General features: G+C 35.7%; 19 protein-coding genes, 3 long non-coding RNA genes, 2 other non-coding genes and 5 pseudogenes across 46 annotated transcripts; 18 read left to right on the top strand and 11 right to left on the bottom strand.

Moving 5' to 3' along the window:
- Window positions 1-7,288: 7,288 nt before the first annotated feature.
- On the bottom strand, window positions 7,289-9,388 carry LOC106425122. Its single transcript, XR_007323376.1, has 7 exons — window positions 8,870-9,388; window positions 8,700-8,771; window positions 8,390-8,601; window positions 8,194-8,308; window positions 8,008-8,117; window positions 7,650-7,848; window positions 7,289-7,563 (listed from the first exon to the last, which is right to left on the bottom strand). It is a non-coding gene; the product is annotated as an uncharacterized LOC106425122 (long non-coding RNA).
- A 6,520-nt stretch (window positions 9,389-15,908) lies between these two features.
- On the bottom strand, window positions 15,909-18,384 carry LOC106425107. Its single transcript, XM_013865827.1, has 4 exons — window positions 17,967-18,384; window positions 17,439-17,857; window positions 16,638-17,186; window positions 15,909-16,562 (listed from the first exon to the last, which is right to left on the bottom strand). The coding sequence occupies exons 1-4, from the start codon at window positions 18,382-18,384 to the stop codon at window positions 15,909-15,911; spliced, it is 2,040 nt and encodes a 679-aa protein (XP_013721281.1).
- Window positions 18,385-31,680: 13,296 nt separating this feature from the next.
- On the bottom strand, window positions 31,681-35,409 carry LOC106448475. The gene is made up of 2 exons (XM_013890357.1): window positions 34,070-35,409; window positions 31,681-33,706 (listed from the first exon to the last, which is right to left on the bottom strand). Exons 1-2 carry the CDS (start codon window positions 35,407-35,409, stop codon window positions 31,681-31,683), a joined length of 3,366 nt encoding a protein of 1,121 aa, XP_013745811.1.
- Window positions 35,410-41,060: 5,651 nt separating this feature from the next.
- Window positions 41,061-41,366, top strand: LOC125587282. Its single transcript, XM_048757514.1, has one exon. The coding sequence runs from the start codon at window positions 41,061-41,063 to the stop codon at window positions 41,364-41,366; it is 306 nt and encodes a 101-aa protein (XP_048613471.1).
- Window positions 41,367-43,571: 2,205 nt separating this feature from the next.
- LOC106448476 lies at window positions 43,572-44,591 on the top strand. Its single transcript, XM_048757513.1, has 3 exons — window positions 43,572-44,038; window positions 44,129-44,349; window positions 44,464-44,591. Exons 1-3 carry the CDS (start codon window positions 43,572-43,574, stop codon window positions 44,589-44,591), a joined length of 816 nt encoding a protein of 271 aa, XP_048613470.1.
- A 15,025-nt stretch (window positions 44,592-59,616) lies between these two features.
- On the top strand, window positions 59,617-63,932 carry LOC125587729 (agamous-like MADS-box protein AGL62). The gene is made up of 2 exons (XM_048758764.1): window positions 59,617-60,737; window positions 61,209-63,932. The coding sequence occupies exons 1-2, from the start codon at window positions 60,246-60,248 to the stop codon at window positions 61,734-61,736; spliced, it is 1,020 nt and encodes a 339-aa protein (XP_048614721.1). The 5' UTR covers window positions 59,617-60,245; the 3' UTR covers window positions 61,737-63,932.
- Window positions 63,933-65,822: 1,890 nt separating this feature from the next.
- Window positions 65,823-68,286, bottom strand: LOC125587281. The gene is made up of 5 exons (XM_048757512.1): window positions 67,209-68,286; window positions 66,849-67,000; window positions 66,634-66,788; window positions 66,360-66,580; window positions 65,823-66,208 (listed from the first exon to the last, which is right to left on the bottom strand). Exons 1-5 carry the CDS (start codon window positions 68,284-68,286, stop codon window positions 65,823-65,825), a joined length of 1,992 nt encoding a protein of 663 aa, XP_048613469.1.
- A 12,405-nt stretch (window positions 68,287-80,691) lies between these two features.
- LOC106425149 lies at window positions 80,692-82,778 on the top strand. The gene is made up of 2 exons (XM_013865875.3): window positions 80,692-81,697; window positions 81,802-82,778. The coding sequence occupies exons 1-2, from the start codon at window positions 81,027-81,029 to the stop codon at window positions 82,559-82,561; spliced, it is 1,431 nt and encodes a 476-aa protein (XP_013721329.1). The 5' UTR covers window positions 80,692-81,026; the 3' UTR covers window positions 82,562-82,778.
- Window positions 82,779-83,286: 508 nt separating this feature from the next.
- TRNAL-UAG lies at window positions 83,287-83,366 on the top strand. The gene has a single exon. It is a non-coding gene; the product is annotated as a tRNA-Leu (tRNA).
- A 558-nt stretch (window positions 83,367-83,924) lies between these two features.
- Window positions 83,925-86,802, bottom strand: LOC106425083 (methionine aminotransferase BCAT4). Its single transcript, XM_013865807.3, has 9 exons — window positions 86,676-86,802; window positions 86,371-86,548; window positions 85,627-85,803; window positions 85,379-85,510; window positions 85,191-85,286; window positions 84,731-84,847; window positions 84,546-84,641; window positions 84,338-84,450; window positions 83,925-84,218 (listed from the first exon to the last, which is right to left on the bottom strand). The coding sequence occupies exons 1-9, from the start codon at window positions 86,705-86,707 to the stop codon at window positions 84,077-84,079; spliced, it is 1,083 nt and encodes a 360-aa protein (XP_013721261.1). The 5' UTR covers window positions 86,708-86,802; the 3' UTR covers window positions 83,925-84,076.
- Window positions 86,803-109,530: 22,728 nt separating this feature from the next.
- LOC106425104 (outer mitochondrial transmembrane helix translocase-like) lies at window positions 109,531-111,207 on the bottom strand. The gene is made up of 6 exons (XM_013865824.1): window positions 111,175-111,207; window positions 110,418-110,536; window positions 110,157-110,277; window positions 109,984-110,070; window positions 109,745-109,914; window positions 109,531-109,669 (listed from the first exon to the last, which is right to left on the bottom strand). The coding sequence occupies exons 1-6, from the start codon at window positions 111,205-111,207 to the stop codon at window positions 109,531-109,533; spliced, it is 669 nt and encodes a 222-aa protein (XP_013721278.1).
- A 686-nt stretch (window positions 111,208-111,893) lies between these two features.
- On the top strand, window positions 111,894-114,379 carry LOC106425130 (eukaryotic initiation factor 4A-III homolog). 2 transcript variants are annotated; one of them, XM_013865844.3, is made up of 7 exons: window positions 111,894-112,285; window positions 112,364-112,685; window positions 112,890-112,997; window positions 113,081-113,200; window positions 113,558-113,725; window positions 113,867-113,953; window positions 114,046-114,379. In XM_013865844.3, exons 1-7 carry the CDS (start codon window positions 111,978-111,980, stop codon window positions 114,157-114,159), a joined length of 1,227 nt encoding a protein of 408 aa, XP_013721298.2. In that variant the 5' UTR covers window positions 111,894-111,977; the 3' UTR covers window positions 114,160-114,379. The 2 variants fall into 2 exon arrangements, with proteins under 2 accessions (XP_013721298.2, XP_013721299.2); XM_013865845.3 differs by having other exon boundaries at window positions 111,898-112,285; window positions 113,867-113,948.
- A 197-nt stretch (window positions 114,380-114,576) lies between these two features.
- On the top strand, window positions 114,577-119,688 carry LOC106425129 (vacuolar protein sorting-associated protein 9A). 5 transcript variants are annotated; one of them, XM_022703308.2, is made up of 9 exons: window positions 114,577-114,852; window positions 115,166-115,313; window positions 115,392-115,562; window positions 115,660-115,839; window positions 115,915-117,438; window positions 117,541-117,702; window positions 117,821-117,890; window positions 118,246-119,076; window positions 119,356-119,688. In XM_022703308.2, the coding sequence occupies exons 1-5, from the start codon at window positions 114,764-114,766 to the stop codon at window positions 116,725-116,727; spliced, it is 1,401 nt and encodes a 466-aa protein (XP_022559029.1). In that variant the 5' UTR covers window positions 114,577-114,763; the 3' UTR covers window positions 116,728-117,438; window positions 117,541-117,702; window positions 117,821-117,890; window positions 118,246-119,076; window positions 119,356-119,688. The 5 variants fall into 5 exon arrangements, with proteins under 5 accessions (XP_022559029.1, XP_013721293.1, XP_013721294.1 ...); XM_013865839.3 differs by lacking the exon at window positions 118,246-119,076 and having other exon boundaries at window positions 117,571-117,702; XM_013865840.3 differs by lacking the exon at window positions 118,246-119,076.
- LOC106425103 (glutathione S-transferase T3) lies at window positions 118,248-119,117 on the top strand. The gene has a single exon (XM_013865823.1). It carries the CDS (start codon window positions 118,248-118,250, stop codon window positions 119,115-119,117), a length of 870 nt encoding a protein of 289 aa, XP_013721277.1.
- A 13,712-nt stretch (window positions 119,689-133,400) lies between the features above and the next one.
- Window positions 133,401-139,119, top strand: LOC106371898. Of its 15 annotated transcripts, none has more exons than XM_048756865.1 (9): window positions 133,401-133,773; window positions 134,090-134,491; window positions 134,919-134,990; window positions 135,086-135,489; window positions 136,110-137,409; window positions 137,514-137,614; window positions 137,797-137,917; window positions 138,205-138,368; window positions 138,451-138,798. In XM_048756865.1, exons 1-9 carry the CDS (start codon window positions 133,623-133,625, stop codon window positions 138,457-138,459), a joined length of 2,724 nt encoding a protein of 907 aa, XP_048612822.1. In that variant the 5' UTR covers window positions 133,401-133,622; the 3' UTR covers window positions 138,460-138,798. The 15 variants fall into 15 exon arrangements, with proteins under 15 accessions (XP_048612822.1, XP_013667459.1, XP_013667462.1 ...); XM_013812008.3 differs by having other exon boundaries at window positions 133,415-133,773; window positions 137,797-137,929; XM_048756864.1 differs by having other exon boundaries at window positions 133,439-133,773; window positions 137,517-137,614; window positions 137,797-137,929; window positions 138,451-139,119.
- A 4,651-nt stretch (window positions 139,120-143,770) lies between these two features.
- On the top strand, window positions 143,771-146,348 carry LOC106425102 (putative F-box protein At4g10190). The gene has a single exon (XM_013865822.3). The coding sequence runs from the start codon at window positions 143,818-143,820 to the stop codon at window positions 145,012-145,014; it is 1,197 nt and encodes a 398-aa protein (XP_013721276.1). The 5' UTR covers window positions 143,771-143,817; the 3' UTR covers window positions 145,015-146,348.
- Window positions 146,149-146,344, top strand: LOC106425124. Its single transcript, XR_007324483.1, has one exon. It is a non-coding gene; the product is annotated as a U2 spliceosomal RNA (small nuclear RNA).
- A 189-nt stretch (window positions 146,349-146,537) lies between the features above and the next one.
- Window positions 146,538-147,689, top strand: LOC106370491 (annotated as a pseudogene).
- Window positions 147,690-147,750: 61 nt separating this feature from the next.
- On the bottom strand, window positions 147,751-152,911 carry LOC106369817 (putative F-box protein At3g20705). The gene has a single exon (XM_048759479.1). It carries the CDS (start codon window positions 149,876-149,878, stop codon window positions 148,766-148,768), a length of 1,113 nt encoding a protein of 370 aa, XP_048615436.1. The 5' UTR covers window positions 149,879-152,911; the 3' UTR covers window positions 147,751-148,765.
- On the top strand, window positions 152,509-152,638 carry LOC125588109 (annotated as a pseudogene).
- Window positions 152,912-165,069: 12,158 nt separating the features above from the next.
- LOC125587992 lies at window positions 165,070-168,481 on the bottom strand. The gene is made up of 2 exons (XR_007324389.1): window positions 165,847-168,481; window positions 165,070-165,269 (listed from the first exon to the last, which is right to left on the bottom strand). It is a non-coding gene; the product is annotated as an uncharacterized LOC125587992 (long non-coding RNA).
- Window positions 168,482-168,759: 278 nt separating this feature from the next.
- Window positions 168,760-172,353, top strand: LOC125586841 (annotated as a pseudogene).
- Window positions 169,751-169,924, top strand: LOC125588097 (annotated as a pseudogene).
- Window positions 172,354-172,680: 327 nt separating the features above from the next.
- On the top strand, window positions 172,681-173,534 carry LOC106371900 (ylmG homolog protein 1-2, chloroplastic-like). The gene has a single exon (XM_013812010.3). It carries the CDS (start codon window positions 172,730-172,732, stop codon window positions 173,408-173,410), a length of 681 nt encoding a protein of 226 aa, XP_013667464.1. The 5' UTR covers window positions 172,681-172,729; the 3' UTR covers window positions 173,411-173,534.
- A 577-nt stretch (window positions 173,535-174,111) lies between these two features.
- LOC106371899 (large ribosomal RNA subunit accumulation protein YCED homolog 1, chloroplastic-like) lies at window positions 174,112-175,910 on the bottom strand. The gene is made up of 3 exons (XM_013812009.3): window positions 175,663-175,910; window positions 174,752-175,402; window positions 174,112-174,669 (listed from the first exon to the last, which is right to left on the bottom strand). Exons 2-3 carry the CDS (start codon window positions 175,294-175,296, stop codon window positions 174,243-174,245), a joined length of 972 nt encoding a protein of 323 aa, XP_013667463.1. The 5' UTR covers window positions 175,297-175,402; window positions 175,663-175,910; the 3' UTR covers window positions 174,112-174,242.
- Window positions 175,911-179,067: 3,157 nt separating this feature from the next.
- Window positions 179,068-181,197, bottom strand: LOC125586842. Of its 3 annotated transcripts, none has more exons than XM_048756574.1 (3): window positions 180,769-181,197; window positions 180,100-180,211; window positions 179,068-179,923 (listed from the first exon to the last, which is right to left on the bottom strand). In XM_048756574.1, exons 1-3 carry the CDS (start codon window positions 181,195-181,197, stop codon window positions 179,901-179,903), a joined length of 564 nt encoding a protein of 187 aa, XP_048612531.1. In that variant the 3' UTR covers window positions 179,068-179,900. The 3 variants fall into 3 exon arrangements, with proteins under 3 accessions (XP_048612531.1, XP_048612530.1, XP_048612529.1); XM_048756573.1 differs by having other exon boundaries at window positions 179,068-179,802; XM_048756572.1 differs by having other exon boundaries at window positions 179,068-180,211.
- A 616-nt stretch (window positions 181,198-181,813) lies between these two features.
- LOC106370492 lies at window positions 181,814-184,859 on the top strand (annotated as a pseudogene).
- Window positions 184,860-204,663: 19,804 nt separating this feature from the next.
- Window positions 204,664-209,955, top strand: LOC106369374 (protein arginine methyltransferase NDUFAF7, mitochondrial-like). Its single transcript, XM_048756571.1, has 4 exons — window positions 204,664-206,857; window positions 206,926-207,148; window positions 207,225-207,333; window positions 207,423-209,955. The coding sequence occupies exons 1-4, from the start codon at window positions 206,775-206,777 to the stop codon at window positions 207,683-207,685; spliced, it is 678 nt and encodes a 225-aa protein (XP_048612528.1). The 5' UTR covers window positions 204,664-206,774; the 3' UTR covers window positions 207,686-209,955.
- Window positions 209,956-210,155: 200 nt separating this feature from the next.
- Window positions 210,156-217,090, bottom strand: LOC106369819. 2 transcript variants are annotated; one of them, XR_007323361.1, is made up of 4 exons: window positions 216,030-217,090; window positions 215,550-215,946; window positions 210,653-211,124; window positions 210,156-210,549 (listed from the first exon to the last, which is right to left on the bottom strand). It is a non-coding gene; the product is annotated as an uncharacterized LOC106369819 (long non-coding RNA). The 2 variants fall into 2 exon arrangements; XR_007323362.1 differs by having other exon boundaries at window positions 210,156-211,124.
- Window positions 217,091-225,311: the final 8,221 nt, after the last annotated feature.

The raw sequence follows: 225,311 nt of genomic DNA, 5'->3' as shown, positions 1-225,311 counted from the left end.
GTTAATCCCTAGTCTATACTAATAAAAGAGACCTTTTGAGGCTCCATGGAACGTCCACATCAGCGGAAAAAAATTTTCCCGAAAGATGACACGTGGCATAAAATATAGTTTTACGTTTTAATATTACTAATTTTCGAAAATTATAAATAATATGTAAACATACAGCATAAAAAATGGAAAACCTACATTAAACATATGTAAGTTTACCATTTTTCACTTGAGAAAAAGACGACTTATCTCTATAATGTAACATTACCGTTTTATAAAAAAAGAAAAAACATTATATATAATTTCGAAAATAATAAATATATGTAAACATACAACATAAAAAATGGAAATACTACATTAAACATATGTAAGATTATCATTTTACATTTTTATTTTTTTAAAATAATATGTAAACATACAACATAAAAATGGAAAAACTACATTAAACATATGTAAGATTACCATTTTTCACTAAAAAAAGACGGCTTATCTCCATAATGTAACATTACTATTTTGTAAAAAAAACATTATATATAATTTCGAAAATAATAAATAATATGTAAACATACAACATAAAAAATGAAAATACTACATTAAACATATGTAAGATTACCATTTTTACATTTAAAAATAACAATAATATGTAAACATACAACATAAAAAAAATGGAAAAACTACATTAAACATATGTAAGATTACCATTTTTCAATAAAAAAACGGTTTATCTCCATAATGTAACATTACCATTTTATAAAAAAAGAAAAAAACATAAATATAACTATTTGACTATTTGTCTAAGTTTTTCTATTAAACATTGCCGTTTTACATTAAAAAAGGAAAAATATATTAAGATTTAAACATCTATCTAAAAAATGTAAAATAGAGATATTAAATAAATAAAAAGTACAAAAAATGGAAATACATATACATGAAAATAAATAATAAGTAAATAATGTAAATATATAATATATGAATTATATATATATAATAATAAGTAAATACACATTTTTTTTAAAAAATGAAAAAGTTCATTAAGCATTAAACATCTATCTTAAAATGTAAAATATATAATATAAGTAAATACACAATTTAAAAAAAATGGAAAAGTACATTAAGATTTAAATATATATTTTAAAGTATAAAATATAGATATTAAGTAAATAAAAAATATAAGAAATGGAAATAAACATTTTAAAAAATGAAAAAAGTACATTATGATTTAAACATCTATCTTAAAATGTACATCTATCTTAAAATGGTAGTAAATTATATAAAAATGGAAATACCACATTAGACAAAAATAAATAAAAATGTATAGTTTTACTTCAAGAAAGTCCCTATAAAACTCATTATTCCATCAACATCAACCTCACACTATCAAGGAAAACTTCAAAGCACTCGAGTAAAAAAATGGTTTCACCATCGACTCTTGCCATCCCAAAAACCTTTAATGACCTTGAAGGATATTTTTTATAACAACGAGCTTTTTGTTAGGTGGATTCATTGTTGGAAAACCCGCAACTTCCAAAAGCCAAACTTATTCATGGGAATTGAATTGCTTTTCATAGACTCAAATGTATTCTTACAAATTTAAATTAATCTAATCCATAATTTTATTGTTAATATTCATACTAACTCTTTCATGATCAAACCATTACAGTTAATAATCATTCAAGCGTTTATCCCGAAACACTTCCTTCCTCGCCGAATCAGGTATTGGTGCATGTTGGTTTAGTTTTGTTTTTGGTTTATTAACCAGTTTAGAATGGTCCTACTGTAAATATCATTTAAGTTGGTTTAGCATATATTATGTTTAAAATAACTTAAATTAAATAATAGTAATATCTTCATTTTTACTTTCGCAAAGTGCAAGTATATGTGAAGCAGTAACGTTAAAACAATGAGAGACTTTTGTTTCTTAGTGTGTTTTGAAGTACATGTGTAGGTGATGTATAATTGTGAAATGTTTTGATTGGATTGATAAGTTTTTTCATTAATTGACGTGACATCTATACAAAACTTTAAAAAGATGAGGTGTCAACTCTCCACAAGTGTTATTATGCGTTGATTTCACTTAAGTTTTTGTATCGATTTAGGTCTTACTAGTTTCTTTGCTACCACCTATAAATGCAGTTTTTACGATTGATAACGGTTATTGGCGTTTTGCAACAATCACTAACACATACAAATAGTTTTTAACCTCTTAAAATCAAAAGTTGTTTTCGCTAGCGTTTGCAGTTGTGGGTGGATAAATAAATACAAAATTATTTTTTAAAAATATTTTAATTTTTAATTTTTAATTTAAATTTTAAAATTAAAATATTATAAATAAAAATATATATTTTAAAAAAACTTAAAATTTAATTTAAATTCACTAACAGTATCATAATTTATTTTATAAACATTTAAACCAACATTATTCGCTATAATATTAAACATTAATATATATACATATATAAAAAAAATATACATACATAAACGAAACAAAATATTCTTTAAGAAAAGTTCTAATATAAATCTTCAAAACAAATCTTATTGACATTATAACTTTCATTTAAACTACAAAATAAATAAATAATGTAGTATTGTTATTAATTATATTTTATTAATAATCATTATATTTTATCATAATAATATGTTTTGATATTTTTAAAATGTTATAATGTGTTAATATTAGTAATTTATTATTAAACCGTTGTGGTATCTCATAATCAACCAGTCACAAATATTCCGCAAATACCTCAATTTCTAACCGCTATACCAATCGTACAAATCGCTTATTAACGTTAGAAACCGTAACCAACCACATCTGCAAGCTCCCGCAACCATTGCGTTTCAACCAATCAGGCAAAATAGTTCGGTTTATTATTGTTTAGAGATGCGTTCTTTGACAGAAATCCATCCGAGTATTCTATCAAACCGAGGTTATGTGTATTTCTAGGTTAATTTTGATGATCAACCTTTGCAAGTGGTGACCAAACTCTTATCATGGGTTAATAATATGATTTCATTTCAGTAAAGACATATCCAATGGTTTACATCATTTTTTCCTTCAAAATGATGTAAATTCAAACTCAAAATAGTTTTAAGTTTTGCTTCAATGGTTCCGTTTATTTTTCCTCTCAAAAAATATTATTATAATTATTATCTTTTATGAATATTTATTATTGAATTATAATAATATATATATATATATATATATATTTTTTTAATCTTAAAAAATTGATCCCACAGTAATTTATTTTAACTAAATCTTTATTATATACATGTTAGTTTCAAATAGAACATACAATGATTTATATGAATTTATCATTATATTAACGAAAGTATTAATAATTTTATCAAAGTATAAAACACGTATATATTTTTTTAAAAATATACATAAACAAAACTATGCAAAAGTGTAAGGATCAATTTGTAAATAAAATAAAACAACATAAAATGAGGTTATGAATACAAATTTGATGTACCATTAGAGAGTTTCCAAAAAATATTATGTTCTCCCTCAAAATGATGTACCATTGGAGATGATCTAACTTATGTTATAGCATTTTCAAATATATTCTATTTTTACTTTAAATAATATTTATAAACTAAAACATCTTCAATTGTACACAAAATCTTACACCAACTATAGAGGGTTGAGCAGTTTACTATTGATGTCAATTGGACTCAAAGCCAGACCTGCGAATTTTAGCCCTTAAGCAAAAGAACGATTTTGGTCCTTATATAACTTTATGATATAAAAAGTAAATAATCCCTATGGAGGGATGGAACTTACAACTTATATATACATAAGCGAAAACATAACCACCTGCCCTACTGAATAATTCATGTGACAAATTGACCGTTTAATTATATAAATAAATCTAAACTATAAGCTCATATTTGATGTGCTTCTAGTCAAACCTGACCCTGATTGGATTTGTATGTGTTCATTTGTCCATGTTCATATGTACATTTCTTGTTTGTGGAAAAAAATGACTTAAGTCCATTAAGGATGAGCCATTAAAGACCAAACCCATTAATGACTGTGTTTCTATTGGATGCATGTGTTTCTATTAAAATACCATATAAAAGACATTAAAATTACAAAAAAAATCTGCTACAATAGGTTTTGGCCAAAAAACTCGTTTTAAGTTTTGGTGGCAAAACAAAAAAAAATTGTGCGGAAAATTTTGTTTTAGGGTTTTGGCGGAAATATTGTTTTGTGGTTTTGTTGGAAACACTTTTTTGTGAGAAAACTAGATTATGAAATTGAGGAGGAAAAGTTGATTTTGCGGTTTCAGAAGAAAAAAATTGATTTGGTGAAAAAACTCATTTTCAAGGTTTTAGCGGGAAAGCAAGCTTTTTGACTTTGACTAGAAAACTTGATTTGCAATTTAAGCAAAAACATAATTTATTTCTTTTGTTAATTAGGTCTCGACTTCTTCACTATGATCTTCCCAGTTCACAGTACGACAGTCTATACTTCCTACAAGCAATTTAAGCGAAAACATAATTTTATGTTTTTTTGCGAGAAAATTTGTTTTCGGTGGGAATTTGTTTTTGTGGTGTTAGTGGAAAACTCATTTTTTTGTAGGAAAGCTCGATTTTACGATTTTGATGAAAAACTTGATTTTGAAGTTCCGACGAAATTTATTTTTTTGTGGAAATTGTGGTTGTTACGAGAAAACTGGATTTTAAATTTTTGATGAAAAAATAAATTTCTATAAAATTCGTATATTTCCCAAATTTATGTAAGTTAAACCTCTAGGTTAAATTATTGAACGGATCATGTCCACATACCCCAAACTTACTTTTGTTCATTGACAAATTGGGTTTATTCAATTTTAGTCCGCATTGCAAATGGTTTGACCAGAACCAACATTTTTTTTAGACACAGATGGAAATGGTCATCCTACCCATTCGAGAGCCATAAGTATTACTCCAAATATAGAGTAGCACTATTATTTTACTCTATCTTTGGAGTTGAGCTTTTTTACAAAATAATCCCTTACTTTTTATATGTTTTCATTTTCTTCCTAAATAAAATCCCTTTCTTATTAATGAATAAATATTTTGAAAAAATAACATTTCAAGTGTGAATTATTTACAGGGATGCCATCCTTATATGGCATCACCATATTTAATCTCGGCCTATTTAGTTAAATTCCCATGCTTCCCTAGAGAATTTACAAGAAATGCCATTGACAGTCCACCCTTAATAATGTCGTTGCCCCCAATGTTCATTCAAATGATATTACCTTAATTACATTAGCTTGACATTATACAAAACACAATGACATTATACAAAAATACAATACAAACTATATTACACGATCATGGCTCCCTGGACAGTACTGAAACACAATAGATCCACCATACTGAAATAATATATGTTCGATTCTTCAGTTATCTGCACGATAATGAAACACAATACTTAAACAAACAATCAATATCATAGAAGAATTTTAATTTAAACACAAAAATGCAGGAAAGTATCCGAAGATTCCAATGTGATTAAACCAAAGGTGATTCTAATTGACTAAAAATGCAAGAAAGTATCAGAAGATTCCAATATATCATACTATCTAGGATCGTAAGTGAGTCCATCCAATATATTGCTGCCAATTTTGGTCTTTCCACGGTTGGATCGATAGCATGTATTTTATTACTATAACTCAAGAACCAGTTATTTCTTTTGAATGCAAGAACCGGTCATATTCGTTTTCGTAATGTGACTAAACCAAAGGTGATTTTAATTGACTAAAACTTGTGGCTTTAAAACGTAAGTTGAAATTTATTATAGGTAATATGTGGAGAATATAGATATTTTTGACTATTAAATGTACTAGAGATTTTACCGCGATACGCGCGGTTTGTTTGTTTATAAATTAATGTTTAAAAAAATGTAAGTTTTAAATTTTCATACATATAAAAACTTATCTTATATATTGATTATAAATATATCATTCTTTGTGATTAACTATTTTCTATAATTTTTAACCGGTCAAAATTCAGTAATCATAATTTATTTATTTCGAAGTTTACAATTTACAATTTACAATTATAACCTAGTAAAAATACATTGAGAATGTAAAAAAATAAATATCTTTTAAAACTTTTTTTGTTATCCAAAACATTGATAATTTTGAAATAGAGGGAGTATAACTTAAACATAGAAGTTTAAAATAGAGTACTTTTATTATGTGCTATATTATATCATTTATTTGTTTTAATATGATAGTTCAATTTTAAAATGTGTTTGGTATTTATTATTTTGTAAATAAGTGTTTATTATAATACCGTAAAACCTGTGGAAGATTTCATTATAAACGATTTCATGCTTAGATACTACATAAAGTACTTTGGATTGATTATGTGCATTACACATGCAGATATATTTGTCATTAGTATTGTGTATAAAATACACAACCTTGCAATATCGTATGTATGTTAGAGTATAAACATACTTCGATTATTATTTTAGACTCTTAAAGTTAAATATTAAGCAGTTTATGATGGAGGTAGTATAGCGAGAAGCCAAATGCATAAATTGGTAATGATCTAACCTAAATTGACCTTTACACAAACTTAATTGGTATAATATTATAAATAAAGATGGAAATCTAATAGTATATGCATAATAGACTGGAGGTAACAATTAAAGAAAATCTTCGCAATGTAATTTTTTAGATTTAAAAGTTTTTTTTAATAGCCAAAACTTTCTTTTATAAATAGTAATTGCTATTTAATTATTTGTTTTTAATTTTTGTCCAAAGTCCTAATTTATTATTAATAAATTAGTTAAATAATTTGTTTTTCGTGGCAAAATAAAAATTTGAGATTTAAACTATTGACTGTAGCCACTTGATTTAAACTATTGACTGTAGCCACTGACCCTAGTTTATTATCTTTATTTTTATGGATTTTTTTAGTTTTCCAATAATAAGTTTATTTATTTTTCTCTTTAGATTTCTATTTAAATATTCAAATTTTGGTACATTCTAATCATTATTAACAGTTAGAGGACATTTAGTGTATAGCTAGCCAACCAATTAGTTGTATATGTAGGTATAAGTTTAAGTAGATTTAGAAAATATAATTATAAAAATATGAGATTATATATTTTTTGTTTTGAGAATTTTTTTTACTATTTATAAATTGAAATGGGAAAACTGTTTTATCTAGTTATGATTATAAAATATAAAAAAATTGAGTTATGTTTATAATATAATTATAAACATAACTCAATTTTTGATTATATATTTTTTGTTTTGAGAATTTTTTTTTACTATTTACAAATTTACGATTTGGATGGCCATGAGAAACATAACTCAATTTTAATGCCATGGAACCTTCTCAGCAACAAAACCAAAACCTCAAATGACACTAAACGTGTTTTGAAAAAAAGATCTGCATCTCGAGAAAAGAAACAAGCCATTAATACCTAGTACTCCTTAACTTCCCCCACCACTTCGCTTTCACCTTTTCCACTGAGACACCAGTTTCTTCACTCCCAATTTTGCTATAAGTATCATTTTGTATCCCCCTTAGTCTTTCCTCCATAATTTTTTCCCATGTCTTAAACATCTGATTCAACACACAGACACACATTTATATATAGGGATATATGACTATTCTACGGCAAAATTAATGAAAATTAAATCAATGTGCACCTGCTGAAACATATTGATGTTCATGTCGACATGATATTCGTCGGTGTTGAATCTGAGATAACAAATGAGAACCTCTTTGAGTTCTTCCTGGTGGTTGATACCATTCTCTATGATCATCTCGACCACTGCATCTCTAAAATATTTTTGAGGAGCGCTCGACCATTTGGCTACTGCAAAGACTTCCGTTCTCCTCCATCTGCTGCTTCATCGAAAGTTCGAGCTCTCAGTTTAGCCTTCCTTAAATCTTCAATAGCTCTTAACTTTGCATTTCTAGATGCTCTTTGTTAAAAACTCTAACCTTGATGTTTTCTTTCGTTCTAATCAAAGCAATTTTTTTTTTGTTTTCTTCTAGTCTTACCTTTCCATTCTAGGGCGAGGAGATCCATACTTGTTAATGACAGAGGCAATTTCAGCAGCAGAAAGCGTCCCGGCCAGGACGCTAACTCCAGGAGCAATCAAAAACGTGTCCTGCAAGCAAAAAATGATTCAAGCATTTTGTCAGAAACTAATCTCGGTCACTAAGGGTTTTTAATGAAATCTTAACCGGTTTGTTGGGGGCAGGAGCAAGCTTCTTTCTATTCTTCTCGAGTGAGGCTAATCTCTGCCTCCTCCTCCTAAGGAAGTTAATCTTGCAACCAGATCTCAGAACTCTAGTGGTACTGTACTGTCAAATAAAAATCTACTAATGAGACAGAGACAGGTGGCGATCAACTAAGCACTAAACACAGAAGAAAACATACCCAATGTTTCGACCAACAGAGATCTGACCACATATCTTCTCTACTATAGCTTCTCCTCTGCGAAATTATGTGGTCTCTTTGGATTTTGTTCGAGAAGCTGTTGGTCACGTCTCTCGCATCTCTACTTATCTTTATTCGCCTGAATCTTTGGCTTCTGATTTGGATCTTGATATCCATGTGGATCTGCTCGCCCTCAAATCCATTGTTCTAGCCTGAGAATCAAAATACGAAGACAAAGTTAAACCAAACCTAAAATGAATTCAAGAAAGTATAAACATAAAATCACGTTCAGTTTAGTTAACATATTCACTGGCATATATCTTGACTTTCTGTCGTGTAGCTTCTGAGTTCTCTTATCAAATCTCCAATCAAAAGTTCTGGCCTGATAATCAAAATAAAAAATGTTTAACCCCACTGAAATGGACATGGCTAATCACTCTCAAACTTGATAAAAAAAAAACATAAATCTAAAAACTGCACCTTACAATCGGTGGGGAATGAGTAGGACAGTTGATTGTAAATGCCATGTCTACCATAACCGAACCGAACAGTTTTTAGATAAAACGGACAATCTTTCATACCTGTAGTATCTTTTATACCGGTAATTGGACCGGGATTTAATACTTATCCTCCTCCGCCGTTGAATTAAGAGAGAGATAGAGATGACGGTGGTCGGTGGGATAGATGACTATGGTCCTCTATCTTCAGATCCGACGTCGCTGTGCTCGGCTACACCTCAACGATCTTAAGCCACCGTCGTCTTCCATGGCACACTTCACCTCCACATCTCTTGCCGCGTTGCTTACTCTCAACACAAATCAGAAAGTACTATCAACTATGAAGTAAAGGAAGAGAATGAGAAAAGAAAAGGAGAAACAAAATCTGGATCTAGGAATGTCGAGAGACGGAGAAGACGAAGAGAAAGGGGCCGGGATTCATTTTGGAAAAAGTTAGATTTGTCATTGCCTATCTGACGTGGCGGAGAGCTGTTTTCCTATTGACTGATTTTATTGTCTGACGTGGACATCCTCTCTGATGCTCATATAACCCTTTTAATATAGTATAGATTTGTTTCTATACTAATTACTGGTTGTAATCGGGGAATTAGTATGGTTTAATGACAATTGATATTGACGAGTATAATATAGAAAGTCACATGATTTGGTGTTAATTAGAGTGATTGACAAGTTAAATCATCACATGATTTGTGCTAATCTTTTCAAAAATTGACCGAGATCAGTGCTCTGGTTTTCAGCTATATAAGCCAAGCCAGAGTTCTTTCGTAGAGCTAAAAAACTATATTCTGTATTATGGCTGCCATGAACCTAATCTCTGAGTTGAAGCCTTTCAAATCAAGACAGGTGAAAGATATATACTTACATGTCTTGGAAGACTATTGCCGAGGTGTTAGAATCGAGACAAGTGAAAGATATATACTTACATGTCTCTTTCGTATATTTTTTGGTCACTATGTGTAGTGTTAAAAATTTGTTTCGTTGGCTGTTGGAAACAGGTGGAGAAGTGTATCATCATGGCTTCAATTGCAGCAATCGAATCTGATATGGGTTGGTATTATTTAAGCTGCAAGGTGTGTGCCAAAAAGGTGTTGACGGTGCCTAATGACACTATCGATGATGATGATGAGGACAATGTTGTATCTCATATCTACTACTGTCCCAAATGCAAGACTTACACTCCCAAGCTGTTGCCAAGGTTTGTGTTCTCAAGCTATTAACCGTTATGTCTGATATATATATATATATACTTAACTAATGGTTTAACACTACAAGAAAACATAATCTTAACGAGGGCGGTTTTCCTCGTTATTTCGTCGTAAAAGAGGCTTTACGACGAATTAGCGAGGAAACGCGTTTGCTCGTTACACGTCCGTCGTAACACATATTTCCTCGCTAATTCGTCGTAACTTAGCGAGGAATATATTTCGTCGTAAAGACGAAGTAGAACGATTCGTCGTAAAGACGTCGCTACAATTCCTCGTAAGGACGTCGCTACAATTCCTCGTAAATAACTCGAAAACAGTTCCTCGTAATCAACACGTAAATACCTTGAAAGATTTTCCTCGCAAAATACACGTAACAACCACGAAATGATTTCCTCGTAAAATGGTCGTAAACATTTCCTCGTTATTTCCTCGTAAATAATTCCTCGTAAAATACTCGTAAACTGTTTCTCGTCATTTCCTCGTAAGATTTCCACGTAAAGAGGTCGTACATTAGCTACGAATTTACTTCGTTTTTATTATTTTACAGAATTTTAAAATATAATTAAAAAATAATTAAAATTATTTAATTTAATAATAAATTAAAATTCAAAATAAAAATAAATTCATATGAAAATATTTTATAAATAAATAAGTTTTGAATTTATATAATACAACAACAAAAAAAAAACTAAGGGTCGTTCATCGCCCGGTAGAATTCATCACTCCTCGTAACATCCGCCTCGTTATGTACGTTGTCGGATGACTCGCCATGAATGGGATGTTGTTGTCGCATGTTCCTCAACATGGACTCCCATTCCGGATTTGTGGCCGCAATAACGTCCAAGAAGCCCTCGACTCCACCCATACGAGATTTTGTCGCGGTCAACTCGTTACGCAGCTGAGCGGACTCTCTACGCAGCTCCGTGACTTCATCATCCCGTCGCTGACCATAAGACGATGTCACTCTCGGAACATCGTTGACGGAACCAATACCCAACGTCCGTCCCTTTTTTTAAGGGACAACCTTAAAAACAAAAAATAAATATTGTAAGTAAATATTTAAAGTTAAATTAAATGAATAATTAAAAATTAATTTTTTTGAAAATTTACCTCCTCGTAAATCTTATCCACTTCAAGTGTGGATAAGGTGACGGGTAATCCGTCGGTAGACTGCTGGGTCAGCTGAGTCTGGCGGTCTTCAACCCGAGCAACTACGTCGTTGTAGATTTGCTCGGACTTGCCATCTACAAATACGCCCGCCTTGTTCTTGTGGGTCCTCTCGTAAAGTTTCATAAGAGACGGGAGATGTCCCGTCTCTTTGGCCTAAAAAACAGTTAAGAAAGTTAGAATAAATTAATATAATTATTAAAAAAATTATTTAATAAAATATTTAATTACCATTTCCAAACGGACACCGGCGTGGGGTTTTTGGCCCGTAGTGTGAAGCATCGGCCCGTTCCCGTGCTCATCGACCGTGTTACGGGAGTTAGAGCAAGCCTGGGCGATTCTAATCGAATCAGGAAGGCGCCAATAACGGATGAGGCCATCCCACACGTCCGTGGTGAGCTCAGCGGGTTTGCCACGCTCATACCCCTTCACGATCCAGTCACCCTTCCAGTTGGAGACCGTGTCCAACAAGCGAACTTTCGCTTTCGCGTTAAACTTCTTCCTCACCCTCTCAGTGATCCCCAAAGCCCAATTATATTTTTGCTGTTGGAAAAAATAAATTAACAATTAGTTTTTTAGAAAGTATATATATAAATCATGAAAAAATTAAAATATATATAATTAATTAATAGAAACTTACAGCGTAAATTTTGAACCACGTCTTTCTGACGTAGTGAGGCGTCTTACTCCAGTTTGGATGTGCCATGGAGAAGTAACCCTTGATCGTGTCGGTTACGTCCGATGCAAGACATCCGTCAACCCCCCACCTGGAAAATACAAATTTAAAATATAAATTATTTTTTAATGTTATAAAAGATATTTAAACGAATTAAAAAAATTAATGCAACATACCACAACGTTCCGTCCGGTCGGTCTGGGTCGATGACTGGTAAACCTTCTCTGCCTGGCAGACTGAGAATGTCCTCTACCGTGTACTGCGAGTAAGGAGCACTCGGAGGCACCATCAGATCAGGATGAATATCAGCGACCATCGGAGGTGCCATCGGAGGAGGCACAGGAGGAGGCATCAGAGGAGGCACATGAGGAGCCGATGGTGCACTAGAAGAAGTAGACCCAGAGACTCTCTGAGTGTACTGAGTCTCGGGGACAGTCTCCTGGCCCGAAGAACTGGGAGCGGAAGAAGAGGCCGGGTCTAAACGACTACCCGGCTCACCGAAGATCTCTCTGTAATGGGCAGTAAGTCTTCCTTTTCGAACCTGGAAAAAAAATAAAATTTTTAAAATTAACATCAACAATATATTTTCCAACATTATCCACCTAATCAACACTAAATAACATAAAATCCGCAAACCTATCTAAATTCCCTATACTAACCACCTAATCTATCCTAAACTAACCAAATTAGAGAGGAATCAGAGAGGCTTACCATTGCTACGGAATGGAGAGGAAGTAGAGAGGAAGTAGAGAGGAAAGAAAGAGTGAGCGGTCGGGTGTATATATAAGATTACATATCGTCGCAAATTCGTCGTAAATTTACGACGAAATAGCGAGCAGTTACAAAGCCCCGTGTTTTTTTTTACGAGGAAATGGCGAGGAATCACAAAGGCCCGTGTTTTTCTTTACGTGGACTTTACGACGATTTTGCTTACGTGGAATTAACGTGATTTATGTTTAAATCTTTTTACGTGGTCTTTACGACGATTTCATCCTACGTGGAATTAACGAGTGTTATGTTTAAACACCTAGAACCCCAAACCCGAAACCCGAAACCCCAAACCCCAAACCCGAAACCCGAAACCCGAAACCCGAAACCCCAACCCCGAAACCCGAAACCCGAAACCCCAAACCCGAAACCCCAAACCTGAAACCCGAAACCCCAAACCCGAAACCCCAAACCCGAAACCCGAAACCTGAAACCCCAAACCCAATATTCCTTATTTTCTACTTCATATATTCCAAACCCCCATCTTTAATTTTCTACTTCATATATTCCAAACCCCAAACCCGAAACCCCAAACCCGAAACCCCAACCCCGAAACCCGAAACCCGAAACCCGAAACCCGAAACCCGAAACCCGAAACTCGAAACCCCAAACCCGAAACCCCAACCCCGAAACCCGAAACCCGAAACCCGAAACCCGAAACCCGAAACCCTAAACCCCAAACCCGAAACCCGAAACCCCAAACCCGAAACCCCAAACCCGAAACCCGAAACCCCATATTCCTTATTTTCTACATCATATATTCCAAACTCCCATCTTTAATTTTCTACTTCATATATTCCAAACCCCATATTTAATTTTAGGTTTCGTCGTTATTTCCTCGTTGTCTTTCGTGGTTTTTACGACGATTTAATCCTACGTGGACTTTACGACGATTTTATGCTACGTGGACTTTACGACGATTTCATCCTACGTGGACTTTACGACGATTTCATCCTGCGTGGACTTTACGACGATTTGTGCTTACGTGGAATTAACGAGTGTTATGTTTAAATCCCTAGAATCAGAAACCCGAAACCCGAAACCCCAACCCCCAAACCCCATACCCTAAACCCGAAACCCCAAACCCGAAACCCGAAACCCCAAACCCGAAACCCCAAACCCGAAACCCGAAACCCGAAACCCAAACCCCCATCTTTAATTTTCTACTTCATATATTCCAAACCCCCATCTTTAATTTTCTACTTCATATATCCCTAGAACCCCAAACCCCGAAACCCGAAAGCCCAAACCCGAAACCCAAAACCCAAAACCCGAAACCCGAAACCAAAAACCCGAAACCCCATATTCCTTATTTTCTACTTCATATATTCCAAAATCCATCTTTATTTCCATTCCAAACCACAATTCCCACATTTGCTTATTCATAAAACAAACTCCCAGCATTACCTTATTCATAAAACAAAACCCACATTATCTTATTCATAAAACAAACTCCCTCATCTTATTCATAAAACAAATACATCAATCGGATACATCGACATTCTCGTCATCACTAGAAACATCATCATTTTCATTAAACTCGTCTTCAACAGCTTCGTCTGTGGCATCATCGGTAAGATCTTCGTACTCGTGATTATGCGGATCAATGAGAAGGATGTCATCAATTTCTTGTTCAGGTTCCTCGACTTCATTTATTTGTTCTTCTTGCAATGGTGGTTCTTCTCAACTGATGATTCGTCCTCGAGGTGTAACTTTGATCACTGCTAACCAATTTATACCTGAATCTCTCATCCGAGGGTATGGAAGGAAGCTAACTTGGTCTGCTTGTGAAGCTAAGATGAAAGGTTCGAATTTGTTGTACCTTCGTCCACCGTTGACATCAACTACACCGAATTTGTTAGACCGAACACCTCTGTTGACGACGGGGTCGAACCATTCACATTTGAAGAGGACGCATTTCAGCTTCAGTATCCCTGGAAATTCGACTTCAATAATCTCCGTCAAGATCCCGTAGAAATCTGTTTCCCCTTTCACACATATTCCATAGTTACTGGTCGCCCGCTGTCTACCATAGTCATATGTATGAAAAGTATAGCCTCGTGTGAAATACATCTGTGATGTGGTGACCTTTACAAGTGGAGATTGAATTACTTCGTGTAACCACTTAGGATAATCTGCATCGTCGTCGTCATAATCAACCTGCAAAAATAAAGAGAATGTTAATGAAATACAGATAATGTATGAAAAAAAAGTTTTAGTTAATACCTGATTCCGCAACCACTTAATGAAGTGTTGATCTTTCCTTTTGTCTACGTCACTTGTGGATATACCAGGAAATGTTTCTTCGACTTGAGAAACAAATAGGCTGTAAAATCACATTTTATAGGAATGAATCTCTCGCAATTATACAATTAATTATACTTATATGTGTTTCGAAGTGTCAATATATGTTACCTTTCAAAATAACACATCAATGGATCTTCGCAATTGAGTAGAATATAGGTGTGTGCACTATGAGCGTCTTCTTCACTCGACCACCAAACCTCTTTACACTTCCCACCGAGTCGCCCAATCTGGCTAAAGATGTCTGGAATACCAGCAACTGCATATGTCTGCGGGGGCCATAGCCTCGACACCGTATGCAAGGGAGAAAGGTGTTGATTTAGTCAAACCTCTTGGTGTCGTGCGGTGACTCCAAAGGACTCCGTCGAGTTCATAGGCTCAATGTCCTTTCTTCAGATCTAGACGTTTCTTGATGCCGTCAATGATAAGCTTGTTGGAGGATTCCGCTTGGCCATTTCCTTGCGGTTAGCGAGGGGTGGAAGGGCTTAATCGGATGTGCCATTTGCTGCAGAATTCTTTGAAGTTGTCTGACATGAACTGTGATCCGTTATCAGTAACAATTTCATAAGGTAGACCGTGACGGCAGATAATGTTCTTCCATACGAAGGCGTGGACTTCTTTATCTGTGACTTGAGCGAAGGCTTCAACTTCGATCCACTTCGTGAAGTAGTCAGTGAGGACTGGAACAAAACGTCGTTGTCGGGAACTGGGAACGGTCCTATGATGTCCATTGCCCATCGTATGAATGGATATGGTGTTGTTGTCGTGCGTAACATTTCAGTCGGACAGTGGATACTTGGTGCGTACCGTTGGCATTTGTCGCAACGTCTAGCGTAGGACTCGCAGTCTGCGTTCATCATCGGCCAGAAGAAGCCTAGGCCTCACACTTTGATTGCCAAGGCTTGTCCGCCTAAATGGTTGCCTCCGGCGCCCTCGTGTGTTTCGGCCATAACTCTTACAGTTTCGTCGCAATGAATGCACTTGAGGAGTACTTTACTCGCGGTCCATCGATGGAGTTCATCATCTAAGACGACGTAATGGACACTGCATGTTTTTAGTCGGCGTGCAGCCCATTTCTCAGCTGGGAGCTCTCCCCTGCTAAGATAGTCGATGAACTCCGTCCTCCAGTCGGGGTCGAACCCTTTGATGTATGTCGTGGTGGTCTGGTGACTAGTCCCGCGGTCGGTGATCGGGGCCACGGTGACCGTTTGGTCGGTTGAGGTGTCAATACTTGGCTTCTCAATTCGGTGTATTGGGATGGTTCGTTTAACCTGATCTCGAAGCTTGCTGCCAAGGGCTGCCAGGGCGTCGGCGCAGACGTTCTCTCCTCTGGGGACTTTGATGAGTTTGAGGAATTCTAACTCTGCTGCTAACCCTTGGACTATCTTGAGGTAAGCATCCATTCGGTCGTTGTTGGCGTCGTAGTCGCCGCTGAACTGACTGGCGACCAGCTGTGAGTCGCAGTAGGCGCTTAGACGTTTGGCCTTGACAGCTTTGGCTAAGCGGAGTCCAGCGATCAATGATTCATATTCTGCCTCGTTGTTCGACGCTAGGAAGCCGAAGCTAAAAGACTATCTGATCAATTCTCTGGTCTGGGACTGTAATTGGACCCTGGCCCCTGCGCCCTTGTTGGTTGAAGATCCGTTAACATGAAGGGTCCAGTTTGGGTTCAGGAGTGTGAGGACTTGCTCCAGTTCCGGAGCCAGCTCAACTAAGAAATTCGTAAGGACCTGGGACTTTGCTGCCGTTCGGTTCTTGTAAGTGATATCAAGCTCACCGAGTTCGATAGCCCACTTCGTTAGTCTTCCTTGCATGTTGGTGTTCTGGAGTATTGTTCGGAGGGGCTGATCGGTCAGTACCTCCACCGAATGTGACTGAAAAAACAGGCAGAGCTTTCTTGCCGCTTCGACGACGGCCAGCGCCATCTTCTTCAGAGTTGGGTATCGCGTTTCTAAGCCTGTCATACGCCTGCTTGTGTAGAAGATTGGTTTTTGCTCGCCGCGGTCTTCCTTTATTAGAACACTGCTGACTGCTGCGGGGGATACCGCGACGTAGAGGGATAGAACGTCCCCGACATCCGGCTTGACGAGTACAGGCGGTGTAGTCAGGTATTGTTTGAGTTGAGCAAATGCTTCTTCGCACTTCTCGTCCCAGATAAACTTTTTATTCCCGCGTAGGAGATTGTAGAATGGTAAACATTTGTCGGTAGATCGAGAGATGAACCGATTAAGTGCAGCAATCCGACCCGTGAGCCGTTGGACTTCTCTACTATTTTTTGGACTTGGGAGGTTCAGGACCGCTGAGATCTGCTTCGGGTTGGCTTTGATTCCTCGTTGTGTTACGATGTAACCGAGGAATTCACCTGAGGAACTCCGAAGGTGCACTTCGCCGGATTTAATTTCATGTCATACTTGTTGAGAGTTTCGAAGCAATCTCGTAGATGGCGGAGGTGATCGGCGGCGTGACTTAACAAGCATGTCATCAATGTATACTTCCATGGTGTCGCCCAGCTTATCTACGAACATTCTGTTCACGAGTCGTTGGTAAGTTGCCCCTGCGTTCTTTAAGCCGAACGACATGACCTTATAGCAGTAGGTTCCCCTATCTGTGATAAAGGCTGTTTTCTCGCGATCATCAGGGTGCATCATGATCAGATTGTATCCGGAGAAAGCATCCCTGAACGTGAGCATCTCATTTCCATCGGTGGATGCGACTAGACGGTCAATATTGGGAAGAGGGTAGCTGTCCTTTGGGCAGGCTTTATTTAGGTTGGTGAAGTCGACGCAGATGCGCCACTTCCCGTTCTTCTTCTTGACCACCACTGGGTTTGCTGACCACCACTGGGTTTGCTAACCACTCAGGGTAACGTACCTCAGCGAATGAGCCGGCACCGAGTAGCCGTTCGACCTCTTCGTTCACAGCTTAAGACCTGTCAGGACCAAGCTTTCGTCTCTTTTGTCGAATGGGCTTGAAGGTTGGGTCGACAATAAGCTCGTGCGTTGTTATCGCTGGATCAATTCCTTTCATGTCCGCCATGGACCATGCGAACGTAGATACATTCTCCTTGAGGAAGTCGAGGATCGACCGCTGCATATCCTCAGATAGATATGCACCGATTCGTGCCGTTCGGTTCGGGTCCGTGTCGTCGATGGGCAACTCAAGAACTTCGTCTTTCTGGGGACAAACTTTGGAGATCGGGGGAGAGACAGAGTTGACAGGTAGAGAAGAATGTTGGAGCTTAACAGTGGCAATCAATAGGTCTCGAGCGGCCTTCTGATCTAATCGCAACGTTTTATTTGTGCCGTCTGTACCGGGAAACTTGATGCATTGGTGGTAAGTGGACGGGATTGCTTGCATCGAGTGTATCCACGGGGTTCCAAGTATCGCATGATATGGTGCCTTCGTGCTTACAACAGCGAACTTGACTGTTCGAGTAACACCGCATGCGCGTACCAGAAGACGGATCGTCCCTAGTATTGTTTCAGAACATCCATTGAAGCCGGTTAATGTTCTGGATCATGCCTTAATGTCATCGAGGTCCACTCCCATCTTTTGCAGCGTTCCTCAGAAGATGAGATCAACGGAGCTTCCCGTATCGATAAGTACTTTCGTGACGTCATACTCTCCAATTCCGAGAACGGCAAGAAGAGTATCGTTGTGGGGGATGTGAATCCCGGCGGTGTCATCAGGCGAGAAGGTTATCGGAGGATGATTTGGTGGTCTAGTGGGCCACCTTTGCAAAGTCGCAACCTGCCGGCGGTAATCCTTGACGGAGCGAACAGAATTTCCACAGGGAGGAGAACCGCCTATAATAAAGTTTAGTCGTTGTTTTGTTTTTACTCGCTTGGGGTTTAAAAGGGCGCGTAGGTCAGCAGATGCGTTGTCATTGTTTTGTGACAGCGTAGGGTTGGCTGGCGTCTTAGTTTGTTCCAACCGTCTACGGAGATCTGTGGGCTTCGAGCTGTTGAGGAGAACGCGAAGATCGTACACGCTGTCGTTTAGTTTGTCTCGAAGATCTCCGCTGAGATGTGTCGGATGCCCTTTGGGATCAGCACCACCGGTCGAGGTACGCTGGGACTTCCTTGCGTTCAGCGTTAGCCGGAGATCAGTATTTTCGGAGCTGTTGTCGTCCTTGGACTTAAGCTTTCGTTTGAGAACATCTCTCAGATCTCCAGGTATAGACGCGTCGTCGTTCTCGTTGTCTGACGATAAGGTTTGTTGAGAAAGTATAACCTCTATGCGCCTGCGGTTAGCCGGTTGTTATTCATCAATAGAGGAGTCGTCTTCACTGTCGTCCTTTGGGCCTTTTCTTCGTTTCGCTGCTACGTTTCATTTTGTCGGCCTTTGCCGGTAGCTTTGCATTGGGCTCTTCTTTCTTTATTCTTGCTCCAGCTTTTTCCCTTTTTGGGCTTAGCTTTTAGGGGCTCGAATTTGAAGTCGCCGCTGGCGAGAGATGAGAGATAGTGCGCATAGAATGATTTACACTCCGTCGTATCATGCCCTTTGACGTCGTGATATTTGCAATGTTTGGAGAGATCGACTGTTCTGGAAGGGCCTGCCGTCGGACCTGCTGCCACTGCGGGTTGAGTCGCGCAAACAGTATCAGTTGGTTCGCCAGATGAGTCGAGCTCTCTTACCCATTTGTTCCACCCTTCTCCTCGGACTACCATGGTCGAAATCAGTATGTTGTTCTCGTTGACGATGTACATGTAACTGTCTTTACGGCTGTTCTTGTCGCGAGGAGCATGCTGCCGCGGTTCTGCTCGCGTGTCGGCATTTTTAGTCGCTGGCGTTTTCGCCGCATTCATCTTGCTGATGATTGCATTTGTATCTTCTTCCATTCGGATGAAGTTGTGAGAACGAGCGATAGCGTCTTGGAGCGAGGTGATTGGATTTTGGTATAGATCTTCTCGGAACTAAGAGCGGAACCACAATGTGTTTCTCGGGACGTCGATAGCGATGTCGTCGGGGATTGCAATCCTCGAGACTACTGCTTTGAACTTCTCCATGTAGTCGCGGAGGCTCTTATCTTTGGTTTGGTTGAGGTTCCACAGGCTAGAAGCGGTAGCACTGCGCTTTGTGAACATAATGTACGTCTTGTGGAAAGCCGCTGATAAGTCTCGGAAGCTTCCGATTGAGTTCTCCTCTAGTTGGGAGAACCAGGTCAGGGCTTGCTTGTAGAGAGTCTCGACGAACAGTTGACAGTAGCCTATGTCCCTTTCTTCATCGGAGAGTCGAGCCCGTGCCATCGCGATATTAAAAACCGTCATGTGTTCCACCGGGTCTCCGCCGGGCTTGTACTCTGGTAGGCGCAGCTTCTCTATCTTCCTGAGTTGCACATTGGTTAGTGCGCTAGTAAAAGGGGTTCGCGAGGTCGCGGCGAGTACACTCTCGATTTGTGGAGCCGTGCTGGTAGCGTGATGGATCTTCGAGCTCATTTGCTAAAAGCTGAGTTTGAACTCGGCGATATCGCGTATGGTTGCGAGATCTGGTCCTATCTATTGAGCATCGACGGGAAGGGTTTCGTTAGGTTCCGAGTCATCTGAGATGTGGTCAGCACCCGTTGCCGTAGGGTTTGTGTTGAAAAGGCGACTGCGTATCATCTGTGGATGGCTCGTTTGGCCGTCTTGAGCGGTGAGTGCTGCGACCAAAGCAGCTAGCTGGTCGTTGGGTGTCTTTTGAACTTCGTCTTGTCGAGCGAATCGAGCCATGACGGAGCTCATGAAGTCTGCGGGGATTGGTGGAGCGGCTTCAGGCGTAGGGGTTGGTTTTCCGCCTGGAGTGCCCAAGGTGGCGTCATCTTGAGTCATGTTGACCTTGAACGTTACTTTAGTCAGCCCCACGGTGGGCGCCAATTGTTTGTACGGGATTCAGTTGACTAGGTTGAAAGAACTCGAAAATGGGATGACTAAAGACGTTTTATTAGATCTGATCAAAAGGGGGTACAAGAGTGACAGGAAATCAAGGAAACAAGCCGGAGCTCAAAGAGCAAACCGGAAAAGGTACAGAATGATTAGGAGTGAAGAGAGACTAAAACCCTAGATCTAGCCGCTCAATGTGTGTGTAAAAGTGTCGATCCCCATCTTGTTGTTGTCTCCTTTTCTTTTATAGGCTTTCCGTCCTTGTGTGCCCTAGATCCGGTCCCCCTTTGGGCCTTAACTTGAGAAGGCCGAGTGTATGGGCCTTGATGGAGTTCCTCCGAGCTGGATGCTTTTGGTTGGCTTGGTCGTCGGCTAAAAGTACTCTAAGACCGAACTGACAGCTTTACTCGCCGAGCCGAGTAAGTTTGTAGCTTGTTGGGATAGACCTTGTTATTCGATGGGCCTTGTGGAGGGATGTAATCCATCTCCTACGTAACCTCCAAAATAAACCAACTCACCTCTGCAACTTCTTCACTTACCTTCAGCCTCTTCTTACTTCTTTCAGGTTCTTCTTGACAAAGAAGAATATATATAAAGTGAGTGAATCTCAAAGTTGACTTTTGATTATGAATTGCAGAGATGGAAGAAAGATGAAATCATCTCATCATCGTCAAATGCTCTGCCGCTTAATGATGGCCATGAGTTTAAGGAGTAGTAATAAATCTCTACTTGGTTCATTCTCGAAGACAAGGACTGCGATTGAAAATGAAAGATGATAATGTTGTATAATCTAGATCGATGATCTCAGGTTACATGAATCAAATTTTTGTGAAGCATGCTGAAGAAATTTTTAATGCGACCGATCTGAAGATGTTGTGGTGATTAAGAAAAAAAAAGGAAATATTTAGAGAAGTGATTAGGTGTTTTCCTGCACCATGTGCACAGTAAGAAATTTTTTAAATCTAACTTATATTTAAAAATAAATTTCATTAAATATTATACATTTTACTATTTTCTTACTAATATTTAATATATATCTAATATATATTAAATCAATTTGTATAAAACTAATAAAAATGATATAACATTGTATAATTATCAAAATTTTAGTTTAAACAATATTTATAAAATTTTTAGGTATATAAAAAACTAATGATATTACGATTAGATATTTAAATTTTTACAAAATTGTATAAATTTTTTAAAGTTTTAGTAATACAAATTGTATAATTATACAAAAATAATAATATTTCCAAATTTGAAATGTTATATATGAATATATTTATTTTATAGATGATGTATGAGCTACTACCATATTTAAGAAAAGTTTAACAAAAAGAAATATCAATATTAAATGTAATATATGAATTATTATCATATTCTAATAAGTTTGCCAAAATATAAATAAACATTAAATAAAATTATCATGTCATATTTTTCCGGAAACCATGTCATCAATTTCATTAGTCATGTCATATTTGTTTTGTGAAATTGATCGTAGAAAGGATATATAACAAAATCACTTCGCAAATATAGTTTAGAGATGATTAATAAACATTTACTATTATTCAATTCAAATACAGTAAGCTCGAAGACATATATGTTCTGTCATGAAGCCAACAAGTTATTAAAAATGGTTTCTGTTTTGTTGGTGCGTGAATGCACAAGCATCGTCATTTCACTAATCCAGTCACTCCTAATTTTCAATCCCAAAAAACATGAGGCTTTGCTTTAAGTTCTCAATCTACAGTAACAAACAGTGATTCATGTTTAATCTACCTGAACAGCTTTTAGTGTTCAATAAGAGAGCTAATGTATTCGTAAATATCTTCATATAAAATATAATAGATATAAATATATTTCTTTTCTTCTTTTTTGTCAACAAAATATATTTCTAATCAGTGAGATCTTTTTAGTCCACATTAATTTTTAAACACATAATGGAATTAATAAAGTTGGTGATACTAATATAATTATATTTCAATATATCCAATAGTATTATAAAAATGATGATCAAGATATATCTCTATATATGTATATTTCAAAACGTTATATATATATATATATATATATATATAGTTTGTTAATATTAAATACAAGAATAGTATAAATATTGATTCCTTCTAAAAATAGTATCATAATAGTTAAATGAAACAAGTAAAAATAATTGTTTGACTTTAATAAATGGTGAATTTGCGAAATAGCAAAGTTTGGGAAGATAATTAAGTGCAGGTCACTGATTTTGACATAATTAGACAACTAACAATTGTGTCTCTTTTGATTTGGTTTTAACCATTTCTCATACAAGTAGCATGTGAAAGGGAAGAAGGTGAGTTGACGTAGACAAAGAAAAATATGGCTAGTATTATAGAAAATAATATATGGTAAGGAGTGGAGAAAAAAAGAGACATCCACGTTACATATTTATTGACCACATATGTATGTACTGAATATTATATTCCATACCACACGAAGTAGTATAGAAGGACTAAAACCACTTCCATAATCCTTAAATATTAAACACTATCTCAACTTCTAAATACTGAATCATAAATCATAATCCAAATATAAACTATAATTAGGTGACTAAATGACACTAAAATGAATAGATAAAATATAAGACTTTTCAATGAAGAATGCATTCCATATTAACCCAATACACAACTTTTAAATACTAAACACAAACCAAACTTTAAAATATTAAACTCAAATATAAACCTTAATTATCAGCCCTAAACTCAATTATCAAAATATGAAAATATTATAATATTAAACTAAATCCTGGCCTAACTTTTAAATAGTGCAGGGCTCTAACCCAACACACAACTTCTAAATCCTAATTACAGACCTAACTTTTGAATACTAAACCCTAAATCCTAATTACTAAACCCAAACCTCAACTTATATTTTTCAAATACTAAACCCTAAATCCTAATTACTAAACCCTAAACTCAAATAGAATGGAACAAAATACATAGTATAATACATATTGGGGAACAAAATAGAACACTCTTTATTAATCGAGAAATGGAACGATAATGATAGGATCACTAAACTCAAATCTCAACCCTACCTTCCAAATAATAAACCATAAATCTTAATTATTAAACCCTAAACCCAAGTATAAACCCTAAACCCAAATAGAATGGAACAAAATACCATATTTCTCAAATGTTGATATGGCTATGCCTTCATGGAAGATGGTAATGTTTGCTTCAATGTCAATCCCAATCGTACATAAACTAAACCCAATCAACTAATCATTAAACCCAATCAACTAATCACTAATCAATAAATAGAATAGTACAAACTGATGAAATTATGAAATGTTTATGATTGCATGTAAGAAGTTAATGATGATCCCAACCCCAACTACCTATTATTAAATACTAAACTCTAAACTCTAAATCCTAATTACTAAACCCTAAACCTAAATAAATAGATTAAGCTAAACCCTAATCAAGGAAGTATAAACCCAAATAGAATGTATATAATATGGTTTACTATACCCAAACCTTTACTTAGTAAATCTAAACCCTAAGCATGAACCTATAAACCCAAATACAATCTATAAATTGTTTTCCAATATTAAACACTTGAAAGCACATTTACTTGGTTAGCATGTTGCATATCTTATATTCCATATAGTCTAAGTAGTATAGTAAACGACTGTTCCAAATAATCAAATTTGTCCAACACTCGGAAAAAGAATTTCATATTATAATCAACCACACAAAATGACAAAGAAGAGACCTATCAAATTTTAAAAAATGACATATTATTACATTTTAGGGAGTAATAGAAATATGTCTCAAATAGTATGATAACTGTACATAGGTAGCTATATTTAAGAATATATACTATACTATTCATTTCACCGAATACAATATAGACAGTGAGTTCATCTTCTTCAATTCTTATTTTTTAGACAGGCTGATACACATTCATTTCGTTCACCATCATTATTCTTCACCACCATATAGAGATCGTCTTCATCTCCTCTCTTTTTCCCGACACGACGATGCTTTTACCGACTCGCCGTCGTTGTTCTTCACCACTGGGTCTGTAAAACAAAAACAGAAACGAAAGCAAAGTATGAAAACAAAAGCATGATTGTGAGAATCAATTGATTTAAGAAAAAAAAAGGAAAAAAAAATGAAAGAGTTGTTGTGTGCTCACCGTCTACGCTTTCATTGTTGTCTGTTCTTCACCACTGGATCTGTAAAACAAAAACAGAAACAAAATCAGAGTATGAAAACAAAAGCATGATTGTGAGAATCAATTGATTTAAGAAAAAAAAGAAATGAAAGAGTTGTTGTGTGTGCTCACCGTCTATGACTTCATCCTTGTCTTTTCTTTAGAACAATTGATTGTTCTTTTGCTGAGAAGAAATTCAATTCAAAAAGACGTGTGAGCAATGAAAGACTACGTTTTACTTTTTACAGTTACAAATTATTAATTAAATTTTGTTTTCTTTGTGTAAGTTTCACCGGTTGTATACAAGGGTATAATGACATTATTATACAAAATACACAGTACATATTTGCAAGCTAGGTCTTTTTGTCATACAATGAATTATAATTTGTTTGATGGTTATACAGCCTAATTCCCCTTTAATAAATTAGATATAGAAAACATTATCGGTAAATAAATTAAAAATATAAAACGTATTAGTTCATCCTTCGATTTATTTCAAAGCTTTAGAATAACATTGCTCACTTCTTTTAAACACAGGACGTAGACGTACATGACGGAGCCTTCAAGACATTGTTAGCAGTACCTTAACCTTCCAGTTGCTGGTCCAAAGGTGAAGAGTTGTACTGATGTGAAGAACAATGTTCTCGTGAACATGAGAGGTTGCAATAATGGTGGGACGTTGAATGGACATACGGGCCAGGAAGCTTTTCAGAATGCGGTCCCTGTTGTTTCTGCCCCAACCTTCGAAGTTCCATAGGCTACTGATGACGGACCTACTGGGAAGAAGGCCTGGACTGATCGATTAGACTCGCAGCATTTTGAGTCTACTATCCTTCACTTGACACTCAAAAACTTTTACTACTATCCTTCACTTGACTCTCACCTCTCAGTTTTTACTCTGTTTAATCTGTTTTTCCACCTAAGTTTCTACTCTGTTTAATGAGTTTCTTACTTATGCAATGGTTTAAGATGGTCATTACAAACTTTGTTCTACAAATCTTTATAGGCAAACAATATTTATGTCGCACCACCTGATGTTCAATATTAGCACTTAAAAACAAAAATATATTTCTTAATTATATCTACCACCTCCAGCTTTATTTTATGGCTTACAAGATCCTTTCTCCGCGCGTATATTTAAATTTGTTACATTTATCATTTTTATTTGTATGTGAATTTTTATATATTAAATTATATATAACTAATTTTTAAATTTGATTTTTTTTATATATTTTTAGTTTGAAGTAAGTATTTCTATTATATTTAACACAATTAACTAATAAAATATGAAGAATCAAGTCCGAGATTTTAGAGTTATGTAAAAAAATATATTTATGTATAAAAGATCGGAATCTCATCTCGAATCAATTCACGAAAAGAAAAAGTACTCCAATAACATAATTAAAATATAAAACCCCCTTTTGAAAAAAAAACGTACTTAATAATATTTTTTTACGTATAATAGTTGAAAACTGACAATTGAATATCAATCTAAAATATTATTTTAATATATCTAATGGTAAATATTAATTGTAATAAACAAAATTTGAATTTTTTAATATTACATGAATTAGAAGTCTTTAAAATCTAAAATATATTTTATTAACATAATATATTTTTTATTCATTTATTATTTTGACGTTACAAAATATCGCTTTAGTTTTATTTGTATATTAATTTTTTAATAATTTAGTTTCTTTTTAAGTAATTTTAAAATTATCAAGGATATAATATATTTAAAATTATTTTTTTAAATATATCCAAATATGATGTCTCATTTTTATGTGTGTTTGCGTTGAGCATATTTAATTTGTAGTTTGTATATTTAATAACACATTGCTGCGTGCCGTTCTATGGTTTTAATAAATGTGTTGTCATTTCATTTTTATTACTACTACCATGATTTTTAAGTGATCAGTGATAATGTATTTTTAACGTTATGTATTATATTTTATCGTATATTTTCTAACTCTTCATGCTGACACTTTTTTTAGAACCATTTTAATTAGATAATAGGTTTAAAGATGTAAATAAAACTATTTATGTTGTAAATTTAGACTTTTTAGTGTAACTGAGCACTATCAATTATGGAAATTATATTGTGATTTTATTTTACTAAATCTTTCTTCCTGTGTATATTTTTATTTTATTTTGTATTTTTAAAATTTTATTGTTTTATTCTTTAATTGCAGAAAATTGCTATTTCCAATTTTTGTTTCATATACCTTAAAAGTCTTCGGTTGATTTTTGTTTGTTTCCTTTCTCCAATTACAATGTACAGTTCGACCGTTTTTTATTTTTTTTTGGGATCAAACTACTAATATCATTAGATAGAAAAGGTTAAACTCCAAGAATCGGGTGAGTATTTGTGCTAGAGAAAACTGATTTAGCCACTAATATAGTATTGTAATATTATAAGGTATGAAAACTCTTCTCTGTTGTCCTACGCTGGACATAATTAAGTTGTTGTCAATTGATTCTATATTTGTGATAACTGAAAATACATCTTTATGTCTTCCTTACATCATCTTTAATTAGTTTACGGTTCGGCCATTTCTAATATACTGAGAGTAACATAATATTAGATGTTGATTATCTTCATCCAATTAGTAATGCACTGGATGAGAGAAATTCAAGTTGAGACCACTTTACAATTTTGTCCTCATATCTATATAGAGTTAGTTTATAGATTACTCTATTTGTTTCAAAATGTAATTAGTTTTAATTAAAATCTTTAATATTTAAAACTTATTACTTTAGAAAACAGTCATTTAATATATAAATTTAATCAATTACACAGTAATTTACATAATTTAATTGGCCACACAATATCCAATAAATATAAAGTTACACTGAAATATAAAAACAATTTATATGGTGAAACAAAAAATACTTTTAAACCATTATATTATAAAAAAAAAGGAATATTCAAATTATATTGAAACATTAGAATAGTAAGAATCAGAAAAGCTGAAATCTCAACATCGATCACTTACATCGACCATGCCTTAGACCATCTCTAATGTATTCCTCTATTTTTTTCTCTAAAATAGAGGAATTTCATAATAGAGATAGATTTGTCTCCGATGTATTTTTCTATTTTCTTTCCTAAAAAGAAATATTTTTGATAAATTCTTTTCTAAGTTTACAAATAATATTTTTTATTTGTGAAAGTTGAAAACCAGCCAAATTTATTTTAGTATTTTATAAAATCATGATATTATTTACACTAAATATTTCTTTACAAACTATTATGTAAATAAAAAATATAATTATATTTATATAAATAATATATTTCACTAAAAAAATATTTTCGGTTAAATAATTGTTTAAGTAAAATGTTAAAGGATCATTTTGTAAAAACAAATAGAGGAGGTGACATGGCAATATAGTTTCTCATTGGCCGATTATTTTCGCCTACGTGGACACTCTATCTAAGGCTTATATCCTCCTGTTTTAACTAAAATCTGTACTATTTAAAAGTTATTACTTTAGAAAACTGTCATTTAATATATAAATTTAATCAATTACACAGTAATTTACATAATTTAATTGACCACACAATATCCAATAAGTATAAAGTTACATTGAAATATAAAAACAATTTATATAGTGAAACAAAAAATATTTTTAAACCATTATATATTAAAGCAAAGAGAATATTCAAATTATATTGAAACACTAGAATAGTAAGAATCAGAAAAACTGAAATCTCAACGTCGATCATTTACGTCGGCCATGCCTTAGACCATCTCCAATGTATTCCTCTATTTTTTATCTAAAATAGAGGAATTTCATAATAGAGATGGATTTGTCTCGATGTATTTTTCTATTTTCTCTCCTGAATAAAAATATTCTTGATATATTCTTTTCTAAGTTTACAAATAATATTTTTTATTTATGAAAGTTGAAAACCAGCCCAATTTATTTTAGTATTTTATAAAATCATGATATTATTTACACTAAATATTTCTTTACAAACTATTATGTAAATAAAAAATATAATTATATTTATATAAATAATATATTTCACTAAAAATAAATTTTCGGTTATAATTATTTAAGTAAAAAGTTAAAGGATCATTTTGTAAAAACAAATAGAAGAGGTGACAAGTCAAAACTATAGTTTCTCATTGGCCGATTATTTTCGCCTACATAGACATTCTATCTAAAGCTTAAATCCTCCTTTTATTACTTATATTTGATATTTGATATTTGATTTATTTATACTTGTGTCTGGAAGAGATACATTACAACATGTTTTTGAGCTACATCAACTGTAAAACTACGTTCAGAAAAAAATATCGACAGGGGGTGGCCATAGCTAATCCATAAAAGTATATCCAGTCCACATTAACATTGTGGGTAAAATCCACAAATCCTAACATACAGTAAAAGTTTCAGGTATTATATGTGCATCTCAACACGCTGTCTCTATTAAATCTCAAAACTCAACAACGGAAGAGGAAGACATTGGTATGTTATGACGCAGAATTCTGATTTATAAATTTTGCTATTTCAAAAGTTTTATCAAAAAATTTTCAAAGCCACAAAATATAAAATAATACAAACAATTCAGAGTCCAAAACCGTACAAGGAGACCCAAACTTTCATGCACAAAATACAAATTGTTAGTTCTTAAACTTCAATTTTTTATAATTGTTATAGTCTGCGTTGGTTAATTCAAAATATAGAATGACTAGAAGAATTTTTTTTTGCATAGAAGATATTTAAGTTCAACGGTAAACGAAAAAAAAATTAGTACAAGAATCAAACCGAATATAACTACGTTTAATAAAATTGATAACCAAGTAGTAATATATTAAAAAGTTAAGCTTCCAAAGAATCCCGACCACACTATAAATACTACCCAGCTAAAAATAAGAGAGTAGAAACACACGATATATATGCATCAAAATTCAAGCACCAAATCAAATGAAAATTATGGCATAAGGCCGGTGCTTAATGGATAATGACAAGAACTTCAAAATTAATGTATGCATAACAAAGCAGAAAAAACACATTAGTTCAAATAATAACTCAAATACATATGAAAATCCCACATATGAACATCCAATCACTACCCCTGCGTTAGGTAATTAAAAAGAAACTTTACACCTTCACCATAGAATCTTATAAAAAAAATTACCCAATATCGTATAGTCTCATACACGTAAGTATACTCCCGTAACAAAACCAACAAATGACCATCAGAAATCTCAAGATGGACAACACCCCGTGCTTCATAATTCACAGGAATTGTTTGGTTTCTTTAACCTTATGCAATGTTTTAATGCCCTTGAACTCTTCCCCATCCCTAATTGGGAGTTTAAAAATTTAGTCCTCAGCCAAACCCTTTTGTGGCTCACTCTACTTCTTTTGCAAATGTTCATTCCACTAATTAATCTTGCCATAATATGTTAATCCATCACTATAACTTGCAAATAAACTTAACACTGTTTCATCAAATATGAAGTACTCACTGTTAATAAAAATATAACAATCACACAAACACGAAAGGAGAAGACAATCCCAGTAACAAAAAACACGCAATACCAAAATAACAAAACACCAACTAATTTTTTTAAACACAACCCAATCAAAGGCAAACTCAATTTACAACCGCCCGCGCGTAGCGTGGCAAACCACTAGTTTCATATTAATTGTACTAAATGTCGTTCTTATTGTTTACATGCTTGCTATGCAGGGGTCTTTAATGTGCCATGGTGGTTCATCTCATCTTTCTGAGTCTATTGACCTAACACCAGCCAAGCGCAGTCACCCACCAATCATTAGTTTGGTGTGTGCTATAAAGGTTAAGAAGGAGAAGATCGAAAAAAGTGGCTAGAGTGAGACGTGGAGGAGGACCACGGAGTAGAGGCTTATATCTACAATATTTCTATCAGTTGTTTCTGTTTTGTTTTATTTATGCATTTAAGTTTGTTTTTCTTGGTTTTTTTAAGGTTGATTTGCTTTGCTGTTTGGATTTTATAATTAATTTGAAGCCTCTACTCTTTATCATTTATATTTTATTGAGGTGATTTTATATTGTTATGGATTTCAACATAAAATATCACGCATCTACTGTCCAATATGGTTAAAAAATAATGACTAAATTTGTGGTTTTTATATTAATTTGTGTCTTCAACTTTTTATGATGATTTTTGAAATTAAAAATTTTATTGCTTATGTTTTCGTTATCAAAGTTGAAATTTTTTTGGTGGATACATAAGTATATCAGTCTAATGTGGACATACGGTATGGAGTCTAAATCTGAATCTAAGTTTGAGTGCATACACGTATCCGTATCAGTCTGGGAATCATTCAGCCAGCAATCACCAATCCACCGGGTCTCTTCCCCAAAGCCATTTGAAGACAATGAGTTGCAGATGTATCAGAGGATCGTCGGGGAAATTTGTTTTTGTTTTCAGTGAGATCGATTGAAAAGAAAAAATAATCAGTAATCGGAAACAATCGGTGGTAGGGACAAATAATAATAATTCAATATGCTCGGTAGTACGTATACGTGTTCTCACCTGTGTTCACCTGGCGAAGTATATATATATTTTTTTAGCATCAAAAACTCCATAATTTATTAAGAAAATTCCATGTGGTTGGTTTGAGCCATCCAGCAAGAGAGTCTAGAGTTTACATGGGAAAAGATAACACCACGGGCTCGAGCGCCTTTTGCAAGGCCATCGGCACGGACATTGCAGGAACGGGGAATAAAACATAAGGAGCAAGAATTAAACATAGAATGCAGATAGTAAAACTTTTCAAATTCGACCATTAAGGATGGCCAGTCTTCTTCTTTTTCGTCTTCGATGATCTTGACCAGTTGTTGACAATCAGTTTCAAAGGTCATATCTAGGTGGTCCAGTTGGAGTGTGGATTTCATGGCCCACAGCAGAGCATGAAGCTCGGCGTGTAGAGGGGTTAAGCCTCGGTTACTAGTGAATGAACCAAAGGTCGTTTCCCCATCCTTATCCGTCAGGACCATTCCTCCGCCAAAGAGTGCGTCGTCTTGGTGCCATGAGGCATCAAAAGAACAACGGGGGCCGAGGGGTTGTGCGCTGGTTTGAGTCAAAATCTCTTCATCATCATGAGTTTTATGTATGATCTGTGCGAGCCTCCAGTTATCTGCTTCAAATAAGGCGATCTGGACAGTATCAAGCGGAGAGATGTCTGTTCCATTGAAAATTTTATCGTTTCGGGCTTTCCAGATGAACCACAAAATCCATGGCACATTATCTAGGATCGAGGACGGGACGCCTAGTCCTTTTGCCGGCCATAGGAGATGATTGAGGTTACTGTAAGTCGATGAGCTCGGAAAAAGCCCCGGAGAATGGGATATGTGAGCGAGAGCCCATGTCTGGGCAGAAGGTGGGCATTCGAATAGTAAATGGTTTACTGATTCGTCGTCGGCGCCACACCTTGGGCAGTGTCTGTCTGTACTGCAGTGACGGTCGGAGAGACGACTGCAAACGGGGACACTATCTGATAATGCACTCCAAATGAAGTGTTTAATTTTTCTCGAGGTCTTAAGAGTCCAGACTTTTGCTTTTAGGCAGGTAGTACTAGGCTCGGAGACAGACGGGGGAGCATGTGCGGAGTCGAGTTCCATCACGAGACCATACCCCGACTGGACTGTGTAAGCTCCGGACTTTGTGGGAGCCCAGCAGTAGCTATCGAGGCGCTGAGTTCGGGGGATGCGCAGGCTCATGATCAACGGCACATCTTCTTTTGCGATTATGCTTTGGAGCCTCGTAAGGTTCCAGGCATGGGACGTCGGGTCAATAAGATCGCTTACTCGAAGGTTCGGGTTAAAGGAAGGACCGCAGGGAGTAGCGGGTCTTGGCTTGGCATCCGGGAGCCAGTTATCAGACCAGACCATGGTATTGTTGCCCGTCCCAATTGATCTCCTTAAGCCGGCCTTCAGGAGTGGTTGAGCTGCCATCAGGGTACACCATACGTAAGATGGCGAGCTTGCCCTAGTAACGTCCACTGGAGTCGACAGGCGGAAGTACCTGCCTTTTAAGACTCTAGCGAGAAGAGACGATGGATATTGGTTTAGTCTCCAGAGTTGCTTCGCAAGTAATGCGAGATTGAAGTTTCGAAAATCGCGGAAGCCGAGGCCTCCCTTCTCTAGAGGGGTACAAATACTTTTCCAAGCAATCCAGTGCAGACCTTTGTTATCCTGTTTAGTACTCCACCAGAATCGGGAGATTGCGCTAGTAAGTTTTCTAGTAATCTCTAGAGGGAGCACAAAACATGACATGACATAGGTAGGGAGGGCTTGAGCAACAAATTTGATTAGAACTTCTTTTCCTCCTTTAGATAGGAGTTTCCCAGACCATGAGTTTATACGGTTAAGGAGCCGGTCTTGGATGAAAGCAAAAGCCTGTTTTTTGCTGCCACATATTTTCTCCGGTAACCCTAGATAGACTCCCATACCACCTTCTTTCGATATTCCGAGCGATCGCTTGAGCTCTGATTTGATGTCCGGGGGAACCTTACTTCCAAAGAGGATGGACGACTTGTTTACATTCAGCTGCTGACCGGAGGATAAGCCGTATGTGTTGATGATCCTCACGAGTTCGGAGCATTGCTGTATGTCTGATCTACAGAAAAAGAGGCTATCGTCGGCAAATAAAAGGTGGGAGATTGGTGGGCTGTTTCTGGCGATTTTGAGTCCAGTAATTCTTCCTTCCCTTTTCGCCCCTTGGATTTGAGAGATAAGAGCTTCCGTTAGGAGAATGAATAGAAAAGGCGATAGGGGATCGCCTTGTCGAATGCCACGAGATGGTGTAATCTTTCCTTTCGGTTCTCCATTTAGCAGGACTTGGTAAGAAACTGATGAAATACATATTTTGATCCAGGATACCCATTGCGTAGAGAAACCTAGTTTCAGGACGAGCGCTTCGAGGAAGGACTATTCGACCCTATCGAAAGCTTTGCTCATGTCCGTTTTGATGGCTACAAACCTCGATCTGCAACCCGGGTTGGTTCGCAAGGCGTGGAAAGCTTCGTGTGCGACAAGAATATTATCTGTGATCAGACGTCTAGCCACAAAGGCCGATTGAGTTTCCGAGATTATTTTCGGGAGGCATTTCTTCAGGCGCTTGCTCATGAGTTTTGAGATGACTTTATAAGAGACATTGCACAGACTTATTGGTCGAAATTCAGCCATTTCAGATGGTCTCTCCGTCTTGGGGATGAGGCAGATGTTGGTATGGTTTAAGCGGGGATCCATGGTGCCGGTCAAAAAGAAGTCCTTCACAGTACTCCGTACTACCTCAGCCGTAATTCCCCAATATTTCTGGAAAAAGAGACTAGTCATTCCGTCTGGCCCGGGGGCTTTATCAGGGTTTATGTCGAACATAGCGCGTTGGATCTCATCATCAGATGGAGTACTTGTAAGAGCTGCATTCATGGCCGGGGTTACTCTTGCAGTAATGTACTGTAGTGATTCCTCAAAGTCTGAGGGATTTGATGAAGTGAACAAGGTTTGAAAGTACCCAGTCGCCACCTGTTCCAAATCTTCATCGGTATCGGCCCAAGAGCCATTTGCCCGTCGGAGTCTAAGAACCCGGTTTCTTGCTCTCCGCTGCTTGGTAGTAGCGTGGAAGAATTTTGTATTGCGGTCTCCCTCACGTAACCAGTTAGCTCGACTCTTTTGTTTCCAATAGAGTTCTTCATCTCTAAAAGCGGCACAAAGATTCCATTTAAGGTTCAGGATCGCCTCATTTGAGAAATTGTCATCGAGTTGGGCCTGCTCGAGCTGGTCTTTGATTTCTTCAATCTTCTTTGCCGTGTTAGAGGGGTTAGCTCTCTTCCATCGAGATATGTGCTTTCTGCAGAGCTCAATCCGGTCATGGAGGTCATCACGGTCGAAAGCGCTTGGATCATTCCAGCCATGGAGAATGGTTTCACGGAAACCCTCTTTGCCAATGCATCTTTTGTCAAATTTAAAACCACGTCTGCCAGTTTTCTTACCCGAGAGGAAACGAGAGAGGATGGGACGGTGGTCTGAACCCCATAGGCGAAGATACTCCACATTCGTGTGGGAAAAACAGTGGTGCCAATCCTCAATTCCCACTGCCCGATCTAGTCTGCATTGCACTTTGCCATTACTTCTATTGCCTACCCAAGAGAGAGGGTTGCCTGAGTATGGGAATTCAATCATTCCGCAATTTGCGAGCATGTTCCTGAAGGGTAGGAACGAGGCATCACTACGCTTGCGGCCACCCTTTTTTTCTAGGTTACTGGTAATTTCATTAAAATCTCCAACCATAAGCCAAGCTCCAGACCTGGTGAGACTCATTCTGGTCAAGCGTTCCCATACATTTTCTCGGTAATTTATAACCGGATCTCCATAGACAAAGGTAATATAAACTTTATGTCCTGCTATGGTTGCCTCAATATCGATCATACGATTATTGGAGTAAAGAATAGTAACATCAAGAGAATCTAAATAGAAAAGTGCAAGTCCACCACTTCGCCTTTCAGGTTCCACGGTAAACAATTTATTATAACCAAATTCAAATTGAAAATCCTGAAGAAAAGAATAACTATTTTTTGTTTCTGAAAGAAAAAGAAAAGGAGTAAAACAACGATGCAATTTCCGGAGATGTTTCTTGGTCAGATAAGCTCCGGCGCCCTGACAATTCCGTTAGAACCATAATCCTCTTTTGTCCCGAGAGAGTCGATTTGTTTCATGAGATAATTATTTAATTTATTGCATAATTCATAATAAAAATTAACTGAATATGTTCAATTTTCAAAAAGTCCATCGTATGTAGTAGGATTTTTAACAATTTGTGTATTTCAATATTGGGCTCTACTATCTAACAAATTTTGACCCATATTTGGTAAGGTAATTATTTGCTTAATATGTTCAGTAACAACAAAGCCCATCAGTTTACAATTTGTCTATTTCAATATTTGGGTCTACTGCAGCTACAAAATGTAACTTATTGTTATAATCATACTGTGGATGTCCATAACCGGCCCGGTCCATAACCGGCCCATATCGTTAGAGAGAGACGGCTAGAGAGAGAGTCGGCCACCTTTGGTTTTCTTTTTCCTTCTTAGATTATGATTTGTACTCTTTCCATTATTCTATGACGGTGTAATTCCCTATATATAAAGGCTCCTTATGTTTAAGAATAATAAGAATAACACAGTTTCTATTCTCTAGTTTCACAATACGTTATCAGCACGATTACGCTCTAAACCCTAAGCTAAAGTCCGAACCCTAAAACCCTAATCTCATCCCGACGATAAACCCTAAACCCGACGACGAACCCTAATCTGATCGAGAACCTAAAGCCCCATACTCAAGGCGTTCCCGATCTCAGCACGCGACCTCAGTCTGTTCCTCAGCTCGCGACTTCAGCCTGTTCGCGAGACACGATCTCAGCCTGCTCGACGCGACCCGATACCGTTCGATAACCAGCACGTTCACGACCCGATAGCTGCTTGCTCTCGTTCGCGACTCGTCTCAGCTTCAATCCGTTCGCGACAAACAGCAACCCGTTCGCGATCCGACAGCAACGATCAGCTCGCGTTCTTCTCTATTCGGTGGTCCATTCAACCCGACTTGAGGTTTAGGTAAAACTAAAACCTAAGAACCAAACCCTAAGGCAATAGATCCAATCCCTAATAACCTAAATTGAATCTTATTGCTTGATTAAAATTGAAACCCTAATTCCCTAAAGCCTAGCCGCATGCATACCATGCAAACCCTAATCGAAATTTGATTTGATTGTTTATGTGATTGAATGTTTTGAATCTGATTATCATCACAAAGAACCAATTGCTAGGATTGATTAATCTCATACTTAAATTTGGTTGATTGAATTGATGAACTAATTGAATGTTATCTTGCGATAGAAATCGCCTAAGTTGATTAGTTCTCATCTTGTTTAAAACTTGAAACCGACCGGCTTGTTCATATTGAAACCCTAATTGTATTTATCTCATTGAATATGATCGTTAGGTTGATAGTAACTAAACCCCTTGATCCATTGCTTGATTGTTTTATTGAGGTTTCACGATCACTTAGAATCGTTCTTGCTAAAGATGAATAACTGATTGCATTAAGATCATATAGAAACCGATTGCTATGATTGTTCATACTCTTGGCCGTGTGGTTTGTCTTACATTATGCATGTTCGGATTGTTTGGCCGTGCGGCTTGTTAGCATATCATGCATGCATAATCGTATGAACTAAATGCATCATATCCGTTTGGTCGTGTGACCAATTTGCATTATATATCTGATTGTCTTGTATGCATTATAAGAACATTATAAATCCTAAGAATGAAATATATGATTTTAAATGTCGAAAATCAACAACTTGGATTTTGATGCCCTAAATCTCTCTGGAGATAATTACTTGCAATGGACACTTGATGCTAAGATCATCCTAAAATCCAAGAGACTCGGTGAATGTATCACCGAGGGCAATAATGCAAGTGAAAAAGATAGATATGGAGCTATATTAATTATACGCCATCATCTTATTGAGAGTCTTAAAGATCAGTATTTGACTATTAGGAATCCTCTAGACCTTTGGACAAAGCTGAAAACGAGATATGATCACCAGAGAACGATGTTATTACCAAAGGCTATGTATGATTGGAGGAATCTCAGAATCCAGGACTTCAAGTCCGTGGACGAGTATAACTCGGTCCTGTTTAAGATAGTTTCTAAATTGAAACTGTGTGGTGAAGATATAACGGATAAGGATATGGTCGTGGAAAATGGCATGGACGTGGTGGTCGAGGCCGAAACTCGTTTGGTCGAACTCATATGGCCGTGGCCAAGGAAACTCTTATGGAGGCCGTGGTCATGGCCGAGGTCGTGGTACATCATTTAAACCACAAAACTTGACCAAATCCGTGTGCCATAGATGTGGTATGGATAATCATTGGGCTAAGACATGTAGGACTCCCAAACATCTCGTTGACCTCTACCAAGAGAGTTTGAAAGGGAAGAATCTTGAAGCTCATATGACTTATCAATATGGTGAAGATGATTTCAATCATGAACAAGACGATCTCATGGAGTATGAAACGTCTGATTGTTTAAAAGAATGAAGTTGAATTCTATGTTTTTATGTTCTTTACTTTGTGTTTTCTATGTTTTGATTGCTTTGAACTTATTTTATTAATGAATGAAAGTTTTTGATATAAAAGTCTCTAAAGTCTCATACAGGGCTACGGCCAGGCTAATATCATGTTGCCTAAGGGTATGCATCTAGAGATATCTGATGCATTGTATTCACCCAGCTCTAAGAGAAGCCTATTGAGCTTTAAAGACATTCGAATGAATGGCTTTCATATTGAGACTAAGGTCAAAGGAAACAAAAAGTTCTTTCAGATCATAGAGATCGGCCAAGGGTATAAGAAAGTCCTAGAGTTTATACATGCGCTCTCTACTGGCCTTTTACTATGCTAAGATCGGAATGATAGAGACCAATGCTGGTGAGTTCACGTCCCAAGCGTTTAATGATTACTGTATGTCCATGGGGGTAAGTGTGGAACACTCTGTGGCACATGTACATACACAGAACGGCTTGGCCGAATCATTCATAAAACAAATTCAGCTAATATCTAGACCATTTCTTATGAGGTCTAAGCTTCCGGCCACAGCTTGGGGACACGCGGTCGAACTGATTCGTATAAGACTGTCTAGTGAACATAGATATTCCCCATTACAATTGCTTACGGGTCATGAGCCAGACATATCCCATCTTAAGACATTTGGTTGTGCCGTCTATGTGCCAATTGCACCACCACAGAGAACAAAGATGAGACCTCAAAGGAGGATGGGGATATATGTTGGATATGATTCTCCCACGATTATAAAATACCTTGAGCCAACTACGGGTGATTTATTTAAGGCCAGGTATGCGGATTGTCACTTTGATGAATCCGAACATCCAACATTAGGGGGAGATAGCAGTAAACTGGTAAAAAAAAGTACATGGAATCAAACATTCTTATCTTGGCAAGATCCTCGGACTCAAGAGTGTGATTTAGAAGTCCAAACGATTATACATTTACAAAAGCTAGCTAATTAATTGCCAGATTCCTTTGTTGACCCGAAAAGAGTGACTAAGTCATATATACCAGCTGCTAATGCACCAATAAGAATTGATGTTCAAGAGGGACACAATCAAGTTGCTACAGAGTCTAGACAATGTTTGAAACGTGGTAGACCAATAGGTTCCAAAGATAAGAACCCTCGAAAAACTAAGAACGGTGCAGAGAATAAAACTGAGGTTGTTAAAACCCTAGACGCGACCGCGGCCGTTCCTAAATCCCAGGACTTAGCCGCGGCCGATCCCAAAATGCTAATAGCGATCGCGGCCGATCATGAATGCTTAGATGCGGCCGGCCCTGATGTATCTAATACTGATTCTTGGGACACCAAGATTCAAGGTACTGAAGGTTCTGATAATAATGAGATCTCAATAAACTATGTCTTGTCTGAGATACAATGGAACATAAAGAATGTCGACATTGATGATATATTTGCATACAAGGTAGCACTTGAACTTATGGATTTAAACGAGGATGATGAACCCACGTCTATTTATGAGTGCACTCAACGATCAGATTGGATCAAATGGAAAGAAGCTATAAACGTGGAGTTAAACTCTTTAAAGAAGAGAGATGTCTTTGGACCAATAGTCCGGACACCATATGATGTTAAACCAGTCGGCTATAAGTGGGTCTTTGTGAGAAAGAGAAACAAACATGGTAATGTCCTTAGATATAAAGCATGACTTGTTGCACAAGGATTCTCACAAAGACCAGGAATAGATTATGAGGAGACATACTCCCATGTGGTGGATGCTACTACTTTTAGATTCCTGATAAGTCTGGCTATAAGAGAAAACTTAGACTTGCGGTTAATGGATGTAGTAACTGCTACTTAGACTTACGGTTAATGGATGTAGTAACTGCATACTTATATGGTCCACTGGATAATGAGATTTATATGAAAGTACATGCGGGTATAGAATTGAAAAACAAATCGAGTACTCGAGAACAACATTGTATAAAGTTGAATAAGTCACTTTATGGATTGAAACAATCAGGTCGAATGTGGTACAATAGGCTAAGTGAGTACCTAGAGAGAGAATGATACAAGAATGATCCGATCAGCCCTTGTATATTTATAAAGACATTCGGCCAGTGCTTTGTGATTATAGCATTGTATGTTGATGATTTGAATATCCTAGGAACCTCTGGAGAAATCTCCGAAACAGTTGAATATCTTAAGAAAGAATTTGAGATGAAAGATCTTGGAAAAACAAAGTTTTGTTTGGGATTACAGCTTGAGTACATTAAAGATGGAAAAACAAAGTTTTGTTTGGGATTACAGCTTGAGTACATTAAAGATGGAATCCTTGTGCATCAAATGCCATATACAGAAAAAGTACTCAAGAGATTTAATATGACCGAGTCTCACTCATTGTCTAGCCCCATGGCCGTGAGGTCTCTCGGCCTGGACACTGATCCATTCCGTCCTAAGATGGACGATGAAGATGTCCTTGGTCCCGAAGTGCCATATCTCAGTGCCATGGGAGCTTTGATGTATCTGGCTAGTCACACACGACCAGATATATGTTTTGTCGTGAATCTATTGTCTAGATTTAGCTCTTGTCCAACCCAAAGGCACTGGAATGAGATTAAACATGTTCTTTGTTACCTGCAAGGAACGAAAGACTTGGGTCTATTTTATACTAACCAAAACAAAGAAGGTTTAGTTGGTTTTGCTGATGCAGGTTACTTTCAGATACACACCATGCTCGATCACAGACAGGCTATGTGTTCACACATGGTGGAACGGCGATATAATGGCGTTCAATGAAGCAGACGATCGCGGCCACATCTTCAAACCATTCGGAGATCTTGGCAATACATGAGGCCAGCCGCGAGTGTGTTTGGTTGAGGTCCATGACCCAACACGTTCGAGTTGATTGTGGGATGTCTGAAGGCAAGGACGCACCAACCGTGATGTATGAAGACAATGCAGCTTGCATTGCTCAGCTTAAAGATGGCTACATAAAAGGGGACCGGACGAAGCACATACTACCTAAGTTCTTCTTCACGCACGAGCTACAGAAAGCCGGCGAGGTCCAAGTGGTCCAAGTGCGTTCCAGTGACAACTCAGCTGACATGTTCACCAAATCACTTCCAACTTGCACGTTCAGGAAGCTCACACATCAGATTGGGATGCGTAGACTGAAAGACCTTCAATGATGTTCAGAACAGGGAGAGTAATACGTGTTGTACTCTTTTTCCTTCACCATGATTTTGTCCCACTGGGTTTTCCTGGTAAGGTTTTAATGAGGCAACATCCAAAACGTATTACAAACTCTTTATGGTTATGACATCCAAGGGGGAGTGTTATAAATCATATTGTGGATGTTCATAACCGGTCCACACCGTTAGAGAGAGAGAGAGACGGCTAGAGAGAGAGTCGGCCACCTTTGGTTTTCCTTTTTCTTCTTAGATTATGATTTGTACTCTTTCCGTTATTCTATGACGGTGTAATTCCCTATATATAAAGGGCTCCTTATGTTTAAGAATAATAAGAATAACACAGTTTCTATTCTATAGTTTAGCAACACATATATATATTTGTAGTCTGTATATTATCTTCATCCACGGATCTAGTTGTCTCAGATAATATCTGGTTGATGGTTTGCATGTCCAATATGGCAATACCTACTTGGAGAGTATTAGTATTATATATAATACAACTTGGATGTGTTATATATTTTAGTTGAGGAAATTATTTTTTGCAGAGACACAAAATTTTAAATATAAATATGTAATATATTTTTTTTTTTTTTTACTTCGATCATTTGGGGCATTGGTCTCATTTTAGCATATGCAGCCTTTTATCTCCATATTGTCCAATATTGTGGGAATAGATATCTACGTGATTAAATACAATTGCATCACTATAAACTCTAACTTCTGTTAAGAATTTACTCAACGGATGGACTAACGATATCCATAAATTGTTTATGCGTATAAAATACTCACTTATATTAATATTAATGCATTATGTTATAAATCAATTGATGGATGTCCATAACCGGCCCGGTCCATAAACCGGCCCATCCGCAGGAGAGAGAGATGAGAGAGAGTCGGCCATGTATAAGAGAAAGGCGGCCAAGAGACTTTCCATTCTTCATGTTTCCTTTTCCTTTTATGATTATGATTTCTTTTCTTTGTAATCTTTCCATTATTATGTATTGGTAGTTTTCCTAATCCTAGTGGATTTAGGTTTTGGATAATTTCCTTTTTACTTATCTTGTAATCCTTATATAAAAGAACCCCCATTGATCATTAATAATACACAGAAATATTCAGTCTTTAACCTTTCAATTACAACACGTTATCAGCACGATTGTTCTCTGCAATCTAAGCTAAAAACCTAACACTCAAAAATCCCTAACTCAGCCGGCGACCACCCTAAACCCTAAGGCGTTTCCTGTCCGTCTCAGACCTCGACGATCAGCTCAACTCCTTGGCGTTCCTTGCTCGTGTCCTGACGTCCTCAGCCAGCTCGTGTTCGTGATCAACCAGCTCGCACCAGACGACAATCAGTTTAAGCTCGCAGACGAGTGCAGCCGGCAAACGTTCCCAGACGATCAGCGATCAGACAGCATCCGTCTTGCATCTGAGGTCCATCGGTTCTCCCTAGGTGGTCAGGCTCAACCCTACAAAGACTAAGGTATACCATTAATCTGAGAACGTTATGATCAAACCCTAAAACCCTAAAACCCTAATCCATTATTATGGAATTCTATGATCTTGATCAAACCGTAAAATCGGTATAACCTAAAAACAACAATCTCATAACTAGCAATTGAATCTATTCCAACTAGAACATGTTTGATTGTTTATTTGTTTCTAATCTGAAGTTATGAAACCCTAATATTGGAATCGAAACCCTAAACCCTAGAAACTTGAATTCGATTTTAATGGTTCTTGTTTTGATTGTTTGATTGATGATCTGAGGTTATAGGATTGATAGATTGATTGTATAATCTGAATCTTGAATTTGAATCCTAAAGGCCTTGAAACCTTGATCAAATATTGCTAAAATCAACTCCTAGCATTGTTTAAATCAAAACCCTAATTTCATAAATAAGAAATCGAATTGGCTAAAGTTGTTTGCATAAGTTATGAAACTGAATTTGAATTGCATTCGTCTTGTTTCTAAATATCGACCAGCATATAGATTTTACAAACTTGAATTGTTTGCATCACAAAATTGTATGGTCGTGTGGCCTGATCTATTTGTTACTATGTTTGATCTGCACCATGGTCGATTAGATTGATTGGAACATGATTGTAATAAGACTTGATTGTGGCCGATTTTATTTGATTGACTTGCGGCCACATGATCACATTGTGAAACCCTAAATTTCGAATGACAATGTGATTCAGATGTCGAAAATCTCAAACCTAGACTATGCTGCCCTTAATCTCTCCGGAGACAACTATTTGCAATGGGCACTTGACACAAAGATAAACTTGAGGTCAAAGGAACTAGGTGATACTATCATCAAGGGTAACAATGAGACTGATAAGAATCGGTACAGGGCTATAAGTATTATACGCCACCATCTCATTGAGGGTCTAAAAGATCAGTACCTCACCATGGAGAATCCACTAGACCTTTGGACCGCTTTACAGCGTAGATATGATCACCAGAAAATGGTGCTATTACCAAAGGCTAGACATGAGTGGAAGAATCTCAGATTCATGGACTATAAGTCTGTGGATGAATACAATTCAGTATTGTTTAAGATAGTCTCAATGATGAGATTATGTGGTGAGGAAGTAACCGAGAAAGAGTTGCTTGATAAAACATTTTCCACGTTCCATTCGACGAACGTGTTGCTGCAACAGCAGTATAGAGAGAGAGGCTTCGCCTCATACACTGATCTGATCTCGTGCCTACTCCTGGCCGAGGCTAATAATGAACTCCTGATGAAAAACAGTGAGATGAGACCCATCAGAACATCAGCATTACCAGAAGCCAATGAGGCTGAAAAGAAAGATCCCAAAGAATGCAACCACGTCCATGATAATAAGAAGTCACACGGCAAAAGCCGTAGTAGATTCAAGGGACGTGGCCGTGACAGCTATGGCCGGCAAGGAAACCACAATAACCGTGGTCGTGGTTCTAGCCGTGGCCGAGGCAATTATGGCCGTGGTCGAGGTGGCATATCCAAACCGTCTTACTCGACCAAATCAGCTTGTCACAGATGCGGGATGGAAAACCATTGGGTAAAGAATTGTAGAACCCCTAAACATCTATGTGAGATCTATCAAGAGAGCCTTAAGAACAAGAACCCGGAAGCCCATATGGTTCATGATACCGGGTATGATGCTGATGATGATTTCGACCTTGAAAGGGACGACCTCTTGGATTTTGAGACTTCTGATTGTCTCAAAGACTAAAATCGACATCTTGTCTTATTATTTTATGAATTGCTTTGATTTCATTGCTATTATATCTTGCCTGAGTTTGTTTGATAATGTGAATGATTTTATTGATACAAAGAATTGTTTGAAGGGATTATAGTACGAGTATAGTAGCCTAGTAAGAAACTATGGCCAAGGCATTGCCTTAAAAGGCATTATATACACCCAATAATATGTGACCCATTGTGTTATGATAATATGGTTTCTAAATAGAAACAATGGGCAAACAAAAGGAAACAAGTTCCTTCAGATTTAAGAAAGAAAGAAAATGCCTAAGACCATTTTAAGAAAGTGGTCAAGACTATACCTATGTAATCTACTGATCAAAACTATGCTACAGATCAGTATGATAAGAGGCAAGAGCTGTGGTGATCATACTAATATATCCCACGAAATTATACACTTTATGGCAAGACTGGATTAGCCATCCTAGTCTAAACTTGATGCAAAGATTGATATTGAAAAGGCACACAGAGTTATCCCATAAGATCTCACGTTGTGTAAGATATACACAAGGGAAACTCATGAGGCTTTATTGTCCTAAGCATCACGAAATTATAGTATGTTCATGAGGAGGAGAGAGGATAAACCCATGATCAATACTACAAGTTCGTGTACTACTATGGTCTAAGACCATGTTTTAAACGGCCAAACCATAAAGGCCATTACTCGGCCGAAGAGACCATGTTATAAATGGCTCGGCCGTAAAGGCCATAACTGGCCTTCGGCCGCAAAGGCCATAACCGGCCGGAAAGACCATTACCTACAAAGGTTCGGCCATGTAAGCCATTATCTATAAGGATAAGACTATAAAGTCTATAAGCTTGGGGAAATTATGAATTTACATGAATAGAATGATAATATGCATCAGGCCATATAAGTGAGCATAGATATTCCCATCTCACATTGAATACGGGTCATAAAACCAGACATACACCATCTTAAGAGATTTTGAACACCACAGATATATGTGTGCCGTCTAAGATGGAACCTCAGAAAAGGATTGGGAATATATGTTAGATAAGAGTATGACTTTCTCCACGAATTCTAAAGTGACCTTGAGCCAAATCATGGGTGATCAAATAGGGGCCAGGTACATGGATTGCATGATCAATGAATCCATCTATCCAACATCATAAGGAGAAAGCTATAAGCTGGTAAAGAGCAAAGAAAGAATGAATGATATCAACCATCATGGTCTTGGAAAGATCCTCGGATTAGAATTGTAGACGTCCAAAGTAAAGAAAGATTATAAAAGGCTAGCTAATCGAGATGCCAGACACTGACCCGAATAGAAAAGAATGACTAAGTCATAAACCAGCTTAGCACCAAACAAAATCTGATGTCCTTGAAAGAGACACAGTCAAGTTGCTATAGAGTCTATACAAGATAGACCAAGTGTTCCATAAGATAAGGAACCTTGGAAAGAAAATGGTGCATAGAATCCGAGGTTATAAGAGAAACCATACCAGACATTGAGAAAAGGCTGCGCAGCTACACATGTAAGGTACCAAACCATGTGGCTTGGGACGCCAAGCTGCTAGGAAATAAAGGTTCTGGATAAAAAGATCTCGAATATATTAGATCATGTCTGGAACATAATGGAACCACATGAAAGTGTCGACACACACACATAAAGATATATTTGTATAAAGATACATAAGAGAATAGCTCTTGAACATAAAGATATAAACGAGGATCAAGAACCCACGAAAGAGTACTCATAAATATCATAAAAGAATAGAGATTAAAGATAAACGTGGGTTTTATACAATCTAAGGAGATGGGCGGACCATATACATAAACGCCATCTGATAAAACAGTGAATAGATGAGTCTAGTGAGATAAAGAAACCGTGAGAAAAGACACATGATCACGAGGCCTAAAGATGATTCATGTTTTCCTAATAACATCATTCGATCATAGCTTGTTACACAAGGATACTCACAGAGACTATGGAATAGATTATAAGGAGATAAACTCCTATGTGGTGGATGCTGCTACATATTCGAATTTGACAATGGTCTGGTCATAAGAAAAGAAAATAGATTGACATATAATGATGTAGTAAGCAGCATATGGATCACTGGATGAAAGAACAGCATTGTTCCTAAGCTGTTCATGGACTGGAACAAAAGCAGCTGCATATATTATGAAAGGGAGTTCTATAAGAACGATCAAATTCAGTCCATATGAGGATTTATAAAGAAATTCGAAATCCTAGTTTTTATACTAAACCTAAAGAGAGGTTAGTAGATTGATATAGATTATCTATTAATCTGTAACCCTAGCATGGACCGACTAGATCGTAGTACGGGCTAGTAGAGAAGAAAGAACTGCCTAAAGGAAAGTGATCTAAATTGCCTCGGTTTGTTATCTCATATAACATGTCTTCGAATTGACCAAACCGACATCAGATCCATTGATTAGGATCTGGCATAGCAAAATAGTTTGCTACTGCTGTTACTCCCACGAGACATTGTCGTGAGGATGAAGGGAGACGTTTTATACATCCTTCTCGATCAGATACCAAAGTGTTTGTAGTCCATCAGCTCGTGTAATCGAGATCCATGACCTAATAGATGTATAATCAAACTCGTATAGCCAGTGTGTGATATGATCCACAGCAACAGAGGTCACGGGACTCCATCAAGAGATGGATAAAGGACTGCAATGTCCGAGATATATATATATATGGCATCACCGAATGCAAAAGAGAGATCGATGACCATGTGTATGGGTCCATGAGTATATTCTGGCCGATGAGCCATAATTTGATAAAATTGTAAAAGCTCCTTGCAGCAATGATCAATGATCACATCATGATCTTGGACACTCATGGAACGAGTTGTGGACATGTATAGACAATGTCTATAATTCAAAACATGGATCGATCAGTATGGTCGATGGTAGTGAGAAGAAGAAACTCATACCATCCGTACTTTATCATCATCACAGATCATAATAACTAAAGGGAGTATCCGTGAACTTATGAAGTTGAAGTCTATGAATCAACATGGATCAATTAAATTAAGAGTATGATGATAATAGAAAAATCAATGGACAAAGGCATTGGTACACGTCCGAGTGGTACACATCCGTGTAGTAAGACACCGGATCATAGTTTCATAACCTGAGATCATTAATTCATAGTATCATGCTCGGAATATTGTCCATGAGTATGCTTAGTTTGTCCGACCAAAGCATAAGAACATTCGATAGTAGACGATCACGTCTAGACCATGGACACGTTTTGCAATAGATCCATGCATACATGATTTGCAAAAGATTCGAGGATAATGTGGTTCACATTGATCAGCTCATCTATTTCAATAAGACACACGATGTCAAAGGACATGAGAAAGGACCTAAGAGGTCGAAGTGGTCTAATCACGGTACATAAATAAAACTGGTCGATTCCCCACCTGCATGTTCAGGACAGTTCACGCATCTGATGCGTAGATTAAAGAACTTCCACTGAGGTTCACATCAGGGGGAGTAGTGCGTGTTGTACTCTTTTTCCTTCATCATGGTTTTGTCCCACTGGGTTTTCCTGATAAGGTTTTAAAGAGGCAACATGAAGTGTATTACAATCCCTGAATGGTTATGGCATCCAAGGGGAAGTGTTATAAATCAATTGATGGATGTCCATAACCGGTCCGGTCCATAAACCGGCCCATCCGCAGGAGAGAGAGAGAGAGGAGAGAGAGTAGGACATGTATGAGAGAGAGGCGGCCAAGAGACTTTCCATTCTTCATGTTTCCTTTTTCTTTTATGATTAGGATTTTTTTTTTTGTAATCTTTTCATTATTATGTATCGGTAGTTTTTCTAATCCTAGTGGATTTAGGTTTTGGATAATTTATTTTTTACTTATCTTGTAATCCTTATATAAAGGAACCTCCATTGATCATTAATAATACACAGAAATATTCAGTCTTTAACCTTCCAATTACAACACATTAGAAATATTTTAGAAATATTTATTGTTTTTAAACTATAAATCTTATATTTGATTACGAGAGTATGTATGGATCATGATTAATTTTTAAACCATGTTTGCGCATGCGTATTAGCTCTCACTTTCCATATTATTTTCTAATCGTGAATATTGTTTCTGTAATTGGTGATACAATAATATTTGACACCATAACCTTTTATGGTGAATTTAAAATTTACACAGGTGCTTTCAACCAGTTAGCATACAAACATAGAATTGCAGTCCCAGAGAACCAGATCTGCTAGATATGAACAAAAACACCAAGAAAAAAAGGTCAGAGAACAGTAATGAAGTACCTCATGCAAAGAAGAGAAAGCAAGGTATAGTTTTATGGTTCAACTACGCGATGTGAGGCTTGATTTAAAATGAAAACCTTTAATCAATTAAATTGGAATATTGTCAATTTTGTACCTTCCAGTGGAACGCGTAAACGATGAAGCAAATGTGGTTGCTTTGCAAGACATAACAAAATGCACAAGGAGATGCTTCAAAAGATGCAAGAATGCAGAGGCGGCTGATATTTTACATGTGTTTAACATATTACACAAAAAAAATCCTAGTTGAATATTAAAACTGTGCATTTAAATATTATTAAATTATTTAAAGCTTTAAAAAAAATATAATACTAATAATAACTACTTATGTATAATTTTTTGATTCTATGAATTGTTTACTCGTTATAGAAAAATAATAGACAAAAAACTTATTTCTCACTTTAAACGCGTTAATTGATCATTTATGGAAAAATACACTATAATAATTATGGCTAAAAGAGAATGTATGTCGTTTATTTTTTATTATTTCGTAATTGTGTTATTTAATTGTTACAAGATAAAATAAAAAGGTAAAATTTTGACATTCTTAAAGTTATGGGTTATAAAATAATTTAATAAAAAATTGAGAAAAAAATATTTAGGTTATTCATTTTAAGAGTAAAAATAAAAGGAACCATCATAGCAAAATTTTCCACTATATTTAAAGTACTCAATTTTATAGTAAAAGGTAAAAGTAACCATTGAAAATGATTTTAGAGCTTTAATTACTGCCTTGAACATGGCATCCAGGTTCGTCTCACCCTCTCTTAGTCTACATGTTTCTTCGTAGATATGCATGATTTATTCTTGACTTGATCAAAATCATTCATTTGATTCATCAGATTTGAGATTTTTCGTATTGCATAGGAAAATCAAAGCTTTACATGTCATTTTTACGAGACTTCATATTAAAACTGATTCAATGCAATGTTCCATTAAAGGATACCCTATTATGGGGGTGCATGAGTAAAGTGATTACCGATAGAAATTATGTCTCCGAAATGTATATTCACTTGTTTAATAAATAAAATAATAATTGACAGCATATACCACGATATAGGTATACTATTAGACAAAATAATGTAATAAAAATAACATGAATTGTAAAAATCATATAACAATTTTATTAAATTTATATGTGATATGTTTGTAACACTATCAATATAATATTAATAGTCATAAAAAGTTATCATCTATATACTAAATTGCAAGTCGCCCGACCAACCAAATTCTGCCGCATCACTTAGCATTAGAAAATTAGAAAAATCAATTAAAACAAGATAATGATCAAAACAAAACATATATCAACGATGTTTTGAAACAGCTAACCACCCATTATCTTCCTTTGTCCACGATCATTTATTTCTTATGTTCCCATATCTTTAAAATTTTGACAGACAAGTCATAAACGACAACAAAACTACCATCGTTTAAAAGGAATAGGAAAGGTTTATACTCTTTCTTCTTCAATATCGATACTTTAACTTAAACTTAGAGTCGTATGAATATCCTGAGCCAGTGTCGAGTTTCAGTTTCTGAGTAAACGGACCTCATCAACCCAAATTCTCCAAGTTACGCTATCTTACTCTTATGTACAGTTTCGTTGGAAGCACCAAACGAACCTGTTTTGGGTTAAGAAAGAAGGTTCGAGAAAAGTGGTTATGGAAAATCCGAGCTATTGGAGATTTGACCATTGCAAAGAGCTTTCAGGGTAGAAAAAAAAAGAAAAAACAAGGAAGGAAGGAAGCAAACGTAAACAAGGTCCAATAAGAGGAACTGATTTTCATAAAAGGTAAAAGCAATTCTATTAATTTGATTAATCTATTAATTCACAACTTTAAAGTTCTACGGCCAATACTTTGATATCCAGTGAGATAATTTGATTTATGTAAGGTGATAGGAACCTAAAGTGTTGAAAAGATGCAAAATCGCTGCCATGAAAAAGTTGATCATATTCTAAAAGTTGATCATATTCTAAGAGAAAAATGAAATGGACGTACGTTTGAAGTTTTAGTGATGCAGTATGTGTCAATGTTATTTTATGTCATACTATATTTTAAAGGTATAGTATAATACACTAAGTAATAAATTTCACATGTTCTCAAACTAAAGAGTTTGATTCATAACATAATTATTTTCCATTGTTACATACTGATATTATTAAGATCAATGCATTTTCAAAAAAAATCTAATTTTATGTCTGCGGTTAATAAAATGAAAATATGTGTTATTGTTTGTTCATGTATATCCATCTCCCTCTAATAATCAATTTGTGTAATTTTAGTAATATAGAACTGAAATTTAGTCTTGCGCAATCAAATACTACTTATACATAAAAGTGTATTATACTTGTATTCTGACAACTTCTAATAATTACAATGGTATCACATGTTTTTGTTGTATATTACTACATTTTGTATGTTTAATCTAAGGGAGATGTATTGATGTATTCAATATAAAATTTGAGGTGATTTGATTTTTAATGAGGTTTTAGATGATTTCACTGAATCGCAGAGATTAAAATGATTTTTGTTAAACCACCCTAAAATATCACTTAAAACCATGAGATTTGAGTTTTAAAATTTTTAACTAAGGAACTCCACCCAAACACTTTAAAATCACTTGAAAACTTTAAAACTCCACAACTTAAAATATTTTCAATAACACTATATTTGAGAGTAGTTTATAAAATGTCAATTTCAATAACACTGGATTTTAAATGAGATTTTAAAATTCATGTTTGAATAACAGTGGATTTGTTATTTTATTGCAAATCACTTAAAACTCCCAATTGAATACACCCCTTAAGTGTATTTGTATCATTTAGATATGTGGTATGATATATTTTTGAAACATTTTTTACAGGATAATGCCAACTTTTAATTCTAACACACTTTCTTGGCTATAAAAATTATTTTTATGATATGAGTAACAATAACACGTATTAGTTCATAAATGTTACATGATAAATATTGTTTGTGTAAATCTTAATATATTAGCTTTGTCCATATGAGTAATAATGTGATAGTTTATTAATTGCGTAAAGAAATAATCATTTTTAATATAATAGATTACTCTATCCATTATTGACAAGTCTTTCTTACAATCAGATCTGAAAAAACTTGTGTTTAGTTGATCAATTCCTCAATTTAAAAGTTCAAATAAACGACACAATATAATATTTTAATATATAATGGAAATTTGTTTTTATAGGGACATTGTTTGTCTATGGAGTGAAAGCGTAATAATTGACATGGGTCTTCGTGTTGAGTTAGACCTTTTATATCTATATAGATTCACTTCAAATTCTTTGTATTATAACTCTCTCTGGTATTCTCTACACTAGATAATATGATACACAAACACATGCAAATAAGGTGGTCTTTTGAGTTCATTTCCGCACCCATTCTCTAGATTTTTTGAGGTGGTCAAACAATCAAGCCTTAGGGTTTGACTGGTTTTCCCATCACTACTGGCAAACGTTATGTTCGTCGGTGGTAGCGGTTTTCTTTCCATTTTACAACAATCACACAAAACGAAGTAAACCGCTTTGCACCATTCCAGACCTATCAAAATCAAAAGATGCTTCTTTTTTTTTTTTTTTTTTTTTTTTGTCATCAATTTTACAGACTCATATTGACTCTGTGAACCAAACTGGGAGATCTTGATCCATGTGAACTACAAAAGACGTTTCCTTCCTAGCACTGCGGGCTAAGCTATCCGCCTTCTTGTTCTGCGTTCTTGGTACATAGATAATCTCTACTCGGAAAAAACTCTCTTTCAGGCTGTTTATATCTTCCAAATAACTTGCAAATGCTGGCCATTCTTCTGGTTCTGAAACCATCTTCACCAATTGAGAACAATCCGTTGCAAACGTAACATGAAATTGTCGTAAGTTTTTCATACATTCCATTGCCCATAATAAAGCTTCCATCTCCGCATGAAGAGGAGTAAGAGAAGCCCGAACATTCCTTGCACCCATCAAACCCGCAAATCCTTCTAGAGTACTGTACCATCCTTGACCTGAAAAAATCTCATTCTCTTTCCAGGAACCATCCGTAAAACACCATCTTCCTGGAATTGCCGGAAGAATCATAGCCTCTACCTGTGGAATCCTCTTGTGGTCAGTCAGTATTTGTGCCTCAGCCCAGAGTTTTGATTCTGTTTCTGCCAGTTTAAGGGTATCCAACGGATCCACATCCAGATTACTAAAGACTTTATTATTTCTTCCTTTCCATATATACCATAGTATCCATGCAAACTGATGATCTTCCATCTGTGGAACAATTCTCCAAAAGAGATGATCCATGTTCACAAAGAGAGAACTTGTTGGAAACATAGCTGGACTTGTTGGAATCTTTGAAAGAGCCCATGTCTGAAGTGCAGGAGGACATTCGAAGAATACATGGTTGATCGATTCCTCCTCAGCTCCACATCTTGCACAAACGATATCTCCGGGTATCCCTCGCTTATGCAGATTCTTCTTGACTGCTATACACCCTGTCACCAATTGCCATAGAAAATGCTTAATCTTTGGTTGGCACCGTATTTTCCAACAATATGCCTTCAAAATATCCACTGTGGGTCCAAACACTAATGGTGATCTTTCCTTATCTGGGTATATCCTTTCAATTTGATATCCAGATTTAACCGTGTATTTTCCATTATTTGTGAAATACCATCCATCTTTGTCTGCCATTCGAGTTCTACTCAATGGTATACTTTCTATTAATTTCACATCCTGTGGGTCCACCAAAGCCCGAAGCGCCGGCGAATTCCATCTTCGCAAATGAGGATCAATAAGAGAATCCACTGTAAGGTCTGGGTAAAGATTGTGTTGATTTAAGAATTCAAAAGATGCTTCAAGATAGCATTCGCGGTTGCAAAAAAATAAAAAAATAATTTTTCATAAAAAACTGTGTAAATATTTATTTAAATTTAAATTAATATAATAAAAATAATATATATATATATATATATATATATATATATATATATTATATTTTAATTAATATTATAAGAATTTAAAACAAAAATATTTGCATTGACTTTTTAGACATTAATATATATATATATATGTATACATAAAAAAATTATAAAAATAATGCTACAATTATATAAATATAGTTTTTATATCAATTCTAATAATATGATTTTTAGTATTTATATAAGTACTAGGGGGTTTTCCGTGCTACGCCCGGATTTTTTCTTATAATATTAGTTTAATTTAATTTGTATAAAAAATATGATAAATAATTTTACCAAAAAATATGATATATACTGGAACTGGTTATAGAATTATATAAATAAATAAAAAAATATAAAACTATTATTTGTTGTGTTTTATTGGAATTTTATATAGGAGATTAGTAAGACTAAGAAAAAATTAACTAATTTATTATTTTAGATATATATTCTTTATCTTGGTTATTTATTTTATGTAAGACAACTGTAAAAATTATAACTAATACTGTATAAAGTTTTTTCGGTTTTACAATTATTAAGTTTTCATTTTTATACTTGTCTTTAAAAGTACGGAAAATAGGCCTATTAACCATACAAAAAACATAATTTCACTAAATATCCAAAATCTCATCATTTCTATACTTTCTTTTCTTATCTCTCTTCCTTCTCTCTAAATATTTTATTTCTATTTTGTTTTGGTTATTTGGCAAATAAACCCAAACTAAAGTACCAACCTACTTGTTACCAACCTACTTGTAAACGGGTTTTTTTTTGTTTTTTTTCTTCAGTTTATTGCTTTAGTCAAAATTTTAATTTATCATTTATTGTTTGCTATTTAATTTATGTTTTTGTTTAGTTTGTTTTGTGATGGAAATAAATTTTGCTTCATGATTTGAAATATTTTTAGTTGTAAAGGTATAGAAGGTTTTCTTTCTTACAGTTGATTTAATATTAATTTTGCAGTTTCTTCTTTTAATAATTTAAGTAATTAAATTTTACTATGGAAATATTGTAAATATTAATACTATTATTTGATGTTCGAGCTTTTTTGTTTGTTTCAAGGCCTAGTCTACATGCTCAAACATGGTCATGAGTTTCATGACCTCGTGAAAACAGGTATGAGTAAGGACTTCAAACACAAAATTTATAAATGGTAGATATATAAAAAAATTATCACCGTCCACGGTCTAAAATTAGGTTACTATTTGTTTAGCTTTTGTTTGTAAGACATTTTTTTTTCTGAAGAACACTTAACTTAAATCTAATTACACGCATTGCATAGATGTTTTGTGTGTTTATGACTATAATTTATGAAACAAAAACGGTTTAAGAATTTCATAATTCTAATTGCTACGGTTTGATCCTGCCCTACAATCTGAGTAGAAAACCAACGAATTACATTATTATTGTTCTCACACTTGCCTCACTTCTTTTTTGTTCCACGACCTTTGTCTATGATGCTTTGATAGACGTACAAACTCAATATTCAACTTTTACCAAAAAAAACTCAATATTCAACCCCCCCTGCTTGATGAAGCGTTTGACCACCAGCTTTAACCCTTCCAGAGTGATTCTCTCGCCAAATTTGTTGAGCCTCATAATGGGAATAATAGCAAGCTCCGGAAAAGACATATGGAAGCTCCATTGAGCAAAGTGGCCAGCAAGGTGCTCAATCACAGAAAAGATACACTGTTCTTGGAAATTCTGAGACTTCAGCCAATTCTTAGGCAGCTTTATGGTTGAGACAGCTCCAAGCTGCTTTACTTGCTTTTCGCTGTCATTTATGGATTTATATTCCAGTATATCCAATACCAGTGAAGCTAACAGAATGAATATACCACTTGCACGTGAGAGATTGAACCATCGAATACATTTAATTCTTAGGAGCATGTACCGTGGTCCACTCAACAGTGTAGCAATTCCATTTATAACCTGAATTATAGTATGAGACTGGAGATCACAATCCTGAACGATAAAACTAACAAAGAGTTCAAGATCAATAGCTTATGCAACTCTAATTATAGTATAAAGCTGATGTATCTTCTCAGCAGCTTCCTTATTCTCAAAAGACACGTTGACGGCTATTGTTGCCTCAAGGTTTGAATTAACAGATTTTTGAAGCTGGTTAACTGCGTTGTCACCAACTGCACTCTATATAAAAGAAAGAGAAGCATTTTTTTCAACAACACAAAGAAATCACCTCTTCCATTTCGCATTAATTTCAAACCTGTAAGCACTCTGTAATTGCAGAACATGGTTTTTTCAAGTTACAAAAAAAAAAAGACATGGTTTTTTTCAGTAGCTTGTGTTACTGCACGTGCTATGGCTAGAACAATTGCGGTAAATTCTCTTTGTTATTTTCTCTAACACATCATTTAAGTCCTTGCTCATGAAGTTTGTAATCTAATGAGCTTTAGAAATTGTAACCAAATCACTAAAGCACAAAGCTAGGGAATTGTAAGAACTACAAAAAAAAAGATTTCGATTAAAAGACCAAAAGAAGTCCACAACTTAGACAATAAAAAGTAGCTCAAAAATTCTGAAAATTCAGAGACAAAAAGTCCACAACTCTGCACTCAAGAACAAACAAAATAGGTAGCTCAACTAATTTAAAATCCACTTACAAATCTTTTTATCAACCACCAACAGAGTAGCAGTAAACAATGATGATTCAGTGGTTTCTATAGCAAAATTAGTTGTTTCATCAGATTATTTAATAAATGAATGAATGTATAACGATTCTTACATTTTCTTATGCTTCAGAACCCTCATACATTGGGCTTCTAGGACCAAGTCTTCTTTTTATATGTTCGTCAGAGCTCAAGATCAAGCCTCTAGATCTTATCTTCCACTGGATCGCCTTTCTATTTTTCTGAGAAACATTATGAAAGCAATTAAGTTGAATTTCGTTTTGGATCTTAGTGGTTCAATCAAATATCTCCTAAACTTTCACGCAAGAAACAGAGAAAATCATTCTGTCGATGCATATTGAAATCTCAAAACCCAATCACTATGAAGAATGATCGATGAATATCAAACGTTTTCACAAAACTGAATGATATAAAAGGAGAGGACAAACCCGATCAGAGGTATCCTGAATGAACTGACGCGGATTTTATCGATTTCACCATCATTTGGTGTATTTGTTTTCTTTTTTTTGGAACGTGGTCGTAGCTTAGATTCGGCGAAGAAGTTTAGATAAATAGAGAAACATTGGGAGTCCAAACGAAACATTTGTTTCAAGGAGTATTAAAGAGAATTAAATGTCAAAGACGATTTGCAGAGACATTAAGAAAGATGAAGGTGAAGCTCTTCAGTGGGTGATCGACGAAATCATTTGGACCAAGACGGTCCTGAAACTGGGCCACCGAGAATTTTCTTCTGCCCATATGTTTCGGCTTGTGTTAATTGAAGTTGCATTTAGCGAATAAATGACATGGCACAAAAGCAATATCTGATTGGTTAATTTTCCATACTGAGGTGGAAAGGCTAGAATCTCTCCATATCTTCCTTTTAGTATAGGTTAGATTATAGCGTTAATATTGTTAATTTACTATTAAATAACTGCTTCATATGGTAGTCAACTAGTCATAATTATCCTGCAACCACCAATGTTTAACCGATGTATCAATATTTAGAAATCACTTAGCAATGCTTAAAATTGCAATCACCTGCATCTATAAACTCTCGCAACTGCAGCCGTTACGTTTACACCATTTAAAATTAGTTACACCTGACGCGAAGAAAAGGGATAAGAGAAAGATTATATCATCATTAGTAAATTAATTATTTTGAAGAACAAATTAGAGAAGGGAAATACTAAAAATATATGAATTCAGGATTTTAGACAGATAACTTGAGATTTGGATGATAATGAGAAAAGATAATGTTTTGTTTTAAAGATGAGACTAATAGTTGTTAACACAAAATAAACAAAAAAAATTGATTAGAATAATATATGAATGTCGGTCAACAAAATTGAGATAAAGCTTTTTAAGGAACCATTTTTGGCTTCGAATGGTAACAATTGATTGAGCGGTGGGGGATGAGCGGATTAGATATTGCTGTATAGTTTAAGTGTGGTTGGTATGAGAAAAACACATAGTGCAGGATCATCACAGTTTGTCTAAAATAAGCGGTTGAAAATAATACGTGAATGGTAATATGTATAGTACCCATTGAAAGGTACAGATAATATATTTATGTTTTAAAAATTAAATATCAATAAGACAAATAAAATTTAAAGAATTATTTTATCTATTATTATAATTATATATTTGGAAAATTCTGCAAATCGTATTTACATGTTCTTTCAATCAATATCTTATGTTTTTGTTGATGCAAAATTTTCCAAGTTGTGCTATTACCATTTAAACAAAAGTAAATAAATTATAATATTTACTATAGTTTAAATATTAAATTTATCACTAATAAAATATATTTTTAGCATAATTAATTTAATTAACTAAATAACATACATTTAAACTATAATTTATCTATATTATATAGAAAAATTATTATTGGATGAAATTTTTCTTTTCTAAAATTTTAGGCTTGAATGATAGCACTGGATTGAGCGGTATGGAACATACCGATTGGGTACTATGGTACAGTTTAACTACGGTTTATTTAAGAGAAATGAATATTGCAGAACAAATGTGGTTCATCTAAAATAAGCGGTTCAAAAAATATGAATGGTGACATATATAATAAATAGTACAATTGTGACATACGTATAATATATTTATATTTTGTAATTGACAAAAACAGTGAAATAAATGATTATTAAATACTAATTAATTTAAAAAAAATTCAGAAATTATAAAAAAAATAACAAAAAATTGAATAGGAAGCATCTAGTTAATAAAACTAATTTATTTTAAAGAAAACGTTTTCTATAGAAATATAAATAATTCACTAAGCGCACAAGATTCGGATTGTATTCAAATATGTACTGCATCTTTTTCACTTTTTTGGACCACACATATTATTATTTATTTTTATATATATTTTAAACAGAAAACACTACAAATTAATTTAGATGTGGATATTCATGTAGAATCTGCAAACCACACCGGTAGACTCAACTCTAGGTGTGGTTCAAAGAAAATTTGTTCCGCACTCCAATTATTCTTTTTAATTTATTTATTTTTAAATGAAAATACAAACATAAAAAGTTATTGAATGATAATACAAATTACGGTCTGCCATGTGTTTCACTCATTCTGCATGCAACATTCAAGGCATTTATCTACAAAAAAAATGCATTAATTCAAATATTTAATGACCATTTTCTATATATTTTTAATAATAAATATTTATACTAAATGCATTTTACATAAATTCAGCACATATTTTTTTTGGAAAAACTAAGGTGAGTGCCAAGAGCTGGGTACAAACTAGATATATGCTTTATGAGGTAGTTGTGATTCATTTCGTTTCGTTCGAATCGCAGTTTTATAATTCGATTTGCGTTGACACCATCTAAATATTCGATGTTCGGATATCCAGTAAAATATATATTTAACCGGATATTCATTTCGATTCACAAAAATAAATTTAAAAAATTAGAAAAATATACAACTTCGTATAAGCAATAATATTTCATTACAAAATAAGATAATCATCTTTTAAAACTGTAATAATTGAATAATGAATTTATTGAATATAAATATTATAAAACTAAAAAAATAATTAAAATAATACATGTCACCAAAAAGTTGTAAGCAATAATTATACAATATTTTAACAATCATATAGGTAAAGAATAATTATAAATCTTAAAAAGAATAATTATATGATATAATATTAACTTGAGTATACCGGTGTGGTTTGCAGATTCTACATGAGTCTGTTTATGTTGCTGACAAAAAAAAAATCAACTTTTATATGTAAGGTTTGTAATTAATAGTATTACCAAGAACCAACATTATTTTATCTTTACAATATATATATATATATATATAATTGTGTATATAAGTATATATAATAATTTAAATATGGATATAGTGATATACACCGGATCAGATCGGATATTCGTTTTAAAATTTTTAGTATTTTTAGTTGATTCGTTTTTAGCGGGTATTGCATATTAGTATTTGTTTTGCTTGTACAGTTACGAAAGTATAATTTTTCTGAATCGAATCAAAATAAATAATGAATCGAATCAAAATTTACAGATATTTTTCTCACCGATACATGCCACACTCGATCCAATCCTACATCGGTCAATGTGCGATACATGTATTCCGCAGATTTTGATGCACTGTAACATGTTAAATAACAACGTTGCAAAATATCATAAATTTTATACCAATTTTGATAGAATATAAAGATTTTATTTTGTTACTTACATGGTAAAAATAAATTCGAAACTAAAAGATAATAAACTAAAAATAAATTTATTCAAAACCACTCAAAATGCTAACGGTTGGTATTATATAGTATTCAACTATAAATACAAGACAGTCTTTCGCCTCTTAACACCAAATCATTTTCAGTCTTTTCCCAGATCCGCAAAAATGGTGAGAAAAAGTAAAGGTCGTCAAAAGATAGAGATGGTCAAAATGAAAAATGAAAATAATCTTCAGGTTACTTTCTCAAAAAGAAGAACTGGTCTTTTCAAAAAAGCTAGTGAGCTTTGCACGCTTTGTGGTGCTGAAATTGTTGTTATTGTATTTTCGCCTGGCAAAAAAGTTTTTTCTTTTGGTCATCCAAATGTTGACTGTGTAATTGATCGCTTCGCAAACATTAATCCACCAAATCCTCGTCAACACACCGACATGCAACTTAGTGAAGCCCGTCGAAATGCAATTGTTCGAGATCTCAACAATCATCTCACTCAAGTAAGTTTTACATTATCACTTATATATTTTAACTAGAAGTTGTTTTAAATTTAAAAATTATAGGTATGAAAGATCAACTAATTTACTGGATTATACTCTCTTGTTTTGTTTGAGTATTTTACAATATCTACAATACTTTCTATTTAACTAATAAGCTATCAACATCAGTTGGAAAATACAATTTTCCGCCATCTTTTAGAGTAACGGTCATGATTTATCTTCTTTAGAATTTATTAAGCCTATTCGGATTTTAAAACCTCTTTAAATGAATATTTTATAGATTTATCATGAGTTTAAAATGATTAATATGGTCGAGTGCATATAAACAATGTAAACCGTAAATGACAGTATATATAGATAATGTATCTATTTTTATTTATTATAAAGATTTAGTATATAACTGTTTAACTTTTTTGTTGAAGTACTCTCTGATGTTATTATGTGGCTTTAATAAAATGATACAAAAAATAGGTAACAGAAGAATTCGAAATTGAGAAAAAGAGGACTGAAGACTTAAAGCAAAAGAGGAAAAACAGTAACATGCCTGAGAATTGGTGGGAAGAACCTATAGAAGAGTTGAACTTAAGCCAGCTCACTGAATTCAAATGTGGTTTGGAAAAGTTGAGAAAAACAGTGACTACTGAAGCCTCCAAGAATTTTCAAGCAATTGTTCCGCGTCATAACTTCTATGGTGGAAGTTCAAATAATTCTACTTTTGGGATTTGTGATGATCATGCAGGTAATATCGACACCGATTTAGATCTGTATAATCATCAAAGAATGGTGGCAAGGAACACATTCGCTTGCAATCTCAATAACATGATGGTTCCTTATCATATTACAACACCATTTGGGAATATTGGTAATAGTAATATTATTGAAGGGTTCACTCCAGAATACAATCAAAACCCAAACAAATTATGTTTTAAGCAAGAACACATGTCTGAGTGTGACCACCATTCAGCTCATCCTCCTCGTTTCGGACATGGTTACTATTAATTTTTGTTCTTTTTGCAATAAACACAATGTTTTATTTATTGTTTTTGTTTTGTTGTTATTTATACATTTGGGATGGCGTTAGTTTGGAAATTATTACTGCCAATGTTTCCCTTTCAAACTTGTTGAACACAATTTTAGTTTGTTGGTTTTTTTTAAATTTCAAAAAAATTCAAATTTATAATACTTTTTTTCCAACTTCTGTTATGAAATATATGTCATATGTATATTCTTACACTTCTCTGAAATTTTTTATATTTGCAATATGTTTACACATAAGATAATAATATGTTTGAGATGAGCTTGTTGAAAGAAAAAACATCATATGAAATTATGAATACGGTTCTAGAATGATCAATTATAGATTTATAGGACCTTGGTGGAAAACTAAAAATATAACCTAAATATTGTGTTAGTAAAGGAGTAAGAAAAGAGAGTAAAATGCTTAAAAGGATGCAACTCTTAATCATTAATGGTACAAATGAGCTATTATAGATAAGTAAAATTATCTTTATAGTGATGTATAAACATGTTTACAGAGTCTATATGAGTCTGTAAATGTTTGTTGTCAAAAAAAAAAGTGATGTATAAACACATTCAGTGTGGTTTAGTTATAATGTCTACACTCAACCACATAACAACAAAATGATTATTAATTAAAAATTTTGATTTTTTTTACTCCATATTTGTATTCTAAATCTCTAATGGGAACAATAATAACACAAGTCTCTTTCCAGAAATTAACACATCAGTTTTTTTAGCTTTGTGGAACTACATCGTCAATAAATGAAAAAAAAAAGAAAAAATCATCAAAACATTTCATTTCTATACATCACTTTTAATTTATACACGTTAACTCTCAAGTTACCCTCACTATCTAATTTCTTCTAATGCAAACCTCTTCGGATCTCTCAGATTTATTCACTTCATCATTTTCAAGAAATCGTTCCAGCACATTCATCATTAAATTTATAAAATAGAACATTCTAAGGACATTCCCTCTGGATAAATTGGACTGATGTCTCGTATTGCTTGGATATATGTGAAAGTCGTTTAACAAATCTGGAGGGCGGTTCCGCAAGTTGAGGAAGGTTCACGGTGGATGAGGATCTAACCCATGAGAGATTCAGGTTCATATTTCGATGTAAGGCTTGAGAGATAAACAGTGGTTCCGGCAAGATATTAGCGACTGGTCATATTTGTGATCCGTTAAGCGAACAAGCCAAGATTAATCAGTGGTAGTTCGACGAGAGAACCAAAACCGTAACCGGTAAAAGCCGTGATTTTGTTGAGGTATGCAAGTCGTGACTATTATGCCTGTGAGGATTGGTTCCCTCACCCTCTTTCATGTGCCATATTTGCCACAAACTCTTCTTTAGACCGGATCGAAGGTTGATCCAACTCCGTCGGCGAGATCTTGGCGATGAGGTGAAGGCGTGGTGAACCCGGTAGCTGAGCTAGAGGGTATCTCTCTGTCATAAACTCAGAATTAGTGATCTTCATTGGTATCATGTTATTTTATCCAAATTTAGTTTCATTTTCCGGTTTTCAGTTCTCTGTCTTAATGTAATTTTTTACATAAAATACTGATAGGCCATGGATTTTACTCGCTTTTAGCCATGATCTATAAGTGTTTTAATAATTATTTACTACTATATAGAGTCTATTTAGAGTATTTACAGGTTCATGGACGATTTGGAGGAAAGTGGTGACTTTGGTGTCTTTTGGAGTCTTTTCGATGTGCAGAACTGCACAGACGCGTCAGATGTCTAGCTATGGATGGAGACCTTCCCACCGTTAAATTGAGCCCATATTTTGACACAAGATATATATTTGAGTTATCTTTCCAATGCCTCCGGTTTTAGGTCAATCAGCATTCTGTAGTAGACGTTATGCTCGTTTTACTGAAGAATGGTCAGTCTGCCTCGCGAGAGGAAACTGTCGAGGAGATGAAGGACCGTCGATCGATGAAACATCATTGGTGTCAGTCGACGGTGATCCCAAAATATGGGCTGAGCGTATTTTATGACCGCTGAAGCCCAGAAGCAACCATAAATTACCATAATACCTTTGGACGACCTAAAACTCTATTTAGGTGTTTTCTAAGCCATTGTTGACGGCTACACTTATTATTATTCATTGTTCTTAGTTAGGAGAGAAAGGAAGAACTCCTTCAGAGTCTTCCTGGAACTCCTTTGGTTTTTATATTTTATTCTATTGTAATTTCATCTATTCATCTATGATTTATGTGACAAACTTCATGCTTGAATAGATCCACTTGTTAGGTTTAGGGTTTAAATAGGTTATGAGAGATTATCCCCAACTATAGATTGCTAAGTTGTGATATTCATCTTTAGGGTTGTCATTAATGCATGGTTCTAGATTAGCTACCTAGAACTTGCCCTAGGAGTTGTAGACATAAGCGATAACTTGCATCTCACCCTGAATCCATCCTAACTGAGCTAAGATCGCTAGAGTAGACGAGAGCTGATCTAGGAAGCTTAGTGAGTATATTCAATCCACGCATTAACGCTTGACTAAGAGCGTCGATCGATATTCCAATCGAATAATCGGTCGACGTTTCAACAAGTATATCGATCGATATTCCTATAGAATAATCGATCGACATTGGTCAATAGACAAACCTAGAAAGCGAAAGCCTAATGGTTTATTATTAAGTGTTGAGCTCTATAATATAATGCATACAACTTGTTAGGCATCTGTAGGATTATAATCTTGATTTCCTGAGTAGAAACCCTAGATCTAGCAATCATCCTTCCATCAAACCTCAATCAATCAATAGAGCAATTAACTTGCTCACAAACCTGTCTTTTACATTTAATAATAATCAACCTAGCTTAATCAACTTAATTAGATTTATTAGATTTCCTACCTTCCTGTGGATTCGATCCCTAAGTACTACAACTGAACATCTTATTTGAGAGAGTAATTTACTCTTTAGGGTAATTTGAGTGATATCAAATACTACTCCCTCTGTTTCTAATTAAAAGATGTTTTAGTCCAAAACACACAGATTAAAGAAAATAATATTTTTATTCACAGCACTTGATTACAGAAAAAGTAATGTCACTCATACAAAGAGTCACGACAACTTTTATAATAAATTTATTTATTTTAAAAAATTAATCATTCATTTTATTAGTTTTTACAAAAGTCTCAAAACTTAATGTAAACTAAAACAAAATACTCGTCCTACAACATCATCTGATTAGAAACATAGGGAGTAATAAAAAGAATCTTATGCTAAACTCATAAAAGTGGATCTCTTTGTCATTGTCAATCCTAATAAGGAGGTGTTCTTAATTTATGCCTTTCATTATATTTATAGAGAAGTTTGTTCTTAATTAGTTTATTTGCATGTAAATATGCAGAGTTTAAGGATGGCTTTCAGGCATTCTAACAATTATCACAAGATTCAAAACGTAAAGAGATGGTCACAACTCACAAAGAGATATGTTTGTTGCAAAGTGTGAAGTCATTGAAACGTTGTTATCAGGTGCGAGGCAGACAAGAAGTTCAAAAACTCAATTCTTTTGGTATGGTTTAGCAAGCAAAAAAAAACTTAATAAACCATTACAGGATGTACCAAGTGTCCTAATTCTCAAGGAATGTGGTGCAGAGCTGTGCTTACTTGAAAGAAAAAGAAACATTGGCTTAGCTAGGGCATCAAAATCTTACAAAAAAACAACACTTAACAATATATGTATTTGAATAATTACTAACCTTAACTAATAAAATATGTTTATATGGGCCTAAGTTTAAGATTATTAAAAAGTAAAGTATGTGCCACATTAAAAGAAAAGTTTATTAGGTGGGGTTATTAGTAACTGAATTCTCATGAACTTCGAAAATTTTGAGATTTCATTGTTATTAGCGTTTGGATTTCAAAAAATTTAGTAGAATCAATTGTTATTGGTTTAAGAATTTTTAAATTTCATTCAAATCTCTTTTTTTTTCTTTTTTTTTGCTAAAATGTGAATATCATAGAATGAAAGGTTTAGGGTTACAAAAGTCTAGTTAGTGATACCTTGGCAAAAAAGAAATAAAAAACAAGGTATGCACAGAAAATTAGAGTAGAAGAACGAGTCGTCTAATCCAAAGTTGCATAAGAGTCGTGAACTTCCTCCTATGTCTTCTCGCACTAATGGTGTTGCGGATTTCCCTGTCGATGGTGTTGAAAGTTGTCTGCAATGGCAAGAATCCGTTGAGATGAACTGCAGAATTATGCTGCCTCCAGACATTGTAGAGAAGGGATTGGGTAGCTATCTTCTTCAGGGTTGAAGGTGCTGATGCAGCTGAGACACGTAGCCAAGAGAGGAGTTCTTCCCATGTTAGGAAAGCCGTACGACGAGGATCTAGCCGTTCAAAGATCCGGTTCCAAAGCGTTGTGGTGTAAGTACAGTTGAGGAACAAGTGGTCTCGTGATTCATCTTGATTGCTGCAGAAACAGCAAGCTGTTTGTATGTTCAAACCCCAAGAAGTAAGCCTTACTTTCGTCGGTAGTCGGTTGAGATTTGCTAGCCACATGTTGAAAGCCTGTCTTGGAACTGCTCCACTGAACCACACTGATTTGGCCCACACTTTTTCCTCAGCTCGTGGCCTTACCGCCTCCCAAGTCTACGAAGAAGAGAAGCCTTTGCAGTCCTTGGCCTGAACTACCCAATGAAAAGAATCTGGAGTAGACTGCTGTAGCGGCAGTTGCACGGTAGTTAAGTGAATGTGGAGCACCAGAGCATTGTCTGATCTTAGTTGAGGAAGTGACCAGCATGTATCGTTTGTTGCGTCTTTCACTGATGCCGAGAGAGGTAATCTGGTATCTCTCGGACCTGATTCACCAAGATATTTAATAAGTTGTCCGAATGGTGTCCAGATATCATACCAGAACCTTGAATCAACCCCATCATTTATTCTGCACTTGAGGAACTGCTCTGCTAAAGGTCTTAGAGTGATGATCGAATTCCATGATGCCGAGTCAGTGGCCTTGCTCTCTAGCGCCCAGAAGCTTGCATTTCGGAGATGTTGGTGTTTGTGCCACTGAACCCACAGTGAGTTAGTAGTGGATAATAGGAGCCAAATAAGCCTCAGGCACAATACCTTGTTCCATTCACAGAATCTACGTAGCCCCAAACCACCTTCCTTTTTCGGTAAGCAGACTGTTGTCCAAGCCACTTTCGCTGTTGCTCTGTTGTCTATGTTTCCAGCCCAAAGGAATCTAGAACATAGAGACTCGATCTTCTTCAGACAACCTTTTGGTAGAATGAAAGTTGTCATCCAGAAGTTTACAGTTCCAGTTATGACCGATGATAGAAGCTGGAGTCTCCCTGCATAACTTAACATTTTGACAGCCTAGGACTGGAAAGTTGCAGCCAGCTTTTGCAATAGTGGTTCATATTCTGATATCCTAAGCTTCCTATGCATTAGAGGTAAACCAAGATATCGAATAGGGGAGCTTACCAATGGAGAACTCATAATTTGCAACTTCCAATGCTTCTAAAGTGTTCAAACCAACAACAAAAAGTTCAGATTTGTCGCGGTTTACATGGAGGCCTGACCAACCCGCAAAGTCATCCAGAGCTTCGGTGATGGCATGTAAAGAGGCCGAGCCTCCGTCGAAGAAAATCACCACGTCATCAGCAAACATTAGGTGAGAGATGTTAATATCTGCAGTCTTTGGATGGTACGTGATGTAGCCATCATCGAACCTGGAGCTCAGTAGACGAGAGAAAACCTCCATCGCCAGTACGAAGAGATATGGTGATAGAGGGTCGCCCTGTCGCAGTCCCTTAGAGCCCTTGAAATACCCTCCAGATACGCCATTTACCGAGACAAAGAATGTAGGGATGGTAATACACTCGGCGATCCAACTGATGAAAGTTTCAGGGATTTGTATGGCTCTGAGGGTAGATAATATGAAATCCCACCGGATAGAGTCGAAAGCTTTCCTCAAATCCACTTTGAGCATGCCTCTTCTAGAGATGTTCTTTCTGTTATACCCACGAAGAATTTCCGTTGCGAGAAGAACATTTTCAGACAATAATCTTCCCTTGGTGAAAGCAGACTGTGACGGTGAGATAACGTGGAAGAGTATCTCTTGGAGACGATTTGTTAACAGTCTGGAAATCACCTTATAAAGGGTGTTGACGCAGGAGATTGGTCGGAAGTCCTTTCTCTTGTCCGCGTTTGAGGTTTTGGGGATGAGGATCAAAGAGGTTGAGTTCCATTGCTTCAGTAGTCTGCATGATCTGAAGAACTCCAAAATAGCTTCTGTTGCATCCACTCCCACAATGCTCCAAGCCCCAGTGAAGAATTCCGCTGAATAACCGTCAGGACCGCTTGTTTTGTTTGATGGTAGAGCAAAGAAAGCGTCATTGATCTCCTGTCTAGTAAACTCACCGGTGAGATCGAACTTTTGGGCTTCTAAGCAGCGATAAGGCATCAACAAAGAGAGGTCTTGCGGGTCTAGCATTGAAGACTCATGTTCTGCTCCCATCAGGTTAGAGAGGTAGTCAATGCAAAGACTTTGCACCGCCATTTGACCTTCCACTATGTTGTCGTGATCATCTAACAGATAGTGAATGTGGTTTGATGATCTTCTTGATGCTATCAGCCTGTGGAAATAGGCTGAGTTGCAGTCACCTCCTTGGATTGAGTTTATATGTGCTCTCTGAAGGAGAAAACGCTCTTCCGCTTTAGATAGTGTTAGCCATTTCTCCATTGCCAACCTTTCCATGATTGCCTTAGCTTCAGATGGTGCAGTTAGAATGTCCTGTTGAGCAGCGAGTAAGGTGTTGTGAGCATCTTCCACACACCTTTCAAGGTTGGAATAGTTTTCTCTGCTGAACGTCCTGATGCCCGGTTTTAGTAACTTCAGCTTCTTTGCAATGGTGAACATCGCTGATCATGTGACATTCGCAGAGTACCACAGGTCGGTGAGATGATCCATAAACTGCTCGTTATGTAGTGGAAAATTGTAGAAGCGAAAAGACATTTCTCTCTAACCGACACATGTTTCAATAGCACACCGCAGACGGCGTGGTCAGAGAAATCTGGTTCTCCAAAGATAGCAATGGAATCTGGATTTAAGGAGAGCTAGTCATCATTAACGAGAACTCTGTCTAGCTTCTTTGCAACCAGATGAGTCTTACTCTTGTTTGTCCAAGTGAACTTTGGACCCTTGTAGGTCAGATCAGCTAGGTCCGCTTCAAGTAGAGTTTTCCTGAACAGTCTCGTTTTGGTATCAATGTTGAGCGTTGGTGGTCTAGAGTGCTCCTCCGGATGAAGGGTCTGGTTGAAATCTCCCAGAACAATCCACAGTTTGTTTATGATTCTAGAATCCACACTTAGATTGACTAGCTCTTACCATAGCTCCATACTTTGCTCATCATCATTTGAAGCATAGACAATGGTAATGATGTAGACAGATGATTGGTTCGGAAGCCGAACCTCCGAAGTAATAGATTGAAGTGATTTCTGCAGCACTGTGACAGCAACAGAGGAGTGCCACACCACCCAGATTTTTCCGATGTCTGAGAAGCTATAATTCTCAGCAAAATTCCAGCCAGGTAAGATGCCATTGATGAACTTCTGAATCTTAGGCTGCTTTACATGGGTTTCAATAATACCCCCAAAAAGTGGTTTATTCTTCTTCCACCATTTTCTAAATCCGATGCGGTGACTATATACGTTGAACCCGCGTACATTCCAGCAAAAAAGATCTATATACATGGATATTAGTGTTTGGAGGGAATAACCCCTCGGTTTTTCTTCTTACTCCTTCGGGATTGAACCCTGATGAAGTTTTCGTGGTCATCATGGTAGCCTTCCGAGTCCTCTGAGTAGGTGTCAGAAGAGTCATGCTCTAAAGCAGATGATTTATCATCGTATGTTCTCACACTCAGCTTGATATCTTCGTTTTCATTCAGTCTTTTCTCAGCGGGAGTAAGTCCACTGCTATCCCTTATTAGCGTCTCTTTTGAAGGTGAGGTGTGACGACTGAACCGCTTTTTGGCATAGATTCTTGTCGCACCTGCCATTGTTGTGTTGGAGGATTGGACTTGTGCCGTCTTGAAGGTTTACGGTTTTCCTCTGATTTCTTTTGCCGAGTGCATTTCTCAGATGAGTGAGAAGTGGAGTTGCAGATGGAGCATGATATCGGCGCACGCTTGCATCTCTTCGATATGTGACCAATCTCATGACAAAGCTGGCAGACTGGAGGCATCCAGGGGCTTGAGACTAGAATTCTCGCAATATCACCAGAGTCGAATCTCACATTGACAGCTTCGGATAGTGGTTTCCTCGGGTCTATTATGGTGAAGACCTTGGCCACATCCAGAACAGTCTTGTTTGCCATATTTGGGTGAAGAAATTTAGGTTCTCCAACTAGACCTGCTATGCGTTCCAGACCATCCTCGTTATAGAATTGGAATGGAACGTTTCGCAGCTCCAGCCATATAGGAGCAGGGGATAGTTCAGGTTTCGTCGGGATTACTCCAGGCTCCCATTTATCGACGAACATTGTCTGACCCTCTATCTGCCATAGGCGTTGTTTTATGACATAGTTTCTGGTGGAGGCGTTTGGAATGCGAAAGAGAAACGCAAATCCTTCCATTTCCGAGACTGTAATATCTTTGTAGTTCTTGCTCCATATTCCATTCACAATCTTGTAGATGGTGCCCTGAGAAGGGGGATCATGATAGAATTGCCCTAAAACAAAACAGTCCCAAGACTTCTTGTTCTTTTCAATGACTGAGTTGGGAATGTTGATGCAAGCTTCACCAGACGGCAGCATGTAGGGAGTACCCTTCTTCTGCAGTTTCTTTCCCATCCCTTTAGCCTTATTGCACCAAGTGTTTGTCTGTTTGGTGGGGATTTGATTTGCAGTTTCCTAGACCGGGTGTGCTTGTATCGGCGACTCGGTTTCGGCAATGTTTATTGTCGGTTCTGGCACAGCTGGTAGAGCAACCTTCACAGTAGCGACATTTGTTGGACTGCTCGTATCTGGCACAGTTGGTTCCATAACCTTCACAAATACATCATTAGTAGATTTGTTTGGCTCTAGCACGGTTGAGTTACAACCTTCACAGAGGCGGAAGACTTAGACTCAGAGATCGGGCTTGCTGGGGAAGCATATCCATCTTCAGGGGAAGCAGATCCGTCTACAGGGGAAGCACGAGTAGCAGAATCGAGCGAGGTGTCATCATCGACGATAATTTGCGGTGAGACATTTGAAAGAGACACCGGATTTGCAGCTTTTATCACTTTAGAGCTAGCTGGAGAATAGAGCTTCTTCTTCTTTTTCTTTGCGGGGGACTTCTTTGGGTTTCTTTTCTTCCCCATGAGGAAGGGAGGACCTGGCAGGGATGGTTTAGGTGGGGGGCGACGTCTCGAGTGGCGCCGGAGGACGACTGAGAAGGCGGACAGTGTGCCGGAACTTACGAAACCCAGTCGTCTTGTGTTGTTATCTTGTGTCTCTTGTGTGTTTTAGTTTAGTTGCTAGACGCTAGTGATTGATTGTGAATCTAGTGTTGTTGGAAGACTTTTGTTATTCAAAAAGTTTAGTTATTATTGATTTTTTAATTCTAACTAAATCTAGTGTTATTAGAAGATGAATTCTATTCATTTTTACTCATAAGACTCAACTATCAAAATATCATACGTATCCATTTGATTTTCAAAATCCATGTGATAATTACCTAGAAAACAAAATAATTATTCTTACCAAATATATATTGCACCTTAAATCCAAATTATATGTCCAAAACTATAATTCATTACATTTATATACTTTTACATTTTTAAATATATAATTATTTTAAAAATATTATATTTTTGAATATAAAAATTAATAACTACATTTACATATATTATTAATTTTAAAATAAAAGTTTTAAAAATAGTTTCAAAAATCATTTTTGAATTTCAATAAGAAAATTTGAAAACAATATTTTATTTAAAAGAGTAGAAAAATCATAAAAATTATAAAAATAGTAGAATTTGAAAACATATAATTCAAAATTATATTAAAAAATATTTTTTTTTAATTTTAATTTTTACTACTTATATATCTATAAAACAATGAGTAAAATAGTCTTTTGCATTTTAAATTAAACTGTTTTTGTTCATTTTCCTCTTTGAATGTTTTTTGTGACAAAACTTTAAAATTGGCTATTTAAGAAAATTGTTCTATATATCACTATTATTTTCTTTATAATTATAAATAAATAATAAATAATCATGCTATATGATTTAGAAAATAAATAAATTATATATTTATTTTACAAAAAAAAAATGATAGAAAAGTGGTAATACAAATTCATGAAAATCTATACCAATCTAAAAAAGCTATGATAATTTTCATAAGTCAATGTATATAAATTTCCACAATCCACATAACTTTTTAAAATCTATTAGCTCTCAAAATTCACAAAATCTACGCAAATTCATAAGATATTTAAAAGCTATTTTGGTTTATCTTACGACCAATTAGGATAGTAAAAGAACTTTCCACTATGGGTTACTGTTTCTTCTACTCACTTTGATTTTACATTGACAGAGTTTTCATCTCACATTCTCTTACAAATCTTATACTTAAGCCTCTTCTTTTTAATTAATTTATTATTTAATAATTTTCAAATATTTTGTTGGTTTCTAAAAGGAGTTTTTCAAATTCAAAGCCGAAAATTTTAAAATATTATCTTTGCTCAGCTTTTTCGCAAACTAATTATTGATTTAGTTATTTTATCTACTGAAAAATTTATTAAAAAATATATTTTTTGAAAGTCTAGTCAATGAGTTTATGTAAAAGACAAGGAGAAGAAAAAAAAATTTAAAATTGTTGACAAAAAAAAAAGTTTTAAAATTATTATTCAGTTTGTTTGTTTTTTCTATCTGATAATGATAATGCTAAACTTTTTTTTAAACAAATTAGGGTCGGCCCGCCCTAAGGGCCGGATTTTTATTATACTTTTTAATATTTTTTTAAATTTTTAAATGTTTAGTTTAATAATATATATTAATCATTAATATTATTTATGTAGTTTTTGTGTTAATATTCAGCTTCCTTTTTTGTTGACTAACTTTTTTAATAGGCTTATTGAAATTGTATAAATGAAAATATATTTTACTTTTCTTACATCGATGCATATTTCAAATATATTTTAAAAGTCTTTACAATTTAAATATAACTAATAACTTTTCATTTTGGTAACAATTTTAAATATAACTAATAATTTATATATAAAAAATATTTTAATTTCTCTTAAAAATAATAATTATGTTATAAAAATATATGTTTATTTATTTTAATAATGTAAAAATAATTTTAAAATTTATTTATTATTCAGTTTTATTATTTGTATTTAAAAGTATATGTTTTATCTAACTAAAAAACATTTTATTATGTCATTATTTTACATTTTTTAATACTGGTATTATTCAGAATTGCGGTTGAGATTTAACATATAAGTTTTTTATGTTTTATATATTTTTAATATTTATTTTATTTCTTACTCTCTTTGAAATGTATTTTTAATTATGTAAAACAGTAAACTTTACCTAGCATGGATCCAATCAGACTACTTGACCGGTTCACGGTTGAACCAACTATAAACGTTCTAGAATCGATCCGCGCTTCACACAGAATATAACTTACGTGTGATTTGTATGACAATTTTATTGTGTTTTTTGATTGCATGTGTTTTGTGTTAGCATTTGCAACAGAAATGTATTAGAACGTTTATAGCTGTTAAGAATCTTTATGTGTGGAGGGATTATGTAGATTAAATTTATTACATTTTATTTTAATGTTTGTGTTTAGAAGTCGATGCGTATAATATATTATATATGTTGGAGCTTTACGTGGTTTTTTAATGAAAATTTTTCTCAAGTAGCCTTTTTAGTTTATTTTCACAAAAATAAACTTGAAGTAGGAAAATGACCAAAATAAGTTTTATTAAAGAGTATGTATGCAATTATATCCAAGGATTAACTAATCTAGATTTAGGGTTTAAAGTTAAGGAGTAGAGTTTTAGGGATAGGATTTCAAATTTAAAAAAAAATAAAAAATAAATATTTAAAATAAAAAAATAAAAAAATCGATTTTGATCATTTTATTTTTTGAATGCTATTTTTGTGACAAAAACTTAAAAATAGATATTTTAAAGAACTGCCCTAATATGTATCTATTGAATATTTTTAAATCAAACGTTATACATATGTTATCAATATATACAAAATTCATATTTTAATAACCACTGTAGTACACATACTTATTACTTATTGATATTTTATCAAATGAAATTATCGTCACTTTTTTTAGATGATAATTCAGCATATATAAATAAATTCTAGGTTCATTTTGGATGGCGTGTAGCGAACAGAACGAATGGGACCCCTCCCCTAATAAGCCCATAGGGTGTGTGGAATATGGACTTATGAGAAAAATGATGTATGACTAAAATCCTTACTTGCGCCCTTTCGTTTCCATAATAATGACACCCCAAACCTATATATAAGTAAGACTGATCAAAATCACATTCAAACCGCACTGACTTTCTCTTTCCCGTTGCTGTGAGTGGCAACTTGGTGGTTATATCCACCCCACCCCTGAATGCAGCACCAATGCTTCCTTGGCTTTCTTCACCAGCATGGCTATATCCAGTGGAGATCTTTGCACTGTTTTGGGAATCCGTTATGCAACTGATATTAAAAAAAAAAAAAGAGTAAATTCAAGATCCTTGAAACCTTCAGAACTTATTAAGTTATGTAAGAATCCAGCTAAGAAAAGTAACATCTGGCACATCTTCACCTGCTAGGAGTTTGCTCTGAAACCTCCTCTCCATAGGCTTCAGGTGTTTTCTCATCCAAGTGAGACACTGCATCAGAGTGGAGATCCAAGAATCAAACTGGGAAGATGTAAATTGTTTTCCACGTTGAGGAGTTTCCAGGTTTTCAGATGCTTTCCTAAGTTTAACCGGTGAGCCTGGTGTTGTGCCGCAAGCTTTAAGAAGCTGAGCCTGTAACACCACAAGTAAATAGAAGAATGTTAGGTTATCATTTTGAAGGAAACAGCGAGAGAGAGAGAGAGAGAGAGAGAGAGAGAGAGAGAGAGAGAGAGAGAGAGAGAGAGAGAGAGAGAGAGAGAGAGAGACTCAAATAAGGTTGAAATAGAGAAAAGAAACAAAGCTTGTAGATCACTTTAGTAACATAAAACATAGAACGCTTTCTTCTCAAGTATCACATTGCTATAGAAATAGACGGGACGTGTTTAAACTCTTAGACAAACACATCACAGTGACTGGAATCATATAATTCGTAAGTAGGAGCAGTCTCAAGCAAAGATTAGATCAAGTATCACATAGCAAGCAGACAAAAAAAAAATGGTCTAACCAAAAACTTAACTCCAGAATCCTAGTAAAGTCCTAAACTGATTCGAGGTGGTAGATGATTGATGGTGATAGAGACGGTGTTTGCCTCGTCGATATCCAATGATTGGTTCTTGTTTATGGCTGTATCTCTTCTTCCCCTTAGGACTATTTGACTTGAAAACAAAAGATGAAAATTAGTAACTACTTTCTGATACAAAGGATTGAAATTTTTCAAGTAAAAGTAACATACTATTCTTGAAAGATGTTCATAGCTTACTTGGAGACTGCAGAAAGCAATTTGATGATGAATATGAGAGGGGAACCAATCAAACTGTGGCCTGTTGGAAGTACAAAAAGGGTTTAGAAAGTTAAAGAGTTTGAGAAGATTATGTAATGCATTTGCAAATGGTAGACAACACGTACCCCAACCAAAGCTAAATCCATTTTTGCAACCGGTTTGGTAATCTCCTTGTTCTTCAACATTTCTTGAGCCTTGGTTTTCAACAGAGTGAAATTACTAAACTCTAATATTGAATTCAAAAAACTAACAGGAAACATGGTCTATACGGACCTAACGATGGTAGACTTTGGTGGACTCAACCAACTTTTTAAAGCCGTGCCTTACGTTTTTGGTATATGGCTCTAAGACAACTTGTACTTTCTCCAAGTGTGGTTTCACTATGGTCATAATTGGGTCGTGTATGGGGTTGTATGTGTTCTGAGTACCTACAAAAAATAAACATTCCTAATGTTTTAATGTAATGGCAAAGAAAAGCAGTCGAATGAATAAAGATGGAAACATAATGGCACGTTTGGAGTTGGATTATATCGACTTCGTCAGAATCCATATTGTTACAAAAGCTTCTTTAATCCGCTTCGTCAAATAAATGGTTAATGTTACAAAAGCTTCTTTAATGCTCAATATCTTTCCAGGATGATAAGGCTGGAGCGTTTGGAGTTGGATTATATCGACTTCGTCAGAATCCATTTCTGTAAAACCAAGCGGAAGAATCTTTCAGAGATGAGTATGAAGTGAATTAATGAAAAGTAAATAAGTTTGCAGTAAGAAAAAAACTCACTGAGTTAATAGTGACCGACATAAGGGTCGCGTGAAACACATTAAGAAGGGAAGCAAAATCTACAAACGGCTTATAAATTTATCATTCATAAGATAATCAGTAAAGAACACTATGAACATGAGTTTAGTTTTAAGAACATGACTTTAAAAGCAAAATCACCTTAATAAAGATCTAAAATTCAAAAGCTTGATAATGTTGAGATTACACACCGAAATAGTTTAATCTTACCATGAACATGAGTTTAAGAACATAATCACCCTTGAATCCAGTAAGAGCATACCCAGCCCATCAGCTCCCCATGTTTATGGCTTTCAGAATCTGAGGAATTTCATCTCCTCCACAATGGAAGAACATCGGCCTAACTTCAAAAGAAGATTGATGAATTTGCCATTTTAGAGAGAAATTTTTTCTTTACTGTTTTCTACAGTTGAGAAGATGATGTTCAAGAAGGCACCGCCTTGCAAAAGGGTAAGCTGCATTCAATGACAGATCGTGCTCGAAGCTGATGAATCAATAACTCGTAACGTTTCGTTGATTAGAGGAGAAGGTATAAAGTCGCCACTGAAGATTCACAAAGCTATTTTTCACGTGAGTTGAACATCTTGAAACTCCATAGTTGGTTCGAAGAATGAAGGAAAACAATGTTAGTCGCAGAAAGAACATGAACCCTAATACAACGTGTAGGTGATGAAGACAAAAGAGCATTTGTTGGGCGGCTCTTTGTGTTTGTTGGACGATGGATTTTATTGCAATAAAGACGGAGTTACAGCTCCGGCCGTTTCGGCCAGGGAAAGAAACTCTGGCGTTGCAGCCGCAGGAAAGGAAAGTCGATACGCAGTCTCGATCTAGCAATTAGGGTTACAACGCGAAGCACTTCTCTTCTGGGCCGGACGCAAGCTCCTTTCTCAGAACCCAACATGCATCAAACAGAAAAATCTCGTTACGGTAAGCTTTAATGAAACACAACGCTTCAGACACGTGTCACGTGTAGAAAAAATTACTTATCTTTTTTTATAACACTGGTTTTAATGTTTTGGAACAAGAAGGGTACATGAAACACCCTGAATTCTTATCTAGGTGGCAGTCGACGTAGAAGAAAGAGGAGTGAGGAAACTTTATTTTATAGTAGTAATAATAATAATAATATAGATAAATATGAGGGCATATTTTTAAAAATCGCTTATTTATGTTATTAGTGTTCGCACCGCTCTGTGTGGGTGGGCCATACAGCTGCCGCTCGACAGTCTCCTCAAGTTCCTCTCTGTAGTACAGATTGCTCTTCTTGCTCATTTAATTTCTATTTTAACCTTTTTATCTGTCAAGCTTCTCATTATTTTCTACTAATTCGTAACTTAGTTAATAAAAAAACTCATGAATGAAAATAACAATGTCGATTTGATATGATGAAACCATACGTGTGGGAACAAAACGACAGAAGTTAGTGAAGGAAATTACAGAAGTTAATGAAAAGCATTTTTAATATTGTTATAATTTTTTTTTTAATATATTAATATATAAAATCTGCCCGAAAGATCGGGAATCAGATACAGTTACAAGCTTGCTTTGAACAAAATTATCGAAATCTGACTATTACAAACCTAGCTTCGCCCATCCACTAAACCCGGCACATTCCGCTAGGATGTTTTTTGAAATCCTTCGATATCGGTAGCTGTTCTCAACCATCAACGTGACTTTCGGGAAAGTGAGGTTCTCCGCGTTTCCACGGATGCCGGGAGTTCCCTTGACGTTTCCGGAGTAGCTAGTTCCCGATGATCTCCACAAGCTCATAACTTTCTCTGTCTATGAAGCACAAGACGACTTAAGGGGAGAGATCATATACTTACAAACTAGATTAAGACCCGCACCTTGCGCGGGATAAAAATTATATATATAAATTATTTTATGTCTTACATATTATAAAATAATAAATATATATTAAATAATTAAAAGTCAGTAACTATTACATATATAATAAAATTGGTGCGAACGTATAAATCAATTTTATTAATACAAACAATTTTTTTTTTAAATTTGATAGGATATGTAATTAAATTTAAATGATATTAACATACATAGTATATTTTTAATATTAATGTCTATTTTTTTTAATGGTGTTTTCTACTCATATGTTTTTTTTGATCATGTGTATCTTTAATAGCAAAAACTTTAAATTACTGATAACAAAATTTTCATTGTGGGACTAATAATTTTAGTAATTGATGATTTAAAAAAATTTATCAATGTTAGTTCAAAACTTTTATCAAAAAAATTATTCAAAGTAAATTTTGAAACTAAAATATTTATTTATTCAATATGGTTTATAGTTTAATTTAGAATGATATATATATACATATATATTTTAAATCTTAATGATTAATTAAATTAGAATTTTACTTATATGGTTTTGTAATCATTTGTATTTTGTCATAACAAAAATTTTAAACCATGGATCGCAAAATTTGAATGTGAGACTTTTAACAATTTTAGTAATTTATAGTCATTTTTAAAAATTCAAAATATAAAATATACAGAAAAATCTAAATTTTTATAATATGGTTATTTTGTTTTTTTAAAGTTATTTTAATAGTTTTAAATTAAACAAATTTGATAGAAGATACATTTTTTTTTATCAGATCTTTTTTATTCAAAATCATTAATTGTCATATATACTTTACCCACATTAGACAATTCCGTAATCTTTATTTAAGAAAATAATAATTGACATTAATAATGAATTTATGGTTAGTTTATTAAAAAGTTTATTATATAATTAGATGGACCAACCTATTTCTCTAGTAATTCTAAGAATCATCCTAGTGATGACATGTGGCTACAAAAAGAAGTTGTAATGTTTCACAAATAATATATAGGGGATGCCTTGCGAATGCCACCAAGGCCAGCTCGTATAAAGCGCCACCGACACTTTGACCGCATCACAAAACGAGCAAGCACTCGCTTCCGCCATCTACGAAACCTGTACAAAGATGAGTTGCCTCCACCGCCACTTTCTGAAAAGCAGTCTCTAAACCTGTGCAAGAAATGCCAGCCTCACCACCGTAGAAGGAACAAAACCAATCACCATGGCGCCGGGATGTGAGCTTCAACTGGATGCTGACTCTGAGGCGGCGAATGACCCCCGAGAACCGCCTAAGCAACCAAGGCCTTTGAGAACCAAAGGACCAATTTCTTGATCAAGAACTATCAACCCCTGAGCCACGGGGTGTGATATGACGATGATGAGCGAGAGACTTGAACTCGTCGAGTGAAGCCATCACCTACTCTCAGAGAAGAACAAAACAGGAAGCCATGAGCAGGAGCTCTGAAAGAGTTGCGAGGCAACAAGAAGACCTCTCATGGCCATAGACGACCACTCGAGGTGAACCGGAAAACACACGCACGAAGAAATCAGACCGGACACTTTCGCCACGATCACATCCGCCTTCAACCCTCGTATCCTAAGCCCTCAAAGAACCTGAGAGAACTCTTGGTTACGGCAAGCCAAGCATCGGAATCTCTCCGACCCGAAGAAATCCTAAGCAAACACCACCATAACCGAACAAGCACGAGCACCAGCAACAGACCCGCAGCTGCAGACCACCGCCGAAGCCACCGTGACAAGACCCTTTGCTACCACCCCTCGACGACAGAGAACCCGAGAGATCCATAAAAGGGAAAAGTGAATCTCTCCATAAACCCAAAAGTCGACTCTAGATCGCTCTACTTCGCCAGATCCTCACCGCAATTCCGGAGAAAAGAGCTACCCCTACCTTGTATCGGCTCCTCGCGACTGAAGTTTCCACCGGCGACGCAAGTTCGAACCTAGAGGATTAAGCATATCGGGAGAGGGAGAGCAGAGACGACGTAGAGCAAAGAGGAAGACGAGACAGAGGAGAAGAGACCCTTCCGGCTCCGGTACGCGTTCTGACGCGACGTCCGTACGCCGGAGAGTAAGATTCAGTGGCAGATGAGATGAAAGGTTGAGAGAGAATGTTGATAGAGGAGAGAGGCTAAGTTCTGTTTTAATATTGTTATAATTATCTTGACTTTTAATGAAAAGAAATAATTATAGATTGATTGAATCCATATTATTAGTAGGCCACTGAAGATGATGATGCCAACTAAATACTGAAGAGCTCCACTTTGGGGCCAGCTCATCTCTCATCTCGAAGTGGTGAACAGAGAGACAGATAAAAGATTGCGTAAGCGAGGATGCACTGTGGCTTATCTCAGTCCCCACCTGGGTAGCCAATGACGGCGATTAACCTCTTGCATGCGTCCACGGTGTTCCCCTATTATTATTGTTATTATTTTTTGTTCCTGTTATTAATAATTTTGCATATGAGTTCAAAATCATATCGAAACCAACAGAAATATTTGTTTCCACTGTTTAGTAATGGTATACATATCCCAGCAAAGCAATTTATTACGATTGCATGAATCATACAGCTACCTAAACAATTTTTCAGTTCAAAAACAAGACTTGAGAAAATATTCAGTATAGGAAACAAATAAAATAAAAAGATTTGAAACAAGAAGTAGAATGAAAAGAAAAAACAACTCTGCCTCTCTGGAATCTGATAGGTGAAGAAGGTAAGCTCATTGTTTCACATTAACCCCACAGAATCTTTATTTTCGTCAAAACCAAATATATATTTTATAATTAATTACTATTTCAATATACAATCCCCAGCTATTTTCCAGGCTGTTTCTATTTCTCAACTCATTCCATTTTTATACCTTGTTCTCTTTTCTTTCTTCACCCAGCATCTCTCTTTCTCTCAAACCTTAATCGTGTTTGCTTTAGCTCTCTCGCCAATCTCAAAATTCAAATGGATCCGTGCTCTTTCGTACGGATCATAGTCGGGAACTTAGCCGTTAGATTCCCGGCGCCGTCTTCTTCTTCTTCTTCATCTGCACCGTCTGTTTCCGGAATCAGTACTTCCTCCACATCACCTCCTAACTGCTACTGCAAAATCAAATTCAAGAGCTTCCCTCGCCAAATCGTCTCTGCTCCGGTTATCTTCCGAACCGAATCTGAATCCGAGACGCGTTGCTCAACCGTCGCAGCTTTCTTCAGTCTAAGCAAATATCAGATCAAGGCATCTTTGAATAAGCCTAAGTTAAGCGTCCTCTCCGTCGAGACATACTCACGCGGTGAAGGCGTTACTGGCGCGTCGTGTGGACTCGCTTCCGCGAGTGAGAAGCTGCTCGGACGGTTCGAGGTTTCGCTGGATTTGAAAGCTGCGGAGACGAAGACGTGTTTGGCGCATAACGGATGGGTCGCTTTGAGGGGGAAAAGGAGGAATAAGACTGGACCGGATCCGGAGCTCCACGTTAGCGTACGGGTTGAACCCGACCCGAGATTCGTGTTTCAGTTCTACGGCGAGCCAGAGTGTAGCCCTCAGGTTTTCCAAGTACAAGGAAACACCAAACAAGCCGTGTTCACTTGCAAGTTCGGCGCTAGAAACTCCGGTTCCGGCGATCGGAATCTTCTTCACAGGTTAGTTATGAATAGAAACATTTCAGATATATTCTTTACTTTGATAGCAAGAAAAGTTTTTTAAAAACCCAAGCTAAATTGATTTTTGTTATTAAACTACACAGTTCGTCAATGATGTCTGAAACGAGGAGTAGTTGCATATCTTCGATGAAATCGGAGAAGGAACAGCCTTCGAAGGAGAGAAAAGGTTGGTCGGTAACGGTCCATGATCTCTCCGGGTCACCCGTAGCGATGGCCTCCATGGTAACACCTTTCGTTCCATCCCCCGGTTCGAACCGCGTGACGCGATCGAGTCCCGGCGCGTGGCTTATTCTCCGACCCGACGGTTGCACGTGGAAGCCATGGGGACGACTAGAGGCATGGCGTGAAGCTGGTTACTCTGATTCACTCGGTTACCGATTCGAGCTTTTCCAAGACGGAATCGCCACCGAGGTCTCCGCATCGTCGTCTATAAGTTTGAAAAATGGCGGGAGTTTTGTTATTGACGTCACCGGCGGGACTACCACCGCGGGATCCACGCCGACAACGAGTCCTCAGGGAAGTTTGGATCTCGGATCCGGTTCCAGCTCCGGGTCGAGACCCGCGTCGAGACCAGGATCAGGGTCCGGGTCGGATTTCGGATATTTACTGCCGCAGCATCCGGCGCAGAGCAGAGGGTTCGTGATGTCGGCTTCGGTGGAAGGAGTGGGGAAACAGAGCAAACCGGAGGTGGAAGTCGGCGTGACGCACGTGACATGCACGGAGGATGCAGCAGCGCACGTGGCGTTAGCTGCGGCGGTGGATCTGAGTTTGGATGCTTGCAGGCTGTTTTCTCAGAAGCTAAGGAAAGAGCTGAGACAGCAGAGCCAGCTTGGTGTCGTTTGACGTCTATTGCTTTGTCGTTTTACCAATTCATGAGTTGTCTTCCACTCACAATTTTTCTTTTTCTTTTTTCTTTTCTTCCGGAAAATGTTTTTTTTTTCTGAGGTAGCGTTAGGAATTAGCTGGCAATTTTTTTTTAGAAGGTGGATGTCATCATTATTAAGATTGCTTATATGTTTTTATGTACAGCTAAACATGACAGAAGCAACTTCTTATCTCATTATCCTATCCTAGTCCAAACATGTAAACATGGCACAATCAGTACTGATCATCTGGTTTGCACAGGGATCTCATCCTCATAAACCCACCTGCATAAACCAATGGGTCTAGCCCAACCTCGTTCCAGGATTCGTTATGGGCAATTCTTGGCTTGTATACTCGAAAACAGGGCTTCTTGGAACAACAATGGTGAAGCAAAAAACGTTTTGAGTGATAGTGATGAGATTATTGAAGTTTCATAGCCCATAGATTGGACAAACCTAAAGAAGGGTGGCTTCGTGGCTGATGTCCAACCAAGAGTATCAAAATTTGCAAATAGTTTTAAAATTATATTATTAGGAGAAAGGTCTGTTTATAAAATTCATACAGGAGTTTTATATTACCGACTCGTTTTTTTCATAAGATAATCGATACTAGTAATTATTTCATATTACGCCAAATTTTAAACTTAAATTCCGAAGTTAGCGACGATATATGAAGAATATATATAAACAACTAGTGAATATAAAGACAGTTTGGCCGAGTGGTCTAAGGCGCCAGATTTAGGCTCTGGTCCGAAAGGGCGTGGTTTCAAATACCACAGCTGTCATATTTTTATTTATTTCCGTTCATATTTGTGGTAATAACGTTTACTACTTTACTTGGTTTCGGTGTTCACCAAAGAAATGTTCGTCATTTTCCTCATAGACGCTGTATTCGTTTTCCTTCATTTTTTCTTTTGATAAAGCAAAATATTAATCTGCAAATAAAACAATTTTTTTTTTTTTTTTAAAAAGGCAAATAAAACAAAAATTATAACAAAAGGATTGGTGGATCGTAAACGGTGAACATACATGAGAAAGAAATCGAATGTCCATGAATAATTAAAGCACTAAAAAATAAAATAATAATGTGTATATGTAACGTGTTGGTGAACGGTGGTGCATGCATTATTCATCGTATTTTTTTAATTATTTATTCATCGTATTTTGGAAAACAAATATTCATTCTCGTTTCTATATTTTAAATAGAAAATCCATTACCTTAATCAAAATTGATGAAATCATATTATTTATGCACAAACACGTAAACAAATAGTAAGTTTTTTTTTGGTGTAATAATTTTTTTTGGTGTAAACAAATAGTACGTTTGAAGGGAGACTAGTAAATACTGAAAAAGCCATGAGATTTTTATTTATAATATTTCATACCAACCCTTTAAGATACATCACAACATGACATAATATGATAAACACAAAGATCGAGAGACATCTTCTGATGTTTCTTATATAATTTGTCAAGTTACAGCTTCAAATAAAGTTCAAAGTTTCAACCCTGGTTTGGTGGCATCAGTCAGCTCCACTATCCACCCCTTCTTATCCTCGACCCGGCCCATCTGGATATCCGTTAACGTCGCAAAGAGCTTCGCAGCCAATGTCTTATCACCTGTTTTGAATTCAGTCCTGTACGTGTTGAATATATATATCACCCAATTCTTTAGTCAACATATATGAAAATAAAACAAAACACAAAAAACGATTCTTGGTATAGTATTGTGTATATTTGTTGATAACAAGATTACTTTTTCTCCTTGAAGGTTACGGACGCAATAGTTGTCACAATTGCAGCAGTTCCAGTGCAGAAAACTTCTTCTGCATCGAGAAGATCCTCAACGGGAACAACACGTTCCTCAACCTATTAAAATGATGAGAATCAAAGCAAATGATCAGATTTAATGAATATTGTTTACAAACTTGTATCAAATATGATGTTGAAATTAATATTCAAACCTTGTAGCCGAAATCACGAGTTAATTCGATGACACTTTTACGTGTGACTCCGGGCAATATTGTTCCTGAAATCTCTGGAGTCGACACAACATTTCCCTACAACACAATATTACATTTCGATCATAATGTACTCTTAAAGATCTTAATAAAATGTCTATGTGAGTGACTATTTTTTTTCTAATTACCTTGACTATGAAAACGTTAGAAGCGAAAAGCTCTTCGACGTTTTTGCCAGTTGCAGCATCCAAAAACAAAACATCAGAGAAACCTTGCGCTTTCGCCTCTGCTAATGTTATCCAAACCTTCAACAAAGAAATTTTTCATTACATTCTTAATTAACTAATCGTTCAGGAAATATAAAACACAGCTTATGTTAATATTATAGGCAGTAGGACCGTTTTTTAGCATTGTGAATTGGAAGGGTCAAACATGGTTTGATCTTTTAAAAAAATCTTAATATTTTTAAACAAATTTATAAATTAGAACCTAAAATTGTAGACTTTTAATTATACTTTGAATTTAAGATCTATAATTTGAAAAGAAAAGTTAAACATATAACTAGGCATTTAAAAAAAACATAATGTTAATAAATTTTGGAACATAATCTAAGAGACCTCTGTAATTGATTATTTATTTCAAACTTACAGGAGAATAGTTTGTGATACTCTTAACACCACCGGTTCCACTTGGAAAAGCACGACGAAACTTATCTTCAATTTTCAGGTTCAACCCCGTGTTATCCTATAGCAAGAAACAAAATTTCACCAAAATCATCAAAACATTATAGTTTAGAATAATAAAGATGATGTTGAGAATGAGAAGAACACACTCACCTTGTGATAACGTCCAACGGGACATGCAAACACTGTGAAGGTGTACTCGGGAACAGGAAGTGAGCCAAGTATAGGACCACTACCAAACAAGATTGGTCTGATATACAATGTTCCTCTCCCCGGAGGAGGAATCTATATATACAAAATTATAAGAAGTCATTATATATTTCAAAAATATATTCATTTTCATAAGATTTATTATATTGTATATATGGTATAGAAGTTTGAGCACAGCTTTTTGTACGTACCCATTTCTTGTTGGCAAGAACAACTTGTTTGACGGCGGAGACGAATTGATCGACCGTGGGATAAGGCATACAAAGTCTGTTGGCACCCGATTGAAGGCGGAGAGCGTTTTGGTCTGGTCGGAATAGCACAATCCGGCCATCTTCTGTCCTGTACGCCTTAAGCCCTTCATATAAGCCCTATTCATGTCCAAACCACATATATTTCAGATATTTTGCTTGCACATAACTCAATCCGCCATCATCTTTTCATATATTAAAAGAAAATTCACTTGTACAGTTTATAGGGCAGTCTATTCATTTTGTTATATATATATATTAATGTATTTTAATTAAAACATGTTTATAGTAGTTAATTATCTAATTAAACAATTACTTGAGAGTCGTTTATTGTGCCGTCTATATCTACAAAACTGCACAATTGTACGTAGGTCACAATAAATTGATAGCAATATCATCATATGGGACAACACATTCAAACAATTTTGTTTGATATTTATATACTATATATATATATATTACGATGTTGTCAAATTTACAAGTCTAATTTTTTATTTTTTTTGTCATCATTTACAAGTCTAATTAATAGCTAAAAATATGCATGCAATGCTAAAAAATATTAACTCTATTGGTGATGATGGATGCATGTTCTGATTATAGGTTTTCTTAATTAATTGATCTCTACTGATTAATGTTCCAAAAAAAAAAAAAAAAAAAAAAAAAGATCTCTACTGATTAATAACAAACCTGGCCATAGTTAAGAACTGCAGAGCAAGGGCTGATTTGTAAATCAGCATAGGGAACGATTTTCCCCTCTTGGAAACTCTCTCCATGTTTGCACTTGGCAACATACATGTTGTCGGTACGACAAAACCCGAATCCTAATTCTTCCCACTTCACATTCGCGTATTTCTCATCCGAAACACTGTTAAAAAAATTAATAATCATCATCAATCATATATCATATTATCAGACTTACATACGTAAATGCGTGATTATTACCATCTTTTCTTAATGCATACAACTTTTTTTGCAATGATATAGTATTTTACCTTGTAGGAAGAGATAGCGCAGAAGGAGCCATGGATTTCCTGTTTTGATAGTCGAGTTGCTTTTGTGTAAGAAACTTGAGTTGTCTGTCTTTAAGGCTTTGGACTGCTTCTCTTTATATATACGTCCGCAACCAACTTTTTATTATTTCTTATAATAATATTAAACTTAAGCTAAAAATGAAAAAGAAGAAAAGGTTATTATTCCTTGTTAGAAATTAACAGTTTTATATAATTTGTTCTTCTTCTTTTTCTGAAAAATGATAATTTTTTCTTGTTAAACAACTTTACTCACTGATCCGATTAAGTTATGTATGCAAATAGTTTTTCGACAATTATGTAAGATTATCATTGTAGCTATATTAATTTCTTGATGTTAATGCGCTATAGCTTTTGCTCGGTTACCTTACTAATCCATGCTTTTAATTTAAAATTCTTAACTCATGATTTGACACATTTTTCTTTTTTGTTTTTTAGACGAAGAACCGACTCTTATATCTTTTATCTAAAAGACGGTTCTTAACTTTTTTTTAGTTAAAATCTAAGAAACGGTCTTACCCGAAGCTAAGAAATCTACCCTAACAACCCGGATTAATCGTGGTTAACGAAAAAAGAACAAGAACCCTAGTTAGATCACTGATCCGATTAAGTTTATGTATGCAAATATTTTTTCGACAATTATGTAAGATTATCATTGTTGCTATATTAATTCTTGATGTTAATGCGCTATAGCTTTTTTGGTCGGTTATAAGCACCACGTGGAGAAACACAGTTCTTTCTCGTCACGTGGAGAAAACTTTAAGATTTAAGAATTTGTTTGTAATTATTAAAATTTTGAGGATGTGGCTGAAACTGAAACTGAAAGAAAGATAGTGTTTAAAATGTGAATGTGCTCTTAGTTAGGTGGAGGTTAATGGGTAGGAGGAGGGTAGGTTAAATGTGTATTAGTGAAGGATTCAAATGTAAAACACACAAAATTTTCAAGCTTTAGATAAATTCTGATAAAGAAAAGATATCTCTTTAGCTAGTTTCAATAATAAATAATAACTCCGCATTCTTTGTTTTGTTCATAATCACAATTATAGTAAGGGAGAATTGCCAAGTGTGACTCAAAACTTGGAGTCAAACCAAAACAATACCCCAACTTGGGTCAAAGGCAAAAGTAACCTAAAAGGCTATTGAAATTACAACTATCCCCTTGTGACCAAACAAAAAAACGGAATTTTTTTTACGTTTCTACCCCTCGCAAGTCGTCTGTTTAGACGACTTGAAAATAAGTCGTCCAGACGACTTAACTGAAAGTCGTCTGGACAGTTAGTCTTAAACATAATTTAAAATTTTTGTAAAAAATATTTTGATAAGTGAAAAATGGGAATTATGTAATTAACATATGTCTTAGGAGGTATAAATTAAGATATAACAAATTTCAATTGTTTTCAGCATAGATGAGTGAAAGTAGTGAGTCATGATATTCTTTAGTTTATGTTTCATCAACATATGTTGTAGTATTGTATGTGTTCTTAGGGTTAGATTTTGGAAAGCATTAAAACCGTTTTTGAAAATTTTTAAAATTACTTATGCGTGTTCATTTCTATGTATAGTAAACACTATTTAAGTATAATTTGATTTTATAACGTGGTTAGTTAGTTAATCTAGTCATTTTAGTTTAGGGGTTCATTTTAGGGTCTAGGACGACTTAATATTTTGTCGTCTGAAAACAGACGACTAAATATTAAGTCGTCTGTTGTACATTATCAGCCAGAATAAGTCGTCTAAACCGGACCAAACCTTAAAGTTTACCAATGTACTTTTAAAGCTAACCGGATTATTTACCCAATATATAAGGTGATTTTTATTTTTTTTGTTTCATTTTTCACGAAATTCAGAAACCCTAACAGTTCTCTCTCAAAGGCGATTTCGAATTCCCACGATTTCCGAACAAACCATCGTTCTCAACGTCAGCTATCTATCTCACTTCATTCTCACCGTTGTCGCCGCAGCTTCTTCTAACCCTAGCGCCGCCGATTCCTCTAAACCCTAGCGCCGCCGATTCCTCTAAACCCTAGCGCCGCCGCTTCTTCTCTGTAAACCTTAGCGCCGTTTCTCTGTAAACCCTAACGCCGCTAAGTCATCAATCTCGAGGAAAAGATGAACATAAAACGTTGTCTCTATCAATTTACTCATTCTCACCGTTTCACGTTTATTTTTTCAGATCAATAACCGCAATGACGAGTACTCCAACTCCTTCTGCGACTGGAAGACTTGTAAGTAATTTAAGTCGTCTGGAAAGTCTTCCACCTGGACGACTTAGTAGATGACTTAAATATAAGTCGTCCATTTGGAAGACTTTCCAGACGACTTAAATTTAAGTCGTCTACTAAGTCGTCTGGACTTATATTGTTGTCTTTGATTATTTTGCAGACAAAAAGGATGGATATTCCAGAACTCCCCCGTAGGTTATACACATCAGGGGAAGAGCCAGAAGCCCACAATAGCATTTCGTATCATACGGATAACAGCAAGTTGCATACTGCTCTTAGGAAAGCTCTTACTGATGACGAATTTGAAGAGCTCAAGGAGTCGAGTTTGGGAGTTTTCATCAAGTTCAAGGAGCAGGGATTTGGTTGGGCTTCAAGGCTGGTTCACTACATGCTCAGTTTCAAGCTGGACATTAAGAAGAAGTATGAGATGTGGTCTCTCGTTGGTCCAGAACCTTTGAGGTTTTCACTGTTAGAGTTTGAAAACCTCACTGGTCTAAACTGCGAGTACATCGAGGACCTTGAGACACCAAAATGTGACGTTACCCCAGAGATGGTTTCTTTCTGGGGGATGCTGGGAGTTCATCTGGAAGCTGGGCCAACTACTGATCAGATAATAGCAGCACTGAAGAGATGCGGGGATTGGTCCAGGGAAGATCGCAAGCGGCTCGCGTACCTCTCCATCTTCACTGGATTCATTGAAGGGAGAAAGTTTTCAACCGCTACACGATCTACTCTGGCAAGGCTAGTGATGGATTTAGAACGGTTTGAGAATTATCCATGGGGGAGAGTCGCGTTTAAGGTGCTGATGGACTCTTTGTGGAACAAAGAAATTGCTGGCTGTTACACCGTGGATGGGTTTATACAAGTTCTTCAAGTCTGGACGTACACAGCTATGCCGGAATTGGGTGCTAGTATTGGTGGTCCCAGAGCAGACAGTCCGTCTCCACCGATACTGGCTTACGAGGGCAGCAGAGGCCGCAGATCAATGAAAGCTGCTATCTTGAGTCAGGTATTTACTTCAATCCAAAAGACTGCGCAGACGACTTATTATAAGTCGTCTGGAAGGTCGTCCAGCTTGACGACTTATCGGACGACTTATAATAAGTCGTCTGGAAAGTCTTCCCAGCTGGACGACTTATTAGACGACTTATTATAAGTCGTCTGGAAAGTCTTCCATCTGGACGACTTATTAGACGACTTATTATAAGTCGTCTGGAAGGTCTTCCATCTGGACGACTTATTAGACGACTTATAATAAGGCGTCTGGAAAGTCTTCCCAGCTGGACGACTTATCGGACGACTTAATTAAGTCGTCTGGAAAGTCTTCCATCTGGACGACTTATTAGACGACTTATTATAAGTCGTCTGGAAGGTCTTCAAATATCTAACTCGATTCTTCTATTTACTGCAGACCCGCGTGATCAACTTTGTTGAGAAGGACATTAGTGAAATGTGGCCAAAATGGGACTCTGAGGTTGAGGACCTGCCCGCGGAGAACATCATTAAAGTCATGTATGAGCGGAGACCGTGGAAGTGGACCATGGATTGCTGGGAAGTCACTGGTACTAAGGTCAATACAAAACCTAAGGTTGTGACTCCATCGAAGAAGGCCAAAGAGATGGTTGTGTTGGAGGAGGAGGAGGAGGAGGAAGACAATCCAAGACCTCGGAAGAAAGCTCGTAAAGAGGCTCCTGAAGAGGCTAGAGAAGAGGCTAGAGAAGAGGCTAGAGGGGTGACCAGAGAGGAGTTGGAAATTATGTTCAAGGGCGTAGCTGAGGCTATGAAAAAAGGGTTTAATAAGTGCATGAGGGAGTTTAGGAAGTTGTCTGATAGATTGGAAGCTGTGGAGAAGAAGGTTGGTGTCACCAATCAGGCTACCCCTCCACCTCTAACCAATCAGGCTACCCCTCAAGATAAACAGCCTACCCCTCTTGCCAAAGAAACCGGGGGTAGAAACAAACAGGCTACCCCTCATGCCAATGAAACCGTGGTTAGTAACCAGCCTCCTCCTCATCAAACCAAACAGCAGCCTCCTCCTCCTCAAAAGAAACAGCAGCAGCCTCCTCCTCTTCAAAAGAAACAGCCTCCTCCTCAAAAGAAACAGCCTCCTCAAATCAAATATGTTAGTATCAAATCCAGGGTTAACTAGTTGTCCAGACGACTGTAAAAGTTGTCTGGACGACTAGTTGACCCTGGACGACTTAAACGTAAGTTGTCTGGACGACTAGTTGACCACGGAAGACTTAATTTTAAGTCGTCCAGGGTCAACTAGTCGTCCAGACAACTTTTATTTAAGTCGTCCAGGGTCAACTAGTCGTCCAGACAACTTTTATTTAAGTCGTCCAGGGTTAACTTGTGTGCAACTTTTATTGCAGAGATGGTTGCCGGAGGATACAGCAACCGAGGCGAACTCGGTAAATAAAGCAGATGGTGTCACCTCCAAAGAGATTGTTGCTGTCACTTCCACCGATCACCAACCGAGCCTCGCTTCCACAGATCAACAACCGAGCCTCGCTTCCACCGAGCCAAGCGATCCAGTTTCACAACCGAGCCTGGTTGTATTGGACAAGCGTGCAAAGAGTAAACGAGCGAAGAAACCTGCTCCTACTGTGAGATCTCCTTATATGGCAGAGAAAAAAAAAGATAAAGTGGCAGCCTATAATCCATTTCCGCCAGTAAACAAAGAAAAGTTGAAGGAACTCGCTGATTGGTTGAAAACTGATCCGTAAGTGATTGCTTTACCCATAATAGCTTGATTTAGTCGTCCAAAACTGATTGCTTTTTTGTTTGCAGTCATTATTTAACTAAGATCGAGGACAAACCACGTACATCACCAACAAGGTGGTACCACTTCCTCCGGACAGCCAGAGGATGGCTGGAAGACTGCGTAAGTCTTCTGCACACGATTTAAGTCGTCTACAAAGTCGTCCAAGTAGACTACTTTCCAGACGACTTAAAGATAAATCGTCTGGAAAGTCGTCTACTTGGACGACCACGTAGACGACTTATAATTAAGTCGTCTTCGTCTGGTAACTTCTAACTTGTTATATTTAATATGCAGCATATAGATGCTTGGATTAATGTGCTAAGGCAGAGGTATCAGGAGAACCCACAAGCTTTCAGGAGCGAGCGAATGTGCTTCCTGGATCACAACTTTTCTCAGTCTTGGAGAGAGCAGTATCAGCTCTTCAAAACATCGGAACCTGATCACAAAGGTTTAGGAAGAGTTCTACCTGGTGGGGCGTCGTATTTTTATGACGGATCAATACCTTCATTTTGCCAATCAAACAAGAAGTGGGGGGAGGACATTGATGATATCTATGCGCCAGTGAACTTGGACGACAAGCATTGGGTTGCTATTTGGATATCGATCCCTAAGAGGCACATAGTCGTCTGGGACAGCATACCTTCATCTAGTGTACCAGACGCATGGGATGCGATAATGGAGCCTTTTCTCCAGATGGTCCCTTATCTGCTTGTTGAGTGCGCAGCCACCGACGAAATGCGGGTCAAATACGGGTTGGAGCCATACACATATGAGAGACCGCTGAAAGGTGTACCCACGGCCAACAATGGTGATTGTGGCGTGTACACTGTAAAGTACATTGAATGTCATGCGCTCGGGGGCTCCTTTGACCCTAAAGACTTTGCTAGGTGCAACGCGAAGAAAATGAGGGATAATATGGCGGTGGATATATGGAAGGAGCTTGTTGATCAGCATCTGAAAGAAAATGTGGATGGTGATAAGTTCGTGGGCATGTATGATTAGATTTGTATTTGAACATGATTTTTTAACATGATTTTTGTATTTGAACATGATTTTTTAACATGATTTTTGTATTTGAACATGATTTTTGAACATGATTTTTGTATTTGAACATGATTTTTTAACATGATTTTTGTATTTGAACATGATATAAGTTGTCTGGAAGAAATAAGTCGTCTGGAAGGTTTTCCAACTGGACGACTTACAAATAAGTCGTCTAGAAGGTTTGGACGACTTATTATAAGTCGTCTGGAAGGTTTTCCAACTGGACGACTTACAAATAAGTCGTCTAGAAGGTTTGGACGACTTGAAGGGATAGTAGAAGGTAGTCTAAAAATAAAATACACTTGAAGGGATAGTAGAAGGTCGTCTAAAAATAAAATACACTGGACGACTTAGTAGAAGGTCGTCTAAAAATAAAATACACTTGAAGGGATAGTAGAAGGTCGTCTAAAAATAAAATACACTGGACGACTTAGTAGAAGGTCGTCTAAAAATAAAATACACTGGACGACTAAATATTTAGTCGTCTGGACGGGTAATCAAGACGGGACGACTTAAATTTAGGTCGTCTGGACAACTAGTCAACTGGTTGTGTACATTGTGGTTTCGTATGGCCAGTTTCCTTGCAGTTTGAGCATCTCCGTGCCCTGTGTTTCTTCCTGGGTTTGTGTCCTCTCATCCTAGATAGCTCCAACCAAGATTGCCATCTTGATTTCTTCGGTCTCCCCCGACCACGCTTTAGTTCTGGAGGAAAGCATTCTCGTTCCTCAATATGTTGTGACACGATAGGATATATATTCTCTGAGTATCCTGCATACAGATAATTCTTTGAGTACAGTGGACATACAAGTGTGGAGATATGCAAACCAGCATGTATTCCAGCAGCTATAGCATGAGAGCAAGGTATTTTCTCCACTCCATAGACACCACAATCACACTTTGCATGTTCCAAATCAACCACACAGTCCATTTTGCCACCTTTGACAAAGAAATGCCATCCATCAATTGGTTCGACCGTCATCATACCCGCTATCTCTTCTCGAACAGCAAGCAAGTATTCAACAGCCCGGCTATGTTCAGTTGTGAGACTCAAAGCATCTTGTCTCCTTTTCCAATACCATTTTCCTAACTTCTGCCTTATGAACTCCAGCAGGAACGTAATCGGAAATCCTCTTGCTCGCTTCAGTGCGGAATTAATAGATTCAGCAATGTTGCTTGTTTTTATGTTGAACCTGTTCCCCTTACAATAAACCCTTGACCATAGCCTGACGTCGGCTTTCTCCAAATACGTTGCAAGTTCCGGGTTTGCACTCCGTATCTCAGCCATGTACCGGTCAAAATCGTAAACCGTGTGAGCATAAGCAGCCCCTTTCACCAAGTACATGAGATGTTTCCCTTTAAACTTTTTGACAATGTTATCTTGAAGGTGATAATAACATATTCCTCGGGTTGCCCAAGGAAACACCTTATCACACGCACTTTTAATGGCCTTGTGCCGGTCGGAGACTATCACCAGAGGCTTGTCATGAGATATACAACTAGCCAATTTTGTGAAAAACCATTCCCAAGAAGGTATATCTTCCTCATCCACGATCCCAAAAGCCAATGGGAATATCTGAAAATTGCCATCTTGTGCGGCTGCAACTAACATAGTTCCTCCATACTTTCCACTTAGGTGAGTTCCATCCACCACAATGACCCTTCTCTGATACTTAAAACCTTTGATAGAAGCTCCAAAAGAGAGAAATAGATACTTAAATCTTTTCATAGAATCAAGTTCTATCGCCGTGATAGAATCAGGATTTGCAATGGAGATTTGCTCGAGATATGATGCCAGACGCGAATACCCTTCTTCTGCTGATCCTCTCACCAATCTTTGTGCATATAACAGTGCTCTGTATGAAGTGGTGTAATCAAGCGCCATGCCAAACATGTTCCTCATTGCATCAGTGATATGCTGCGGAGTTATCCCATCAATGATTCCAACACGATCAATGAAAAGACTACCTACATACTTCGGAGTACAGTGTCTCCGCTGAGCGATTCGGTCTCCCGCTGAGCATAAATGTTTTTCCACATACTTTGTTACCCAAAACGTGTTTGTCCCATGTTTGACACTCGCTCTGACCTTCCATCCACAATAGCTAACCGGACATGTTGCCACAACGAGAGTTTTCGTTGATTTGTATAATCTGAAAGAAAACTTACCCCTCACTGCTGCCAACCGCAGCTCTGAAAGCAGTGCACCCTTGCTAACAAAACTCTGGTTGACATAGATGGTACCATTCGATTTTCCTCCTTCAATAGCATTTGTCTTAGCATATGCCTTTTGGATTTCTTCAAAACAAATATTATCATCATCTTCCTCGTCCTCATCTGGAACCTTTCCATAAAGACTGTAATCCCCACCATTCTGATCCGTTTCACCAACAATAGAATTATCAGCATCCTCCTCCCCATTTTCCTCCTCCCCATCTTGATTTTCATCTTCAACAAACTCATTATCACCAACATCTTCATCATCACCACCAACATCTTCATCATCACCACCAACATCTTCTTCCCATTCACCAGCTTCATCATTATCACCAACATCTTTTTCCCATTCACCAGCTTCATCAATATCCCTTTTCTCTGAAACCGTTTCGACCTTGCTGCGGCTTGATACACAAAGACATACTCTATGGGTTTTGAGTATCTCCAGCAAGTTTCGAACTTGTCTATCACTTGTAACATGAATGGGAAGACTGCCTGGAGCCATCATCATTTCTGCTGGTAATGAGTAGCTAATCTCCACACTCACTGTTCTCATGTCCAGGTTATAATCTTCTTGAGCCATTGCAACAAGTTCAGCATGTGTTGAATCTTCATTCAATAAAAACAATCTTGCTCCTTTGAGATCATCAACCACAAAATCCCAACGGAAATCTCTCAACAACCATTCTCCATACACTGCATGTAACTGAAAAATCATCTGCAAATATTCAAAATAAAACACATTAGTAAACATAGAGAAAATGAAGAAGTTCAATAAACATTGCCGCAGACGACTTAGCATTAAGTCGTCCAGAAGACTTAAAGGTAAGTCGTCTAAAGAGGTCACTTTTGCAATTGAAAATTAAAAGGGACGACTTAATTCTAAGTCGTCCGGCTTTGTTTGTTAAAAAAAAAACTTCAGACGACTTATATATAAGTCGTCTACGAGAAACGGGCTAGTTTTGCATTTGACCGAATCGTGTCAGATCTTTGACTATTTCTGGACGACTTATAATTCAGTCGTCTCTGGGAAAGTTAAAATTTTAATATTTTATGAAAACTTGACGACTTACGTGTAAGTCGTCCTAGGTTAGTTTTGTAATTGAAAAATAAAACTTCATAATTTAACTTTAACCAGACGACTTAATATAAAGTCGTCCCTCCAGAAGACTTAATTTAAAGTCGTCCGGGGAAAGCAAAGTCGTCCAGAATTTTTCCCAATTTTCTGGTCAAACCTTGCTTATCCCGGACGACCTTAAATTAAGTCGTTTAGCTGGACGACTTTCATCTAAGTCGTCTGGAGAAAGTTAAATTTCAAGTTTTATTTTTCAATTACAAAACTAACCTTAGGACGACTTACACGTAAGTCGTCAAGTTTTCATAAAATATTGAAATTTTAACTTTCCCAGAGACGACTGAATTATAAGTCGTCCAGAAATAGTCAAAGATCTGACACGATTCGGTCAAATGCAAAACTAGCCCGTTTCTCGTAGACGACGTATATATAAGTCGTCTGGAGTGTTTTTTTTAACAAACAAAGCTGGACGACTTAATTTAAGTCGTCCGTTTGACCAGAAGACTCATCAGTAAGTCTTCTACATACAGATGACTTACTAGTAAGTCTTCTACGCGAACAGATCTTGAAAAAAAATTCAAATTCGTACCTTAAACTAGGTGAGATGACTTCGTTTGCACACAGGGTCTTCTCCAACCACCCAGAACCTCAAACGAAAGCAACCGTAAGTAAAAACGAAAGAAATATGGCTCTGTCAACCATAGCCCATATTTTGAATCAAAAGCTTGAGTTTTTTGGATGAATATAGAGAGAAAGTGAAAGAAATGTTGTTTTTAGTTCATAACAATTGAAACAGAGAGAGTGTAAAGAGATTTACGTGCATTAAAGGGCATTAAAAGCTCCAAACAGTTCGTACAAGGTTGTTGCCACTATTCATTGCAGTGGCAATATTGTAAATACTTGAAGAAGATGAGGTTGAGACAGTAAAGAAGCCATTTTCGAAAAAAAAAAAAAAAATGTTAATGGCATTTTCGTAGATAAAATGCAGGTGTGGGGTTAAAATCTCAAAAAAAAAGGAGTCAAAAGAAAATGTTAGTTTTCTGTTTGACTTCAAGTTTTGAGTTACTTTTGCAAAAAGCCCTTATAGTAACTTAGATTTAATGTAAGTTTTTTAAACACTATTATCACTTGTCTCAAACTAAAATCCAACTTAAAATGGGACTAAAAACCAAAGAGATGATGGTAAAAATTAAAATATTACATTTCACTGTAAATTATACAGTTAGGCTGATATTTAGATTAAAACACTCATTGATATATAGTATGATATCATGCATGTACGCGAAAGTTATAATTATACAATGTAATTTATTTATTTTCAAAAAAAGAAGTTACATGGATGTCAAAAAAAAAAAAAAAAAAAAGTTACATTTTCAGCAATTAACAGAAAACGTTAAGGTTTGATTAATAAGTTTTTTTTTGGAGAAAGGGCCTTCAATTGATTAATAAGTTTTCTCTAGAACTTTGACAAAAAAAAAAAGTTTTTTCTAGGACTTGATGCACTCATGTAAATCGAAAACAGTATTGGGGTCTCCTTCAACAGCACCGCTAATATTCCAAATGATTGGAACAGATAATAGATTAATAGAATTATTTTGACCAAAAAACAATAGAATTATTACAGCCACAAAAGGTACAGACTAGAAGTTGAAAACCCTACATTAGTTTATTCTTCCGAATAAACTATACGTAATTATGATATCAACCATACGTAATTATGTTTACATATATACACCTAATGAAACGATATTGTATAACGACGTTACAGTTGTCTTAATTCAAGAAAAAGCTGGATATAGATTAAGAAATACAGATCTAGTTATCCCTTTGCATGCAGCATGCGTCCATCTTCTTAAGAGTACATGTATATCAGTATACTGTATATGTGTGTTCTTGTCAGTGTATTTTGTTCGTATGCTCAAATATCTAGCTTTGAAGTTTTTATTACATTCATATCGCAAAGAAATACAGATCTAGCTTTTGAAGTTTTGATTACATTAAGATGTTCCCTCATGAATGAAAACACTCTTCGATTGTTACGTAAACACAAATTAAGCAAATTTCTTCTTCTTTTTGTGTGATTTAGGTGTGTATGATGAGGGGGAGACAAGATATGGTGGACTGTGAACTAGATTTTTATCATATATAAACCTAAGTAATTTGTTTGTATTGGTTAGATTGAAGGAACGAAATGAAATGAAAAACTATGATTAAATTTTAATATTGACTTCTTATTGTTTATTATGACATGAACATGAATATGAATGTAACAAAAAACTGCCTTAGAAGCCAAAAGGAGACATAGTCCGGCTTCCTCCTTCACCGTACTGCTCGTTCCATTTTCTTAACTCGATCATCGTCGTTGCATCGTACGACACTGATGGACTTACCTGCTTTTGCATTAACAAATGCAATATTTGACAAAGAACATCAATTTTTAAAAATGTTTTGTTTAGACATTGATGATCCAATCAAATACTTTAGCTTTAGACTCAATGAAGTCGTCCAAACTCAGAGGCCGTAGATCACAAGCTGCATTTGCTACTAAACCCTGAGGAAATTGATATTGCAAGAACTTGGAGTGATTACAAAACTGTGTTCCGCAGTCAAAAGAAGCACACAACAAATTTCCATGTCTCTTCTACCTTGTTTTCTTTATGTAACAATTCTTGAACAGGTATGTACGCAGCAGCGATGCATAGATTCTACAATTTAGAACCACAAAGAGTAAGATTCAGAAACAAGAACCACTACAAGTAAACATAATCTTAACGAGGACGGTTTTCCTCGTTAGTTCGTCGTAAAAGAGGCTTTACGACGAATTAGCGAGGAAGCGCGTTTGCTCGTTACTCATCTGTCGTGACACATATTTCCTCGCTAATTCGTCGTAACTTAGCGAGGAATATATTTCGTCGTAAAGACGAAGTAGAGCTTTTCGTCATAAAGACCACGTCAATATTCCACGTAAGGACGTCGCTATATTTCCTCGTAAATACCTCGAAACGAGTTCCTCGTAATCTACACGTAAATACCTTGAAAGCGTTTCCTCGCAAAATACACGTAACAACCACGAAAGGATTTCCTCGTACAATACTCGTTTATCTTTCCTCGTTATTTTCTCGTAAATGTTTCCTCGTAAAATACTCGTTTACTATTTCTCGTCATTTCCTCGTAAGGTTTCCACGTAAAGAGGTCGTACATTAGCTACGAATTTACTTTGTTTTTATTATTTTACAGAATTTAAAAATATAATTAAAAAATAATTAAAATTATTTAATTTAATAATAAATTAAAATTTAAAATAAAAATAAATCAATATGAAAATATTTTATATATAAATAAGTTTTGAATTTATATAATACAACAACCGAAAAAAAAACTAAGGGTCGTTCATCGCCTGGTAGAATTCATCACTCCTCCTCGTAACACCCGCCTCGTTATGTACGTCGGATGACTCGCCTTGAATGGGATGTTGTTGTCGCATGTTCCTCAACATGGACTCCCATTCCGGATTTGTGGCCGCAATAACGTCCAAGAAGCCCTCGACTCCACCCATACGAGATTTTGTCGCGGTGAACTCGTTACGCAGCTGAGCGAACTCTCTACGCAGCTCAGTGACTTCATCATCCCGTCGCTGACCATAAGACGATGTCGCTCTCGGAACATCGTTGACGGAACCAATCCCCAACGTCCGTCCCTTTTTTTTAGGGACAACCTTAAAAAAAAAAAAATATTGTAAGTAAAAATTTAAAGTTATATTAAATGAATAATAAAAAATTAAATTTTTTGAAAATTTACCTCCTCGTAAATCTTATCCACTTCAAGTGTGGATAAGGTGATGGGTAATCCGTCGGTAGACTGCTGGGTCAGCTGAGTCTGGCGGTCTTCAACCCGAGCAACTACGTCGTTGTAGATTTGCTCGGACTTACCATCTACAAATACGCCCGCCTTGTTCTTGTGGGTCCTCTCGTAAAGTTCCATAAGAGACGGGAGATGTCCCGTCTCTTTGGCCTAAAAAATATTTAAGAAAGTTAGAATAAAATATATATATTAAAATAATTATTTAATAAAATATTTAATTACCATTTCCAAACGGATACCGGCGTGGAGTTTTTGGCCCGTAGTGTGAAGCATCGGCCCGTTTCCGTGCTCATCGACTGTGTTACGGGAGTTAGAGCAAGCCTGGGCAATTCTAATGGAATCAGGAAGGCGCCAATAACGGATGAGGCCATCCCACACATCCGTGGTGCGCTCAGCGGGTTTGCCACGCTCATACCCCTTCACGATCCAGTCACCCTTCCAGTTGGAGACCGTGTCCAACAAGCGAGCTTTCGCCTTCGCGTTAAACTTCTTCCTCACCCTCTCAGTGATCCCCAAGGCCCAATTATATTTTTGCTGTTAGAAAAAATAAATTAACAATTAGTTTTTTAGAAAATATAAATCATGAAAAAATTAAAGTATATATAATTAATTAATAGAAACTTACGGCGTAAATTTTGAACCACGTCTTTCTGACGTAGTGAGGCGTCTTACTCCAGTTTGGATGTGGCATGGAGAAGTAACCCTTGATCGTGTCGGTTACGTCCGATGCAAGACATCCGTCAACCCCCCACCTGGAAAATACAAATTTAAAATATAAATTATTTTTTAATGTTATAAAAGAAATTTAAACGAATTAAAAAAAAATTAATGCAACATACCACAAAGTTCCGTCCGGTCGGTCTGGGTCGATGACTGGTAAACCTTCTCTGCCTGGCAGACTGAGAATGTCCTCTACAGTGTACTGCGAGTAAGGAGCACTCGGAGGCACCATCAAATCAGGATGAATATCGGCGGCCATCGGAGGTGCCATCGGAGGAGGCACAGGAGGAGGCATCGTCGGATGAGCCATCGAGGAAGGCACATGAGGAGCCGATGGTACACTAGAAGAAGTAGACCCAAAGACTCTCTGAGTGTACTGAGTCTCGGGGACAGTCTCCTGACCCGAAGAACCGGGAGCGGAAGAAGAGGCCGGGTCTAAACGACTATCCGGCTCACCGAAGATCTCTTTATAATGGGCAGTAAATCTTCTTTTCGAACCTGGGAAAAAAATTAAATTTTTAAAATTAACATCAACAATATATTTCCCAACATTATCCACCTAATCAACACTAAATAACATAAAATCCGCAAACCTATCTAAATTTCCTATACTAACCACCTAATCTATCCTAAACTAACCAAATTAGAGAGGAATCAGAGAGGCTTACCATTGCTACGAAATGGAGAGGAAGTAGAGAGGAAGTAGAGAGGAAAGAAAGAGTGAGCGCTCGGGTGTATATATAAGATTACATATCGTCGCAAATTCCTCGTAAGTTTACGACGAAATCGCGAGCAGTTACAAAGGCCCGTGTTTTTTTTTACGAGGAAATTGCGAGGAATCACAAAGGCCCGTGTTTTTTATACGAGGTATTAACGACGATTTAGCTTACGAGGAATTAACGAGGCTTGCTTTCCTATAAATATACCCACAACTCTCATTCTCAAACCACACACAAACTCCCAAATCACACCTTATCTCAAATCACATTCCTCAGCAAAATCCTATTCAAATTATAAATATTTGAAAAAAATAGGAAAAGGAGAAGATATTAGAATTAATGTGGGCGAGACTTACGTATTATAATTGCTGGAAGTCTTGCCACATGTTAATCTGGTATTTCTCTCATTTTCCTTTTTTTTCTTGTTTTTACACTACGAGATATTTACGACGATTTGTACTTACGTGGAATTAACGGGTTTTATGTTTAAATCCTTTTACGTGATGTTTACGACGATTTCTGCTTACGTGGAATTAACGAGTGTTTTGTTTAAATCCTTTTACGTGGTATTTACGACGATTTCATCCTACGTGGTATTTACGACGATTTCATCCTACGTGGTATTTACGACGATTTCATCATACGAGGACTTTACGATGATTTGTGCTTACGTGGAATTAACGAGTGTTATGTTTAAATCCCTAGAATCCGAAACCCAAAACCCAAAACCCGAAACCCTAAACCCCAAACCCCAGACCCGAAACCCCAAACCCGAAACCCGAAACCCGAAACCCAAAACCCCAAACCCAAAACCCCAAACCCCAAACCCGTAAACCCCAACCCCCAAACCCGAAACCCCAAACCCGAAACCCAAACCCCAAACCCCAAACCCGAAACCCCAAACCCGAAACCCCAAATCCGAAACCCCATATTCCTTATTTTCTACTTCATATATTCCAAACCCCATCTTTATTTTTAAGTTTCGTCGTTATTTTTAAATCCCTAGAACCCGAAACCCGAAACCCGAAACCCCAAACTCGAAACCCGAAACCCGAAACCCCAAACCCGAAATCCCATATTCCTTATTTTCTACTTCATATATTCCAAACCCCATCTTTATTTGTAAGTTTCGTCATTATTTTTAACGAGTGTTATGTTTAAATCCCTAGAACCCCAAACCCGAAACCCAAAACCCGAAACCCCAAACCCGAAACCCGAAACCCCAAACCCGAAACCCCATATTCCTTATTTTCTACTTCATATATTCCAAACCCCATCTTTATTTTTAAGTTTCGTCATTATTTCCTCGTTGTCTTACGTGATATGTACGACGATTTCATCCTACGTGGTATTTACGATGATTTCACCCTACGTGGTATTTACGACGATTTCATCCTACGTGGTATTTACGACGATTTCATCCTACGTGGAATTAACGAGTCCCGCGTTCTTTATTTTTATATTTCGTCGTTATGTCCTCGTTGACCTACGAGGACTTTACGACGATTTGTGCTTACGTGGAATTAACGAGTGTTATGTTTAAATCCCTAGAATCTGAAACCCCAAACCCCATATTCCTTATTTTCTACTTCATATATTCCAAACCCCATCTTTATTTCCATTCCAAACCACAATTCCCACATTTGCTTATTCATAAAACAAACTCCCACATTACCTTATTCATAAAACAAACCCCACATTATCTTATTCATAAAACAAACTCCCTCATCTTATTCATAAAACAAATACATCAATCGGATACATCGACATTCTCGTCATCACTAGAAACATCATCATTTTCATTAAACTCGTCTTCAACAGCTTCGTCTGTGGCATCATCGGTAAGATCTTCGTACTCGTGATTATGCAGATCAATGAGAAGGATGTCATCAATTTCTTGTTCAGGTTCCTCGACTTCATTTATCTGTTCTTCTTGCAATGGTGGTTCTTCTCCACTGATGATTCGTCCTCGAGGTGTAACTTTGATCACTGCTATCCAATTTATACATGAATCTCTCATCCGAGGGTATGGAAGGAAGCTAACTTGGTCTGCTTGTGAAGCTAAGATGAAAGGCTCGAATTTGTTGTACCTTCGTCCACCGTTGACATCAACTACACCGAATTTGTTAGACCGAACACCTCTGTTGACGACGGGGTCGAACCATTCACATTTGAAGAGGACGCATTTCAGCTTCAGTATCCCTGGAAATTCGACTTCAATAATCTCCGTCAAGATCCCGTAGAAATCTGTTTCCCATTTCACACATATTCCATAGTTACTGGTCGCCCGCTGTCTACCATAATCATATGTATGAAAAGTATAGCCTCGTGTGAAATACATCTGTGATGTGGTGACCTTTACAAGTGGAGATTGAATTACTTCGTGTAACCACTTAGGATAATCTGCATCGTCGTCGTCACAAGTGGAGATTGAATTACTTCGTGTAAAGTGGTTGATTCGCCGCGTTTAACATTTCGTAAAACTTTTTTGCATCTATATTAGGTTCTTCATCTTCATCATGAGCTACGAATGCATCAGCTACCATATCATGAACCCTATCATAATCTACCATCTCCTCCTAATGGTAACTATGTTCATTATGCAAATGATGATCAACCGGTTCTTTTTCCTGAAAATTGCTATTACTACTACTAGCTTCGTTCTGATCATAATTAAAACCTTCTCCATGTTGAAACCAGATATAGTAATTTGGCGTGAAACCTCTATTTATTAAATGCTTCCAAACATTTTCACGGTTTGCCAGTTTCGAATTGTTGCATTTCCGACAAGGACAGAACATCTTACCACTTTCTTGGGCGAGCGGTGTTGAATCTGCTTGATGCATAAATGTCTCCAGACCCGCAAGGTATTCTTTCGTCACTCTCCCGTTAGCATCTCTATGCATATACATCCACTTCCACAACTCGTAAATAGTCCCGGAGCCAACCATTTTTTTTCTTTCACGTTTTTTGTTGTTGGTGTGTTTAAAATGATGTTCAAACATCCATATTTATAGGAAACTTCGAATCTGGTAGTTGCAAGTTTCCTATGAATTTACGACGAAAATTAATTAGGTGGCCAAAAAAAACGTGTAACACCTACAAAGTTGGTGGGTTCAAAAATTTTCTCGCTAAATACACGTAAACTATTTCCTCGTAAATAACACGCAAAGTTTACGTCGTATTTACGAGGAAATAGTTTTTCCTCGTAAAATACTCGTAAAATTACATCCACTTTACGACGAAACACTTTTGTCGTTATGTTACGAGAAAATAACGATGACTTTAGTTTTTCACTTAAATTCCTCGTAAACTCAACGTAAATTTACGAGGATTGTTTTTCCTCGTTAAATTTCGTCGTTAAGCATGTGTTTTCTTGTAGTGAACAAGTTTAACTCGTAACTTGTAAAGTAATCACTGAATGACTCAAACCTTTAGATCGCTTCCTGAATATCCTTCTGTTGGGTTTTCCCTCATTAGCCCAAGTTTAATCTTTAATCAAGCTATAACCAAGAAGCCCAAAAGAAGAAATATCTAGAAGAAGAAAAAGAGTGTAGGAGAATAGTGTAGAAGATGAAGTGCGTAAAAGATGGAGTTTTCTAGAATTAACTTGTAGTCACCACTCACTAATATAAATAAGGATGTCTAGTTCACTTGTAATCATCCAAGAATCAAGCAAAACAATAGAAAGAAAATATTTTAGAAAGTTTCAAAAAGAATCTCTAAACACAAGCCTTAGTAGAAAATCTCTTTCTAAAATACGAAGGCTATCTTAAACACTAACCGTCCACTTTCCATCTTAACCTCTCGAAGAAAATATTATCTGCTAACTTTCCCATCAGAGCCGAGTTACCGTTATCGTTGAAGAAGTGAAGATGGAGGCCACCGTTACCTTTGAAGGTGACATGTTCAAGCTCACGGAGAACTTCTCTTATTGGAAACCGATGATGGAAGATCACCTTTATTGCAAGGATTTGCATGAGCCCATCATCATGAAGGATAAGCCGGAAGGAAAGGATGATAAAGCATGAGAGATTCTTAATAGAAAGTCGGTTGCCATAATATGCAAGTATGTCGACCGATCTCTTTTTGAACATGTCTCTACCTACACAAATATTTTTGAATTATAGACAAATCTTGAATCCATGATTCAAAAGAAAATACCTCGAAACAAAACTCTTCTTGTTCGACGGTTGGTAAAGTTGGAGTACAAGGATGGCCAGAGCATGATGGAGCACTTGAACAATTTCAAGGGGATCGTAAATCAACTTAACAAAGTTGATACGAAGGTTGAAGACGAAATGCAAGCCCTTTTACTCCTTAGCTCACTACCAGAGAGTTGGGACACACTAGTTGTCACCCTAAGCAATTCAGCATCGGAGGGTAAGCTTACCATGGACACCGTCACTGATAGCCTTCTAAACGAAGAAGTTCACAGGAAGGAGCGAGTTTCAAGTTCTTATTCAGAAGCTAACATTGTTGATAGATGGGGTAGAGAAGAGACTCGTGGTCACAACAGAAGCAGAGGACGAGACCAATTTCGAGGAAGATCTAAGTCACGTCCAAGAGTTACATGCTATTATTGTGGCAAGCCGGGTCACATGAAGTCGAAATGTCGGTTTTTCAAGAAAGACAAACAAGCCGGTAATATCAAACCAGACCGGTTCAATCTTACAAAGAAGCATGAAGACAAGACTACAACCATTGTGGAAGACCAGAGCGAAGAATTATATCTCGTTGGAGAATGTAATCTTAGCTCTGATGATAGCTCATGGATCGTTGATTCTGGTGCTTCTTTTCACGTCACCCCTCATGGAAGCTTCTTTACAACCTACCAAAGTGGTGGCTTTGGTAATGTTCAAATGGGAAATCAAGGAAGAAGCAAGATCTTTGGAAAGGGGGATGTTATTCTTACATCAAACACAGGAAGTAAGATAGTTCTCAAAGATGTGAAGCATGTTTCCGACATTCGACTCAATCTCATATCAACCGGGAAACTTGATGATGATGCTGGTTTGGATAGCCACTTTGGCAGTGGCAAATGGAAGCTAACCAAGGGTAGTTTGATCATGGCTCGAGGAAGAAAAGAAGGCTTGTTATATGTAACACAAGCCAAGCTTTGCAAGGAAGAAGTAAATGTCGCAAGTGATGACATGGATATATGGCACCGAAGACTCGGGCATATGAGTGAGAAAGTTCTAAACATAATTTCTCGCAAGAAACTTCTTCCTGATATGAAAGGTCTCTCTCTCTCTCTCACCATGTCATGATTTCTTAGCCGGAAAACAACATAGAATCGCTTTCCGAAGATTGTCTACGCCTATGAGAAGAAAGCATATTCTTGATCTTGTGCATACTAGCATATTCTCCATGTCCGAGAAATCCAATGGAGGTGCATCATATTTCGTCACCTTTATTGATGACCATTCAAGAAAGGTGTAGATACATCTTTCGAAAACAAAAGATCAAGTTCTTGATGCTTTCAAGGAGTTTGTAGCCCAAGCAGAACGAAGTACGGGTTAAAAACTCAAGTATGTTCGATCTGACAATGGTGGAGAGTATCGAGGTCCTTTTGAAGAATTTTGCAAAGCTCATGGAATCAGGATGGAGAAGACACCACCGAAGACGCCACAATTAAACGGAATTGCTGAGAGAATGAATCGAACAATCACAAAAAGAGTTCAGTGCATGCTCTCTCACGCTAAATTACCTAAGTCATTTTGGGGAGAAGCCATAAAGACTGCAGTGGATGTCATAAATCTTACACCATCAGTTCCTTTGGAAGGCGATGTTCTGGAGGAAGTTTGGTCGGGTAAAAAGGTCTCCTACAACCATTTGAAGGTGTTCGGTTGCAGAGCGTTCGTCCATATTCCTAAGGATGAATGAGCCAAGTTAGACTCCAAGACTAGAGAGTGCATCTATCTTGGGTCACCAAGAGATGAGTTCGGCTATCGGCTTTGGGATCCGGTTAACAGAAAAGTTATTCGGAGTAGAGATGTTGTTTTCTTCGAAGATCAAACAATTGAAGACATCAACAAATCAAAGAAACCAAAGCTACGAGTTGTAAGAAATGAAGATGATCATAATCCCCAAGACCATGAACAAGTGATTGGAGATGATGGCGAAGGGGATCCCAACATGGATCCGAATGGTGATGAAAATGAAGAAGAAGATCAAGTGGAGCCAGAGGAAGAACATGAGCCAAGAAGGTCTGGAAGAGAGACAAGACCATCTGTAAGATATTATCGAGATGAGTATGTTAATCTTACAGATGATGGAGAGCCTCAAAGCTATGAGGAGGCCATAGGAGACACTCATAGAGATGAGTAGGTTGAAGCAATGCAAGATGAAATGCAATCCTTGCATGACAATCACACTTATGAGCTGATGAAGCTACCAAAAGGAAAGAGAGCCTTGAAGAACAAGTGGGTGTACAGGTTGAAGTATGAGGAGAGAAGCTCAAATCCAAGATACAAAGCTTGATTGGTTGTGAAAGGATTCAACAAGAAGAAAGACATAGATTTTGAAAAAAATATTCTCTCCAGTGGTGAAGATGTCCTCTATCCGAGTGGTTCTTGGTCTAGCAGCGGTTCTAGACCTGGAGATTGAACAACTCGATGTCAAGACAACCTTTCTACATGGTGAACTCGAGGAGGAGATCTATATGGAGCAATCTGAAGGATTCAAGGTTCCGGGAAAAGAAGACTTGGTGTGTCGATTAAAGAAGAGTCTTTATGGCCTCAAGCAAGCCCGAAGACAATGGTACAAGAAGTTTGACTCCTTTATGGTGGATCACAACTTCAAGAAAACCAAGAATGATCATTGCGTTTTCATAAAGAAGTACGGAAGCGATGACTTTCTCATATTATTGCTCTATGTTGATGATATGTTAATTGTGGGCCAAGATCACAACAAGATAGCGGCATTGAAGAAAGATTTGGGAAGGTGTTTTGCGATGAAAGATATGGGGCAAGCGAGACAGATTCTTGGAATGAAGATCACTCGGGATAGACCAAAGAAGCTTCTATGGTTGTCCCAAGGATGATATGTTGAAAGGGTGTTGGAGAGATTCAACATGCATAAAGCAAAGCCGGTGAGCACTCCACTTGGTGGACATTTCAAGCTAAGTTCGAAGCAAAGTCCAACAAAGGAAAAAGAGGAAATGAAGACTACCCCATATGCATCAGCAGTGGGTAGTCTCATGTATGCTATGGAGTGCACCAGACCTGATATTGCCTATGCTGTAGAAGTTGTTAGTCGCTTTCTAACGAATCCAGGAAAAGAGCATTGAAAAGCAGTTAAGTGGATCCTACGCTATCTACGAGGCACAACAAAGAAGTGTCTATGTTTTGGCAATGGAAAATTGGAGTTGAACGGTTACACCGATGCAGATTGGGCTGGTGATAAAGATTCAAGGAAATCGACATCAAGATTTGTGACTACCTTTGCAGGGGGAGCTGTTTCATGGCAGTCGAAGCTACAAAAATGTGTTGCCTTATCCACCACGGAAGCGGAGTATATCGCAGCAACGGAAGCGTGCAAGGAGATGATATGGATGAAGAACTTCTTGCTTGAGTTGGGAGTAAAGCAAAACAAGTACAACATGCTATGTGACAACCAAAGTGCTATTCACTCTCGCTCAAAGCACATCCATATCCGACATCATTGGATCCGAGAAGTTCTTGAAGAGAAACTCATACATCTTGACAAGGTACACACTGATAAAAACTAGTCTGACTTTATGACCAAGGTATTACCGATCAAGAAGTTTGAAGATTGCTGCAAAGGCACGGGTATGGCGGCGGTTTCGGACTAAATTGGGAAGGGGGAGATTTGTTGGGTTTTCCCTCATTAGCCCAAGTTTAATCTTTAATCAAGCTATAACCAAGAAGCCCAATAAGAAGAAATATCTAGAGGAAGAAGAAGAGTGTAGAAGATGAATAGTGTAGAAGATGAAATGTGTAGAAGATGGAGTGTTCTAGAATTAACTTGTAGTCTCCACTCACTAGTATAATTAGGGATGTCTAGTTCACTTGTAATCATCCAAGAATCAAGCAAAGCAATAGAAAGAAATATTTTAGAAAGTTTGTAAAAGAATCTCCAAACACAAGCCTTAGTAGAAAATCCCTTCCTAAAATACGAAGGCTATCTTAAACACTAACCGTCCACTTTCCATCTTAACCTCTCGAAGAAAAAATTATCCGCTAACTTTCCCAACACCTTCAGTTTCTTTTGCAAGTTTCTCAAACTCAAAACCTGTTTCAATATTTTCTTGATTCAAAATAATATTCAAAATCTTCAACCAGTTCTCCTCATCTGGTAAATCGACATATATCCTAGAAATAGAATCCCCAAAAGGAAGTCAATGAGACAAATATTTATGTAAGGATAACTCGTGTTATAGTCCTCACCTTCTTGGTAGACGATCAAGATCAAATGGTCTGCTGGTGGCACCGAGGATGTGTATCCTTTGGCTATCTTTTGACCTGAATCCATCCCAAGCTGTCATGAACTCGTTTCTCATCATCTGAGTTGATTCATGCTCGCTAGAACCACCACAAGCGTCTAACAAACTGTCAACCTACTCCACAAAGACAAAACGATATTTTCAGTCCATTCCTTGAAAACATGCCCTAGAGTATTGTGTCACCTCATTGACAAAAATAATCACGGGCGGCACTAGTTTGCTTGCAAATGAGAACAAATCTTTCGTGAGCTTCTCTGCATCTCCAAACCACTATAGCCAAACAATGGACCAAGTTGACATACTCAGAACAAATCAGAAGTTGACATTCCATGACCGTTACTAAGGTTTCATGTTACCTTTGATGTAAGCGATGAGCTAGTTATGCTAATGAAGTTTGCTCCAGCCTCTGTAGCAAGGGCTTTGGCGAAACGTCTTACCAGTACCAGGAGGACCAAATAGCAATATGCCTTTGCACGGCTGGGAAAAACAAAAGACTCAAGCCATCTAAGAAGAATCTAGCTTTTAAGAAGATAAAATAATAAAGAGAAATGGAATATATCCGCAAGAGATTCCCACGGGTGAATAGCTCTGTCCTTCTCATGGGAAGTATAACCAACTCATTCAGTGTCTTCTTCACATGTTCGAGAGCACCAATGTCGTCAAACTTGACACCAATTTCTCCAGGAGCAACTAAAGCTGAGACAAAGTTTCTTTCAAACTCATCCTTTGCTATGTTCTGCAAGGAAAGTAAACAACTCTGTTAGAATTACTCCGATCTATCCAGCTTCGGAGCCGATCTTGAGCTTAAGGTGAAATATTGGTTTATGGTTCCAAAATTATCAATTTTTTAATTAAAACTCTTTATAAAATTGTCTATACTTCCCAAAATCTCATAATCGGCCGTATTCAGTTTCCAGTATATCCAAAACATTAGATTGGGAAGAAACTAAACCTTCAAGCTACGTGAAGGCTTGCGGAAAATATCTTCTAGTGCGTGAAATCTAAATGCTACAAAAAAAAGGAAGAAAAGAATGAGAAATCAGAATACAAGATAAAAGCACAAAATTAAATGGTCTTCTTCAATAAGAGAAGGTAGCTGATATCAAATGCATCCAATTTCAACTATAATCATAACATATAACTATACCTATTCCAAAATGAAAGAAAAAACTGATAAATGCAATGCAATGCAATAGATCTAAACATACATGTACAAGGCCTAACAACATGATTATTGCAATTATAGCAAATGGTATACGTAACATATAATAACACAACTTTATCTATACACAACACTCCTAAGTCATAACGAGCAAACACATACGTAATAAACCATGTGTTTCATAGGAGTTATACACTATGTTTTGTCAATACCACGCCATCAGTGTCCACACCATAACAAGCCATACATTGGTTTCGATCCAGAAGCTCCAATTTCACTCTCCTCCATCTTCAATTCCAACACCCCTGTCGAAGCGATCTCCGCTTATCCTCCCTTGAACACCATATCTTGTTCATCTTTATTGCCATAGTATATATACATCAAAAACACGTACCTCAAAATCTAAGATTAGTGCAAACAGAAAAAAAAAATCAATTTCTTGCTCATCTCAACTTTATGCATTGCACATGTAATGCACTATCTCCTAAAACAAAACCAAAACATAAATAAAGATCAATGCAAAACATGCTAAAAAGCAACTCAATGTAGATTCTATAAAATTTCTTTCAATTTAAGTAGTAATTCACTTGAGGAAAATCTTATATCACCAATTCATATCTAATTTAACATAGCAGCTTTTTTAATTTTAATTTCCAATTTAACATAGCAACTTTTTTTCTTTCTAATTTAGTACATCAAATTTTATTTCCATAAAAATATACCAATTTTTAAAGTGTTCCATTAATATTCAAGTTTTATTCATGATATTCTTAGAAAGAAAGAAAATTAGTGTATTAAATTGATAATTTAAATTAAATTACTATTGAACTTTTCCTTTTTCTAATTAATATGGGCCACATTTCACAGGCCCATCTATAGAGTCGGTATTTCTATTTTGATAGAAAAGCCCAAATAAGTCGTCGAATATTTTACAATCATATCTACTTCGAGCCGCGCCTATCTGACGAACAGCTCATTCCAGAGAGAAACCAAACGATCCAAACCCTAGAAAGTAATGGCGGAAGCGAATCCTGGCCGTGGAGGTGGAAGAAGAAGCGGTGGACCAATGGACGACGACAAATTGGTCTTCGAGACGACGGAAGGGATCGAGCCCATCACGAATTTCAACGACATGGGGATCAAGGAGGACGTTCTCCGCGGCGTCTACGAGTACGGTTTCGAGAAGCCCTCTGCGATTCAGCAGAGAGCGGTCATGCCGATTCTCCAAGGTCGAGATGTGATCGCTCAGGCTCAGTCCGGTACCGGAAAGACCTCAATGATTGCTCTCTCCGTCTGCCAAATCGTTGACACTTCGTCTAGAGAGTATGGTTTGAATAAAAACCCTAATTTCAAATTTTTGAGCTTTTGATTGTTCCTTATGTTTGATTTCGCTAATTGTAGAGTTCAGGCGTTGATATTGTCGCCAACTAGAGAGTTGGCTTCACAGACGGAGAAGACTATTCAAGCTATTGGGTTACACGCTAATATCCAGGCGCATGCGTGTATTGGTGGGAAGAGCGTTGGAGAGGATATCAGGAAGCTGGAGAATGGTGTCCATGTTGTGTCTGGGACACCTGGTCGTGTTTGTGATATGATTAAGAGGAGGAGTCTGCGTACCAGAGCTATTAAGCTTTTGATTCTTGATGAGTCTGATGAGATGCTTAGCAGAGGGTTCAAGGACCAAATCTATGATGTTTACAGATATCTTCCACCTGATCTTCAGGTAAAAGTTCGCTGCTCAAACACTATTTGGTTCCTAATTCTTACTTTCTTGATTAGCTGCTTGGACTCTTGGGTTTGATAGACTTTTACTTTGTAAAGGACATTGTTGAGTTGCTTGAATGATCCAAGTGAATTTTTTGGGTAGCTATTAACTGTAGTTGGGCAAGCTTAGCTCAGTTACTAACCTAATACCTTATGTTTATAGGTTTGCTTGGTTTCTGCAACTCTTCCTCACGAGATTTTGGAGATGACATCCAAGTTTATGACTGAACCAGTGAAGATCCTTGTGAAGCGTGATGAGTTGACTCTTGAGGTACGTTTCTTATTCTGAATCTGTATGCGTGGGGGCACACCCATATTACTTCACTGGCTAACTTTCCTGTAAACCTTTTTCAGGGCATTAAACAATTTTTCGTTGCTGTTGAGAAAGAGGAGTGGAAATTTGATACACTCTGTGATCTTTATGACACACTTACTATCACTCAAGCTGTTATCTTCTGCAACACAAAAAGAAAGGTAATCCTTGTGCTCATCTTACTATATTTGAAATGTTTTAGATGATCAGGTATCTCATGTTGTTAGTTACACTAAGCTCCTAGCTATGCGATCTTAACTTGATCTGGAATCATGTAACGTCCTCGAAAAATCGTACTCGTTTGTAAGGCTATTTGTACTCGTTTACTCTTTAAAAGGAAGGAGTTAAAACACCGCCTCCATTGCCTTTAGTAGACTGCATTGGCCTGTTAACTTACTAAGTGATGCTATATACCAATATTGATGCTTTCTAAACTTTGTTTTCAGTTAGTTTGGTAACACTAGGTTTCTATGGTTTCTTTTCAATGCCTCACTTAACTATCTCCTCTTTTGTCATAGGTGGATTGGCTAAGTGAGAAAATGAGGACTAACAACTTCACAGTCTCATCGATGCATGGTGACATGCCTCAGAAGGAGAGAGACGAGATCATGAACCAGTTTCGGTCAGGCGACAGTCGTGTTTTGATCACGACAGATGTATGGGCACGTGGGATTGATGTGCAGCAAGTAAGTCATTACTTATTCGCTATATCTCGGTGTAGATTGGGCATGAAAAGTGTTAAAGTCTCCTCTGTTATTTAGGTCTCTGATTATGTGTCGTGAGATTGTGGTAGAGTTTGAATTGACATGAGGAACTTTCTTGAACAGGTTTCTCTTGTCATAAATTATGATCTCCCCAACAACCGTGAGCTCTACATCCACCGTATTGGACGATCTGGTCGATTCGGGCGTAAGGTTACTGATTGGTTATAATTTCTGCATTGTTTCTTGGCTTGCTTATAAGAGTAGAAAATGGATATCAACCAACTTTGCGGCTATTATTGTAGGGTGTTGCGATCAACTTTGTTAAAAGCGACGACATAAAGATCCTCCGAGACATTGAGCAGTACTACAGTACCCAGATTGACGAGATGCCAATGAATGTAGCTGATCTTATCTAAAAGACCTTGTCTGAGAATCTTTTTTGTGATGGCGTTTGTGCTTTGTAGTGAGAAGTATCTGAATGAGAGAGAATTCTTCAGATCTTATGTGTTGCACTATCTAATGATGCTTCTTCACTACCTACTTACTCCCTTTGATGTTTCTTTGGAGTTTTTTCGTGGGTTCTTTTGAACAAAATTGTGGTAAATGTTTAATGATTTGAGAAGCGTTTTGGGTTGAGAGTTTGGTCTTTTTTTCCTCGTAATTGATTTTGGGGATCGTTACCTGTAAGACTTAATAATCTCGCTTGTGATGTTCGTCTGCTTTTGGGGTTGGTGAGTCGGTGTGTATACGTTTGTTGGTTGATCATTTGATGAGTTGGGTAAAAAATGATGAATGTTGCAAGTTGTAATGTAAGTGATTGGTACATTAGACTAAACCAAGATACATAATAACCGGTTAACACAGAAGCACATCGGCCACCAACTTGGTAAAACGACAGTCGTTTTGGTTGTAGTAGTCTGCGAGGAAGAAGAACTCAACTTTCTCTTTGATCGATCTCTGTTGTATAGCTCTTGGTCAAATCGTCGGAGTTCTGATTGACGGCGAATCTGGTGATCGACGATGGAGAACAACACGGACGTTTCGATTCATGATTTCCTGGAGCGGATGCGTAAACCCTCCGCCGGCGATCTCGTTAAATCAATCAAAAGGTTCTTCTCTTTCTATTTCGCTGCAGATGAGGATAGTCATGTGTGTGTTTAGCTTCTGTTTGCTATAGAATAATGATACATGTGAGCTAGATTTTTTACTGAATAGCTGGATTTGACTCAAGTGTCATGATTTTGCTTAGCAAACAAAAAAAAAAGAAGTTCTCCTATGATAGCAATATCTAAAGCTTAGATCTTATCACTGTTAGTCTCTTCGTCGAGGATAATAATAGTTAAGTTGAGGAGGGTAGGTGTTTTGTGGGTTTACATTACTTCTTTTTCTCTGGCTTCATAAGACAATGTGTGTGTGTTGCAGTTTCATTGTTTCATTCTTGAACAATGAGCCAGACCCAGAAAAGGATTCTTCTGCAGTTCAAGACTTCTTTTCCAAGATGGAAGCTGCTTTCAGGGCTCATCCACTTTGGTCCGGTTGTTCTGAGGATGAACTTGACAGCGCTGGAGATGTGAGTATCATCAATGTCCTTCTCTTTCCGTTTGCATCTTCTTGCCTTAAATCATTTGCCTCTTAAATGTACGCGCAGGGTTTAGAGAAGTATGTCATGACAAAGCTGTTTCCCCGTGTCTTTGCTTCAAACACCGAGGACGTTATATCTGATGAGAAACTCTTTCAGAAGATGTCCTTGGTTCAACAGTTCATTTCTCCTGAGTATTTGGATATAAAACCAACTTTTCAAAACGAAACATCCTGGCTGGTAAGTTGATCTAGCTCGCATATAGTGTTCCATCTTCTCGTTGGTGTTTTTCACTTGTGAGTGAATATTTTACTCTCTCTCTCTCTCCTTTCCGCAGCTAGCTCAGAAAGAGCTCCAGAAGATAAACATGTACAAAGCTCCTCGTGATAAGCTCGTGTGTGTCCTTAACTGCTGCAAAGTGATTAATAACTTACTCCTAAACGCTTCCATTGCTTCTAATGAGAATACGCCTGGAGCCGACGAGTTTCTTCCTGTCTTGATATATGTTACAATAAAGGTATTTTTATTGTAATGCATGTTTTGTTTGTGCAACTACGTGTACTAGTGATCATTCTGTACTCTCTTTTTGCAGGCTAATCCTCCACAGCTTCACTCAAACCTGTTGTATGTACAAAGATATAGGCGTGAATCTAAACTTGTTGGTGAAGCTGCCTACTTCTTCACAAACATACTCTCTGCAGAGTCTTTCATCTCAAATATCGATGCGAAATCACTTTCAATGGATCAAGCTGAGTTTGAGAAGAACATGGAATCTGCACGGGCACGAATCTCTGGTTTAAGCATCCAGTCTACTGCACCACCACCACCCCCACGTGACGAGTCCACTGTTCATAAAACTCAAATGCTGAATCCCAAGAGAGAAACAACTCTTTTCCAGTCGAGATCGTCTGACAGTCTCTCTGGAACCAGTGACATACTCAACGCCAACAGTGAAATACCAATGAAGAAAGCTGAATCCGTATCTGATTTGGAAAACAAGGGTGCTGCAAGGCTTCTGAAGGATACGGAGGCAAGCAAAATCTTCCAAGAATACCCTTACTTATTTGCAAACGCGGGTGATTTGAGAATAGGAGATGTTGAAGACTTGTTAAATAGCTATAAACAGCTCGTGTTTAAATATGTGTGCCTTTCCAAAGAATTGGGTGATGCAGCAACAACATCTTTAGCTTCTTCATCAACTCCACCCTTGCAAGCTTTGTCCGGTTTTGATACGTCTAAGGAACCTGAGGATCATACCATGGCATCTTCAGATGTAAAGGAAACTGACAGGAGCGTGGATGATCTGGTCCGAGCTCTACAGGGTGTAGGGGAAGCTGTCGTTGATAAGGTCTTAGATGTAAAACAAGAAGAGTATACATCAGTTTTGGCAGAAGAACAAACATGAAGGAGATGCCACAACAAAATTGATTTGATGAAGCAAGGTCCAAAAGAGTGAGTGTGTCAATTCAAATACACGACCTGCAGGAGATGAGAGAACCCAATGAATCAATTTGTAGGAAACATAGAAAATGTTTCTCTTCTTGAAGGAATGGGGCATTCCGAAAAATAACCTTACAATCTTATTTTTTTTAATAAAGTTTTCAACTATATTTAAAAACTGTGGAAAGCAAAGACAAACTATTTAAGAGCATGTGCATTGCAGACTTTGTAGACTACAGATCTTAGTGTAATGAACAATTTAATTAAATGAAAAATAGGGATTTACTTAAGGGCTGTGGCTTAATTAAGCGCTGGAAGCATCGAAGCTTGTGGGATGCGTGGCGATAGGGGATACGATGGGTAGAAAAGAAAAATCGAATCGTTTGCCTTTCTTCTTCTCTCTTTGATTCGAGTTGGAAAGAAAAGGAAAGATGAGGGTCGCATGGAGATTCATCGGTGGTTTTGGTCGATGTCTGAGATTCATCGGTGGTTCTCGCTGGGTCTCCTCGTTGATTCGGTGGCTCTCCTCGTCGATTCGGTGGCTCTCCTCGTCGATTCTCTCTGGTTCCTCGTGGTGGCCATCTTCGAAGAATCACGGTAGCTATCCTCGACGGATAAAATTTGTGGCTCTCCCCGAGGATGGAAATCGGCGGTTGCTGCTGATTACAATCGAAAGGTAAACTTCCTTCTTTTTTAAAAATTTCTCTGTCTTTGCATGTCTTTGATTTTGGTCCTTTGTGTTCTTGTGTATTGTTTGACTAAATTTTAATATTTTTAGTATGAACGGTGGTTTGATTTCTTCTCCCAGAAAGAGCGTAGACATCGCACCGCCAAACTCTTTGATTTCTCTGTTAGCGAAGGGATCAAGAAGGAACCGAAGCAAGTTGCTGGAGAGATTCATTCTTTCTTCACAAGAAAGAACTTCAATGTTAAATCAAAGGTTAGAATTTTATCAATTTACGGTTATAATCTCGATTCTAAAGGTTGAGACTTTTGTTTCAGTTAGTGAGTTTTTCGTCTTTGTTACTCACATTGTTGTTGGAATGTGGTAAAAAAAGGTTTGAATGAACACTGGTTCGGAGGAGAGGAGAAGTTGCCATGCTTACGTTATGTACCATGGACATAAAGGTAAATCCAAAGTTCTCTTTGATCTTTTAGGTTGATTTAAGTCTATTAATTCTTGTTTGATCTTTTAGGTTGAGTAATAAATGGTTAGGTTAGCGTATGGTTGAGTAATAAATAGAACTTATGGTTGGAGTTTAGTGATGGTGTAGAGTGATGAATGTGCCATAGATATATGTCTAGTCTGTGATGAATGTGTAGAGTGAAGCTGTGTTGAATGTGTTTAGTTAAATGTCAAGTCGTCTTCCCTCTATTAAACGCGTTGCTCCTTCTGTATTTTTTTCACTGAAACATCTTCTCTTTCATCTAAACACCTTCATTCTTCTTCTTCTTTTCTTTCTCTCCTCTTTCACACATTCAGATATGGATTATAATCCATATACGAGTGGGTATAATTTCAGTGATCTTCTTCAAAGTCAACAAACTGGTTTTGGTTCATCAGAAGTTCCTGGATTTGGAACTCAACAGAACCCGGATTGCAACCTCGGTACAGAGAGCCTTGTAGAGCGCCGTGAACGCAAGAAATGGACCATCTCAGATGACATTTTGTTCATCACCTCATGGTTAAACACGAGGAAAGATCCAGTCATGGGTAATGAGCAAAGATCAGGCGCTTTCTGGAATAGAATAGCGGCCTACTTTGAGGCAAGCCAGTCTGCAGAGTGCGAACGGAGAGAGCCGATGCACTGTAAGCACCGGTGGCAGAAGATCAACGAAGCTGTGTGCAAGTTCTCTGGCTCGTATGAGGCTGCAACAAGGGAGAAGACCAGTGGACAAAATGAGACTGATGTTCTCAAAAAAGCGCATGAGATCTACTACAATAACCATAAGAAGAAGTTCAACCTTGAGCATGCGTGGAGGGAGTTGCGCTATGACCATAAATGGTGCTCTCTTTCAAGCTCTAGAGACGTTGGAAGCTCAAAAAAGAGGAAGTTTGACGACGGTACACAATCAGAAACATCTCAAGCGACTGAAAGCAAGACGTCTGAGAGTGATGAAGGCACCACTCGTCCCCCGGGTGTGAAGGCAGCTAAGGCACGTGGTAAGAAGCCTCAGGGGAAAGACGTGGAGGAGTATCAGAAAATGTGGAACATTAGGCAGCAGGACGTGGCCAACAAAGAAAAGCTGTACAAGATGTCTCTGCTTGACAATCTTGTTGCAAAAAAAGAGACACTGTCCGAGACTGAGGAAGGTCTAAAGAATAAGTTGATTGAGGAGTTGTTCTCTGTTTGAGTTTGGATAGTTCTGTTTGTCTGTTGGTTTTCATCGAGTTTATGTAGTTCTGTTTGTTGGGTTTCATCGAGTTCATGTACTTCTGTTTCACTCTATGTTTCATGTTCTGTTTTATGTGGTGTCTTGACAATGTTGATTAAATGTTATTGTTCATGTGAGGAGTTTTTTTTAAATGTTCAGGTACTTCTGTTTCACTCTCTGTTTAATGTTATGTTTCATGTTAATGTTTCTGATGCAGGTGAGAGAGTCTACGAAAGAAGACAGTGACGGGTTTGGGAAGGTGAGATGAGAGCAAAGGCAGCTGATATCGTTGGAGCAAAGAAGACAGTCACGGGTTTGTAGATTGAGAGAGGTTGATATCTCTGTCTGTTGTTTTATTTGTCACGGGTATTGTTTTATTGACAGTCATGTGTGTGTTGTTTTATTTGTATGAGTGTGTCACGGGTCTGAACATACTGACCATGTTTGTGGATTGAGACAGTCACAGGTTGTTTTATTTGAATGAGTGTGTCACGGGTTTGTCTCACCAATCTCATTATATATTGCATCAGACACAAATGAGTTCTCATCATTCTGATTTCTCACTGTTCTCTCCATTCTCTTTTAAAAAGAACTCTCCATTCTCTTTCATAAAAAATTCTATCTTGTCCAAGTCCATAATCTCATCTTCATCACTTTCAGAAAAAAAAAAAACCTTATAATTTCATGGCATCTTCTTCTCATAATAATCTTGAGAGAGAATTTGATGAATCTTTTGATCAATATTTTGATCAATATTTCGATCAAGCTTTCGATCAAGCATTTGAGAATTTGTATAACAATCATGGTGGTCTAGAAGATGAAAGGAGGACAAGAAAAAACGAGTTTTTATCGAAAGAAATCGTGAAAAAGGCCATATCCGGTTATGGAATGATTATTTCAGTGACACTCCAACATATCCTCAAAATCTATTCAGACGGCGATTTAGAATGAACAAGCGATTGTTTTTGCGTATTGTTGATCGCCTATCCAATGAAGTTGAATTATTTCGTCGAAAGAGGGACGGTCTCGGAAGGCTTGGTCTCTCTACACTTCAAAAATGCACAGCAGCTATTCGAGTGTTGGCATATGGTTCAGCAGTTGATGCGGTCGACAAATACCTCAGGCTCGGTGGAAGCACTACTCGGTTATGTGTGGAAAATTTTGTGGAAGCAATAATAAATTTGTTCGGCGATGAGTACTTAAGAAGACCAACACCAGCTGATCTTCAACGTCTACTTCATGTTGGAGAGTATCATGGCTTTCCCGGGATGATAGGAAGCATCGATTGTATACATTGGGAGTGGAAGAATTGTCCAACCGCTTGGAAAGGGAAATATTCTCGTGGTTCGGGAAAACCCACAATCGTTTTAGAGGCGGTTGCTTCATATGATCTCTGGATATGGCATGCGTTTTTTGGACCTCCAGGTACCTTAAATGATATTAATGTTCTTGATCGTTCTCCTGTTTTTGATGACATAATAAATGGTCAAGCCCCGCGAGTGAATTTCTCGGTCAATGGAAGAGTGTACCGTTTGGCTTACTATCTCACTGATGATATTTATCCAAAATGGACAACTTTTATCCAATCTATTTCACGTCCACAAGGGCCAAAAGCAGTTTTATTTGCGCAACGTCAAGAAGCTACCCGAAAAGATGTCGAGCGTGCTTTCGGAGTTTTGCAAGCTCGATTTGCCATAATTAAAAATCCAGCACTTTCTTGGGATAAAGTCAAGATTGAGAAGATAATGAGAGCATGTATCATACTCCATAACATGATAGTAGAAGACGAACGAGATGAATCCACTCAATTTGATACTTCGGATTTCCAACAAGGAGAAAGCAACGGAAGTTCACATGTCGATCTCGACTTTTCTAGAAATATCCCTTCAAACATCGCCAATATGATGGGTGTTCGAGATGACATTCGTGATAAAAAAGTGCATCAACACCTGAAAGCTGATTTGGTTGAACATATATGGAGTAAATTTGGAAACGACAACTGAGCTTGGATGCTATGTTTTTTTTAGTAATCTTTGTTTTAATGTTTTTATGTTAAAATCTATGTTTAAAATGTTATATTTGACTTTGTTTTATTTAATAAATAATTTTAATCTTTTTTAACAATTTTATGTTTACAAATAAATTTAATATTTTTTTATTGCTAAAAACCATAATTAAGCAACTACCAATAAACTCTTATAATTAAGTGTTTCTTAACAAAGTTGTTTGTCTTAATTATAATAGTTAAAAATTAATGATGTCCCACTTAAACAACAATTAAGGTTGCTAGCAATGCACATGCTCTAAAAGTAGTTTTGCTAAACAAATCTTGTATAATTTTATTCAAGTTTGTTAGCAGACGTGTAGAGCTTGATGTCGTTCTGAAACAAAAAAAAACTCACTCTTTAGGCTGCATGTGTATATAGATACATAATCGTTAATGGCTACACATGCAGCCTACATAGACGACTAATAAGTGGACTTTTGGGTGTGTGTATGGGAGTTAGCATAACGATTGCCTTGCCTCTCCTGTCGTCGTTAGATTCAAATTAATCAAAAGAGTGCGACCTCTGGAACTCAATCGGAGGAACTCAGTTCAGCTTTGTTTCTATATGCAAACATATCATCTATCCATGAAAATCAATGTGATCTACAGAACATTTGAAAGTCAAAAAAAAAAAATTACTATATCTAATGCTATTTTATCTGAGACATGGTTTGAAAAGTTCTTAGCTTGAGAAATTCATTCTTTATAAAAAGTTTAACAATGAAAACCAATAAAAAAAAAGAGAGCGAACAATTTTTTTTTGTCACAAACTTGTATTATAAAAAGCTCCACTACAAGAAAACAGGGGGATTCTGATGGCCGAAATCGTCAGAAACGTCATTCTGACGAACTTCCGACGATATTACGATGCGGCTACACGAGACCAGAGTTCATCGGAAAACTACAATTCCGACGAACGTGGTTCCTCGGTTTATTCCGACGAACTTTGGGCGTCGGAATTTACCGACGGACATCGGTCGTCGGAATATACCGACGAACCACGTTCGTCGGTATATTCCGACGGAAATGAGTTTGTCGGTAAATTCCGACGGATATATGTCCGTCGGTATATTCCGACGACCGTTGTCCGTCGGTATATACCCTTTTTTTTTTACAAATTAATTTTGCATTTTTATATATTTTTTGATATTAATAAATTTAAAAAATTGGAAATTTAAAACTAATAATATTATAAAATTTAAATTCATAAAAACCGAAATAGGAAAAAAACATTCATAAAGTTTAAAATTCATACAAACCGAAATAGAAAAAAAAAACATTCCGAAAGTTTTATAAAGCCGAAATAAACTAAGATGAACTCGAAGACATCAAACGATCTAGCTTCTGCATAATCTCGGTGTTGAACTTCTTCTGGGATGCCAACTCAGCAAGGATAGTGGCATTCTCCGAACGGATAGTGGCATTCTCCGAAAGGATAGTGGTGTTCTGCTCCTCCAATGCCCCAATCCGTTCATCTTTGTCATGTAGCTCCTCGAGAATCATGGGATCGGCATACGGAGCTTGCGAAGAAGATGCCGGATACGAAGAAGCACGACGGGCCAACCCAACTAAACGGCCTCCTTTCCTTTTAGGAACCGCCTACAAAAATATTTAAAGTAAGTAAATATGGACAAGTAAGTAATCGACATTATAAAAAAAATATATTAATAAAAAAAATTACCTTTTCAACCATCTCATTTATTTGCAATAGAGACAGGTTGGTTGAAGCTCCCGTGGAGTCGCCGTCATCAGAGAGAGGCTGAGATTGAGAAACTATCTCAGCTTCCACCAAATCAACTACACCTCTGATCACGGGGTCCTGAATTTGACCCGTCGTCTTGTTAGTGTGAGCCACCTTAATGAGTTGGAGACGATCAACGGGATTACCGTCATTTGCTTCGATCTAAAAAAACCGCCATTATTAGCCAAAAAATATATAAAATATTTATTTAAAAAATATAAAGATAAATAATAATAAAAAACTTACAAGTTCATCCTCCTTAGTAGACATGGAGCAAGCGCCGAGGTTGTGCACATACATACCTTTCCCGCCACGATCGCTCTTCCGGTTCCTGGAGTTCCTAGAAGACGTCTCTGCAGTGTCTTCCCTCTCCCAATGAGCTATCAACTGCTCCCACCCCCCCCCCCCGTTGATGAACCGTGGCTTCTTGTTCTTCTGCCAAACTGTCTTCCACGCGTTTATCTGCTTTGTGTAAGAGTCCATGGCCTTTTCGTTGAATTTCTTACGGACTGTTTCCGTAAGATCGGAGTGCCAGTTGAACTCTTGCTACAAAACAAACACAATTTAATAAGTAAATATATGTAAAAAAATGTAAAAACTTAAAAAAAATGAAGGGTTACTATACCGCAAACTGACGAAACCACAACTCTCGTTCGTCGGAAGGGATCACACTCCACTTTGGATATCCAAAACGGAGCATGGAGTACATCATCTGGTTGATGCTCCGGCTAATGCCATTTTTCGACTTGGTGAACCTTTAAAAAAAAATACAAGTTAGCAAGTTAATTAAAGCAAAAAATATAACGGTACAAATAAAAAAAAATACTAACCAAGTGCTATGGCCTCGTCGTGGGTTGAGTTGGAGAAACGGGAGATGCTCTCGACCTGGTTGTTGAACCAATAGATGAACCGGCATGACCCCCGGATCCTGTTGAGCAGCAGCGTGAGGGGCAGCGTGAGGGGCAGAGGGAGCTGGAGCGGGAATATATGCGGGAACCGAGTCATGAGACGATACCGATGCACGGGAACCGCTCACCGAACTACGTCGAAGACGGGCTGCGGGGCGGGCTTCATCCTCGGCCCTAAAAAAAAAAAATTAACCCATCAAACATATTTTCATTTATATATTTACAAAAGGTTTTATAAACGTTTTAAAAAAACTATTAAACCTTATATATATATATATATATATATATATATACAAAATTATAAAAAATTTATAAATATAGAAAAATGTTGTTAAAAATTTATAAATGAAGAAAAATGTTGTTAAATATTTATATTTTAAAAAAAAAATGTTGTTAAATATTTATTAGTGGAAACTTAAAAAAAAATATAAAAAATTTTAAAATTTTAAAATTTTTACTATACATGATTTACATATATATATATATGTATACAAAATTATAAAAAATTTATAAATATAGAAAAATGTTGTTAAAATTTATAAATGAAGAAAAATGGTGTTAAATATTTATATTTTTTCAAAAAAAAACGTTTTTAAAAATCAAAAAACGTTTTTAAAAATAAAAAAATGTTCCAAAAAAAACTAAAACAACAATCCTAACTTATATATCCTAAACTATCCATTCAATCCTAAAATGTTCAATCAAACAACCTAAAATCCGAGATCAACTTCCAAAACCCTAAACAATTGAAAAAAAAAAGGTTTGGGATGATTCTTACATGATTTGGGGTTTGGGGAAGAGATAGGAGGGTGAGGAGAGGATTCGCCGGTGAAGAGAGGCCGGAATCGCCGGAGAGTCGCCGAAATCGCCGAAATCGCCGGAGAGTTTTGAGAGAGAGAGAGGCCGCGGAGATAACGAAGAAGAAAGGAGAAGGGTTTTTATTTTCGTGGATTCCGACGGACACGGGTTCGTCGGTATTCCGTCGGTATATTTAAAATATACCAAATGCCGATTCGCGAAAATTTTCAAGCGGTTTGGTTTTCCCGGGCTAATTGAAATTCCGACGGAACGTGTCCGTCAGTATTTTCCGACGGACACATTCCGTCGGTATATTCCGACGGAATTCCGACGACTTAGTGTTTAGGGTGTTCTTTTCAAGTTTCTAAATGCAAAATCCAAACCTTTGATAATATATATAGTATTTGCATAAAGATTTAACAATAAAAATGTTTTATAACACGATTTTACACAACAATATTTTTTGTAGTGTAAGCTTATATAAATATGATTGTATAAGTACATAATGTTAAGATGAGATGTTATGAAAACAATGATATGCATACATAAATATTTTAATGAGTTGTTATATTTGAACGGTTGCGATCTAATACTATACTAAACACTTATTATGTGTTATTTTCATAGTTTTGGCATCTAAATTTATAGATTTTTATGATTGAAACTTTATAGAAAAACATGTCGTCGGTATTTCGTCGGAAAATACCGACGACATTCCGACAAACTCGACAAGTTCGTCGGAATGTCGTCGGTATTTTCCGACGAAATACCGACGACCTTTCCAATTTTCAATGAAACCCGTTGTCGTCGCTATGTCGTCGGTATATTGCGAGGGATTTCCGACGGACCATTAAAAAAAAAAAAAAAAAAAACTAATCATAATCGTCTGAATCTTCATCAAACTCCCCAACCTCGGCTTCCGGCTCTGAATGTACGACAGCATCATGTCCAAACACAGTCAAATTCTCAACGAGTTGAACATTTTCCAAATCTTCAACTGCCTGGGCGTTGCTGGTAGACTCTGGTTGCAATGGTTCATCATCATCAGAAGTTCCATCCACTCGTCCTCTTGGGTTGATTTGCGTTACAGTAACCCATGGATCGTCTCTGTACGTCACCCGAGGGTAACTGATGTAGCACACCTATACATATCAATTATACAAAGTATTAGTTCAATATATAACATTAATTAATTATATTGGTAAAAAATTATGAATATATTGACATACCTGATCAGCTTGCGAACCAAGAATGAAGGGATCATAATATTGAAGTTTCCGCCGCGAATGAACTGATGTAACACCAAACGCATCAATCTTCACTCCTCTATCTGGGGTGGTGTCATACCAATCACAATAGAATACTACACAACGCAATCCAACCATTCCAGGAAATTGGATTTCCAATATTTCTTTTATGTTGCCGTAGTAGACATCGTCACCAGAAGAAGATGAAACACCAGCATCATATGTTGTCTTAGAATGACCTTTCCTTGTGAATGCATATCCTCGCGTACAAAATTTAGGATATGATTTGACCACATAGTTTGGTCCCTGCACAAATTCGCGTATCCAATCATCGAACACAAGACCTCTGGCCAAACCATCATTCACCTATAAAAAAAACATATATGATTGCAAAATTAATTAGTTTATATATATTAAATTTAAACTAATCATTTGCATAGGGTAATAGGATATATGACTCACATAACTACGAAGCCACGCAGCAAATCCGTTATCTCTAAGTTGTCGAAGCTCATCTTCTGTTGCATGCCTGTGAGTCATACGCAACTCCGCCATATATACACTATATACAAAAATATTATCAATATGAAATAAATTTATTGAATATTAATCTAACAATAAATGAATAAATATTTTTACCTCTCATATTGTAGAACATCTTCACAGTTGGTGAGCAAATATGTTTGCAAATGAGCGTTCTCAGTGTCCGTAAGTCTCCGCTTCGTGAATTTTCCACTAAGTCGTCCTATTTCCTTGAACATGCTTGGGACAGTAACATGATATGTTGCTCTCTCCCCTCTATCATCATGCCGAGCAGGTCTTCGGTGTTTTGTTTGCACTTCTGGTGGAAAATAATTTTCAGCAAAGATTGCAGTTTCTTCATTGATCACCTGTGCCACTATAGATCCTTCCACCCTGCTTTGATTTTTGACCATCTTCTTCAGATGATGCATATAACGCTCAAAAATATACATCCATCTGTACTGCACAGGACCACCAAGTTCCAATTCTCTTGCGAGATGAATAGCAAGATGTTCCATTACATCAAAGAATGATGGAGGAAATATCTTCTCAAGGTTGCACATGCTGACTGGTGCGTTTGTCTTCAAATTATTAATACCCTCTTCAGTCAATACTCTGCTGCATAAGTCACGGAAAAAAACACTAATCCCTGCAATTGCTTCATGAACATTACGTGGCAATAATGCTGAAAAGGCAAACGGAAGGAGGCGCTGCATAATTACATGACAATCATGACTCTTCAAGCCAGTAAACTTTCCTTCGCTTCTATCAACGCAGTTCCCCAAATTTGATGCATATCCGTCAGGAAATTTCACTTTCTCTGTAATCCAATCAAAGAACTCTTCTTTTCTAGCACCATCTAGCCGATAAATGGGAAAAGGGGCCGTACCGTTCTCATCAACGTGAAGTTCAGAACGATCACAAATATCGACTAAATCCAACCTTGACTTCAAATTATCCTTCGTTTTACCTTGGATGTTAAGGACTGTGTTCATCAGATTATCGAAGAAGTTCTTCTCAATATGCATGACATCTAAATTATGCCGCAATAGATGACTCTCCCAATATGGTAGATCCCAGAAAATACTCTTTTTGTGCCAGTTATGTAGCTCTCCAACCGCATTGACTCGAATGTTTTCATGTCCACCTACATCTGGCGTCCTTTCTGCATCAAAATACCTAAACTGCTTCAACAAATCTTTCCCACTAACTTCCTCAGGTGGACCATCAAACACCTGCTTGTTCTTCGTAAACGAAGTCTTACTCCTGCGGTATGGATGATCAGGTGGTAGAAATCGTCTGTGACAGTCAAACCAACACGTTTTCCTTCCGTTCTTTAGTTGGAAAGCATCTGTGTCATCTTGACAATATGGACATGATAGCTTCCCATGTGTTGTCCATCCAGATAACATACCATATGCTGGAAAGTCACTTATTGTCCACATAAGTACTGCCCGCATCTGAAAGTTTTCTTTGCGCGAAACATCGTATGTCTCAAAACCATGCGCCCATAGTTGTTGCAACTCATATATTAGTGGTTGAAGAAACACATCTAGTGATCTTTTAGGATGATCTGGCCCGGGGACTAGAATTGAGAGAAACAAAAACTCTCGTCGCATGCACAAGCTCGGCCGTAAGTTGTACGGTGTCACAATAACTGGCCATAGAGAATACTGCCTTCCATGCTTTCCAAATGGGCTGAAACCATCAGTAGATAATCCAAGATAAACATTTCTTCTCTCTTCCGCAAATTCTGGATATGTTGACTGGAAATGTTTCCAAGCCTTTGCATCTGAAGGATGTCTAATCTCACCATTTGTGGAATGCTCTGCATGCCATCTCATTGCTTTTGCTGTGCGCTCACACTGATACAACCTCTTCAATCTTTCCGTCAAAGGCAAATACCACATTCTTTTGAATGGGATCGGAACTCTTCCCCTCGTCTCCTGATAACGAGGTTTCCCACAAAATTTGCATACATTCCGTGTCTCATCCGCTCTCCAGTAGATCATGCAGTTGTCAATACATACATCTATCACTTCATACGGTAGTTGAAGACCTGCAACAAGTTTCTGAACCTCGTAGTATGAACCCGGTGCAAGGTTATCCTCAGGTAGAATACCTTTGACAAAATCAGTAATCGCATCCATACATTCTTCAGCCAAATTATAGTCTGTCTTAATACCCATTAATCTAGTTGCAGATGATAAGACTGAATGACCATCTCTACAATTTTGATACAAAGGTTGTTTTCCTGCATCCAACATGTCAAAAAATCTCCTAGACTCGGGGTTTGGTTCTTCCCCTCTATAATGATCATGTACCATCTGCTCAGTACCTACACCATAATCTATATCCGTTCTAGATTCTTCTAACCTAATATCAGGCTGAGGTTCACTAACAGGCTGAGGTTCGCTAGTACTACCATATTCATAACCAGTTTCCCCATGAAGGTACCAAACTTTATAATTACGTGAAAACCCTTTCATATACAAATGAGTCCAAACATCAAATTCTTTTATAACCTTATTATTATTGCAAGAAGAGCAGGGACATCTTAACATACCACTTTTTGCATCCGGTTGCTGTTGAACAAGCCTCATGAATTCTCCAATCCCTTGAACGTATTCTTCCGTAAGCAAATTGGTGTTCGGATCCAAATGAGGTTTATCCATCCACGAACGATAATAAACTTCTGAAGACATGATTTTCACGGAATTGTTATGACTAAAGAGAATGAAGAGAGAATGAAGTGTGAATGAGTTGAATGAGGAGGGGTTGTATTTATAGGAAATTGCTTACGGACCTCCGACGACTTTCCGACGAAATTCCGACGGATATAAAGAAGTCCGTCGGAATTCCGTCGGAATTGTCCAATCCCAAACGGCTATACAACGGTCATATGTATTTGTCGGCAACGGTCACATGGTTCGTCGGAATGCCGTCGGAAAATACCGATGGAATTCCGACGACTTTGCTGTTAATCGGAATGTCGTCGGAATTCCGTCGGAATATACCGACGAACTTCCGACGACTACAACGGTTACATTTTTTATCGGAATGTCGTCGAAAAGTCGTCGGAAAATTCCGACGAACCGTATGTCGTCGGAATTCCGTCGGAAATGGCCGACGGAATTCCGACGACTTCATTTTTTTGGATTTGGTCGGAAATTTGTCAGTATTCCGTCGCAAATGTCCGACGACCTTGGTGTCCGTCGGAAGCTCCGTCGGAATTCGGAGTGTTTTCTTGTGGTGCTCAGTGAGCAACAAAGTTTACAATCAAAGTAGAAGATCCCAGAGACATGCTCGACGTTAAGACGAAAATAGAAAGCATTACAAAACATAGAAAGATAGAGCTTTTATGGGGCGAGTCAAGCTCAGCAGTATGAAAAAAACCATGGAGAGACTTCATCTTATTCCCTAAAGGATTGTTCCAAAGAACAATTGATAGTCGAAAACGACGTTGATACACCTGTGAGAAACGGCTGGAATGATGACCGACAAGAGCTTTTGGTGAGAAGCTCCATGACCGTGAAGTCCTATTTGACTTGATTTGGCATGGACTAGAATAAATGGACTATGTGAATCCAGTAATGAGTAGATGACTAAAATCACGACATTGAAATTGTATCGAGGCTTGCCGAGAACTTCTAAAGCAAGGACGAGTAATGCGTAAAGACAAGAGCTTCTTACTTGCACTTTATAAGTTCAATATCACCTCCAATAATAAGATCTCTCTTTGCCCGTGGACTTAGCGCTAGGGGTGAACCACGTTAAATATATGTGCCATAGTTACATCGCTTTTATTCATCTGTTTCCGCATCTATTCCTTCTCACGTCCTGTACAACACATCAGATAAAGATGAAAAGGCTGAGAAGAAGCGTAAGACCTGATCATCGAACTCTGATGACTAACAAAAATATGGTGACCTTTTATTGAACATAGTAGAAGACTCGGCCGTGTAGTTCCAAGCGACTTGATGAAACGTGGATCGGCGGTGATTGATAACCAAAGCTTCGACAAGCAATAAAACCTCCCAACAGATTTTGCAGGCAACCGAAAGAGAATCTCTGAGGTTAGGTCGATGGGTAACGAAGAAATTTTTTGTTCCATCTTATGTGAAGACTCAAAACCCTAATTTATTGAGGTTGGTTGCTGTCGACCTTTTCTTTGCTGTCGACCTTTTTCTTAGCGTTTTAATTTGATTTATTACTAGATTGTTTTGCTCGGTTTACATATATATGAATATTAATAATTTTTTTTGTTATCAACAATTTAATTTTATAATAATTTATTTTCAGTTTTATTAAATTACTAGATGATAATCCGCGCGCTTGCGCGAAGTGAGTTTTTATAATAATGTTTGTTTATTAAATGGTTTTAACATTTTGTAACACTACAATCTTTATCGATTATAAAATGACCAATACAAATGATTCAAACTCTTCTTGACCTGCCGATTCGTTTTCTTCTTTATTTAGATTAAAAAACCGAAGGAATTTTTTTCATTTGATGGTATAAAACCGTCAAAACAAAAATTCAGGTTAATCGAATCATTTATTTTCGTTTGGTTGCTGTGGTAGACGTCTCCTTTTAAGATTTATTGATTGTAATCTTTTTTGGTCTCTTCAATATAGCATCATTGTTGAATAGTTATTACATCTCATTTTAATTATTTTTAAGACTTCATACGCACAAAAGGAAATTAAGTTTTACGGCTGACACAAATCACTGAAACCAAATAGGCAACCTCGATTGTATAATGACGAAAGAGGATTAGGTTTTCTTCTCCCAATTTGTTTACTATTGACTCTCCGTAAGTGATTTCATTTTCTAACTCTATAAAATTGTGCTTTCGTTCTGATCTTTGTTTCATAGATATGAGTTAAGTTTTTTTTTTAACTTATTCTATTAATTCGGTGAATTACATAAGTGTCAATTTAAAAAATGGACATATGTAAACATTAGTTTCATTCCAGATACATATCTAAGAATCAAAATTTTGAAAACAAAATCGCCGGCAAACTGTGTTCAAATCTAATATATCAAGCTGTTATAGAATATACGTGCAGACTCGAAAGATAAACGTCTGTCTAGTATATATTCACCAGCTCGATCTAAAAATCATCTAATTCTAGAACAACAAAATAAATTACTTATTTCACCCGTTCGGGTAATATCCGAATCCGAATGAATATCCGAAGATAACTAAATATAAGTATAATTAACCCTATATTTCTAGTTTACTTCTCTCATTTTACTCAAAATTTTTATATTAATAATGTTTATTGCTCAAAATTAGATAATATACATATAATTATGGACAAAATCATTTACTACTCACTTAAAATACATATCAAGCTCTTGTTTCTTGCATTAACAAAAGTTGCATCTAAAATTTCAAAACAACAATTAAATTAATGTCATTCTATTTTTAACGTTTTATATCCAAACCTTTTAATAGTTTAATCTTTTAAAATTAGAAAATCGGTTAAGTTAAATATATTTTAAATACAAAAACTTAAAAAATGAATAATTTTTTTTTCTTCAAAATTTAAATATCCTAACCCGACCCAAAATATCTGAACCCTGACATAAAACACCCGAACCCGACTCGAAGTGTAGAAATACCTGAACGTGTTCTATATCTTTATACTGAAATATCTGATACGAACCCGAACGTGTATCTGAACGCCCACCCCTACGATATATGATCATTTGTATCTTGCTTGAACAAAAAAAAAGTTAAACCATTGATCACAAAATTTCCAATGTGAGACTTTTACCATTTTTAGTAATTTATAGTCATTTTTAAAAATTCAAAATATAACATATAAGAAAAAATCTATTTTTTTTATTATATATTTAATGTGATTGTTTAATTTCTTTTAATAGTATAAAACTAAATAAAAAAGAGAGAGGTTAGAAAAATTGTTACCGAATATGTATTATTCATAATCATTAATTGTTATATATATTAACCATGTTAGGTAATTCTGTAGCTTTTATTTAAGAAAAAAAAATATTCTTTTGTACACTACTAATTAATTTGATAGTTAGTTTAATAAAAAACATAGTATATGTTTATATGAATCAACTTATTTTTCTAACAATTCTAAGAATCATTCTTGTAATAACACGTGGCTACGAAAATATGTGGTAATGCTCCATGATTAATATATAATCATAACTCACCCTTTCTGTAAACCGAGCGAGTTGGAAACCGTGTTCTTTACACAAACTCCAGTTACAAATCCTGCGACAAACATGATTAAAATAGTCTGGTTATGGAAAAGCTTTGAGCACATGTGTACATATCAATTCATCAACAAAATAAACTCATTAAATACGAACAGCAAAAACTTCATTGCACAAATGTGTAAAGGGAAAAAAGGAGAGTGTACTCACCTCATGAACCAAACAATCTCCACATAATTGTCTTTGGTCCTTGTCACACTCGACAGCTTTGAGCACATGTTCCCAACCATTATTTAACCATTCATTTCATAAAAATTGTCCATGTATGTATCTTGTTCCACAACCACCCCTGAATCACGCAACCACCTAGTTTGGCTGTAGCTTCACCAGAAGCATCTGGAGGCACAAAGCTTGGTTTGGGATGACACCACCCGCACAATCATCAACTTCATTGGCACAATCCATGACACGTTCTTAATTCGGCTTGCTTGGCAGCTGGTTATCTATGGAAACCTGGCGAGTACGGAATCACAGTCTTCATCTCGGTTCCTTTAAAGCTCCTGATTATCTCCTCTCCCTCTATCTCTAATAAGTAGGACAATCACAAACATAATTTCATCTTTCAGACCGGGGAATCCTGAAGGCTCGAGCAAAGAAATGCACCGATCCATCCGTCTTCTGAGTTACTATCATTACATGAGCCTCATCATTACTTGGGCCTTCGTGTTCGTTTCTAACTTCATAATGGGCTTTCTGGTCCATTTTGTCGATCACTAGTGTGTTTGCCTTTTTCGTAACATCTTGCCACTCGGGCTAAACTCTTAGTTGAAGCTGAGTTGACTAAACAAAATAAATATCCATCGAATTATACACGTGGCAAACACATCTTCTCTATCGAACCGGTAAAATGCGATCTCTGAGATCAATCTGATCTGTTAAACCGAACCAAACAAATAAAATCGAATCACCGACGACGAGAAAAGGAAAGAGACGCGACGACTGAGTGAGTGAGCGGCGTCCCGATGAGAACTCCGGCGCTCCTCCTTCTCCTAGCCTTCGTATCCATCATTCCTCCGTCAAGCGGTCATGGCGAATGGGGTATCCTCACGGAGCAAAACTTCTCATCTCAGATCCGCCTCCACCCTCACATCCTCCTCTTCGTCACCGCTCCATGTACCTTTCCCTCCCTCTCTCTATTTCTCCCGTACCTTTGCTTAGTTTCCGTAGAAATGTACTTCCGATGACTCTGCTCGAACAAATATCTCGAAGCTTCTTGCTCAAATCATTGATTCCCACTGATTGAAAACTATGAAGCGTGACGCATACGAAGATGTGGTTATCATTTGGCTCTAAACTGATTTAAAAATATATTTGTTGATCATTTAGCTTCAATCCTTAATTGGAAGCCCCATTAATCTCCGGACCTCCACGTGGAATTGCTTTCATTGTCTCGTTTGTTTTCTGATTGGTTTCATTGCTGATCTTGTAGGGTGTGGCGAGTCAAGGTCCCTTAAGAATGAAATAACTCAGCTGGTTCAGAGTGATTCAGAGTATGACTCGTTGAAGTTGATGGTTGTGTACAGAAACTCAGAGAAGGTATTAGCACAAGCCATTGGTGCTGCCAACGAGATTACGATTCTGTACTATCACCATGCTGTGCCTTACCACTATCGTGGGAAACTCCGAGCCTCAAATATACTGTCGTCTCTTCATCCTTATCTGACTTCTCCTCCCCAAGAACTCCCTCTCAGACATTTGAAGTCTCCAGAGAGTTTGAAGGCTTTTCTTGAATCATCTGACAAGACTTTGATTCTGTTCGAATTTTGCGGATGGACTAGTACACTTCTCTCTGAGTTGAAGAGGAATGTCACTGAAGATAACCTTTGGCATGGTGAGTTAGTTGACTCTGGATTTTTTATGTTGACTATATGATTTGATTTCCAAAGAGTTTTTCCTGAACTCCTGATACATTTAGTTTAGTACTTTGTTAAGGTGAGTGAACTCTGGCGAGTATTAGTTCGTTAGAGTGAAGAGTAGAAAATTTTCCATCTAACATCTCTAAGCAAAATGTCATTTGTTTTTTTAGGCTATTAATCTTACCGTGAGATTAGTCTATTCTGGTATAATCCATCAAATGATTTTACTTTGCTGTCACTAGATTACTTTCTCCCAGTAGTGCATCGGTCCTCTCCTGATATTTATTTGGTTACCCTCTTTAATCTTCAAAAATCAGGATACTATATGATAGCAGTAATGGCATATGATCTTTAGTAATTTTTATCAAAAGCTGGGATGTTTGGCTGATTCCAACTTTGCAGGAAACTTCTCCAAAACAGTTGAAACTGACCGAGTGCTGAAGTTAAGAGGAAAAAATAACCAGAAGGTGGCTGGTAGATTCTCACTTTTATGTCTAGACCTTGTTGATGTTGATACGTTTACTGTTTGTGTATTGCCTCCATAATGTGCCATTTTCTTCGTGCCCTAGTAGCAGACCATGCAAAATGGAAATTGATGTGTAGACTCCAAAGCGGATTTGGTAGAGTTCCTTGGCTTGAGGATTTTAGCTATGTCAATGATACTGCTGCTTTGCAGGAGAATGACAGAGCGAACGGGGGTTCTGGACAGACATGTAACCATGAACAGTTCAAGCAATTCAGTTCATTCCTCTCGAAATTGATTGCCGCCGCAAAAGAGTTTTCCCTGCCTCCTGAAAGGCAAAAATTTGGTCTGATCACAGAAAAATCGCTGGCTTCACCATTTACTGTTGGAGCATCTGATTCGTGGGCAGCAGTCCTTCAGCTGGCAGGATGTCCACATTGTTCAAAGATTCTCAAGGCCGGAGATGACATTCAGAGACTCTTAAAGATGGAAAATCCCATAGTCTCAGAGGTATGATTCTTGTTTATGTCCATATGTTTTAGTTAATTTTGCATATTCAGATATCTTTATTCTACTTGTTGGGGAGAACTACCTGGAGCAAAATGAGTGTGTAACTTGCTAAGTGGGATCGTGTGCTTTGCTTGCTGTATTTATTGATAGAAACCACCCGTAACTTAAACTACTTGAAATCTAACAATATAAAGGACAAAGTTGGGTTTTTCATTTCAGAAGAGATGTTGCAAGAAAAATAGAAAATCATGAAGTGACATATATAATTCGAGATTTCTCTTCCATATATAAATCTAAATCTGGTTTTGGGTTTTACTTTGTATAAAGTTTCTGTTTGTTATTTTTTCTGTCATGGTGTTGTGTGATTAGAACTGGGTTTTATATGGATCTCCCTACTGTCAGTATATCTATAACAGAAGAGAAGAGGGGAGTTTTTCATGAATGCAAGATCTCTATTTTGTTTGAGTCGATACAATTTGAAATTGTAGTTGCATTTCTGCTCGTTTCATTGATTTATTAATTACTATATTTCCAGTCCATTTATTACTAAGATTAATAATTCTGACCATTTAATACTGTCCATTGTGCATTACTTACATCAATCTTGTTTTCTCATGTAGCTGGAGGATAACAGGCAGGACCACGAGTCATCTTTGCCTGCAAATAAACCGTCGGTTATTCTTTTTGTGGATAGATCAAGTGGCTCCTTCGAAACTAGAAGGACGAGTATGAAAGCACTTTGTACTTTCAGGGAGGTGGCTGCACAACATAAAGCGTCTGACATAATAAACTGGGGGAATGATATTGAGTCTGAGAACTCCGTTAGCCAGGCTGATGAAGAATCGGGATCCGTGTCTCTTCAGAAAACTGCCCGAAGTTTTAAGACGATCAAGTTAGAGAATAAGGTCTCTTTTGTGATTATGGATGGGGATAAACATGTGGCCCTTGATACTATAGCTTCAGGAATGGAAGGCAGTTCCCTGCAGGAGCTACTGACAAACCTTGTTCACAGAAGAAAAGAAAAAAAGTTAAGCTCGATTGCTAAGGATGTTGGTTTCCGTCTATTATCTGATGATGTGCACATAAAAATACTGGATGCTTTACCATCACAAGCAGAAGTTAGACCTGGTAAAGACACGTCTTCAGCAGAAGGTTCCAGTGAAAGTTCTCTTGAGCCTAGAGAAGGAGATGTGCAGAACAAGGTCGGTATGAGTTCGAAAGAAAAGGACAAAATGAAACCTCCTGAAAGTGAATCATCCTCCCAAGATGATAAAGAGCAGGTTTCTACAAACCGAAGTGAACAATTAGTAATGGCGGAGACCGATAAGGCTGGGGTTTATAAAACAAAAAATGTTGAAGAAGAGATCAAGGTATTGTTGAACTCGGAATCGAAGGAAGATCTAGTTGATAGTTTCACGGGTTCATTTTTTTTCTCTGACGCAAACTATGCGCTGCTTAGAGGTCTAACTGGTGATGTAAAGATTCCATCAGCAGTAATAATTGATCCTGCTTTACAACAGCACTACGTCCTTCAAGATGAGTTAGCATTCAGCTATTCGTCGCTGGTCGACTTTCTTCATGGATATCTCAATGGAAGTCTATCACCTTATACACGGTCTGAAACCACTATTCACAAGCCTAAGGAAGCTACAGTTCCACCTTTTGTCAATCTGGATTTTCACGAGGCGGATTCTATTCCGCGTATCACAGTCAATACGTTCTCCCATATGGTTCAGGCATGGAATCAATCCAGTGGAGAGAAGACTCCCTGCCCTTTGTGCAAGGACGTTTTGGTCCTTTTTAGCAATAGCTGGTGTGGCTTTTGTCAGAGGATGGAGCTAGCTGTGCGTGAAGTATACCGATCACTAAAGGATTGTAAAGCGATTTTACTGAGAGAATCCAAGAACAAACATAAATCAGGTAATTGAGTCTTTATAATTATGTGACTTAGAATGACTAATAATTACGGAAAGTGAAATGGACATGTATTCCAATTTTCTTCATGGTCTTCTTCTGTTCTGAAGCAGAGACACCAACTAATGGTGAGAATCTAAAGTCTCCATTGATCTACTTAATGGACTGCACGTTGAATGATTGTAGCTTGATCCTAAACTCAATAAATCAGGTACTTTTCATGATAGCTTGTCTGATTCTAGTCTGGTTTGTTCTATTGATTATAGTATTTGCATATCACAATGCAAAAATTTATTCCTCTCAAAACACCTCTAAATATTGAGAGTTTATTTATGCACCTTCACCTAGTCTCATTTCAGTATTCACTCGCTCTATGAATATGTAACGTTGCAGAGAGAAGTGTATCCTTCTGTGGTGTTCTTTCCAGCCGAGAGAAACAAAGTCATTTTATATGAAGGGGAGACGTCTGTAACTGACATAACAGAGTTTCTGGCTCGACATGCAAATAACTCTCGTGAGTTTTTCAGTAAGTCAACATCATCATCCTTGTTTATTCACTTTTTACACGTGTGCCAAAATATTACAATATCTGAAGGCACAACATGACGTCACTCACTGAATTTGCAGAGAAAAATAATAATATAAAAGGAACATAGTTCTGCAGGATCTTAATATGCATTACAACTAGTGACCCTGTTTTTTCGTAGAAGCATGTTTTCTTTCAGAAAAATATACTGCATTTGGTTAATACTGTTGTCAAAAGCTAGAGCCTAAACAAAGTAAGTTATGAATCTCTGGCAGGAATCATTCCTACTCTGTCTGGAAAAGGAAGAAAAAACTCAAACAAGCTCGACCAATCTTCATCAGCTGTAAACAATGAAGTGAAAGAGAAAGACGTGGATAAACTTGTTGAGGTCGTTGTAAGTAACAGAGATCCTCCTGAAAGAGAGGTAACGCAGGATCAGGTCAGTCCCCAATCGCCTCCAATGCACTCGGTCATACCTGCTGTTCCTAAAGTGAAAATTGGCACAATCCTGGTTGCTACAGAAAGGCTAGGTGAGAGTCCACCGTTTGCAAACTCAAAGATTCTGATCCTAAAAGCAGGCCGAGAATCCGGTTTCATGGGTGTTATCTTCAACAAACGGTTACGATGGTCATCGTTCCCTGACCTGGACGGCGGCCAAACAGCTGAGCTCTTGAAAGACACGATTCTGTCTCTCGGAGGTCCAGTGATGGATCCAGAAAAGCCGCTTTTGGCTCTGAGTCGAGAGGGAGACCCCTCCACGGATCTTGAACTCTCACCAGGCGTGTATTTCCTTGATCACGAGTCGGTGGCCCGTCGAATCCAAGAGTTGAAGTCTAGAGATGTGAAACCAAGTGGTTATTGGTTTTTCGTGGGGTACTCAAGCTGGAGCTATGAACAGTTGTTTGATGAGATTGGTCTTGGAGTATGGGATGTTGATAACAGCCAGCTTGACTTCGCTTGGCCTTGAAGCAAGCTGTTAGCATCTATGTTTCTTGTATCTGACCTCACGCGATATAGTAATGTTTTCTTTTAGAAGGAAGAATCTTAAAAATCGTAGATGGTGAAGAACCCGTGATGTGGGTAGAAAGATATGTTGGTCAACTATAACACTTTTTTTTGGGTTAACTGTAACACTTTAAAATGTTTTCTTTACAACAGATGAAATACATAGCTTCCTCTTGCGTTTGTTACATAGCTTCCTCTTGCGTTGTTATTGAATTAAGAGACAGCAACAGTCCAATGATAGCATATTCCAAAACGGTCGTTGACTCGAATATAATTAATTTACAATGCAAATATCCATCATTAGTTGTACAAAGCAACTGAAGACTTGTATTCAGAGACTTGCAGCAATAACAAACAGTGAAAAATAGTAGCTGCTTCTACCTTTCATTAGGTTCGGAAACAGCCCAAGGTTCATCTCTAGCTTTTAGTTGATACCAAGAGTAGTATATTGTCAAGTCAAAGACATATTGTTATAAGCTTACCACACAAGTATTGACCACTTACTTTCGAACAATTGAGTTTCGGACTATAACAAGGGTTAAACCAATGCACGTTACACTAGTGAGTTGTATGTTCCTTGGAGTGAACACTTCTGTAACATGCTCTTATCTAAGATAATCAAATCTCTTTCCAAACAGTTCATTGTAGGTTAATATTCATATGACAAACTTTTCTAGCTTTCAGCTCCTCTATAATCAAAAGAAACAACTCAAAGTTAAATATCATATGGATAAAAATGATTTTGAAATATATCAGAGAGGAAATACATGTGTACATAACTGATAAGCATATTTGAAAGAAAATATACATACAGTATTTTTTTTGAGAGAAGAAATTATACATATTCTAAAACTAAAGTAGGTTATATATATTATATATGCTTATTAGTTATAGTAATATTCCACTAAATGATAATCCACGCATGCGCAGAGTGAGTTTTTAATACTAATGTTTGTTCATTAAATGATTTTAACATTTTAAACACTATAATCTTTATCGATTGTAAAATGACAAATACAAATGTTGGTCTCTTGAATGCATCATCGTTGTTGAAGAGTTAATGTATTACAGCTCATTTTAAGACTTCATATGCACAAAAAAAAATTATTTTTTTGCGGCTGACATAAATCACAAAAACCATATAGGCAACATCGATTGTAAAATGACGAAAGGAGATTAGGTTTTATGCTCTCGATTTGTTTACGATTGACTCTCCATAAGTGATTTCATTTTCTACTTCTATAAAATTGTGTTTTCGTTCTCGTTTATGTTTTACTGATATGCGTTTTGTTTCTTTTTTAACTTCTTCTATGAATTCTGCGAATTGCATAAGTGTCAATTTAAAACATACATATCTAAGAATCAAAATTTTGAAGAAAACCACCGGAAAACTCTATTCACAGGTTAGTGTTCAAATCTAATATATCAAGTTGTTCAAAAATATAAGTGCATACTCGAAATATAAATGTATGTCTAGTATATATTCACCAGTTTGGTCTAAAAATCATCTAATTCTAAAACAACAAAACAAATTACTTATTTTATTAATCTACGCTTTTGAGGTTACTTAAGAGTGTACCGATAAAAGTATATATAATACTTTACCATTCTAGTATATGTAAACTATGTTTGATTTACTAAATGATAAACCAGACAACTTATAATAAATAGTTAAAATATCTCATCCTTACAATTATAATAGCTAGATAGTGTATTAGTGAGAAACAAATATTAGACGAATGATCGAATCTCTCATTCTTCGAACAAACTCAAAATGAGGTGATTAAAATCTTGTCATGATATTTCATTAAAAGCTTTTTAGGAATACAAATCAAGATTAAAATATTTAATCTGAATGAAATAATATATATAGTGCTTCCAAAAATCACTTTGATTTGAAGAAGTGTATTTCTGGGATTATCATAATCAAATATCATATTAGAAACCACCTATTTATAAAATAATTTGTATACATAAAAATATATACATTAGAGTAAGCACATAAATCAAAACCAATAATTTTTATTTATTTACAATCATGGTTTTGGTAAATAAATCAAAACAATAATTGTATTTATTTTATTTGGTATATAATTAAACTTTAGTGATATTGGCATATATATAGTATATTTTAATATAAAGATTTACTATTGACACTTCCTACTCATATGATTTTATTAAATATTTTATATTTACTGTAATAAAAACTTAAGTCATTAATCACAAAACTTTTAAAGTGAGATTTATTAATAAAAATTTCAAAATATTAAGATCTCAATAATTGATCAATGCAAATTTTGAAATTAACATATTTATATATTTTATATAGTATATAATTGATTTTTAATAATATATATAATATGAATATCTATTAATGAGATTTCATATTCATATGATTTATGTTCATTTGTATCTTTGCTTGAACAAACAAAAGTTAAATCATTGATCATAAAATTTTCAATGTGGGGTTTTTACATTTTTAGTAATTTATAGTCGTTTTATAAAATTCAAAATATAACATATAAGAAAAAATATAATATTTATTATATGTTTAATGTGATTGTTTAATTTATTTTAATAATATAAAATTAAACAAAAAAAGAGAGGATACAAAAGTTATTATCAAATATGCATTATTCATAGTCATTAGTTATCATATATATGTTAGTCATATTAGATAATCCTGTAACTTTTATTCAAGGAAAGAATTGAGATTATTATTCTGTATACTACTAATCAGTTTGATAGTTAGTTTAATAAAAAATATAATATATATTTGTATGGACAACTTTATTTTTCTAAGAATTCTAAAAATCATATTATTGATGACACGTGGCTACGAAAACATGTTGTAATGCTCTATGATTAATATATATGAGATGTACAGTAAAACCTCTATAAATTAATACTCGATAAATTAATAATATCTATAAATTAATAAATTTTGTCAGTCCCAACTTGGGTCGGTTCAAACTTTAACACAAATCAATAAAATAATAAGATAATATTTTTTTTAGAAAATTCTATGTAAATATATGCCTCATTAAAATTATAAATTAATATAAAATATATGGTCTCATTAAAATTATAAATTAATAATTTATATGTGTACATATTTTATATAAGTAAGAAACTATTATTATATCATTTTTTATATCCACATTGGAATTATCTTTATATTTTCTTAATACTTAATATATTTTTTGATGAGATTTAGTAATATTATATCTAAAACCACATTTAAGTTCTAGGCAATATATATTATATACACCAAATAATATAATAAAATTAATAGAAATGTCAAATCTCAAAAAGTAACAATTAATGTCTATGCACTAAAATCAAATTTTTTCTTATCTTAGAATAAATATATCTTAAAATAAAAAATTTAAATAAGGAAAATTTCGTAAATTAATATCTCTATAAATTAATAAAATTTTAAAGTACCAGCATTATTAATTTACTAGGTGTTTTGCCCGCATATGCGGGCATAATCATCTTACGAATACTTATTATTTTTGTCTTATTAATCCAAAAATCGGCATTATAAAACTCTAATTGATGAACATGTTGAAGAAAAAAAAATTATGGTAAATTCTTTGTTCCTCAAAATTTATACTAGTTATGTTGAAATTTTAGTCAAATTATTGAAAGGTAGATCCCACTTTTTTCTTCTAAATTCCCATGGAGGAATGAATTTATAAGAAAAAAATTTCCTATGCAATTTTGATAAGGAACAAATTCAACAAAAATTCATATTTTTTTATTTTTTTCAGTTTCTCAAATAAAATTTTATCTTTTATTTTGTTCATTTTTTTCATTCTTCCAGTGGTCACCAACTCAAGCTATAGTGTTTCACGGATTAAACTTAAATTGGTTTAAAGTAAAAGCAAGAAAATTTGTTTTAAACTCAGTCACAACTTAAGTTATTATTTATGATTTTAAATAGTTAAATCAGACATCAAATTATTTATATATGTCAAAAAAACGTTCATCAAACTATGTACTTATTATTGTGTTAAAAAATTTAAAACACTCATATATTAGAAATAGTTTAGAAAATATCTTTATATAAATATTTTTGTTTGACTAATATTTAATTATAAACTGTTTTATATCTTAGTTTTTTAACTTTATAATAAAAAATATTGTTTTTAGATGGCAACACAATATATATAAGAATTCTCTTAATTTTTAAATATATTTTCACAATTTTATTATATTAGTTTATAATTAATTATTTAATATAAGATATAAATTAAATATTATTAAAATAAAATGCGTGTTTTATTATATATAAAATTTATCACGGGTTTTGTTAAAATTAATAAATACTCAGTTAAAAACTAATAATAAATCAATGACCTATATAAAAGCTTTAAACCTAATAAAATATGACAAATAAGAAAATAAGAATTTTAATATAACATATTGATTTAAATATTATTGAATCAAAATTCATTTTTAATTATATATAAAATTCATTACAGATATTTGTTTTTAAATTAATAAATTAGTGATTCAGCTAAAAATTATTAATAAATCAATGAAAAAGCTAAAACCTAATAAAAACATGACAAATAAGAAAAATTGACTAAAATCATGGAAAACATGACAAATAAGCAAAATCAAAATAATTATATATCTAATTACATATTTTATAGTTATATTATTTAAATTAATAAATTATGGATTCAACTAAAAACTATTAATAAATTAATGACTCAGCTTAAACCTAATTAAAACATGATAAATAAGCAAAATTACCTAAAATCATAGAAATCGTGACAAATAAGCTAAATCACTTCATCATAAATAATAGTATAGATAGAGGTTCTAGTTGTACTATTATTTTTGCTTGGTGTTTGGTGTTTCTAACCACGATGATGATGAAGTTGGGTTCAATTTTCTGTTCGTTTCTCTTCTTTTTCTTTGTTTACTTTTATTTTCTAAGAAACACAGAGTTCAAAAAACCTAAGAATAAAAAGCGAAACATAGGGTATATTCCGGATGATTTGGTAGTGAACATACTCTCAAAGGTTCCATTGGCATCTCTAGCAAGATTTCGATCGGTATCCAAAGGATGGAATGCTCTGATCAAAGGTGTGATCAGATTCGAGAAATCGTCTCAGATCATGTTGATTGATTCTAGGGTTTATTTAGTAAGCATTGATTTCCTTGGGGCTCAAGACAACATTGTAAACATAAAAAGTCAGTTTAGCCTCAAAGAACCCCTTTCTAACTCTTCCAAAGAAGTCGATATACGTGAGGTTTTTCACTGCGAAGGCTTGTTGTTATGTACCACTGAAGACGATAGACTAGTGGTTTGGAATCCATGCTTAGGTGAAACCCGTTGGATCAAACCAAGAAGTTCCAATAATTTGACACGGTCGACACGTGATATCTACGCTCTCGGTAAATCCTCATGCAACAAGTACAAAATCTTGAGGATTGCTCTATATGCACATGGACGTGCACATATGACGCCACACCTATACGAAATCTATGACTTCACTTCTAACTCGTGGAGGGTTGTTGACCAGACTAGAGACTGGTTCATGCCAAGGTTAGGGCGTAGCGGCACGTATGTGGATGGAAATACGTACTGGCTTGCTTTTAGTTATACTAATGAACAGCCTTGGACGGATATCTTACTGAGATTCGATTTTTCAAAAGAGAGATTCACAAGTATGTATATTCCTTCTTCTGGCAGAAATTTTGCTTTGTCTGTGACTAGAGAAGCGCAAAAGCTTTGTATGTTAGCTTCTCGTGCCGACCATATAGATGTATGGATAGCAACCAAGATTGATAGTACCGGCTCCATGTCATGGAGCAAGTTCCTAACATTGAAACGAGTCTATAACGACCAGAATCGGGAGTTTATAACTGGGATGAATTTCTTGGCAGACGAGGAGAATAAAGTTATAGTGTGCCCCGGTGAATCTATGGTATCTGACAGGTTCTTACACATTGTGGGAGAGGATAAATACATACAGGTGGACCATCATGAGGCAGGTTCTAGATGCTCACTTCTCCCTAGCTATGTTCTCCTTCAAATGCAACAAGGTTCTTTGGGGTAGGTGCAAGGAAAGCACCAATCACATGTCTTGTAATTGTAAAACTAGGTTTACTTATGCATTATCTATCCAACTTCATGATATTTTATAAAAAATGAAAGTACTTTTTGCTACTTTTATATGTTGGAATTTTTTTTATTTGAGTTAATTAGTATATCTTCCTTACATAAAGAATACAGTAAGTCAGGATAATGAGAGTAGGTAAAATCATACAAAAGTAAATAACAAGATCATTCATCTCTCTTCTTCCCAGTCTTGTACTCCAAATGTTGATCCTTCCTATAATCAAAAGAAATAATTCAAAGGGTTAAAAGCCATGAATATCTGGACCTGCTTCGTAACTTATCTCTATTAGCTAAGCATGTTACAGTTATATATGTCACTTGCTATAATGTAATATGCCAAGTTCAGAACATGTTGAGAAAAAAAGTATATCAAGTCTGTTCATCACTCCATAATAAAAGGGACAATGTTAACAGGATAAACACGAATCATCATCTAATAAGCATGTATGAAACCATACAAAGCGCATAAGAGAGCGCAAATAAAATCAATTTCAAATGCAATATAAAGATCAATCATTAGTACATACAATTCTTTAGAGACTTGCAGCAACAGTAGCATAAGATGAAAACAGTAGATGCTTCTGCCTTTTAGTTGATACTAGCAAGAGTAGTATATTAAATGAAGTGAAAGGCACACAGTATTGTTATAAGCTCACCACACAAGCATTGAACAGTCTCTGTGGGATCGCATTGGATAAAGTAAGTGGCTTTCATGCGCTTCACACGGAGCAAACAAGATCAAACGCAGACTAATCAGTCTTGCAACCAAGGCCAAACCTCTCACATTTCCCAGTTAAATAACACATAACGACCGAACAAAGATGACTGCGCTAAAGTTGGCTTTTTCTTCTCACACTCTAGCTGAACATTGAACTAAAGGCAAGAACCAAAGACTTGTTCGGCTTCAGGTTTAGGACTATCGTCGGTTAAGCTTTATTTAAACCGGCTGAAAGAGAGAGAGTGTTTTCATTTGTCTTGTATTACTCTTTTAAAAGTCCCACATCGCTAACAATACAAGAGTGGAAGGCATGAGGAGTAGTATAAAAGAAGAGGCCATGAAACTGAGCAATTCATACCTTTCTCGGCCTTTTGGCTAAGATCAAGTGTAGTATCTGTTCTTATCAGTTTAATATCTGATATGTGGTCTATCGGGTCACACGATATTAACTCTATTTTTTAAGGGAAGATGCCCATCAAGATAGCTTGCTATCTGGGTCTCTATGAGTCGTCCATGCGTTGCACTATTGCATGGGCTTGGCTTATCCCGCCAAATATTCACTTAAGTATTTTTTCCCCCAAACTAATTGGGCCTATTAACTCAAAATTCACCCCAAAACTATTAAGTAACGATTTTAAAGGCCTGACAATCAAAAAACTAATCATCCTACCAATTACAACCCGATTACCCTAAAACAAAAAAAAAACAAAGAACGAACTCTAACATCGAAATCAACGAAATCGTTGAAACTGAAAAGAGATTTTTGAGGGTTTTGGCTTGATCACATCCGATAATCAATGTCTGTTGCGTTGTTTCATGGAGTTCCTTCTCTTGTGGACGAATCCGGCGATGAAGAAGCTATGGAGCCAAACGCGTTTCGAATCTGATCAGAAGAGTATCTTCCGGAGGATTTGCTAGTGAACATACTCTCAAAGGTTCCACTGGCATCACTAGCAAGATTCCGATCAGTATCCAAAAGATGGAAAGCTCTGATCAATTATTTGAGATTCAAGAAGTCGTCGATTGATTCTAGGGTTTATCTAGTGAGCATTAATTTACTTGGAGCTCAAGACAACGTTGTAAACATAACAAGTCAGTTTAGCCTCAAAGATCCTCTTTCTAGTTCTTCCAAAGAAGTCAGTATTCGTGAGGTTTTTCACTGCCAAGGCTTGTTGTTATGCACCACCGAAGACAATAGACTAGTGCTTTGGAACCCATGCTTAGATGAAACCACTTGGATCAAACCAAGAAGTTGCTCTGCATGGACCTAGACCTGCTTTTGAATTTATGAAGCCGCGCTTATATGAAATTTATGACTTTACCTCTAACTCATGGAGGGTTGTACATGATGAAACTAAAGACTGGTCCATTCTAGGGTTAGCGCGTCGCGGCACGTGCGTGGATGGAAATGCTTACTGGCTTTCTTTTAGCTCAAGTCAACAGCTGTGGATGGATATCTTACTAAGTTTCGACTTTTCAACGGAGAGATTCACAAGTATGCATGCATATTCCTTCTTCTGGCAGAATGTTTGCTTTGTCTATGACAAGAGAAGAGCAAAAACTTTGTATGTTAGCTTCTGTTGCCGCCGACGATGTAGATGTATGGATGGCGAACAAGATTGATAGTACTGGAGCCATGTCATGGAGCAAGTTCATAACAGTGAAACGAGTCTATAACAACAACCAATGGATGTTCTTAACTGGGATGAATTACTTGGTGGACGAGGAGAATAAAGTAATAGTGTGTCCCGGTAAATCTTTGGACTCTGGCAGATTCTTACACATTGTGGGAGAGGATAAGTGCATACAAGTGGACAAGCATGATGCAGGATCTAGATGCTCACTTCTCCTCAGCTATGCTCCAAACTCTGGTCTCTGCTTCAGATATTTTATAAAATCAATGTTGGTTTTGCTACTTTTATTATATGTTTAATTTTTCTTATTAGTTTAGCATCTCTTCCTTTAACATAACCAAAAGAAACAGATAGTGTTTTTTGGTTTAGGTAAGCCTAAAAAGAATACAGTGAAATCGTGATAAAAAGAGTAGGTAAGTTCAGAAAAAAGTAAAGGTGACCACATCCTTACACCAGAGAGATTTTTGAGGACCTTCATTGTGTGAACACACTGGTCATCGGATCTGATGACTGACTGAAAAACTGCTCTCCTTGGCTTGATCCTTCCGCTTGCACAATCACTAGTCATGATTCATGAATATCGGGACCTGCTTCGTCACTCATGTCAATTAGCTAAAGCATATTTCTGTTATATATGTCACTTGCTAATAATGTAGTGTGCCAAGTTCAGAACATGTTGAGAAAAAAAAAGTATATCAATTATGTTCATCACTCCATGAAAATAAAGAGGGCATTGTGAACAAAATAAAAACGAATCATCATCTCGTAAGAATGTATGAAACAACACATAGCGCAAGGAAAATGGATTACAGTGAAACATAAAAATCAATCATGAGTGTATACAATGCTTTTAAGACTTATCTTCAGAGACTTGCAGCAACAGTAGCATAAGATGAAAACAGTAGATCATGCTTCCGCATTTTTATTCCCCAAAGCTCATTTATAATAACTTTATAGTTGACACCAGCAAGAGTAGTAAATTAAATGAAGTGAAAGGCACGCGGTCACTACACAAGTATTCTTAGACTGAAGAAACGTTAACATACATACATAAGTAAATCCTTGTGGACCTTTCATTTAGAGTTTTGAAGATCTGTGAATTGAGCTTGAAGAGAGTACAAGTCGAGGGAGAGAAAAAAAAAGTAAGAGGATAAGGTCATTCAAAAACATATAATGCAGATGTCGAAGTCTAGATTGAAAATGTTATATAACAAACCAATTGAGTTTCAAGAGAGTACATGAAGCCATGATCATTATAGAAGAGAAGATGGGATACAGCTTGTAATTTAATCTTGTTTGAAAAGAACATTAAATAGACTAATCACTAATCTGTTAACTTAGATTTGCACAGAGCTTGGAACATAACAGTCCACAAGATTGTCAAGCCGTGAGTATGGAGCTTCTATGCTCTCCACTTCTCTGAAATCACCACTTTCCCCATCAATGATGTATGTCTTGAAAGATCCTTCACAATTATCAAAAACTACAAAGTTCTTCTTCTCCTCGTCGATCAAGAAAATCTCAAACAGAAAACGACAATTGAGTTTCAACGTTTCAACTTTGAATAACTTGCTCCAGGACACAGCACCGGGCTCAAGCTTATCCGTAACCCAAACATCAAAAATCTCAAATATTATACCCCGTTGTTTTAACAACAACGCAAGCCTCTCTTCTTTAACCGAAGATAGAGACGCATAGCCTCCGTAAGCAAAACTAAATGGTAGAGGCAGACGCGGTCCAAACTTCTCTCTAGTAAAATCAAAACAGAGTAAGTAAACATCTTCTGAGTCATCTTTAGCAATCCAGTAAGTGTTTCCCTTCGAAGACAAGCCAGGTTTAATATACTTTATTACATTGCTGTGAAAAGCTTCATAAGGAGTCTTCCATGAATCACAACTCAAGTCGTAGATGTCTACGTGGATGACAATATTATCATCACTGCTTAGCCTAAGGATTTTGTGTGTACGACATGATTTATCGTATCCAAAAGCAAACATCTTATAATAACGTTCTGTTGGGCTTTCAATCCATCTTGTTTTACCCCAGTACGGGTTACAAACCAAAAGCCTACGTTTGTCGTTGCCTTTCCATAGACATAGCAGTAAACCGTTGCAATAAAAGACATGACGTACAGAGACTACTTGATCTGACTTTTCTCGTGTAATAAGTATACCGTTACGGTTCATGGATGGATCAAAGTTTTTCTTGTGAAAGTCATAGAATTTGACGCTAATCAAATGATCTTTGGTATTCACCGTGATCACAAGAACCTCCTTATCTCGTTGTGATGCTGCTGTTTTTTCAATGTGCTTATTGGCAAATCTCTCATCTTTAGATAAAACGTTCCAGTTTTTACAAGTAGATCGCACTGCTCCTATAGATTTCAACAGAACCCTAGAGAGAATCTCCTCTAGCAAGTCCACAGGAAGATTGGATATCATCGTCTTCATATTGTTTCAAGCTTCAAAATAAGATGGATGAACACAAATAAGTTTAGATCAATCTTCGAAGACTCTTTTTCTTTTCCCTTTGTAGGAGTTTTTCTTTTCTTACTGAGAAGCTGTGAAGCCCTAGTTCCCCAATGAATGTTAACGTAACTCAACTCCAAGGAAGATCATTGTTATTGGACCTTTTCTTATTCAGGTCCAATGATTAGGGATGGACAAAAAATCTGAACCAAACTAAAACGGACTGATCCAGCCGAACCCAAACGATTCAAGTTAAACCAAAGTATATGTTCCAACCATTTAATAATATTTAACCATCTAACATTTAAAAGAAAACTAAAGATATTTTTATACATTTTACTTCTAAATAAATAGATAAAATTATAAATTCTATATACTATCATTAAAACTGAAAATTACTATCATATTTATATTAGACTCGAAAATAATAATATAAAATTATTGAGTTATATCTTCTACATTTTCATATGATGTACTTTACATATAAATATGAAAAATAATAATTTAATTGATGATTTTTATATTTTAATAAAAAAAAAATTTTAACTGAACTACAAACATAAAAATTAACTCGATTGAATTAAACAAACACAAACAAAACTGAATTAACTCAAACTGAATATAACCAAACTGAAGATCAAACCAAACCAAACTAATTTATATCAGATACACTCATCTTATTGTAGAGCATGTGATCTTCGGGCGTTTTACCAAAAACCCAAAAAATTAAACCAAGAAAACCAAAATCAAACTGGTATTCACAAATACATGAAGGGTTTCTAGTTCCTAATTTTCTAACTTTTCTTTATGGCAAACTTTTAAAATTTTATTATTATCAAAATGGGGTATGTTCTTGTTCTGTCCAGCAATTTGGTTTCTTTATTGTTGTTTTTTTGCTCTTGCTAGTCTAGCATGTCTTAAAAAATCATCAAATCTTTTCCCATTATGTTTACTGACAGAAGCAGGCGGTCCTCTCAGTTTTGTCAAAGAAATTGTAGAGATAATGTAATGATTTAGGCATGTTTGTTTGTCTGTTTATGTTTTCTGAGACATTGGTTATGTATGTGTTGACTATGTTATGGTGTACAATGTTGTTGAGAAGCTGAAGCTAGCAGGAGAAGAAAAACAGTGCTTGGCCATTTACGTACTCAAGCGTTGTTGGCGGAATAACAACCGATCCAACAGCTATGTTCTTCCGTGATGTAGTAGTGTGTCAACTTGAGAACATTGTTGAGAAAAAAGTATATAAAGTCTGTTCATCACTCCATAATTAAAAGAAGACAATGCTAACAAAATGAACATAAACCATCATCTAATAAGCATGTACAAAAAAAGTAACAACACAGAGCATAAGAGAGCGCAACAGTGAGTCCAGTGAGACAAATATTCCAAACGCCCGGTGAATTATGAACAGTATTTTGCTTATCTAAGCAAACATAATCAGCCAATAAGTAAACATAATCAGCCAATAAGTATGGAGATCAAAGGGAATGAGATCAATGCTTGCTTACAAACTCAACAAAGACCAATCTAGCACTAGAATTCTGGAAATCTGCAATTAATTTAATTGTTTTTGTGCTGTATAACATTCACACGCTGAGTGATGAGCTTGATGTAAGATTTAGCCCACTTCATATTCTCTTTTGAAACTTTTGGTACAAATGAGTTTGAGGTTTTATAACAGTAAACCCAGAAAAAAGAAGATACAAATCCAAAAAAAAGTAGTTGTTGGGTGTTGCTGTTGCATTTGCTTTCTCAGTTTCCCAAGAGGTCCATAAGAAATCTACCTGTTGTCATGGGATCTGATGTCTGACTGAATATCTGCTCTAAAATTTGCTTAGTGCGGGTTTGAGATGCGATACTTGAAGAGATGCTCCCGGCAATAACATGATGAGTAACAAGCATTATCTAAGCTCATCTAACAAGAGTATTCTATTATGAAGTGAAAGCCACACAAGCATTGACCAGTCACTTTTGGACACAATTGAGAGAGTTAGGCGGTGAATACTACATAGGTACGAGTGCATTGTGTGTTCCTTACAGAGGCTAACATGAACAGTATCTTGTTTTTCTAAGCTAACATAATCAGCCAAAATCAGAGGCACGAGTGCATCATCCCCAACCCGATCAAAATTATACTAGTAACAAGTGACAATGAGGGTAAACAGTTTTTGCTTAACATCCAAGAAAAAACAGTCTCTGTGCGATCGCATTAGATAAAGTAAGCGGCTTTCATGCGTTTCACACGGATATACAAACAAAGATCATGCAGACCTAATCAGTTCAGGCTAAAGCTCTCAACTTTCCCAGTTAAATGAGAACATAACGATCAAATAAAGATGACTGTGCTAATAGAAACCAAACCCATCAAGCTAAACCTAGTAGTACCATGGCAATACAATGACCAAGGATACCGACCACGAGAATGGAAAATTCTGAGAGACTTGGTTTCTTCTCCTCTCAGACTCCGCTGAACAAGGCAGAACGAAAGACCCGCTGAAACGAAAAGAGTGTTTCTTTTGTCTTGTATCAGAGTCCCACATCGCTAACAATACAAGAGTGGAATGCATGAGGAGAAGTATAAAAGAAAAGGCCATGAGACTGAACAATTCATACCTTTCTCTGCCTTTTGGCTAAGATCAAGTGTAGTATCTGTTCTTATCATACTCCCTCCGTTTCGTAATATAAGTTTTGGCTAAAAGCGCGAAGATTAAGAAAATTATTATGTTTTTAAAAAGTATTTTATAATAAATAGGTTAGATATAATTTAACCAATAAAAAATAAGTCTATTTAATTTGATTGGTCACACTGTATTCAATAAATGTAAAAATTACCTAAAAATACGAAAACTACTTATATTTTGAAACAAAAACATTTCTCTAAAACTACTTACAATATGAAACGGAGGGAGTATCTGATATGTGACCCATCGGATCACACGATATTAACTCTATTTTTTAAGGGATGAGGTCCATCAAGATAGCTTGCTATCTGAGTCTCTACGAGTCGCACATGCGTTGCACTATTGCACGAGCCGACTCATCCCACCAAATTTCCAGTTTAAATTTTCCGAGTTGTTATGCAACGATAGGCTCTTTGGTCTCATTCTTTTTCTGAGAAGAAGGTTCAGAGACAGCAAGGAGATTGTTCAAAGAAACAATAGTCTGCTGGGAATGTGTGTCTATTATGCAGAGAGTAATTATTCCAAAAAAAAAAATGATTAATTCTCCAACAAAACCAGCCGGCTCCGGACCGAAAAGACCTAACAGAGTAGGTGTAGGTGAGCCCGGTGGTATAAATGTTTATGTTGGACCCAAGACTAAATGGATCTATTTGCTCAAAATAAGGCCCACAACTATTAAATTGTGATTTAAAAGTCTGATAATCATTATAAATAGTTCGTATCTACCCAAAGCCTTGTTTGGAATTGATAAATTATGATAATCTAGTTAAGGTTTTGAGAAATTTGAATCCTTGTTGGGTAATGGAGGATGCATTGATATGAGAATTTTGGCAGATGCAAAAGTGGAAGGTTGTATGCATCATAGAAGAAAAAATCACAGAATCTCAATTCTAAATAAAGTAGAAGTGGATATTGAGAAGTTCAAAATCTTGAGGCAACAAGGAGAAGAAGATATCCCTCTTTGGAAATGTGGGGAATATAAAGGGAAGTTCTTAACGAGTGAAACATGGCAGATTATGAGAGAAAGGCATCAGACTTTTGAGTGGTACAAGGCGATATGGTTCAAGCATTCCACTCCAGAGTTCTCTTTCTTGGTTTGGGTTGCTATGAAGAATAGGCTTGCAACAGAGGACTGTATGAGGCAATGGAACGTAAATGTGGATGTGTCTTGTATACTCTGTCAAGAGCCTATAGAAACAATTGCTCATCTCTTCTTTGGGTGTCCTTATTCAAAACATATATGGGGGGATCTTGCGAGAGGAGTTCTCAAGGAACATTACACAGAGAGTTGGATGGAGATAGTGAGGTTTATTACTGATTCAAGTCGAAATAATCTTCAGCTATTTGCAACCAGATATATGTTTCAAGCGGCTGTTCATAGCATTCGGAGAGAGAGGAATAGAAGAAGACATGGAGAAAAAGAGTCTCATCAGCTCTGTTGGCAAGTATGATAGATAAGACTGTGAGAAACAAGTTTTCTATCATCCAAAAGAATAAAGTTAAAGAACTAGAGGGAAGGTTGAGCTATTGGTTTGGAGCAAACCAAAGCTAAAAAGGAAATTGAAGCTTAAAGATATAGAAGAAAGTGGTCTAATTCTATAAGAAAAATTTTGTATAGAGAGTATGAAAGGAAGCACACTGATGTAAAAAGGTTTTTTCTTGAATTCAAAAAAAAAAAGAAGAAATTTGAATCCTTGTTTGCCACATGTTCAAAGTCTCACCCGTGGAATGTTCCTATTCTGTCCAACAACGAGGTAGTTTTGGTCTCTTTATTGTTTTTTCTCTTTCCTCTTTACATGTCTGATAATTCGTCTATCATATCTTAAAAACATCAAAGATGTTCCCATTTTGTTCATTGACATAAGCAGGCGTCTTCTCAATTTTGTCGATAAAATTATAGATGTAGAGATGCTGTAATGATTGAGCCATGTTTGTTAGTCTGTTTATGTCTCTAAGACACTGGTTATGTATCTATGGACTATGTTTTGGTGTACAATGTGGTATTTTTTATATGCTCACCACACAAGTATTGAGCAGTCGATTCATGATAAAGTCAAAATGAATCATTTATAATAATAGACTTGTTACTTTAAAATTTTAAATGGTAAAATAACATATTTATCTCAATACACAAATTTATCTTAAACATAAATAATATATAATACATCTAAATGTTCATCATGCGCAAAGCACGAATTTGGTTGGTCCATCTAAATGTCAATATAAATGCTCTCTAATATATAATACATATAAATAGGTTGTTCCATCTAAATGTCAATCTAAATGCTCTCTAGTACTAGGTTAAGATTTGTGCTTTGCGCATGATGAACATTATATATAAATGCTCTCTAGAGCTACCGAATTTTGATTAATATATTTATGTATTTTATATGGTATATAGTTAATTTAAATGATATTAATATATACATATATATATATATATATATATATTAATCTTAATATATATTAAATTAGTCTTCATACTTATATGATTTTGTAATCATTTGTATCTTGTCATAACAAAAATTTTAAACCATGGTTCACGAAAATTATAATGTGAGACTTTTAACATTTTTAGTAATTTATAGTCGTTTTTTAAAATTCAAAATATAACATATAATGAAAAAATCTAAATTTATATTATATGGTTAATGTGGTTGTTTAATTTATTTTAATAAACTAAAATTGAAAAATAATAGATGATACACTAATTTTTATCAAATCTTTATTATTCAAAGCCATTAATTATCATATATACTTTAGTCACATTAGGAAATTCCATAATTTTTATTTATGGAAATAATAAAAAACATTAATAATTAATTTATGGTTAGTTTAATAAAAAAATATTATATATTTAGATAAACCAACCTAATTCTCTAGGAATTTCAAAGAATCATTGTGGTGATAATACATGGCTACTTCAAACGTTGTAATGTTTCTCTTTTAATATATAAAAGATTCTACAAATTAGAACTTGCTTTTTTATATATATATGTTTGTCTGTTATAGAAGTTTTCCATTTTTGGCGATATTATTTTCTAATTATTTAGCTCGGTGTATTCCTCTTTTTAAAGTCTTATATGTATACTGGAAGTTGTTGATAGAAATTTCTAAACATGATGAAGTATAAGTGTTTTTTTTTTTGTAACAGCGATGATGATGAAGTTGGTTCAATTTTCGGTACTTTTTCTTTGTTTACTTTTATTTTAGAAGAAATACACAGTCCAAAAAATTAGCGTGATGATCTATTTCTCCTCAAAACTATTATATAGCACTGTATTCATACGAAGTTTAGCCGCTATTCTAAATCTAAAATTCGAAACCTTATTACACCTAGAATTAAAGTTTTAAAATCTTATTACATCTTTTTCCAAAAAATAAAATAATATATATATATATATTTTTTTTTTTTATTAGTACTGAGTCCATGCTGCGCATGGAAATATATTTTTTAATTTGCTCATTAAACCAAATGTCCTTCGTTATAAAACCTTATTTTTGATTACTCATGAAGCATATGATTTATGATTTTTTCAAATTTCAAATTTTTTAAACATACTTTAAAGTTATATTTATATTTATATTTCGAGGAAGATTTTAAAAAACCACCTTGGTAAATATATAAAATCGTTAATGAATGTGATTGTCTCAGTGCCTATATTATTCCTGGCCCTAAAGAGGTTGTAAAAAATTTGAAAAATAATTTATTTGTGTATTTAGATGGCAAACATCTGAAAAATGTGTATTGTAAATACTTCAACAATACGAACTTGTACCTTCTAATATGTATAACTGTATTTTTATAATTTAATCAACGTTGCTAGAATTTATAACGGGAAAAGGTTAATATTACTAACTTTTTGTGAATTTTCTGTAATCTTTTATACTATAAAATAGAAGTCATTTGACAATTTTAAGAGTGAAATGTGTCTTTTAACATTATTGTTTTTAAAAAATATTTTGTAATTTTTTGGAAATTTGTGTACGTTAAAAGAAAAATTTATACTAACTAACAAACTGATAAGTGGTTACACTGCCAAGAACCAAGCCACGATCTTTATATATTACTTTCTTGGTTCTTTTAAGAAATCACCATCAAAAACCACTCTATCAATCTCAAAACGCTAACTGTAGAAAAAAAGACAGAGGAATTGAAATAGAAGAATCTTTTGAAAGACAAGAGTGAATTATTTTTTTATTTAGTAAATGAAGAGTGAGTTATTTTGTATTTCTATTCCATTTTGAAACTTTTAATGTTTTTGGAATTGCCAAAAGAGAAGAAAAAGTTTTCAGATGGATTTTTTTCTTATGTATGGTTGGCTCTATATCACTCGACGAAAGGGAGAAGGGGGATTGATGATCGATTTCAGGTATTTTCTTAACTTTGTCTCTGTTTATAATTCAAATTCACTTTGTAGAGCCTACTAATCAAATCTTACGTGCATCCATTATGAAATTTAATGCAAACAAACTGTTAAGTCAAGACCAAACCAACAGAAAAACCAACTAGAAATTGAAGAAAAGTATCACGAATGATGAATTAAAAGAAGACGAAAATAGCAACTAGACATTGGGATTCATTAGCGCTAATGACGTCATTTTCACAACTATGTGAAAGGTTTGTTTTCTAATCCATAGCTATTCATTATTACATTCTGGTTTATTTTGTGGTTCTTTACCGCAACTACAAACATTTGTTTTTTATTTTGGTTAAATCTCTTTTCAACATTTATATTGTCAGAGATTTCATGTGATATAGGGAAAAATCAAATCAAGTAAAGCAGTGATAATCAAATTTATGAAAAACTGTTAGTATATGGGTGTTCTCTTGTTTATTTATTTTCTTAGGTATTGCCTGCTGATTTTATTAAGTTTTGCTTGGTTAATGTGTTAAACTGCAAAAAGAAATGTATATGCTTTTATTTGTAAAATATTAACCTTTAATCATACTTAACAACATTTCATACTTTTATAAATATTCTATATTTAAGCAATCATAATTCGCAATACATATATTTATATTATAAAAATATGCATATTTACATCATTTCATACTTAGAAACAATTATTTTTTCTTCTTCCTATTCATATTTTATATTGACAAATAAAATGTGCCACTGCTATGCAGAGGCCATAATACTAGTATAACTAACAACACACATTCTAGCAAATTGAGAATTGATTTAGTCTATTTTAAACATGTTATTGACCTATTTTGTTTGAGTTTACCTTTTTCAGCATGTAGCTTTTCCAATATCTGAAGAAGAAAAACATAAAAGAGTTTAAGTAGGTTAGAAAATGAAATTTTCGTGGAAAAAATTCAGCATGATGTAAATCATAATTTGACTAACCTAATTTTAACCATCATTTGCCGATAGCCTACTCTGCGATACGCCCCAGCCCCTCCCAAATTGTATTTATCCTTTTCTCAGTTCACTGTAGGATTCAAATAACTTAACAAACAAAATATTCTGTTATCTTTGTATATATTGTTATCTCTTTTAGTGCTAAAGCTTTGTAATAAATTTTATATGGATTCTTTGTTTGGCATCAGTCAAAAATCTCAATCCAAAAAACGAAGAATACGAAAAATGGGGAAGAAAAATGATAAAACGCACGAGAGAAGGAGATCAAATAGAAAGTAAAAACTAGATCGAAATTATATAGAAGATAAAACAGTTTTAAAATGATGAGCATTATCTATCAAGTCTTTTTAACCATGGTGTTGATGATTAGAGAAAATTTAGGATTTTGTTATTAGGATTTTTAAAATTGAAATCGTAAATACAATTTTTGTATTAACAATAACTTCGTAAAAAATATTTCATGTGTCATGAGTTGATTGGTAGAGTGACTTGAACTTTATTATATTAAAGATATTATTACACCTCAAACTAAAAGTGTTTTTTTGGGTCAAATACCTTGCTCTAAGTGAAAAGGGAAAACTTAACTTTTTTTGTACCTAACTTCTTAATTAGAAACTTAGAATATAAAACATAATTAAAAAAATAAAAAAAAATTATTTATTGGTTCAACCGGTGGTTAAACTGGTATCGGGTTCCAGGTTTTATTGGATTTTTGCGGGTTTCTAAATATTGTATTTTTCGCAAAATCTAAACCGAATTTTTTATGGATCACTGGATTTACCGGTTCAACGGGTTTACCGGTTCAACCACAGGTCCGGGTCGGGTTTCAAAACACCGGCTCCAACTAAAAGTTTGAAAACTTTGTTTACATCTGAAGTTGTGGCTAACTCTTGATTTGCTGTATTAAAACTAGGTGATTTTTCCGTGCTCATGCACATGTATATATATTTGTAAAGTAAATATACTATAATAATTAATTTCCATTTACTTTTAATTTTAAATTAATTTATAATTTGTATGCATCAATTATATTAATAATATTATATTCCTTTGATTATACATATGATTTTATATATGTTATATCTAATCGTTTTTTTTTTTGTTTTTACAGTCGATTTATTTATCATTTGGGTAAATTGATTGTATCTCTGAATTCAACAGTAATATTTTTATTCTATATATTAATATTTTGATTAATTTCTTATTTGCATTTAGGTGGTTTTTTGTCTTAGATATGTAAATATATTTTATGAAGATTTTATATAACTTAAGATATATTGTTCTTAGAATGAAATAAAAAATAAAGTAAAGTGTCTGATTCCAAATTACATAAATTAATATAACGATAATATTCTAAAGTGTCGTGCATATATATAAATTTTACTAAAGAACTAAATTGTAACAGTTGGTTAATATTTTATTTTTATTTTAATATGTTTTGAGTTGTCCTATGATTTATATTTATAAAATAAATTACTATTCTTATGAAATTATATATTTTTATCATAGTTAAATTTATGATTTTAGATATAAGTTGGATTAGTCGAGTCCCTCATGTTGTGAGTATATTGAGTTACATATATTCTTTCAAATTCGAAATGAATTATAATTATTTGTTATTATAATTAACTCAAATCAATTCAATTTTATTTATCGTTTAAATGTGCATGTATTTTCATAATATTTATTAAATTATATGTTGATGTATTTTTAAAAAAGATTAGAAAATAAAGTGATGATCAATAGGAAGTTACATGCATAAGTAGCTGATACATTTTGAGAAACTCACGAACACATATCAATATTTGCAATAGTTAAAATATTTTATAAATTCTAAATAGCTTTATGCATTTGATTTGTTGAATGGAAACTGAAATTTATTTTAAATAATTTTAAAAATGAGAATTCAGATTTTTTTTGGTATTTTGATTATCGTTCTATTAATTTCCACAAACACAAAACCATAAAATTTTAAAGAAAATTTAATATTAAGAAAGCAAATAACTTTAATAATGATAAAATACAATATAACTACCTCATTAAACTATTTTGTATCTATTTGATCAAACAATGTTTATTTTTAATTTTTTTAATATCTCTTAAAAATAAGCAGTAAAAAAATTGTGAATGTATTTGAAAATAATATTATATAAGTAAAATATAATTTATCGATATTTTTTTGCTGTAAAATATATGAAAAATAAATAATCTATTTCAATAATACTAATTATAAACTATTTTTAGTCAATTAAACCAATATCAGTTTAGGTTGCTTAATTATTTTATGTATTCATCTAAAAAATAGATAGATATATATATATATATATAAATATATTTCTATTACTTTGAATTTTTTGTATTGTTTAACATCTGTTTAAATTGTTTTTAATAAAATCACATTATATACAATTATATTTTTCATCTAAGAAAATATAGATATAAAGAAAGTATATTATAAATTCAAAAGTATATTTTATGTTATTTAAAAATATTTTTTTTAATATAATATTACTATTTTGTGAAAAATATATATACTAAGTATTTGTAAATTTAACAAAAAAATTAACTAAAAGAAAATAAAATATAATATAAAGAATACACGATTTTTAACTTTCAAGAATACAAAATAAAATATACTTCAAAATAAAATTTCAAAAGTGTATCTTTAAAATAAATTAGAAATCAATATCAGATGTGTTTTTTCTAATAATATTCAAATCAAAGAATCGCATAATCCTCATAAACAAAGAGCACATCAAGAAATATATGGTTTGATGGAAAGTAAATCATACAAGCCGAAGACAAAATCCGATAGACAAAAAATGTATCACACCAGAAAATACCGGATATACTAGTGAATAATTCTAATATAAAAACAAGATTGGAAATTTACTCTCTCTCAAAGATGTTAAGTAAAGGGACAAAGTGAGATTCCCAAGCCACAATTTATTTATACGTTTAAAATTATTTTTTAATCAATCAAAAGAAAATAACAAAATTTTCACTTTTAAGTTTTTTTTTAATATTAATCAACGTTATTATCTTATGTTTTGAAAAATATTTTTTTGTCAGTTATAGTCAAAATATTCTTAGAAACTAACTAAATAAGCTATACCGAAATAAATCTAACATGGTGTGATTTATAAGATTTTTAAAAATTATTGTTCTTGAAGCAAACTACATGATGAATTTTTATAATCATTAGTTTGATTTACCTCATACAACATATAAAATTTAAGATGCTCTCTGTTGAGTTATGTGGAAGAAAATATTTAGAAAACAATCTTTATAAGATAGATGAAAAATAAAAAGCCTAAGAAAGCATGTTAAATAAGTTAGTCAATATTTTAAATAAAAATAAAAGATTTTACCGCGCAACGCACGGTTTGTTTGTCTATAAACATTAAACCTTAGATTTTAAAAAAAAAGTTTGTTTTTTAATATTATATCATTTATTTGTTTCGATATATTTTTTTGTTTGAAATATCATTAATTTATGTTAACATATTAAATGTCTCTATTAATCTTTTCGTAACCATGTTTAAATCTTTCTTAAAATTTAAAATACTCTACATTTAATAAAATAAAATAAAAATCTATCATCTTATGTATATTATATATTTTCTTATATATCGTCTGATTGATTTTGAATTATTTTTTGAAGTATACGTAAATAACCTTTACTTCATATAAATATATAATTTTATAAATGTGTAATAATTTTGAATACTTAAATCTGTAATTTTGATAACCAATAAAATGATTCAGCAATTCTTTAAGTTTTGAAGCCATAATTTATTTTCAGTATTAAACTTTTGGTCTTTATTATTTTGTAAATAATTATTTGTTATAAAAATGTGAAATGTGTAGTAGATTTCAATATGAACAATTATGTATTTAGCTACTACATAAAAGGATATTGAGAATCATTAACATATTCAGAGATGGTCAATTATTTAACTAATCTTAAAAATTATCTCTTAACATTAAAAATTCTTAGGTGTTGAGTTTCATGATATAATCTTATTAACTTATTCTCTCTCTCTGTTAGAAAAAATCAGAGAAGTGTATGAAAACAAAAGCATAATATTGAAATATGGACACGTACCTCTTCATCAATCATCAGCATCTCAAGGCCGAGAAGGATGCCTCCTTTGGAATTATTGTGAGCTTTCCAAAAATAGATTAGCTTAAAAAGCAACTGGGAATCTCCATGTCCTGATGAAACCTTACCGAAGAAAAGCGGAGAATGAACTTGGGTGGTGGTGACTGCCGTTTGATTTGCCATAAAGGTAGGAATGGATTTGAAGATCTGAGCAATAGATTTTTGGGTTAAGGAGGCATCATTATGATTGAGTAAGAGGAGGGATGTGGAGACTTAGACGTCTATTTGTCTGGAAGAGTAATTAAGTTAATTCGTTATTATAGCCGTCGCAAGCGTTATACGGAGGAGATAAGAAGACAGTGAGTTCTAGAAAGTCTTCTGTAGATGTCGTAATAAAATTAGGTTGGAGTAAAAAGATGGCAAAACAAATGGGTCATTAAACCTAAATGGCCTATTAGGCATCATAGATTCCTGGTCCAACAACTTAACATCCATGATAACATGGACAAATGATTGGTTGCGAATTTTTCGCTGACGTGGATAGCTTAAAAGGGCTTCATATTCTCCTTTTAATTAGGGCTGGACTTCGGATATTCGGTTCGGGTTCGGATAGGATCCGATCGGGTCCGGGTTTTTCGGATAAATGAATTCTATACCCAATGGGTACTTAGTAGATTTCGGTTCGGGTTTCAGATCATGTACTACCGGTTTCGGGTCGGTTCTGGGTACCCGTTTCTTAGTGAATTATATAAATATTTGCAAAATTAAATAATTATATACCAGTTTTTTATTTATTTATTTTATTTTTAAAGGAAAAGTAAATAGAAATCATATATATATTTGTAATATGTATTAAATAAACGAAGTTGAACTAGTCCAGTAGTATTACAGTTGTCGCTTTGCCTATCCAACCTGGGTTTGACCATCGCAAGATACAAATCGCTGTTTTTTAAGCATAGAATTCAGATTAAACGGGTACCCGTTCGGTTACTTTTAATAGTGTAAGATTTATAACGAAAACCAACAATAAATAAATAACATAAAAAGTAATAAAAGGAACAATCAATGAATTTATCAATATAAATATACTATCTAAGTATTATAATCAACAAACTAAAAACATACAAATTTTAAACATTTAAAAAAAAATCTCATGATTACAATGAATACGCTATCTAATACTTGGAGAATTGTCAAAAATATCACATTCATAGTACTACTTTTCATGTTTACACTAACCACTTTTAATCCTCACTTTTAATGAAGGGTATAAGACATTTATAATACTTCGGTTAATTAATCTAGATTTAGGGTTTATAGTGTAGGGTGGGATAGGGTTTTTGGAATATGAAATTTAGAATTCTAATAAATTTATAAATAAATACTTAAAAATATATTTAAAAAACTTAAAAATAGTTTCAAATATAATTTCTGATTTTCAAAAAGAAATTTTGAAAAAAAAAATCAAAAAAAATTAAAAAAAAAAGTTTATAAAAAAGTTCAAATTTAAAAAAGTAAAATTCGAAAACATAAAAAAATATTTTTTTTCTATTTATTTAAATAATTATTTATTATATATAAAAAGAACAAAGATATAAAAGTCTTTTGTCACTTAGTAAAGAACATATTTTTGAAAATGTCCTACGAAAGTGATAAACATAAAATTTTCTCAAAAAAATAATAACCTTATTACACTTTTAACTGAAAGTTTATTTACATCTGAAGCCGGGGCTAACGCTTGATTTACTGTATTTTAAAAAAAAAAAAAAAAACTAATCATCCTATAACCAAACGCACACAAGATTGAACCAAAATAACTCACTAAACCAGCAATTACAACCCGATCACCTAATTTACATGCCTAAATCCTCTGGGGTTCTTCATCTCCCAAAAAAAAAACAGAGAACGAACCCTAAAATCGAAATCCATGAAATCTGATGTATCGTTTCACGGAGTTTCTTCTCTTGTTGACGAATCCGACGATGAAGATCGGAGAAGAGTATCTTCCGGATGATTTTCTAGTGGACATACTCTCAAAGAGGTTCTATTGGCATCTCTAGCAAGATTTCGATCGGTATCCAAAGGATGGAATGCTCTGATCAAAGATGTGATCAGATTCAAGAAATCGTCTCAGATCATGTTGATTGATTCTAGGGTTTATTTAGTGAGCATTGATTTCCTTGGAGCTCACGACAACATTGTAAACATAAAAAATCAGTTTAGCCTCAAAGAACCCCTTTCTAACTCTTCCAAAGAAGTCGATATACGTGAGGTTTTTCACTGCGAAATGCACCACTGAAGACAATAGATTGGTGGTTTGGAATCCATGCTTAGGTGAAACCCGTTGATGGATCAAACCAAGAAGTTCCTATCTGACACGAACGACAAGTACAAAATCTTGAGGATTTCTCTATATGATGCCACGCCTATACGAAATCTATGACGTTACTTCTAATAACTCATGGAGGGGTTTTGACCCAGACTAGGGACTGGTTCAAATACGTACTGGCTTGCTTCTAGTTATACTAATGAACAGCCATGGACGGATATTTACTAAGATTCGATTTTTTCAAAAGAGAGATTCACAAGTATGTATATTCCTTCTTCTGGCAGAAATTTTGCTTTGTCTCGTGCCGACCATATAGATGTATGGATGGCAACCCAGATTGATAGTACCGGCTCCATGTCATGGAGCAAGTTCCTAACATTGAAACGAGTCTATAACGAAGTTTATGACTGGGATGAATTTCCTGGCAGACGAGGAGAATAAAGTTATAGTGTGCCCCGGTGAATCTATGGTATCTGACAGGTTCTTCTTACACATTGTTGGAGAGGATAAATACATACAGGTGGACCAGCATGAGGCAGGATCTAGATTCTCACTTCTCTCCTTAGCTATGTTCCAACTCTGGTCTCTCCTTCATATCCAACAAGGTTCTTTTGGGTATGTGCAAGGAAAAGACCAATCACATGTCTTGTGATTGTCACACTAGGTTTAGTTATGCAATTTCATGATATTTTGTAGAAAATGAAAGTACTTTTTGCTACGTTTATATGTTGGAATTTTTTCCATTTGAGCTAATTAGTATATCTTCCTTGCATAAAGAATACAGTAAGTCAGGATAATGAGAGTAGGTAAAATCATACAAAAGCAAAACAACAGGATCATGCATCTCTCTTCCTCCCAATCTTTGTACTCCAAGTGTTGATCCTTCCTATAATCAAACGAAATAATTCAAAGGGTTAAAAGCCATGAATATCTGGACCTGCTTCGTAACTTATCTCTATTAGCGTATCATCATCGATAAGCATGTATGAAACCATACAAAGCGCAAATAATCAATTTCAAATGCAATATAAAGATCAATCATTAGTTAATACAATGCTTTTAGAGACATGCAGCAACAGTAGCATAAGATGAAAACAGTAGATGCTTCTGCCTTTTAGTTGATACTAGCAAGAGTAGTATATTAAATCAAGTGAAAGGCACAGAGCATTGTTATAAGCTCTCCACACACGCACTGAACAGTCAATTTTGACACAGTTCGAGTCTTCTCAGAGAGTTAAGCGGTGAATAACTACATATGTACTACTAGTGCATTGTGTGTTCCTTAGAGTGAGGCTAACATGATGAGTAACAAGCATATCTAAGCTAACATGATCAGCCAAAAAGTACAAAGATGAAAGGGAATGAGATCCTTTATCCTTCTCTTCACTGCTACAATCACACTTCTACTTATTCAGATTAGCACCGCACTTCAAGCACATTCCTTTACACGCAGGATCACATACCGCAGTCATGGTGATCTCTAAATGCACCAAGTCCATGTGCTGTGCAATGTCGACATTAAGATGAGACGCTGATTGCTAACTGGTTGGGTAAACCGTTTTTGCTTTAACATCCAAAACAGTCTCTGTGGGATCGCATTGGATAAAGTAAGTGCCTTTCATGCGCTTCACACGGAGCAAACAAGATCAATGATCGAATAAAGATGACTGTGCTAATAGAAACCAAACCCATCATCAAGCTAAACCTAGTGGTACCATGGCAAGACAACGACTGAACAATCCCCTCTTCTTCCTTGGCCGATTCAAGTCACTTTCCAGGCAAAAAAAAATGCTTCACGGACGCCAAGAAGATTCAGACTTTCGAATAAGATAACGACGAAATCGAACGAGATAAAACTGACCACGAGAATGGAAAATCAGAGAAAGTTGGCTTCTTCTTCTCACACTCTAGCTGAACATCGAACTACCTAAAGGCAAGAACCAAAGACTTGCTCGACTTCAGGTTTAGGACTATTGTCGGTTAAGCTTTATTCAAAACCCGCTGAATACGAGAGAGTGTTTTCTTTTCTGCTTGTACATCTATTCTATTAAAACTCCTGTATGACCAATTGATATTTGTTTGATCCAATTATTTATAACCCACTTTCTTAAAAATTTAACTGCCATGACATGTATATATATATTATAACCTCCTCTTCCCTTGGTATTATATAACCTCCCGATGAAAAAAAAATGAAAAAAAATAACTTTTTCTTCCCTTTACTTCCTATCATTTCGGGATGCATTACTTTGAGTGGAAAAAGTATTCGACTACAATCATTGACAGCAACCAATTCATCTATTAGATGCTTTGATTTTCGCATGCTTGATACCATTCTGTATATACATTATCAATAACAATTAATAGCATTTATATTCATAGTATCAATTACTATGTTTACAAATAAATAAATAATTATACCAGCTTTAAATATCGAACGGTTTGAATAAAAATATCAAATAATTTAGATAATTTTAAATTTATGGATAAAAATATTCAGGTAATTTTGTTAATAAATAGTATTTTTAGTATATTTAACTATTTAAAAATTAAGTATAATTAATATTTGTGGGTATATAATTCCATTTTAAAATTTTGGATACCTATTTGGTTAGCGGTTTGGTTCCGTTCAATTCAATTTTTTGGTTCCAGAGATATATGATTCACTTGATTATTTATGAATTAGGTTTACATTTGGTTTTAGTTTTTTGGTTCTGGATAAATGTGTCTAAACTTATACAATATCTTATACATAAATTAGGGGTGGTCGTTCGATTACTCATTCCGATTTGGTTAGGATCTAATTCGGATTTTGGGTTTTCGGAGTTTAATATTTTAGCCTCATTCAGATATTTTTAAATTTTAGTTCTGGTTCGAATAACCCATTGAAATTATTTTAAAAATCTTAAAGTTCATATACTAAATAATATTGATAACTAAATTGTATATTGATATATTTGTTGCTTCCTACGAGCAAAACACATACCTATTTCATTTAACTACTTTTTACATTTAACTGATTTTATGAATGTGGAACGGGTGATATTCTTTTTTTTTGTTCAACCAGGAACGGGGTGATATTCATTTTAAGCTATATATAAAAAATATACCGAAAAAACAAAACAAACAATATACCCGCGCTTTGTAGCGCGGGTCAAGATCTAATATTCTATTAAAACAGTAGTATCTATTATAAATATTAAAAGAGAAGTCATGATTTAATTCATGTGTGATTTTTTAATTTGAATCACTCCTTAGAAAGTTGTTAAAATTAATTTTTGTATAAATATTTAAATTATTTGAATTATTCTAAGACAAACAAATCAAATAGATATTCCTATATTTACTCTAAAATTATATCTGAATAAAATATTTTTATATCTTTTTATTTACAATATAAATATAAATATATATAACATTTTTTATTAAAATAAACCTTTTAAATATTTAAGTAATTTCGTGTTTGTTTAACATAAATGTATATTCGATTTTCATTTAAACAAAACTTTTAAATATTTAGTTAATGTCGTGTTTATTTTAAAATTAAATTTATATTTATTTTAACTAAAACGAAATTTTAAAATATCTAACTAATTTTCTAATTATAACTAAACACATGTACATTTTTGTATTAATCTGCGATATTAATTTAATATAATATTTTCAATATTTTTTTTGATCTTTCACCAGTAAAATTTTTCAATTTAGAATTTTGTATCACATGATTTAAAATATGAAAAATTAAAAAAAAAAAAATTAAATTATTGCATGTGAACTATAAAATTGTTGTGTATTAAAATGTTATATTAAACAATTAGTAATATGGTAAATATTACAATTAATCATGTAAAACAACTAATTATGTGTGTAAAAATAAAATAATCACTGGTACGGTTGTGCGGATCAACTATTATTTCAACAATACATAAAAAAAATTTTATATGATAACCACCACATATAAAAAAGGTATGACGGTTATGTACTTTTCCAGATGAGTTGATCATTTTCCCTGTAACCGGCGGGACCTACTCCCTTCTACTACTTTTCCTTTATTGTAGTAACTAAATTATTTAACCCACAAATTATTTTCTCATGACCAGAAATACAAATATATTATTTTATATGTTAGCTAAAAATACGGGCCATGGTCCATACCTAATTGATATTGTTACTATTTATTTCAAATCTATACATGTCTACGTAAGCAGGGCCGGCCCTGGGCTAAGCCCAATGAAACATTAGCCTTGGGCCCCCAAAAATTTTGAATTTTTTTTATATGTAAATAGGCTCCTAATTTGTAAAAAAAATTTTTTTAGGCCCCCAAATTTTTGAAACCTTTACTGAATGGTCTTGGGCCTCCAAACTCTCAGGGCCGGCCCTGTACGTAAGTATAACATTTCAAATCTATAAATTTGTTGTAGCGTTCAAATCCGCCTAAGGCATACTACATTACTCAAATTACCAACTTTATAATATTTTCATATAGATGACCATTAGATTTATCTAGCTTTTTTTGGATCAACCATTACCAGATCACGGGTGAGTGAATTTTTTTTTTGTTTTAACCGGATTTTATGGAGTTTTTAAAGATAAATTTTAAAATTTAATCCAAAATTTGAACTAAATTATACGCATATCACTCAATTTACCATTTTTAACGTGGATTATGATCAAATATGAAAATATCATGAAAATATATTAAAACTATATTGTAAATTAAATTTAGAAAAATTTAGATCAATACAATAAATCAATATTTTTGGGTATATAGGTCATATTTAATCGGATCCGGGTCTAGATTTACGGGTAGATGCCACATAGGTTTTCAAGTATGAATATCATTAATAATTCAAAATGCTAAAAATGCAAAAATGTCATGATTTTATTAAAACTTGATTACATATTTCATCATCAATATATATTCTATTAAAAAAGTTAAACATATTATAATCTGCACAATTATAATTCTTTTTGTAACATTTAAATGTAAATAATAATCAAAAATACAAATTTATATCAAATAAATTTGATTTATATCAAAATCTAGAATAGACAAATATGATTACAAAGAAACGGGCATACGAGCATATATGATTACAAAGATCTGAGCGTATATCGGATCAACTTTTAAATTTCTATTATTTTATAAAATAGATTTTGATTAAGATTTATAAAAATATGATTTTAAAGAAAAACAAAAAAAAATATGATTACAAAAAAAAACACAAATATGTAAATTAAATTTCTAAAAATAAAAGGGCGGATCAGAATCTAGTTACTCTCTTTAAAGTCCCACATCGCTAACAATACGAGAGTGTACGGCACGAGGAGTAGCATAAAAGAAGAGGCCATGAATCTGAACAATTCATACCTTTCTCGGCCTTTTGGCTAAGATCAAGTGTAGTATCTGATATGTGGCTCATCGGGTCACACGGTGTTAACTCTATTTTTAAGGGATGATGTCCGTTAAGATAGCTTGCTATCTGGGCTTTCAAGAGTCGCTCATGCGTTGCACTGTAGCATGGGCCCGGCTCATCCCACCAAAATTACAGTTATAATATTTTACTCATTTACCCAAAATCGAATGGGCTTATGAATTCATAATTCGGTCCACAGCTATTTAAATAAAGATTTTACATACAATAAAAGAAAACTAAGAAAATCGTCCTATAACCGGTAACTTACACAATTAAACCGAAATAAATCACTAAACCATCAATCACAACCCTATTACCTTAAAAAAAAAACAAAGAACGACCTCTAAAATCGAAATCATCGATCGTTGAAACCGAGAGGAGATTTTTGTGGGTTTTGGCTTGATCACATCCGATAATCAATGTTTGTTGCGTTGTTTCATGGAGTTCCTACTCTTGTTGACGAATCCGACGATGAAGAAGCTGTGGAGTGAAACGCGTTTCGAATCGGATCAGAAGAGTATCTTCCGGAGGATTTGCTAGTGGACATACTCTCAAAGGTTCCACTGGCATCACTAGCAAGATTCCGATCAGTATCCAAAAGATGGAAAGCTCTGATCAATTATTTGAGATTCAAGAAGTCGTCGATTGATTCTAGGGTTTATCTAGTGAGCATTAATTTACTTGGAGCTCAAGACAACGTTGTAAACATAACAAGTCAGTTTAGCCTCAAATATCCTCTTTCAAATTCTTCCAAAGAAGTCAGTATTCGTGAGGTTATCACTGCGATGGCTTGTTGTTATGCATCACCGAAGACGATAGACTAGTGGTTTGGAACCCATGCTTAGATGAAACCACTTGGATCAAACCAAGAAGTTACTACGAGAGATCTGATATCTTTGCTCTCGGTAAATCCTCATGCAACAAGTTCAAAATCTTGAGGATTGCTCTTCTACATGGTCCGGGACCTGCCTTTGAGTTTACGAAGCCACGCCTATATGAGATCTATGACTTTACCTCTAACTCATGGAGGGTTGTTAATGAGGCTAGAGACTGGTCCATTCTAGGGTTAGGGCGTCGCGGCACGTGTGTGGATGGATATCATACTAAAATTCGATTTTTCAACAGAGAGATTTACAAGTATGTCTCCTCCCGTTGATGTTCTTTCTTGCAATGTTTTTGCTTTGTCTGTGACTAGAGAAGAGCACAAACTTTGTATGCTAGCTTCGGTTGCCGACGATGTAGATATATGGATGGCAACCAAGATTGATGGTGCTGGAGCCATGTCATGGAGCAAGTTCCTAACAGTGAAACGAGTCTATAACAACCAATGGATGTTCTAACTGGGATGAATTTTTTGGTCGACGAGGAGAATAAAGTAATAGTGTGTCCCGGCAAATCTTTGGACTCTGGCAGATTCTTACACATTGTGGGAGAGGATAAATGCATACAGGTGGACAAGCATGATGCAGGATCTAGATGCTCACTTCTCCTCAGCTATGTTCCGACTCTGGTCCCCGCTTCAGATCCAACTGGTTCTTTGGGGTAGTAGGCTCAAGGAAAGCACCAGTCTCACTAGGTTTAATCTATCCAAGTCTTCATGATATTTTATATAAATATAAATGTTCGTTTTGCTACTCTATTATATGTTGAATTTTTCATATGAGTTTAGTATCTCTTCCTTTTACATAAACCAAATGAATCAAATAGTGTTTTCACAATCATCAAGCATTTAAGACAACATAAAATTTGAAACGTTTTCTCCTTGGCTTGATCCTTCCGAGTCACTTGCATAATCACTAACCTCCTCCTCCTCCTCCTCCTCAGAAACATCCATATTGGGAATGTAGCTTTTGTTCTTGTTATATATATCTGGCTTCAGGCCAACTTCTATAATCAAAATGAAATCATTCAAAGAGTTATAAAGTCATGGACTTGCTGCTGCTTTGTTACTCATCTCTAATAGCTAAGGGCACCAGCATTGGAAGTTTATTAGGGGGGTTCACACGTTTCCCGAAATTTTTTTTTATTATATTATGCTACAGTCACGACTCTGTCTCGCCGCGCTTCTTCTGCATGAACCCGGGTCGTTACTGTTCAGCAGGCCCTACGCCACGTGGCGGTCCGCTATTGGTCAATTTTTTTTTTTTTTTTTTTTAAAAAATCAAACGAAAAATGAAAAAAAAAATAATAAAAAATTCAAATTATGAACCCCAACCGGGGGTTCATTAATGCGGCTGCTCTAAGCATGTTTCTAATATATATATGTCACTTGCTATAATGTAGTGGTGCCAACTTGAGAACATTATCGAGAGTAAGTATATCAAGTCTGTTCATCACTCCATGATAAAAGAGAAGATTGTTAACAAGTAAAACACAAACCATCATCTAATAAGCATGTAACTATGAAACAACACACAGCGCAAGGAAAATGGATTACATAAAAAAATCAATCATGAGTGTATATACAACGCTTTAAAGACTTGAAGCAATACTAGCATAAGATGAAAACAGTAGATGCTTCTGCCTTGTCATTCCACTAAGCTCATGTAACTTTCTTTTAGTTGATACCAACAAGAGTATAAGCTCACCGCACAGTATAATAATAAGCATATTAAGTAAAAGGCAGGCGTATTGTAAGTTCAACACACAAGGCATTGAGCAGTCACAGCTGAGTCTTGTCAGAGAGTTAAGAGATGTAAACTACAAGTGTACTAGTGCATTGTGTGTCATCCTTGGAGAGGGTAACATGATGAGTAACAAGCATATCTAAGCCAACATAATCAGTCCTTGTGTGTTCTCCCAGTGTTGTGAGGGTATTTTGGTCAATTTAATAAATCAAAAGGATTTGTAATGATAGAAAACTATTTTTCCAATTGATTCGTTTTATTATACGAACCGCAAGTTTTGTTTCTCCGAGCATCAAACAAAAATGGCGGCGTCTTCGACCACCACCAACATCCTTTCCCTTGGCTCTTCTTCAGTTCATAGGTTCCCTCCAATCCACCACCACCCTCGCAATCATCCTCCTCTCCGTCCCTCCTTTCCCTATAAACCCTCCTTCAACCTCTCCCTCAAAAACCCTAAAACCATCGCCGCCGCCGCCTCCGCCTCCGCCTCTGCATCTCCAACGCTCTCCTCCGCTAAGCCCTCTCCTCCGTTTCCCTTCTCCGAGTCAACCAAATCAATCACGACCCTCGCGGTTCTCGCCGGAATCGTAACCAAATCCCTTATCCAGAAATTCTCCGCCGCCGTCGTAACCCTATCCCCTCATATTCAAGCTTCTATCCGAGTCTCCGGTCCGCTCTTCTTCGCGGCGGCCCGCGACCGCCCTGCGGGTTATCTCAACACTCCCCTGACGGTTGTGGCGGCTGGTTTGTCCAAGTGGCTGGATATCTACAGTGGTGTGCTGATGGTTAGAGTTTTGCTGAGTTGGTTCCCCAACATCCCTTGGGATCGTCAGCCTCTCTCTGCCATCAGGGATCTTTGTGATCCTTATCTCAATCTATTCAGGAACATCATCCCTCCCGTCTTTGATACCCTTGACGTCAGCCCTCTGCTTGCTTTTGCTGTTTTGGGTACTTTGGGTTCCATTCTCAACAATAGCAGATGATTGTTATTACTACTCGGGAGGATCTTTTGTGTTTTATTTATTGTCTCTACTTATAAGAAGCTAATGATTATGTATTGGATCTTATGGTCTCTGTTTCTGTGGCAATGAATGAGTTTGGTTTCAATACAAGTTGTATTTGGATCTAAGAGTTTTTGTTAATTTCTGAGTTGCTTTTGCAGATGTTGTTCAGCTTCTGTTCCTAAAACTTGTTACATCTTTGAATCTCGTTTTACCAATTTTTGTTTCTCCAAAGTCTCTTAAAAGATTTTGATGCTATTCATGTTCAAATACAATAACAGAAAGACATTAAAACGTGGGACGAGTAAATGTAATGCGCAAATTAGTAACTGAAATTGTGAATTCCAGATTCGTTGAAAGCTTTACCACTGGCTTTGGGGTATGCTAATGAATTGAAACAGTTAGAGCTTTTACAAGTATCCAGCAGTCACTTTTGACACAGTTTGAGTCTTCTCAGAGAGTTAAGCGATGAATACTACAAACTGCACTAGTGCCTCGTGTGTTCCTTAGAGAGGCTGACATGACCAGTAAGTTGCTTATCTAAGCAAAAACATAATCAGCCAAAAAGGGAATGAGATCAATGCTTACAAACTCAACAAAGACCAATCTAGCACTATAGTTCTGGAAATCTGCAATTAATTTCATTTGTTCTTGGTGTTGTATAATATTCATACGCTGAATGATGAGCTTGAGCTAAAGCTTTAGCCACTTCAGATTCTCTAATGAAATTTTCGGTACATTTGGGTTTGAGGTTTTATAACAGTAAACCGAGAAAGAAAAGATACAAATCCAAAAAAAAGTAGTTGTTGGGTGTTTAGTTTCTAAGACCCTCTTTCTGTTGCATTTGCTTTCTCAGGTTCCCAAGAGGTCCATATCCTTTATCCTTCTCTTCACTGCCACAATCACACTTCCTCTTATTCAGATTCGCACCACACTTCAAGCACATTCCTTTACACGCAGGATCACATATAGCGTTCATGGTGATCTCTAAATGCACCAAGTCTCTTATATGCTTTGAGATATCTACTTCTTTCACCTCAGGTGGAAAATGGAGCTTATCCTCCCAATCTATCTCATCATCCTCATCCTCATCTTCTTCTCCGTCGTCCAAAGAAAAGGAATTGGCTTTGTCATTACCGAATGTGAATCCTAGATCAATGACATCCGGTTCTTCAACTGGCTCTTCGGTTAGTAACAACGAGAAGTTGGAGAAGATGCTCTCACCTGCTTCCTCACCGCATCTTCAACACACATAAGGAAAAAACAAGTAAACAACAAAGTTGATGCAGTGACAAGACTAGTAAAGACTCATAAGAAAGCTACCTGTTGCAGCCAAGTGTGATAACGGTCCTGACAATCCCATCGAGTCTCAGCTTCTTCTTCTTCCTTATGACATCAACCGAAACTTGAACGGGTGTCCCGTCCGGAAAATCCTTGACATCTTTTGTCACTCTAAGTCCCATCGAAGAAGCCCTCTTCTTCGAGACCTCAGTGGACAGCTTCCCCAACCCAAGCCTCTCTAAGGTGGTGCAGTATTCAACGTGTGTGACTGAAGCATTTCTCCGGTACATAACCGAACCTTCCCATGGTGAACCGGTATCCTCCACGTCCTCTTGATCTTCCCAATCCATATCTATCGTGCTGTTCTCTGTAAAAGACTCCGGACTAACTAGTATCTGACTCTTTGTTAGCCTACCAAAATTATGTGATTCTGCGAACATGTAACTGATGTGCTTCCTGACATTAGTGTAGCTGATGGAAGAGCATAGAGTTAAGGTACGTGTTTTGAGTTTCAGAAAACGTGGACTTGACTGTTTGGTCTGTGGCAAGGGGGGAGCTACACGAGATGAAGAGCAAAGCAGAGACATTTTTACCGCACAGGAGGCACTTGTATGTAGGTTTGTCAAGTTATCATACTAAGACAGGATGGAGGACACAAGTAGAGAAGAATCAAGTACCAGCCTTTCACAACACCTGCAAGAAACATATGATGTTGCAGTGTTAAGACAGGAAGATTCACAAGAAGTATTAGAAGGAAACTATTGTAAAGGAAGTAAAGCAATTCGAGCTAGTCATTTTGTCGAACACCTGCTATGCATCTTTTCATATAGATAAAGGTCACACCTCTCGACTTCCAATTTACAGCCGATAAACAAAACCATGATCGAAATTTTCCAAATCGTCTAGTGTACAAGAAAAGAAAAAAGAAGGGTTTAAGGTATGAGATTGCTTACGGACAAAACTCGCTTCAGGACTGGACTGTGTTCCTTTCCTTTAACACTTTAGAGAGGAATCCTTGATTTTATGCTTGGAAGGAAGAGAACAGCTTCCCTCGTTTATCTTAAACCTCCACCCAATCCACTCCTTACTCGGTCCAATTCGGTTCAAATTCTCGGTTTACTCTAACCAAACAAAATTGAAGTGATAAATTCATTCCCTAATAGCCATGAGGGTTCGGTTCATCCAGTTAATTTGGTTGGGGTAGTGTGGTTTCTGATAACTGAGTTTAAAAGAGTATTTGTTTTTGGTAATATTTTGTTTAAATTAATTTGGTTAGTTCTAAATAAATTCAATTATTTTTTATTTGAAATTTTGGTTAGTTCGGAATTTGGTTAAAACCAAATAAATTTGAAAACCGAACTAATCGAATATCATACCAAACATGAATTTTAATAAATGTGCCAAACTGTACCAAATTCATCATCAAACATGGATTTAAACCAAAAACTAGATTTTGACTCGCACATCCACGCAACTATTTCTTTTCAATTTTATAATATATAACATTCATAACTGATCGGCATTTTTTATTGTTTGTATATATGTTTGTTATATGTATCGTGGTTGGATGTTAAATAAATAAAGTGATATATTACATAAATTATTTGTCATATAGTTATGTTTTACTATATGAACTATTGTTCTATTGTTTTTTTTAATAAATCTAACCATTACTATGTTTCTATATACTAGTACATTTATTTTCAAAAATATATATTTATAGCCAATTATAAGTTATTCTTAGATACTAACTAATTAAAATAATAATATTAATTGTAAAAAAAAATTGACATTACAAAATTCTAAACCCTAAACCTTATAACTCAAATTTTAAACACTAAAACTTAAACTTTAGTATTAACATTAGACTTAGAGCATCCACAATGTGAGCTCTTAAGGGAATCCTTAGAGGATGTGGAGCCCACTTTCTTAGAGTTTGTGCAAAAAAGAATCCTTAAAATCCTTTGATAAGGATTGATCCTTACACTGTTCACGGGTTCCATTGACTACGTGGCAGCCCGTGAATGGTCATCTTTTTTTTTCTTTTTTTTTAGAAAAATCCAAAAAATCCAAGATTAATCTGAAATGCCCTTGTGCTAAGGACTCCAATGAGTCTCACCATTGCGGATGGTCTTATAGCTCAATCTCTAAACACTAAATCCAAGAGTTAATCTTAAACTCTAGGGTTAATCCTAAACTCTAAGATTAACCATAAACCCTAGGGTTTAGAGTTTAAGGTTTAGGGTTTTTAGGGTTTAAGATTTTTCTGACACCGTTTAGGGTCTAAGGATAATCCTAAGTTTTATGGTTAACCCTAGGACTTAAGATTTAGAGTTTAGTGTTTAGAACTTGAGCTATAAGGTTTAGTGTCAATCCTAGAGTTTAAGGTTTAATGTTTAGAATTTGAGTTAAAATGTTTAGGGTTTACCAAGTTTACAATGTCAATAGTATTTTTATTTTTTTTCATATTTTTTTCATTAAGAAAGTAACACATGACAGTTTTTTATTAGTTAGTATCTAGGAAGTTTTTTATTGGTTAGTATCTAGGGGATGAACCTATAGATTCATCATAGAGGGTCAACCTAAGAATAACTCTATAATATATATAACATACTCTAGTTTTACATGTATATTTTCTTCTTTGTCAGAAAAATGTATAATTTCTTTCAAATATGCTTATCTTTTCCTTTTTTTTTCCTTCAAATATGTTTCAGTTATGTACACATGTATTCCCTCTTTGATATATTTCAAAATCATTTTTTATTGATATAATTTTTAATTGGGAAAATTTGCCAATTAACCAATTTGTCCAATTATGCTCTTACCATTTACCGGTGACAGAGAGCAAATGATGATGTCGACGAAAACACATATGGCCAGAAGAATTAAGGTTTAAGATGGACAATCAAAAAATAACTACGATGCTCAATTAATTATCGTAAACACTTATCGTCGATAAAATTCATTTTTTTTTATTTTTTTTGTTTTCTTTGCTACGACCATCATAGTAGATGTTCCAAAAGATAAAATACAAACATAGTTAACAAAGAAAGATGACAAACGACGGCGCGGTGCCGGCGACATTGTTTTCTATGTACAATCTGAACACCCATAAATAGTACAGAATAAAAAGTATCTTCTATTTACAAATGAATTAAAACATAGTATATAGTATAGCACAATTTAGTGAAATTATCAAAAAAATATGTAAAGTATCTAATTTGCTTTAAATCATAAACATGACCCTCAACCTCGCCGCTTTACAAATACTAAACCCTAAATCACAATCACTAAACCTTAAACCCATATAAACCCTAAATTCAAACATCAAAACATGATAAAATAATGTAGAGTTAGAAGATATACAACACATTTTAGAAACCATCAAATAGAATAGAACATGATAAAATAAATATAGTAGTAGAAGATGAAATGGAATATCAAATGAATCGGTTATTACACCAGTTATTTAAAGAGTAATTTAGTAAATATGTTAAAAAATATGTTGAATGTTGTGGTCAATTTTTTTTACCTAGTTGGTGAATTATAATTTGTTTGGTTGAATATTGTGGTCAAATAAAAGCGGACAGTCTTGCGCGAAATGCCAGGAATCAAACGTGTTTCGTTGTTGATATGGATGCAGAGTTACCAGTTTGGTTTGCAGAGTCTAGCTAGAACTTGTTTAAGTTGATGATAGAAAAAAAATTGTTTGGTTGTCATACAATCCAATTTTCCTTTTGAATTTTGAATTGTTTCATTTGATTATTGAGAAGCTGGCCTGAAGCCACAAAAGGTCAAAAGTTAGTCATATGACTTTTAACAATGAATTGTTTGGAAAGTGATTTGATTATCTTAGATAAGAGCATGTTATAGAAGTGTTTACTCCAAGGAATACACAACGCACTAGTGTAGCGTGCATTGGTTTAACTATTGTTACAGTCCGAAACTCAATTGTTCAAAAGTGAGTGGTCAATCCTCGTAAGGTGAGCTTATAACAATAATGCGTGTTTTTGACTTAACAATATTAGTACTCTTGGTATCAACTAAAAGTTAGAGATGAGCCTTGGGCTATTTTGGAGCCTGAATTTAAGGTAAAGCATCTACTGTTTTCGTGTTATGTTATTGCTGCAAGTCTCTGAATACAAGTCTTCAGTTGCATTGTACAACTAATGATGAATATTGCATCGTAAATTAATTATATTTTGGAATATGGTCTCACTGGACTGTTGGGGTCTCTTATGCCAAGTGTTGTTCCATACATGCTTACTTGGAGTACAAGACTGGGAAGAACAGAGATGAATGACTTTTGATTTGTAAACTGGTTTAATGTCGATTTTTTAGCAAATGCAAGAGGAATCTGTGTAAATATCTCATCTGTTGTAAAGAAGACATTTTAAAGTGTTACAGTTAACCAACATATCTTTCAACCCACATAATGGGTTCTTTACCATATATGCCTTTTAAGATTCTTCCTACTAAAAAGAAAACATTACTATATCGCGTGACATGAGATGCAAGAAACATAGATGCTAACAGCTGCTTCAAGGCCAAGCGAAGTCAAGCTGGTTGTTATCAACATCCCATACCCCAAGACCGATCTCATCAAACAACTGCTCATGGCTCCAGCTTGAGTACCCCACGAAAAACCAATAATCACTTGGATTCAAATCTCTAGACTTAACTCTTGGATACGACGGGCCACCGACTCATGATCAAGGAAATACACGCCTGGTGAGAGTTCAAGATCCGTGGAGGGGTCTCCCTCTCGGCTCAGAGCCATAAGCGGCTTTTCTCTATCCATCACTGGACCTCCGAGAGATAGAATCGTGTCTTTCAAGAGCTCAGCTGTTTGGCCTCCGTCCAGGTCAGGGTACGATGACCATCGTAACCGTTTGTTGAAGATAACACCCATGAAACCGGATTCTTAGCCTGCTTTTAGTATCAGAATCTTTGATTTTGCAAACGGTAGACTGTCTCCTAGCCTTTCTGTAGCAAAAGGGATTGTGCCAACTTTCACTTTGGGAGCAGCCAGTTTGTTGATCAAAGCTTGTTTGTGTTCCTTCTTCCTTTTCCAGACAGAGTAGGAATGATTCCTGCAAGAGTTAAGATTCATAACTTGCTTTGTTTAGGCTCCAGCTTTAAAAACCCAAAAGCCCTTCCTCGGCGAAACAAATGCTGTTTTCACAACCAGCTAAGCCAGAAGAAAACAAGTTACTGCGAAAAAACAAGGTAACTAGTTGTGAGGCATATTAAGATCCTGCAGAACTATGTTCCTTCGATATTATTTTTATCTGGAAATTCAGTTACTGTGGCCATGGTGTGCCTTCAAAGATAATATTTAGCATATGTGTAAAGAAGTGAATAAACAAAGGGTGGAGATGTCGACTTACTGAAAAACTCAAGAGAGTTATTTGTTATGTCAGTTACAGACATCTCCCCTTCATATAAAATGACTTTGTTTCTCTCTGCTGGAAAGAACACCACGGAAGGATACACTTCTCTCTGCAACGTTACACGTTCATAGAGCGAGTGAATTCTAGATTCGGAAAAGACACTGGTGTATACTTAACTCTCAATATATAAATGCAATGGCACTACTATGAATATGCAAATACTAGAATTTAATAAAACAAACCAGACTAGAATCAGACAAGCTATCATGAAAAGTACCTGATTTATTGAGTTTAGGATACTTGCTACTAGTTGGTGTCTCTACTTCAGAACAGAAAAAACAGCAGAAGAAGACGAAGAAGAAAATTTGAATACATGTCCATCGCGAAATCTCGAATTATATATGTCATTTCATGATTTTCTATTTTTCTTGCAACATCTCTTCTGAAATGAAAACCCCAACTTTGTCCTTTATATTGTCAGATTTGAAGTAGTTTAAGTTACAGAGAGTGGATTCTACCAATAAATACAGAAAAGAAGCACACGATCCCACTTAGCAAGTTACACTCATTTAGATACTACATGTGTTTGTAGTACCCAACAAGTGGAATAAAGATACCTGAATATGCAAAATTAACTAAAACGTATGGACATAAAAAGAATCTTACCTCTGAGACTATGGGATTTTCGTTCTTTAAGAGTCTCTGAATGTCATCTCCAGCCTTGAGAATCTTTGAACAATGTGGACATCCTGCCAGCTGAAGGACCGCTGTCCACGAATCAGATTCTCCAACAGTAAATGGTGAAGCCAGTGATTTTTCTGTGATCAGACCAAATTTTTGCCTTTCAGAAGGCAGGGAAAACTCTTTTGCGGCGGCAATCAATTTCGAGAGGAATGAACTGAATTGCTTGTACTGTTCATGGTTACATGTCTGTCCAGAACCCCCGTTTGCTCTGTCATTCTCCTGCAAAGCAGCAGTATCATTGACATAGCTAAAATCCTCAAGCCAAGGAACTCTACCAAATCCGCTTTGGAGTCTACACATCGGTTTCCATTTTGCATGGTCCGTTACTAGGGCACGAAGAAAATGGCACATTATGGAGACAATACACAAACAGTAAACATATCAACAAGGCCTAGACATAAAAGTGAGAATCTACCAGCCACCTTCTGGTTATTTTTTCCTCTTAGCTTTAGCACTCGGTCGGTTTCAACTTTTTTGGAGAAGTTACCTGCAAAGTTGGATTCAGAATGACACTCTAGCTTTTGATAAACAGTAACAAAGATCATATGGCACTATTGCCACCACATAGTTTATTGATGATTGAAGAAGGACCAATGCATTACTGGTAGAAAGCAATCTAGTGAAAGCAAAACAAAAACATATAAGAAGAGACTAATCTCACGGTAAGATTAATAGACTAGAAAATAAATGGCATATTTGCTTGAGATTTTAGATATCAGATGTCAAAATTTATACTCTAAACTCTAAAGAACTAATACTCAGACAGAGTTCACTCACCTTAACAAAGTAATAAACTAAATGTACCAGGAGTTCAAGAAAAACTCTTTAGAAATCAAATCATATAGTAAACATAAAAGATCCAGAGTCAACTCAACCTCCGGATTTGCATATTTTACTTGGATTTATAAATAGTATATGGATTCTATCAAAATATATAAACCAATAAATCTCCTTAGTGTTTTGAGTCTTCGCGTAAGATGGAGCAACTATCGACATTAGGTTCTTTTTTACCCAGGGATCTAACCTCAGAGATTCTTTTACGATTGCCTGCCAAATCTGTTGGGAGATTTCGTTGTGTGTCGAAGCTTTGGTTATCAATCACCACCGATCCATGTTTCATCAAGTCGTTTGGAACTACACGACCAAGTCTTCTACTCTGTTCAATACAAGGTCACAATATGTTTGTTACTCCTTCTACTATCAGGTCATACTCTTCTTCTCAGCCTATTTATCCTTATCCTATGAAAGTTCTAGGAGAACATTGTTACTTCTCCCATATGGATTCCGTGCAAGGTTTGATCTGCATTGTAGATGTAGACTCCCTGAAGCCCCTAGTTTGGAACCCGACCATGGGACAATTATTAGTTTTACCAAAACCCAAATTGAGCTCCAGACATATGAACGTGTTTTTAGGATATGATCCAGTCCAAGGTAAACACAAAGTAGCATGTTTTCCTTGGGGAAAACATGCTACGTCTGCCGAGTTTTTACCTTGGGATCAGGGCAAGAATCATGGAGGACCGTCAAAACTAACATTGAGCATAGTGTTGCCTTTGCTTCTGGTCGATGCATCATGGGGGTGATATATTATCTAGCTTTTAAAAGTGAAGGGTATGATGCGGTTGTTATGAGCTTTGATGTGAGATCCGAAATATTCCATATGATAGAACTACCCTCAAGTATTCATTGGGATTCGCTGATAACTTACAAGGGGAGATTAGCTTGTATTGATGCAAATAATGATAAAAGATTGTGGAGTTTGGAGGATGCAACAGATAAACACAAGTGGTCGTTTCGAGACTTTCTCTCACCTTTATACAAGATGTTTGAACTACAAGGTTCCACTCATGCTGGTGAGTTTATTTATGTACCGTTCAACAAATCACCTTATATTGAATTGTACGATCCGGTGGGAAACAGTTGGAGAAGACTCGAATTTGAAGGACTCGAATTTGAAGGAATCTCAGACGACGAATTTGAACACACTAAGGCTTTCACGAATCACACTGAAAGTCTTATGCCTTTGTAACCTTTAAAATAGTCTTACGTCTTTGGAACAATTTGTTTTTTGCTCTATTTTTTCTTGGATTTCATTGCAAGACTTTTTATAAAGCATGAATTGCTCAAGCTAGGAACATTACAAACTATGTTTTGACTTTCAAATGATCTGTAGATCACATGATTCTCATGGATAGATGATATGTTTGCATATAGAAACAAAGCGGCTTACTATCACACTATGACAATATGATATGAAATTTGTTCACTTACATATTTTTTTCGCTTATTAATGGTTGGTAAAATATAAGGTCGATAATGGTTGTTTGTTTCCCAGCCGGGTTTTTTTTCTTGAACATGGTGAACTTTATAAAATGAGTATTCTAAAGCCTTTTTGGAAAGTTATTGTAACTAAGCAACTAAGGTCGATAAGCGTTATACGTAGTACGTTTCTATGAGTTATTGTATTGTAACTAAGCTTGTAATATAAGTCACGAACTAATAAGTGAGAAATGGCGCAATAATAATCTGAGTTTCTCTGCAACTGATACGATTGGTTTCTCTGCAATAGGTTACAAGTATCTCAACATAGGTAAAACAAATAAAACCCTTTTGGTGTTTCTTACTTTGTTTTACTTCTCTCTCTGTTTTCTAATAATTGTGTACTGTTTTCTCTGTGTTTATAGATGATTGTTGGGTGTACATAAGACAGATTCTCAGGTTATAGAGACACCAAAACAAGAAATATTTTGTTTGTTTTTACTAAGATGTTTTCACAATTTAAGAACCAAACTAAGATGTGTTTTTGATATATAATTGACAGGGAAATCTGCTGCGATGATCAAAGCTTTATCAGATTATGTTCACAGCAGAGGGCTTATATACACAATTTTCACCAATTATTATGGCAAGGCAAGTTAAAAAACAGGTTGAGCTTTTTAATCTATCTACTAACAATTTTAAGACTATCTCTCATTTAGTTTCGTAAGAGACCTCTGGTGGATGGATATAGATTGGTGCTAATTTCATCTTTTGCTTCAGCGTTGCTCCTTGATTATTTTTTGAATGAATTGGCTGATCATATGGGAACATACAAGCTGAAGGAGGAAACAGACGACTTGGTAGCAACCAGGGAGATCTCATAACATGATAAGTCCCATTCAGATATGCAAACAGCAGCTCCTTTTCGACAAGTCAATGTGAATATCGAGAAAACAACAAATGAAGTGACTAAGAGAATTGCGCACCTCCTATATGGTAACTCCCACACACAAATTAGTCGTCTATGTTGTCCTTGATTTCATGTTGTAGCCATTAACGATTATGTATCTATTCTGAACACATGCAACAGCCTAAAGAGTGAGATTTCCTATTTCAGAACGACATCAAGCTTTAAATGTGTTCTAACAAACTTACATCCAACTGTGTGCTCTGTAGAGGCCCACAAGGCGGCTGCAGCATTCAGGGAAGAAAATTGAAATCACACCTAGCGGCCCCTACCGTGCTCTTACTCACCACTGTCAAGCCCAAAATCATTGGAGGTGAACGCACTTTCTTATACTCACCAGGTTAATTTCCCCAAACACTTGGGCAACTAGCACATGTTAATATGGAAAGTGGTTCGGTTCACACGTTGGCTTAGCTTAGTTAGTATGTTTTGTTGATGCACTGTGTAGTACAATCTTCTGTATTCAGATAACTACACTTTTGACTGTCTTCTCCATGCTCATGACGTCAGGGAGAGTGGCGCTTAGCTCCATACCATCATCACAGTTCTTTTCTTATGACGAAATCTCTCTCACCAAAGAACATCTAACATGGTAGGATGTGCTAGCCTCGGACACTTTAGCTAATTGTCAGAGAAGTCTAAGCTTTCCTAACCAAATAGCCAGCTCAAGCTATTAAACAAATAAAAAAATTTGTTTTGATGATTTACGCATGGCATATAAGTTTATCGTGTCTTAATAATTGTGAAAAGTTACAATAAAAAGTATGAATTCAGTTTTTTTTTTTTTGATATAGCATAATCCAATCACAACAATCTGAAAAGTTTGGACGAGCATTGCAATGCACAACCCGACAAAGAATACATAAGAACATACATTATAGTAAATGACAAAGAAAATAAACAAAATAAAGCAGATATTCTGCCTAAACAAAAATAAATCTCATTCAAAGGATCACAACTATAGTACAGTCAACAGTAATGATTTTGACGCACAAAAATATATAACCAAGAAGCTAAAAATATATAAATTCAAACACTTAAAAAAATCAAAATCTCCGCTCAAACCAACCTAGTATTGAATAAAATTATACAAGATTAGTTTTGCAAAACATAAATTACTACTTTTAGATTATTTTTCTTCGTTTTCCAAAGTTTTTAAATCTAGCTGAAAATTTTATATAAAAAATAAAAAATAAGCTTGCAAAGATTTTTTTCGGATGGCCCCATTCTTCAAGAAGAGAAACATTTTCTATGTTTCCTACAAATTGATTCATTGGGTTCTCTCATCTCCTGCAGGTCCGTGTACTTGAATTGACACACTCTCTTTTGGACCTTGCTTCATCAAATCAATTTTGTTGTGGCATCTCCTTCATGTTTGTTCTTCTGCCAAAACTGCGGTATACTCTTCTTGTTTTACATCTAAGATCTTATCAACAACAGCTTCTCCTTCACCCTGTAGAGCTCGCACCAGATCATCAACGCTCCTGTCAGTTTCCCTTACATCTTAAGATGATGTTGTATGCTCATCCTCAGGTTCCTTAGCCGTATCAAAACCGGACAAAGCTTGCAAGGGTGGAGTTGATGAAGAAGCTAAAGATGTTGTTGCATCACCCAATCCTTTGGAAAGGCACACATATTTGAACACGAGCTGTTTATAACTATTTAACAAGCTTTCAACATCTCCTATCCTCAAATCACCAGTGTTTGCAAATAAGTAAGGATATTCTTGGGAGATTTTGTTTGCCTTGGCAGCACCCTTATCTTCCAAATCTGATACGGATTCAACTTTCTTCATTGGTATTTCACTGTTGGCGTTGACTATGTCACTGGTTCCAGAGACACTATCAGACGATCGATCTTGACTGGAAAAGAGTTGTTTCTCTCTTGGGGTTCAGCATTTGGGTTTTATGAACAGTGGACTCGTCACGAAGGGGTGGTGGTGCAGTAGGCTGGTTGCTTAAGCCAGAGATTCGTGCCCGTGCAGATTCCATGTTCTTCTCAAACTCAGCTTCATCCATTGAGAGTGACTTTGCATCAATGTTTGAGATGAAAGACTCTGCAGAGAGTATGTTTGTGAAGAAGTAAGCAGCTTCACCAATAAGTTTAGATTCACGCCTATATCTTTGTACATACAACAGGTTTGAGTGAAGCTGTGGAGGATTAGCCTGCGAAAAGAGAGTACAAAATGAGCACTAGCACACAAACAAACACAAACATGCATTAAAAAAAAAAAAAAAACCTTTATTGTACACTACAAGAAAACATATTTTTTACTAGGGCAGTATTCGTTGTAAATTCGTCGTAAACGGGGTGTTACGACGAATTAACGTCGAAAGACGTTTCGTTGTTAAACGTCCGTCGTAACGGAGGTTTCGTCGTAAACGACACGTTACGTTTACGACGAAATATATTCCTCGTAAAGCGCAGGGAAAGGATTCGTCGTAAACGCCACGTAAGACTTCGTCGTAAAGCCCACGTAATTATTTCGATGTAAAGCACACGTAAATACTTTCATTGTAAATCACTCGTAAACATTTCGATGTAAAATCCTCGTAAATATTTCGATGTTAATCACTCGTAAACATTCGATGTAAACTCCATGTAATGTTTACGAGGAGTTTACATCGTTTCTTATTATATTATTATTAATTAGTATATAATAGATTTTAATTTATATTTAATATTCAGAATTTTAAATAATTTAAATTTTAAAACAAAATATGAAATTGGAAAACATATTTTAAAAAGTCATACAATAATATTTAAATTCATAATACAAACAGAAAAAAAAAAAAAAAACTACATATTGTCGAAGTAGTTGGTGGGGTTGCTCGGCTGTTGACGGGTTGGATCGGACTCTTGGGGATCTCGTGGTGGCATTCCAAGAGCGGCTCGTCTCTCACTCAACATTCTCTGCATAACCGGGTTTCCCACGGCCACCACGTCTAGCAAATCCTCAAGAGAGTCTAAACGAACCTGCTGGCTATCCATTTGAGCCTTCTGGCTATCCATTTGAGCCTTCATCTGAGCAGTCTCTTCATCCCGTCTCGAAGTGTATGACGAAGTTGCCCTTGCAACTTCGTTAACAGAGCCTATACCGACTATCCGTCCCTTCTTTTTAGGAGCCACCTATAAAATCAAAACATATATTAATATAGTTAATTATGTTAAAATATTTAAAATAATGTAAACTAAAATTTTAAGTTACCTCTTCGAAGATTCTGTCGACCTCTTGGGTGGACAATGTGACTGGTAATCCATAGGAAGATTCCTGGGTTAGTTGCGTCTCCCGTTCTTCAATCCGACCATCCACTGTTCGGAAGAGTTTCTCAGATGCAGGATCCACAAAAACTCCGTCGGATGTGGCGTGAGTCATCTTGAATAGGTTAGACAGAGAAGGTAAGACTCCCGTCTTCTCGAACTACAAAAAAAATTAAATTAAATATTATAAATTATATTAATTGAATATTTTAAAATATATATTTAAAACAAAACTTACAGCTTCTAGACGGACTCCTGCATGAGGTTTTTGTCCGGTTCTGTGAAGCATGGACAAATGACCATCTTTATCCTTCGTCCTTCGAGAAGCCGAGCACGAATTGGCCTTTCTGATCGAAGAGGGGTGCTCCCAATAGGCGATGAGGCCATCCCACACATCCGTCGTGAGCTCAGTGGGCTTTCCCTCATACCCGTAGATCTCCCACTTGTCCTTCCAATCAGAGACTGTGTTGCAGAGGCGTATCTTTGCCTTTGCAACGAATTCCACCTTCACCCTCTCGGTGATTCCCAAAGACCAATGCCACTTTTGCTGAAACATAAAATTTTGAAAAAATTACAATTAATAATAAATATTAAAAATATATATATATATTTAAAAGTGAAAATTTAATTAAATTTAAAAATCTTACCGCAAAACATTTAAACCACGTGATCTTAACGTGATTTGGTGTCTTGCTCCAGTTCGGGTATGCCCCGTCGTAGTAACCCTTAATCGTCGCCGAAATGCTCCGGCTAACACGGTTGTTAGCCCCAAACCTGAAAAAAAACAATTTAACCGTTACAAAATAAAAATTAAATAAATTTTAAAGTAATAAAAATTAATAACTTACCAATAAGTTTCTCGGGGTCTATCGGGGTCTAGAACATCCAAACCCTCCCGTCCAGGCTGGGCAAGCAAATCCTCCACCGTATATCTCGCGAAGGGAACATATGAAGGCACACGCAAATCCGGATGAACTGCACCTTCTGGGACAGGCTCAGGTGCAGCCGCTGGAGGAGGAGGTGGAGGCATCTGCGGTGGAAGAGGAGGACTCGAAAAAACTCTCTGAGAAGTCTGAGAGTCTGGAACTGCATCGGAAGACGATGGACTGGAAGAAGATGTACTGGAACCATCGCCAAACAACTGGGCATAAGTAGGTGCTGCTGGTTTCCTTCTAGGAGCCATCTTAAAAAAATTTAAATAAATTTAATCAATTATGACGACATAATTAAAAAATTATTCCGTTACCTAACTAATCACCTAAACTATAGGATTCCGTCATCTAACTAATCACCTAAACTAATTATCTAAATAATCACCTAAACTAATTACCTAACTAATTAATAACCTAAACTAACTTAAAAAAAAAAAAAAAAAAAGAGGGAAGAGAATGTACCTTAGGGAGAGGAGAGGAGTTTGGGAGGAATGGACGAGGCAGCCTCGTCTCGGCGTCCCAATATATAGAAAATGTTTCGTCGTAAACGCGACGTAACATTACGACGAAGTTACCAGGCCCGCGTTTTTTCATTTACGACGAAGTTACCAGGCCCGCTTTTTCGATTTACGACGAAATTACGTCGAAACATCGGTTTACGACGAATTTACAAGGCCCACGTTTACGACGAAGTTACCAGGCCCGCGTTTTACGACGAATTTACAAGGCCCACGATTTACGACGAATTTACCAGGCCCGCTTTCCTGTGTGATCGGTGTACAGCTCGCCTGGTGCATGAATGTCTCTAGCCCGCTCAGAAATGCGTTCGTCACCCTCCCGTCGGAATCTTTGTGCAAATACATCCAACTCCGTAACTCGTAAATACTACCGCCACCGGCCATTTTTTTCTAAGATTTTTTTTTGAAATCTTTTTTTTTCTGATTTTTTTCGAATTTTTTTTCTCCCGTTTGTGTGTTGTGAGGAAGAGAGTTGTGGGAAATGACATATATATAGAGAAATTTTCGAGTTGGGTAGTTGAAATATAACAACGATTTTACAAGGAATATTTTACATGGTTTTTACATGGTTTTAACATATTATTTACAACGACTTTACGACGAAATTAGGTAAGTTAAAGCACGTTGAATACACGTTTTCACCTAAATATAACGGTAACATGCTTCGTTGTAATGTCGATGTAATGATTACGGCGTATTTCTCATTCCACGTACATTCGTCGTAAACTTACATGGAGTTTACGACGAAATCAGTTCGTCGTAAATTTACATGGCGTTTACGACGAAAGTTAGATTCTTCGTAATTTCGTTGTAAAGACCATGTAAATTTACGATGAAATATTTTCGCTATAAATGTTCGTTGTTATGGGCACGTTTTATTGTAGTGGTAACATATATCAAGACAGGGAGAAACTCGTTAGCTCTCCATGTGCATTCTCATTTGAAGCAATGGAAGCGTTTAGGAGTAAATTGTTTATCACTTTGATATTTAGGTTCTCTAACTCAGAACATAGTATTTTTGGTGCATTTCAAATGGCCGTGACTCGTGAGATTTCGTGTTAGTGTAGTAGTATTAGTAATGATTGGACTGTTTGACACATGAACTGAAATGCTGACTTCTTTATAGAGAAGTGCCAAAAATGCGTTTGTATTAAACATTTTGGAGCATTTGGACCATTTTGTTTGTTTGTACTATTAGCGAAAATTAAAATTTAAAAGCAAGCTTTTAGAATATATTTTATTTGTAAATTGAAAGAGGGAGCCTAGCATTTGTCAGAATATATATAATACTTCTAGGATCAATGTTTACATGAAAAAGACAGACTTCTTTTGTTTGCAACAATAACACAGGTTACATATATTCATAATATTGGTGAGGTAATATGTTATGAACGATACTTAGGTTCACTCCTGTGGTAAATGATTAAATTCACCACACTCTTCGTATCTAACCAAAATGCCTTGTAAGAATAGTTTAAAAAGGCAATAAAAATAAAAAAATAAATAGCTGGAAAAAAAATAATACCGACATTAATTAGCGTCATCTGCAAAATTCTAAATTCTAAAAACCTAAACTCTAAAACCATAAACCCTAAATCCAAAACACTAAACCATAAACCCCAGTCCTAAAATCTAAACCCTAAATTTTAAACCCTAAACCCAAACTCTACGCAATAAACCCTAAACCCTAAATCTAAACCCTAAAGCCTGAACCCAAAACTCTAAATCCTAAACCCTAAACCCTAAATCCTTAAATCTAAACCCTAAATCCTAAACCCTAAATCCTAAACCCTAAACCCAAAACTTTAAATCTTAAAACCAAACCCTAAATCATAAACCCTAAATCATAAACCTAAAACTTTAAATCTTAAACCCAAACCATAAATCATAAACCCTAAACCCAAACCTCTAAACCTCTAATCCGTAAACCTTAATCTTATTAACTAGCAGATGGGTTTATGGTTTAAAGGTTTGGGTTTAGGGTTTATGATTTAGTGTTTAGGGTTTAGGGTTTATGATTTAGAGTTTAAGGTTTAGGATTTGAAGTTTTGAGTTTAGAGTTTAGGATTTGAGTTTAGGGTTTAGGATTTAGGGTTTAGATTTTAGGGTTTAGGGTTTAGAATTGTGGGTTTAGGGTTTAGATTTTAGGATTTAAGGTTTATTGTTTAGAGTTTGGGTTTATGCTTTAAAATTTAGGGTTTAGATTTTAGGATTGAGATTTATGGTTTAGTGTTTCACATTTAGGATTTAGGATTTATGGTTTTAGAGTTTAGGTTTTTAGACGGCGTTAATTAATGTCGGTGTTGTTTTTTCAGCTATATTTTAAAAAAATTTATTGCTTTTTTCGACTATTCTTACAAGGCACTTTGATTAGTTATGAAGAGTATGGTGAATTTAACCATTCACCACGGGGGTGCACCTAAGTATTGTTCATATGTTATCGTCCCTTCTCTTTCTTTTAGCGCCAGTAGGTAAGATGAAAATTATTTTGACCTATATTTCGTAGAGAGATGTTTTGATGTGTGTTACCAACACGGATCACTCACTGTTTTGTCTTGTCCATCATGCCAAGTGGTGTGTCTTTTGGGTTTGAGGTGTACCTTTTCTGTATGAGTGCGTAGTTATTTGAGAGTTCAGTGAAATCAATCCAATTAATATTTTGCATGATCTTCGGAGGTCTTAATGTACTGGGTTTTTCTTTAGAAAGTTATGGATGTTTTTTTCTTAATTAGTTTTAGGCCTAATCTAGGTGTGGAAGCACGATAGCATATTGGTTAAGATTTAAAGACTTTTACATCCAGATCTGGGGTTCGAATTCTAGACTATGCAATTTCTAGTAAATTACAGAAAATCCAGGTTTCAAGTCTCGGAGAGAGCGATTTATTAAACAATTATGCAGACTACGGGAAAAAAACTTACAAGGAATCTTCAACATAGTGCAAGTAAATCTGGTCAGACGTGGATCTTCATAGAATGGCTCAAGTAATGCAGTTAGGTGTAGGTCTTCATAAGACATGTAGTATTGTCGGTTGTCGAATCGTCTATCAGTCTATGTAATCTTTCTCATATCATAATTGTAATATCATAATAAACTAGGTGATTTGCCCACACATGCGGGCATATTTCTTTTATAGATATTTATTAATAAATATACTATTAATTAATGATCAAAATTTTAAATCAAACATTAAATTTATACTATTTTTATAAATCTTTCAATTTCCTAATTTTAACTTTTATTGATTTAAAAGCATTATTTTTATGACAACATTAATATTTTTTATTTTAAAATATGCTGTTATCTTTAGCCAGTTTTTATTATAGTAATTTATTAAAAAAATATAATTAAATATATATAATTTTTAATATAAAGTGGTTTTATTAAACCAAATTCTTGGAATGACAAAAACATGCAAAATCTCAAAATAAATCAAAAGCACAAAAATGTTAAATTGAACGTAACTTTACATATTATATTAATCAAAGTAAATAAAATTATTGATCTATATATAATTATATTGTGAAATACCTCCTATAGTAACTGAATAAACACTTAAACAAACCGATCAAAAACAAAAAATTAATATGTAATGTATAAGATAAGATTCTTATTTATTTTTATCTTCATTTCAAAATGATATAATAGAAAAATATATGTTATAGTCAATTTCTATATTTCCTTTAAAATAAAGATTGATATTTTCTTATAAAATAGTATTTCTTTATTATACAATCAGAACTTCTTTTAACTTTCAAACTTTAATAATTATAACTACAAAAAATCATTTTGGAAAATACAGTTAAAAAAATAGAATCACATTTTCTTTACATAATATTCTTTTACAGAAATTTTAATTTAAACAAAGTTATAATTATGTGAATTTTTCAAAAACAATTAAGAGTAAATATATTTAATTTAAATTTTTATAAATATAAGGTGCTTTTTGTAAAAAAAAATATATTTCGAAAATATTATCTTCTAGAGCCAGATAACTTGAAAATATTTTGAAAAAGATAATTCTATTACCAATAAAAATATTTAGAGAAAGAAAAATAAACAAATATTATTTTTTTAACTTAAATAACAAATAAGTGTTATTCTTCCAACTGAATAATAAGAATAAAAATAAAAATACCATGACAAAATATCACGTAACAAACAAATATAGATCAATTTTATTGTTTTTACTTATATACCTCTTCTTAGTATTTTAATATTAAAATAAATTTAATATTTTTTTTTAAAAGGGTTCCATGATATATTACGTTTACTAATAATTATAAATAGATAATGTTATTTTTTATAAACATATTTTTAATATTTTAGTATAGTGATGAATATAATTTTTATATTTCCATATATACTACTAATTAAACAAATTAATGGATAAGAAAGAAAATTTAAATAAACACAAAATAAATATATCGAAATATCTCTCTTTTTTCAAATACGTTTTCTTTTACTTTTTTTTAGATAGTTTTTTGTAATATTAATTTGTAATCAATTAAATAATAAATTATATAATTATTCATTAAAGATATAAACAACTTTAATCAGTCTAATTAAATTATTTATTAAAATTAATGACTCATCCTAAAATTATGAAGAACAAGACAACTAAGCTAATTCACTAATATTAAAATAAATTTAATAATTTTTTTTTAAAAGAATGCCATGATATATTACGTTTACTAACAAATATAAATCGATATTGTTATTTTTTATAAACATATTTTTAATATTTTAGCATAGTGATGAATATAATTATTATATGTGCATATATACTACGTACTAATTATACAAATTAGTGGATAAGAAAGAAAGATTTAGATATTCACAAAATAAATATATGGAATTATCTCTCTTTTTTGAAATATGTTTTCTTTTACTTTTTTAGATAATTTTTGTAATATTAATTTGTAATCAATTAAATAATAAATTATATAATTATTCATTAAATATATCAACAACTTTAATCAGAACAAGAAAACTAAGCTAATTCACTTTTCAAATAATAGTATAAATCAGCGTTAAAAAAAAAATCTAGGGTGATCTGTTAAGCCTACGCCATGGCTAAACCAACTGCGGGACGGTTTTTGGTTTGGATTTTTTTGGTATGTTTTTTTTGTTCCTCTGTTTATAATAATAATATGCAAACATATTAAAATAAATTTTGATTTCTTTTTATTTGGTTTATGTACATTTTGTTTTTTGCTTATTTGGATATACACCCTTAAAAAAAAGTATTTTTTATTTATAAAATGTTGTAAATTTTAGTTATATGATTATGAAGGAAATTTATTAAACGATAAAGTTGTATTTTGTGTTTAGGCTAAAAATGAATATTTTTTAATTTAACTATTAAGGTAAAATAAGTACTGAAAATTAAAAATAATTATGAATAGATCCATTAAATCAAACTAAGAGTTTAAGAAAATCATAGTATTATAAAAAAATACCAAAATTTTAGGAGTAAAAACTATAGGGAAAAATAATCTAATGTGATTAAATGTAAGAAAATATAACTGAAAAGTAAATAAAGAATTATTATAAGCAACGTTTTAAATATGGAGATCATATTGATTAATGTATATGAATGATCAATTGTATAGTATAACTAGTGGTATTCCGGCGCTACGCGCCGGGTTCATATGTTTTATTCTCTGATGAGTTCATACATTCATTTGATATTGGTTAGTGCATGCAGTGTAAGTGGTTTTTTTCTGATCGATTTAATAGAAATAGAATAAATAGCTGGTAGTTGCACCAACGCAAATATAGTTGAACTTAAAACATAAAGTAAAATTGATGTTCCGAAAGGAAACAAATGTAAATGCATGTGTTTGTTTTGTGATTATCTTGTTCGAAGGGAAATAATAAATTCTTTCATCCTCTTAAAATAGTAACAATCCTTGTATGTTTTGTTAAAGTCATGGATGTGGCAAGGGCTTCATTGTATACATGTGTACGTTAAAAGGTAGAACATTTTAAATGTTATACTCCAAATACGAAAATTTAGTAGGCGTTAAGTGTTGAGGTGATGGAAGTTGCGGTGGCCGGTGGAGAAGTAATGAGACGTACGTCCGAAGAGCTGTCAGTGATTGTTGAGGCTAGACTCGTCAGCGTGAAGATGAGCTCTTCAAGTATGCTAGGTGTCTTCCTCATCATCACAATTTTTCATTTTCATACTTAGATGTCTATAATCTACAGTGTATGTTTAGACATTTTAAAAATATTCATAATGTTCTATGGTCATATAAAAGTTTATGCCGTTATATTTCATATTTTCTTACATAATGTTCTACATACATCTAAAATTGTCGTATAAGACCGTGATATACCTTTTTTCTGCTAAGCAACCGTGATACTTTAACCGGCATGTTATTTTTTCTATGTTCTGAGACGAGCATGGTCTTAAGATCTTAGCCTTCAGAGTAAATTTTCCAAAGGTTCAAGTAGTGAGATTGTAATTACGGTAAAAATACACACTCAGAAAAGTCAAGGTTCTAAGAGAAGACAATTCACGTAATGACTTAAACTCATCAAAATATAATCATGTTTTAGGGAGAATTGCCGAGTGTGACTCAAAACTTGGAGTCAAACCCAAAACAATACCCCAACTTGGGTCAAAGGCAAAAGTAACCTAAAAGGCTATTGAAATTACAACTATCCCCTTGTGACCAAACAAAAAAACGGAATTTTTTTTACGTTTCTACCCCTCGCAAGTCGTCTGTTTAGACGACTTGAAAATAAGTCGTCCAGACGACTTAACTGAAAGTCGTCTGGACAGTTAGTCTTAAACATAATTTAAAAATTTTGTAAAAAATATTGTCTTAGGAGGTATAATGGGAATTATGTAATTAACATATGTCTTAGGAGGTATAAATTAAGATATAACAAATTTCAATTGTTTTCAGCATAGATGAGTGAAAGTAGTGAGTCATGATATTCTTTAGTTTATGTTTCATCAACATATGTTGTAGTATTGTATGTGTTCTTAGGGTTAGATTTTGGAAAGCATTAAAACCGTTTTTGAAAATTTTAAAATTACTTATGCGTGTTCATTCCTGTGTATAGTAAACACTATTTAAGTATAATTTGATTTTATAACGTGGTTAGTTAGTTAATCTAGTCATTTTAGTTTAGGGGTTCATTTTAGGGTCTAGGACGACTTAATATTTTGTCGTCTGAAAACAGACGACTAAATATTAAGTCGTCTGTTGTACATTATCAGCCAGAATAAGTCGTCTAAACCGGACCAAACCTTAAAGTTTACCAATGTACTTTTAAAGCTAACCGGATTATTTACCCAATATATAAGGTGATTTTTTTTTTGTTTCATTTTTCGCGAAATTCAGAAACCCTAACAGTTCTCTAGTGACAAAGGCGATTTCGAATTCCCACGATTTCCGAACAAACCATCGTTCTCAACGTCGGCTATCTATCTCACTTCATTCTCACCGTTGTCGCCGCAGCTTCTTCTAATTCTAGCGCCGCCGATTCCTCTAAACCCTAGCGCCGCCGATTCCTCTAAACCCTAGCGCCGCCGCTTCCACTATTTCCGAACAAACCGTCGCCCTCACCACCGTGGTCACCAACGTTCTCACCGCCGCTTCCTCTAAACACTAGCGCCGCCGCTTCTTCTAAACCCTAGCGTCGCCGCTTCTTCTCTGTAAACCTTAGCGCCGTTTCTCTGTAAACCCTAACGCCGGTAAGTCATCAATCTCGAGGAAAAGATGAACATAAAACGTTGTCTCTATCAATTTACTCATTCTCACCGTTTCACGTTTATTTTTTCAGATCTATAACCGCAATGACGAGTACTCCAACTCCTTCTGCGACTAATCAGGTCCGCTTTGTACTGGAAGACTTGTAAGTAATTTAAGTCGTCTGGAAAGTCTTCCAACTGGACGACTTAGTAGATGACTTAAATATAAGTCGTCCATTTGGAAGACTTTCCAGACGACTTAATTATAAGTCGTCTACTAAGTCGTCTGGACTTATATTGTTGTCTTTGATTATTTTGCAGACAAAAAGGATGGATATTTCAGAACTCCCCCGTAGGTTATACACATCAGGGGAAGAGCCAGAAGCCCACAATAGCATTTCGTATCATACGGATAACAGCAAGTTGCATATTGCTCTTAGGGAAGCTCTTACTGATGACGAATTTGAAGAGTTCAAGGAGTCGAGTTTGGGAGTTTTCATCAAGTTCAAGGAGCAGGGATTTGGTTGGGCTTCAAGGCTGGTTCACTACATGCTCAGTTTCAAGCTGGACATTAAGAAGAAGTATGAGATGTGGTCTCTCGTTGGTCCAGAACCTTTGAGGTTTTCACTGTTAGAGTTTGAAAACCTCACTGGTCTAAACTGCGAGTACATCGAGGACCTTGAGACACCAAAATGTGACGTTACCCAAGAGATGGTTTCTTTCTGGGGGATGCTGGGAGTTCATCTGGAAGCTGGGCCAACTACTGATCAGATAATAGCAGCACTGAAGAGATGCGGGGATTGGTCCAGGGAAGATCGCAAGCGGCTCGCGTACCTCTCCATCTTCACTGGATTCATTGAAGGGAGAAAGTTTTCAACCGCTACACGATCTACTCTGGCAAGGCTAGTGATGGATTTAGAACGGTTTGAGAATTATCCATGGGGGAGAGTCGCGTTTAAGGTGCTGATGGACTCTTTGTGGAACAAAGAAATTACTGGCTGTTACACCGTGGATGGGTTTATACAAGTTCTTCAGGTCTGGGCGTACACAGCTATGCCGGAATTGGGTGCTAGTATTGGTGGTCCCAGAGCAGACAGTCCGTCTCCACCGATACTGGCTTACGAGGGCAGCAGAGGCCGCAGATCAATGAAAGTTGCTATCTTGAGTCAGGTATTTACTAATAAGTCGTCTGGAAGGTCGTCCAGTTGGACGACTTATCGGACGACTTAATTAAGTCGTCTGGAAAGTCTTCCAGCTGGACGACTTATTAGACGACTTATTATAAGTCGTCTGGAAGGTCTTCCAGCTGGACGACTTAGTAGACGACTTATAATTAAGTCGTCTATTTAGTATTTTTTTCAAATATCTAACTCGATTCTTCTATTTACTGCAGACCCGCGTGATCAACTTTGTTGAGAAGGACATTAGTGAAATGTGGCCAAAATGGGACTCTGATGTTGAGGACCTGCCCGCGGAGAACATCATTAAAGTCATGTATGAGCGGAGACCGTGGAAGTGGACCATGGATTGCTGGGAAGTCACTGGTACTAAGGTCTATACAAAACCTAAGGTTGTGACTCCATCGAAGAAAGCCAAAGAGATGGTTGTGTTGGAGGAGGAGGAGGAGGAGGAGGAAGACAATCCAAGACCTCGGAAGAAAGCTCGTAAAGAGGCTCCTAAAGTGGCTAGTGAAGAGGCTAGAGAAGAGGCTAGAGGGGTGACCAGAGAGGATTTGGAAATTATGTTCAAGGGCGTAGCTGACTGCATGAAAGAAGGGTTTAAGAAGTGCATCAGGGAGTTTAGGAAGTTGTCCGATAGATTGGAAGCTGTGGAGAAGAAGGTTGGTGTCACCAATCAGGCTACCCCTCCACCTCTAACCAATCAGGCTACCCCTCAAGATAAACAGCCTACCCCTCTTGCCAAAGAAACCGGGGGTAGTAACAAACAGGCTACCCCTCATGCCAATGAAACCGTGGTTAGTAACCAGCCTCCTCCTCATCAAACCAAACAGCAGCCTCCTCCTCCTCAAAAGAAACAGCCTCCTCCTCCTCCTCAAAAGAAACAGCCTCCTCCTCAAAAGAAACAACCTCCTCCTCTTCCTCAAAAGAAACAGCCTCCTCCTCAAAAGAAACAGCCTCCTCAAATCAAAGAGGTTAGTATCAAATCCAGGGTTAACTAGTTGTCCAGACGACTGTAAAAGTTGTCTGGACGACTAGTTGACCCTGGACGACTTAAACGTAAGTTGTCTGGACGACTAGTTGACCACGGAAGACTTAATTTTAAGTCGTCCAGGGTCAACTAGTCGTCCAGGGTCAACTAGTCGTCCAGACGATTTATATTTAAGTCGTCCAGGGTCAACTAGTCGTCCAGACAACTTTTATTTAAGTCGTCCAGGGTTAACTTGTGTGCAACTTTTATTGCAGAGATGGTTGCCGGAGGATACAGCAACCGAGGCGAACTCGGTATATAAGATCTTGCCGGAGGATAAAGCAGATGGTGTCACCTCCAAAGAGATTGTTGCTGTCACTTCCACCGATCACCAACCGAGCCTCGCTTCCACCGATCAACAACCGAGCCTCGCTTCCACCGATCAACAACCGAGCCTCGCTTCCACCGAGCCAAGCGATCCAGTTTCAGAACCGAGCCTGGTTGTATTGGACAAGCGTGCAAAGAGTAAACGAGCGAAGAAACCTGCTCCCACTGTGAGATCTCCTTATACGGCAGAGAAAAAAAAAGATAAAGTGGCAGCCTATAATCCATTTCCGCCAGTAAACAAAGATAAGTTGAAGGAACTCACTGATTGGTTGAAAACTGATCCGTAAGTGATTGCTTTACCCATAATAGCTTGATTTAGTCGTCCAAAACTGATTGCTTTTTTGTTTGCAGTCATTATTCAACTAAGACCGAGGACAAACCACGTACATCACCAACAAGGTGGTACCACTTCCTCCGGACAACCAGAGAATGGCTGGAAGACTGCGTAAGTCTTCTGCACACGATTTAAGTCGTCTACAAAGTCGTCCAAGTAGACTACTTTCCAGACGACTTAAAGATAAATCGTCTAGAAAGTCGTCTACTTGGACGACCACGTAGACGACTTATATTTAAGTCGTCTTGTAACTTCTAACTTGTTATATTTAATATGCAGCATATAGATGCTTGGATTAATGTGCTAAGGCAGAGGTATCAGGAGAACCCACAAGCTTTCAGGAGCGAGCGAATGTGCTTCCTGGATCACAACTTTTCCCAGTCTTGGAGAGAGCAGTATCAGCTCTTCAAAACATCGGAACCTGATCACAAAGGTTTAGGAAGAGTTCTACCTGGTGGGGCGTCGAATTTTTATGACGGATCAATACCTTCATTTTGCCAATCAAACAAGAAGTGGGGGGAGGACATTGATGATATCTATGCGCCAGTGAACTTGAACGACAACCATTGGGTTGCTATTTGGATATCGATCCCTAAGAGGCACATAGTCGTCTGGGATAGCATACCTTCATCTAGTGTACCAGACGCATGGGATGCGATAATGGAGCCTTTTCTCCAGATGGTCCCTTATCTGCTTGTTGAGTGCGCAGCCACCGACGAAATACGGGTCAAATACGGGTTGGAGCCATACACATATGAGAGACCGCTGAAAGGTGTACCCACGGCCAACAATGGTGATTGTGGCGTGTATGCTGTAAAGTACATTGAATGTCATGCTCTTGGGGTCTCCTTCGACCCTAAAGACTTTGCTAGGTGCAACGCGAAGAAAATGAGGGATAATATGGCGGTGGATATATGGAAGGAGCTTGTTGATCAGCATTTGAAAGGAAATGTGGATGGTGATAAGTTCGTGGGCATGTATGATTAGATTTGTGTTTGTATTTGAACTTGTCTTTGTATTTGAACATGATTTTTTAACGAGCGAAGTATTTGTATTTCAGCTTGTCTTTGTATAGATTTGTAAATATATAAGTTGTCTGGAAGAAATAAGTCGTCTGGAAGGTTTTCCAACTGGACGACTTACAAATAAGTCGTCTAGAAGGTTTGGACGACTTATTATAAGTCGTCTGGAAGGTTTTCCAACTGGACGACTTACAAATAAGTCGTCTAGAAGGTTTGGACGACTTATTATAAGTCGTCTGGAAGGTTTTCCACTGGACTTCTAAAAATAAAATACACTGGACGACTTAGTAGAAGGTCGTCTAAAAATAAAATACACTGGACGACTAAAAATTTAGTCGTCTGGACGGGTAATCAAGACTGGACGACTTAAATTTAGGTCGTCTGGACAACTAGTCAACTGGTTGTGTACATTGTGGTTTCGTATGGCCAGTTTCCTTGCAGTTTGAGCATCTCTGTGCCTTGTGTTTCTTCCTGGATTTGTGTCCTCTCATCCTAGATAGCTCCAACCAAGATTGCCATCTTGATTTCTTCGGTCTCCCCCGACCATGCTTTAGTTCTGGAGGAAAGCATTTTCGTTCCTCAATATGTTGTGACACGATAGGATATATATTCTCTGAGTATCCTGCATACAGATAATTCTTTGAGTACAGTGGACATACAAGTGTGGAGATATGCAAACCAGCATGTGTTCCAGCAGCTATAGCATGAGAGCAAGGTATTTTCTCCACTCCATAGACACCACAATCACACTTTGCATGTTCCAAATCAACCACACAGTCCATTTTGCCACCTTTGACAAAGAAATGCCATCCATCAATTGGTTCGACCGTCATCGTATCCGCTATCTCTTCTCGAACAGCAAGCAAGTATTCAACACCCCGGCTATGTTCAGTTGTGAGACTCAAAGCATCTTGTCTCCTTTTCCAATACCATTTTCCTAACTTCTGCCTTATGAACGCCAGTAGGAACGTAATCGGAAATCCTCTTGCTCGCTTTAGTGCGGAATTAATAGATTCAGCAATGTTGCTTGTTTTTATGTTGAACCTGTTCCCCTTACAATAAACCCTTGACCATAGCCTGACGTCGGCTTTCTCCAAATACGTTGCAAGTTCCGGGTTTGCACTCCGTATCTCAGCCATGTACCGGTCAAAATCGTAAACCGTGTGAGCATAAGCAGCCCCTTTCACCAAGTACAAGAGATGTTTCCCTTTAAACTTTTTGACAATGTTATCTTGAAGGTGATAATAACATATTCCTCGGGTTGCCCAAGGAAACACCTTATCACACGCACTTTTAATGGCCGCGTGCCGGTCAGAGACTATCACCAGAGGCTGCTCATCAGATACACAACTAGCCAATTTTGTGAAAAACCATTCCCAAGAAGGTTCATCTTCAGCATCTACGATCCCAAAAGCCAATGGAAATATCTGAAAATTCCCATCTTGTGCGGCTGCAACTAACATAACACCTCCATATTTCCCACTTAGGTGAGTCCCATCCACCACAATGACCCTTCTCTGATACTTAAAAACCTTTGATAGAAACTCCAAAAGAGAGAAATAGATACTTAAATCTATTGATAGAATCAAGTTCTATAGCCGTGATAGAATCGGGATTTGCTTAAGGAGATTTTCTCGAGATATGATGGCAGACGCGGATACCCATCTTCTGCTGATCCTCTCACCAATGTTTGTGCATATAAAAGTGCTCTGTATGAAGTGGTGTAATCAAGCGCCATGCCAAACATGTTCCTCATTGCATCAGTGATATGCTGCGGAGTTATCCCATCAATGATTCCAACACGATCAATGAAAAGACTACCTATATACTTCGGAGTACAGTGTCTCTGCTGAGCGATTCGGTCTCCCACTGAGCATAAATGTTTTTCCACATACTTTGTTACCCAAAACGTGTTTGTCCCATGTTTGACACTCGCTCTGACCTTCCATCCACAATAGCTAACCCGACATGTTGCCACAACGAGAGTTTTCGTTGATTTGTATAATCTGAAAGAAAACTTACCCCTCACTGCTGCCAACCGCAGCTCTGAAAGCAGTGCACCCTTGCTAACAAAACTCTGGTTGACATAGATACTGGTACCATTCGATTTTCCTCCTTCAATAGCATTTGTCTTAGCATATGTCTTTTGGATTTCTTCAAAACAAATATTATCATCATCTTCCTCGTCCTCATCTGGAACCTTTCCATAAAGACTGTAATCCCCACCATTCTGATCCGTTTCACCAACAATAGAATTATCAGCATCCTCCTCCCCATTTTCCTCCTCCACATCTTGATTTTCATCTTCAACAAACTCATTATCACCAACATCTTCAAAACATTCATCAGCTTCATCATCATCACCAACATCTTCTTCCCATTCACCAGCTTCATCATCATCACCAACATCTTCTTCCCATTCACCAGCTCATCATTATCACCAACATCTTTTTCCCATTCACCAGCTTCATCAATATCCCTTTTCTTTGAAACCGTTTCGACCTTGCTGCGGCTTGATACACAAAGACATACTCTATGGGTTTTGAGTATCTCCAGCAAGTTTCGAACTTGTCTATCACTTGTAACATGAATGGGAAGACTGCCTGGAGCCATCATCATTTATGCTGGTAATGAGTAGCTAATCTCCACACTCACTGTTCTCATGTCCAGGTTATAATCTTCTTGAGCCATTGCAACAAGTTCAGCATGTGTTGAATCTTCATTCAATAAAAACAATCTTGCTCCTTTGAGATCATCAACCACAAAATCCCAACGGAAATCTCTCAACAACCATTCTCCATACACTGCATGTAACTGAAAAATCATCTGCAAATATTCAAAATAAAACACATTAGTAAACATAGAGAAAATGAAGAAGTTCAATAAACATTGCCGCAGACGACTTAGCATTAAGTCGTCCAGAAGACTTAAAGGTAAGTCGTCTAAAGAGGTCACTTTTGCAATTGAAAATTAAAAGGGACGACTTAATTCTAAGTCGTCCGGCTTTGTTTGTTAAAAAAAAAACTTCAGACGACTTATATATAAGTCGTCTACGAGAAACGGGCTAGTTTTGCATTTGACCGAATCGTGTCAGATCTTTGACTATTTCTGGACGACTTATAATTCAGTCGTCTCTGGGAAAGTTAAAATTTCAATATTTTATGAAAACTTGACGACTTACGTGTAAGTCGTCCTAGGTTAGTTTTGTAATTGAAAAATAAAACTTGAAATTTAACTTTCTCCAGACGACTTAGATGAAAGTCGTCCAGCTAAACGACTTAATTTAAGGTCGTCCGGGATAAGCAAGGTTTGACCAGAAAATTGGAAAAAATTCTGGACGACTTTGCTTTCCCCGGACGACTTTAAATTAAGTCTTCTGGAGGGACGACTTTATATTAAGTCGTCTGGTTAAAGTTAAATTATGAAGTTTTATTTTTCAATTACAAAACTAACCTAGGACGACTTACACGTAAGTCGTCAAGTTTTCATAAAATATTGAAATTTTAACTTTCCCAGAGACGACTGAATTATAAGTCATCCAGAAATAGTCAAAGATCTGACACGATTCGGTCAAATGCAAAACTAGCCCGTTTCTCGTAGACGACTTAATTTAAGTCGTCTGGAGTGTTTTTTTTTAACAAACAAAGCTGGACGACTTAATTTAAGTCGTCCGTTTGACCAGAAGACTCATCAGTAAGTCTTCTACATACAGATGACTTACTAGTAAGTCTTCTACGCGAACAGATCTTGAAAAAAAATTCAAATTCGTACCTTAAACTAGGTGAGATGACTTCGTTTGCACACAGGGTCTTCTCCAACCACCCAGAACCTCAAACGAAAGCAACCGTAAGTCAAAACGAAAGAAATATGGCTCTGTCAACCATAGCCCATATTTTGAATCAAAAGCTTGAGTTTTTTGGATGAATATAGAGAGAAAGTGAAAGAAATGTTGTTTTTAGTTCATAACAATTGAAACAGAGAGAGTGTAAAGAGATTTACGTGCATTAAAGGGCATTAAAAGCTCCAAACAGTTCGTACAAGGTTGTTGCCACTATTCATTGCAGTGGCAATATTGTAAATACTTGAAGAAGATGAGGTTGAGACAGTAAAGAAGCCATTTTCGAAAAAAAAAAAAAATGTTAATGGCATTTTCGTAGATAAAATGCAGGTGTGGGGTTAAAATCTCAAAAAAAAAGGAGTCAAAAGAAAATGTTAGTTTTCTGTTTGACTCCAAGTTTTGAGTCACTTTTGCTAAAAGCCCCATGTTTTATTTTGTTACTCTTTCTTTTTGTAACTTGCAAATCGCAATATAAATTTTTAATTTAAATAAATTATATTTTGTGGTGTTTTATAAACATAAGATATTTGAGGTTAATTGGTAAGGTTTTGTAAGTAGAAAGTGTTAGTAATAATAATTAATTAAATAAGGATATAATTTTTTTAGAATATTCATTTTAGAGTGAAAAATATAATAGTACATTGAAATAGAACTTTATTCTATTTTGGTGTTGTACCATTTTAAAATAAAATATAGAGTAATACATTCCAGATGCTTTAAAGCTTGATAAAATTCCATAACATAGTATAAGTCACATGACTACATAATATATATACATGTGCTACATCTAAGTATAGTTGGTCTCGCAAGAAAATACAAAATGGGCTGGTTGGACTAACTGATACAAAAACCAATCATGTTTTCTCAGCTTAAACGAAATGCTTGGAAAAGAACATAAAAGGCCTAAAGGAAAATAATCTCATAATCATGGGCAAATCTATAATACCAGATCTATTTTATAATATTTGTAGAGTTTATATTATATTACCATAACTCAACAGACTAAAATCTCTAATTCCACAATATATCTGACTCATAATTTCCATATTTTTGTAGGATTTTTTCCACATATTTAGTGATTAAGAATGTTCTACAAATCTAAATCAAAGAAGCAGTGGATATTTAGTTTCGTAACAAATCGAATCATATCCACTAAATCTCGCAACTCTTTACTAACGTCATATTCAAGATACGAAAGTAGCGCCACATATACAGCGATATTTGGGGAGGGGCCGGAGGGCAACATTGAAACGTTGGACAAAGGGGAACAAAGAGTAAAGACCGTTTTTATAGCTAAATCCCCCATATAATCTTTTTTTATTCTCACAAGTTCACAAATCAACCACTAACTCGAAAATTAAGAGTTTTGACCCTCTATTGGTTACTCAAAAATTAATATGAGAAGTTGATTAATACGATTATAATCTAACTATATTAAAAGGAGAATAAGAAACCTTATTAGCTATGCCACGTCAGATCATAAAATCAACCAATCAGATTTGTCTTTACTCCCATGTCATCTGCGGCCGAGTCAATAAAGAAACCCTACGACTCACTCATCGGCTTCGTCTTCTCTGTTTCCTCTTCATCAAAACTCCTTACAGTCTTTTTTGTTGTCTTTCCATTAGATCATGATTCTCTCTACTGCAATCATTTTTTACCGCTTTCCTCTCCATAGCTTCCAGCTCCGTTGAACACAGACGATTTCGAGGGCAGGATGTCGGGATTTCCCCATGCCGGTGTGTCCAAGATCGGCGTTGGATCCATCACCTGTTACCGCCAGATCCGCCGCCTACGGAGTTGTCCTGCGGCCTTAAACGGTCCTCCGGATCTGCTCAAGTCTCCAATCGTCGCTTAGGTCCGAGAATCACAAGCTGTCGCACTCCCAAGACGGCGGGGAAGAAGCTGGACCGACGAGAAACAAACGAGAGAGAACCACCATCCCTCACCGTAGATCCGTCGACACCATCTCACTCCCCGACAATCAGACGAGCCCAACAAAGTAAACCCTAATCGTGTTCTGGTGACTAACATTCTTTCTCCGTCCAGCTACGACCTCTGAACTTTATCACTGAATCTGAAACGGTACGATTTATGTGTTTTTCGTGTGGTGTTCCTTATTAATTCAATCTCCATCAAGCATTGCATATACACTTGGTGGAGTGCAGTCCCGCGTTGCAGAAACGTCAGCACCAGAACCTAGAGTGCACAGATGAAAGTAGTTCGGAGAAGAAAGCTATAAGTTCACTAGCTGGGACACTTGTGCACTGGCACGCTACTCTTGAAGAGGTGCCATGAGGAGGTATGCATGTTTGTTACATTTACTTATTGAGACTCTCTTATAAGGCTCTTGGCTTAATATAGCAATAGTCAACGTCGTAAGCAATGAAAAATATGATGATCTGCATCGTTCTTCATTGTATCTATTGTTCTCTTTTGCTTGCCTTGGCAGTACCAACAATAATCATAGCTCATGAGTTCTATGATGCTTTTACAGTTCATCAGTTTCAGGTTTGTGTGGTTTGCAATATAGTCTTCTCCTTTTAGTTTAGTATGTGTATCTTAAATGGACTTACTCTGCAAAATTCTCCACAAGGCTGGTTTGAGAAAATGGTTGATGTGGGAGAAGATTCACAGTAAGTATTTGTATATATATAATATGCAAAGAAAACTTCAGAGCTGATATATGCGTTATTGGTTTTAGGTTCCGCTTTGTTCTCTCCCCACAGCCTACACCTGCAGCCTTATATCTGGTGAAACGTTGCACATGGGCTACACCTGAGGAAAAGGAGAAGCTGGATCATGTCGAGATCAGCTCGAAGTTAATGGATTTGACTCAAGAAATAGCCAAGAGAATAGGCTCTGATGGAGGTGGAGCACTTATAATCGATTATGGGAAGGATGGAATCATTTCAGACAGTCTACAGGTTTGTGTCCTAAAAAAAATGCTCTAACCAATGCTTATAAAGTCTTTTGTGTCTGAATCTATGGATATGATATAAGGCTATTAGAGAACACAAGTTTGTCAACATACTGGATAATCCAGGCTCTGCGGATCTAAGTGCTTATGTTGATTTTCCTTCGATAAAACACTCCGCTGAGGAAGCTTCAGGTTGGTTCATATACTCACTACTCATCATTGTAATATTAGAGAGTTATAAACTGACTTAAACCAAATGAAAACGTGTGTGTGTTGTTCAGAAAATGTGACAGTCCATGGACCTATGACTCAGTCTCAGTTCTTGGGTTCGCTTGGAATAAACTTCAGAGTTGATGCGTTGCTGCAGAACTGCGACGATGAGCAAGCAGAGTCATTGAGGTCTGGATACTGGAGGCTTGTTGGAGATGGTGAAGCACCTTTCTGGGAAGGACCTGATGAACAGACACCAATTGGAATGGGGGAGAGGTATCTTACAATGGCTATTATCAACAGAAACCAAGGCACTCCGGCTCCGTTCCAGTAACAGGCTGAAGCTTTCAAACAAGGACACTACACTCCTTTGTTTTTTTCTTTGAACTTGGCTTATCTTATGAATTTTATTGGTTGACTTTGGGTTTAAAGCTTACGAAATTATTTCAATCCCCATTTTATTTTCAGTGTCATTCATCTTCATGTATGGATCTCAGTAGCTTGATTTCTTCTACTATTTTGTTTGAAATCTGCACGATTGTTGATTCTAATAGCATCTGAATCTCTGTGATCAATACATTTGGCTGCAGAACCGTCACCTCTGCATACCACCACAATCGTGGAGAAGTGTACGCACAAGCTTGTGGATGATTACAAGCATATGCTTTGCCAAGCTACTGAGCCTATGTCCACCTTCTTAGAGTACATCAGGTGAGAGTCATTCTTGATCAACAGATTATGGTGCTTCAGTGTTGTTATTGCCCTTTTCAGTTTCCAGTAGTAAGTGTAGTAGTTTCGTTCATATTTAGCTTTGCTTAAAATCCTCTCGATGTGCATCATAGTGTGTAATGTTTGGTACTTTCGTGAAGCTCTTTTTTTTATAGAGATTGCAGTAAAATGGTTTTGTTACAGAATATTGAGAGCAAATATTTTTATTATTTTGTTGTAGCTTAAATGATAGCTTTTGTTGATTTGTTACCTTGCCTTTAGTTTTTTTTTTGTCTGAATTTTTTTTTCACCCGAAATTGTAACAACAAGAAAAATAAGAACATCAAAATCATTTGGTACAACAAATTTAACAAAACAAACTTACTTTCCAATACATTTAACATATTATACAATATATGAAAACAAAGTATTAAAATTATTTATACGTCTATAATTAATATGATTCTATATGGATTAAAACTATTATATATACATTTTTTACGTTTAGTGGTTGAAGAAGTGTTTATAATGCTTATGTTTTAGATATATAATCTAATTTTCAAACATAGAGAACATAGCCAATTTTATGTTTTTGAAAAACATCGTCAATCTCATGTTCTTGAATAAAGAATTCAATCAAAGAGACCATAGCCAATCTTCACCTACTTCTTCAATTATGTGAAAGTCTTAGGTCAGTAACCAAACTTAATTGTTCGAACCTGTCACTTCGGTAAAACAAAACATATTATTTTTCAAACAGAAACAGTTTATTTTTTGTTCTACAACCTTTGATAGCTTCCATCAAGATTATTTGAGTATTTCAAATAGGAGCTGGTGTATATATCAATTGTAATGATATTTAATTAGCGACAAGTAACTGAAAATAAGAAAAAATATATTTTTTACATTTATACATTATAAAAAAATTATATGATCATTTAAGTTTAGTTAAAATATATGAAAAAACCCGGGCGTAGCCCGGAAAAAATCTCTAGTGTTACTAATGATTAAACACTGTTTTAACGATAAGTTAAGTTTTAAATAACACTGAAGATTGCTATAGTATCGATCAGATTAAAATCTGAGAAAAACATTTATCATGGTGTTATAGAATAATATAAAACATAGGGGTGTAATTGAAAATCCAGGTAGGTTAAGGAAAACATTTTATAAAAAAAAACTTTTTTAAAAAAGACAATAATAAGAGCATAAAGTCGAGACCTTTTGCAGGGTCAGCCTTTGCTCAATTTTTCTTGGAGAACAAAAAAAAAACTTGAAGCTTTCACATTTGACGGCTACAGAGGGAGAAAGATAAATTTGTTTCCTTTTCTCCTTTTGGTTCATCTGGGGAGCACGAAGCAAGACGAACGAAGTCAAACTCCACACTATTTTTGAAGGTGAGACTTTCGCTAGTCTCGTTGATCTGGCTTCTCTTTTTCATTTTCCGATGGAAATCTTGTTTCTTTCTTATCAATAAAAGGCTCAGATTTGTGGGTTTCTCCTCTTCTCCCATTTGCGCTGTCAGTTTTATGAGAGTCACGACAACGACGGTCTTCGGGATCCAAACAGCTAACATTTGGTGATTCATTCAAAGAGACTTTGAGAAGAAATCATTTTAGGCCCAATTAACTGTGATAGCCCAACGTTCTTTGAGTCAAGAAAGTAACCCTCATGCAAATCGATTTTTTTCAATCGTTGAAGTTGTGTTTTAGGTGTGACACGTGGTTTAAAATGCCCCATGCATACTGCTGATGTAGCACAAGAAGGAGGGAGAAAAATCTTATTTATTAATATAGATTTACGTATGTATAAGTAACCTACTATGTTTTAATTAATTGTTTTTAACCTTTTATAAGGTTGATCAGTTTAACAACTAAACCATGTCAATATGGTGTGTTTTTTTTTAATTCAACCCCTACTGAGATGAGCTGTAAGGTTCTTGTTGAAGCATGAACGTTGAGTAGACAGATGATTGTATGCAAGAGTAGAATATCAATGATTGCAAGAATTGCAAAATCAGTGAAATCATAGGCTGTCAACTCTAAACCAGATGCATCCATTTATTTAAGTTATATATATATATATATATGTCCGAGGTCTTCTTCTCGTATTTAACATGAAAACAACAACCAAGCACGGGGTGACTGGTGAATCAATGCACTAAACTTAGATAAAAAAATCTTTGGGACACAGCTGCACGAAGACACACTCTTAGCTATTCCAGTCACTGGATAGTTGGTAGTACGTTTGTTTAGGATGAAGTAGCCTTCGCAAATCCTAGCTGTCACATGTAATAGGTAGAGCTGGAACCCACCTGTCCTAAGGTCTTTGAAAATCTCTCTGTAAACAATATTAGTTACACCATTTATATTGCTTGTTGCAGAGCGTCAAGTATATTGAGACCATCAGGTGTTGTAACTCGTGAAAGCTGTACGGGCGACGAACACAACATCATCGGTTTTGTCTGAAATGGACAACTCCACACGGTACCTGCAATACAACACCATGATACATGCTAGATGAAGAGTTAAGGGTAGAGGATGTAGTTAGCTGCAAAATAAGTTCACAGTCTGTTAAGCTAAACGTTGGTTACCTGAAGATACCAACAACATTTGAATCATCAAATCCGATGCCAGTTACATCTCGCTGGAGCTTCTTGGAGCACTACCATGAGGTTGCATTTCTAACTTAGAAGAGTCATTGAGCTGAATCAAAGTAGAGTACCTTTATCTTCTTGAAAATTTTGGGAATATTTTCATCATCAAAAGGAAGGGTACCACAGAGTAGAGCATACAATAGTTACGACCCTCATCCTCTTATAGTCTGCCTTTCTCAACAAAAGCTCGAATGAGTTGATCATTGATTAAACTCGGAATATATAAACAAAAAGAAAGAAACATATTGACTGTGGTCCCAAAACTTAGCTTGCCTGATTGAGATATAAACATCACAAGGGAGAACGTCTTCTTGCATATTCACATTACTCACTCCCAAATACCTCCTCACAGTCCATATGAATTTCAGATACAATCTCGAGCAAAGGAAGTCCTGCTCTGTTCATATATCTACATGCACGATAAGAGCAAACCAACATTAAAAAACACCTAGTGGTGGAGGATTCCAGACAAACAGTTGCTCCATAACTCAAAGGAAAACATCCAAGCCTGATAGAAACTGAAGCAATGAAACCAATCCAAGGATCTCAATCGAAATCAATCCACACAAAACAATATAACCAATCCAAGAAAGGTGACAATGGGCTCAATTCAGAATCGAACAAATCCCCCAACACATGATTGATAATCAAACATAATCAAATCCAATCTGGACAACACAAAAAAAAAAGGAAAGGCAATTGATGATCTAAATCAATATCAAAAAGACGGAGATCTGCGGTAAAATACCTAAGTCAGGCAAATGGAGCTGACAAGTTGCCATTCTGGTAGCTTTTGCGGTTAGATATTTAAGTAAATGTTTGCAACCATTAAAGTGAAGCATTGCAATTGTTTAGATGAACAAATGAAACTTTTTGTGATTGTAACTATTAGTGGTAAATGATATTAGTGGTAGATGATTGCAACCTTTGGTGATAAACCATTATAACCATTTGTAATTAAAGCGTTGGTGATGAACCATTGTGACTTTTGTCTAACCAATGTAACTATTGTTATTAATGGTTGTAACTCTTCACTAACCATTGTAACTATTGGTGTTAACCATTGCAACACTTGGTACTCTATAAAAGAAGTTGTGGGCAATGGAAAATAACAACATGAATCACAACTTGTAAAACAAGATTGAAGATCAAAAACTAATAGTTAGTAAGAGAGAGAGAAAGAAAAATTCATTGTTCAAAGATCATCAAAGATCTTTGAAGAAACACATATAAGCACTAAATCTTTATTTGTTATTTTTGTATCTTAGCCGAGAACAAGAATGAGACTTTGATTGTCTTATCCTACAAAGGGATTTCTTGGAACCCAAAGGCTTGGAATAGGGTCGAAATACTCTTTAAGGAAAACATGGCGATTCAATCATTATCCAAGTATATAGTTCACACCCATTCGGGTTACCAAACCACAAATAATTAACCAACAATCTTAAAGAGTATTTTTGTTGTGAACTATAACTTATAATTTTGTGCGAGAGATAAAATCAAAGTTTGGAAAGTTGTAAATGCTTGAGAGAATAGACTTTCGAAGATGTGCGATCATATTGTAATCCAAGGGATGCGAGTGCATTGTGAACCAAGTGATGTGAGTGCATCGTGATCCAAGGGATGCGAATGCATCGTGAATCAGGGATTGCATCGTGAATCTGGGATGCGATTGCATCGTGATCCAAGAGATATGAATGTGTCGTGATCCAAGAGGTACGAACATATCATGATCCAAGGGGTACAAACGTATCATGATCCAATGGATGCGAACGTGTCAGGACCCAAAGGGTGCGAACGTGTCGGGACCCAAAGGGTGCGAACATGTCGAGACCCAAAGGGTGCGAACGGTTTGGGACCGAAAGGGTGCGAACGGTTTGGGACCGAAAGGATGTGAATGGTTCGGGACCGAAAGGTTGCGAACGGTTCGGAACCGAAAGGGTGCGAACGGTTCGGAACCGAAAGGGTGCGAACGGTTCGGGACCAAAAGGGTGCGAACGATTCGGGACCAAATGGGTGCAAATGGTTTGGGACCAAAAGGGTTTGAATGTATCGTCACCAAAAGGGTGCGAATGCATCATCACCCATAAGATGCAAATGTAACATCAATGAAATATATGGGGAGGTAGATGTGATTGTTAAAATTTTACATATAAGTAAAAAAATATTGTTAACACAATCTCATTATGTTGAGAAAGTTGTTAAGTAGTTCAATTGTGAGATTGTTCTCCAATGAAGTCTCCCATGTATGTGAGAGTGAAGCTTATACCTTATATAGGACAAGAAGTATCACAACTTGAATATTTGAAAGGAACCATAAATTATTGTTTGTTATATGTCAGATTTTCTTCGATGGTAGAAGGGTATTTAGATGGAAGTTTGATTATCTATATAGTTGATTATTCTTCTATAAGTGGTTGAGTATTTTTGCTCCGGGAGGTGCCATTTCATGGGCTTCCAAGAAACAAACTGCATGAAAATTTTGACTATAGAATAAGAGTTTGTAGCATTAGAATATGCCGGTAAATAGACATATTGGCTATGGAATTTAGTTAAAGAGATTCTGTTGTGACGAAATAATATCTCCAGTTTCTATCTATTTTGATAATGAATAAATCTTGGTTAAGGTTTGTAACTAAGTATATAATGGTAAGTCGCGACACCTGGCGTTAGATATAGCGCAGTATGTGAGATGATCACTCACGAGGTGATTACCAAAGAGTTTGTTCGGTATGAAAGAAAGGTAGCATATCATTTGACGAAATGATTATCTAGAGACTTGGTAACTAAGTCTGTTAGGGATGAGTTTAAAGTCCTTTTGAAATTTTTAATGGTGGGATACTGATTCCCCTCTAATACGACGTTAGAGGTTGAATTCAATGTGGAAAGCCTACACTTAAAGATTGAAGCACATGTTTTTATATCATCACAAGGTATGTGTTTGGACCTGCAAGAAAGAGCTAGGTTGAAATTTTATTCTTGATAAATACTCTTAAAAAGTGCATTTGTAGGTGCATGCGTGAAAGTACTTACCTATATGAGTGTGAAGTGATGCCGCTTCAATAAGTTGGGACTTGGCTTTGTATGCACTCATGAATGGATACGGACACATGGCTTATAATAGTGTCCAGTATAAATACTTAGAGTAGTGTGAAAACACGTGTGTGTATTATCTTCATGTGCTCAAAATGGGTTAAGGGATTCAATCTGTATGACATCCTGATTCTCAGGCATTTGGAATGTGTATTGCACTAAGATGAAAATTCAATTCTTCGAACATTTTCATTTATGCATGAGTTTGATATATGTATTAATTATTTATTGAATCTATGATTACACTTAAATGGGGGAGGATTGTTAGATATTTAAGTAAATCTTTGCAACCATTAAAGTGAAGCATTGCAATTGTTTAGATGAACAAATGCAAATGTTTGTGATTGTAACTATTAGTGGTAAATGATTGCAACCTTTGGTGATAAACCATTATAACCATTGGTTTAAAGCCTTTGGTGATAAACCATTATGACTTTTGTCTAACCAATGTAACTATTGGTATTAATAGTTGTAACTCTTCACTAACCATTGTAACTATTGGTGCTAACCATTGCAACCCTTAGTACTCTATAAAAGGAGTCGTGGGCAAAGGAAAATAACAACTTGAATCACAACTTGTAAAACAAGATTGAAGATGAAAAATTAATAGTTAGTAAGAGAGAGAGAAAGAAATATTCATTGTTCAAAGATCATCAAAGATCTTTGAAGAAACACATATAACCACTAAATTTTTATTTGTTATTTTTGTATCTTAGCCTAGAACAAAAATGATATTTTGATTGTCTTATCCTACAAAGGCATTTCTTGGAACCCAAATACTCTTTAAGGAAAGCATGGCCTTTCAATCATTATCCAAGTATATAGTTCACACCCATTCGGGTTACCAAACCACAAATAATTAACCAACATTGACTGAGATCTAAACTATTATTTGCGAAGTAAATTTTATCAACGGAGCTCTCACGTTAAAAGTTAGAGCGGTTAATATCGTTTATACCCTTAATGAATAGTTATATATATTAGTCAAAAAATAAAAACGAATTTCAAATCTATCTGATTAAAAAAGTGATTAAAATTAATAAAAAATCGTTTATACCCTTAATAAATAAATTATATAAATTAGTCTAAAATAAAAACGAATTTAAAATATATATTATTAAAAAGTGATTAAAATTAATAATAATAAGATGTATCTAAAATATAAATAATTAAAAAAGAATTTCTATTAATACTATTGTATTTATATATTATATTAGAAAATTGACTATAAATAAATATAATAAAATTTTCAAAAATAAGAACATGTTTTAAAACATAAGATAATTCTTACATATATTCTGTTGTTATCTGAAAATAATATTTTATTATAAAATTTATAGTTAGATATAAAAAAATTTATAATTAAATGCTAATCAAACAAATAAATATATTTTCTAAAATATGTGTGAATGTTTTAAAACGTAAGTAAATATAATAAAATTCTCAAAAATAAAATATATTTTTAAAACATAAGATAATTCTTAAATATGTTGTGTTTTTATCTGAAATTATATTTTTATTATCAAATATAAAGTTTAATGTTTGATTTATCTTTTTAAAAACATAATTAATAATTTATTATGTTGGTTTTGATTTAATAGCTATAAAAAATAAATATCTATAAGAACACTATGCCCGCATGTGCGGGCAGAACACCTAGTTACACTAATAAGAAAAAAACTAGAGTATTTGGAGAGGTAACTGAGAAGGTATATATAAAACATGAATGAATTAAACGTACAGTGAGGAGGAGAACGTGGGATTAGTGGGTCGTGTTGATTGATTGCCATAACGGCGGAGCGTTTCTTCACCGGGGAAGGAAAATCGGGAACGATAGGCTTCATGTTAGATTAGATAACCTCTTGCGATTGAATATCTATGGAGAAGATTTGGCCAGAAACCAACACAGCCCGAAAAAGGTTGGTTTATAGAATTGAGCTAAAGCGATCCAGTTATTTTTTTTTAAACGATGCCACCTCCAAATTTGTCCCACAAAACTCTACAAAGATATTCAGGAGAAATGAACTGTTGAACCAAAGACATCTTCTGAAAGAGTTTCTCATCAGATATAACATCCCCTCTGTGTTTGAAGCAAAGACACGGGGAAACAGCTTTGTCATGACATACTTCTCTAGACCCTGCGTATTAAGAGAGGCAAATGATTAAGGCAAGAAGATGCAAGCGATCCAGACAGAAAGAGAAGGACATTGATGATACTCACATCTCCAGCGCTGTCTAGTTCATCCTCAGAACAACCGGACCAAATTGGATGAGCCATGAAAGCAGCTTCCATCTTGGAAAAGAAGTCTTGAACTGCAGCAGAGTCCTTTTCTGGGTCTGACTCATTGTTCAAGAATGAAACAATGAAACTGCGACACATACACATTGTCTTATGAACCCAGAGAAAAGAAGTAACGTAAACCCACAAAATCGATATTAAAACAGTTTTTTTTTATCTATAACTACTGCAGTACCAATATTATCAAAACCAGTGCTTTCCATTTTTAGGTCAATAAGATCAAACTTATAAAAAATTAACCAAAAAAATATGGTTCAAAAAATTAACAATAATGATTAAAAGATAATCAAACAAATATTTTAACAAAAATTATTTGAAAAAATAAAAAATAGTGAATACAACAAACAAAACAATGAAATTAGTAAAAATAAATAATCTAACTTGAATGGTGAAAATTTTAGTTGAAAATAACAATTTAATAAAAATTAGTAATCTAATCCTAAAATTTATAGACTTCAAGAATAAGCAACAAAACTTATATGTATTGTTTGGTTTGGTATTGGAGTTGCCTTCAAGCCAAATTTAGCTTGAAAATAACGTGTTTATTCAAATTATATGTGTATACAATTGATAGTTAATGTTATATTTATATATTACGTTTGTTAAATATATGCATATATAAAATAAAAGAATATATTTTGTTAATTATATCCGGTTTAGCATGAAATAAAATAATATGTTTCGTTGAGTAAACTACAATATCAAATTCTAAGTCTACAATAACATCAACCTACACCCACTAATGATCAACTTACACACGTATAACTACCCAGTTCTGATGGAAGAAGCGATGATGTTCAAGGCATCGAAGGTAACGGAACGTCAGTAGCAGCGGGGGGTGAATTCGAAGACGGGGTAGATGCAGAGAACCACAAGCAGAGCATGTCGGAGGAGAGTCACTACAAGAAAACAGGGGGATTCTGATGGCCGAAATCGTCGGAAATTCGTCGGAATAGACCGATTCCGACGAACCTGTCCGTCGGTATAGTTTTGTCGGAAAAAAAAATTCGTCGGAATTTCGTCAGAACTTCCGACGACTTTCTGACGAATACCGAGAAACGTCATTCTGACGAACTTCCGACGATATTACGATGCGGACACACGAGACCAGAGTTCATCGGAAAAACTACGTACCGACGGAGAGCGTTCCTCGGACAATTCCGACGTAGTGGATTCCTCGGTGTATTCCGACGAACTTTGGGCTTCGGAATATACCGACGGACAATGGTCGTCGGAATATACCGACGGATATTTGTTCGTCGGTATTATTCCGACGAAAAGTGGTTCGTCGGTACATTCCGACGGATATATGTCCGTCGGTATATTCCGACGACCATTGTCCGTCGGTATATACCAATTTTAAAAACGAATTAATTTTGCATTTTTATATATTTTTTTATATTAATAAATTAAAAAAATCAGAAATTTAAAACTAATAATATTATATAATTTAAATTCATACAAACCGAAATAGAAAAAAAACATTCAGAAAGTTTAAAATTCATACAAACCGAAATAGAAAAAAAAAACAATCCGAAAGTTTTAAAAAGCCGAAATAAACTAAGATGAACTCGAAGACATCAAACGATCTAGCTTCTGCATAATCTCGGTGTTGAACTTCTTCTGGGATGCCAACTCAGCAAGGATAGTGGCATTCTCCGAACGGATAGTGGCATTCTCCGAACGGATAGTGGCATTCTCCGAAAGGATAGTGGTGTTCTGCTCCTCCAATGCCCCAATCCGTTCATCTTTGTCATGTAGCTCCTCGAGAATCATGGGATCGGCATACGGAGCTTGCGAAGAAGATGCCGGATACGAAGAAGCACGGCGGGCCAACCCAACTAAACGGCCTCCTTTCCTTTTAGGAACCGCCTACAAAAATATTTAAAGTAAGTAAATAGGGACAAGTAAGTAATCGACATTATAAAAAAAATATATTAATAAAAAAAATTAGCTTTTCAACCATCTCATTTATTTGCAATAGAGACAGGTTGGTTGAAGCTCCCGTAGAGTCGCCGTCATCAGAGAGAGGCTGAGATTGAGATACTATTTCAGCTTCCACCAAATCAACGACACCTTTGATCACGGGGTCCTGAATTTGACCCGTCGTCTTGTTAGTGTGAGCCACCTTAATGAGTTGGAGACGATCAACGAGATTACCGTCCTTTGCTTCGATCTAAAAAAACCGCCATTATTAGCCAAAGAATATATAAAATATTTATTTAAAAAATATAAAGATAAATAAGAATAAAAAACTTACAAGTTCATCCTCTTTAGTAGACATAGAGCAAGCGCCGAGGTTGTGCACATACATACCTTTCCGCCACGATCGCTCTTCCGGTTCCTGGAGTTCCTAGAAGACGTCTCTGCAGTTTCTTCCTTCTCCCAATGAGCTACAACTGCTCCCACACCGTCCCGTTGATGAACCGTGGCTTCTTGTTCTTCTGCCAAACTGTCTTCCACGCGTTTATCTGCTTTGTATAAGAGTCCATGGCCTTTTCGTTGAATTTCTTACGGACTGTTTCCGTAAGATCGGAGTGCCAGTTGAACTCTTGCTATAAAACAAACACAATTTAATAAGTAAATATATTAAAAAAAATGTAAAAACTTTAAAAAAATGAAGAGTTACTATACCGCAAACTGACGAGAGCACAACTCTCGTTCGTCGGAAGGGATCACACTCCACTTTGGATATCCAAAACGGAGCATGGAGTACATCATCTGGTTGATGCTCCGGCTAATGCCATTTTTCGACTCGGTGAACCTTTTAAAAAAATACAAGTTAGCAAGTTAATTAAAGGAAAAAAATATAACGGTACAAATAAACGGGAGATGCTCTCGACCTGGTTGTTGAACAAATAGATGAACCGGCATGACCCCCGGATCCTGTTGAGCAGCAGCGTGAGGGGCAGCGGGAGCTGGAGCGGGAATATATGCGGAAACCGAGTCATGAGACGATCCCGATGCACGGGAACTGCTCACCGAACTACGTCGAAGACGGGCTGCGGGGCGGGGTTCATCCTCGGCCGTAAAAAAAAAAAATTAATACATCAAACATATTTTCAAATCATTTCCATTTTTAATGTTTTCATTTATATATTTACAAAAGGTTTTATAAACGTTTAAAAAAAACTATTAAACCTTTTATTATACATATTTTATTACAAGAAACTTATAAAAAATAATAAAAAAATTTAAATTTTTTTATTATACATGATTTATATATATATATATATATATATATATATATATATGTATACAAAATTATAAAAAATTTATAAATATAGAAAAATGTTGTTAAATATTTATAAATGAATAAAAATGTTGTTAAATATTTATAATGTTTTTAAAAAAACGTTTTATTATACATAGTTTATTAGTGGAAACTTATAAAAAATTATAAAAAATTTTAAAATTTTTATTATACATGATTTATATATATATATATATATGTACAAAATTATAAAAAAATTATAAATATAGAAAAATGTTGTTAAATATTTTTAAAAAATTTTAAAAACGTTTTATTATATATATTTCATTACTGGAAACTTTAAAAACGTTTTTAAAAATAAAAAAAAAAACGTTTTTAAAAATCAAAAAACGTTTTTAAAAATCAAAAAATTTTCCAAAAAAAACTAAAACAACAATCCAAACAACAATCCTAACTTATATATCCTAAACTATCCATTCAATCCTAAAATTTTCAATCAAACAACCTAAAATCCGAGATCTAACTTCCAAAACCCTAAACAATTGATATAAAAGAAGGTTTGGGATGATTCTTACATGATTTGGGGCTTGGGGAAGAGATATGAGGGTGATAAGAGGATTCGCCGGTGAAGAGAGGTGGAGAAGGGCCGGAATCGCCGGAGAGATGGAGAAATCGCCGGAGAGAGTTCTTTTTGAGAGAGAGGCGGAGATAACGAAGAAGGAAGAAGGAGGGTTATTATATCTGAAGATTCCGACGGACACGGGTTCGTCGGTATTCCGTCGGTATAATTAAAATTTACCAAATGTCGATTCGCAAAAATTTTCAAGCGGTTTGGTTCTCCCAGGCAAATTGAATTTCCGACGGAATGTGTCCGTCAGTATATTCCGACGGAATGTGTCCGTCAGTATATTCCGACGGAATGTGTCCGTCAGTTTATTCCGACGGAATTCCGACGACTTAGTGTTTAGGGTGTTGATTTCAAGTTTCTAAATGCAAAATCCAAATCTTTGATAATATATATAGTATTTGCATAAAGATTTAACAATAAAAATGTTTTATAACACGATTTTACACAACAACATTTTTTGTAGTGTAAGCTTATATGAATATGATTGTATAAGTATATAATGTTAAGATGAGATGTTATGAAAACAATGATAGGCATACATAAATATTTTAATGAGTTGTTATATTTGAACGGTTGCGATCTAATACTATACTAAACACTTATTATGTGTTATTTTCATAGTTTTGGCATCTAAATTTATAGATTTTTATGATTGAAATTTTATAGAAACACATGTCGTCGGTAATTCGTCGGAATATACCGACGACATTCCGACGAACTTGTCCAGTTCGAATTACCGAACGACCTTTCCAAATTTCAATGAAACCCAATGTCGTCGGTATATTGCGAGGGATTTCCGACGGACCAATAAAAAAAAAAAAAAAACTAATCAGAATCTTCTGAATCTTCATCAAACTCCCCAACCTCGGCTTCTGGCTCTGAATGTACGACAGCATCATGTCCAAACACAGTCAAATTCTCAACGAGTTGAACATTTTCCAAATCTTCAACTGCCTGGGCGTTGCTGGTAGACTCTGGTTGCAATGGTTCATCATCATCAGAAGTTCCATCCACTCATCCTCTTGGGTTGATTTGCGTTACAGTAACCCATGGATCGTCTCTGTACGTCACCCGAGGGTAACTGATGTAGCACACCTATACATATCAATTATACAAGTATTAGTAAAATATATAACATTAATTAATTATATTGGTAAAAAATTATGAATAGATTGACATACCTGATCAGCTTGCGAACCAAGAATGAATGGATCATAATATTGAAGTTTCCGCCGCGAATGAACTGATGTAACACCAAACGCATCAATCTTCACTCCTCTATCTGGGGTGGTGTCATACCAATCACAATAGAATACTACACAACGCAATCCAACCATTCCAGGAAATTGGATTTCCAATATTTCTTTTATGTTGCCGTAGTAGACATCGTCACCAGAAGAAGATAAACACCAGCATCATATGTTTTCTTAGAATGACTTTTCCTTGTGAATGCATATCCTCGCGTACAAAATTTAGGATATGATTTGACCACATAGTTTGGTCCCTGCACAAATTCGCGTATCCAATCATCGAACACAAGACCTCTGGCAAAACCATCATTCACCTATAAATTAAAAACATATATGATTGAAAAGTTAATTAGTTTATATATATTAAATTTAAACTAATCATTTGCATAGGGTAATATGATATATGACTCACATAACTACGAAGCCACGCAGCAAATCCTTTATCTCTAAGTTGTCGAAGCTCATCTTCTGTTGCATGCATGTGAGTCATACGCAACTCCGCCATATATACACTATATACAAAAATATTATCAATATGAAATAAATTTATTGAATATTAATCTAACAATAAATGAATAAATATTTTTACCTCTCATATTGTAGAACATCTTCACAGTTGGTGAGCAAATATGTTTGCAAATGAGCGTGCTCAGTGTCCGTAAGTCTCCGCTTCGTGAATTTTCCACTAAGTCGTCCTATTTCCTTGAACATGCTTGGGACAGTAACATGATATGTTGCTCTCTCCCCTCTATCATCATGCCGAGCAGGTCTTCTGTGTTTTGTATGCACTTCTGGTGGAAAATAATTTTCAGCAAAGATTGCAGTTTCTTCATTGATCACCTGTGCCACTATAGATCCTTCCACCATGATTTGATTTTTGACCACCTTCTTCAGATGATGCATATAACGCTCAAAAATATACATCCATCTGTACTGCACAGGACCACCAAGTTCCAATTCTCTTGCGAGATGAATAGCAAGATGTTCCATTACATCAAAGAATGATGGAGAAAATATCTTCTCAAGGTTGCACATGTTGACTGGTGCGTTTGTCTTCAAATTATTAATACCCTCTTCAGTCACTACTCTGCTGCATAAGTCGCAGAAAAAAACACTAATCCCTACATAGATAAAAGACATAATTTTCGTAAGTATTAAGTTTTTATAAGCATAATTGTTAAATATAAAAATAAATTAAATTGTAAAAATATAATATACCTGCAATTGCTTCATGAACATTACGTGGCAATAATGCTGAAAAAGCAAACGGAAGGAGGCGCTGCATAATTATATGACAATCATGACTCTTCAAGCCAGTAAACTTTCCTTCGCTTCTATCAACGCAGTTCCCCAAATTTGATGTATATCCGTCGGGAAATTTCACTTTATATGTAATCCAATCAAAGAACTCTTCTTTACTAGCACCATCCAGCCGATAAATGGGAAAAGGGGCTGTACCGTTCTCATCAACGTGAAGTTCAGAACGATCACAAATATCGACTAAATCCAACCTTGACTTCAAATTATCCTTCGTTTTACCTTGGATGTTAAGGACTGTGTTCATCAGATTATCGAAGAAGTTCTTCTCAATATGCATGACATCTAAATTATGCCGCAATAGATGACTCTCCCAGTATGGCAGATCCCAGAAAATACTCTTTTTGTGCCAGTTATGTAGCTCTCCAACCGCATTGACTCGAATGTTTTCATGTCCACCTACATCTGGCGTTCTTTCTGCATCAAAATACCTAAACTGCTTCAACAAATCTTTCCCACTAACTTCCTTAGGTGGACCATCAAACACCTTCTTGTTCTTCGTAAACGAAGTCTTACTCCTGCGGTATGGATGATCAGGTGGTAGAAATCGTCTGTGACAGTCAAACCAACACGTTTTCCTTCCGTTCTTTAGTTGGAAAGCATCTGTGTCATCTTGACAATATGGACATGATAGCTTCCCATGTGTTGTCCATCCAGATAACATACCATATGCTGGAAAGTCACTTATTGTCCACCACTGCCCGCATCTGAAAGTTTTCTTTGCACGAAACATCGTATGTCTCAAAACCATGCGCCCATAGTTGTTGCAACTCATATATTAGTGGTTGAAGACACATCTAGTGATCTTTTAGGATGATCTGGCCCGGGGACGAGAATTGAGAGAATCAAAAACTCTCGTCGCATGCACAAGCTCGGCCGTAAGTTGTACGGTGTCACAATAACTGGCCATAGAGAATATGTCTTCCATGCTTTCCAAATGGGCTGAAACCATCAGTAGATAATCCAAGATAAACATTTCTTCTCTCTTCCGCAAATTCTGGATATGTTGACTGGAAATGTTTCCAAGCCTTCGCATCTGAAGGATGTCTAATCTCACCATTTGTGGAATGCTCTGCATGTCATCTCATTGCTTTTGCTGTGCGCTCACACTGATACAACCTCTTCAATCTTTCCGTCAAAGGCAAATACCACATTCTTTTGAATGGGATCAGAACTCTTCCCCTCGTCTCCTGATAACGAGGTTTCCCACAAAATTTGCATACATTCCGTGTCTCATCCGCTCTCCAGTAGATCATGCAGTTGTCAATACATACATCTATCACTTCATACGGTAGTTGAAGACCTGCAACAAGTTTCTGAACCTCGTAGTATGAACCCGGTGCAAGGTTATCCTCAGGTAGAATACCTTTGACAAAATCAGTAATCGCATTCATACATTCTTCAGCCAAATTATAGTCTGTCTTAATACCCATTAATCTAGTTGCAGATGATAAGACTGAATGACCATCTCTACAATTTTGATACAAAAGTTGTTTTCCTGCATCCAACATGTCAAAAAATCTCCTAGATTCGGGATTTGGTTCTTCCCCTCTATAATGATCATGTACCATCTGCTGAGTACCTACATCATAATATATATCCGTTCTAGATTCTTCTAACCTAATATCAGGCTGAAGTTCACTAACAGGCTGAGGTTCGCTAGTACTACCATATTCATAACCAGTTTCCCCATGAAGGTATCAAACTTTATAATTACGTGAAAACCCTTTCATATACAAATGAGTCCAAACATCAAATTCTTTTATAACCTTATTATTATTGCAAGAAGAGCAGGGACATCTTAACATACCACTTTTTGCATCCGGTTGCTGTTGAACAAGCCTCATGAATTCTCCAATCCCACGAACGATAATAAACTTCTGAAGACATGATTTTCACGGAATTGTTATGACTAAAGAGAATGAAGAGAGAATGAAGTGTGAATGAGTTGAATGAGGCGGGGTTGTATTTAAAGGAAATTACTTACGGCCCTCCGACGACTTTCCGAAGAAATTCCGACGGATGTAAAGCAGTCCGTCGGAATTCCGTCGGTATTGTCCTATCTCAAACGGCTATACAACGGTCATATATATTTGTCGGCAACGGTCACATGGTTCGTCGGAAATTCGTCGGAAAATTCCGACGGAATTCCGACGACTTTACTGTTAATTGGAATGTCGTCGGAAATTCGTCGGAATATACCGACAAAATTCCGACGACTTCAACGGTTACATTTTTTATCAGAATGTCGTCGAAAAGTCGTCGGAAATTTCCGACGACCCTTGTTTCGTCGGAATTTCGTCGGAAATGACCGACGGAATTCCGACGACTTCAATTTTTTGGATTTGGTCGGAAATTGGTCGGTAATCCGTCACAAATGTCCGATGACATTGATGTCCGTCGGAATTCGGCGTGTTTTCTTGTAGTGAGTTGTGGAGCATCAGGTCGGATGCTTGCGATCCTCCTTCTTATGGTTTGATCAATCTCAGCAATCAGCGAGTGGGTAGAGCGGTAGAGTTGGCGGTGAAGTCTACAATTTCGTTCAGCCCAAAGTGCATAGATCGTTGCTTGCCAAGCAAGTAGCAGTATTGTCCTTGCGGCTCTAGTACCCCTGAACCTCCTTAGATCCTCGATGATTTCCTCCCACGATCGAGATGAAGTGTACCGGAGATTCCGCTGAGAGTTCAACCACACATCCCATGAGAAGCTGCAATCAAAGAAAAGATGCGATCTGGATTCAGGAGAGTTATTGCAGAGGAGACATGATCCATCAGTGATGATCCCCCATTGAAGAA

This window comes from Brassica napus, chromosome C5 (assembly GCF_020379485.1).
Source record: "Brassica napus cultivar Da-Ae chromosome C5, Da-Ae, whole genome shotgun sequence".
Classification (NCBI taxonomy): Eukaryota; Viridiplantae; Streptophyta; class Magnoliopsida; order Brassicales; family Brassicaceae; genus Brassica; species Brassica napus.
The sequence above is the reverse complement of the archived record's forward strand: the minus strand, read 5'-3'. Positions and strand labels throughout refer to the sequence as shown.

Bases quoted from the DNA above. Each gene is read 5' to 3' on its own strand.
- LOC106371898 (XM_013812000.3), top strand. From the start codon at position 133,623: ATGAGAACTCCGGCGCTCCTCCTTCTCCTAGCCTTCGTATCCATCATT. The intron at 134,991-135,085 runs GTAGATTCTCAC...TTCGTGCCCTAG, and splicing joins AAATAACCAGAAGGTGGCTG to TAGCAGACCATGCAAAATGG. The intron at 137,615-137,796 runs GTACTTTTCATG...GTAACGTTGCAG, and splicing joins TCCTAAACTCAATAAATCAG to AGAGAAGTGTATCCTTCTGT.
- LOC106425130 (XM_013865844.3), top strand. From the start codon at position 111,978: ATGGCGGAAGCGAATCCTGGCCGTGGAGGTGGAAGAAGAAGCGGTGGA. The intron at 112,686-112,889 runs GTAAAAGTTCGC...TTATGTTTATAG, and splicing joins ATCTTCCACCTGATCTTCAG to GTTTGCTTGGTTTCTGCAAC. The intron at 113,726-113,866 runs GTAAGTCATTAC...TTTCTTGAACAG, and splicing joins GTGGGATTGATGTGCAGCAA to GTTTCTCTTGTCATAAATTA.
- LOC106369374 (XM_048756571.1), top strand. From the start codon at position 206,775: ATGTGTATCTTAAATGGACTTACTCTGCAAAATTCTCCACAAGGCTGG. The intron at 207,149-207,224 runs GTTTGTGTCCTA...ATATGATATAAG, and splicing joins TCATTTCAGACAGTCTACAG to GCTATTAGAGAACACAAGTT. The intron at 207,334-207,422 runs GTTGGTTCATAT...TGTGTTGTTCAG, and splicing joins CTCCGCTGAGGAAGCTTCAG to AAAATGTGACAGTCCATGGA.
- LOC106425102 (XM_013865822.3), top strand. From the start codon at position 143,818: ATGATGATGAAGTTGGGTTCAATTTTCTGTTCGTTTCTCTTCTTTTTC.
- LOC106448476 (XM_048757513.1), top strand. From the start codon at position 43,572: ATGTCGAAAATCTCAAACCTAGACTATGCTGCCCTTAATCTCTCCGGA. The intron at 44,039-44,128 runs GTATAGAGAGAG...GATGAAAAACAG, and splicing joins AACGTGTTGCTGCAACAGCA to TGAGATGAGACCCATCAGAA. The intron at 44,350-44,463 runs GTGGCATATCCA...AGATCTATCAAG, and splicing joins CAATTATGGCCGTGGTCGAG to AGAGCCTTAAGAACAAGAAC.
- LOC106425104 (XM_013865824.1), bottom strand. From the start codon at position 111,207: ATGGCTTGTTATGGTGTGGACACTGATGGCGTG. The intron at 110,537-111,174 runs GTATTGACAAAA...CTTTCCTTGCAG, and splicing joins GTGTGGACACTGATGGCGTG to AACATAGCAAAGGATGAGTT. The intron at 109,915-109,983 runs GTGACACAATAC...TTTGTGGAGTAG, and splicing joins TGATTATTTTTGTCAATGAG to GTTGACAGTTTGTTAGACGC.
- LOC106425149 (XM_013865875.3), top strand. From the start codon at position 81,027: ATGGATCCGTGCTCTTTCGTACGGATCATAGTCGGGAACTTAGCCGTT. The intron at 81,698-81,801 runs GTTAGTTATGAA...TAAACTACACAG, and splicing joins GATCGGAATCTTCTTCACAG to TTCGTCAATGATGTCTGAAA.
- LOC106371899 (XM_013812009.3), bottom strand. From the start codon at position 175,296: ATGTCTCTGCTTTGCTCTTCATCTCGTGTAGCTCCCCCCTTGCCACAG. The intron at 174,670-174,751 runs GTAGCTTTCTTA...TGTGTGTTGAAG, and splicing joins ATCACACTTGGCTGCAACAG to ATGCGGTGAGGAAGCAGGTG.
- LOC106425083 (XM_013865807.3), bottom strand. From the start codon at position 86,707: ATGGCTCCTTCTGCGCTATCTCTTCCTACAAG. The intron at 85,804-86,370 runs GTTTGTTATTAA...GGACATGAATAG, and splicing joins CAGTTCTTAACTATGGCCAG to GGCTTATATGAAGGGCTTAA. The intron at 85,287-85,378 runs GTGAGTGTGTTC...TTCTTGCTATAG, and splicing joins CCGTTGGACGTTATCACAAG to GATAACACGGGGTTGAACCT.
- LOC106448475 (XM_013890357.1), bottom strand. From the start codon at position 35,409: ATGAGTCTCACCAGGTCTGGAGCTTGGCTTATGGTTGGAGATTTTAAT. The intron at 33,707-34,069 runs GTTTGTAGCCAT...CTTTTTCTGTAG, and splicing joins AACCCGGGTTGCAGATCGAG to ATCAGACATACAGCAATGCT.
- LOC106425129 (XM_013865839.3), top strand. From the start codon at position 114,764: ATGGAGAACAACACGGACGTTTCGATTCATGATTTCCTGGAGCGGATG. The intron at 115,314-115,391 runs GTGAGTATCATC...ATGTACGCGCAG, and splicing joins AACTTGACAGCGCTGGAGAT to GGTTTAGAGAAGTATGTCAT. The intron at 115,563-115,659 runs GTAAGTTGATCT...TCCTTTCCGCAG, and splicing joins AAAACGAAACATCCTGGCTG to CTAGCTCAGAAAGAGCTCCA.
- LOC106371900 (XM_013812010.3), top strand. From the start codon at position 172,730: ATGGCGGCGTCTTCGACCACCACCAACATCCTTTCCCTTGGCTCTTCT.
- LOC106425103 (XM_013865823.1), top strand. From the start codon at position 118,248: ATGGATTATAATCCATATACGAGTGGGTATAATTTCAGTGATCTTCTT.
- LOC106425107 (XM_013865827.1), bottom strand. From the start codon at position 18,384: ATGCAAGCAATCCCGTCCACTTACCACCAATGCATCAAGTTTCCCGGT. The intron at 17,858-17,966 runs GTCCTGACAGGT...AGTGGTGGTCAG, and splicing joins ACAAAAGAGACGAAAGCTTG to CAAACCCAGTGGTGGTCAAG. The intron at 17,187-17,438 runs GTATGACATGAA...GGGAATAAAAAG, and splicing joins TGCTTCGAAACTCTCAACAA to TTTATCTGGGACGAGAAGTG.
- LOC125587281 (XM_048757512.1), bottom strand. From the start codon at position 68,286: ATGGCGGTGCAAAGTCTTTGCATTGACTACCTCTCTAACCTGATGGGA. The intron at 66,789-66,848 runs GTATTGTGCCTG...CTGTGGGTTCAG, and splicing joins GATTCTGTGAATGGAACAAG to TGGCACAAACACCAACATCT. The intron at 66,581-66,633 runs GTATGATATCTG...TTGGTGAATCAG, and splicing joins GGGGTTGATTCAAGGTTCTG to GTCCGAGAGATACCAGATTA.
- LOC125587282 (XM_048757514.1), top strand. From the start codon at position 41,061: ATGACCCAACACGTTCGAGTTGATTGTGGGATGTCTGAAGGCAAGGAC.
- LOC125586842 (XM_048756572.1), bottom strand. From the start codon at position 181,197: ATGTGCCATTTTCTTCGTGCCCTAGTAACGGACCATGCAAAATGGAAA. The intron at 180,212-180,768 runs GTAAGATTCTTT...GTAACGTTGCAG, and splicing joins AAAATCCCATAGTCTCAGAG to AGAGAAGTGTATCCTTCCGT.
- LOC125587729 (XM_048758764.1), top strand. From the start codon at position 60,246: ATGGTAAAAATAAATTCGAAACTAAAAGATAATAAACTAAAAATAAAT. The intron at 60,738-61,208 runs GTAAGTTTTACA...TACAAAAAATAG, and splicing joins TCAACAATCATCTCACTCAA to GTAACAGAAGAATTCGAAAT.
- LOC106369817 (XM_048759479.1), bottom strand. From the start codon at position 149,878: ATGAAGACGATGATATCCAATCTTCCTGTGGACTTGCTAGAGGAGATT.